The sequence below is a fragment of the Podarcis cretensis genome (genome assembly GCF_951804945.1).
Source record: "Podarcis cretensis genome assembly, chromosome: 6".
Taxonomy (NCBI): domain Eukaryota; kingdom Metazoa; phylum Chordata; class Lepidosauria; order Squamata; family Lacertidae; genus Podarcis; species Podarcis cretensis.
In genome coordinates, this window is record NC_137175.1 from 41,244,975 (window position 1) to 41,488,767 (window position 243,793).

Consider the following 243,793-nt stretch of genomic DNA (forward strand, 5'->3'; position numbering starts at 1 on the left):
CTGGCAGTTTGCGAGGGAGGTGTAGGTGGGGCCTCGCCATCTGTACGTGTCTCTTCTGGAGCCGCAAGCGCAGTTGGGGGCACCTCAGTAGTGTCCAAGTCCCCAACCCTGCGCCTAAGCTGGTCTATGTGCCGTCGCCACAAGCGTCCATCTTCGAGTGCCACCTGGTACGAGCGAGGTCCAGTGACTCCCACTACTGTGGCTGGCACCCAAGGAATGTCCCCCACATAGTTCCGGGCAAAGACCTGGTTTCCTGGGACAAATGACCGTGGCGCGTTGGCACAGCCTGGGGGTTCAGCCACGGCAAAGTCCGGGTGTAGCCGGTCGAGCGGTGACCTGAGGCGGCGGCCCATAAGCAGTTCAGCAGGACTCCGCCCTGTGGCCGCATGAGGGGTGATGTGTTGCACGAACAAGTATTCGGCGACCCGCTCATGCCAGTCTCCCCGGTCCAGGCGCACCAGTGCCTCTTTTGCCGAGCGCACCATTCTTTCCGCTTGCCCGTTGCTGGATGGATGAAAGGGTGCCGTTAGGGCATGGCGGATGCCCAGTCCCAAAAGATACCGCTCAAACGTGCCTGACGTGAACTGCGGTCCGTTGTCAGAGACAAGGACATCAGGATACCCATGCGTTGCAAACAGGCCTCGCAGCACCCGGATGACAGCTTCGGTAGTGGTGGAGGGCATCAGGGCGACCTCCAGCCATTTGGAATAGGCGTCCACCACTACCATAAAGGTCCGGCCGTGAAAGGGGCCAGCCAGATCGATGTGCACCCTCGACCAGGGTGTCTTTGGCGTCTCCCAGATGTGTCCCTTAGCTGCCGGTGGTGCAGGCCTCGACTCTTGGCACGCTTGACAGGCGAACACCCAGGCAGTGATGGCATCGTCCATATTAGGCCACCAGACGTAACACCGAGCCAACGCCTTCATTTTGACAATTCCCGGGTGGCCAACGTGCAGAGCCTTCAGGATGCGCTGACGGAGTCCCTGGGGAATCACGACGCGGTCTCCCCACAGCAGACAGCCGCGATGAGCTGAGAGTTCATGTTGTCTGGTTGCGAAGGGCTGGAACTCCAATGCAAAAGGCCCTTGTGGCCACACCCTCCACACCCAGTTGAGCACCCGGCTGATGGTGCGATCCTGGGCAGACGCGGAGGCCACAGTGGCAGCCGATACAGGCGCTGCCGGAAGATCCTCAATCAGAAGGAGCGATGAAGCTGGAGCCGGGTCTTCCACAAATGCTGGAAGAGGGCAACGGCTGAGGGCGTCGGCATGGCCCATCGATTTCCCCGGGCGATGGATGAGCCGGTAGTGGTAGGCAGCCAGGAAAACAGTCCATCGCAGCATGCGTGGCGAGAGGACCGGTGGAGTTGGACGATCACCGGCGAGGAGGCCCAGGAGTGGCTTGTGGTCAGTGATGAGGTCAAAAGTCCTGCCATAGAGGTATTCATGGAACCTCTTCACTCCAGCCACAAGTGCCAGTGCCTCCTTGTCGAGCTGGCTGTAATTCCGTTCCGTCGGAGATAGCGTCCTGGAAAAGTAGGCGAGCGGTGCTTCTCTTCCGTCTGGAAAACAGTGACTAAGGACAGCACCGATGCCAAAAGGTGAGGCGTCGCAGGCAAGGACCAGCGGCCTGGATTCACTGTACTGTACCAGCACACTGTCTGATGAAAGGAGAGCCTTGACCGTGTTGAAGGCCGCCGTCTCCCGATGACCCCAGGCCCAAGGCGTCTTAGTGCTAAGGAGTCGGTGAAGAGGCTCAGCCACTGTGGCTTTGTGGGGCAGGAACATGTTATAAAAGTTCAGCAGCCCCAGGAACACCTGCAACTCCGTCTTGTTCTTTGGGGTGGGGGCCTGCTGGATAGCGTGGATCTTGGATGTGGTCGGGTGAAAGCCGGAGGCATCGATAAGATAGCCCAGGAACTCTACCTGTGGAACGGCGATCTGGCACTTCTCCCTCTTTACCTTGAGCCCGGCCTCTTGGAACCTGGTCAGCACGGCACGGAGGCGCTCGAACAGCTGCTGGTGTGTCTGCAGACACCAAGACGTCATCAAAATATGGTACCACGCCCGGAAGCCCTTGCAGGAGACGCTCCATAAGGCTTTGGAAGATGCCAGGAGCCACACTCACCCCGAACTGCAACCGGCGGCAACGGAATGCCCCCCGGTGGGTGACGATCGTCTGGGCTTCAGCAGTGGCTGCATCGACTGGCAGTTGTTGATAGGCTTGGGCAAGGTCCAGCTTAGCGAAGACCTTACCCTCACCCAGGGAATGCAGCAGGTGTTGGACAACAGGAACCGGATAAGCGTGCTGCTGAAGTGCCTTGTTGATCGTGCACTTGTATTCTCACCGACCCATCTGGCTTGACAGGCGTGACGATGGGGGTTTCCCACTTGGCGTGGTCAACCGGCTCCAAAACTCCTTGGGCGATCAGTTTGTCCAGTTGTTCGTCCACCTTAGCCTTGAGAGCAAAGGGAACCCAGCGTGGCTTTAGCTTGATGGGGGCGACTTGTGGATCAAGGCTAAAGGAGATGGGCGTACCTGTATATTGCCCCAAGGTGCCGTCGAAAACCTCGGCAAAGTCTTTGACCAGACCCTCAGTCTCTGCGTTAGAGATGCAGTTGATGCCAGTGACTTCCAGGCCGAGGGCATCAAACCAGTCTAGCCCTAGGATACTTGGCCGCTGACCTTCGACCACCACCAACTGGAGCAGGCCCGAAAAATCCTTGAAGGCGATCCGGAACCGGCCAACGCCTACCACGGGAATGTCGTTTCCCTGGTAGTCTCTCAGGTGTACGCGGTGAGAGTCGAGTTGCCTTTTGGACACTCTGGGTACCAGTCTTTTGATGGTGCTCCATGACACGATGGACAGGGCAGACCTGGTGTCGATTTCCATGTCACATGGAGCTCCTTCAATGAGCACCGTGACGTTCAGCTTGCGTCGCGTAGGCGAGTCGGTTTGGCCAATTGTGGTTCCAGACGGGCAGCGGCAGTTGGTGAGAGCGAAACAACTTTCCTTGGCAGACTGGAGTGAAGACTTGGACTTGCGAGTCGATGAAGGGGGGGTGTCAGACGGAGCCGATCAGCAGACCTTAGCGATGTGGCCCCTTCTGGAACACTTCCTACAGATGGCGTCTCTGAATCGACACTTGGCACGGGAATGGTTGCCTCCGCAGCCGGCACATTCCGGTTGGCCCTTGGACTTCTGTTGGAACTTCCTGCGCTCCCGCTTTGTCTGGTGCACGTCATCGTCTTCACTGGAGGATGCCTCATCACTGCTGGCCTCTTCATGATGCACCGGAACTGGCTCCCTAGCAAGACGCGGGCTGCTGGACTTGCGGATCTCCTGGGCGGAGCGTTCAGCAGCTTCTGAGGCCACAGCCTCCTCAATGGCTTTCTGTAGCGTGAGGTCTGGCTTGGCAAGGAGACGCCGTTGCAGATGGATGTCCCGGACCCCGCAGACGATTCGAACCATCAGGGCATCGTCTAAGTCTCGGAACTCACAGTGCATTGCAGCCTGTCGCAGGGCGGTGGTGTAGTTGTTGATTGACTCCCCCTCTGCCTGGTTCCGGTGGTAGAACGCATGGCGGGCAGCAATCTTGGACGGCTTTGGTGCGTAGTGGTTGCGGAGCTTCTCTTGGATCGTGTCCCATGGTGTTGCCTGGACTGCTTCAGGCGCAACCAATGCTCGGGCCGTCTCAAACACCTCAGGCCCACAGAGGCTGAGGAATAGGCCCCGCTTCCGATCCTTTGATACTGCTGTCAGCTCGTTGGCTTGGAGGTAGCAGTCGAACCGAGCGAGGTAGGAGTCCCATGATTCAGAGGCTGGCGCAAACGGCGGTAGAGGCACAAGTGAAGCCATGATTCCGATGCCAGCGTGAAGGGCGATGGATGGAACACAGTGCTCTTAGCCAGAACAGTCAGCTCTGAATTGGTTCTGTCCAGTGATTTTGCTCAGTGATTTCGCTCTGTGATTCAGCTCAGTGATTCAGCTCTGTTCAGAGGCTGGCCGCATCTGGCTGTGCTCTGATGTCCATCGATCCCATCCTCGTCGCCAGTGTTAAGTTGTGGGTTGACATAGCAGACGACACAGCGATTTCTCCAAGTAGCTCTTTATTTTGTAAGCTGGAATAGAACTGAATGCAAACAGCTCAGCCGGCCTGCTTTTATAGGCAGCCGGCTGTCAACATTGTAGCAACAACAGCCCAGAGTTCCCGCCTAAAATAACTGACGTGGACCTGAGTGAAAACTATCTACAGACCTGAGTGAAAACTATATACAGTATCCCCCTGCTGGCCCAGGGTGAAACTTCACTACATAACTAGTACAGAGACTGCTTATGCCAGCCTTTCTCCCAAATCAATGATTGTGGGGTAGGAGGATATACCTGCACCATTTTGTGGTTCTGTCTAATTTTGTGCTCCTTTAGATTTGGCAGCCATTTTGTGTTATGCTATACCCCCCACAGCAGTCATTTTGTGACTGATACCAAGAACACTCAAAATTCCAAATCATGATTCTATGTGACTCAAAATAACTGGTGACCCCTGTTCCCTTTCAGATTCAGTTCTCCCCTCCCCCATCTGCAACATGGGGGATAATAATACCAATAAACCATACAGGGCTGCTGGAAGAATTACACGTAGATAGTGTGTGTGAAGTGCTTTGAACACTTGAAAGAACTGCACAATAATAATAAGTAATATCAATTTACCTCAGATAACTTTTATGTTCTTAAAGTCTACTAAGGAAAGTGAAGAATATACGTGTCTGCATATCTACATTGCCAGCATAACGTCTCTACAAAGCCAGCATAGTATAGTGCTTTATGGTGCTGCATTAACAACGCAGCCCATATATATACTATTTCATCCCATTTGTGGTACAGTACTTAAAAAAACTAGGTCAGAAGAGCTAATGCTGCAAGTGCCCTGGCAAAACAGCTCACAGAATCAAAATATTAAGATCAATTTCTGATTCAAGGACAAGGCAAAAGCATGTAACCTGGTGACTGTACTGGAACAGCTAATAGCATTACTATGCCAACAGCTGCCCTTACCCCTGTGGGACTCTAGCCACATGTAAGGACATTAGCATTACATTTGCGGGGGCAAAAAGAGACAGGCTATATCCAACCCTATATGGCATTGCATGGGCCTTTGGGGCTTCTTAGTGATTGGGGCAAATCCTATCATTAGGCAGAATGAGGTGACTGCCTCAGGTGGAAGTCGCTGGGGAGCAGTGGTGGAAGCCTGCTGGCTTACCCTTCTGTTTTAAGGCAGAACTACTGTATGTGTATCACATGGCCTGCTCTGCACACCCATAACTAGCCTGCTGACCTCAGTCATAATCGAGGGCATGGCCCCATTATGAGAATTGAAATAAGATTCAACTGCTAGCACAGTTAGCTTCTGAACATGGAATGGTGGCACACATCATCTTGTCCTTTACCACAAGCAGAAAAATGGTTTGGGCCAGCCCTCTTAGTAGTGTGAGGTTGAATATAAAAGACCAGATGGAGAGATTTAAGGATTAAAACACAGCAGGACTGAATACTGTGCTGTATGAAGGTGCAACATCCAAAATTAGCAACTGAAATAATAAAGGGGGACTTGGTTACCTATATTGTGCTCCCTTATCCCTGCTGAAACAATACTGTAATGTTTCACTGCACTGATGTGTAACTGTTTTCATTAGAAAGATCTACATGGCAATAAGATTGTCAAAGAATTTACTCATTTTTTGTTCACAGCTAAAAGAGAACAGGAACAGCTCCCCCACTCCATTCCATGCTCCTGACCACCACATAAAATTAGAAAAGATTTTGTCAGATTTCTAGTAATCTCCACCCTGCTGGACAACGTTCCTATGTCCATCTCAGGCCTGTCATCGGCTTGTCTTAGCAGCATTCCTTAGCAGGTGGCAGCTATTTCAGCTCTGGGAAAGGGAGAGGGGTAGGGAGGGAATACTGTCTATTTTCTGGTACTGACAAAAAAAACTTTTATGCCAGCAATGGATCTCGAGCAGCAACTGCCATTATGGTGGCCAGAACAGCTGCTCCTGAGTAATGCTGAAGAAGCTTTCATCCTAACTTGAAGTGGACGAAGGCTGCAGCAAACATAAACCAATAATGTAGGATTAAATGGCCCTGACCTACAACCTGGTATGCCGTGTGAGCCAGAAATAAAACTGTTTACATAGCAACCAACATAATAGCAACAGCTATGTAGGTGAGGCAAATCTTTCCTTTCTCCCACAATTACTCCAGTTTGTTTCTTAAAGGCTAGCTTGTTTACATTTGGTTTGGGTAGGACTGTGTGTACTTTGCATATTTTTTTTAAAAAGACTCCTTGTGGCAAAGTTGGGGCTAAACAGGCATTTTCACCTTCTTAGCTCTTGTGTCCCTAAGACACAAGGCCACTTCAAAGTCCCCAGGCCACTTCAAAACATCTCTGGTCTGGTTCAGACCAGTCATCAACAGACCAAGAGAGAACTCATGGCTAAAACCCATTGAGACCTAATAAAAAAGTATTCACCTTCTCTTTGGGGCATGACTCAATTAAGATCTTGCAAGACACTGAGAACACTGGCTTGTGAAGAGCCAGTTAGAAACATCTACATGATCATAGCTTAAGTTCTGGGCCCATGGACCAATGAGCGCTGGGTAAGGCATGAACAATGTCATACACCTGAACTGCATCACCACATCAGCATCCTGTATCTTAATAGTGAACTCATTCTCTGAAGGCCTGTATTTATATAGCCAACATGGCATCATCCGTGCACAGGAAGGGGGTATCAGCAGGGTTGTTTGCATAGGTCCAGTAACTTTAAAGAGGGGGGAAATGTAAGTGAGGGAATCTGGACAAGCCCACTGAATTCTAAACATGTTCAGTGGCCAGAGAATGCTGAGTGTATCTTCTGGGAGTGGGAATGAAATGGGAGTATCATAGAAGATGATGTGGCTGGCATTCTTTATATTGCTACATTTTGCTGCATGCCCCACTTTCTACTTATTAACACAGCATAATCTACAACATGCACCATGTGTAATTTTATAAATTGGGAGTCTGGCACTATGAAATAGCAGATGGATTGGATTGGATTGGATTGGATTGGATTGATCTTTATTACGGCCACTGGCCCGTCACACGACAGTTTCATACCAACATACTATACTTAAACTTCCAAATTTAAAATCGCTAAAACTTACAAAAGACAAACAGAAGCCAAAGCAGAACCAAAAACAAGGACCACCATCATACATTACAGTAAATTTGTAACCTAAACATCGCCCTCTGCTCATAAATTAATCAAGGATATCAATGGTGATATCACCTAATTACATCCTAAAACATAGATCATGGTTTAAAGGGATTATCCGAGCCACACAGGAGTCCGTTTCTCTTCTTTAGGGATAGGACGCTGATCAAGAATCTGGCAACCATGAGTAATCTTAGGGGGTCATCATCAATTAGTAGATATCTCAGTTTGGCTTCAATCGTATCATCGGCAATTCCCTTTAGATATTGAGCAAGAAACTTGCTCCTGGCCGGTAAGTGAAAAGCACAGTCAAGAATTATGTGATGCAACAATTTCGGTGCCCCACAATTACAATCACATAAGAGCGATATCTGTCCATTGGAGAATCTATTTCTCAGCACGTTCGATGGGAAGGTGTTGAATCTTGCCTTTAGAAAGGAATATCTATGAGCTGAAGAAGTTAAGGAATTCAAATAGTTTGGGAGCCTTAAGAGGGGTAATAAACCAAGATTTAGAGGTGAGCAGGTACCATTGCCCAAGACCATTTTCTGCTGCAAGTCCATCAATAGCAGATGGAAAATCCTCACACCTCTCAAAATTCTGTGCCAAGAAAAGCTGAGGATGATGGTGAATTGGAATATAGATGTTTGTTCTGCATAAAATTGCAAGGGATCCAAAGGGTAATCCAGCCCATCTCCCTGCAATCCAGGAATCTCAACTAGATCATACATGACAGGGCTGTCCAACCTATGCTTTAAAACTTTCAAGGAAGGGGAGTCCATTGGCTCTCATGGGAGTGCATTCCACTATTGAAAGCTTGTACTGTCAGAAAGTTCTCCCTGCTGTTTAGTCGGAATTTCCTTTCTTAGAACTTGAATCCATTGGTTCAAGTCCTACCCTCTGGAGCAGGAGAAAATAAGCTTGCTGCATCCTCAGTGTGACAGCCCTTTAGATATTTGAAGATGCCTATCATATCTTCTCTAAATCTCCTATGGGTCAAACTTACCCAGTTCCCTCAACCATTCCTCATAAGGCTTGGTTTCCAGACCCATGATCATCTTGGTCACTCCCCTGCACACATTCTAGCTTGTCACTATCCTCCCTAAATTGTGGCACCCAGAGCTGGACAGTATTCTAGGTATGCTCTGCCCCAGGCAGAATAGAGCAGTACTATTCACTTGATCTGGACACTATACTTGTGTTGTTGCTGCACGCTAGGATAGCATTAGCTTTTTTTGTTGCTGCATCACACTGTTGACTCAGTTTCTACTGAACATACTGATGAACAATGAGAGCCTACAAAACAAACTGATTCCCCCGTCCCCCACCCCTCTTGACTGGAAATCCTATTTAGCACAATTTTTTGATTCCGAGATTTCACCAGATACTGCTAACAATGTAACAAGACTCTTAAAAGCCACAAGGATCTTTTATGGCTCTGATTTAAAAACAATTACAATCAAACTCCCAGGGTTCTGGATTCTGCATCCAATTCCATCAAACCTTAATCTAAAACCACCAGTCATTCCAAGGGCACTTAAAAACAAGTTCTCATGTGAACTTCCTTAGGGAGAGCATTACGCAGCCACCACCAAAAAGATTGGTTTGAAGATCTGTTTCTTTAATAGTGAAATTGCTTTAAGAGCTCATGGAGCTTACACAAGCTTAATGTCCCCGTTTCAAGCCAACAACTGGATCTGATTATCTGGACTATTCTGCTGCTCAGTGCTTTGCCCAGATTTTACCTTTAAGTAGTAGTCACAGAATAAAGAATAAAGAAATTGAGAAACACAGAGATTCATTAGTTGATTAGGAAATTAATCTCAAACAATTCAAATACAGCATGACAACCACCTCATCCACTTCACAGCTAACAGCTAGCATCTGAACTGATATTCATACAACAAAAATATGCAACCTTCTGGTTTTAATTCAAATTTTAAAAATTTACCTTAAGCAACCAGGTTGTAATAACAATAATAAAAAACCACTTTGATTCTAAGACTCCACTTGTCAAAAATTCTGTTCTGACATACAGAACAAAAATGTTAAAGAACTTTTGGGGAAATATAACCAGTTTAGCAGCCGTGGTAGGCACAGTTAGTACTGTTAGATCAGAATTTAGCCAGCCCTCCTTAGTAAATATGTGACTTGGGAGTTTTGTTCTCTGGCAAATGTGAATCAAAGGCTATTTTTTCAAAGCTGATGTTCTTGTAACTTTCTGTCCCATGGAGCTGTGTCAGCAGGTCATGCTTGAACCCAGCTCTACCCTTTGGTTGCTAGAAACAGAGTAGGGAAATGGAAACATTTGTGAATAAGCATATCATCACAGGGAGAAAAGTATGGACACACACACCCAATCCATTGGTATTGTGCTATTTCACCAATTGGTCTCATCTGTCTCACACCGAGAGGAATGAAGGACTTGGAGCCACACACTGCTTGCATTGGAATGACCCCAGTCACATTAAATTGGATCTCCATGGCAGCTTAACTCTCTACAATTGTCACTGCCAAAAACATGAAACACCACCAGCTGGCTGAGCGATGAATACTGCCACTATTCAATCCTTCCTTTCTCTGATGCTTCTAAAGCAAATAGGACTCTGTCTTTTTTATGTCTCATACACAATAAAACCAAGAAATCAGGTTTAATCTTAATCATTTTGACACCCAAGGTGTCATCTGAAATAAAGCTCAGCTGCTACCTAGCATGCATGTAATTCTGATTCTATAGGACACTAAACACATGTGATCATATGAAAAGCAATGACATAATATTCTGCCTTCACTTCTACACCCCTAGGGATGAAATTAAAGAAACACACACTGGAACTGGCCCCAGACACAGATGTTTCTCATCCATAAAACACCCAACCTGGGCCTATTAAATTTATACAGGATTTATCATAATCTAGACAATAAAGTGGCTTAAAAATGCATTCATAAGTAGCATATAATAAAAAAGTACAAGCTCGGCTAGACCTGAAAGGCGTTGGCATACATATGCCCTTTCTTAATAAACTGGCATAAAGAATATGGGCGTTTTCTTCAGTGCATGCACTAAATTAGCAAATTCAATTTGAGCATGCCTTTTTGCAGAAATATACAAGAAAAACCACCCTTTCCAGATCTGACTCAGCTCTTTCATCTCTCCCTCATGCAGAATGCTCCGGTGTGCACACTCTGTGATAAAAACATTGACTCTCTGAAGATACTGCAAATACTACGTCAGAAGAAAGTTAAAGGGAAAATAGATTACTTTTCCTTCTTTCTCCTTTTGCAAAATTAACTGCCTCTGGTAGTCATGGGGCAGCAATACAAAGTATTGAACAGCTATGCCTTGAGCCCTGAAAATCTTATCTCGCATCCTCTGACTCCAGAAAATCTCACCAGGCAGTACTAACCTTTAAAAAATAAAATAAAATAAATCTAGCTTCACAATTTACAGGAATTAAATGCATGTTCTCAGTTAAAGAAATTCTCAGAATATAAAGTCCTTCTGCCTGTTCAAAATTCCAGGTTTCTTTCTGAGCTCATGCCAAACTCCACATAGACATCCTCTTATTGCTGAATCTTGTATAAAACATGGTTGAGAGATATTGGGCCTCATGAATCTCAACCTGTTTAACTGAAGTGACCTGACTCGGTAATAGGTCACATACTCTGCATACAGAGATTTTCAGACTCAATTCCAGACATCTCCAAGTAGGGCCAGGAGTCTCCTCTGACACTGGAGAACTGGCGGCAGTCACTGTATTGTAATTCACTAGATGTACCTCTGGTCTGACTCACTGCAAGGCATCTTCCTTCTTTCCTGTGTGCTGTTAAACTCTCTGTCAAGTATGTCCCACAGAGAAACTTTCGGTCTTCAAATAAAAACATCTTGAAGGTCCCAGGTCACAGAGAGGTTAGGCTGGCCTCAACTAGAGCCAGGGCTTTTTCGGCTGTGGCTCCGATCTGGTGGAACACTCTGTCACAAGAGACTAGGGCCCTGCGGGACTTGACATTTTTCCGCAGGGCCTGCAAGACAGAGTTGTTCCACCAGGCCTTTGGGCAGGGCACAGCCTGACTCCCTCCTTCGGCAATCTTCGCAGAGCTCTGGCCCAATGGTTGCCATTGGTTTGATTTGAATTAATTTTATAATGAATGATTTTAGAGTGTTGTGTTGTACTGTTATACTGTTTTATTGTTGTTAGCCACCCTGAGCCCGGCTTCGGCTGGGGAGGGCGGGATATAATTAAAATTTATTTATTATTATTATTAAGGCACCTTGGGGATTCTGGTTCTGTCAATGAGCTAAGCATTTTTAAAATGCTTAACTCATTGACAGACTGTTGCAGAACTGCAGTTCCCAGGTTCCTTAGGGGCTAACAGAATATCATACGGAATCACACATCACTAAACCCCAACACTTTAAGCAAGTGTTCTACTGCTTTGCAGCAGCAGGAGTGGGTGCCTAACTAACTGATGCCTCGCTACATCAAACTACTCCCACCCCTCCAGCATTCCAATGAGTGTTTCCAAGGGCAAACACATGTTTGGGAAGCCTTCTAGGGTGGGGAAGCAGTTTGAGGAGGCAGAGGCATTGATGGAGGGGCAGAGCTGAGCCTTCTGTCTTTTACATTGGGCCCCAAATCTCCTGCCCCTTTCCTTCTCTTTTTTAAAAGTTAAAAACAGTAATTTGCTTACAGGGTGGCTGGGCACTCTGCAAAATACAGTGCTGGTGAGATCCCAGCCACACATTATTTTAGAATTGCCCAAAGGCATTTATAAATATAAATTAGCATACATACAGTTGCTGTACCTTGGCACCATAGCCCTGTGCCCTGAGTCCTTTAAATACCTAGCAACACCCAAGTGCGGGTGCCAATTCAGAGTGATGGAGCAGAATGCAGGGGAAGAGTTAAACATACGACCCTTTTGCTGCCGCTACTTTTCCAGCGTCTGGATTTTGGGAAGTCAGCATCTGTGGGGCAGAGGTTTGTTACAGCTGCCACCTAGACTCAATTGTGGAGAAAGCCAGTTTTAAATTTTTCTCTCTCAGAATTCCCTTTGCTGATGGATGTTTCTAAAAGAACACATTGACTGTTACAGCTCTCCTTAAGATTTTCATTTTTTAAAAAAAGAAAGCAAAATAAATAAAACGAAGGCACAGTGTCATTGCTTCCTTGTTCACCTCCTAGTTACTCAGCAACCAACGATTCAAACGCAACTCTAAAGTTCTTAGGTGTGGAAGGCCACAAGGCACTTGCCAACAGAAATAATCGAGGCCTGAGATGAGCCCACTTTTCTTGACACACTGAGGGCTGTTATGTCCCAGATGGGGGTAGACTCAGCTGGGAAATGCCTTGAGCTGAGTGCATGCTGTGCCTGCTTCCTCAGTCGAGCTGGTTGCTATTGCTAGCATAGCTGTAACTAAACCAGAGCTCAAGTGTACACTTATTTATAACGCTGACAGAGAGAAGAACTTTCTTGAGGATGTGATGACACCTCATTATAGATAATGTGCCAGCTAAATGGCTTAGCACTTGACCCTCTCCCCCCCCCCCCAAATATTTTGACTGAAGAGATCCTAAGCACTTGAGACTTCTTTGACCAGCTGCCTCCCCCACACTTACAATGTGGCAATTAGTCTTGGGAGAAACATCCCATTTGAAGAAAAAGGACCTTTCTCCCCTAAGATTGATCATTGAGGCCGGCATTGAAGTTGAGAAGGTGAGGCTATGGGTTGGATCCAAATGCATCCCACAGGGCCAAAGCTTACCCACTCATGAGCTAGATAAACAATTCTTTAAGGAGCTACTAAATCTGACCACTCGTCCATGTAATCCAGAACAGTCTACTCTGGCTGGTAGCAGCTCAGGTAAGCGTTCTCTCCTAGCTCTGCTGCTTGGAAATAATCCTTCAACTATACCAAAGACAAAACTTATATATATATATATATATAAGACACTTTGCTATGAAGGGCTTACTAAGTTTTAAATATATTTCAGTCATTTCTGTCCTGATTTGGTACACCAAAATGTACTCAAGGTGACTCTCAATAAAACAAATGCATATTAGACAATGGAATAGGGATTAAATCAAGACAAATTGAATATACTTTTGTTATAAAGATGCGCTCACCCAGAATTGTTTTAATTGGCGTTTTGCACAAAAGATCTCTTTGCAGCAGGAGTACATTGAAAATCCTTTTGAATGGTCAGAGAAGCAACACTGGGGAGCAAGAGGTACCTCTTCCTGGAAGTATCCATGCTCCCAGTTTTCTGCATTAGCATCAATTGGATTTGAACAAATAGATACCACCAGTGATTTTCTTCTAGAAAAAAAGGTGCCGGTACTGCGTACCCTTGAGTACCCTGAAGGGGGAAAGCACTGGATACCACAATGAGCCCAATACATTGCCTGTATGGGGCCTTTTACCATAACCATATAGGATTAGTAAAAGCACATGATCCCTCCTAAAACATTCTGAGTAGCTGTACCAATTGTGTTACTACAATGGCAAAGGGATGCATTCTTCAAAATTTAGCAGTGGAATGTATGATTAGCTCCAATTCCCACATGAATTTTTGGAAGTCCACACTAGAGTTGCTGGAAAATACAGAAAAGTGTATTTTATAGTAGCTCTATGTGCCCAATTTTTCAATAGAAACAGAATTAACCCACTCTTCATATGTGCCGGTACTAAGGCAGGAAGCACAAGCAAGTCACGCTTCCTCTTCCATGCTTCTCAAATCATATGAGATGGTGAGAGCTTCATAACTTTCACCATAGGACAGATGCATAGATACAAGAGCACCTTATCCATCTCCCCATAATCCTACCTTCACTCTGGAAGCACAGGGTAGTATTCATTAAAATCCTACTCGGAATAGAACTACTGAAATTAATGAACCTAAATTATTCCATTAATTTCAATAGATCTCCTCTGAGCAGGATTAGTGTTGACTACCATTCATAGAAAGAGGGAATGCAATTTAGTTGCATAGCCAGTTTTACCACTTCCAAACAATGTGCATCACTGCTTGCCTGTTCGCTTGTATTTTGTATTTTTCAGATAATGTTAGACTAGTGTAAACTTCTATAGGTGAGGGAGTTTCTGCTTGGGAGTAGAGATTTTGCTCAAGGGGGCATAGGGTTCTTCTACAGAACATTCTTTTACTCACCAAACTTAATAAATGCTTGGCTGCATATGTTGCTGAGAGACATCAGCTATAAAGAAATAATGGCTTCAGGAAGCTGGCGGAGATTGTAAGAGAATTAATGTGCCAGAGAAATCAATCTAGGCTAAATACTGAAGGGAATCTGGCTTGATCCTCCTTGCCGTGGACCACAAACCGTGGACCATGTGCTCTTGTCCTATGAGGACATAACAACACATTGGAGCGAAATAAACTGCCTCCAACCTATCGTTTCTCACTACAAGTGAATGAGATCTCCTGTTGTAACCTGACTTGACCATATTTCTGCCAACCGTAGCCTCATCTAAACCGTACTTAGGTTGAGCGATAATCCACACAAACTCATTATTGGGCTGTGTGATAGGCACACAAGAGTAATCTGGCACATTGCTCTTTTCAAGACAGGGTGGGGTTATCAAGAGGGCAATGCAACGTCATTAACAGCAGCTGAGCAGCAGCAAAAAAGTAGTGTGCCTCAAAAATTAAACTCTCTTGTTGGCTGAAATGTACTGAAAATCTGATGGCAGTTTGTAAATTAGCATTAGGCATCGTAAAGCAGCACAAACAGAGACTGAGAGAAATTAGCAGGTTGAGGCTGCAAATCCTAAACACACTTTCTAGACAGCTGGAAATAGCCAACCACACATTGGCAATGTTTGTGGGGAGCTTTGCAGGAGTGGGCACTGGAAGCATACGACAACATGAAGCAGAGAACCCAGTCAGAATGAGACATAGTGTCAGGAAATTCCTTCTTGCAATTTAGGATTCTCATTTGATGTTAGGTTCATGTACTTTCAGCTTCTACCCTTTGCTAGAGACAGTTTACAGCTTTGCCTGGCCTATATGGGAAATCCCTTGCTCTCGAAAATGATATTGTGGTTCAATCTCCCTTAGTACGAGGTCTACATCTGGATGCATCACTGCCTCTTGGCCAAGATACAGTCAGCTGGCTCCATCCTGGCCCATGAACTTAATCTTGCTTGTACTTGATTGATGCTCCAGTTTTATGCAAAAAGTCACTTTGAAAATTTAATTTCAAAAATTTATTGAACTGGCATCTATTCATTTATTATCACCATCACTGTTGGCCTTGTCCTTATTATTCTTGGACATTATTTCACGCACGCTCGCTCTCTCTTTCTGCAAGTTACACACAAAGGTGTTCAAAAGAGGGTGTATCTACAGACTGTACAAGGAAGCAAAAGAATCAAACAAAGGAGAGGCATTCAAGACTACAGCTAGGAAATAATACTTTTGTCAAGTCACTGACTTTTCCCATGATACATCTAATAACTTCAGGCAAGAGCAGATGGACAGTAGATCTATCCTTGTGATTAACTGCTCTTGTAATAACAAGAACAATGAAGGGAGATTCCATGCCTATAGCTTTCATTCTCCACTTGCACATGTTAATTATTTTCATGATTAGTGGCAAGTTGATGCAGAACACTCTTGGTGTAAAATTACATCCACAACCTTTCCAATTTGATGACTTTATAGCAAGAATATTGGATACCCAGAGCTCAAATATCTTTCCATTTATGTTATCTGTTATCAACACCATGCATTGATCGAGGATGATTTTTTTCATTCCACAAATGTAACCAAACATTGCAACAGCATAGCAAGCTCCAAGATCAGAATGCATTACCATTCTAAATTATTCAGGTATCCCTAATGTACCTAGCATTGTTAAAAGCATCCATGAAAAATATTATGCAAAACCCAATAGTTGTCAGATGTACAGCCTAAAAACAAGAGAAACCAAAAGGGAACTGTGACATCTCTCTTACCAGAAACAACTTTCATATATCCATCATGAGTGATTGGATATCAGAAGCCTCCAGAATCACTCATCTGATTTGTACTTTTAAAAAGAAAGAAAGCCTGTGGCCCAAATATTTATGCACTTTTAAATTCAATTAACAACTGACAGTGAAACTTGGAATTCAATTCTCATCACTGTCCCAAAAGAAATAAATAACCAGGCCACTTGCAACTTCAGAGCATAAAGCAGGGACACCCAGAGGGGCTATGACCTCACCCTTCCAACACAGGTCATCTATGACATCAGAGATGCTCATCCAAAGCTGGTTAACCATCAAGAGAGGTGAGGCAGCCAGAGGTCAAAGGGAGGAACGAAGAGTGAGGGGGGCAGAAAATAAATAGGAAGTGCTGGACTTTTATGAGATGCGTCATCTGTGAGCATGTCTCCAAAACAGCTCAAACTCAGATCATGCCTGTCACATATGTAAACAGCTTTATTTATCACAAAAGGCTGTAAAATGGCAAGCAAAGGAATAGGGTCGCATGAACCCCTCACGTGTTGAAAGCATCACCCAAGCCATGCATCCAACATTCATGTGACGGAGATGTGTGCATGCAGGTTTCTCGATGCAAAAGGGAATATATTTTCACAAACACTGTGCGTTTTAATTTCTTTGAAATTGACCAAGTTCTCATGATCCAGCATCATATCTCCAGAGAAAGACTCCCATTTCTGCAAGTTCTGTGAAAATAGGACAACCTATTTCTCCAGACCTACTCTTCCATCTTTCATAAATCTACAGACATAACCTGCAACTTCTGGCTCTTCCACTCCTTTAGCTCTTTGCATTTCATCTAGTCATTACAGTAACTCTCTAATTGCTATTGCTAAAGTTTGCTTTATTCCTCTTCCCTCACAATTCCTTTCCTTTTTGCATTGTATGTTTTAGGCTGTACGTTTGAGAGCAGGGACTGTCTGATTTTTATACCATTTTGCAGAGCCTGAACAGTGGAGTGAATAGAGTAGCTAAATAGAGTAGTAAACATAGGAGCACATTCTGTCCTAGGCCCTCCCCTCGAGAGCCTACAAGCACTGGGCTCTGAATAATGGCCTTTGCACATATCCAAACTGATCCTTCATCAATTTGTCACCACATGCCCGCTGCAGCAAGGAATGATCAGAGCTCCGATTGATCAGAGGTTGTGTAAATAAATCATTGGATGAGAGTAATTCACACCAAGAACAAATTTGGGTCAGTATCTGGTTGATGAGTTTATAGTAATCCCTCTTGTGCAACTTTGCACCATCAGACTGAGTCCTCCTTTGCTTTTAATTCTCTTGCACTGCACCTTCACTCCTTATATGTACAGACTTGCATTGCAGAAGTCTGCAGTTGGCTGCGTCTATGTATAGCAAGCAGCAGCAGCAGCTCTCTGAACATTTATTACCTTTGTGTACATTCCATTTAGCCTGATGACAACACTGTGAGAAAATGTTGAGGATGCAGCTGTTTTATTCTGCCCAAAGAATGAGGGGTCATAGATTGCTTTCCCGTCTGCAAAACCATTTTGAGTAACTACAGATCTTTTTCCAGAAGAGTAAAATAATAATAATAAAAAAAAAAAATAGATACCCCCACTGTCATAACGTGAACATAAATCTGAATGCATTCATTTTATGGGCCAATACTTTGATGGCTATCCTATTATTTTCTAACAAAATCACTTGCTGGCTTATCAGCCAAAGCCTTCCAATTTAGGTGGGGTGAGGTGGAATTTAAAATGGATATTAGGCAGACTTCTTCCCCTTCTCCACCAATGCATAGCACATACAATATTTTTAAGGCACATAGCACTTATTGAACCAACCACTACTAACCCTGTGATGCTACTCTAACAAGTGATGTGTATTCTGCATTAAAAGAGAGATTTCTGCATCAAGATAAAGCAAACTGCAAGCCCGGAGTACAATTCTGCAATATGCATACATTCCATAAACAAAAGCACTCATTGTAGCTGCCTTTGTGGCTTTAACAGTCTATTTGTATTTCTTCACAGAAGTCAGTCCTCCTAGATTGAATGGACTGGTTCACACAAACCCTAAGTTTAACCACAGTCTATCAAACAAACTGTAGCTTGTTTCTCCCAAGTTTGCTTTGTTTTCCTGCAGAGGGCAACCAAGATGATCAATGGTCTAGAAATCAAGCCTTATGAGGAAAGTTCGAGGGAATTGGGTATGTTTAGCCTAGAAAAGAGGAGACAGAGATATATGATAGCCATCTTCAAATATCTAAAGAACTTTCACACTGAGGATGGAGCAAACTGGTTTTCTCCTGCTCAGGAAGGTAGGACTCAAACCAATGGATTCGAATTTCAAGAAAGGAGATTCCAACTAAACACCAGAACTTTCTGACAGTAAGAGCTGTTCAATAGTGGGATGGATTCCCACAAGAGGTGGTGGACTCTCCTTCCTTGGACGTTTTGAAGCAGAGGTTGGAGGGCTAACTGTGATGTATGAGCTAGTTGAGATTCTGACATTGCAGGGGATTGAACTAGATGACCCTTGGGTACCTTCCAACTCTACAATTCTATGAATCTTTTGCCTTGTGCCTTTGTAGTTTGGTGAGTGTCTGGAGCGGGATGGCCAAATAAACTAGGATTAAGGAAGGCTGCTGGGTTCACATGTAACACCAAGTCATAGTTAAAATCAACCAAGGTTTGTAAGCCAACAACATAGCTTCAAATTGTTTTCTTTACTGTCAACAAACCACATAGTTTGGCAGGGTTTACACCTACAATGCTAAACCATGGGAGGAATTCAATGAAGTGCTAAGGAGATTGCTCCATCAGCATGAGCATTTCTGCTTGCTATATAAATTGTATTTATTCTAGTGGTTCAATAGGAGTCTCTTTCTTGCCCAAGTTGACAAGCCTGTCAGTGAATGCACTTGAGAGATGTTTCCTTTCCATCCACTGCCAAGAATGGGAGAAATAAGTCCATCTCTGCCTCCAATGCAAAAAGGGACACTTCCTACACTGGATGGCTCAGGAGAAGGAAAGATCAAAGCTGAACAGAATGATGCGTCCCTACTTCTTCAGGTTCATTACCTGAAGGAGAGCCTTACCAATCAAACATAAGATAAAGAGCTGCAATGCAGCAAAGGAGCTCTATCCCCCATGGGATGGAGGACCTTTCTGATATCTATTTCTTTCTCCCCCCCCCAAAAAAAAAGAAAATATCTATTTCGAAGCACAGGTGCTCTATTTCCCATTTCTACCCAGGAATGCATGTTTGAAAGTACCTTTAAGCATAAAATGGATGCATTTCCTTCAGAGAGGTTACATTGGCTACTTACTGGTAGACTGACTTCATGAAGATTAACTGCTTCTGCACAAAATCTCTTGAGCATATCATTTTGTATTTCGTAGCTGTGAAGGCGGCCTTTTTACAGGCTGTAACTTCAGCTCCAAACTATGCAATTATCTAATTGGGTAACCTACCGTACAGAAGCACAGGCTTGGATTCAAAGAAAATCAATGTTAAGTGATTTGTGCTGGGTTTTCCTTTCCAGTCCAGAGATAAAAAAAGCATGCTGGGTTTCTGTGAGTTATATTTGAAGACTGACAGACAGCAGAAGAATGCTATGGCAAGATTCTAGGATGTCCAGTTCCATAACACTGACTAGAGCTCACGTTCAGCAACCACAGGGTGAAATCATAGCACATTTTCTTTAATGTACAACACTTTCTTTAATGGGTCAGAGAGGACAATACATACAAACAAACAAACAAACAAACAAACAAACAAACAAACTCAAGAGAACCACAGATGTTGATGGCGGTAAGATGATGGAGGAAGAAGGGTGGACTCAAATTTGAGTGGAGATGTGAAGATCTAGAAACAAAGTTCCAAGACGGATACATCAGCCCAAGAGTTTAAACATGAAGATTACCTTCTGTAGATGTTTGTATCTATCTACACTATATATGGCAGTGCTTGCAAGATCTATTAGCATCAATGATACTTACAAGCAAGCAATAGTCACAACACTGAGGAATACCAGTAGCTATAAAATGTGTTCATGGGAGTAAACGGGACACCTTGGTTGGTGCATGTGTGTTATAAGTGGCTGATAACCTCCCTGACCCATCACTCATGCAGCATAGTAAATTAATTAAAAAGGCATGGTGCTAAGGACAAAACTAGGTAAAATTTTACTCCTATTCATTTGTTGCTTCATCTACGAACCATCTGAAACAGTAGTTCCCAGCCTTTTTGGTATGTTGCCCCAGAACCCCAAATTTACTGGAATTTGTGGACATGTTTATAGTACCTATGAGGTTATTTAGTTTTGTTTTTGGGAATGTAAGAACACCAAATGTCTGGTTGTAGGTTATTTCTTCACAAGCTACAACTTTTTTTTATTGTGAATACATAGCTACATAAGCAGTGTTAGATAAAATGGAAGTATGAGGATTTTAAATAGTTTTATTGATGTTAAGTCCATTTTGGCAAGAATCAGGATGCCAGAGCCTGTATTTTGCCAATGAGTAGGTCGGTGCAGGGTTTGCTGGTTGTCAGACGTAGCTTCAGATCATTACTGATACGTAGCCCGCTACTGTATTTCGTCTTCAGAGCAATCACTGCTGAAAAGCTTGTCTTACAAAGTTATGTGCTACCAAATGGCAGCATCACAGGCATCACTTAATCCGTAAGCTCTGGATACTCAGTGGTAACTGAGCAATTTTGGTAACATGAAGCCAAAAATCTGATAAACACACTTCTGAAAATTTATCTTTGAGGGTCCTATCATATGAAAGTTCAATGAGTTGTTCTTTTAGCACAAACAACTGTGTGACATCAGCTGCAAATGGGTTTCACACCCACTCAGAATTGTTTTTTCAGCACAAAAGTACTCGACAAATTTTGACTAAGCAAACGTCATCCGATTAATTAACCCGAGCAGCAGATCAAGCAACACTTCAAGGTGCTCAGATAGGGAGATGTTTTGAATGACTATTTGCTGAAAGCAGCACCTATGCATGAGAGGCAAGCTGTAATGGTCACTGCTACAGGATCTGCCACCAGCTGCCAGAGAGTTGTTCCCAAGTGTTATTTGTAAGATTTGAGCCTTTCCGACATTCAGTTGTGTCAACACAACAAAACAAAACAGTGTAAGAGATATCATCATACCAGTTAAGAACCAAAAGCAATAATTATTTTGGGTTTACTTCTAAAGCCCACAACCCATTTGCACAGGATTTAACTGCAGGTCATGACATGTGTTGGGAAATACTGATTTAGACTACAGGGTATTTCTTACAAAGTAGTGGATGTTGGTTCCCTTTAATGGGTATTTCACTGTCTAACTGCTAAATAGTAAGAGCAAATTGTTTTGGTTTCAACTTTTTTCTTTGGAAGTACATACAACCTTTTGCAAAAGAAAACTACTTTTAAAAAGAATACATTAATTACAGTTTTAGGAAATATTTTTCATTCCCACTTAAATAAAGTTAAAAACTGGACATTTCCCAAGTGATCCTTCACAGAGAGATGAATCTATCATGCAGGTCAACATTCACTGCACCGTTCACCTTGTTAAAGATGCAACAACTTTCAAAACTAACTCAAGTATTCTAGACAGATTTTAATACACTGGAAACCTTGCATGGCATTCAATGTAGCACTAACTCCCTCAGTTCCATCAGCACAAGGATTTCTGCTTGCACAATGTAACTTCCACCCTCTCCTTCTCCTGTGTGCCCCTATTCTGAGCAGAAATCTGTTCCCCAACACCCTGGAAGCATTTTGGGGAGGGTGTGGTGTACACACGTGGAGGGGGTGGAATTCCGTTGTGCAAGTGAAAATCCTTGAAATTATGGAGATGGATACTGCCCCTTGAGCAGTATTGCATGGAAATGGATGCAGGATGGTAAAGCATGGCACAACAGACAAGAATTGGGAAGATTAAATTGTAGTTTCAGCAGTGCATATTTACTAATGAACCTCTTACATAGTTCTAATATTGATAGATGTCTTAGCAGTAAAACTGATTACATCCAAATATTTGCAAACAACATTTTCCATGAGCATTTGACTATTCCAAGGATTTCAGATACTTCTCATTTTATAATGGAGGTTGAAAGAGACAGTACACCATATGACTAGAATCAGTGGAATCTTGTACTAACCTAGGCAAGTGTTCTCACTTATGGTAATTGCATTACGTGGCTGGAATAAATCTTTCCATTGTTTCCTGAGAGGTAACGTTATTAACACTCTCAGGCTAGTTCTTTTATAGGACTGAAATTTGTGGAAGACAGACCATACATTAAAAAGTGTATTTTAAATCAGTTATCCCATTTGAAAAGGTAATGTAGTTAATTAACTATGTGATGCTGTTGTTGCTGCTTTAATTTAGGTACAGAGCTCTATCCAACATAGCACATATATTAGTACAGGCAGCCCCCCGTTTGTGTATAATTGAAACCCATTGGAAAAGCCTGCAAACAATCCACTGCGCCCTTTTAGTGACATTTCAGTAATGTCTATATGACGCGTCTGAGTCACTTCCGGGTTCAGTGTGATGTGCATATACACGATCACATGCATATTGGACACACGTAAATGGAGGGCTGCCTGTAGAGAGAAATTTATTTTCATCAACAATCTGCAACATATTCTTAGTCATAGAATCATGTCTTGGTAGAGGCCTTGTAGCCTACTGAATCCCTTCTCCTGCTTGATTTAGGAAATCACTAATTTCAGATTTAAAAACTAAATTAAATGTTTGCAAAGTGATTGATTTCCTTTACCAATGGGGCTGGTAGGAGGCCAAACTAGTCTAGAATAAAATTAACAAAAAAGCCACAAAACTTTTCTAGGGAAAGTATGCACTTTATGCTTGACATAGTGTAACTATAATAACTAAGTAGTGCAAATTGTTCAATATATTTAAGCTCTTAGTTTTCACAATGCTATTACGCTATTCTAGAGAAGTGAACTTTTCAGCTGATCTTTCAGTACAAAGGTCTGGGTGCACAATCAGCTTTTTGCTTGTCCTCCTGGGATTAGTGGAGATGTTGCTGAGATCATCATATATGAGCCATTTCAGTCAAAAAGGGGGACGGGGGACAGGATGTTACGTTTAAAAAGACCCACAGTTTAATTTAAAGACTTTCTGAAGACAATAACTATTCCAAAGGGGGGGGGGGAGTTGTTTACAATTACTACGCCTAAAGGGTAATAAAAAGGCTTTATTGATGATTGATTTCCGTTTCTGAAGTTGCCTCTGTTTCACTCCTGTTAATTTTAAAGCACAGGTGAATTAGCATCTCGGAAACACAAACAGAATATTCAAGCCATTGTAGATTAAGCTACACAATATTTAAACAGCTTCTAGATATCTCTGAGAGAAGTTTAAGTTTGCCTGTCTTCACAGAAAGGATGGCAAAAGAAAAATTATAGTTAGATGACAGTTACTCTGAGCTTGGGGATGCAACTGAACCATATGCCAAAGAAAAGTGTCTAATAGAAGACTGCTTTTCTTCTCTGGCTGTTTTTTCCTTACCTGCAATATTAATGACCTATTTGCTTATTTCAACTAAATTACTGCAGTCTATGCACTTTTTCCTTCACTCACAATCTCTGCTGCCAAGGACTGAGATACTACAGTAGCCTTTTATCCATAAACCATCTTGAAGACTTACTGGCATTGTGGCCATTACTACTGTTATATTTGCAGGTTTAAAAATTCCATTTCAAATAAGAATCCCATATGGATCATAGTACAGCCCAGTTGACTTATACATAGGGTTTTTAATTTGAATCAGGGCAGGTTGTGTATAGGTGCAGCATGGCTTTCAGGTACTGAATGCAAATTCTTAAAAATCTGAGCCCAAGTGTGGAATGAGTATTCTGAGTGTACAAATAACTCCTATAATAATAATAGCAATTCAAATGCAATTTGGAATATACATTACAGTTACAGATAAAGACAATCTTAATTTAAAAGCAGATAATGTATTTGGAGAGTAAAAAAAATGCTGGTGTTGTATCCTGCATGTAATATGTGTTACAGAAGGATGATGCAAATTGGTCTGTCGGTGACTGGCTCTTTTCCTATCAAGTATTAACGACCTCACAGAATGGGTCAACAAATGACAAAATGCAGAAACAGGACTGATTCCAACACTATTGGTGCACAAGTGAAACAGGTATCCCTTTCTCTCCTCCCCTTGTAGCCTCCCCAAACCAGTTCTGAAAGGTTCCCCAACTCTACAAAGATTTTTGGTGGGTGGCTCCAGGGTGGAGAAGGGTAAGCCTGCTCATGCAATGCTGGATTCCACCCTGAACGAAAATGCTCATTGACTTAACTGATTGATCAATATCTGACACAAGTTCACACTAACAACACCTTTGGCTAGGAGACTTCTTTCAGTCAGAGTAATCTGTTAAGTTTGTACTGCTTATAAAATGTGCCTCAGGTATATGTAAAACTGCTGTGAGACTTAACAAGTGTGTGACTGTCAAATAATGTAAGTCTGGAGGTTTAAACTCAGAAGCAAACTTCTCTCTATCTTAACCATTAATACACATCTTCCACCTTTTATTTTCCAGTAATCAGACACTGCTACATTTCATTACATTTTACTGTACAAAACTTCTGAACCTTCAATCAGATTATGCAAATCGCCCACCTCCACAATGAACTTTTAATTACTGGCATTTTAACCTTGCCCCAACCTCTTGGAAACTGCACTTGCTTTAAAACAGTTTGTCCTTGAACCAATTCACTAAAATTAAGAGCAGCTTACTCTGAAAGAGCAGAGTCTCATGGCACCTGAAAGATTTTTATGGCAAACGTTTTCATGGACTAAAGTGCACTTCATCAGGTGCATTCTTCAGATGAGGAGGACTATAATCCACAAAACCATATGCCACAATAAATTAGGTGTAGTCTTTACGTTACCATGAGACTCTAGTTGTTTTTGCTGCAAGACACTAAAAGAACTACCCTTCGGGGAAATAATGACACTAAAAGGCAAGGAGACATTTCTACCTCCACAAACAAATGCTAAATTATAAAGTTTAGTTCAGTCAATTTTGCATGATGGATGGATGAGGGAAAGGAACCAAGCACGTTATATCTAGAGTCCCAACACCAGTATCTTCGTAGCCTTAGGACAGCACCAACTCTTCTTAGGAGTGTTTTATTGCCACAGACTGCAAGCAAATTTAAGGAGGGCTCCTGGCAAAGACAAAAGACTTCCCAAACACCAAAATCTGGCACTCAGTACATTGAAATTACTATAACAACAACCAATAGATATTAAAGTATTGTGCTTTTTGACCATCATTCTTTGATGTGTTCACTTGTGGCTAATTAAATGCATAGTTTATTTACCTTTGAAGTGGTTTGCAGCAAACTGTCTGCTAAGTGAGACTGTCCGCATGAGCAGTGGTTTTTGAGTTTTATTACAACAGTGCTATAAAATCCATCTGTTACATAGTGCGTAACTTCACTGAACAAAACAAATGTGCTGACCTATCAAAAGTGATGTAACAAGCACCACATTCTAGCTGAAACAACTTGATAAAACAATCATAGCCCTTAAAATGCTTATGTTTTGATTTTGGGGGGGTGTTTATACAAGATTTAGTGTTCAATAAAAATCCATTTCTTTTCTCTCTTTTTTTCCAAGACCTCTGCGCATTCTGTCATCTTTTTATATTTCAAGGATATAATTAAAAACACAGCATATGTACTCTGGGAATATGTAATTCTCTATTAGCTGACCAATTTTGGTAGCACAGTGCATAGAGGTATATTGGCATTTGAGTCAGACATTAGATTAGCTCGTAGTTTGTTGGCTACCCCAACAACTGGGGGTAATCTGGAACCTATCCCTGGGAAAGAGCTTGTATAATGAGCAATCCGTTTGCCTGATGTTTTATCCATGCAGGGTGGCTTAGGTACTCGTTTACAAATCCAAGGATGTTTCAAAGCTTGGGTAGGAGTCATCCGTGCAGAAGGATCCCAATTAAGACATTCTTTCAGGAATTCTATAAACACGGGGTCATCACAGCCTTTTAATGCGGTGACCCAATCCTTGTTGCCTGGAGCACCACGCATTTTCCCCCTGCGTGATCTGCTGCCATTAAGAGTCATTTTCCCATCTGCCTGTGTCGTTACAGTGCAGTAACGAGGATGGCCTTTTGAATTGATGAAGTTTTTGGCTCGCTTGGATTGGTCTAGCAGCTTCTGTGGGGGCATTCCAAGGAGCTCCATCATACAAGCTAGCTGATCGCCTTCATCCTCCCCAGGAAAGAGAGGGTAACCAGTCAACAGTTCCACAAGAATACAGCCAAAACTCCACATATCTATGGGCATCCCATAACGGCTTCCCAAAATGACTTCTGGGGCTCTGTAGAATCGAGACTGTATGTAAGTGTAGACTCTTTGGTGCTCAAAACAGCTGGATCCAAAATCAATCACTTTGATTCCACTCCGCCCTTGTTGTTTTAGAAGAATGTTTTCAGGTTTCAAGTCACAATGTATGATTTTGTTTTTATAAAGAGCCTCCAAACATTGCAGTATAGAGTGGGCAAACTTTCGTACCAGCTGCACACTGAAGCCTTGAAATTTGTTTCTTTTGATCAGCTCATAGAGATTCATACTCAGGAGTTCAAAGGTCATACATATGTGATTCCTAAAGGTAAAACTCTCCAGCATGTGAATAACATTCATGCCACCAGTTTTATCCTGTTTTTTGAGATGCTCCAAGATCCGTATTTCTTCTGCCGCTTGCCGGTGAAACCTCTTTTCGTTACGTACCATCTTTAAGGCCAAATGCTGGTGGTGTTTGTGGTCATAAACTTTAGCTACTTGGCCAAAACTGCCTTTTCCAATTATTTTTAGTACTTCATATCGGTAGGCAAGATGGTCGTGAGGCACGTGAATGTAGCTGCCTTGTTCATCATCATATCCACCATTATTTGGGCCTCCAATGACTCCTTGCCTTTTCTTTGCATTTGCACCCACAAAATAAATTTCAGGAAAGTTCAATATTTCTTGCTGCTCATAGGCTGACAACTGCTGTTTGTACTGCTTCAGTGCTTGTTCTGGGGACTGACTTCCGGTTTTGTGTGCTTTTGTCAAGCTGCCACTATTTTTGTTGGTACTTATGCTATCAATGCTTTTATCTTTTGCTGGAGTTGGAAAAGACCTCTCAGAGGCATTTATTCCTGAAGACTGGAGAGTACTGCTCCTTCTGTTGCCAGAGTCTTCAAATAACTGCTCCACTTTGACTTGGCTGCCTGTCAGAGGATGGTCCTTCATTGTGATTGGGTTAGTAGTTACCTATTAGGATGAAACAAAGCAAATCTTTAGTTTCAGTTCTCATTTTAACAACGGGGAAACAAAGAAGCAACAAGACAAGCTTTTCAGATGGCACATTTACAAATACACTTATTCTGATCTAGTTCAGAAGCAACCGACCGCACAAGCATGCACAAGAGCAGCTATGCAACACCTACTGTTCAACCCGACATGTGGGCAGGTGCTGAAAGTTTAGCATTAAACCAGGGGTCACCAATGTGTTGCTCATAGGCACACAAGTTCACAGAGCTTTTCCTGGTGTCTGCAGGGACACACCCCACCCCCACTTAAATTGGTCTTGAAGCAGCATTCCATTGTAGTCAACATAATAGGTTGCAGTGAGTGCTTGGGTTCTGCTATGCGTGTAGTGCCCATGATTGTTTTCCCAGTTTTTAATGTGCTCATAGGCCCAGGTTGGCAACCCCTGGCATAAGCCAAGCCATAGCTGAAGTATGCATATTTGCCATCTTAGAACCACAGGAAGCCAACTACAAGGATGAAAAAATACAAAACACCACAAATAGGCACACAGAGGGGATACAAAGCAGAAGCAGGTTATGATAGAAGCCTTTTCACAGGGCAAATGGAATTCGGCCAGGGCAATGGGTGAATTCTAATTTTGTTACCGAGGACTCCATGCTACTCTCATATGTCTCTCCACAGTTCTCATCTACTTTATTTGAAGCTATATAACAAGGCAGAACTGAACACATTTTGCATCTGTCCTAGAAAGGAACTTTTGCTATCCTGTGCCAATAAAGGACTAAATATTTTCCGCAGTGAAAAGAGCAAACTGAAATTGGTAAGAAAACATAATAAAGGAGTTTCTCATTTCTGCAAGATTTCAGTGTAATATACGAAGGTAGACCTAAAATTCTATCCAAGGAGAAAGGCAACAGACGCACTTAAAGTTCATACTCTTTTAGTTCTACACTGCAAGGAAGTTACAAGCTGCTGTGTTATATTGTACAACAATTGTGGAAAGTGCAGAAACATCTGCTTTCCATTCTAGTCTTTAATCTCAAAATAAAGATAGCCAATCCTTGAAACTGAAAATAGAACTTCCATTTCAGTAAAAATATACACGTCTGAAGATAACTGGTGAGTGATGCTATCCATTTCCTGTATAGCAAGTTACTGTCTATCATCCCAACATAGCAGCAAAATAACAACTCATGGGAAATAACTTGCATATCTTTCCACTGAAATGCCAATACACAGTTTATCCCATTGGCTCAGAAAAAGAAAAGTTTTAAGAGATAAAGCTCTCTGGTTCTTCCTGATTACTACTTAACTGCTATATCTGCCTGGAAAATGTAGACAGTACATTTTGAGACACACACCTTTCCAGGAACTCATAGAAAATATGATCCACAGAATTAGCATTTTAGTAACACATTCTTCGCTGGGCTTATGGCTGAACTGCAGAGAAAGAATGACAGACGGTGTAAAATTCTGAATAAGAAGGCTAATTGCAGCAAATAATTCAAAATGACACTCTGTAACTCAGTAAGAAATCCAGGTTTTAGGGGAAACTCCATTTTCAGAAATGTCTGCTTTCCAATCCAATGCTTGCCTGAGGAATTCCAGACAGATTCTTCTCTTCATTTTACAGTAAAGGAGCCAAAATGAGAAAAGCAAAGTGGAATTGAACCTTAGTGAGCTGCAATTTTGTACAACATACAGTGTTTATCTGCAACCTAAAAGGTCACACCTTGAAATAAAAAGGTTAAGTATAGCATTTAAAAACTGATACTTGCTATGGATTAACACACAATAACAAAGAGGCACATGTCTGAAAAGACATTCTGCTATCACCTAAAGGTGAAGAGATTTTGCAACTGACAAGCACAAAAAAAGGTGAAAGTTTAAAGCTACATGGTGCCACAGACTGAACTATTTCAGACTTTCCCCTCTGACTAATAAATGAGGAAGATTTTTGGACCCATCTGACCCAAGGATGGTGGGTAATGTGCCTAAAAACTATAGTACTTGGAAGCTGGCAATGAATGAGTTCAGCTTTTGTGTTCTGTAAACCCAAGTTTCCAGCTTTCATGCTCCAAAATATAAAACTTGCCAAGTGTCAGAGAAGCATTGTTTTAATGGCTCAAAAAACCAAACAGGATTTGTAGAGAGGAATTTAATATAGAGTGATAACCACTTTTCCAGAAACAGAAACATATTTACGTGGCACAGAAATGCCGCCTCTTCCTACAAACCCAACCTCAGGACCTAACTTCCTTTCCGTGATCAAAATCCCATATTTTGCAAACATCAGAGAACCATGATCAAGTTAGTTTTCCACAACTATTTTCCCAAAGCATGTAAATGGACATATATGTTTGAGGTGAATTCCCTGCTACATCCTTCTTCATATCGGCTATCTATGTTGCCTAGGAAAGCCTCCTCCCTTCCAAAAGAAAGCAAACTCCCAGCCACTGACCACCTGATTTCATGACATAGCTCTTTCCCCATTCTCTGCTCTGAAAGAAATGCATGGTATGATTAAGCCTCATACCTCCTAGGGCAGTATTTTGTTTCACAACATTCTCTGTTTTGACAGTGATCCTACAAGGAAATAAACTCAGGTCATGCTGATAAGAAGAAAGTTAGAAAACTATTTGGGTTTGGTTTGGTTGGTTTTTAAGAACCGAGGACTAATGATTAGTCTTTTGTACGAACACAGAGACAACACACACACACACACACACACAGGCTTACAACAAACTCCCACAAGATGACATTAGCTTGAGAAAGCTCTACCTCACATTTCTCTGCACTGCTCTGAGTATGGACCTGGGCCTCCCGACATCAAGCAACCATTTAATGCACTAGAATTCAAACAGCTATGCCACTCTTTGCCCAATTCCCATTACTCAGTCATTTCCTGCTGGGGGGGGAAATGAGAAAGGAAATAAGAAAGAATTTCAACTTCTATGAAGTATTAATATCCTTTTAACATTCACCCATTTCGTAGCACAGTGCCCGACAGGTAACCTTTCTCCTCTCTCCTGAACAAGCTACAGTAAAAAGCATGTCTGCTTTCTGTTGTTTTCAGAACTGTCAAAAAGGCATCCAAACACAACAGTGGAGCTCAAGGGCCTCTTAAAACACACATTTTAAGACTGTAATTAGCAGCCAGATTAGCCCTCTGCTTCACTGCTAGATCTCATCTACTGGACCACAATTATTACACAAAGTAACCAGTAACAATCCAGAAGACCTAGAAAAATACTTTCAATATATTACAAAATGTAGAACAGGAAAGTCTGTTTCAGGTTTTAGAAAAAGTCCAATGTTCTATTATGAAAAGTCTGCAAACAGACACACACATTACATGCACTGTGTACTCTGAATAAGGCTAGGCATTTTCCAAAACAAAATCTATTTTGACAAATTTGTCAAATTATGAGACAACACTGAAGGAAAGGGGTGCAGGGACTAAATGGGCCCCATCATACACTGTCAATGAAACAAAATATCAAAATTTAACTATGATAATTTTTAAACAATGCTTTGTTTAAGATTATTTGGGAAGTACAGTGGTACCTCTACTTACGTTTACCTTCAGAATATGTGTGTGGCAAACCCGGAAGTATTTTTCCAGGTTTCGCCCCGCGCAAATGCGCAGAAGAACTAAACCGCACTGCGCGCATGCACCTCCAGATATAAACACCTCGGGATTTGACAGGAGCTCCGGAACAGATCCCGTGCGCAACTGGAGGTACCACTGTACACAGACATTGTTAGTCTACGTCGGGGTGGCGAACCTCCATTCTGTTGGCCCAATTAGGCGTGCCAAGCCATTTTGGGTAAGCCATGTCCACCTATCCTGTGACTGTACAGCACTGTGTACGGTATTCCAAGTGCAGTTGCACCACAGATTTGTATAACAGCATTATGATACTCGCAGTTTTATTTTCAATTCATTTTCTAAGCATTCCTAACACGTCGCCTTTTTCACAGCTGCTGCAAACTGGGTTTGACATCTTCATTTAGTTCTCCACTACACCAAGGTCTTGTTTCTGCTCAGTCACTTCTAGTTCTGGCCCCATGAGCATGTATATGGTGTACATCACTTTACACTTTTTTAAACATTTAATTGCATTTGCCATTTTATTGCCCATTTACACAGTATTTTGGAGCTCTTCACAGTTCCTTATTGCCTTAACCACCTGGAATGATTTAGTATCATCAGTTTACTTGGCTCCATCACTGCTCAATCCTAAATCATTTATGAACCAATTAAAAAGCACAATACTGATCCTGGGGGTACTCTACTTGCTACATCTTGCCATTGGATAACTGTCCATTTATTCCTGCCCTCTGCTCCCTGTTTCTTAACCAGTTACTGATCCACAAGAGGGCCTCTTATCTTATTCCATGACTGCTAAGCTCGGTCAGGAGTCTTTGGTGAGGCACTTCCAGAACTACATACAACTGTATCCCATAGTAAAAAGGTAAAGGTACCCCTGCCCGTACGGGCCAGTCTTGACAGACTCTGGGGTTGTGCGCTCATCTCACTTAAGAGGCCAGGGGCCAGCGCTGTCCGGAGACACTTCCGGGTCACGTGGCCAGCGTGACATCGCTGCTCTGGCCAGAGCCAGAGCCAGAGCCAGAGCCGCACACGGAAACGCCGTTTACCTTCCCGCTGGTAAGCGGTCCCTATTTATCTACTTGCACCCGGAGGTGCTTTCGAACTGCTAGGTTGGCAGGCGCTGGGACCGAGCAGCGGGAGCGCACCCCGCCGCAGGGATTCGAACCGCCGACCTTTCGATCGGCAAGCCCTAGGCGCTGAGGCTTTAACCCACAGCGCCACCTGCGTCCCACATCCCATAGTAATAATTTATTAGATTAACTCTCGATAAAAGAGAAGAGTTTGAATTCTTAGGGCAAAATACTCTTTCCACAGTAGCTGTACTTAAAGTTCATTGACATTTCCCCTTAAATTTGAGTCCACAATTCTACAAAATTAATTCTATTCTAGTCATGTAAATATTTAGTGAGCATTTCCATGCAGTAAACTTCCTTCACACCAATACATTTAAATAATATAAATTTTTCAGTTTGCAAAATGTATCAGTTATGCTATATTTTTAGCGGCCTTAAGCTATGGGACATTGAAACAAAGTCATATGGTCTCAGATACACTTGTGACCACTTATATTGCTGTTGTATCTGTGTAACTTAAATGGGATCAATTCTTAAACCAAAAGTTGGAGACATGCAACAGCAGCACAAAAACCGTGTGTTCACAGGCACAGATATATGGTAAGACTGCTTGAGTACTCCTTCTAGAGGGAAAAGATGGGTAAATCATCCTGTAACAAAATCACCCTTCTGACTCCCCAATACAAAATGGAAGAGAGGATGGGCAGAACAGCAGAAACAGTGCCATGGTTCACAGCATAGAGTTGCAGAATGCAAAAGAAGTGAGCCCTATTAGGGGATGGCAGAAACATAGTCAGACTCGCCTTTTGCATGTCTTACCTGCAACAGGCATGTCAGATACAAAAGTGAAGGAGTAGGTAGAACTAGAATGTACATGGTACACTCTACTAAGCAGATGGTAACCTAGCCACAGGAGGAGACAGGAGGATGCATGGCATCAGCCCTATTTGGCTTGCTTAGAAACTGTAATGGGTGTATGGGAGTTGCTCGTGCGTAAGTTGCCACCACTCCTGGCTAGGTAGCCTGGTTAAACCTTTCCTGACTGGACAGCCCTTCACTTCGTGGCTGTTCAGTCGCTAGCAGAATCCGTCAGTGGGTGTTTCTTAAACTTCTTCCAGCACAGAAGCTCTTTGACGCCAAGTCTACGCCTACTTTCCCTGCGCGGAAGTCTTCTGCCCAGGGTGGGTGTGGGCAGAGGAGGACCTGTGCTCTCCCCACTGGTCTCCAGCGAAGAGTCCTGGAGACCCCTCTCCGATTCCCCCAACTGCCCCCCTTTATCCCTGGTGTTACGCTGATTTCCTTCCCCAGCTGCTGAGTTCCCTCTCTCCCTGCTTGGCCCTTCTCCGGCATCGCTTGGGAGCCCTGCCTCCACTTCTGGCTCCGATGTCAGTTCCCTGACAGAAACCAACCATGGTTTGTTTTAAAACAGAATCCTTGGTTTGTACAAAATGCTAAGCCAAGATTCTTTACTGGCAAAAACCAAACTTGGTGTCAGGAGGAGGGAGAGTGCATGAGCTCAATGCTTTACTTCGGCTTGGAGAGGTTTGTGCATGTAGCACTATAATATAGTTTAGTGTTCCATGTGACTGTAGTCACTGTGTCCTTCCTGAGCTACTAGCTGTGTATACCAGGGCAAAGAAGGTACATGAGGAAAAGGGCCTATCACAGTGAGCATGCTTACATGATAAAGGTTCAATTCTCATTTCTATATAGGGCCTGGAATGGCTCACATATAACCCTGAAGAGTCACTTAGACAATACTGAACTAGATGGTCTGAGTATGATGCAGCTTTCTATGAGCCCTAACCCAGCAGAATAGCACACATTTCACAGGCAGGAGCTTCTAGGTAAAACCAAGATGCAATCTTCCTCTGGAAAACAGTGCAGTGTCAGAGGAGTGTTGCATGAGTCAATTGCCTGGCTTTCAGATGATGTAGGTTGCCTTTTGTATCACTGGTCCCATCTAGTCAAACATCCCTCATGCTGGTTTGCCCAGGTCTGTTCATTATCTCCTCCACCTCCAAACTGACTCTCACTGATCACGGTGGCAGTGACCAGGCTGCCTGTGAGTGCAGAGGAGACTGCCAGTGTGGTGCAGTGGTTAAGAGTGGTGGATTTGTAATCTGGTGAACCGGGTTCGCTTCCCTGCTCCTCCACATGCAGCTGCTGGGTGACCTTGGGCTAGTCACACTGAAGTCTCTCAGCCCCACTCACCTCACAGTTTGTTGTGGGGGAGGAAGGGAAAGGAGATTTTTAGCCGCTTTGAGACTCCTTAGGGTAGTGATAAAGCGGGATATCAAATCCAAACTCCTCCTCTTCTTCTTTTACCCTCACTGGAGGTAAAATGGCAAGCGGGTAGAAATGTTGCATCTCTTCAGACCTGATAGCAAATAATTCGCCAAAGACCTTTTTCATTTAAAGTCCCTTCCTGAGGCTAGCAGAGGACAGAACATACTCTGGGGTGTGGAAATTATCCCAACCTGCTCACCTCCAGTAACAAACAAATGGTCAGCTATAACAAAAGGCAAGCATTTTACTAAACAGCATCCAAGACACATGGATGGGGTTGCCAGACTTTTATGAAAGTTGTGTAAGACAACAGGATAGCAGGTGGTTTACTCTGCAGTGCAATCCGTCACCAGAGTGTGCAACTGTCCACAATGCAACTTATGCACTGGAAAAAGTGAAAGTTGGCAACCCCACAGAGAAACAGCCAGAATCATACAGGTTACTGAGGCAGGTAATGCTGAAGGCCTCACTTGGTCTGCAATGGTGCTGGGAGTAAGGAAGAAGCTACAGCTTCTGTTCAAGGTCAGACTATGGAGTGCCAGGGGAGGGTGCACACAGACAGTAGAGAACAATGGTCAGCAACTGCAGCACATAGTTCCTGGACCACAATGCTCACCCGGTGTTTTTGATCAAGTGTGTGTGGGAGAGTGCTGTCTCCCTTTACCCAACCCCCAATGGGGAGTAGATTGCGATCACCAAGACAATACTTACCTATCTCTTGTAGGAAGTTGCAGTGTTTTGTTCTGCTCCATGCCCCCAACTGCAAAAGGGATCGTGAGTGTTTGGCAAGCAATGGTTAGAGTGCAGTTCCTGCCATTCATCAACAGAGAGCTTACCTTCATGTGGGGGTTCATGGCCACTGGCCTCCCCCTCCCTTACTGAATGTACTTACCTTTCCTGTGTGGGTGGCAATGCTACTAGCTGTGGAGGGAGGAAGAATGGTTAGCCAATATACAGTAAACAATACTGAAGTGGGGTGGCTGGGAGTGAGGGGGCACTATGAGGCATGGTACCCTTCCCATGCTTAATTGTGTGGTGTGTGTGCATCCCTAGGTATAGTGGCAGAATCAACATGCATCTTGCTGTTTGTGTGGAGACTAGAGACAAGAGTACCTATAGGGGCTGCAAGAAGGTGTTAGCAACCTGCTCTTCCTAGAGGTCTCCTGATGAGGCTGTTTGTGTAAAGTGCCCTTTCTCCATAGCTCCCATTACTAAAGTTCTCCCTTGCATGCTCCAAGTATTCCTAACAAAGCCCCATGCTCTCATCGGAGCTATAGCGCCTGTCAGGATTTATATACTGCTGTAGGTGTGATGTAATTGAGTGCAGCATTATCTGCATCCTATGTCTGTGGAGCTGTGGCCAGAGCCGGAGGGTTATAGTGTGTTTCAACTCTCCACTCAGTTGAATGGTCTTACCATTTTTATGTCAGTGTAACTGACGTAGGCGCCAGGAGCAGAGTCTGAGAGAGTTTATGATTCAGACGGCTCCTTTCCAACATATCCTACACCACCTTTATTGGTCCCTGAACCTGCAGGATGTCACACCACAACAGAAGTAAAGCTGGTTAATTTGTGATATTATGCCAACATAACCCTGATGTTAGTACAATGTTGCCAGTACAGATAATTCATGCCAAATTCGATGGTGCTCCAGCTGGCGTAAGTGTGCTTAGACTGTGGGATGTCAGAAGCCACTTTCCTATAGTTTGGCTTGGCTTAACTGGAAAGCAAAGAACTCCCTTTCTCCCCATTGGAATCATCCTTCAACACATTTCACACCTGGTTAGAATTCCAAATCCTGTTGTTCAGGTTTGGTAACCTGACTTCCCTGAGACAGCTGGGATGCAAAGAACCCTCTCTCCAGTAGAATGGCCAGCTGGATAATGATCAGATGACTTTTGGCAGACTGACCCACATTACAATTTTAACTACAAGTTCCATTTCCAATCAGATGACTTCAGAGTAACCTGTCACTCTGCTTCCAACACTTCCTCTTGCAAGAGCTGGACTACATAGTTTACTTAGCCCATAGACTAGCTGTTAGCAGCCAAGAGAAATGAGTGACAACACATGTGGTGTGTTGTTCAGATCAGCTTTTTGAATACTCCCAATATAGGTTAGCCTTGGAAGATTGCTTGTTCTCTTAATATTGCACTATTTACTTCTGAGTAACCATGCTCAGGACTGTCTAAGTACAATAGGATTTAACTCCTTAGAGCACTAAGATTGCAGTATTAGAAGACAAGGGCATTTCCAGTTTATTGTAGACTCAGTGCTGCTTGTGCACATAGGTTTCTCAAGAGTGTCCATACAAATTTGTCAGCATCAAAACACCAGTCCATAGTACTACAATTAATCTGGATTTCCCTCACTGTGAAAAATCCAGTAAGCAAAAATTGCCCTATTATACATTAGCGGTCATCACTGGTGTGGAAGCTAGTTGCATTTTTTTGTGTGGGTTGGGGGCAATTTGTCATGTGTATGATGTTTCAGTGGGTAGCCCCTTCTGTTTGCGCCTCACCTAATCACAACCTAGCCAGTTTTTGTTTCTGGCACACCCTAATGCCAAACAAAAACATTTATTTCCACTGACTGGAAATTGCAATGCATATATCAGACTTTTTAATTATTTTTAAAAAGTAACATGGCAGTTGTGCACAAGACCTCTAACACTCTTTGCACAAAAACTATACCAAGTCAGGAAAATTGCACTTTTATGCAAGAGCTGAGTACTATTTTTATTTTTAATGGAAACAGATATTGCTCCCCACAAAATAATACAAGCCTTCATTCTGCTCATTGTGAAACATGAAAACTAAAGCTAGCAACATTTGGTCTTACACTGTTGTGCACTTCCTGGAAGTTTTGTTTTTATTGCATGTGCGCATGGTGCAGAAAAGAACCTTGCACACATGCTCAGAATGGAGAAGTATTTGAAGGGTTGAGGGGAAAGGCAAACAAAAAACAAACAAAAAAATTCCATAAAAACCTATGGTATGAACCTTTAGTTAAGTGAATACATTCAGGAATGTTTACCTTAGGTAAAGTTTAAAGCAGATGCTGGTTGCATACATTGGACTTTATTTATTTCCTCCTTAAACCTCATTGATAATACGAATAACATTTAAGCTATTTAAATATTCCCCACTTTCACTTGGGTCAATAAGGCAAATGCCTTTATAGATTTCAATATAATTTTTAGTTATACTTTTTAAAGAAGCAACTACATATGGCAGCTCACAAAGATTTCAGAAACAGGATATTGAAATTACAGAATTATCAATGGATATTTCCCAAGAAGTAAGTCCCACTAATTTAAAATGGGTTTATTCCCATATAAGTGTACAGAGGACTGTACTTCAAAAAGCAAGAAATCCATGACTGAAAGGGTTTATAAGAAAACATAGCATAAATAATCTGAACAGGCACATGGGTATTTGATTATTTTTTTTAAGGGCACAAAATTCAAAGATGGCCTAGAAAAACAGTATTCTCTTTTATATGCATTCATAAATTATTTGAATATGTGTGTATGCACACACATATACACACTTGCCAAGACAGGGGGAGGGCAAAAAGGATTGTTAGTTGTCACAAGCTGACAAACACCCGTTTATAACAGTCATGATCTGACCCAATGCATTTGCTTTCACATCTCTATGTCACATTCTAATCCATTACTCCCCTCTGGCTTTTAACCACAAGTTTCCAATAAGCAATCATGGCATGATAGAATGCTAAAACTGTACATGCCAGTTTCTTCTCTCAGTGATCAGACTATGCAGGGAATCTTTGGTTTCACTCAGAATAGAATTCCCCTGTTGCTGGAAAGTATTTACACATCATCTTACAGTTAAGATCATTGCCACAGCTGGATATAATTGATGCAACCCAAATGAGCCACTTCAGCCAGCTTCCAAAGAAATACAACTCTGATTAAAACATCTATCATGTCTATAAAAATAGAATTCAAGTGACAGGGAATAGTGGTGTTCTAAAAAGAAATAGGGTTCCTTATTTACTGGGAGCATATGAAGAAATAAAAACAACACCCATAATACATAAACACAAAAGTACTATTTCAGCCCTATAAATGCCTTGTTGCATTTAAAAGTTAAAGTATATTCAGATACACACAGGTGCAGTCCTAGTACTCCTGTGCCAAGTATAAATGCAACAAACACAGCTCCCCAGATAACACAACAGACTTCTGCACCTATAGTGGGATCTCTCTCACTTCTGACCAACAAAGAGAGCACAAACACAATTATCAGTTCTACTATCTATGGCTTGCTTCTTCACCAATCAGATTTTACTTCTGTCTTATCCTAGAAACTTGATTTATTTAACAGTTAGAAGAATAAAGTCACAGAAGAGCTGCTCTTGCAACTCTTACTCTCACGTAAGCTGGAAGAGAATGAATTCAATAATAATATTTTGAGACACCTGAGTATAGGGCAGTATAGAAATTCAATAAATTAATAAATAAATAGTTTATTTCTAACTTTATATATTGATGTTTCCCCTGAGGAATACAAATGGATGTCTAGAACAAGCTTGAAAATTTAGAAGACAGCTTTTAAACATATTTTTCATCACTGCAGAAAGGACCAGAGAACCTCTAAAGTGCTAGGTGTACTGTCTGCACAGAGACAGGCAGGTTTTTAGCACGTCTTAATTCAGCTCTCTTGTCAAGAGATGTTAAAGCTGCTCTCTGTTCCCTTACCTGGGCATGCCTGTTGTTGTCACCAGGCCCTCTCCCACATCATGAGCACCTCCTGGGGCTATGCTACAATAGGGGAGGGGGAAAGAGAAGCAGTAAGGCAGGCAGAGCAGCAGTGGGGTGACTACCCCCAGAAAACTGAGTCGCAAGGCTGTACTTGTTAAGACAGGAATGAATTACTGACTAATAAAACACACATACATTAGTATCATGAGTTGCATCCAGTTATTAAGTAACATTCTAGATCATGCCAAACAGCATATCCTATGGCCTGGAATAAAATCAGTAAGAACAAAACGACCTTCCTAATGGATACAGCTGTATTAATGTTTTGCAACACTGGAGACAGAATTCAAGATTCCTGAAATTACTTACATTAGGTCTCCCCAGTGACGGAAGTCCAGAAGGGGTGCATTCTTCATTTGTAGGATCTGTATATCTAATCTGATCTATTCTCATGTAGGAATCGTACAAGCCATCTCCAAACCTGGCTGGAAATAACAAGATGGTCAGTAAAAACTAACACCAATTCATACAAACATTATTTTTAATTTATTTTTCAGTAAGCCACTTAAGTTTGCACAGGATGAAAAAACGAAACAAAAAAGCAGCAACTATAACACAGCTAAAAACCAGTTTCTTAAGGGTAGATCAGATATTGGAAACCTGTGGCCCTCAATGTGTTTTAGGACTTCATAGCTCATTGTCCCCAGCCAGCATAGCCAAGTCAGAGATGATGGGAATTGTTGTCCAGCAACCTCTGAAGGGCCACAGGTTCCACATCACTAGGCTAAATGTTCACTTAGCTTTAGGATTTGTTTATGGATCAAGCTCTCAAACCAGATCCATTTATCACAAGTATCAAGAAAATCTTAAAATCTTTTAGCTAGCAATGTGTTTTAAATAAAATTATCTGAGAGGAGTACACAATTCTGTAAGATCTTTATTTAAAGGTTGCAAAATAAGCCAATAAATAGATAAAATTCCTTCTAAAGTAAATGAAAGTGCAAATGTGTTGCACAGCACTTATAAATCAATGTCTGCTTAATGTGACAGAGAATAATAGTTCCAGAAATACAAATTACTACACAAATCAATATGTGTATTGGGTCACAAACACAGTTGTCTACAAATATTATATTGCTATGTAACTGTAAAAACACCACCTCCAACGTTACTTACACTAAGGCTGAAATCAGTAGAGCTTGCTTCCAAGCAAACATGCAAAAGAATGAGCTGTAAATATTACCTTAATTTTCTACATTTTTGTTTTAAACTGATCTCCAATTAGAAGTTATATTCCAACCACTTATCCTTGGTTATGCAAATGATTATATTTTCACGAGAATGCTGCATTTATTGTCATCCCCCCCCCCAATAAATGCCACAGACCAAAGTTTGATACCGACATATATGCATAGCTATAAAACAGTACAGTGGTACCTCGGGTTAAGTACTTAATTCATTCCGGAGGTCCGTTCTTAACCTGAAGCACCACTTTAGTTAATGGGGTCTCCCACTGCTGCCACACCGCCGGAGTACGATTTCTGTTCTCATCCTGAAGCAAAGTTCTTAACCGGAGGTACTATTTCTGGATTAGCGGAGTCTGTAACCTGAAGTGTATGTAACGTGAAGCGTATGTAACCCGAGGTACCACTGTATTCTATTCCTGAAGATGCTGTTTTAACAAATGTGTTCTATAGACACAGTGAAAGAGAAAAATCAATGGTGTGAAGTAAAAGAAATAGGTTCCTCACCCTGCCTTACTTGATCACTAAAGAAATTGCCTTTCTTTTAAAACTTGGATTGCAAAACTAACAAACAAAATAGTTACATGGGGAGTACTGCTGATCTGAACAAATGAATGCTCCTTGCCCTAATTGAAAACAGTTAAAAAGAAGTCAACTAAGTTGCCAACGGAAAAATGTCAAAATAAAAATTCTTCCTTATGCAGAATTTGGCAGTGACTTGAAGGAATCTGGCCTGCCTGCCTCTAAGTCTCTTAAAGTCATAAAGAGTATTTTGGATATGCGTTTACACACAAAGTGCTCTGAAACATGAGACCATTTCAGATCCATACTGATCAACCTTCCCCTGGCGCTAAACTCGCCCAGACCTAACAAAGCAATTGTTACAGAACCTTAGAAAGAAAGAAATCGACGTCGTTTCCTATGGTGAAGCACTCAGGCCAGCTTGTCCTCCCAACTCAGGCCAGCTTGTCCGTTAAAATCAGACGCCGGCTGCTTTGTCCTGACTGGCATTTGAAACCTCTCGTGCAATGGGGAGTTTTCCCCTGGTCTCCTGGGGAACCCGTCCCGACACGATTCCCGAGGCTCCATCCGCATTTTTCTCTTTCAGTCGACTCCATCCTCCACCACCCCAGCGAAAACACGTAGGGCCGAATCCACTGACAGTCCTACTCAAGAGCAGACCCACTGAAAACAAGGAACATGGCTAACCCAGGCCCATTATTTCCGAAAGGTCTACCCTTGAGTAAAACTTAGTTGGATGCAACCCACAAGCTCCGATTGCAATCGTGTGCATGTTTACTGGGCGGCCAATTCCGCAACGAGGCTTAACCCACAACAGGACCGGGCTTTTAGCATTTTTGCCGACGGTGCTTTCTCCGTCGCGACCCCTGCAAAAACAAAACAAAAAAACACACACACCCGGCCGGCCCTTAGCTTCAAAACAAGCTTGCCGCAACCTCATGTCTCTCTCTTTCTCTCCCACCATCCCTCTCTCTGGTGCTAGATTCCCCCCGCGCCATCCTCCTCCACAATATTCCCCCCCCCCGCTGCATTATACTGCGGATCCAGATCACCTAAAACGGATGAGTTATCCTTTAAACTCCTCGCAATCGACCTAACGGAAGGGCGCAGGGTGGAAAAGGGAGCAACAAAGAAGTGGATTTCACACACTCGCACGCACACACAGCGCAGGACGCGGGATCGCTGGGAAGACTCTCTTCCTTCGTAAAACAACACAACAGCTTCCCCTCCCAATGTAGGCGATCGGGGGGGCCCCCCACCTCAAGATCCCCGTTGCACAAAACGGGGGTGGACGAGGCAGGCGCAACGTGGCCTCTCTCCGAGGAAGCGGAGCCAGCGCGGCATGTGCGTTCGGCTGCATATGCAATAATACAGATCGATACTTCGCCTCTCTTCTTGTCCTCTTCCGCGAGAAGCCCCGCGGGACCCCCCTCTCCGAGTCTTCGAATGGCCCAAAGGCCCTCTCGCCTCGAGGAGTGGAGGGATCCATTCCAAGTCGGGGGGGGGGGTAGGAATAAAATCCGAGGTAGAGACCCAGGGAGCCCCATCTAACCTCCCCGCCCGGGAGGGGCCGTTATTACCTGCAGTGAGGGGACCCTCCGGCTTCCTGCTCAGCAGCATCATGGCGGTAGCGGGGTGGAAGCCCGCGGGCCCTGCGCCCCATCACCCTAGTCAGGCCCACACTCCGGCTCGCGCTGCCTGCCTGCCTGCCTGCCTGGTTCGCTCGCTCGCTCGCCTCTTTCTCCTCTGAGGCTGTAGCACGGCGGGCGGGGCCGCGGCAGTGCTCAGGGCGCGGTTGCTAAGGGAACGTCTGCTTGGCCCTCTATGCGCTTGCGCGGTGAGAGGAGGAGGCGAGCGGGGACAAGAGAAAGGAAACGGGAGGGCGCCGAGGGGGGAAAGGGGATGAGTGGGGAGAGAGAAGGCGGCGGCGGGGGGGGGTGTTTGCTGGCAGGCGGCTTGGTAAATAAAATAATTTGAGCAACCCAATGTGTGCGTGTGTGTTTTAGGGCCACGCCTTAGGAACCTTGCCGGGACCTCAAAAAGAGCCTCTTGTCTGTAGCGAAGCCACGTCGAATGCGAATAACAACAACACAGAGCCTTGTGGCACCTTGAAGACTAACACGTTCATTATGGCATGAGCTTTCGTGGACTTTCACTGTGGCTGGCGCTTATTGCAGCATGGGCTGCCCTAACAGTTATTATGCCGCAAGCTCTTGGTCTGACACAAGTGTTCTCCTAAACAAAGCTGCCAGATCTTTTAAGGTGTCAGCACCACCACGAGACGCTTGCAACGCGTGGGTATACGTCTTCACTCATAAGTCTGCCAAGAAACCGTGGTTTTATTATTTTAAGGAGGAAAACCATAACTCAGTGGTATAAAGCAACTGCTTTGCACGTAGACGGTCCCAAGGGCAACACTCACACAACTTAACACTGGGAGACCCCTGCCTAACATTCTGGAAAGCCACTTGCCAATCACGGTAAACAATACTGAGCTAGATGGACAAGTGATCTGGCTTGATAAAAGGCAGCTTCCCCTGCTTCTGTTTTATCTTTCTGCCTACTAAACAGTTCTGTGTAACTCCCAAGCTTGAATACTTTCAGCAACAGGCCAAGTGTATGTCCACCGTGACACTAGAAGATCCAAAACACATTCAATCTGACAAACCAGTTAAAACTAGGCTACATTTATTTCCAGTGTAATTGTATGCCCATTTGAGTTTGGTGGGTCTAAACCAGACAGCCTAGGACTTGCCAATCAGAAGATTGGCAGTTCAAATCCATGCGACAGGGTGAGCTCCCATTGCTCGGTCCCAGCTCCTGCCTACCTAGCAGTTCAAAAGCACATCAAAAAGTGCAAGTAGCTAAATAGGTACCGCTCCGACGGGAAGGTAAACGGCGTTTCTGTGCGCTGCTCTGGTTCACCAGAAGCGGCTTAGTAATGCTGGCCACATGACCCGGAAGCTGTACGCTGGCTCCCTCGAACAATAAAGCGAGATGAGCGCCACAACCCCAGAGTCGTCTGCGACTGGACCTAACGGTCAGGGGTACCTTTACCTTTGCCTCCACCAAAGTGTGTGTAGGATTTCAGCATTAAGCTGTGTTTTAAATAAGCTTTGGTTAGGAACTTACTTGTAACAGAGGATTGTTTATGTTGAGTGGAATATACAATGCCTGACAAATTGAGCTCCCGATTATCTAGGGCAAGGGTGGGGAAGCTCAGACGCAGTGGCCAAAATGTGGTTCATGGATATCTCCCCAGGCCCTCCCTCTGATAATGCCTGTTGCTTGTCTGGATGGAGGAGAGAGGGGGATGTGTGTAGATACTAGCCTACTGTACAAATGCAAAATGTACATGTATTGCTTCATCAGTGAGGCAAGGAAGGTGGAGTGACTGCCTCAGGCAGCAGGATCCATAGAGGCAGCAGATCCTGATGTAGATCCTTATTCCCCCACACACACCTTGGGGTTCTGATTTAGATCTTCACTCACCCCTTCTTCCTTGGCAGTGAGGGGAACACTATCTTGTGGTTCACCTCAGATGCCCAGATGTCTTGGACTGGCCTTGGTTCCACCCATTTTTGCTGGCAGGTTGGTGGAAAGGGAATGCAGCACAACATGGGACATACATTATGTCGAACAAAAAGTGTCAGGTGCCCCACCCCGTTCCCCATAAGTCCTGTCTTTTGATATAAATTTGACATTGCTTGATATGGATTTCATATAAATTTGATATAGCTTGATATACTTTTTAATATAAGTGATGTCCTACAGGATGACAATGGTGGGTCATACACTCCCTCAGTGCAACCTGCTGTCCCAAGGTGTACTGCACAATGCTGTCACCAGTACTGAAGATTGAACTGCCCATCTAGACAGGGGCACCATCTTGTTCTTCACCTCAGGCATCAATATGTCTTGGGTCAGCCCTGCTGGAACACCCACACATATTTTGCACCTCACTCCAGTTGGTAGGCATCAGGATTCTAATATTTGTCTTGTTTTTATTTAACCGCATTTGTACACCACTATATTGTAGAAGCTACTAACCTGAGTTTGACCAAACTACGGGAGGCAGTGTAGAAACCTCAAACCAGCTTACATAAAATATATAATATACATTGAAATTATTGATAAAAGTAAGAAGTTAAAAGCGAGCCGACCTACAAAAAATAAAAATAAAGCAAGCAGTTAAAAATATACGGATAGTTCAGTTGCTTAGAGTGTGGTGCTAATAATGCCAAGGTTGCAGGTTTGATCCTTAGGGTCCCTTCCAACTCTACAATTCTATTATTATAAAATAAAATTACATATTAAAATACATTCCAACTTTACATTACAGGTTGGGCCTAAACAAAAAAGTATTTAGCAAGCACTGAAAACAGTACAGCAGAACAAAATAGATTGCAATCCTTAGGGTCCCTTCCAACTCTACAATTCTATTATTATAAAATAAAATTACATATTAAAATACATTCCAACTTTACATTACAGGTTGCGCCTAAACAAAAAAGTATTTAGCAAGCACTGAAAACAGTACAGCAGAACAAAATAGATTGCAACACCTGTAGTCTGTCCACTTGTTTATAGGTTTACACATTATGAGTTGTCTTTAAGTTATGCCTATGCCAATCAAAATAAAACATAGTGTGTTGAATACTATCTGTGTGCAGCCAAGAAAAGATTTTGGGGGTTTTTGTGTGGAGCTTCTGTGCTTGGTTATAATGAGAGCTTGGGATGCCGAGAAAATTATTTGCTAATACCCTGCTACCATATATAAAATTCGATCTTGTACTAAGAATGAAAAATATTGACATAAACAATATTTAAACAAATATTGTGTTCAATATGCCTTCCTTTCTCTTGATCCCTAAAGTGAGTTTTTATCCATCCTTCAGTTCTTAGAATCTTTCTTTCTTTTTAGCTGAAAACTCCCAATTGACCTCCTCATGGTTGAAAATGATACCTTTTGTTGACTATTCTTGCTCTTTAGACAATATTCTCATGAGCACTAATAGGTGTGTATCAGAGTTTACTTTGGAATGTTACCCTCCTTATATGAAAGGGTTTATGAATAAGGCTTTATATGAATATCCCATCATCAAATATTTGGGTTTTCTTTTCAAGGATATCAAATAATTTTGCAAAAGCAATGCTGAGAGCCATCTGGTGCTGTTAACAGGGATCACAGCCTTCCTCATGTCTCTGGGGCATATGTGCTGTACCATGCCATTTTCCTTAAGGGAAGCAAAGGTTACAATAAATATTTGCTGCCTCCCAACCCCAATCACATTTTAGTTGTTTAGCAGGTTTGCCATTTATTGTATTCTAATTGCTTTCTATGCTTTGTAGTCTCACAGGGAATGGTCCATTAAAAAAAATATTGTGTAGATTCATGTCAAAACCACATTTCCCCTCCACGTGAATTACCCCAGACCAGCTGTGCTCTATCTTGGAATATGGAGGCAAGACAGTCAGGTTGTCCCTTGAGATGCATGGCTGAGGTTTGCATTTCGGTTACCTCTCAAATAAGTAAGAATGCCTATCTGACACAAGTTGTGAAATAGCTTTTTCCTACAATAGTAGAAAAACGAAGAACCAAAAAGCCTAATATTGGTATTGCCTCAGTATGGATTTTGGACCTCATAAAGCCTATATTGCCTATTTGTTGGCATGACAGATTCTCATATCGTCAGTGTAAAGAAAAGCAGAAAAACTATGCCATGTAGACTACAGTGAAGTATATTTGGAATTCTCCATGAAGCTCATTGGATGACTTTGGGCCATAAAATGAAATGGGGAAGGGGATTGTGTATACTGCTTTGAACACATGGAAGTGCTTAGTTGGTTTTGATTGTTAGCTTGTTAACGTTAATATCGTTTTGTGGATTATGACTACTGTAATGCTTTGTGAATTTTATTACTTATCTTGCGGCTGTGCTGTTTAGCCTTTTTTTTAAAAGTTGTTTTGCTAATTGGTGCTTTATAGAAGGTTGTTGTTTTACTGAAGATTTGTTAATTATTTTATATGATTTATGTAGTAAATGTGATGTTCTACTATGTTCTTATTTATTGTATGTAAGCCACCTTGTGACTCATGTGAGTAAAAAGTGGCATAGAAATAATGAAAATGAAATGAAGATGGGATATAAACAAACAAATAAGTTGTATAATTAATCCAGCCTTCCTCAACCTTATGCCCTCCAGTTGTTGAACTACAAACTTACTGCAGATCAAGCTAGATGGCCTGTGTTCAGGAATGGTGGTGGCTACAGTCCCAACAATATGTCGAAGGCAGCAGGTTGGAAAAGCTCAATTTCTCCTCTGCTCAAGATTATTTTGAAGAAGGCTGTCCAACTTTGTTCCTTACACAGGAGTTATTGGTGAGATGTGATTTTCAATTCACGTTATATTACACTGAGGCGAACATACAACAAGCACATTGTAGGCGTATTTGCTTCCATTTTTGCTTCCTTTCTTTATGTAGAAAGAATCAGGTATGCAAATATTTTATACAAATTCAGTCTATGGATATATATATGCTGTGATAGCTATAGTATTTCACCATACATTCCATTTCAAGGTAGAAATAGGATAAAACCAGAACATTTACTTATCTTGTTTTTACGTGTACCAGATTTTAATGAATAACCTTCAGAGTATGAGAGTTATTGTTTCCATCAAATAGCTTCTTCCTAGAATATTTTACACATTTTTGCTTGATGTGCCTGGGCTTTGAATCATTATTTTAAAGCAAATCAGCAGCAGCCAGACAAATGTTGAAATAGCTTTAAATTAAGAGTTAAATGTTAATTGCTCTAATCTTGCAACTGGGTACAGCTAGATAGTAGTTTCAGAGATTCAGGGGCTTTCATCCTTATGGATATGCAGAAGGCTACTGGCCCACACAATCCTATGTCTATTTACTCAGAAATAAGTCCCTCTGAATTTGATAAGACTTACTCTTAAATGAGTGTGTTTAGGATTGTAGTTTGCATAGATCATGACAGGTAGGAACCTTAAACATTTGCAGTGCAATTCTATTCATTTTAACTTTGAAGTTCCACTAAGGGCAATGGGGTTTATACCCAAAAAGTATGCACAGGAGCAGAGTCTTACCTGGCTATTGTATCTGCTATACCTTCTGATGCAAGCATAAAGGGACAGTATTTTATTGGAAAGTGTCATGAGAAGGACAGTAGTTAAAGAAAGACAATAGCCCATCATGTTTCTCCTACCTTCACAATCTGCCTACCTCTTTAATGTAAAAGTACAGCTTCTGGCAAAGAAAAATTGTGCATGTCTTAAAACAAATAGTAGCTAAAAGGAGCCCATGGGCTGGGTTTTGTGGTCCCACAAGACCTCCCACCAAGTCATTAAAAAACAACAACACATGGATCCCCTGCTGTGATGACAAAAGGTGTTTTGCTGCTTTGCATGGTTTTTTAAGAATGAATGCTCCCATAAGTCCCTTGCTGTGATACTGTGATGCCAAAAGGTTTTTGTTATACCCCCAACCTCCAAAAGATTAAAAGAATGTCTATGGCCACTTTACACTCTGGCCACACCGAATTTTGACCTGCGACTCCTGGACCACAGATCAATGTGGCACTAGCTCCAGATGAAAGTAAGACTATTTATAGCTACTTATGTGGATCATATTGGAAATATTCCTTATGGTTTCATTATAATGACAGGAGGATGACCCTCATCAGATATACGGTTTCAGAATGAGTTTAGGCTGCCCACAAGTCTGACCTTGCTCTTCTTTGAGTAAGCTTGCTCATTCCAGTAAAGCCTCAGGGGAAATCCTAGGGAGGTGAAGGCTTCTAGGTCAGGGGTGAGCTAAAGGTAGATGTGGATCTACTGGTAGATCTTTGGGTGATGTGCAGCAGATCAGCAAGTAACAGGAACAACAACAACAACAACAACAACAACAACAACAACAACATGTATCCACCCTACTATTAAGTACAATGAAGAAAACTTGGAGTGACCAGAAATAGAATTTTGTGATGGTTGTAAGCTCATTTCACTTCCGACACAAAACCCCTGTTCTCATCAGATGCACATAAGAACCATGTTCTTTAATTCTAAATTTATGTCCTTTGCACCTGGTTCTAGTTGGTTGATCTCAGGGTTCTAGTAAAACTCAAAACAGATCCCACAAGCCTGAAGTCTGCACTGCTCTGCTCTAGTGATCCTTTGTACATATTTCCCCACTTTCACATATATTCCCTGCTTTGTTAGCTCATTAGACTTTTGATACCCTTAATAATGTAGGATATCAGCCCCATTGCCATGGACAGTTGGACTCTCCTTGCCGCATTGTATTTTACATCTCCAGGATGATGCAACCCTGTAGCTAAGGAAACAGAATCTTGCCCATGACAGGCTCTGGGTTTACACCATTCACTATGTTTGCTAATGCTTTCATGGCCATCTTCAGTACACACAACTCATTCGCCACTTACAGGCTCTTAGAACATCTTGTTTTTTCGACTGTCTGCTAACTTAGGAATGCTGCCAAAACCCTATGATTGTCCTGGAGTCTTCAGGATTTAAATAGTAATCCCCAGATTACTGATATGCTGTAAGCAGTCCATGACAAATGTCAAGTGATTGTAACATGGATACTAAATAGCCCCATGATTAGGAAGCCCAGTTGCATCTATTTAATAGGGATACACTTCATTCAGCAAAAACAGTACAGTATACATATAGTCAAAGTCTGCGGTTTGTACTTTCATTTGAGGAGCGACGGGGATATGTTCAACATCGTATACCTCTGTGGTAAGACAAAACTGTGGCAGCCTAGTGGGTCTTTATCTGAGAGATGTTGTTTGCAGATGACACAGCCTTGAAGTTCACTCTGAGAAAGCTCTACAGAGACTCATCAACCATTTTGCCCAAGCCTGCAGGGAGTTGAGCCTTACCATCAACCTGACAAAGACCAACATCCTGAGTCAGGATATCACCAGCACTGCATGCCTCAGCTGGGTTCCACCATAACCAGCAACCTCTCCATCGACACTTAAACTGGACAAGCATATTGGCAAGGCTCGCCTCTCCAAAGGGTATGGGAGAATGTGATGCTAACAATACCAAGATGAAGGACTACCAGGCTTGTGTGCTGAACATGCTGCTTTATAAAAGTGAGCCATGGGCAACATACAGTCGACAGGCGTGACATCTCAATGCCACATGCGCTGCATCAGAAAGATTTTGGGCATCACATGGCAGGGCAGAGTCTTAAACAAAGATGTGCTCTCCCAAGGCCACATTCCTAGCATGTTTGCACTCCTGTCTCTACAACATTTACCCTGGCTTGGTCATGTCCAAATAATGGAAGATGGCAGGATCCCCAAGGACATGCTCTATGGGAAGCTGGCTTTAGGTACCAGGCCTGTTGGCAGACCAACTCTGCGTTACAAGGATGTCTGCAAATGTGACATAAATGTGACATCATCAACCCCATCAGATGGCTGCAGTGCATTGAAACAGTCAGGTCATGCATCCATAGCAGTGACCAGAGGAGGAATGACTGTTGGGAGGAGCGCAGAGAAGAAACACCATGGTGCATCTGCAGCAGCACAACCAAACGCATTCATCTGCCCCAGCTGCAACCAAACACATCCCTCCCATATTAGTCTCTACAGCCACAGCAGGTGCTGTAACTTTCTAATCTTCACCCCCAAAGGCACACTCCTCCATTGTCTTCCAAGACAGACAGATGCCAATATACTGAAATGTATTTTTTCTTAGATACAACTTCACCCATAGCAAATTAATTTTAGTAACAAAATTTTAGTCAGTAACAAAAAACAAACACACAAAAAAGCCAACAAATTTGGAAAAAAACAATGCCAAGTGATGAAACTACTAGCAAAAAAATGCTCAGAATATCTTCCTGGCCTGATAACACTAAGATATATATTGTTTATTATTGCATTTGTATCTCTCCCCCTCTCCATATCATCCTCACAACAACCCTGAAGAAGTGTGCATGCACACGAAAGCTCATACCAAGAACTAACTTAGTTGGTCTTTAAGGTGCTACTGGAAGGAATTTTTTTATTTTGTTTTGACTATGGCAGACCAACACGGCTACCTATCTGTACCTGTGAGGTAGGTTATGCTGGAAGTTGGTGACTGGCTCAAGGTCACCCAGTGAGATTCATGGCCAAGTGGGGAGTTTAACTCTCTAACGCTCTAGCCACTATACAACGACTTTATGTAATTGCTTACGTTTCACAACTGAGGAAAGCTTTAAAATACAGTAAGCCCTGAGATAAAATCCTAATAACTAGAAATCAGTATACGGTTGACATGCCGGCTAATCGACAGATCAAATCAAACCAGGAACCAATGGGGTTTACCAGCAAAGTCGGAATGCAAACAAGCACCAAATAAGCCCAAGGCCTGATCCTGCAACTAGCTGCTCAAAGCAAACCACGTAGTTCAGTTCTGAGTCTTTCCCTGATTCCAGCAGAGTTCGCGCGGCAACAAACGATGACTTGATCCCGCCCAGCCTCTCTTTCTACGCAGAGCAAAAGCGAAGCGGCAGGAAGCGCAGCTATCACGCGCTGCCTTTGCCTCTGACGTCACCAGAGCAGGAAGCAGCCGCGACTGGAGAGATCAAGCGGTTGCCCCACGGACTCATTTTGCTGCGGCACCAACACTATGGCAGCTGTGTGTTAAAGTGCTCCTTTAATGGGTGTTGTTTTCTAACGCGTCCCCCACGCCCCACCGGACAGTAAACCGCGATATTTCTTTACCTGCTAGAACGGAAGCCTTGGGATTTCTTTGGCCATGTTTGCCAAAGCTTTCAGAGTTAAATCCAATACTGCTATCAAAGGGTCTGATAGGTAAGTTTGTCTTGTTTCCTTTTCCTTCAAGGCATTTTACCTTGGTCGTTAATCCGTTGTAAACAGTGCCGGTGCCAGGCTGTTTTGCGCCTTAGGCAACGCTCACTGCTTGCAATACCCCACAAAAAAAATTTAAAAGTAAATTAAAAATTGCTAACTTCACTTTTAAAAAATAGATGCCTAGTAGGAAAAAAAAGAAGAAAAGCACAAAACTCGAAACTGCTAAATTTATTTTAAATGGCAAGGTTGAGTAATACAACAATCTTTGATTATCTTTCTCAAGTACAAAAGAAGATGTTTTAGCACATAAATTATTTCGAACAATCTTGTGAATAAAACTCTGCCCTTCAAAGGTCAGTACTGCACTTCTCTGAGGCCTGAGCCCTAGGTGGTTGCTTAGCTGGCCTAGTGGTAGCACTGGCCCTGGTTGTAAAGAGACATGCTTTCTAACCAAGCGTGATGAAGATTTGCAGGATGCTACTTAAAATTACATTTAGCGGAAAACATACACTTTAAAAAATGACGTTATGCCTCCCTCAAAGTGCAATTTCTGTATGTGTTAATTTTATGCATCATATGAAATGAAGAGATTGATGGCTGATAAGTAATTAGTGCTTGGGTTATGGCTTCACAGTGATAGTGGGATATAAATAAGTTGCTTTGTTTTATTTCTCTGGCATGCATATTTAGAAGGTCTTTAAGGTTTTGGTCTTTTAAAACTTGAAGATGTGTCTTCCTCCAAGATTTAGAGTAATAGAGTTGTAATAATAATTAATTAATAATTATTTATACCCCGCCCATCTGGCTGGGTTTCCGCAGCCACTCTGGGCAGCTCCCAACAGAATTAAAAGTACAATTAAACATCAAACATTAAAAACTTCCCTAAACATAATAAACTGAGATCAAGCAAAAACAGAACATATTAAATGACAAATTTGCAAACTGCCATCACAAACTTGTCATGGGCACCACACACATAGACCAAAGTATTCTATTGGGTACAACAGAATGTTTATTTAAAAATCAGTTTCAGCTGGGGGAGGAGAATTATGGGCATCAGGGAGGGCCTCTGCAGACATTCATATACCCATGGGCATTATCCTGGCATTCCTGATTTAAGATAGTGGAATGGCTTTGATAATTAGGCACCCCCCCTTTTTTTTTAAAAAAATGATTTTAATCATTTAGATAATGGAACTGTGTTGTTCACCTTGCAGGAGGAAATTACGAAATGATGTCGCAGCAACTTTTCCCACCCTCACATCTGAACAGCTATCTGAAGTTGTGCCGAATAAAGAAGAGCTGAATATCATTAAACTGTATGCTCACAAAGGAGATGCTCTCACGGTCTATGCTAATGGCAGAATACCAGTCCTTTTTGAAATGGAGAAGAGACTGTATCCAACAGGTACAGAACAATGTTTCTGCGGGCAGTTTGCTGTTCTGGGTCTGGGGAGGTTTGAGTTTAATTTGATGTTTCACTTTGGACAAGTGCAAAATAATATTAAGCCTCCATTTCCCATATCTAAAATGAGAAGAGTGTCAGTTATGGTATAAATGTGCTCAATCTGAGATAGGCAACATACTGTCTTTGATTCATAAATTGTCTCTCCCTGAAACACACACTGCTAGTACAGCTCTGTCTAGGCATTCACTATTTTGCTAAAATGAACATGAGGGGAGTGGGAGAGTAGACACGAACTCCTCCATCTCTATCTCAATCTCTATTTCACTCCACAATTTCAAAGGCAATAGCTTGTCCATTGCAGACAGTCTATATTAGCAGAGGCTTTCTGCACAGTGTAGAATCCTGAAGAATCAGAGTTGTTTCCTTTCTACAGATAGTCACCCTTGAATTTGTGGAGGGTGGCAGGAATAGTGAGGGGAGGGGAGCTGGCCTGAGCTGACCACCTCATGTGTTCAGTTAAGCTGGATAGTGAATGCCTGAATAGGGCTCATGTAGTTCATGCTATGGGGTGGCAGGCAGAGGGCTCTCTTCTTTAACTTTTGCATAGCCAAGAGTTGATAGGTGATTCTGCTTTCCAGCCTTGGTTGTTCAGAAAGAATTATGAATGCAGCAGCAGGTGTACAATTCCTGCTGTGTTCAAGTTAATACTGGCCCCTGAGCAGAGGATTGAGAAAGGAGTGCACAGGCACACAGCTTGTTCTCAGGCAGAAAAACCATGGCTTACTGGCCGAAGATTATTGTGTCTGAACTAGACCAATCTATCTTCTGACTGCACATTATTTTTACATGTTGGGTTTAAATATCTTGAAACAGAAGCTAGGTTGTGTGTTCTGGTTCCTTACCATCATGGCTCCTATGTCTGTCTTATTTATGTGTGTAAGGAAAATGTCCAGTGTTGAGGCTGTGTGTGCTATTGCTTAATGGACAAGAGGGTGATATCAACAGACTGAGGTCCCCACCTAAGGTTTGGAAGTTAAAAATAACATAAGGGAGGAAAACCCAGGGGGAAGGGGAATAGTCCAATGGGAATTACTTGCACTGAGTGCTGTCTTGATTGTTGGCAGTGGGAGGAGAGGGTAATAGAAAATAAGGTGGGGAGGGGAACAGCATGGAGTATCCTGAAAAATGAATCCTGGCTAGAATCCTGAGCAGGAGCACTCCCACACTGCAATATTTTGTTTCAGGCTCTACTTCCTAATTTTAAATTCAGATTAATGGTTATCAGTTCTGAGAAATGGAGGCAGGTAAAGTGTGTCATGCTGGAATTCCACAAGCATTTTGTTTTCTTTTTGGAACAGTGTACACCCTGTGGTCTCATCCTCACCTTCTCCCCGCCTTTTCCACATGGCTACCTGTGTTGCACAAACTAGCAGGAGGAGCAGGTAAGGGAATGGATCTCAAAGCCATTCTGCTTGGCACTGCACATTTGCCTTGTTGTGGAGCTGGTTCTCATGATTGGCCTTGTTATATTGTAGTCCTAAGCATGCTGCTTGGATGTAAGGTCCTTTGAAAAGCAGTGAGGTTTATAAATTGATTTTATCATTGACATGACAGTTTTAACTGAGGTATTCAAGGCCTTTTTTCCCATTAGGAAGGAAAATAATGTCTAAATAAAGCCTGGTCTGCTTGAATGTTAAAATCTCCTTCTGAGGCTCTTCTTTGGTACCTCTGCCATCAGAGATGAAGAGGGTGGCAACCAGGGAGAAAGTGCCTCCAGAGCTGTAGTGCTCTGCTTATGAAATGCCTCTAACCAACTCTTTTAGACACCCAGCAAAACTTTTTCTAATGTTGCAGGCCTTTTACCTGTTTGTACCTTTTACCAGTGAAGGCGGTGAAGGTCCTGTGAGAGTGTCTGGAGGCGGTTGGAGGATGGATGGTGGCTAACAGATTGAGGCTGAATTCTGACAAGACAGAAATACTGTTTTGGGGGGACAGGCAGGTGGGTGTGGAGGACTCCCTGGTCCTGAATGTTGTAACTGTGCCCCTGAAGGACCAGGTGTGCAGCCTGGGAGTCATTTTGGACTCACAGCAGTCCATGGAGGCCTTCTCGGTAGTGGCACACCCTGTGGAACGCCTTCCCACCTTATGTTAAAGAGAACAACTACCAAACTTTTAGAAGACATTTGAAGGCAGCCCTGTTTAGGGAAGCTCTTAATGTTTGATGCATTACCGTATTTTAATATTTTGTTGGAAGCTGCCCAGAGTGGCTGGGGAAGCCCAGCCAGATGGGTGGGGTATAAATAATAAATTATTATTATTATTATTATTAACTATTTTTTAAAAGAACACTGACACTTTTATTACTGCCTGAAGTAGAAAGCCAGTATTATATGTCTCAGTCCTAAAAATGTTCCAAATTCAAGAAAAAGTTGTGATTTATAACTAATGTGTAATTGACATTTTAGTTGATGCACTTTGGCTTTGTGGCGGCAGAATTGATGGTAGCAGGGCTGATCGGAGCTGCACTGGCAATTAGGGCCAAGGTTTGAAGCCATCCAAGAGAATCCCTTGTTTCATGTAGTCATTGAAAGCAGTATTTTTGTCAGTTTTTTAAAAGAGCAGTGGGGGACAAGGGGATGACTGGTGTCTTTAAGATTTTGCTAAGATGTTAATATAGGGTCTTTTCCACAGATCTAATGCTTCCAGGGGTTGTAGTGCCCTCTTATGGTCTTCCTCAGGTAGATCGGGGTACTCTCTGTGCCATCACCTTGGTGGGAAACAGGTATGATTTCTCCTGAAGGCTAATGTTAAAAAGATCTACCTCTTTCTGAAGGGGTTCTTAGAATGTATTTTGAGACCGGAAATTGAGGGTGTGAAAATCAGCCAAATGTGGCCCTCCAGGCCTGTCATACTGGCCTTCAGGATTTTCCTTAGGCTGCACCCCACTTTGGGTCCCACCCCTCTTCAGCTGTGCCCTGTGTCCTGTGCCCTTCTCGAGAGCCTTTGGCTGACTACAATGGGCCACTGGTTTTTGCTTGCGTGAATGGAGAGGTGTGTGATTGTCCCATCCCTCTTGGATTTCAAAAGAAGGCAAGTAGAAAACAACAGGAATGCCTTCTGAGACTCCCGTTTATTTTGACTCTGATTATGTGCCACAGTGTATGCCTTCTATGGATTCACCATAACAATTTGGGGCTTCCAGCAGCAGGGTTGATTTTCACGCATTGTGGGGTATTATTCATTGGCGAGTTCAGACATCTCAGCTTTTCATGAGTATGCTTAAGGGTTGTGTATTTCCTTCTTCTCTTGCATATTTTGGAACACAGACTGTTTTCCAGTAACAGTAGTTTGCTTGGATGGCTGATTCAGGCAAACTTGTTTGCTTCCAAAGCTGAAGTGGAAACCATGGTTTGAACAATTCTTGTTTAGAGGAAATCTATGACTTTGCAAACAGTGGTAACCAAAATCCAAGAAGTGCAGGATTGAACTGTGGTGTGCAAGCAAAAGAGGGGACACAAGAGCCTTAAGTATGTTCTCAACACAGCGAAACCATGGTTTGGTCGTCATGTCTGAAATGAGAGAGATTCCTTAGCTGGGAGCTGCTTTAGTTGGAGTAAGAATTTAGCTGTTTGCTTTATGCTATACTCTCTTTACTTTTCAGTGCCCCTGTGGCCATTGGCATAGCTACCATGTCCTCTGCGGAGATGGTGGCAGCTGGAATGAAAGGAAAAGGCTTCACAGTGCTGCATACATATATGGATCACTTATGGTGGGTATATCACCAAAACTATTTGACCGTTTACACCATAGGAGAAAAGCACATGGTTAGCTTTTGCCCCCATTCTAATCCAAGACTCAGGTTAGAGAAGGGTGAGCCCTGAGCAAAGTATAAGAAGGATGCAAGTAGAAACCAAGCATAGGTGCATGATTCTGACAAGCACTTAAGAAAAACTGTTCAGTTCCACAGCACCAAATCAGAAAACTCTGAACCTTTTCTGTTGTGGCGACACTGAGAACTCTTCTATATTGCATTCTGAAAAACACTCTTAATGAATGAATATAACTTTAGGCCACACACTACTTGAAAGTCATCTTAAGGACTTGAGAGAGATTGTATTCTTAAGGTTCTGCTGGAGTTACGGCAGTCAGTTGACCCCTTACGCAGCATTAAATAAATGTGATGGTGTGGTCAGTTTTTCCAGATTGTTTCGCTCATAATCTTTACAGTGAAGAAAATGGTTCTCCACAACTTCATAGCTTAACTGGCCCAGTCTAAACCTTTTGCTTTGAGTTTCTGTTTTGCTGAAATTGAAATTTGGGGCAAGTCTTATTGTGCCATTTGCTTTTGTTGTTTCTTTTTAAATTGAAAAAGGGAGTTTGGTGACAAGTCATGCCCACCAACAATAGTCCCCTTAGAAGCAGAGTCTTCAGAGATGATGGATGCTGAAGAGGAGGAGCAAGAGGCTGGAGAAGGGGAAGGCAAATCACAGGAAAACAGCCACCCTATTGACCCATGCCTGCAGACAGGGATTAGAAATCTAAACATGGAAGATGCTATTCAGAGTGTGGACATGACAGAAAAAGAGGAACCTAATGAAAATGGTGCTGCTGAAACTACTGAAGCGGACAACCTAGATGTTCCTCAGGAGGTAGAAGACAGTAGGAGTCCACAAGGTAAAATTATAGGGTTATATACAGGGATTTGCATTCTAGATGAGGTCTAGTAACAACCTTTTGCTCATTTATACAAACTTAAACATATATACTCTATGCATTTTCAATGTGCCCTATAATGCAGGAATGGGGAACCAGTAACCCTTCAGAAATCTTTGGAATTCAACTCATATTAGCCTCAGCTAGGATGGCCAGGGTCAGGGATGATGGGAGATGGTCCTTCACCAATATCTGAAGGACCACATGCCCTCTATCCTGATTTTAGGTGAATGATGGACTACAGTTCCCACTGTCCATCACCATTGTCCATGTTGGCTGGGGCTGATGGGAATTAAAGTCCAACAGTGTCTGGGAGGGCTGTAGGCTGCACATCCCTGATGTAATGTGTGAGATTAATGCAAGTCTTTTTTGGGGGGGTGGAATGTGTGTAGATTATAGGACACGTGTAACCATCATTCCCTGCAGCATATGCACTGATGGTGCATGTGATGAGCAACAAAATCCAAACAAATATATCCCCTTCACACTCCATGGCTTGTATAGGGCACTATACCCTGTTACTAACTTTGTAATGTGAAAGAAGCTTTCATTAAACTTTGTGCTCACTGCTAGTGTGTCAGCTTTCTTCCGTTGAAACTGAATGTTGGTAGAGATAATGCTGAACTTAACATTCTTCCTTTCATTTATTGCTTCATATGACTATATGTGGAAGTTCATAGCTTGTGACCACGCTGCATGGCATTGAAATTGTTTCCCTGTTCAACACTGACACAACTTGTAGGCATAGGCAGGAGCTGAGAGGTTCACAAGGTGGCAGTGACACATTGTGAACTAGGCCATGTTGTGTTCTGTGCAGAGGCTCGTAGGCAGGGAGGACTATTTTTTAAGCTAGAGCTCACCGAAACTCGGTTCCAGAACCTCTCAGGTGGGCACCATTGCCATTATAAGAGAACAAGGGATGCGTTCATGGTGAGTTCTGGCACCTCTTTTTCTAGAAAAATAGCACTGCTTGTCGAGAACAAACGGTTCTGTCTTTTCTTCTAGAGCAAATGGATGCATTGCTTCACCAATGCTTCTTCCATGCCTTAAAATGTAAAGTGAAGAAGTCGGAGCTCCCTCTACTGACCAGCACCTTTCTCCGCAACTACATGTTCGCATGTTGGTACGTGTAGTAAGATCTTCTACAAGCTGGCAGAGCTGCCGTGTTGCTGGCTGAGAAATGTGGAAACAGAGCATCAAGTGCTTGTAGAACACTGTTCACCAGAGTCAGGAGTAGAAGCCTTGCATGCACGTAGGACTCTGTGCCTCAGCCATTGTCACTGTATGAACTCGTAGGCGAACTCTGCATGGGTCAGAGTCTGCTTTAAGGCATACTCCAGATATGACACAGGTTAAACTTAACTTTGATAAGCTCACTGCACGTAACAGAGTATTCTGTTTTCACCTGTCTCTTGATGATTCATAAGGAAGAGCTAAAGCTATCTTCCAGTAAAAGCATAATGAAAATAAAATAAATGCCATAGTTAAACTATAGAACTTGCTCCCATAGGAAGCAGTGATGGCCACCTCTTTAAAAGAGGAGTAGACAGATTCATGGAGGATAAGGCTATCAAAGTCTACAGGCCTTGATGGCTCAGCTCTGCCTCCACAGTCGGAGGCACTAGTGCTTCTGAATACCAGTTGCTGGAAACCTTAGGAGGGGAGAGGGCTCTTGTGCTCGGGTTCTGCTTTCGGGTTTCCCACAGGCATCTGGCTGGCCACTGTGAGAACAGGATGCTGGGCAAGATGGGCCATCGGCCTGATTCAGCGGATTCTTCTTAAGTACTTATGCTTGAATTTGTGATGGAGAAGGAGGCTCCATTTGCTCTCTTTATATGACATTTAAATTTTCCAATCTGTGTGCCCATGTTTTAAGAATATTTTAGCTGGAGAAGCATGGAAACAAAACATGTTTTTTCTTACATGTCACCAAAAATGAGAGAGGCCTAATTCCTCTTGTTTCTTGCATATAATTGTGTTGTTTTTTTTCCTTTTCAATCTACCAACAGTCCACAAGGTCAACAACTAGACATAAAGAAATCAAGCTACAAAAAAGTAAGTAGTTGTTGTTGTCCTTTTCTGTACCGTGAAAGGTTGAGGAAAGAAATAATAATGAAACATTGGATTGAATGTGGGATTTTCTGCATACACCACAGATCATCTGCCCCAAAGCTGTGACCCCTTCCTACAAAGGCACTTTGTGCATGTAGATCCTTGATGTGTGAGAAATCGTCAGATGATTTAGCTGGTTAATAGCACAATCGTATACATGTTTGCTAAGAAGTAAGTGTGCATAGTAATTTGAAAACAACTGTAAAATTCTGGCCTGATACTGCATTGGCGGGGTTTTAAATAATTTTTTAAAAAAAACACTATACAGGTATCATTAAAACATAAGTTGGTGTTGTTTTTTTTAATTACAACATAATATACAGTGGTACCTCAGGTTAAGTACTTAATTCGTTCCGGAGGTCCATACTTAACCTGAAACTGTTCTTAACCTGAAGCACCACTTTAGCTAATGGGGCCTCCTGCTGCTGCCACGCCGCCGGAGCACGATTTCTGTTCTCATCCTGAAGCAAAATTCTTAACCCGAGGTACTATTTCTGGGTTAGCGGAGTCTGTAACCTGAAGCATATGTAACCTGAAGCATATGTAACCCGAGGTACCACTGTATATCCAAACAAAACCAAACTTTAAAAATTACACCAGAATATTGCTTATTTCATTTTTCATGTGCATAATACAGTGAGTGGGAAAGTATTTGATCCCCTGCTAAATTTGCCCGTTTGCTCTCTGACGAAGAAATGACCAGTCCATAATTTTAATGGTAGGTTTATTGTAGCTGTGAGAGACACAATAACAACAGGAAGAAACCCAGAAGACAAAAGTCAGAGATTAATGTGCATTATAATGAGTGAAATAAGTATTTGATCCCTTTGCAAAAGATGACTTAGTACTAGGTGGCAAAACCCTTGTTGGCAGTTAAAGAGGCCAGACGTTTCTTGTAGGTGGCCACCAGGTTTGCACACATCTCAGGAGGTATTTTGTCCCACTCCTCTTTGCAGATCCTCTCCATGTCAGTAAGATTTCAAGGCTGATGTGTAGCTACTGGAACCTTCAGCTTCCTCCACAGATTTTTGATGGGATTAAGGTCTGGAGACTGGCTAGGCCACTCCAGCACCTTAATGTGGTTCTTCTTGAGCCACTCCTTTGTTGCCTTTGCCATGTGTTTTGGGTCATTGTCGTGCTGGAATACCCATCCTCAACCCATTTTCAATGCCCTAGCTGAGGGAGGGAGGTGCTCACCCAAGATTTGATGATATATGGTCCTGTCCATCGTCCCTTCGATGCGGTGAAGGTGTCCTGTCCCCTTAGCAGAAAAACACCCCCAAAGCATAATATGTCTCCCTCCATGTTTGACGGCGGGGGGCGGGGTGTTCTTGGGGTTGTAGGCAGCATTCCTCTTCCTCCAAACAAGGCGAGTTGATTTGATGCCAAAGAGCTCGATTTTGGTCTCATCTGACCACAACACTTTCACCCAGTTCCCCTCTGGGTCATTCAGATGTGCATTGGCAAACTGCAGATGGGCCTGTACATGTGCTGTCTTGAGCAAGGGGACTTTATGGGCTCTGCAAGATCTACAGTGGTGCCCCGCAAGACGAACGCCTCGCAAGACGGAAAACCCGCTAGACGAAAGGGTTTTCCGTTTTGGAGGCGCTTCGCAAAACGAAAATGTCTTGCGAGTTCCTGCGGGGTTTTTTCCCTTCCCCCCCCCCTTTCCTAAGCCCTAAGCCGCTTATCAGCTGATCCGCTAAAAGCCGCTAAACCGCTAATAGCGCTAATCCGCTAAGCTGTCAATGGGCTTGCTTCGCAAGACGAAAAAAGCGCTATACGAAGAGCCTCACGGAACAGATTAATTTCATCTTGCGAGGCACCACTGTAAGTTCTTCACCGCGTAGTGTGTTACCAACTGTTTTCATGGTGTCTATGGTCCCAGCTGCCCTGAGATCATTGACAAGTTCCCCCCATGTAGTTCTGGGCTGCTTCATCACCGTTCTCCCAATCATTGCAACTCCACAAGATGAGATCTTGCATGGAGCCCCCGACCAAGGGAGGTTGACAGTTATTTTGTGTTTCTTCCATTTGCGAATTATTGCTCCAACTGTTGTCACCTTCTCACCAAGCTGCTTGGCAATAGTCTTGTAGCCCAGTCCAGTCTTGTGCAGGTCTACAGTCCTGTCCCTGACATCCTTGGACAGCTTTTTGGTCTTGGTCATGGTGGCTAGTTTGGAATCTGCTGGATTGATTACTTCTGTCGACAGGTGTCTTTTGTACAGGTACTGTAATGAGCTGGGGTTACACGTAAGACCTCTCCCTTTCAGCAGGTGCTTCTAATCTCAGCTCGTTACATACAGTGAAGATACCAGGTAGCCTGACTTCTGGCTAGTTGATAGGGGATCAAATACTTATTTCACTCATTATAATGCACATCAATCTCTGACATTTGTCTTCTGGGTTTCTGGGGGTTTTCCTGTTGTTATTCTGTCTCTCACAGCTACAATAAACCTACCATTAAAACCATTGTATCCCAGTTTTAGCTGCCTCTCTCTCTTCTAGTTCTCCAAGTTCCTGCAATCAATGCAGCAACGAAATATCCTCCAGGTGAAGGAACTGAATAAGGGAGTAGAGAGCATTGTGAATGTGGACTGGAGGCATGAAAGGTAAGAGAATCTCAATTCTGTGTAAACAAAGTCAAAATACTGAGGGAGGAGATCTAAATGGATGGTTTGGGTTCCTGTGATGATGCTGGTTAATGAGCTGAGCTGCATTTAAGAGCACAATAGCTAATTAGAAGAGATGTTGCTCTTTTTCTTTGGTCTGAAAGGTATTTAATCTCTCGCATGGAAGATGTGTAATTGTAGGTAATAGCCTAGATAAGCTGCTATCTCTCAAGTTGATTTAGAGAAGGCAGAAATGTAAACATGCTGCTGTCCACAAACAGCACTACAGAAAAGATCTATTTATGAGCAAAGATGTGCATGTCCTTACAAGAATCCAACATGCTTAATAATAAGCTCCACAGATGAGAGGGGTGTTTGTATGTGCACACATGCACATGCATGCTGGGAAGCACTATAGGAATGAGGATGGCATTAATGCACAGCAGAGGCAATTAGGGAACAAGGTGTTTGTGTGTTTGTTAATGGCTTGCAAAGGAAGCAAACATTGAGGTGTAAAGTTATGCTTTCTAGCCGGCAAGCCGGAAATTTGGCAGGTTGACAAGGCTCACTTTTGGCACCAATAAGTTGATGTGTGCTGTCAGTAAGCCCCTCTGAAGGCGTGCTGTTAGCAAGCCCCACTTTGCAGGTGGTGAATCATAACAGTGTATCATTTCATAATGTGATAATAAGTTCGTTGGCAAAAGGCATTAAGGGCATTAATGGAGACTAAAATATCAGTGGTTGTTGGGCATGTATCCTAATGCTCCAGGCATCTCTTTGCTTTAGGCTTCTTCTCATGTTACTTTTGATCAGTACAGATATTAAGATTGCAATAATGAAGAGAGGTTGTTTGCTGGAAGCTGTGCACAAATGGAGTGTTTCATTACTGGTTTAATGCAGAATCTGTAGATTCCAGTGGTGCTTGCTCCTATAAGGAGCTAACAGGAGTAAGCCTTTTTGAATTCAGTAGGACTTACTCCCAGTGTTGCAACCTAAATAAGCCAGTTCTTAAACTCTGAGTTAATAGGTAATTCCGGAGACATCACAGCAATAGTTTGCATTAATCACCCAGGCTGTGGCTAGAATCCTGGTTTCTTAACTGTCAAACATGTTCACTAACAAAGTTATCCCTTGCTAAATCCACATTTTAAAACTGAGCCAAGGTATTGTTTGCATCAGCTGTTAGAAACTCACTGCTTTACTGTCAAGTCCATAGATACAGAACACTTTTCTAAAACAAATTGCCTTTTCTTGTCAAACTCCATTGCTACAGTTTAGTTTCTCCTTATTCAGAAAAAGTTGTAATGTTTCTACCATTGCTCCAGTCTTCCACAGTTCACCATTTGAGTCATACTATTACATCACTGCTGGAGAAGAAACAAGCCCAATGATAATGCCTGCATGGCAAAGCCCAGGGGTTGCCAAACCTTTTGGGCCCATAGGCACATTTGCAAAGTGGAAAAGCTTCTGTGGCACCACAGCTAAGCTCACACAGCAACCTTCTCTCTTGGGTACAGTAGAATGCTTCCCTCAAGCCTAATGTCAGCAGGCAAAGGATGTGGGTGCCAGGGAAGGCGTCTGTGGGCATGTATGTTGGCAACCCCTGGCATAACTGCTTTGACCACTGCAGGCCTAATTAGGACTCTTGTGCCTTTTAAGATGTGCACCATATCAGGGAAACAATTAGCAAGCAATGCTTTCATTTTCTCTCTACTGCTGCAACCGGGAAGGGCACACCTTTTTAAACCTATCCTTGATGCTCACTTGTTGAAGGCACTAAAGAGTTTTTGTCAAACCCAACTACTTTCCTTCCGTAACTGTTTATCGTATCCAGAGTGACACAGTTTATTACCACTATAGTCACCATTGCCTCTGGAAGGGCCCACCCACTTGACCTGTGGCTGCATTGTCAGCAGACCTATAGATACTGAAGTATTGGGAATGGGAAAGGTTGCAGAGCAATGGCAAAGGAAAGGGGAGGAGAATGGGGATGTGCTTGATGGGACTGGTGGGGCTTACAGGCCCGCCCCCTCCTACCCCACACAGAAGTCCCACTCCAACCCCTCTTAAAAATTTGGGCTGGCTGTGCTTACCTGTCCTCTCTGCCTGCCGCTGCCCATGCTCGCTTTGCCAGCCTCCCTCCAACTTCCACCAGAAGTGGTGATTCTCTGGTGGTAATGAAGATGCACTGCAGCCCGTCGTCTCCCTTCTCCTTGGGGACCATGTCTGGGCTCTGCTCCTTGCTGCTGGGCTGCTGGGCTTCGTTCCCTCGGGGGGGTTCCACACTGTCTCCTCCCCCGCCCATCTATGATGTCACATACAGATAGCATTGTGAAGCTCGCATTTTACAGTATCTTTTACAAGGTCTCATTTGTGTGCCTCCTTGGTAGATTGGACGGCGAGGTTCCTTCTCTTATCTGCTGGAACAGGCAGGGCTGTGCCTATCCTCTGTCACAATGGGCACTTGTGATGTCGAGAAGGCTTGGCAGAGTGTGTGGGGGCGGGTGGGCTTTAGTTTAGGTCTACATAGGAACTTAGCCCAAAGAGACACCTAAGACTTTGGATCATTTCTCCACGCTTTCTCTCCTCCAGGGATTGGCTTCTTTGGAGGCCAGGTCTAGGGTGCTCTGTTTGGCTTGCTTTAGAATTATTCAGAGAACTTTCAGAAGGACTGCCATTGTCCCTGGCCAGTATCAGATTGACCTGGGTACGTGCAATGCAATTCCTTGGGGTGGGGAACCTCAGGTCCAGGGGGCCAGATCTGTCTGTTTAACCCTTGGAATGCTCCCCAAGTCACATCCTCCACTGGTCATGATTCACACTATTTCTTCTTTCCTGGCTGGAATGCCTCTTGCTTATCTGGATGGAGGATCGAGATGGGTGCACAAGCGTATGTAGAAACTAGCCTCTACAAAGGTACAATTTCCACCCACTTTTGCCTCAGACCCCACCTACCCCTGAGAAGTTGCCTTTGGAAGGTTTCCCAGAAGAAACTGTGGCCCACAGGCTGAAAAACAGTTTCCAACTGCCTTTCCTTTTGCACAATGTACCTGGCACTCCTATGTCCTTGCATGGCTCCTCTGTGCATATTAGAACACATGCAGAGATACTCACTCTAAGCTATCAGTTGTCTTCCTTAGCTGCTAAGAAAGTTGGGGTTGTGCGCTAATTCTCTTCCCTGGGTCTTCCGTGGCTTTATGTATTTATTACATTTATATATCACCTTTATCTTTCAAGGATCTCAAAGGTTTTCTTCATCCTTCACCTGTGAAGTAGCTTAGGCTAAGAGATGGTGACTGACCCAAGGTCACCCTGTGAGGTTCATGGCTGAGTGGGGATTCGAACCCCGCTTTCCCAGTTCCTAGTCCAACACACTAACCATTATGCCACACTGGCTCTCATGCTGGAAGCCCTGCAGCATAGAGTAGGATGGGAGGCCAGGCCAAGACACCATATTGTGCCACAGCATTCCACTATTGAACGCTAGGTTGCTGCTGGAGCATATGGCTTCAAGATGATGATCTGTTCTGTGGATCATATTGAAGCAGAGGCAGAAATGTGCTTCCACTTTGTGTAAGCAAACGTGTTGAGGGATTTTGCACTGTGTTATTGCAATGAGAGGAATGGTCTTGGGTGCCTGTGTCCTAGGAGATGACAAGGACACAACACTATACTCATTTGTCTCTCAGTCATGAACGGGAATAGCCGTCATGATGAAATGGTAATAAACTCTGTGAAATATTTTGCTTTGATTTTCAGCATTAGGTCTTTTGTAGTACCTATTGAAATAGCAGCATCTGAATTGTCTGTCCAGGATAGCAGAAGTGGTGATGGAGAACAGCCGTACCACTGTCCTGAAATCATACCACTCTATGGCATCTCATCCAAAATGGCTCCCTTATTCCAAGAGTCTGGATATAAGTAAGTAATATAAGAAAATGAACCACTTGACTTGTTCCCTACGTTGTTGTTCTTGTTGCTGCTTGCAGAACATGATGGGCCAAGAAATTCCTTAAATGGGTGTGTGAGTGTGTAGCAGACTTCAGAGTGAATGGTCTGCCCGGCAGAAAAATAACTGACTCTAAAAACATGAATCTTTCTGGGTGCTGAGTTCAATAGTTTGGTTTGGTTGGACCATTTCTCCTGTATGGTGGTAGTGGTGTTCTAAACGAAGGGAACAGCTTCCTTACTGGAGTGTTTCCCCCACTTAAAATAGCCAATTTGCAAAAGCTGATCATTTGCTGTTCCTTACGAAGTGCAACCTAGCAAGTAACAAAGATTCAATTTTCCTCCAGGAAAGGCGACACCCTGTCCAGCAGTGAAGTGAGAAATGCTGTTATCAACTATGTGAAGTTTAATGAGTTGGTTGATGAAACAAACAAAAAGTATGTAAAACCCCAAAGCTTGTTTAGTAGGGAGATCGCAGCACTACTCTCCTTGCTCTGTACTGATAGCGAGAGATAGCTGCAGCCATGATTTTGCACAGGAGTTTCCTGTGCTCGTGGTTCACCATTACAGCGCTAAGTCAAAACATGTGGGAAATGCTACTAGAAAGGGCAAGCACTCTTTCCTATCACAAGTCCCTTTATGCCAAGTATGAACACTCAGGTCAGATGGACCATGCACCCTGTCCTGGTCCCTCTCTTATTTACCTCTGCAGTATAGATGGGCCCAAGTGCAGTGTTGATTGTGCTCAAATGTATATCCAACCTCAACAAGAGTTTGTGTGCAAACACACACACACACACACACACACACACACACACACACAAACTTGTGCAGGTGTATCCCATATATTGTGCCTAATAGAATTTTAAACTAGTGGTCATTTTCCTGATTTATTTTGTTATTTATTTCATAGAATGTATACACCACTTGATTAAAACTCCCCCACCCCACCCCATTCAGGAAAATTGTACAATAGTTTAACAAGAAGTTTAAATACTAAAACCAGTTAGGATTCCCATCAACTTTCTAAGCACCTAGGTAGGCTTGCCTAAACAAGGATGTTTCTTAGCAGGTGCTGAAAAGAACGCAGTGAAGGCACCTGCTTGATATCAATAGGCAGGGAGTTCCAAAGTGTAGGTGCTGCCACTAAATGATCAAGTTCTTACATGGAGTGGGTATTATGTGGCATCTGTAGAGTGCCAATTCCGCCGATCGAAGCAGTCGAGAGGGCACATGTAGGGTAAGGTAACCTCGTGGATAATTTAGGAGTGCCACAAGATTAAAGACATCTTAGTTGATTAATCATATCACTTTTTTTTAGTGATATGATTCTGTAGGTTGATCTGTTAGCTTAATCATTAAAAGTTTTGATTAGCTAAACAGGTGACCTTTGATTAACTTGGCAAAGAATTTTTAAACATTAAATTATCTTTAAGAGAGGTACATGCAAAAACAGCACTTGACAAGCAACATACTCAGACATAATCTACAAGCAAAGAGGACATGTTGTTTTATGTAACCCCTTCTCAAGTTTTCAGCAGTCAAGTAAGGTTTTTAGCACCCAACTTACCACATAATAGTGCAAGTGCAGTGTGACTTTTGGAAATCCTTTTGTACCTTTTAACAACAAAGTGCTAAAGAGACAAACATGATCTTTATAATCTGTAGAGTGCTACACATTCTTGACGTTGGTGCATTTCCAGTTCAGGTGATGAGTGATCACGCTGAGAACATACTTTTAAATCTGCCTTCCTTTGTTACAGCTTTATAAAGGTGGATCCTATCTTGTGCGATTGTCTGTTGGACAAATCTGAGCAGGATGAAATTTCAAAGCTCACATGGGACAATCTCCTGAGCAGGTGAGGGGGGGAGTGATTCCTACTGCTGCTTCATATACTTGCCTCAGTATTTCCTATAATGCAGGCCACTATGTATTATGGTATCTTTAATGTTTGCAAAAGGAGGTTAAGCCCAAACCATTCAAAGGTTAAAATTGTCACTAAGGTCTAGTGCTGTGTTGCTTTGTGTTATGTAAGCGGACTGGAATTTTATGACACAGGAGCCTGATTTGCACATCATGGTAAGCCATAGCTTATGGATTACTGCATGCTGTTCAGTGAGCCCTTGCCTTTCTCCACTCCCTCTTCAGCCAAGAGAGAAGCATACTGCACAGCTTGGCGTAGTGCTTGGGTGAGGAACATCAGGCATGGGGGCCAAATGTAGCCCTGAGGACTCCAGAGCACACCCTCTCTCCTTCAGCCACACCCTTCACTGTTGCTCCATTGCACTCCCAAGTGTTTTTGCTTGGCTGGAACATGTCCTTGAATGCTGATCATGCCTTTGGCTTGCATGGATGCCGAGGGTATGCAAGTGTCTGTATAAACCATGCAAAAGTGAAATGTGCACTTATTTCTCTGACTGCCCACAATTGGCCCATGGCCCAGAAGGGAGTGGGCCCCTCAGGTTCCCCCCACACCTTCTGCTTAGTGTTCCATGCGAACCAACACTTGCAGTTTCTCTCCCCAAACAAATGACAAGCCACAGACCAAGAACCAACCTTGGCTTCCTGGGGACAGAAGCTAACCCTGAGTCCTGGTTCACTGGTAATGCTAAGCCTCGCCTCACAGTTTGTTTTTCCTGGCTCCAGGTGGGTCAGAATAAAGTGGGAGCAAGTGAGCAGCTGCTTGCTCTGGTAAGCCATGGTTTATAATTTGCTTCCCATGATGTGCAGGCACGGCCACTGTAAAAGTAAACACAACAAGCTTGACTTCTTTGGGACCTTCTAAAACTCCCCATTCTCTTCTGTTACTTTGAGGATCATAATATTTTCTTTTTAAAAAGTCTTTGGAATTAAGAGAGCTACAAAGATAATAACATAACTATGTCAGTCTGGCAGTGTCGTCTGTTAAAAATCACAAAAACCTTTTAAGACATAATATTGATTGTACTTTAAGTAGAGATTTTCCCACAATAATCCTGTTACGGAATAGCATCATGTATCACATAGATGAAGGCTGCTAGATGACGTATAATTAATTCCTGTCAGTCTCTCTATGGTTGTATAGTATACAGCCTACACATGGGATGCAAATCAGCCTCTCATCATTATTAACGTTCAGAGGGAATTTTAAAACCAACCTTTCACCCAGGCATTTGGTGGCTGAAGAATACTGTTCCTGGCAGTTGTCTATAACAGTTCTTTCTTACATTCTTAAGTTAACTGTAACTGTTTTTAGAATGCTTTTTAAAAAAAGATGGCTGTGATTCCTACCCTGGGCTCCATTGGGAAGAATAATTTAAACTCAATAAATAAATAAAACCCTGAGGTGAATAAAGGCAAGCTGTATCAGATTGAGTCTTTGAATAGATGTTCTTGGTACTTAAGTATAGCAGGAATAGCTAAGCCAGAAAGCTGCCATCCCTCTGTGCTGTCCTGGATAAGCTTAATCTTAGCGCTGCTTTTGTGGCAGGTGTCTGGATAAACTACAGCCCTTCCATCAGGTGACTTTTTTTGGACATGACCCCATCGTGAGGAAAGGAAACAATGATCCCATTGATATAAACATAGCACAAAGATCGTGCAATAAAAAGGTAAGGGCAAGGAGAGAAGTAGTCTTCTGTGGAAACATCCAAACTGTGCTGCTTTTTTTTTATGTCTGCCTTTTGAAATGTTTTATAATACTGCACTATCTTTTGAAAGTTTGCCCATTGAAAACACCATTTCCAGAGCAGTCTCCTAGCCCTGTTATGCAGAGAGAGGAAAATAAAGAGGCTGAGCCCATGATCCTACTTTTGGGGCATGGAGAGCAGGGAAGGCTGTTTATAACTACCAGAGCTGCAGTTATTGCCCCAGAAAACAATTGACAACTGGGCTAGCATGTGCCGCCTGTACAGGTGAGCATTCCTGGGCTTAAGTCATAGCCCTACCTCCTCTCTGAACCCCTGGGTATCAGGTAGGAGGTCCAGATGTTACACTGACACCTTACAATGCCACTGGTGCATGGTTTGTAATTTATTTCAACCACCCAGGGGTGAAGAGGGCAAGGCGGAGAAGGCCAGATCAGGAGATAAACTGAAGTTCTCTGTTTAGAGCTTATCTGATATCTGTTGGCCCTAGTTCAGAAGGATAGTAGGAAGCACGTACTGGCAGCTGAGTTAGATATACATTGCACAGAGACTTCTGAAAGTGTGTCACCAAAGTGCTACTCCGGGAAGATGGAAGGCACATGTTGCAGACCTAAGGGAGGAACAATAGCTTGAGTGTAGCACATGTTTCACATGCAAAAAGTCTTAAGGTTCAATCTCTGGCAGCTCCAGTGGAGAGGATCAGATAGCAGGAGATGGGCAAGATCTCCGAGTGAGGCACTAGAGAGCTGCCCACAGTCAGAGTAGATGCTACTGACCTGGATAGAGTAATAGTCTGAAGCGATAGAAGGCAACTTAATATGAGTGTTGCCCTCATGGATCTGTATCCCTGTTCCAGAGGAGCAGCCAAGCAGGTGCAGTAGAAAAAGCTAAAACAGACTGGGGCAGAGCTGCATGGAAGTGTACCTGGGTCATTAGCAGCTTTTTGTTCTCTGTGTGTGCATACTAATTACTAATACTAATTTCATTTGTACCTGGGATTGCCCCAGACACTCTGGGTGGCTTCCAACAAATATTAAAGCATAATAAAACATCAGACATAAAAAACCTCCCAATACAGGGCTGCCTTCAGAAGTCTTCTAAAAGGTGCATACTTATTTATCTCCTTGACATCTGATGGGAGGGAATTCCACAGGAATAATAGTTTTATTACGGTAATTGTGTGTGTGTAGACCTGAACTAATTGCAGCTCGCAGATGCAGCGTTATGGCTTGAAGGTGGTGGTCCAGGGTGTTGATGGTATCTGACATGCTTGGGTGCAAGACCCTAGGATGCAAGACCAACCCAATACAAAGTTGTCAATTTTTTCAGGTAGAGATGATTAATTCAGCCCAGTACTATACATGATTCAGCCAGGGGTTGGGAGTCAGAAGAGGTGCAATGGGCCCTTGTACTGTTTTAACATTGGCATTTCTTTTGCCTTTCTCTGAAGGAATGCAAAGTAGTTTTCATTTATATTAGTGTTTCAAAACGTAGTCAGCTGGTGGTGCTGTCTTGAAACCCCAGGGGCAGAAGCTAGCATGCCTTTGGGTAAGGAAGTCCTGAAGTAGCCTCAGCGAAGGGTTGGTTGGTTGGTTGGTTGGTTGGTTGTGGGGTGGTCTCCATAAGAGCTTCCTGGCCTGGGCCTTTTGCTTTTGCCCTAATGGGTGATGTGTGAATCTGACCAGGCCACTGGCTAGCATTTATCCCCACCCCCAGCTTTCCTAATTGACATCCCTTCCTCCTAAGCTCCTAGGGCAAAACATTAAGATTTGGTCCGTTGCTACACTGTTTCCCCACCACCACCAATCAGGATGAACCTTGATAGTGTTACCCCAGTGCTTCAGTTAGTCGCTTGCTTTTATGTATGCCTTTCACTTAAATCACATAGGTTGTGCAATATGCCTGCTATCAAACATGCACTACTCCTATTCATTTCCAAGCATAGGTATTATTAATATGCACAGGCAAAGGCCCTATGAAATTAACTTTGCTGATACCAGCCTGTAAGAATGTACGAAAGTAAAATTGCACACTAATGATTGAGCATTGTACATTAATGCAACCAAGTAATACCATCTTTCCTTTCGGTTTGCAGGTAACCATAATTAAGAATCTTGAGCTGTATGGGCTAGACCCACAGGCTGTTGCCAACTTTCTCCAGCTAAAAGTTCAGGCGAGTGCCACTGTCACCACACTTCCGGGAGCAAAGGACAGAGCCCAGGTCCAGGTCCAAGGCAATCAGATCCACCACCTTGCTAAGCTGCTATTGGGTAAGTATCTTTAGCAGGGGTAGGGAACCTGCCAGGGCAGCACACCAGTGGTGGGTGGAGTCAGAGGAAGTGCAATGGACATACCTTTGCACATTAGGCTATATTCCAGCAATGCAAAAGCCAGATGTTGGCACATATGCATGCACACACACACGGTCTCCATTCAGGCTCAGAAGAGGCGTCATCACAAGGTGACATACCAGCCAGGCAAAGCACTAATGGAAGGTGTAGCTTAGGGAAAGGGCTAAGGCCCAGCATGCAAAGTCTGGCTGCCAGGCCTGCAGTTCTCCACCCCTAATCCATGGCAAACTCATAACATCATTTATTATGTTTTGAAGGTTTAGTCACTTATTAGATTAACAGTGCAATCCTAGGAATATCCTCCCAGGAGCATATCCTATTGAATTCAGTAGTGCTTTACTTGCAGCCTAAATTGATTTTACAATATTCTGATCAGTTTCTAAGATGTGCTCTTCTGAGGAGGAAGCTGTTGGAAAACAGCTATACATAAACTAAAAAGCAAAGTGCTATTTTCCCTTCAGAGTTATTTTATTCATGTGTAACCTTATGCAGATTGAATTCAGTGGCTAATTAGGGCTGCCACGTTACCGCATTTACACAGATTTAATGCACCATCAAATCTAATTTTCATGATGTAATTTGTCCAAAAATGGTGTGCATTACATTCAAGTAAATACAGCAAGTGCAATGTCTTCCTATGTATATTTATTCATAATTAAAAATGCACAGGAGTACATTTTTTAGTAAGGCGAGTGCCCCAAGTACAATGCTTTAGAATTTTCAGAGCACATTACTCTTTTAGTAAGAGTCCTATTGTGTTAAGCTTTTGAGCTGTCAAATACAGATTGATTACATGGTGACTTTGTTCCAGAGGACTACCAGATACCTCGCAAATACATCAAGGGTCTTGAGATGGCACCAAAGATGGGCCGGAAGAAGTAGCCAGGTCTGAAGATCAAAGTCAGAACTTTGTTATTTATAAATATTTTATTAAGATAAATGACTAATTCAGCTGCCTTACCTATAAAATAATGGAATTTATAAATAAAACTTTTCCCAATAACCTTTGCTGGACTATCTCCATAGCTTGTTGTGGAACACCTCAGCATGTTTGCTGAGCACTGTTCTAGTGCAAATAGGTCCAAATGTAAACTATTGGGTATCCGCTGAAGATTGTGGGGTTGGTTTTCTTTTTCTTTTTTACAGGACTCAAAAGAATAGTGAGGTACAGTTTCTACCCCTCCCATGATTGTGGATTTTGTTCTCTCCCTCAGCAACCCTCCCCAAACGCTTTTACCTGCTTAAACCGAGGTACCACTGTAGTAGCCGTCTTTGTTTACACACTGCAATACCACCGCATACCACAGGAGGGCATGAAGAACACAAACCGACAACTCCTCGCTTCATCAGAGGCTGTTTTATTTTCGATAGCTTCTCTTAACACAATTTTGTATCGCATGAACAGATTTCTTTAGGAGCTTAAAAAAAAAAAAAAAAAAAGCTGGAAGGAAGGTGACATTTTCAACAAAATGTCATAGGGTTGAAACAGTAGTAAAAATAAATTACCAGCATGGCAAAAATGTTATTTACTTTACCACGTAAGCTTTTCACTAATTCCGTTCCTTACAGACTGTACATGTTTTACAATTGACCCATTTCGAAAGAAAAAAAAGTTACACACATACAGATGATGCAGGCAACACAGTATACTAACAAAGGCACTGCCAGCAGTAGTCTGCGCTTCTTAAGGTAGGGCCTCCTCTAACTCCTCTCTCTAAGGCGTCTGCTCTGCCACTGCTGAAGTGGCTAAGCTTTCTCTCAAAATCCAAGCTCCGTGGTGGTTCCCCCCCCCCTTCTCCTCCTAATGCCCCTTAGCTATATATAATCTTTTAAAGAAACAAAACAAAAATAATGCCAGCCTGTTTTTGCAGGTGGCTTAGTCAGCAGCATTCACATAAATTGCATAAGAAGCCATGCCTTCTATTAAAAATGTTCAAGACATGCTGTTATGGGATGGGGGTGAGGGGAGCAGGGAAAGGAAGAGTGCCATTATTGAAAAGCAGTTATTTAAAAAAATAAAAACATAACATTATATATATTTATATATACTCAACATTCCTAGGGAGAAGTAGTCAGTGACTTACAAAGACTGTTTCCTGTTCTTGTCTCTTGGTGATGGCGCAGGAGGCTGACATCCTGGGGTCCCTCCTCAGTGTGCCAGGCCAACCGTTTCAACAGCGCTTAGGAAGAGTTTTGAGTGCTTTCTCGCCTGGGTTCAATAGTTGCATGTGCTTATCTGGATCTGCGTCTTGCTTTCCTTGTGCTGTGCTAATACATCTTGTACAGCGGTATTAGAGACTGAGTAACTGTCTATGGGGGACGCTGTGGTAGTGGACTTCCTGAAGATAACTTTGGAGGTACCTGAGAGCTCTGTGCCCTTTCAGCTGCGGTGTAGAACCCCTGCACTCAGCCCTGAGAAAGAAACAAATCTTCCTTCCTTTGCCTTCCCAAAGAAAGCTTTGCTCCGAACAACGTCATAGAGGGTAGCCAGGTTCTGAAAACATAGATGTGGGCCTTCTGGTGTTACAAAACAGTTTTGCAATGCAAATGACATAGAGAATCAATTCCATTTTTTTAAGTGCTGGGAGATGAGCCCCAAATTGGCTCATTAGCAGACCTGCACCCTGGTCCCAGTTCCTACTGGGTAAGAGGAAACTGTATACTGGAAGGAAGGGCTCTAAGTTGAAAATATTAGGCTGGAAGCATAAACAAGAAAACAACCCTGAAGTGTTGCCAAAATAAAAATAAAACTGACCTTATTTTCCTGTGTGAAAATATAAACTCTTTTGCTCAAAGTCCAAAGCACTCTAAAGCTCATCAAAACCTGCTCTACTTCTACAGATTTCTTGACATCTCGTTCATTCATTCTGCTCATTCTGTGCAAGTCTGTTTGGCATCCTCTACAGTGTCCACATGTACCAGAGCAATAACCCTCCCATGTGATTAAATTACTACAGAGAACACGTTCAACTCACTTCTGTCACACATACATAAATCCACGTGGAAAGGTACTGGGATGGCAGGAGAAGAAAAGAAGGTAGTACAATTGAAGACAAGGCATCTTCCACTGCTTGTGTGAACTACTAGCTCATCCTTAAGCTAGCCTCAAAGAGGAAAGATTTCAAAACTAGTTTGTAGGGTCAAACTCACACTGAAATACATTGAGAAGGGGAGGGGGTGGTTATACCTTAAGCAACCCAATTCCTTGGATATTCAGCATTCACTGCAAAGTTTCCTGTCTGTTTTGTTCTGTACAAGCAGGGGAAATGGGAAGAAGCAGTGTTCATTTTTGGTTTCTGGAGGGTCAGTGGATTGGAACATTTAATTTCCTGCTCTATAGTTGCCAGTTCTGAGCACACACCATGGACTACAACCAATTGAAAAAGTGTCCTGAGGAAAAAAAGGTTTCGGTTGGGTGGGGTTTCTTTCCATTTTTTAAATAATATATATATATATTTGAAATTTAGTTTATCCCTAGCCACACTTCCAAGTTCAGGTTATCCAGGCTTCCCATTTGCTTCTTTCAAGGCCTCATGCAGTCTTTGTTTAAACCTGTCATACTTTTTCTGCACTTGCTGGATTTTCTCTTTTTCTTCCCTTTCTAGTATCACCAGGAAATTCTGTAGCTCTGGAATAGAGAAGTCATCCCACTGTGGAGAAAAAGCACACACACACAAGCAAACTTTAGATTGGCAGACAGAAAATACACATTATTCCAAGTCTGTGGGTAGATGCTAGATGTGACCTGACTAACTGACATGATTTTCTGCAGGAAAAACCCACAAAATAACTCATCCTCCCCAGTCTTTCATTTTACCTCATTTGCTACACTGAAACCTTCAGGCCCAGAAAGTAGAAGCCTCCCACAGGAAAAATTACAGTCCCTATATAATTTTCCCAACTTGGCTTTCCACCACAAAAAAAGAGTTCCAATATGCTTAAGGGGTGGCTTTCTAGAATAGAGTTTGCTAGGTTTTATCGATCGCCCTTTAATTCAATAGCTGCAGTTCAAAAAGATTCAGAGAGTGGCCCAGTTCATGCAATCAATTCCTCACTTAATAAGCCACGCTATGCGCTAACTGCTTGTGGGTGCTCAGGACCCTTGCTTCTCCCTTCGTGTAGTTTAATATCCTGGCTTCCTTATAAGACATTAATCATAGCTTCCCCTTACATGTGAGCCCTGAAATGATGGTTAAGAGCTGAATCCTGGCTTGTTTTGCTGCTCCCTTGCAGGGAGGATCGATGGGGCTGTGTGGAGGTGAACAGCGCTTGTTCATATCCTGACTTGCTAAGCCAGGTGGTGGTATAAAATAAAAAATCCAGGTGCCCAAACTTTGCAATTTCGCACAGTTCAAAGGGTGAATTCTCCAAAGATTTTTTCAAAAAAATAAAACCCAAGTTCAAAGAATGGGTTGGGGAATAATTCTGCAAGCACAGCAGTTCAAGGCAAAAATCTCAAGCGATGGTAGTTTCCCTTTCAAAGACACCACCCAATCCACTTTTCAGCTTTGGAGTATTAAAAGTGGTTTGGGGCTTCAGTGACGGCATGTTCTGAACTAGAGACACGGCAAAATAAAGTAAAAAAGAAGCAATGTATATATGCACCCCTTTAAATCACAGTCACCATCCAGAGATTGAGTGAAATGTGTAAATACATGAGATTCTTGAGATATTATGACCCTAAGAAAAAACCCATTCTGTGTGTGAATTTCAACATTTTCTATTACCAAGGTGCTCTGTAAGAGCTGGGTCTACAGAACATGATGCCCGCAGGTAGAAATGGGGAACCTGTGGGCCTTGAGATAAACACTGCCTGATCATTGTCTGGCTGGCTGGGACTGATGGGAGTTGGGACTCCCAACAACAGCCACAGCTTCCCCATTCTTGCCATAAGAGGAAGAATAAAGAGAGAAGGTAACTCTTTAAGGTGTTGAAGACCTGGGGCTTCCAGTCAGATCAGGTTTCTAAGCAAATGTACTTTACTGGGAATCCTTGCTCCTCTAAGAACTTCCATTTTGCCAGCAAACTGTATTTTGAAAAGCAGCTTATGGCAGAGTTCTGGAAGGCATGCCTATTCTTAATTTTGAAGTTGTTTCTTGTGCTCAACAGAAAAAGGAGATAGTGTAATTCCATACTTTAGCTCAGTCCTCTAGTTTAAAAACACAGTGGAATTATCTGTTTGCTATATTGCTGTCTCTGTGCATCCAGATGATGTGAGGGTAGGGTGAGAGTGGAGAAAGCATGTATTTAGGTAATCTATGGATGCAAATGACTAATCTGCAATATTGCACCAAGCTCATCTACCTTTTGAAGATTTATCATATGCTCCCTGTTCCTAAATTTCAAAAACAAGCATTTTAAGGATTATGGCTCAGAACTCTGCAAAGAGGCTGACTTGTTACAGGTACACTCAAACTTTAAAGAAAGCCAAGTGTAAACAATAAAGAAAGGGGAATCAAATGTAGCCTTAAAAGACTCCTGGCTCAAGGAGCCTTTTATTTGCCTCTATTCCTTCCATCTTCAAATGCTGGCACCGAATAATCCGTATCGTCAGTAACAAAGAAGGGAACCACAAGAGCAGGAAGTGTGCTTTTTCCACCCACTGCAAATGGCTGCTTGTGCGATGTGACTGCCTGCTTTCTGAGAGCAGAACGTGTTTGTGCAGGTTTGAAAGGCAAGCAGCTTCCAGACTTACCTCAACTTCCCCTGTTTCGTTTTCCTTCAACACAAAACTGAGAATGTCTGTGTCAGGACCTGCTAGTAGCCGGAGGTACAAAGGGTACTCTGTTACCGAGAGCTTCTGGGATAGAACTGCAGAGGGGACAAAAACATGAGAGAATCACCTGAGGCCTTTGAAAAGGAGGGCACATATTTCAACTATTTAAAAAAAGCCCTCCCACACCTCTCCATGTTGTGAAGGCCCACAGAAAGTCAAGGAGAGGACAGAAAGAAAGAAAGAAAAAAGGCTGCAGCATCCAAGTGATGTTTTGCAGTTCTTCCCTCCCTTTCCCAAAGGAGTGGCTAGCTGTGAACCACTACAGTATTTCATAAACATTTATTTTAAATTCTCCAGAACTGAGGGTTAGCACCAGCCATTTACAGTATATCCCTCAAGGAAATCTGTAATAGGGCAGATTAGTAACACTTCCAGTTGGCTCCAAGGCAAACTACAAGCATCCAGTTGTATCCATTTGAGTCATAATTTCTCCATAGCCTTCTACTACAACTACCTGGGACCATTCTGTAAAAGTGTGGGGGGGGGGAGTACTCTAAGCACAAATGGGGCTTACAGAGCAACCTTCCCCAAACTCTGTCCTCCAGATAATTTAGACTACACAGCTCAATGGTTGAGGTAGTGGAAGTTGCAGCCCAGAACACCTGCATCTCACCAGATCTGGGGAGGCAGCTCTGAACTTTACCATTATAAACATAAACAGCTTTGAAACAAAGAGAAACAGACTAGCATCGTCTACATCATTTTATTTGGATGCCGCCTTCCCACAGTTAAAATTAAGCTTAAGGCAGCTTACAGCATTAAAAGATTTACAGAATTACAAACATAACAAATGTAGCAGCCCAGAGTGGCTGAGGAAGCCCAGCCAGATGGGCGGGGTATAAATAATAAATTATTATAGCTATAAACAAAAAATGAAACACATGAATGAGTGCACAACCAAACTGAATGACTTCCATATAAAGCATATGATCTAAAGATACAATTTTTTTTAGTATCAACTGCAGCAACAAAAAAACTCCTAAACAAACCCCAACTCAAGAAACTGTTCAGCAGCCTCAGCTTTTGTTGCTGGAGTGAGTCAGGGCCCTGCCCTTCCAGGCCAGGTGGGAGAAGGTGGAGAGCAGGACTCAGCCAAGAAGCAAGCAGCTCTTCTTTGAAGCCTGATCACTTTATTGTTATTACTGTCTCAAAAGGGAACACTATCTCACCTTGACCATCTTTCTGCATCTGCTTGAAAAGTGCAAATTTCTGTGGGTTGTCCACCACCATAAATTTCTTCAGAAGTCCTTGGATCACCTCACTCACGGTGGTGCTGCTGCTGATGTGCAACTGTTTGATGGCATCCAGTGGCAGGTAGAAGGATGTTCTCTTCTCTGTCATGTTGGCCATGTTGACCTCCTTGAGGGCATCGTAGATGGACTGCGGCCTGATCCCTGCTGGCACCGTCACAGGCCGGCGAAGTTTCAGGTGAACTTTAATGAAGCCTGTGTAAGTGCCGTCATCATTCTGATAAAATTAAAATGAAGGTGAAAAGATGTTAAAAAGCAGGGTTGGTGGCATTTATTTTGTTTGCTGAATTTTTTGAAATATGGGACACAGGAATTATTTCCATAAAAGCTAACGGAAAGCTTTCAGAGCCATTCACTGACTATTGACAGAAACAACTGAATGGGATGGGAAAAACCTCTTCAGTACTGAAGGGCTGAGCTAGTGCAATCGTTCTGAATTCTCACTTCCCTCAGGAAAAGCACACATAGGCTGTGTTTGCATGTAACTCCAAACCATGGTTTAGTGTTAAATTTGGATTTGGATTTGGATTTGATATCCCACTTTATCACTACCCGAAGGAGTCTCAAAGCGGCTAACATTCTCCTTTCCCTTCCTTTCCCACAACAACACTTTGTGAGGTGAGTGGGGCTGAGAGACTTCAGAGAAGTGTGACTAGCCCAAGGTCACCCAGCAGCTGCATGTGGAGGAGCGGAGATGCGAACCCGGTTTACCAGATTAGGAGACTACCGCTCTTAACCACTACACCTGGTTTAAGTCCAAGGGAAAAACTGGGCTCTCCTCTGCCTGTACAGCTGGGAAGAGGAGTTTGTCAGAGATGAGTTTTATTTTAAAGGATGTTGGCTTAGTGTTACATGTGAAACAGGGAACCTGGTTTAAAACAAAATGTTAGTTTAATAAGCTCTTTTCTTAGCTTTTTGACGCCATGATGCTATGTGCAAATGAAGACAGACTCTAGATCGAGGAGAAGGGTACATGTAGGGTCTAGAGACCAGAGGAGCATGAAAGAACTGAGACAAATGGAGTGAACCAAGAAGTACAGAAGGATTGGAGAGCCTATGGACTTTCAGGTGCTGCTGAACTACAATTACCATCATCCCGGGGGAGCCACAGTTTCTCCCCAACCCTGGAATATCGGGTTATTAAGTCTTCTGACTTTATTCTTTTAAATTCTGCCACTTATGGCTTCTATTATTCCAGCAGTCTTGTGACCTGACAAATATTATGGAGCAACAAGGGCCAGAAAACAGGATGGTAAGAGACAAGAGTGAGCATCACTTACTGACTTGCACTAGCAATGACTCCTAGTCATTCTCTGGGGGCATTCTAAGCCACAGGCAAGGCTTAGCAAGGCAAAGTCATTGGTGAAAGACTCACAGGCCAACATGAGTTGGGTGAAAAAGCCATCCCCTTTCCTTTGTCTGAATTCTGAACGGGCCTTTTCTTTGTGTATCTGCAGAGTTTTGGCTGTTGTTTCTCCAAATGAGAACATAAGCAAGAATGCCAACTGAAAGCAAATTATCAAAGGTCCTGGTACCTTGGATGGTACATTTCCTGTGATGGAAAAAAATGAACACTTCTGCTTCCATATGGGCATGAGATCTGGGGCAGCTGCTGAACCACAGTGGGAGGTGGCTGGGCTGTGTTAATCTTGACTCATCTGGGCTAGAACAATAGAGCTATTTGTGGAAAATCATTTGCTGTAGTGGCTACAGAATGCATCAGTTGAAGATTCAAAATTAGCTACAGAACAGTTTTGCCCAGCTGCTATATGGCTCACACCAATTACACCGCAGGTTCACAAAATAAGCTCTGAAGGAGTGCTGCTGATGGGGAGATCTATCCAAATCCTGAATTCAAAAAGTGTCTGTCCTTTGGACTTGCTGCTTAAAAGAGGCACGTCCCAAGTTATTTTCCTTACCATAAGACCTGTGCACAATTACTAGAGCCAATGGTGAAATCCCATGCTGCCCATCTATTAGTGAAAGAGACTTCCCTTTCTCTCTCCTGCCCCCACTGCAGACTCCACCCATGAGGCAAGGTGGGGCAACCACATCAGGTGGCAAGATGCACTGGGGCAGCAGATCCAGCCTCCAAGGAATGCATTGCCCGCTGCTGCCACTGTAATGGCACCAACAGCTGTGGCATGCTCTTTGGAGACCAGATCTGCCATCTCCTCAGCAGCCCGTCCCCATGCTGCATCTACAGCGGCCTCTTGCTGATTTAGAGGCACTGCTGGCCTCCCACCCTTGTTCCCAATATACATATTTATTCCTCCCCTGTTCCTGATGTAGATCTTCACTTACTTCTCCTTCCCTGGCCCAGGGGGTGGGGATGATGACACCATTTTGTGGTTCAGCTCAGGGGCCAAAATGCCTTGGGCTGGCCCCAACTCCTATGCACCCTCAAAAATCTGCTCCAGAAGTTGTTTTGATATGAAAGATGGACAACCAAAAGACTGAACAGATTGATGACAGCAGCTGTACTGCTCAGGATGTTATATATTCGTTTGGCTGGGATGTTATGTCAGCTTTGCTATATTGATCAGTTCCGGTAAGCACAGCAGCATCCATGAAGTAATGTACAATCTAAACACAATCATGCACATCGACCAACACGGTGTGAAAGGAATTGACACAGACTGGAGCTCAAGTACTCTACCTCTGAAAAGCAGAGTTGTGATAAGTGTGAACGCTGCTTCTTTTTTCCATTTACTCCTTGTGAAGCCCTGGTCCATTCTTAATGAACTTATTGATTATGAATCATTGAGCTATGCTGTACTCTCATAATAAGACTACCCAAAAGATAGGGACGGATAGAGGTAAAAATCAATACTTTTTATATTTTGTCCTTGTGGTCAGCTGTATAAAGCATCAGCTGTGGATTAGTTCCTTCCCACACATCGCCACAGGAATTAGGTGGCCACCCCAGTTGAGGAAACGGCAACTCTCAGAAGTCAGGGTTTCATTTGTTGTATGTGTTATTAGTGGACAAAAAATAGTGTATATTTCCCCAATGAGTACAAGGGGCATGAGGTAGAGATTGGTTCACCTTTGAACTTGGGAATACCTCCACTACAACTGCCACAGGGGAGGAAAGAAGACCAGCTTCAATATACTGTTTTGTAGCTTGCATGACAAGAGCCTACACTACTGTCCTAAAAGTAACAAGTAATACAGAAAACGCAGTACATACCAGCTTCATCAGCAAGCAGTTGTTGACTTTTGAGTTGTAACTGTCAATCTTCTCCTTCAACTCTTGGACAGTAGGAGCTTTAGGTTTTTCTTCTTTTTCTTCCACTGGTTTTGTTACATTCTAGAACAACAACAAAACAGAACACTTCAGTTGGCTCATGCAGCTTTTGACATGATCTTACGACATCCCGCTTCAATTTGTATGTTTTATTCTTATTTATTGCTTTTTAAAATTAAATTTATATCCTGCCCACCCTCCCCAAGGAATACAGGATGGTAAGCAATAAAGCAATATTACACCTTAAACACAATCCCAATACAGATGCACATTGTTCTTACATGCCTACACATTATTTATCACCATCACGCAGTAGTAGCAGCAGCTTTTCTAGTAGCAACAATCATTTCTAAAATGCCTAAGCTTTGTTAAGTTCAACAAACAGGTTAAAAGTAAGATATGTACATGAATGGGAACTCCTTCCCCAGGTGCTAACCAAAAGGAAGATCATGAGGGGAGAGAATGACCTTGGCTATTAGGAGTGGGTGTGTTCACTGTACGAAATCCCTTCCAATTTCTCTACCAATGGAATAAACACAGTTCAGTACCTAAATCACGTTAAGTTACTTTTGCAAAGCTGTTAAAAAAATTTTTTTTTGCATGTCACTCAAACTTTGGTGTTTAATTTGATGGCTGATGGGTTGTTGTTTTTTGCAGAATTTTGAAAGGAGGGGCAAAGGGCGTTGCCATACAAGCTCTTAAACAAACACAAACACATCTATATGTAGTTACCCAATGAACATACTGACCTCCCCCCCCCCACATCAGAACTTTCTATGACATATAATGCATTGCATTTTTTGTTAGAAAAGTGGTCCAGAGTACAGAAATGCCTTCTGAGCTTCCACTTCTATTGGGACACCTGCAGAGGACATCAGAGCATGTGATATATTCCCAAAGCAGTTGGAAAAGAAGCACACTATTCCCTCAGCATAGTGTTCAGCATCTTTCATGGAGGACATGCCAATCAATGTCAATTAGTCATTATAGCTAAGCGGAGCCTCCACATCCTGACTCTATGTATCACTGAATACCAGATGCTGAGAAACAACAGTGGGACAGGGCTCCCCAAAGGCGTCTTCTGATGAACACTCGGTTATTCTGGTGGGACTCTTCTGAACAGTTAAACAGAATGGTTCTTAGTGTGACATTCTGTTTTCATCTAGCCTGTAAGAACCATTATCCCACTGAGCCATTTACTGTGACAATATAAGTCTTATACAATACATGAGAGGTTGCTATTTGAGCAGTCGATGATAACAGCAGAATCGTTGTTGCAGATCTGATAAGTGGACATTTCAGTGATGCATTGGTTCAACCTGCTCTGGGATCTTGCCTATTCTCCAAATGGGAAAAACAGAAAACCAACAGAGATGTTGCTCATAGCCTTTTTCAGAGGCCCCGAGGTGGTTACTGCCCAGCACACTTTTCCTGTACATTTTACACTGTTAAATGTATCTATCTCTGGCACAGGAGGACTTAGCAGACCTGCTTAGCAGCACAAATTCAATCCAGAGGGCTTGTAGGACTTGTTCCTTGTGTATAATACTCAACAGAAGCGCCCTCCCCCCAGTGGGTGGGAGTTGCTGATTGCAAGGGGAAGGGAACTGGCACTGTTCAAGGCAGAAAGGGTATCGGACTGTTTTAACTGGAAAAGACCAAAATAAGAACCAGTGAAATGAGTTAAAGTAGCCAAGTATGCTAATTTACAGAGCAGAGTCTTCGATTTGCTGAGTTTGGTTTAATGATAAAGAACACAAGAAAGGAGAGCAGGTGCTCCGAAGGTCCCCTTCACTAGTTAACACCTAGACAGCAGGTGAAGGATGATGCAGGTCACCTACACTTCACACTATGGTGAGCTGCATTTTATTTCTATTTAAGTTACAATGATAGCATCTAAATTTGCTTGCATATATACAAATCTGCACGTTATGCAAGTCAGTGTCCTCTTTTTTTGGTGAGATCATTCCTATGAGGTGATGCCTAAGTTGCCACCTGAGCTTGCATAGGGGAAATATACGGAATTCCCCAGAGGTGAGTAAAGCACATAGTAAGTTTTTTTTAAGGAGATACTTCACTGCATTTGATGTAAAGGCAGCATTGCTAAGACTTCTCAAGCAACGCCATATAGAACGCAGCCTTTCACACACTAAATGAGAGTCCCCACTGTCAATGATGGAAGCCACAGAAGTATTCTTTACAGAATGTGGGTAGTGTTGGGCAGGGCAAGCTCAATAAACTTTGCTGCCTGTGCCAAAAGATATGATGGCATGTCCACACCAATTCTGTGTGGCACTGAAGGGATGGTGGAAGACAGACCATTGGGCACACACAGCTCTGTCCTCCAAAGAGAGGAATGACCAAGGGACTGCCAATATTGCCATGCAGCATCTACCACCTGAGGAGGGTGCCTCATTCTGCCTAATGATAGGCTGGCCCTGCAGTTGGTTAGAGAACCCACTCTATTTGGATTTCAGCACAGATTCTTAGAACCGTGAGCCAAACTACTACAGTAAAGACAAGTCTGATGAGCTTTCACTACAGAAACCCCTCTTAAGGGCCATGGGCATATCCAGACTCTGGATGAGGTAGAAATTTTGTGCTTTGTTTCATTTGGTTTGAAGGACTCATGAGCACTGCAGAAATCAAGAGCCTTCATTTCACAGAAGGATTGATAATTTTTATCACCATGCAATTTATCAGAGAAATTGCGGATAGTCATTTCTCCCGGCAGTGATAGTGCTTTTGGATGGGAGGCAAAACAAACCTGATAACCTCAGTCCACACAGGAAGTATGCTCATCGTAGCTGCTGCAAACAGTCTAGCACAAGAGTAGTTGATGTGGGGCCCTCAAAATGCTACTCAACTACAATCCCCACACTCCCTGTTCTTTAGGCCATGCGGTTGGGACTGGTGGGCGCTGGAGTCCAACAACATCTAGAGGGCAAAACATTGGCCACCACTCATCTAAGTATAATCACTGTGGATAGCAGAGCAACTGTGGTACAAAGCAATAATATTATTGATACCTAGTTGATTCCTCTGCATAAAAAGTACAACACCATTTTATAGTTTAATTGTTGTTAGCTGCCCTGGTGGACACTAGAAGAGCAGGTTATAAATTTTAGTTTATTTTATCTTGTTTATTAAACAAACACATAAATGTTTTGTGAGATAATCACTGAGGAAAGCATAATTTGAAAGCACCCAAATATATCGTTCTGCTCCCAGTCAAGCCTAGGCTACCTGAAGCTAGAGATAATAACCACTGTGTTATAGTTTGGAAGAAATCATTGTACAGAGAAGTTCTAGGGTCATAAGTCAGTCAGTGGAAGACTAGGAAAAGAACTAATGATTCATGACTTTGCTCTAACTAGTGCAGTAATTTAAAAACCCTGTCCTACCTGCAAGTTCATTTTTGCAACACAGGATGCAACTGAAAGCCACAAGTACTGTAACTTTAAACTCTGCAGCAGTATTTAATATATGAATGTGCATTCTCCATGCAAATAATACATGTACAAATCTCCCTGCCAACTGCAAAAATTGCAGGAAGTATTAACAACCTGCATGCTTCCTAACCAATCACTTTTCTCACAGTCACAAAAGGAATTAGATCAATGAATGTACAGCCTGAATGAGCAATTACTGCATGCAGGAAACACACAGAGAGGCAAAGGCTCTTCTCTCTCATTTCAATGTATTTTTAAAGGAAGCCAAATCAGAACATAGGGGAGGATTCCCAAGTGGGGCCTTATGCAAATCCACCCATTAATCTTTCGATGCAATCAAACACACCAGTAATCAAGACCTGTCACAGACAGGGACACCAAAGAGAAATGCAATTAGGAGCTTTGGAGAATTTAGAAGGGAAATAAACAACTTTAGATACACAGTAGGGATATGGAGGCAAGTCATTAAATGAACAATGTGCAGTGTGTCACCAGAGTGATGGAACTGCAGGTGCTAAATAATCAAACTATTAATGCATTTGATTTTTCCATCAATACTGGGGACAATGGCACTCCATGAGGGTAAGTGGCCCAGCCTTACCTCCTCCAATGAAATCAATAAACTCACAATGACTTACATGAGCTGGAGTGTAACCAATATAACCTGTTGAAAAACTGAGGCAAAGAAGGGGAGAATGGTTATCAAATCCTCTTAATGTCAGAGGCCTCAGCACGTGAAGCGACCCTGCCACGGGGGCCACCGACCGTAAGGTCAGTTCCTAACAACCCTTCCCTGTGGGGATGCTGAATTGGGCAGGGCATAGACTACCAACCCATGCTCAGCCAATGAAAACACTCCCAGCAGCAGTGTGAGTGCCCAACCATCGTGTCATGGATTCCATTCTGGGGCTTGGAAAGAAAAACACAGCTTGCCAGAGGAGGAGCACATAGCCGTGGGAGAAGGTAAGCAGATGGGTTTTATCTTTAACAGATTACAGAATGGTTTCCTTGGACCTTTCTGGACTAGAGCTCCCATATTTCCTGATCATTAGTATGCTGGGTGGGGCTGCGTTTGAGTCCAGCACCACTGGAAGGGTCACAGGTTAGCATCCCTGTTCTACAGTTACAGGACTGCTTTACAGTGACTGGGATCGATTCACCAGGGTTTCACTCTGGTGTCTTTTCTAGACTCACCTGGATATGTGGCAGATTTAAACTGGGACTTTCTGCAGAGAATGTAGGTCCAAAAAAGCATCAAAGAAACAAAAGCAATAACTTGTCTATGCCACTGTCAAATAAAAGCAACTTGATTTTTGTGGATAGTTGTCTTGATAACTCTCTGACTTCTCTCTGCCAACACAGTTGCTAGGCTATCACCTAGGTTAATTAAAGGTATTTATAAGTCTATCATTCCCAGAGTATGTTCTTTATTGGGTTTAGAACTAATTACCGGTAATTCATAATCTCACAACTGAGTTTGGAAGAAACCACCAAATGCATAGGTTTCTTTATAAAAACAGCTTTGTGTTTAAAACAACAACAACACACTTCAGTTCTTTATACTAGTCTAGTGGGCAGCCATATGGACTTGGTGTTTTTCCCTGTTGCATGTCCTTAATAGTAAATTCAGCTTCTTACTCTTGCAACCATGCTGGAGATTCAATATTTGCTTCTACTCCTGGAGAGGTAGCTGTGCTGTCCAGAGCAGGAGAAACAACAAAGAAGCCTATGGTATCTTAAAGACTAAACAGGTTTATTATGGAATAAATTTCCTGGACTAAAATCCAATCTAGTCCATGAAAGCTTATGCCATAATGAAGCTATTAACTTTTATGTTGCCAGAAGCATCTTAACTGGCTTTTGGTTTGTTTGTTTTTAAATAGACTATACAAAACTGATGTTCACGCACCATTGCTTCAGGAGCAGCAATGGGAAACTTGTCCTCTGTTGCTGGACTACAACTTCCATTGTTCTTAATGGCTGTCCATGCTGGCTGAAGTTGGAGTCCAACAACATGTGGAGGTCACAGGTTCCCTATTCCTATGTTTCCCAAATTTGGGTCTCCAGCAATTTTTGGACCATCCTTGACCACTGGTCCTGCTAGCTAGGTGGGAGTTGTGGTCCAGAAACAGATGGAGACCCAAATTTGGGAAATCTACAGAGTAGGACAAATCCAAGAAAGACTGCTGCAAAAAAGGTGCACATTTTAAGCTCCTAACCCTCCTCTCAGTAATAAAATATTATTTTGCAGACGGAAATCTGAGACAGAAGAAAAAGCAAACTGCCCAAGTGCCCAAAGAACTGGAAGATGAACAGGAAGGCTGCAAGCCCACTAGGAAGGTCTCACAATCTCCTGGGTCCCAATACAGTTCCTTATCAAGTACTCCATCATTCTTATGAGCAAAAACTAAGAGAGAGGGAACACTGCATCCTACTATGAGGTGAGATTTACAGAAACACCTTAAACTATGACCCCTTTGCATGTGGCTGCTCAAAGCAAACAGAAACATACCAACAGGGACACGATGATAAGGAGACAGGCATAAAATTATATCAAGGTGTGTGCATCTGAATGTCATTGTGTTCAAAGCGAAGTCTACTTCCTCTTCACCTTCACTAAAATGTCAGCGATACTGTAAGAGTATTAGATTGTGTTATGCCCCACACTGTTGATGGATTCTTCTAGTGAAATAAATTTCTTGAGAGACCAAGCTCCTAAAATTACAAACAGATGAATGTTTGAAGTTGTCTGTAATCTGATTGCCCCTTTTGCCATAGGTAGAAGATGCAAACCTCAATGCTACAGATGTCACCTCAAAAGAAACCCTGCTCATAAAAAGCAACAAAGCCAAGGAACTGCAGGATGAACGCTTTATTCTTAGAAAGGGCAATGACCTATTATTAAAAGACCATCCCAGTCCCGGAGCTCATAAGACTAAGAGTCGGCAAGCTGTAGATAATACAGGAATGCCTCAAGATAAAGATGATATTTCTTTCAAATTGGAACCATGGAAAGGACCAGTTTTACAGCAGTGATTGGCATACTGCAGCTCACTTTTCATGGGTGAAAGAATAGAAAAGCTTCATCTCTAGTATAGATCTTAATGGTTCAAATACATTAGCAACCGTAGCAGTCCTCGTACAGTTAGTTTTTATAGTACTGATTCCAGAGAAAAAGGAAACCAAAATGAGCAGTTCTGTTGAACTGAATTCTGCTGGTGTGTTTAAGTCTTTTAGTTACCCAGAATCCTCCATGAGGCATGATGCTAGACATGTTATTACCAGAACCGTTTACAGGGTGCATTAAATATATCTCAAAAAAATTCTGCATCACAAAAGCTCAATTCTGTAACATGTGCAAATATTTATCTGTTTACTTTGAATAGTTTGTTATGTTTCTGCTATTTACAGAAAAAGGGAAAGTCAAATTGGATGGCTTTAAAAGAGGAGTGGATAATTCATGGAGGACAAGACTGTCAACGGACAGCCTTGGAGGCAGTATGCTTCTGAATACCAGTTGCTGGAAATCGTGGGGCGGGAGAGTGCTCTTGTGCTTGGGTCTTGTTGCAGGTTTCCCACTAAGAGGCCACCGTGAGAACAGGATGCTGGACTAAGATGCGCCATTGGCCTCATGCAGCAGGTTCTCCTTATGTTATTATGCCACAGCTCTGATGCCATGCTCCATATGCACTGGAAAGTCGGTCAAGCTTCTTGAAATCTCACAGGTTTCTTAGGATTGGGAAATTGATTTTGGGGGTGAATTCTGAAATTCTTCAGAATATGAAATTGTGCTCCTAGTACCAAATGTCACCCTTGCACAATGCAGTCACAGAACATACAAAACCCTGAACGTTTTTGTATTTCTCATTTTCTAGCATCAGTATGCTAGTAGGTTGTTATACTGGTGAGCACATTAATCTTCAAAAGGGCAGCGTGTTCTATAAATAACAGTATCACTTTGTTTCCAGTGACTGGACCTAGAGCTTCTAATATGTTCTATGCAGTCTGTAGTGTTAATGAGGAGGCACAAGACGGGTGCTGATGACTGACCTGTTCTGTAGGCACAAAGGTCCACAGCACCCCTCCCTCAGCCAAACTGGACCCCCTGGACTGGTCCATGGGCCAGAGGTTTCCCACTACTCTGTTAAGAGTTTTAGTCTCATCTACTTCTTGTACACTTGGCGCGTCACAGAAGTCCATAAAAATAGTCATCTGGCTTTTAAGCCAGGCTCCATTTATTCATTTTTTCCATCAACTCCCTCCCCATAAGATCCATTTCATACTTTCTCCATAGCACAGCACAAAGGACAGAAATCGCTGCCTCTCCCTCAATCCCTCTGTGACTGCCAGAAGGTTTGAGGGAGAGATGGAGTCTTATCTCATTTGTACTGTTTGGAGAAGATAACTGCTGTTACTTAGCTTCTCCAAGTCACAGTGCAAATTTCCCTTTTGCTACTGGTAGAACAGGTTTTACGTGAGAAGTAACTAGGTCTCTGGGCACATGCAAAGGTGGCTCTATCATACCCTCTTCAGCTTTCAGGTGGTTGGTAGTATTTGTCTTCAGGCGGGTCCACTTTGTGCATAGGGACTATAGGGAAATGAGGACAAAGTACATGTGTAACTTACAAAGTATATTCATACGACAGAAGGAAAACAAATCTAACTGCTTAGTCAAACGTGATGCTGGAAAACTAAGAGCTGATATGGCACGCATCTTTCTGCTGTGATTCAATGTGGCTTGTTATTTCGTCTTTATATTAACATTTTAATTATCTTTACACAACATTGACAAATAAGACAGAAAGAAAATCTGCAGAGATTGTATATGCTTCCTTAGTAGTACGTTTTAAACTTACAGCTCAGAACCTACATCAACAAACAGAAAAGTGCTAGTGGCAAGATTTACTCCTCCAGCAATGGATCTACAGTTTAGACCCAATTCTAGAGGGGAACAGGGGCACTACTGCTTCATTTAATAAGGCACTATTTCATGACAGGAGCTCACACCATCAGGCCATCAAATAATAATTGATTCCAACAGGACTTGATAAATCAGTGCCCCCAGTCTTTAATTTCTGTCTCCCAAACATTATTCAGCAGTGAGGTGACTAAGCACAATTCCATTCCCACTCTCTTTTCTATTGGACAGCAAAGTTACGCTCACCTCTTGCTTATTCCATTTACCATTTTCTTTGTAATGTGTCTCTACATCCTGTCTGAGGCTACCACCCCCTCATTTTAAGTACTGAAAAACACCACAGCTGTGACTATGAAGAATAACAGAATGAGACGCTAGAAAAGCATTTGCTTGCCAGGATTCATGGCTCTAGGCATTACTTGGTGGAAATGACACAGGTTGCTTCCAGTGATGCTGCAAAGGGATGATTTAGATCCATTTTTCTGTATGTGCAATTTGCATTTGAATGCGGTTGGCTATTTCCAGATCACATAAGAACAGTCTATTGGATTAGGCCAATAATCTAGTCCAGCAACCTGTTGTCACAGTGGCCAGCAGATACTCAAAGGAAGCCTGCAAACAGGACCTATGGTCAACAGCACTCTTTTCGCTTGTGGTTCCCAGAAACTGGTATGCCGAGGCACATTGCCTCAAACAGTGGAGGCACTTTAGCCTCCAAAATTTGTCTAATCAATGCCAGTGGGTGGTTCTTAACCTCTGTATTATTATTTTTAATGTAATGGTGCTTGGACTGAGATGACCATCTTGAAGGTAATCTCTCACAGGTGTTGAGATTTTGAGAGGCTAGCTCCTCCAAACTGGATTGTTATTCTGACATGCCTTCAGCATGGGACAACTGATGAAACTATGCATCCTTGTATAGACTGGGCCACCAGAAATAACTCTTGTCACTGCTACTGTACATGCTCCTTAGCATTTCTTCTTTTGGGGTGGGTGTCAGATGTGTGTTATCATTTTGGTGAGTGGTCTCTAATGTACTGGCGGAGGAAGAGGTGGGGGGGGGAGCGTCCCGCCCCTGGAAGCGTGATCCTGGTGGGGTGTCATCGCGGCTGCCTCCTGGGCAGCGTGCCCCGCCCCCGCCTGCTCTCCGCCCCCCCCCCAGTGCCGGAGCATGAAGCTCCACCCCTGCTCTAATGCCACACCCCTACTTCTGCTTCCTCCTCACCTGAGCACAACTACGCCATTTTGTTTTTACTTAAGAGATCTTATTCAGTAAGAAGAGACCCATATTTTTTAAAAATTAAATTATGTGCTGGAACTTCTATGATAACAGTATCAGGAGCAGTGCTTTTTAAAAAAAAGAAAAGAAAAGAAAAAGGGTGCTAGTACTCGCCATGAAGTTGTTACAGTAATTGCCACATGTTATCATTAGAAAAAAAGGTGCCGGTAATGAGTACCACCGAGTACCCCCATAAAAAAGCATTGATCATGAGGAAGGTACAAACAGTGATGGAGCTTCAGGCGGAGAGCAGGCAGGGGCGGGGTTGGCGGGCATCCCAGTGGTGTGGCGCACCGCCTCTGGGGGTGTAGCGCCCAGCGCAGGTGGGGGTCAACCACGATGGCACCCCACCAGGATCGTGCTGCCGGGGGTTGGTGCGCTCCCCCCCCGCACTCCTCTTCCTCGGCCAGTGGGTACAAAAACTTGCATACACAAGCAGCACTGATGCCACAACAACCATCCATCTGGAAGCAGCCTTTACCTGTTCTCTTCAGGCCATGTCTGAAAATTATTATCACCTGTAGATCTCAGGGTGGTTCATGACATAAAATTACAATATAAAAACACTATATATGTCATTTCCTGGACCACAGATTACCATCTATGACTTGTTCATTTAAGTGGAAGTGCTACAACAGAACCACATTACAGTACATCCCACAAAACATGGTCTGCAATGACTTTTAAAACTGTTTCAATGCTGGTATATGACAGAAAAAAACAAATGACATGGTCTGTCCTGCTAATCTCCATCTTCCTAGTATTTCCTGCATTTTGTGGCAGATTTCTGTACAGAAGGCCACATGATTTAGTGGCTAGGGTATCTGAATGCTGAGAGCCCAAGTTCAAATCTCTATGTTGTCATGAAATTCATTGGACAGCCCTGGGACAGTCACTATCCTAGCCTGCAAGGACACATTTTCTAGTAGGAAACGACGTGTATGAGTGCTCCAAAGCAGTTATTTTCCTTCATTTACTCTCCTTAGAATTCAGTTACAATTCCCTCATTAATTCCCTTGCCTTCCAATTCATATACTTTAGTGACAGTCCCATAAGACTCCCTATTATAAAATTATTTCCATTATATTTATCACAGCAGTATCAAATTAGCTTATAAATATAACCCTCACAACTCCTGTTCAAGTAGGTAAGTCCCCATTTTAAAGAGGAAAAATAATCCCCACAATTAGTGCAATATTTGCTGCTGAAAGCTTTATAAACACTGCAGGCAGCGGACTGGATCATGCAAAGAAGGGACTTTTAACACAATGCAACTCATGCAGCTTTGCTATAAAATGGACGTTCTAGATTTCCTCATCTTGACTGTGTGTTCTCTAGAACTGCTTCTTTCCACACTGTCACTCATGGCATACTTGGGTTCCTAACCTTAGTTTCTACCAGTAACAAGCAGAATCTGCTGTAAACTCATGGTCTGATTTCGCATTACTGTATGTAGGCACCAAGTCACACAGTGCCTATTCTATCCAGAAAATAAGCCTCTTCCAGACATTTAAAAAGGCTGAAGTGAACATGTGGAGAGGGAAACAGCAGCACAATGGCAGGTTCCTCCTCACATTCATAGATATATGTGTGGACAGTCATGATACATAGCAGAGGTGCCACCTCCCTGGGGCCCTGGGTGCCCGAACAGCCACAAAATTCCCCATGAAGGGGCAGGGCACCCGAAAATTTTGGTGCCAGGGCCATGGCCCCGGGCAACCATGGTCGCAGGGCCAAGCTGGCACTCCTAGTATGTACAATGTATCAAAACACATTCTAATAAATAAACATATTCCCCTCACTCCGCTGCACACATTAATTTTAGCCCTTCTAATCATTAGAAGCTTTTGCACATCCTTAATAAATTGTAAACCCAACCTAAAACAGCAAGAATTCATTTTTATTCTAGACAACACTACAGCAGATTACATACAGAAAACAAGAGGCATAGGGATGTCAAGAAGTAAAGATTTCACCTTGTTATCAAAGGGGGGGTTCATGCAGGTTTTAACCAGTACATGCCCAAGATCAATTCAAAAATGCTTGCAAGATTGCTTTGCCTCAGAATACAAGGCAGTAATTGACCAGTTAACAGACAAATCCATTTCCTTTCTCAGACATTTTAAATTTAGCACTACATTTTGCCACTGAACAAATATGAGTTTTAGCAGTCCTAGCACTTCCCAGAGGGTCATTCAGCAAGTCACCTTGCATGTGGTGTGGAATTAATTTGTTCTTATTGCACCTCCGTGCTTAGTGACAGATGGTTCAACTGTTCCATTGCCAGCAAACAATGTAAAGATACACAGAAAAGAATTGACCTGTGTTGGAAACTGATCTGTCACCCAGCAAGGATGTCACCATAATTCTGAGTTGGAGCATCAGGGAGCTGCCAACCAAGCATCACCCTGCAAATAGCCCATGGTAAGAAATAAAAGAAAATAACAGGTATACATGGGGGGGGGGGATCTGTTTGTTCACAGCAATTCAGGCTCTAAGGTGCATTAGAAAATAATCTCCCTTGGTCTGCAATCAGAGACAGAATTTAAGTTGCCATTTCCATTAAGCATTTAAGAGAGCTTGCAATTGGACATATTCAAGATTATTGCTAAGGGTGCATTTCTTGTCATTATCCTGCAGGCAGCTTCTGTGGCCCAATAAGTACTTTAAATGAGAGTTTAATGAGAGAACTTTTCCAGTCCAAGGGTGCTTCCACACCCATTGTTCATTCACTATTTTATGAGGCACCTACCCAACTTTAAGTGGGACGCGGGTGGTGCTGTGGTGTAAACCACTGAGCCTAGGACTTGCTGATCAGAAGGTCAGCGGTTCGTATCCCCGCAATGGGGTGAGCTCCCATTGCTCGGTCCCTGCTCCTGCCCACCTAGCAGTTCAAAAACACATCAAAGTGCAAGTAGATAAATAGGTACCGCTTCGGTGGGAAGGTAAACGGCGTTTCCGTGTGCTGCTCTGGTTTCACCAGAAGCAGCTTAGTCATGCTGGCCATATGACCCAGAAAAACTGTCTGCGGACAAAAGTCGGCTCCCTTGGCCAGTAAAGCGAGATGAGCGCTGCAACCCCAGAGTCATCCACGACTAGACTTAACTGTCAGGGGTCCTTTACCTTTACCCAACTTTAATTTGTTAAAATATATTTATTCAGACTATTTTCACCCTACCCTTATGATGTATACAGAAGATAAAAATTCAAAAATAAAATCAAAAGCCAATAATTCTTAAACAGCAGTGACAATTCTCCAGAGCCTTGGTATATTTATCTATTTATTGCCAGACTATAAAAAGTAATCTTGACTCCCCATGCCAATCATCAGATGTGTGGGTCACTCTGAGCAGCCTTTGCAGGTGTGTTCAAAAACTCTTATCATGAAAACAGAGAAGCATCTTCCTTTCCCCAGGCGCACAAAGGTAGCCTTCAACTGCAGGCTGATTTACTGTTTTCTGTTATTGGGGACTGTGCTTGATTTTGTTTGTGAGAACTTCCAGGTCACCCACACCCAACCCTGCTCCTTCCAAACAATTAATTTTATTCTTTTATTTCTTGTAGTCTGGATATCGATCTGCAGAGCCACTTTGTAGTGGTCAAATCTTCGGCAAGCTTGCAATCCTGATGATAGAAATTGAGCATCCAAAACAGATTCAATTCAAATTTGTTTTGTTTTGTACTCTTGTAACTTGTACACATATCCTAATCGAGGGACAGCTTGTAAAAAATGTTTTCGGTTTTGTTTCACTTGGTAGTCTGTCACCAATGGCTGAAGGTTTTTTTCTTCCTTAGGCAATATATTTAAATGCTTGTGTACTGGCGAACTGTAGTTCTGTTTCTTTTATCACACTTCTCGTTTTTTGCCTTTATGGCTCTAAGTTGCTGTTTTCTTAAACTTTCTAGAGACTTGAGCAAACTTTCATTAACACCAAGGGCCGGTATCTCTTGTTCTTCTTCTAAATTGTTCAGAAAGTTAAGAGAGTTCATCCATCCAAATGTTTATTGAAGATGCAGAAACAGAATGGAGTAACTTTCTTTGGACAGTAAAAATATTTGTGGCGGTATCAGTGAGGTTCTTCTCTTCCTTGAGCACCAATTTAATGAACTTGTTGGGTTTTTCCAGCTCAGCCCCATGGGCTTGGATCCTTTCCTGGAATCAGGGGGTTTCCCCAGATAGCAACTGCTAAACTCCCAGGGCTGCAGCCACATGGCTGACATGGTGGCTACAACAGGGCAGGCTGCACTACACTCTTCATTTCAGCAGCATGCCCTGCCTCCTCCTCCTCCTCCTCCTGATCAGAGTGAGTCCCAGCAGCAGCTCACCAAAGCAAAACAAGGGGCAGAGCAGCCTTTTCAAAGCACACCATGGGACCTGGGCAGCTTTTGTGCCAAGAAGCACACCAAGGAGGGAATGGGGAAAATGAGGTCACTGAAGAAATCCACCACGCAGTCAGTCTGAGCACCCATGAAACTCAGTACACACGTACCAGACCTTATGAACCTACTGTACTTTGATCCCCAACAGAAAAAGCGTGCCTGTTTTCATATCACTGTTAAAAGGTACACTGCATTAATCCCATCTACTTCCCTGGTCTTTGTGTATACACTTGGGTCACTGTCACATACACAGTATGTTGTTGGCTGGGTCCTCTCTCCTCATGCACACATTAAAAACCTGAGGGCTCCTTCTTTTAGCATCTCGGTGCAAATGGAACTGTTCATAGTATTACTCCTTTTTAGTAGATACTGACAAAGAGATTACCAAGACAATGTTTGTTAACAGCTCATTTCATCCTGTCACTCTGAAAACAGGAAGTGTGGCAATCTTGTAAGGGTAACAGCTTCTGCTTTTAATGTAACCTAAAGTGCAGCAAAAAGCTTGCCTGCGGGTCCCTGAGCAAACACACAAAGAATGAGAAACTACAGAGAGTTGATTTTACTGCTTTCTTAAATGGCAATCCTCCGTTTGATGGACTGAGTGTGTGCCACACACATGACAAACAGGCCTTCCTTTATGTGGGATACAATGGTCTGGTTTTTACAGTTTAGTTTTGCCTGTGGCTTTTTCCTTTCTTTTTAATGGGCACAATTTTCATTTACGTTCCCTATCCTGCAATCCTAACGTCTCACCTGCTACTTGGTTAACCCACCCTGTAATTTCCATAACCCACTTACTGCTGGTTAAAGTGCCCTATCTTCCTCAACTATATGCAGACAGCTAGTATGGTTGTTTAGTAGTTATAGCTCTGGACATCGATAAAGGAGACGTGGGTTCTTTCCCCTACAAAACCTAATGGGGGGGAAGATGGATGTCAGCCTGACCTCCTTATAGAAGGGAGAGAACAAAAAGCTGAAACACGAAAAAAAATCTAGGCAGTTTTGAGTCAGTGAGTCACACATCACTGGGCTGTTATGAGAGTAATTTTTGATGGTTTGAGATCTCCTAACAGAAAAAAAAGACTGGCAGGTATGAAGGGCAAAATCAGACTAGAACTACTGAAAATAAGCACACCACAGAGGGGGAGATCAAACTCCAATTTTCAGCGAATACTTGAAATATTCTATTAAGAAACTCTAGTGATGACCATGACATTGCCAATACCATGCTCCATAAACACAGGATGTGGTTATACGATGGGACACCTGCTCTCTTTGTTGCACAAGACCGCCTCCCCCATCAGGAAAGGGGTCATTCAGCTTTGCACGTATGAAGTTCAATCCCCATATAGGACCTCATATTAAATGCAGAGAAAAGAACTGTCCCAGAAATCAGAGAGAATCATAGATTACCATTAGACAGACCAAAAGGTCTGACTCTTACAATAGTAGGCCAATTCCTTTATGCTATATTCTTCTATCCATCTCAATTGGAAATGCAGCCTAGTGACACCGGGAGTCCCTCCTCAGGAAAGGAATATTTGTAGGGAAACAAAATGGTTTGTGTATTTTGAGGATGAGGCTGTGAAATCCAGCAGTGCATTACACTAAAATTTCAGCATGTTACACCAAAAATATACTTAGCTTAACACACTAGTGAGTTTCCTAGTTCTTCTTACATTTTCTGATTTTGCTATTTTCATGCACATCTCAAGGAGGCAGCCCTCATATTTTACTGTTCTTTAGATATCCACATTGTACCCCCGCTATTAATAGCCAAAAACTAAAACAGGATGTCATTAGCACCTGCTCTGCAAACTCTGGCATGAGAAAGGCTGCTTGCTTTTGCACAATGCCCCTCACTCCAGGCACAGGAATAGGGCTGAAATAAAATCCTTGCTCCTAGTGAGTCTGAAACATTTGCCATGTTTAAACAATCCAGTTGTATTAGTTTCTGTCAGAGAAACCATTCTCCCTGGAACTTTCGGCAACAAAATGGATTGAAGATAAGAGGCCATAGTTACCGGTACCTCTACTCTCCACCACAGCAGATACATGTGTATTTGAGGTTGGTGAAATAAATCTAGGTACAAATCTTCAGTTGTATAATGGACCTATAATTTCCTGAGAAAAACAGAAACTGGTGCACACAGTTGGGTTTCAGCCGGCCAGCCAACAGCCCAGTGCAGCTACCTTTCCGGTTACAAAAAGAGAGGAAGGGACAAAGCAATGAAATTGACAAACAGAAAAAGTTGGGGCATTTTGTCCTTCCCACCTGAAATCTGACAGGCCTGATCCTTTGCGGAGAATTACAGTATACCAGAAAAAATAATGCTATTTGGATGGAATGCAACAAAGTTATAGGCAGCAGATGACCAGATGAGCCTCTAATTGAAATAAATGGAAAGCACAAAACATGAATGCAACCGAAAGGAATGGAAACAAAATGAAAGACTTAAAATGAGTGGGAAAATGAAAGAAAAAATACTGCACATCCCTGTCATCAAGAAAGTTCAAAGATACTGTATCTTGATTTAAGAATGGAAGGATATGTGAGAAAACTTAGGGCAACTATCTGTGAGAAAGAGTGTGTATGTGATTATATTTTAGTTTCAATACAGTAATCTGCATAATTCCCCCCCCCCCAGTCTTACTGGTAGAAAAAGTCCTGCTGGGAAATTCCCAGCCATATAAGAGACAAATTTGTATCTAGAGGGCAGGATCAGGGGAAATCACACGATAAAGCTTTTCAAGTGATTAAACCTGTTCATCGCCCATCAGTTATTCTTCTACTTCTATCATCATACTATATACAACATCTTAGCTTTGTGAAGGGATGCTACCACCAATCTGTCTTCTTCTTCCTAGGGAGCTACACTTCTGAGCTTCAACACTTATGTAGCAAGTCGAAATCTTGTTTTATTGAAACTAGTTTTATTTGAAAAAAGTGATAGTTGATAAATCAACTAGATTTAAAATATGAGAAACATTTAAAGTTTTATTTAAAGTATTTTCAGTAAAATATACCAGCACAAATTGTGTGTGTGTGTGTGTGTGTGCGCGCGCATGTGTTAAACACTTCAGTTCTGATCATTACAGCCCCTCTGATTTGTCAAGACAGAGGCCATCTGATTCAAAACAATGGAAATGGTAATTCTGGATATATAGACTTGACATCTTAAGACGACATGGCCTCAATTTGGGAATATAACACCTAGCATCACTCATCTACAGCAAATTCTAAATTTCTTAATATTCCACCATCCGTGTTCTAGAATTGCCACCTTGGCTACTGTATCCTTTGACTCACATCAGAGCAGATAAAGAAGACAGGAGCCAACACGTTATGCATTAAGACGTCAGTATCTCTGTTACGTTAACGTTAATGTGTGTATTTCAAATAATGTCTCTGAACCTCAGCCACAGCAAGGAACTGTCCTCTGTGGAGAGAGCAGGACAGGGACTCATTAGGGCACAACACAACGACCCTGGTTAAGGTCTGTGTTCCCAGCATTCTTCATATATATAATTCCATTACATCCACCCTGCATCCACCCAAAAGCAAATACATGGCATGATAAGAACAAAACAGCACAAACATGCAATGTGCATTATCACTCTGGGATACTCATGGTTTTGACATATGTAGTTCATGGCCTAGTTAGCCATAGGAGCTTCTTAACCGAAGTATAGCACTTACGTAAAAAGCCATAAATTCATGATATGAGTTATTAAGAGTGGTTGATGGGAAAATATGAGCTATAGTGATTACTGAAGCATGGGACTAACAAACTGAATGGCTAGGAAGTTAACACCCAGGACTGCGTTTTTTGTGTGATTAGTAAGCCTCTAACATTTTCAAAGCCTTATGCCATAGTGATCATGGCTATCAGCTAACTGATTGAGATTATGATTGTTGCAAACCATTTGGAAACTTAGTGGTTTTAGGGTGGTTTTTAAAAAGATGTACAAACATTCACAGTAAACATATGGGCTGCATGCTGTTACAGCAAATCACCTGCTTGCCCCCCCCCCCCCATGGACACAAACTTATTTAGTGGTCAGCGAAAGGGCTCGCTGTGGTATATGCCAATCCTGTGTTTAAGAGATCCATAAACAGGGTAAAAAGGAACTTTTAACAAACACAGAGGCACTTAGTGTCCCATGGCTCACCTCCCACTTCTAGAGCTTGCTTAGCATAAAGACTAATCAATACAGGCATATTTGTTTACTTTCAGTTATTGACAGCAAACTGATGTATTGACCTCCCATTTTCAGCTCAGCATTCTGCCAGAAGCTGAGGGGAATGAAGAAACACGCTGTAGCTTAAAACTTTATTGCAACTTTGATTGTCCAGACACGGCAGCTCACAATGGCCAAGTTAGTCTTCCTATGTGCTGTGCCGATAGACAGGTGGCCAACACAGGCAGAACTGCCATGTTTGGAAAAGAGATATGCTGAATGAATTTATCCAAACTCCAAATAGGTTTCATGCAGATTATACCCTGGTACTTTTCAGGCCAGAAAAGTGATGGTTTTGCAAGGTTGCCACTGAAGTATCTGCAATTTCAACGCATTTGTGATCTTCCTACATGATCACTGACAGTCATGAACATATCACAAAGAGGCCTATGTGCTAAACTGCTTGGGAACTTTGCTTCAAGACAAATTAGCTGGGTAAATGGCATCATTATTTTAATGCAAATGAGCTTGCACCCTTGTATCATCAAGCTTCAACTAGTTTAAAGTGACACTGAACAAAGAAACTATTAATCTGTGTAAACTGCCCAACATTAAGTCGTGTTGCCTCATATTTTAACCATGCTGCACATCTTTATGAAACAGAAGCTCATCTGAATCCACATTATGCTCTAGTGTGAACATTATGAAGTTATAGTTTGTTGAATCTGAAATTGCTTGTTCTTTTTTTTTTATAAGCCAAGATGGGGAGAGTGGGGGAGCCAAACACACAAGTCACACAAGTCATAAAAGATTCAGCCAATGGCTAAGAAAAACTGTTTATTCTTTTCCCCACAGCAGCTGTGTAGTTTATTTATATAAAGATCCAATGTTATCTCCCTCCCATTGCTGTTCTTCCAAAAGTATGTGGGGGAAGAAGATCTGAAACATAGCAATTAGATGTATTGGAGATTCAAAAATAGTTGTTTGCTTGGGGGCTGACTTTTCTGGAACTAAAGGAAGCCACCCAACAGGATCAAGCAAGCTATCTATCTTGACAGGATGAGAAGGGAGGGAAAAGTCCTACTTGTAGTTCAAATAGTGAGTGAAAATTTGACTGTTCTTCCCATTAGTTTAGCAGAAGGATATTGAATGGTTTGAGCAAAGGTGGAGGGCAGCCACACTGCGACTATGTGACAAAATAAAGATGAATGGAAATGGAAAGAACCGGGTGAATGAATGAAGGAGGGGGAGAGAAGTGAAGGAAGAGAAAGGGTGTCCTCACCCGCTTTGCCTTCACACTAGACCACTGGCAGTAGTTATGTGGCCCCCAATCATTTTTACTTGAAAGAACTCCTACAACTCCCAACTGGGTTGCCTACAACTGGAAAAAGGCTTTTTGCTCTAGGCCAAAAGCCACACATCTAAAATTAGAGTTGTCTGGAATCAGTAGGCACAGACTTAGCTTGAATCTAAAGAGGATACACACACACACACACACACACACACACACACATACATGCACTAACTTTGATAATTTAATTTTTGTGAAAGCTGCCACATGCTTTGACAAGGAGATGGACAGAGATGACAGTTTATTGGTGAAAGTCATAAGATTCACCTCAACCTTTAGTTCAACCAAACCCAACTCTGCTCCATCAGAATTACTACTCCTGAAGAGGACTGACAGATCTTTCAGAAATACTATTATTCAAGCTTTTATTGCTACTTAACTTGCATAAGAGGCAGACCAAACATTATTTGAGATGGAAATGAAGGGTCAGTGTCTAGCCCACTATTAATTTTTCTGATGTACTTGATCTCAAAACACTGGAGAGCCTAGGTCCCTTTACTTCACCTGTATATTGTTTCCTACATTATGTTCTTTACGAAACACTCTATTGCCATTTTGTCTACAATGCTGCCTGTATCATCTTTGGAATTTTGTCCCACAAATTAACTATTTCAGAATGTAAAAAGAACCACCTTGGATCAGACCAAAGACCTACCTAATTCATTTCCCTCTTTCCCTCAATAGTCACACAGAAGCCTGTGGAAAGCACAGTAGCCCTCTCTGACATGCTTCCTTTGATCCTTGAGATAGTATATATCTATTATGGATGAGAAGAAGACATCCAACTGGAGATGTTGGACTCTCTAGGCATTATTTTGAGAAGCAAAAATATTGATCAGGTTGATGGACAAAGGGGAAAGCTGTCAGCAGAGCCATTATTGTTGAATACTCAAGCACCACAACAAAACTGATAGCATGAGTTCTTTTTTTAAAATGAAGATTCCTCTTACTGATTTCAAAACCAGTAGACATTGTTTCCATAAAATCTGGTGCTCTGTCTTTGGAAGTGGAGAAGACACTTATGTAACCATGCATTTTCCTTTTGTGTGGCTTGGCAGAACCAAGCTTTGTTTGGAACAAATTTCATGCTGCAACTCTTAATAGTGGGTGTCTCCTCAAAATACCTGGCTCTGAGGTGACTCATTGTAATGCCTCCTGTGGCAAATCTGCACGAAGGGCATTGTTGTCTAGAATGCCTCAAGAAGATTTCAAACACCACCCTAGAAAACTTATGTACAGACATGCACAGTTACGAAACCCTCATACACTGCACCCAGCCTTCAACATCTTCTTATAAACATTGAACTTAATGGGATTTAGTCAGAGAGGTTAAGGTGCATACTTCCGTCAAAAAAGGTCTATGAAAGCCCATTTCCTTTCAATCAAAATTCAATCAAAATACTGTTGTGGGGAAAGCGACCACCAAATTACTTTCTGCTGAAATACTGTAGCACCATAGAACAAAACAGATTTCTGTTAACTTTGCTATTGGGTTGTTGTTTTTTCACATGGAAAGGAGGCTTCAGATTTCCATTTTAACAACAACAACAACAACAACAACAAGAAGAAGAAGAAGAAGAAGAATAGTAGTAGTAGTAGTAGTAGTAGTAGTAGTAGTTTGGACTTGATATCCCACCTTTCACTCCCCTTAATGACTCTCAAAGTGGCTAACAATCTCCTTTTCCCTTCCTCCCCCAAAACAAACACTCTGTGAGGTGAGTGAGGCTGAGAGACTTCAGAGAAGTGTGACTGGCCCAAGGTCACCCAGCAGCTGCATGTGGAGGAGCAGGGAAGCGAACCCAGTTCACCAGATTACGAGTCCACCGCTCTTAACCACTACACCACGCTGGCTCCACTACACATGAATTTAATTATTTCACAGAAAGAAGAACATATTTTATGGGGCCTCTAGTTCTAAACGCTACTTTTCAGTGCTTTTTTTCTAGAAAAAAAGGTGCCAGAAATCAACATGAATGCCTTATAATGGCGAAGGCACCCACCTGATAGGTGCCGGAACTGAGTTCTGCTGAGTTCCAGCTGGAAAAAAAGCCCTGCTACTTTTGAATGCTAAGAAACCCTTTTTGCCTCCAATAATTATTGTGGATTAAGCTCTGGAGAGTACATCTGTGTTCAACCTATCAGGTATAGTTTAGATACTTGGATTAGTATATTCCTTTACAAACGAAAAATGAGTAACACCCAGAGTTCATTCACCCGTTCTAGATTAGTCATACCCATTATCTCTTTTAAATACCAACACTTAGTTTGTGAACCACCAAGTTGGCATTTTACAGTACAGTGGTACCTCTGGTTACGTACTTAATTTGTACTGGAGGTCCTTTCTTAACCTGAAACTGTTCTTAACCTGAAGCACCACTTTAGCTAGCGGGGCCTCCCGCTGCTGCCGCGCCGCTGGAGAGCACGATTTCTGTTCTCATCCTGAAGCAAATTTCTTAACCCGAGGTACTATTTCTGGGTTAGCGGAGTCTGTAACCTGAAGTGTCTGTAACCTGAAGCGTATGTAACCCGAGGTACCACTGTACCGTATTCTTTCAAAATGCTACTTCAGACTTTCTGGATTTCATAATCATATTAAAGCAAAGTGGGACCCAGAAGGTCACTAAATTCTTTGCCATATCTGGACCTCAATGTTATACTCTCAAAGGACTTAATGTTTAGGGACATGTTTCAAGACAAATCCTTTTGGCACAGTAAACAAATACTTTGCAACAGAGATGCATCAAGGCTAATTGTCTTGACTGCTGTTCAGTCAGCTGGTTCATGAATGCTAGGAGCACTTAGTTGTTTGCACTTCTCCTAATCTGCTACAATAAATTCTTTTGCCCTAACAAAAGATGAAGAGAAAGAGGGGGGGAGGGGGATGTCATAACAGAGATATTTTGGGGGTGGGGGGCAGGGAGAGGGCTAGGAAATATGAGCTGTTCCCAACGCTCTCTGTTTGCTGGTACAAGTGCTCATGCACTAGCAAACAGGTGAGTTTTAATGCAATAGTTGCACTAACAGAATCTTGTTGCACAACAGATTGTGCAACTAAGTCATCAGCAACCTGCTCATGCATTCACTTGCGCAACAACATTCTACTGATGCAAACAAATGTACCACTAAAGGAAGCATAAGAGAAGCCAACTAGTAAGAAACTAGTTTTATGAAAGGACGTTTTGAGATGGTGTTAGACTGCCAGCATGTCTCATAGTCAAAGCCACCATTTCCCTCCCACTTATACCTATTTCCTCTGGATTAGCAACCCAGGGACCCTCTGGAATTCCTCAGTGGGCTGAATTGGACTCTGAAACCTTCTATTGCCAACCACTGCTTTAGAACAACTGTGAGGTACGTTTGTTCATTCAAGACTCCGATAATCAGAGTTTCAATAACGTAAGCTACCTTATCTCAATTTTGTCTACTGTTCCTGACTTGGCTCATAAAACAATATGCTTCAGAACTGCAATTTATAAACCAGATTCACAAAAGCAGCTCCCTTGATGACCACTACACTGCAGTTTAAAATATTTTTCCAGACAATGTTGCATTGTTATTGGTAGAATCCACTAGAAATTAAATGGAAAAATTACTCTAACTGTCTGCTCAGAATTTAGCTCCAGGCTCAGAACTTTGGTGCACGGCGTTGTAAATATTTTAAATAATTCAGGAACATGCCTGCAGGGACATATACAAGCAGCAGAGAAAGACTAAAGAAACACTGCCTGCTAATGGATATTACAGTGGGCGTTAGAAACTCCAGGTTCCAATTCCAGGCCTCTTTAGCTTTAAGTGCTTTTCACAGCAACATGTGCAACATGCGCAATGTCTTGAAGGCCCCTTTCTAGCCAGGAAGACTTACTGGGCTATGGAAATTTCCAAAATCAAACTAAGGAAAATTGCACTATTGCTCTAGGCAACAACTGAGAAAAAGCAACATACAGCAAATTGTCATTACCTCCACCTCATTAAGACCATTTTTAATTGTCGTGCTAAAGCTTATAGATTGTGCACTTCCTCGATTACTTTCAGAAGTGGCCAATGGGATGGAATATGGGTGGGGAAGCACACAATGCAATATCATCACAACATGGGGAAGTGATACCACGTTACAGGGAGGACTTGGGGTGAGCTTGCCCTTTTAAGCTAGAGCATTCCTACATCACCCACAATGCACCGTTCTAAGCTAAATTAAGCTGGCTGTTCAGCAAGACTCCTAGCTGCCAAGGTCACTTCCAAGTGCGCAGGTCTTCAACTGGTAGATCACAGTCATAATGAGGCTTCAACCGAATTGCGTTCAGTGGCGCCACAATAATTCTTTGGAGATCGTCCCAAGTATTGGTGTTGGGGGAGATTGGATGGGTTTTTTTGGTAAGGATTTTTACTCTAAGTGCCTGTCCATAGTAAAACTAGAGTAGCAGATCTGATGCCTTAGTATACCAGAAGGTAGGTAGACAACAACTCATTGGTGGTCCACTGCTCATATGCACCTGACCAACTAGTACCTGCTGGCGGCTGGAATTCTTTCCAAAAGATGTTGCACTAGATGAAACTAGACCTAGTCAATCAAGGATGACAGTGAGACAGATTACTTCTACAATTTTTATACTGCTTAAGTCTATATACAGGATTCTATATGATGAACACGTTGGACCAGTTGAGGCCCCCATGCTAAATGCCATGTTCCTGTTGCATGAGACTGCCCATGCAGAAAGAACTAGAAGAAACGGAGCAGGACTGAAAAAGCACCTAAATTTTTGCTCACCTGTAACTCAGTACAGAGAATCATTAGATAAATTAAAAATGAGGTTAGTAACCATAGCAATTATCACAAGGGTTTTTTCTGACGAAAAAGTATAGGATAACATGCAAATGTCTTAACCGAATTCTCCCATTTCATTCCACGTTGTCAAATGTCATGGACACCACTGCAAAGTGAAGGTAAGATGTTGCTGGCTAGGGCAAAGTCAACAGCCATCTTTCCCCTCCCGCCCCCATTACATGTTGATTAATATTGTTATTGCATATACTATTCTTGAAAAACATTACAATAAGGAACTTGGCATTCTTGCATACACTCAAGTTCACTGAGGCTACAGCAGGTTGACAACTTAATGAAAAACCTATTCACAAAACCAAGTTCTACCTGGTGACTAGTCATAATGTAAGCAGAGTGCACCCATTCAGTATAATTCTGTAAATTGTGATAACAGAATTGTACCAGCCTTCCTCAACCTGGTGACCTCCAAGTGTTGCTAGTCAACCACCACCCCTGACAATTGGCCATGCTGGCTGGGGCAGATGGAAGTTGCAGGGCCCCAGATTGGAGAACACCCCAACTAGTATGAAACTCCATTGCAATACTCTCTCAGCTAAAATGAAAAATCACACCCATTAATACTACAGCACTCGCTAAGCATACTGATGACAGAACAGTGGAAATCTTAGTCCTATATTCAGTCTCCAAACCTAATATTCCTATGGGAAACTGAACGGACTAACCACTACCTTCAGGTTTAAAATGAGCACTATTATTGATTTGCAGGAGGCAGTGGAAGAGGAGTGCCTGGCCTGCTCTGGTCCATGGGGTCACGAAGAGTCGGACACGACTAAACAACTAAACAACAACAACAACAACATTGATTTGCAGATGCAAGAAAGCCTCTCCTCTGCCCAAGTGAGGTGTTTTAACTTTTAAGTTATCTGCTGCGAATTTAAGAGCAAGCCAGGAAGTCAGTCTGCCTGCAGTATTACATGGTACCATAGCAACACTGCTAGAAATATCAACATAGCAAACATTTTCAAACAGGGGGAGAATGGTTTGAAGGATGTTGTTCTGTGTACCATTGGACCACTCATGTTAAGGTTAACTCCCTATTTTTTCCAGATTAAATTCCCTACTTTTTCCAGATTAAATATTGTTTAATTCCTCTCCCCACCCTCACAGTTTTGCCTGATCAGGATTTCTTCAGTTCCTTTCCTCCTCCACATATTTGATTAGTTACCTGTCTCAACAAGCTCCTGTGTGAAATAACTCACTAGAACATGCTAATTGACTCATCTTTCTGGCAACATAAGGCATTTGCTGGAAGACACACACACTTTTCCTGTATCTGGTCTCACACTATGGTGCCAAATACTATCAGACTGGAGCTATGGCATTTTGGCTCAGTAGTTGGCATCCATCTGTCACAGGTGACAATGGAGGAATGAGTCTTTGGGGTGAGGTTTATAATATAATATAATATAATATAATATAATATAATATAATATAGGGATGGTTTGCACAACACACTAAGCCAAAGTATGGTTTAGGAGGACTGAACAAATGATCTTGCTAAGCCACAGTTTGGCTTAGTGTAGGGGTTCCCAAACTGTTGTTTGTGGGCCACTGGTGGTCTGTGAACTTCACTCAGGTGGTCCATGGCTGCCTGTGAAGAGCAGTGGATATGGCAGCTGCTCCATTGTTCTATGAACCCAATGGTCCATCCACAAGGTGACCAAAAATGACCTGAGGGGTAGAGGGAAAGGAGCACAGAGGGAGCTTAGGTACAGGAAAGACAGAGCGAAAGGAAGTAAACAAATAAAAGCAAACAAAAGAAGCAATGCAATTAGAATTATATAGCTTCTAGCACAGTGAATTGCTACAACAGACAGAAAAATATTTAAATTGTCCACCAAAACCCTCAGCAATTTTCAAGTGGTCCATGGGAGTGTAGTTTAGGAACCACTGGCTTACTGCCATGTGTGAACCAGGCTACTAAGTTAGAGTTTAATTCCCAACAGCTGCAGGTTGGTCTGTGTCAGTGTTTTAATTCTGATTTATTTGGTGATGTTAGAACTATATCTGGTTATATTTATTTATGGGATGCATTTTGTTGTTTTATTCTTTATTGTACATTGTCCTAAGCTCCCTTGAGAGGAATTCAATAAAGAAATATTAAAAATTCACAAGCCTTATGCATTCTTGTCCTAGCAGGTAAATTATTTTTTGAATCTGGCCTCTGTTTACAACAGATTCATAAATTGTTGATTTATTTCGAAACAGAAATTGATACAATTGCAGCCATAGACCAGGATTGTTGAGGAACAACTGCCCTTAGTCTACTTAGAAGGCTGCACTGGAATTTGGACCAACAGTCTTCCACTAGGATTAAAGTTCCCAACGTCTGTTTTAGGAGCTCATAATAATTGCTGGAAGAAAAAAGTCAACAGAAGGAAAACTAAAAGGAAGATGACGGGATGAGAGGAACATAAAAGTTAGCTATAAAGCACCTGCAAATTAAAAATATCATATATATAAATGGACACACATAGAGAGAAAGAGAGTTGATCTATATTAAGTATCATATATAACATTACTGTTTGGTCAAGAAGCATCATATAACCCTTAGTACATCAGTCTGTGTTAGAAGATTCAGTGCCATAATCCTATGCATCTCAGAATTACAGTCCTTATTGAATTTCATTATAAGACAGAGCACCACACAACCACCCACAACAAGAGACCTTAGTATTAGGTTGCAGGTTCAGTTTCACTGTAACATACATCCCCGGTGATTAGTCTGCATTTGGAGAGACAAAAGGGTCAAGTGCTAGGAAAGCCAGCATGATTTCCCCTGCACAGTTCTGTTGAAATAATGAGAGGTTACAGATCTTTGAAAATTTGCATCCCCCAAATATACAGCTTTTTCCTTTCTTCTCAGAAGTCTCCTGTATGCAGAACCTCCCCAAACAAAGCTGGTGCTCTTGGCATTCTGTATGTCTCCACAAGAGTTGTACAAAGGCCATATTTAAAGGCTGCACCTGTTTCCCCCCTCCAATAACAATCCCAGAAGATTCTTGGAGGTGCAGGAAAAACTCCATCCACACCGAGAGACCCATGTTTAACCAAACAGCTTGCATTTAAAACCTGGAGTCAGGGAGCATTTAGTTTATGTGATTCACAATTGTGGCAGAAATAGGAAAAGCTTCCTATTTGTTACATACAATATGCAATTATTCTCACCCTTCCTACCATAAGCAATCAGCTTCATTCTACAGCCCAGCAATCAGCAGGAGGTTCTTAAGGTGATCAAGTGCTTTTGAGATTATCAATTACCCTTTTGTAAATCATCTGCTCTTTTACCCTATTAGGACATGATTTGTTCCTAAATCCTTTTTACCATAATTTGACATTCACTTCCTTAAGAATGCTGGGTGCTGCAAGGGGCAAGTTACTCCCACTGTTCAGTACATGCCATGCCCATCATTCTGTTAAACCTTCCAACAATAATCCGTGCCAAAAGTAATCATATAGTTTTAACAGTCCCTCTAATGGTGACAGCAACAATTTCTTAAAAGTCTTAAATTATACCCTCCAGCCACCCAAAAGCCAGGGGAGGGAGAAGCTAGCTACTTACAATTCCCATTAAATGCAATGTGATTCTACACACAGATAGCAAGGAATAATTTATCAAGAATGCCAGTCCCCACAACACAGGAATTCGGGGAGCGCGGAGGGGGGGGGGTTATAGAAACTATGCAGTGATGACCTCTGTTTGTAACAGAAAATGTCATTATTAGTAAAGAAAGTTAGAAGTGAACAAGTACTTCACTTACAATATGTTCAGCGTACTTCTGGTATAGAACAGAGAATGAACCAACCTTTATAATCTAGTGGAACTCATTGTCACAGGATGACACTGAGAAGATCTTGACTTTTCCACATGAGACAAAGACTTCTGAAAAGTGTTCAAAAGCATAAGGCAGGGGGTGGGCAACCTTTATGTCCTCTGCATTCATTGTCATGCACACACAGACACACATCCTCACTCGCAGGTGCACAAACACACATATTCACTTACATTTGCGAGAGTAGTTTCAGTGGAGTGCAAAGGGTGAAAACCAGATTAGTGGCAGATTAAGAAGTTGGCTGGAGGAGAGAAAATTGAAACGGTAGACTCCAGGGGTTTGAAGGCAAAGGTAGTTGCGAGATGGCACATTAGTTGGAGAGGGAAGATGGGTTTGAGGTGGTTTGTATGTTAAGAACATGAAGACAATGGCATACTTAAATGCAATGTGGAAGGAGTCACAAGAGATACAATGGTTGATTATGTAAATGAAGGGAGGGATAATGGTGAGGAGGAAGATGGCAATCAGGAAATGGAAGACAGAATCAAGGTGGGATGTTGAGGCATTAGATGAGCACATGGGCCAGTCAGTTCCTCAAGTGAGACAAAGGGGGAGGAAAGGAAGAGGAAGATGGAGGAGAAGGGGCAATTTGCAGAGCGGAATGGAGGAAGAGAGATCACAGCATATGGTTTCAATTTTAGAACTGTAGGAGATGGCAACGTCTTGGACAGAGAGCACAATGTGGAGAAGAAGTGGGACAGACCTTGGCAGATCATCAAATGATAGGGAAGAGGCCCTGAGGATTCCTAGAAGTGGGGAGAATCAGAGAAATACAGCTGTGTTGTTTGGCTAGGTAGATGGCAGATGAGGAGAGCATGGATCTGTAGCTAGCTCTTACATTCTCCTCCAAAGGTGTTCAGCTGCATGATAACATGAATGAAGATATTATGGTTTATTTATATACCACCTTTTGGACTGAAGGCCGTCAAAGCAGCAAACAGAATATTATTACAATATTGAATGGAGGCAGGGAGCTTTGCTCTGAACGCTAATCTGTAGCCCAGAATCTGGACACAGCTTTGGATGCTTAAGGCCTGGACCTCAGAGCTGCTCTTCAGTTTCTCAAGAAGCCAAATACTCAATTTTATCTATCAAATGTTGTAGACTGGTACATCTTAGAAAAGAACAGAACCTACTGTTGGAATACTGCTGGGAAGACGGGGGCATCAGGCAGGCCCCCAGCTGGCTCCAGCCACCGGCCGGCAGCCGGTCTCCCTTGGAACAGCATCAAACAGCGACACGAGCCTCAGATACGTTTAGAGACCCGGGCACGCTCTGTCAGCAGAGTGTGTAAATCATCTCACAGCAGAAGAGGCAGACAGAGATGTGTAAGCATAACGTACAGCATTTTATTCAGCGTAGTTCAGGAACAGAGGAACATGTCAGCTTCCCTTCATCTCCAGCAAAACAGCAGTAACACAAAAGCTATATACAAACGAAAGTTCCCAGCAGACTGTGCTGGAAGTAAACAGGCTTGTGACACACAACAGTCATGTATGTACCCTTTTAAGGTGGAACGGAACTATATCCTAACACCTACAACCCCATCTACTTCTTCATTTGTACACAATTACATTTGAATCTACCTGCTTAGGGTTGCCGCTGGGACACAGCCAGATACAGGAATTGCCCATGAGCACAATGCTGCAACTCATGGCACTGCATTGCCACCAGGGTTGAAGCATGGATCAGGCACTGGTACAGCAACATGGAAGACCTTCCACTCTACTTGTCTATTCATACCAGCATAAGCTCAAACAACTTGTCTTGTTGATTTCCAGAGATATTTCTCTTAGGTTCGCCATCAAGCAGAGCAAGGAATAAACTATAGGGACGCAGATGGCGCTGTGGTCTAAACCACTGAGCCTAGGGCTTGCTGATCGGAAGGTCGTGGTTCGAATCCCCGTGAAGGGGTGAGCTCCCATCGCTTGGTCCCAGCTCCTGCCAACCTAGCAGTTTGAAAGCACGTCAAAGTGCAAGTAGATAAATAGGTACCGCTCTGGCAGGAAGGTAAACGGCGTTTCCATGCACTGCTCTGGTTTCGCCAGAAGCAGCTTAGTCATGCTGGCCAAATGATCCAGAAAACTGTCTGCGGACAAATGTTGGCTCCCTCAGCCAATAAAACGAGATGAGCGCCACAACCCCAGAGTCGTTCACGACTGGGCTTAACTGTCAGGGGTCCTTTACCTTTACCTTTAAGCTTGTTGATACATACTGAACCGTCATAGAAGGTATGCCATGAAGCTCAGGAAAAGACAGTCTAGGTCTAACTGACCTTGCCCCAAACTTGACTTTTCAGTTTTTCAGCAATTCTCACACAAAACAGAATGCAAATACTTCATGGTATCAGTGAAAGAGAGAAACCAACCCCCATGTTCCAGGCTTAAGTCCAAAGTCACTAATGATTTCAGAATTTCTTAAATGGAGGCAAATTATCCCACATAATGGACTGTGAGTTATCTGTGTGCTCTTGCACCCTCCTCTGAAGCATCTGGTGCATTTCAGAAAGAGGAAATTTTGGCTAGATAGGCCAACTCATTGATATTGTCTGGCTGTTTCTACATTTCTAGCCTCTACACAAAAAGAAAGGAACAACATGTGCACTGGAGTAGAAACATATAGAAGATTTTGATCTTTTAGATTGCCTACAGACATGACTCAGTCAAAGCCTTTTTTTAAAGGAAAAATGGCAGCAGATGAGGCAGGTTATTAAACTAACCTAAAGAAAAATCCCTTCTGGTTCACAGGAAATCCAAAGAGAATAGTTGGGTGGGAGGAGGAAAGAAGCAGGAAAAGAGGAGACTGTGGCCTGCACTGTGGAACAGCACCAAACCACGTGGCAAGAATAGATTGAAATACATTTCTCCACAGACAGAAGCAGACGACCACTGAGGTATGACATCACTTCCTCCTCTAGAGCTAAAAGCAGCTTTAGGCTCAAACTTCTATGCAAGGGATTTCACCCGATGCTTGTTTTACACTGATCCAAATCTTTCAATGCTTTAGGGTTTCTTTTCCGGTGCAAAACTAGACTCCTGTCTAAAATGTCTTTCCCTTAGACAAACCCAGCTGGCTGATGAACCAACGTAGTACAGAAACAATCCTTTCTGTGGGAGTGACTTCCCTCTTACTGCTTCAGAGTTATCAACCCTGCTCCTGCTTCAGTGCCTCGGTCACCATGTAATGATAATGAAGGGGAAGGAGAGGGTCACTGCGGGCAGAAGAACCTGTTTACTTCCTTTTTATAAAAGCAAACAAGCTTGGAGAAGTTCACTCTGGTACTGGAGGGACAAGAGCCAACTGCCCAGGTTAAAATGGGCTTGTAAAGATGTGAAAATATTCTTGAAGTCAGGGACATTGTTGTGCGCAAGAGTGTAGCCCTACTGCTATCTTTTCCTTAAAAAAATTAATGACTAAATGAGCACTCGTGTGGCTAAGCAAAGTTTCAAATCTGCACCAGGATAGAAAAGTATTATGGACACTATCCAGAATATAGCTGGGAATGTCACACTGATGAGGATGGGTGTGCCGACACTTAAATTTTCCATGGTACAATTTATCATAATTTGCAAAACTAGTTTTAATCATGATGGGACATGAAAGGTAGGGGTGGAATATGCCAAGGCAAGGAAGCCTCTATAACCTCCAAGTCCTTGAAATCATATCATAAACACAAATATATTGATAGAATTTGAACAACTGCAAATATGTGCCTAATCTTCATATTGTTTCATATTCTCTTTTGGAATAGATATAGTCCTGAGAGTAACACAGGCTTCCCCTCACTTATGCGGGGATTATGTTCTTGGCCATCGTGCGCCTAAGTAAAATTGCATAAAGTGGGGAGCACCCTCTAAAATGCCTCTAAATGCCTATTTCCCCCAGCTCTCCAGCTTTAACACCTGCTCCCTCACCAATTGGTACCAAAATATCTAGAGTTGAAGCTCTGGGACCAACTGGAGGAGGCATGGGAAAGCGGTGGCAGCGGTGGCTGGGCTACCTTGCTCATCACCTATTAGGCAGGGAGGCTGAGTAGCTTAAAGAAAGCCCCACTGCACCTCAGGTGTCTTTGGTCATCCGCCCTCAGCGACATCCTCTTCGGGCTCCAGAGAGTCTCCTTTCAAGCTACAAGGACTCTTCAGCTCTCTCCCACCATTTCCTGGCATGATTCTATTTATTTATTTTCCAGCACCATGCCTATATGTGGTAGCATGCAAGTAGAACACGCCTAAGTGGGGGAGGAGTGCTTGTATAAGGCTGGACAGTATATGGTTGTTGACCTCTTGCTAAAAGCCTAAGCCTGAAAGTCTAAGCCTCAGGGTGAAAGTCCAGAGGGAGGCAACACGAGAATGGGCCTTCTCTGTAGTGGCTCCCCGTCTGTGGAACGCTCTCCCCAGGGAAGTTCACTTGTTGCCTTCACTATACACCTTTAGGCACCAGGGAAAAATGTTCCTTTTCAACCAGGCCTTTGGGTGATCCGATTTACATCCCCATACTCTTTTAAAATGTGGCTCTTTGGAGGGGGGTATTATTAGGTTACTGCTTTTATTTTAATTTTATATACTGTAATCTGTTTATGTGAACCACTGAGAGACCTCTGGGTATAGGGCGGTATATAAATTCAATGAAGAAGAAGAAGAAGAAGAAGAAGAAGAAGAAGAAGAGGTGATACTTAAAAGATAAAATGTTAAGTGTGTATATATATATAGAACATTGTTTTGTTTCAGCTATGGTATTTTTTCTGTTCAAAAGTATCCAGCTCTAAAATGAAACCTAAATTTAATAGAAATATGCTGACATTTACCAGACTAGTCTTTTAAAGAGAAATGGGTGGTTCTCCATCAACATGTTCATTAATATTTTATATAAAAGCATTAGGAGTGGCAGGGAAAAAAGTTTTAACTTTTGAGATTGAGCATTAGAGACACAACAAAAGCTTCTTGTGATCTTCCCACAGGGCCCAGTGACTGACACAGGTGCTAGGACCCAAAAGACACAATCATGAATCATCCCAAAACCCACCTTCTTGGGACTTTTTCTTTCTTTCTTTTTTTGCTTTTCTCCTAGTCCCCCCCCCCCCGCAACAAAAAAGCTTGAGTTCTGCAAAGTGTTCATTTCTCAAAATTATGAATATTTATGACTACCAGCTAAACAGCTTCAGCATTTACTTTCACTGTTCTACCCAGTAACTATAAGCCATTACTTCTGGAAAGTTCTGAGCACTTAATCCTCAGAGTAAGTGATCTCGCTCAATGCATGTGTGCAAAGAAACCCATTAATTTCACAACTGTCCCCTTTTCCTCGTACATGTGTAAAAAACCACTGTGTTTTAACTGTCACACATACTAATTTGCTGCTGCATACGTTCAGGAAATATGCAGATTACAACACGGGAAGCTGGATTTATATTGCTCTTTTTGTGGCAATTTTAAATCTCCATGATTTAAACTGAATCCACCCTGCTAAGCCTTCATTTAGTCATTACAGTCACTGCAAATACATTGCATGGTAGAAGCAAAAAGGGCAAGATCAGCTTAATTCATTTTATTTTGTTGTAGCCTCATAATTCTAAAACCCATGTAAAACCAGAGCAGCAGACAAATTTTCCCTCATATTAGGTTTATATGACTATATGGAGCAATGGAATATGCCCATCAGCTCTGAGAATCATAATTACATGTATATGCAAGTTAGCCAACAGTCTCTGACTCATTATATCCACACCAGGATAAAAATCTTCCAAGCAATAATGCATTTTTTTAATTAAGCAAAACACAGGCACAGTCTCACTAGACTTAATGCGCTGACGATACAGTTCAATGTCATTCATTCAGTTTAGCAACCGATCTCACACACCCTTTGAGAAGGTAGATGTTCAGAAATATTACATGTGAAGGACAACTACAGGGTCTCTGTGAGACTGCTGTTCCCTGAATGTCAGAGCTAACAGGTGTCAAAGTCAAGCACTTGGGCGACTATGAAGAGATCAGAGTTTGAAAGACGGAAATGACATAAAGATAAGCTTTCAAGCCATTGCAACTGAGCAAGGCTACCCATGCACTGCAAATGAACGAATGCCTCTAGAATATCATTAAATGCTGATAGCTAGAAATGGGTTTTGCATACAGATTCTTAAGGGGGGGGGGGTTTGCTACAGAATTGCCATACAGCTCGTTACCTTTGCGGCAAATTTGCTCTGAGCGCTCCTAAATAAGGTGGTCCTGGCTGTGAAAAAACAGTCCTCCAAGTCTTCATCCAAACTACAGTAGCCACTGCTCATGCTGTTGTCGACCGTCATCCGAGAGGGGATCCCGGGTCCTGGGCGCACGTGAAGCCCTCCAGTGAGCCAGAGAGCCAGGTAACCATCGGATTCTCCGCTCACTGCGGCAGCAGCGCTGTTTCCCAATCCAGTTCCAGGCAATCACAGCAGCAGCAGCAGCAGCAGCAAGCAAGCAAGCACGGCTTCAGCCTCTCCAGCTCCCACTTGCCATGCTTTGCAACAGTTTTCCTCTGCTGAGCAAACCCGGTGACGTCTCCTTTAAGGGAGAAACGAGCCTTGCTGGGGATCACCTCTCCTCTCTTCAGCCACCAACCTCCCTTCTCGGACTAAGCATTGCCAGAAGTGGAGAGGGTGGTGCCAGACCCCAAGGGGCTTCTCTGCTGGTGGTGGCGGCTGCTGCTCACAAACTCATTCCCCATCCGTGGCTTGATTCTCCTGCCTGCAGCCCACGGAGGCTGGTTGCGAGAACGGCATCACCTCTCTCCTTCTCCCCCACCCCTTCCTGCTTGCTTTCTGTCGAGCAGAGTTGAGCCACTTCCTCTTGCAAGATTTCTCACGCAGTTTCTGCAGCGGGTTCTTAACCGGGAGGCTGTCAGTACCTCAGCTGATTTTGATTGGCACCGTTTGAGACACACACACACACACACACACAGAGAGAGAGAAGTCGAGTTACACCATCAGGGGAGGAGACAGCCTGCTCCTAGCTCCTCCGTGTCCATAACAACATTCACAAAAGGTAGGGACAGAGATGAGAGCAGCTGATTAAAAATATATCACTTAACCAACCTCCAATGCACTGCTCTCCAGGTGCATATCCTTTGGTAATTTAATGCATTCCTTATCTTGCACGAAAGCTGTCCAAAACCAACGTCATCCATTTCATCTTTGCCCAGAAACTGTTTTAACTAGTTTTGGTAAAAACAAACAAACCTTACAGTGGTAAAAGCTTAGGAATGGTCATGGGGTGTGGTGATGCAGAGCAAGGCTACTTAGAAGTCTACAAACAGCACCTCCCATTCACTTTTAAAAGTAGAAGTTACACATCTATTGGAGGTTTAAAAACAAAATACTAATCTCTAGAGACACAATATGCCACCTCTCATGATGGTGCTTCTACACTCAGTCCCAGCCCTGAAAACTAACCAGTTGGATTGGTGCAAAATGAGAGAGAGATGGATAGATTCCCCTAGCAACACACCAGTGAAGGAACCAGCCAGTGCCTCTTGTGTTCTGCAGCTAATTTTAGAACAGTCAGGATGATTTTTCAGCATAGCTGGCACAAAAAGAAATGGCAGTTTTGATCATAACCTTAGCAATCGCCATTCATCAGGTTAGACTTTTCCATTTGTCACCTATTGCTCTGTTAGAGGCACTTGAAGCACAGTTCTTTTGAGCATAAGTCAGAAAGCCCAGAATATTTTACTGCCTTTGATTTCTCAAGGTTAGGCTGAAGTCCTGCTCTCAACTACCTTCCTTCCTTCAGCATCTGAGCCACCAGGTTAACTGTCTCCAAGAATACTGGCATGTGCTTTGAAACAAAAGCCTACGCCGCTGCCCACCCCCACCCCCAAATTCTCCACAGGCCACCTGTCCAGTTACCATAAGTTCAGCATGCGCCTTCCTTTGCAAAAACAGCATTTTAAAATGTGTCTGCGGTCACTCTCCACACATAAGCACACTCCCTCCGCACAACCTGCCATGCTCCTCCTTTCCCACTTGTTTGCTTCCACACCCAACACCTAATAATGCTGTCAAAGGGAAAGATTTTTTTTTATATAATATTTATTAAAGGTTTTCAAATATAACAGAAAAAGAAAAACATCCAAATTTAAAACCTTATTTTCATTGGCATCTTTCCAGGACTTCCCCTCCCCTCCCCCTCTTGTATTCCAATTCTTTCAAATAGATTCAACAAATTCTTACCCCAAATTTTAAAATTATTATCATTGGCCCAATTTTAAAAAAAATATTTTCCCATCCCCTAAAATCGACCTGTTCCCTTCCACGAGTTCCCGTCTTTAATATGCAATACAGATTAAGATAAACAGAAAGATAAAAAAAAGAATAAAATATAATTTAACACCCTTTGGATTCCAAATTTCCCTCCCCCTTTCCCGGTTGCGTTCCCAATGTCCATCAATGTCTACTGTCATCCTGGAGCTCCCACATCTAAACCATAGTCCTTCACCAGTCCGCTTTGCCGTCTTTTTATTAGTCTTTGCCATCTTTTGGTCATCTTTGGTTTCACATGTCCAATCTTGGAAGGAGTCTATCTTCCAACTTTGTCCAGTTCTTGTTATTCTTATTGTTCTTGTTGTTCTCTCTCCTCCTCTTTTTTTTTCCCCCCTGCTCTCCTGCACAAATGTTCTAATTCCAAAAAGCTTCTAATTCCTCTGCAGAGGCTTTGTTATTCAGGAACAAAACATTACGTCAAGTCCCTTCCATTCTTCAATAGATAAATCTATTGTCTCCTTTAGTGTGTAGACCTCTGTAGACAAAATAGTGTTCCATTTCTGCAGTTTCCCAGGCGATAAAAAGTCCTATTCAAATTCGATGCCAACAATACTTGTAGTGTCCCACAGCTCCTCTAGAGGGATTATAGTAACTCAGTTTCCTTCCCGATCACACCCAACAGTCAAAGTAACTTATTATTCCTTGTTTTAAACAATTTATATCCAATTTGTAACAAATGTGACCAGCAAAGTCCTCGTAACAAAGTTCTCTTTTTGTTCTTCCGCTTTGACAGCTCCTTTGACAGCTGTCAAAACCTCTATTTCTCCTCTCCCGGCGCTCTTTCAGATCGCTCCCGGGGATTCCGGGGGGGGGTTGCATTTTAATTCACATTCCACTTTTCTCCTCCAGCCCAGTCTTATAATTTTCCATCGCGAAGTTAATAACTTTATCAAAAAAAGGTTACACTCGATCTTAGTTGTCAAATCCTTTGCTTTAGCTCCTCTACAACAGGGGGGAGGCTGACTTCCTTTTTGCACCTCCCCCGCTCGCTCCGAATTTAAATAGAATTTTTTTTAATCCAAGTTCCAATTACTCACGGGTTATTCTTTTAAAGACCAAATTTTCAATGGAAGAAGTCAGCGCTCTCCGTCGAATGGCATGCGGCTTCGCTCGGCAGGGGAAGCGGAGGACTCACAGCACCCCCCCCCTGTCACCCGCTCCGCAGCCTTTAAAAAGGTTCCTTCCCGGGTCGGGGGGGCGCAAACGGTGCCCGCCGAGTCACCATGCCCATGGGTTTCAGCGCCCATGGTTTTTGAGGATCCCCGCGTCGCCGGCGCGGTAGAACCCAGCCCCTGCCGAGCAGGCTCCCTCCGGAGCTCGGAGGGAGTCCGCCATTCGGCGATGGCGCCAACCCGGAAGTCTGTCAAAGGGAAAGATAAGTCTCCCAGTGCAGCAGGGTTAGCTGCCACTTCTCACTCCTGTTTAAAGGTAAAGGTAAAGGGACCCCTGACCATTAGGTCCAGTCGCTGACAACTCTGGGGTTGCTGCGCTCATCTCGCTTTACTGGCCGAGGGAGCCAGCGTACAGCTTACGAGTCATGTGGCCAGCATGACTAAGCCGCTTCTGGCGAACCAGAGCAGCGCACAGAAACACCGTTTACCTTCCCGCCAGAGTGGTACCTATTTATCTACTTGCACTTTGACGTGCTTTCGAACTGCTAGGTTGGCAGGAGCAGGGACCGAGCAACGGGAGCTCACCCCGTCGGGCGGATTCGAACTGCCAACCTTCTGATCGGCAAGTCCTAGGCTCTGTGATTTAACCCACAGCACAACCCGCATCCCCACTCCTGTTTAAGGAGAGCCAAATACAGCTCCCAGATTTGCTGCCATGGAGCTACCCATGCCCACCCCCTCCACCTTCATGCCAGGTGGGTCCCAGTATCCTGAACTTAGTGCTTGGATGCACTCTAAAGGAGAAACTAAAAGCACTCTCTCCCATTCTTTAACTTCCCTAAGAAATTATGCTTACAGTGTTTATGAAATATAATCTCATTTTCAAAAGCCGTTTTGAAAATCTAAGGAGTCTTAACACAAAGTCTTCTATAGGATCTACACAGTTACCACAAGTGGAGGCTGGTGCAATAGGGAAATGGAGAACTGTCCCACCAAACTCAGCCTGCCTCCAACCAGCCCCCATCTGCCTGCCTCCTTATTTGCAACCAGCCCAGTGGGTGACACTGGATGCCAGCCTGCTCTTCCTCCTCAAGCTCACTGTTGCCCATGTAGAACTCAACAGGGAGGAGGATGGGGACAAAACCAGAATGAGTTAGCTCTACCTATCATTGTCTCCAGCTTCACTTGCTGTTGCCTCTGGCACCACCTGCTGTTGGTCTCCCTGCCTTCCACCCTATTAGTCCTAATGGTCACCAGCCTCCACTGGCCACCACTTCACGGCTAATCCTTCTTGCTCAGAGAGCAGGTGTAAAAAGGTTCTTCAGCATCTTGCAATATTATGGTTATACTTTGACAACCAACAAGAACCTGTGTACTAAAGCAAGACACACCAGGGCAAAAAAAGTCAGTAAGTCTTGTACACATTGATGGGATAGCAGTGGCTATACAGGAAATAAATACTGAATTGATGGTTGACAGCTCAATTAAAAAGTCTTAGTTTATACTGCGCAGCTTCTTTTAAAAAAGACATGTGGAATAGGGTAAAAATGCAATGACCAGTATCATGAGGCCATTAAACTAAATCTATGGTATTGCTATATTTGGACTACTCCATTAAGTAGTGAAGTTTAACTGCCTTGGGGTCCAAGAATCTACAAACAGCCATATTTTCCCAAATAAACCAGCATACAGGTTGAAGCTTCTTCAGAGGCCTTTCTTTGAGCGGTGCCACCTTCAGAAGTTAGACTTCGATCCTTTTCAATAGCAGTGCCCAAGCCATAGAACGCCCCCCCCCCTCAAAAAAAGATGTATCTGCTGGGTTGCCTTCCCTGCAATCTCTAGGTGCCAGGCAAAACCCATCATGTCCTTCCATATTGTTAGCTGTTAGTAATGTTTGTGACTCTTGTTGCCTTCGTTGCTTATCAGATTTTGCTTGGTTTTACAAGTTGATCTCCCCTGCCTCAGATTGTATAATTAGTTTATCTTTCATATTTCTATCTTTCAGTTTTTCCATTTTGTATTGTAAGCTGAATTGAAGCTACATCTAAGAACATAAGGAAAGCCCTGCTGGGTAAGGGTCAAAGCCTATCTAGTTCAGCATCCCGTTTCTGACAATGGCCAAATAGATACCTATGGGAAGCCTGCAAGCAGGGCATGATGTTTGTTTCCCAGGACCAGGTATTCAGAGCCATGCTCAGTGGCGAAGCTGCATGCTCCGCTACGCGGGGGTGGAGAGCCGGCGCGGGCATGGCGTGCATCATGAGGGCATGGCATGCTGCCTGCAGGGACGTGACCTGCGTTCTAGGGGCATGGCACACTGCCTGTGGGGGTGTGGCACCCGGCGCTTGGGGGGTGGTGGTGTGTATCTGGGGAGGGGGGCCACCGCGATGGCACCCTACCGGAATAGTGGTACCGGGGGCAGTCTGCTCCCTCCGCATCCCCGTTCCTCCGCCAGTGGCCATGCTGCCACTGATTCTGGAGGTAGTATACTTCCTGTTTTCAATATTTTAAGCTGTCCTGGTGTTTGTTAACTGAATAGCAGTAGATTTGGGATAAACAGAATAAAGTTCTTCTCCATATATAATAAGAGCCAGTGTGGTGTAATGGTTAGAGTGCTGGACTTTGACTTGGGAGGCCAGGGTTTGAATCAGCCTCATGAAGCTCATTGTGTGACCTTGGGTCAGTCACTATTTCTCAGCCTAACCTAACTCAAAGGGTTGTTGTGAAGATAAAAGAGAGGGGAGAACCATGTACATCGCCTTGAACTCCTTGGAAGAAAATGTGGAATATAAAATTTAATAAACATACAAATAAAATGCATAACTAATACATGTAAATCACTGCCCCAAGATGTGGAGAGGACTATGGAATCGACCCCTATTTGGGCATTCCCCTGACTGCAATCCCACATGGGCAGGCAGGGGTTCCAACTTGAATAAAACATTGTGAGGGCTCAGGTTAGCCCTGCCCCACATAACTGATCACATGACGCAGTGCGCACACACCATTTGAATGGGAATGCCCATCAACTTTGTGGGGGCCCAACCCCCTGAAATATTTTACTGTGGGGGCTGAAGCCCCCACAACCCCTAGGTGTTGGCTCATATGTTGGCAGGGTTGTCAAATGTGTGGGGAGTCTCTGCACACAGAACAGATTCCCAGACTTTCAAAACGAGGATGGTAGCAGAGCTAGGTCACTGGCGATGCAATGCCAGGAGTTGGGCCAGCTGCTCTCATGGTCGATATGATTGTACTCATAGGGAACGTAATGCCTGAAAAGTGTGTCATGTAGTTTTTTATGGGGATTAAACATAATTGACTGAAGTGAGGTATATCAAAGGCTATGATAGCTAAAGAAACTGTCCTTGTTCTGGGTCAGTGTACCTCTGAATACCTGGGGACAATGGAAGAAGGCTGCTGACTTTATGCCCCCTGCTTGTGGGCTTTCTGGAAGCAGTTAGCTGAGCACTGTAGGCGGCAGGATACTTGAGTAGATAGATGGAGCCATGACCTGATCCACTTCTTACATTATTAACTGCAGACTTTTATCTACAAAACTGGGCTAGGTGTGAAGCTGGAACGTGCTATGACAGTAAAATATCACTGGTGTAGATGCAAGGAACTTCTATAGAGTTTCTTTTTCAAAAGAGGAAGCTTGTATTGTTGTTTTTTTAAAAAAACTTAAATAAGTTATTAGATGACCAGATAAGGACATACACAGTATTTAAGCAAAACTTTATGTAGAGATTTCTAGAATGCTCAAGTTGACAAGAATGGCACAGCTTGCAAGCTTGCACGAGCTTGTCATCATCCTTGGAGCAGCCTGGTTTCTCATGTTCTCAGCCTTGCATCAACAGAAACTCATCAGCTGCAAAACATCCACTTCTCCCATACACAATTTGCATTGTTGTTATTATTTCTAGCTAGCAATCCCAACCTGCCACTCCTGCATTTACAAGTGCTTGCTTTGGATGGGATGTCCCAACCACTTTGTCAGCTCAGCAACACTAAAACAATGACATTACTCTGGTGCTGCACTTTATTTCTTCAAAACAAGCTTTATATTTATGATATGTTTTATTTATTTATATCTTTAACTTGCTCTTCAGCAAAAAGCTCCCAGAGTGGCTTACATACCATTAACGAAAACAAGACGGTCCCTATTTGCTGGCTCCCAATCTGAAAGACATGACACAAGAGGGAAAAGTGATGGGGAGGGAAGAGTGGAAGGGGAAGAAATTCAGGAGCAGGAGCCCAGTGGAGATAGTCTGTCAGCAGAGCTGATGGAATGGGCCCTGCTTCCCATCACTGACACTGAGGCAACCTGCTATAATAGCTGCTACCAGGTGATAATGCCATCCACTGCTGCAGGATTAGTCGTCGTTGCTGACAGAGGCCCCACCTTGTCCAAGCAAGGTTTCCACTTTCCCCCATTCAATCGCAGCCTTGGAGTGACTTTCTACAGATCAAAATCAGATTAGGGTCATCCATTTTAATGCTGGCACTTCAATCACCGCCACCTTCTATTAGTTTGCTACACCCAGGAGAAAACTGAAGATGCTGATCAGGTGTATGTGGCACATTAACTGAAGTTTGACAGCCCACGTCCTTTCCAAATTAGTCAGAGTTGGTCACCTTTCCAAGCCTCCTGAGAAATCACTTTATAACTCCACATCTTAAGACCAGAACAGCAAGCAGGTGAGTGTAGGTGTTTCAAAATGACCCAAGCTAGAAGTTAAAAATATCTAAAGTAAAGACTTTTATTCAAGCCAGAACATGAAAGCATGGGCATTTAGCAATTAAATAAAACATATTTCTAGCTAAATGCAAATGTCAATGTAGGAGAATGGTATGAGTCATAGCTACTGAAGTAGAGGATGAAGGTCCATGATCCAAATTAAGCTTCTCACTTTGGCAAAGTCAAGATGCAATATGAGCAATATTCAGATGTGACTGACTGTGTGGATCAGACCTATATGCATGGACTGTACAAATGCAGGCCTTTAAACTATGCATACCGCCATCAGCTGAGGCAGCAAGGGGTCCTGCTCTCCACCACATGTAGCCAGAACACAGAGTGGTGTGTGAGTAAGGCTGGGAAGGTTACAGATCAAGGTAAAGATGCCCTGGTAGCTTTAAAATCTGCTGTGTGCATATAAAGCTAAATAAAGACCTGCCAAGTTTGACAGGAAGGAGAGGGATGACAATAACCAGCTTCCCCCCCTATTCCTCCCTCCACCCCACATGCATTTGCCTTAGGACAGTGGAGCAAGTGGGGCTAGACTGGATTTTTTTCAGACCTGTCCCTCATTTTTTCAAACTTAACCCATCTACCAGACCCTGAGAAGGGGTTAGAAACACCGGCTGTGTATGGTAATGATTACCAGCTTAAAACACAGCTGTGCCGTTCTATCTCAATTTGGATTGAAGATGCAATATTTCATAAGTAACAACAAGATAGAGATGGATTATCTGCATGCACTCTGCTTCCCAAACCAGCAGTGGGAGTGCACTGGGTGCAGAGTAAGCGAAAGCATGTGCAAATTATTATTATTTTGTTTATACCCCACCCATCTGGCTGGGTTCCCCCAGCCACTCTGGGCACAGCCACTCTTTCCTCCCAAACTAGCATTTGGAGATGCTATGCTCTTGTAGCCCCCTACAGAGCAAGGAAAAAAAATCAAACCAAAGAGTCGGGACAGGAGCTTTATCATCTCAATATGTACATGGGGGAATCACCCATTTTAAAACACCCCTATGTCACTATTTCCCAGAATGGCCCAAGCTAGCACATGTTGGAGAAAGCCTCTGGCCAAACCATTTTCCTGACCATCACAATCTTGACTTGGGGATGCTTTCAGTCAAGGAATCCCATGCATGCAAGTCTTGAAGGGCCTGGTGTAGGACTCAGGATTGCTCCAGGATTCCCAAGAGGTGGCTGCAAGCCAAAGTGCCCTTTTCAGGGTAAGCTTCTTGATATACGCTTTGGTTACCTCTAGGCTTGACAAGTGAATATGCCCTTTGTGGGGTTTGTTGCCTTTGAAAGCTTCTCTGAAACGTTAATTAGCTCAAAGTGCATCTGATCTGTTAATTACCGGAAAAAGCCAAAGCGAGCATATTATGCCAGTTCTAAAACAGTTAAGCTGGCTCCCCGTTCACTTCAAGGCACATTATTTAAAAAATAAAAATCCCTCAAGGAAGTTCATCTCCCTTACCAGCCTTTGAACAGAGTCACTGGAGATCCAAACCCCACTCATTGTCTAAGGTTAGGCTATGGGCAAAAAGAAATATGGCCTTCTCAGGGACAGTTCTGCTCTCACCTATTGAATCTGTTTAAAATGTTCCTGTTCCAAAAGCTAGTTTCCCCTACCCAACATCTTTCTTTCTTTCTTTCTTTCTTTCTTTCTTTCTTTCTTTCTTTCCTTCCTTCCTTCCTTCCTTCCTTCCTTCCTTCCTTCTTTCCAAAATGCAACTGAACAGGCTGCAGTCTGATGTGGAAAATATGAATAGATTTCTTCACCTTACTTAAAATTGTCCCTGTCCAAAATGTGAAAGCAGGGGATGGAGTAGGCCAGGAAGCAGCTTTCATGGCAGATGATTTTAAGGATAAACATCAACAGAGAGGAATGAGTAAAAACAAAACAAAAACCCTCTCTTCTACATAAAGGTCTTCTGCTTCAGACTGTGGCCTCCAAAGCTTCCTCCAGGTAAGCAGGAATACATATGCAGATCAACTCCACAGTTAATTGGGCCAAGAATGACCTACCTATATGACTGGATACTGGACAAGAGACAGATGTTTCAGGAAGTCATTTTTAATGGACAAAACACCTGACTGCCTTAAAACTCTCACAGTGTAGACCCAGATAATTTTAGATAACAATTCACCATTTCAGAAGTGTATGCTTCCCACAATTAGAAAATCTGAATATGCCAACATGTTTAATGTGCACTGCCTGCCTTTCTCTCACACACAAGTTTTCTTGAATGCAAGCAGCTCCATTTTGTAAGATGAGCTGTGTGAAGCACACATTTCTGTCAGAACAGCTGTGCAGAATTTGGCAAAGGCCATTTGAAGACAGTGCTGTAATGGGAATACACCATGAGAAGCTAACTCAAAACTAAATTAAGGTTTAAAATGTGTTACTTTGCTTTCATTTCCAAACATCCAGGTTGGTAAATCTATGAAACAGTGCTGGAACATGACTAACATTTTTTCTCCATGAAAGTATATCAAGGTTGTAGCTAATCCATCTTTAAATTTTAATTGCAACAAAAACATGAGAAAAATGGCAGACAAAATGCTTTAAAAGGTGACAGCTTTCAAAGACATCATATTTTGGCAAGAGTGTATGAACATCAATGACCTCTACAACTTGCAAAAGGCTACACAATTCATGTCATGGTGGGATATTAGAAAGGGCATGTTAGCCCAATTGCAGTGCTTCACAAAGACAGTATGGTTAGTGCACTAGAGCCACATGTACACCAACCATCTTATGGGATAGTGTATCCCAACTACAAGCCATGAGGATGAAGCAACAACTATAGCAGGGGCGGGGAACCTGGGGCCCATCAGACTTTGCTGGTCCATATCTTCCACCATCCCTCTTCACTGCCCAAGCTGGCCAAGGGTCATGAGAGCTGCCACCCAAAAGCATCTAAAGGGCCACAGGTTCAGCACTCCTGAGCAATATGAAATATCCAAATACTCACAGCAAGAGAGCCAAGCTGTTAAGAGCCACATAATACTGCAGAAGGCAAAACAACCCTTCCCAATTCCAGCTATGATTATCACTCCATACAGCAAGTAAACCGGTGGGCACATTTCGGATTTTGAGAGAGTACTGAGGGTGCAAGTCACAAAGTAGTTGTAGAGCAGCAGGGGGATGGCATAACGTCAAATGGTTGCCATGGGGAATGTAGCACAACAAAATTAGAGAGACAGCCACCAGCAACAACCTTGCGTTTTCCATAGGAAGTCATTGATGTCCCGCTGGTCCTGATTGTGGAGATTGCACAATCCTGATTTTACGTACACTGATGCTGCCACCTTCTAGTAGCAATAGGGAGCATTCCTCAGTACCAGAAAATATATAGAAGGTAGCCACACCACACTCTCATTTCACAGAAATCACTTAGAAGGTACATGCACAGTTTTGCCCCCTACACTTTCTTTCTAGGAGGGCTAGAGAATTAGGGTTTGCTTGTTTGTTTTAATGAAAGCTCAGAGTCTGAGGCACCAGCCTAGGGGCACCAGTGAAAGCCTTTGTTTCTGAAGGATGGATTATGGTTACCCTCTTTAGATGGTAAATTTTAAGTAGTGCATGCATGCCATCCATGAGATCAAATAGCTACATACTGTAAAAGAAAGTCCCAGGCACCAATAAGCATGAAAGCTGCAAACAACAGTTCAAAAGCAGGGTTCAAGTTTCAGAGCTGCTAAAATAAATCAACTTTTCAGTTTGAGAGATGAGTAGACATAGCACAGAATATGTCCATAGGCCTGGGCCACAATCCAACATTGGGTTAAATATGCTTAAGCCCTCTGAAATCAATATGGTTCACAGCAGCTGAATGATCGAGGAATTTTCTTTTTTTGGCATTCAGCTTCCTCTGAATGAACATGTGCTCCAAGTTATTTACATTACCAACCATCACTTCTACTGCTCTACTACCTTGGGACAACTGCAAAAACACCTCTGCGAAAAACCTTTTTCATACTTCAGCTGGTAGGCAGAACACACCACTATCCAGCAATACAGATTAAAGAGAGTCCTAAATCAGACAATTACAACTGTGTAAAAATCTATATCACCCTCATAAAATGCTGGAAGATTCAGGACAGATTTTAAAAAAGTACAAGGCAGTGATGGCTACCAACTTAGAGATGGTTTTTTAAAAGGACTGGACAAATTTATGAAGGAAAGGGCTATTGATGGCTACCAGCTAAAATGGCTATGCTCTGCTTCCATAGTCAGAGTACTGTTTCTGAATACCAGTTGCTGGAAACTACCATAAGGAAGAGGCCTCCTGTGTTATGGGCTTGTTTGCAGATTCCCCATAGACATTTGGGTGGACACTGTAAGAACAGAATGTTGGTTTAGAAGAGCCATTGGCCTGATCTAACATTCTCTTCTTATGTTTTTATGAACACGTGAAACCAGGCTCAAAAGAAGCTTTGAAGAGAAACATACAGTATTATCACAAGTGGAAGTGGTTTGAACACATTCTCTACCCTCAGAACAAATGCCTCAGGATGCTGCATACGGGTATTCAAAATCCCTTTCACCAAACTTTAATATGCCTGCAGCTTTGTTGAAGTGTTTGTCAGAAAATGTGGAGGCTTTATATGTAGAGGAAGACAGGAGGCCTGCACACAAGGCCTGCCTCCAACATTCCTGGATATGAGCTCCTCTTCAGACGTATGCATGCTTAGTGCAAATGTCTGAAGAGGGTTTCCAAGTGTATTCTGCTGATCTCCACATTTGGGAGCTGCCTCTGAAGCCTACACACCAAGGAACGCTGGAGGGTGGGGCCTGCATGCCACCCCCACATGTCCATGCATAAAGTCTTTGTGTGTTGAGGGGAACTCCCGAGCAAGGCCTGTCAGCTCACCCTTAGGACACATAATTTTGCTCATATTTCAAGTGCTGGTTTTCTAACAGCTCTTCAGCATCAGATCCTCTTGTGCTGGCAAAGCCGACAATGTGGCACAATCTCTCACTGATTTACTCCAGTTGGCATCAGTGGGACTAAATCTGTTTTCAGTTGAAATGATTAGACTGAGTTGGGGCCACAAGGGCCTTTCCAGGCAATCAATCAGTTATAGAAGTACAGTAAACACACAGCTGTTACTCATTTGCTGTGGAAACTCCAGCTGACTTTCCTGACAGCACTTACATTTACCGTGATATTACACACTGGAGCACCCAAACTACAATATGGGGAAACCCAGTAGTCCTACCCCAGATGGGATGATTGCTCTCAGTAGCTTAATTCTTCTAAATGGCTAGGAAATACCTGAAAGTGGGCATGCCTTCTACCACACCCAATTAAGGACCAAGGAATTTAAGTCTATGGAAGAGAATATAAAAGACAGACTATAGTTCAGGTAAGAGTGAGACATAGAAAAACTAAAAGGAAGCATGGGAAGGAAGATCCAGCTGTCTGTCATGGACTGGCTGGATGCAGAGGGGTGGTGGGAGGCACCAGCTGGAGAATCCCCAAGGGAACTCCCAAGGGAAGATGGCTCAGAGCCAGGGGGTTGATGGTGGGATGACAATGAGTGGTCAAGGGGAGAAAAGGGAACAGACTGGAAGGTGGTGGTGCCGGAAGCTGAAGAGGTAACAGGGTTTAGTGAGCAGGAAGAGGCTGTGACAGTTCAAAATCAGAGGCAGAAGAGGCGGCTGGGGGGGGGAGGAGGGGGCAAGAGGCAGCAATGGGTCAGGCTGGTGAAGAAGCCAAGCTGCCTCCCCCCTTGTCATGACTAGCTCCCCTTCCTCCTGGTCTAACAGAATCTGGAGAGGTATGAAAAGGGTGGAGAAAAGACAGACAAGACAAAGAAGCCTCAGATTGCTTGGGAATGAACTGGGGGAGAAGGAGACTTCGGGAGGTGTGGGAAGGCCAGAACCTCCAGTCCTCCTAACTGCCTTATTGGGGCAAGAGCTACCGGGAAGACCTCCTGTGCTCTCTAGGCTTGGCCTCCTGAGCTGTTTGTTTCTTTGAATTAAGAGTTAACTTCACCAACACTCTGTGAGTTATTACTGACCTGTCTCCTGCCCCTGCCCCTGCCTCTCTCCTAAATAACTTGGGGGGGGGGAGTGAGTTTGGCTGTCTGCACCCTGTTGGTGAACTCTGGTTTAGGGTATGCCTCTTTAAACCAGACCTATGCTCAAACTGTACATTTGTGAACAAATTCTAATACTACAGAATGTTGCAAGCCCACAGTAACCTCATTCCAAAGGAATCAAATCAAATCCAGACAAGTGTGTTGTGCCCCCAAACTTCTCATATCTCTTGGAAACATGGGATGAACATAATACTTTTATATAAGAACAGAGTTGCCTAACATACTTTCTTTTATAGGAAGGCAAGGAAATTAATGCCCTGTAATCATCAGTTGCAAACAAGTTCCTATGTTATATCACTGGACAGCTGTACAAAATTGGGAAGCAAGGCATAAGCTTATAATAGGACAATGTTAATCCATAAAAGTATTCTCCCTGAGAGTTTGAATGAAAATGAATCTTGATTTATTCAGGTCTTTGATCAAGGACAGAACACCGCCTAGTATTAGGCTGTACATCAGAACAATAAGTAGATATGAGAGAGCAAGTTTCATCTCTTCTGACAAGGATGCATTGGTCACTGCTTCAGGTGCAAAATGGACAACAGAAAACAAGGCACAGTCTTGCTGCTCAAGAGCTCTTAAACTAGCCATCACAGGAGATAAAGCCTGATTTGCACCATTCACCCCCTGAAATGGACTCTCTGCATTTGTTGAAACCGCTGGCATTTCCTCCTTCCTAGAGTACATTTGGCAAAGAAGGCTCCTCCCTCATGGGCTGGACCAGGCAGCATATCAAGGAAGTGTCAAAATGATGAATGGGAATGCCTCACTGCCTGTGTTTTTATTATTGGGACCATCAATAATGTATTGACTGTTTTGTCACCCTGAAGATGAAACAGGCCGTTTTAATACACATTCTGCTTGGGAAGAATCTCTGATATGCTAGGAACACACACCAGAATCTCTGCATATGTATGTATATAGCTCCCCTGTGCTGTCAAAACAATTCTAGTCTCAATGGTAGTTCTATTTAAAATTTTATTTTAACGCATAGCTTTGGAGAGGGAGGAAAGGAATAGGAAGCAAAAAACAAAACAAAAAACCCCATTGCTTGCAGTTGGTTATGTCTAAATTTAGGTTCTTGCACAGTCTCTCTTTGCTTTTCGGAATGATTGCCAGGTCTGAACTTTCGAACTGAACAAAAATGCAGAATACAGTGCGAGCTCAAAATATATGAGAAGCTTTTCTTAGCCTCATTTGAGATGGAATTAGAATTTACAAATCCACAAAGCACCTGAAGTATCAGACTCCATCAGGCTGTACACTCTCCGCTGAGACCCTGTGGCAGGGATTGCTAGCTTTTTGGGGCACATGGGCGCATTAGAAGACTAGAGAAACTGTGCAGAAACACATGAATCACAACCAAGCACAAACCACAACCTATTCTATCAGATACAACATGATGTTTCTTTCAAGCCTAATTTAAGCAGAGGGGAGATGCATGGGAGGGGACCTCATGGACATCTGGACATCTGAGGGTGCCAGGTTGACCACCTCCGCACTATGGGTAGAAGAAGGTAGTGTTGAAAAATCAGTAGAACAATTTGTGACACTTCAGTAATTAAACAAAAAATAATTATTAAACCCTTTGGAAAGATTCAGGGCAAAAACGTATATTGGGGTATGCATAAGTGTGTGTGTGTGTGTGTGTGTGTGTGTGTTTGTGTGTGTGTGCGTGTGCGCGTGCGCGTGCACGCAAGTCCACACACACACAAACACACACACAACAGCTGCAAAAAAGGCTAAGGTTATTCTAGACTGCATCAATAGAAGTAGAGTGTCCATATCAAGGAAAGTCTCCCTACTGTTATTCCATTGTGGGCACCACAGTTTACAAAAGATATTAACAAGCTGGAACATGTGCAAAGGAGGGTGACCAAAATGAGCAAGGGCCTGGAAACCAAACCTTAAGAGGAATGGTTGAGCAAGTTGGTTATGTTTAGAAGACAGAGATGACATGGTAACCATCATATATCTGAAGGGCTGTCACAGGGAAGATGAACCAAGCTTCTTTTCAGCTGCTCAGGAAGGTAGGACCTAAACCAATGGAATCAAATTACAAGAATGAGATTTTGACTAATAGGAATAGTAAGGGTTGTTTGACAGTGGAATGGTCGTCCTTAGAAAGTGGTGGACTGTCCTTCATTGGAGGTTCTTTAAACAAAGGTTAGATGGCCATGTGTCAGGTCTTTAGCTGTGATCCCCCCTCTCTCTCCTTCCTTCCTTCCTTCCTTCCTTCCTTCCTTCCTTCCTTCCTTCCTTCCTTCCTCCTACCCTCCCTGCCTTCCTCCCATCCATCCATCCACACACACACACACACCAATTCACAACTACTGTGTCCCTGAGATTATGCTGCACCAGCTATCTACATAAAATGAGTCCAAGGTGGAAAAAAAACTGTAGAAAACCATGAATTTAATAGTATATAATGGATTTTGACATAAACCATTACTGCTGAAAAATTAAGGCAAAATTACAGGAGATAAATAACCTGAAAGAAATGTCATGTTAGGGCAGGAAAACTGTCAGTACATATATGTTTTTCCAGACTGCTGTTAATGGTGAACTGTAGACTGCTATGAATTTCACATCAGTGACTCTAGCAACCAGATTTAGTGCCCAGCGCTGAGCCACCATCTTCCTCGGTCTTGCTACACAGAAGAGCATGCACACAACCTATTGTCAACTTACACATCTTTGCTTGCCTTCTGGCAATGACAGACCTTACATATAGGGGTCCTTTCCCATTTTGCCCTCCTGATTGACTGTAGCAGATGCACCCCATTACATAGGCCAGGGATGAAGGACCTGTGGACCTGTTGATGGGACAACAGTTCCCATAATCCCTCACCAATGGGTATTGCTGGCTAGGAGTTATGGGTGTTGGAGTCCAACAACATCTGGAGAGGCATATGTTTACCAGCCCTGACTTTGACCACTGTTGGTTATCAGAGAGAAGCCGCTTCATGGAAGTGCTGAGTAGTGAGCTTGAAGGTGCTGAATGATGTGCATTCTTGGTGACTCTTCTCTAGGCTAATAATATTCTGGAAATTCTGGCATCATTACAGCATCTTCCAGAAGTGATGGAGCACCACTTGACTCAGTCTGATGTATAATGCCTGGGTGGTTGAGCCATTTAAACTTTTTTTTTAAAAAAAAAACAACAACTTCATTTTATAGTTTTCATACATCACTTGCCCCAGTCTTCAAAAGAAGGCAAGGTAAACATGTACGATTAATTAATAATAATAAATTTTATTTGTACCCCACCCTCCCTGGCCGGAGCCGGGCTCAGTGTGGCTAACACAGTATACATAAAAACAGGCATCAATTAAAATACATCTTCAAATTAATTCAGACAAATTAAAATCTGGACAAATGGCAGTTATCAGGTTAAAACTGAGAGAGGTTAATACTTGCCAGGACCAACTGTTTTCACTGATCACATAAGGACCTGCGAACAGGCTGTAAATAGATTAGCTGACTGAAGTGACTTAATAGAAATTACTGGTGTAATTCTTAAAGGTAAAGGTACCCCTGCCCGTACGGGCCAGTCTTGACAGACTCTGGGGTTGTGCGCCCATCTCACTTAAGAGGCCAGGGGCCAGCGCTGTCCGGAGACACTTCCGGGTCACGTGGCCAGCGTGACATCGCTGCTCTGGCGAGCCAGAGCCGCACACGGAAACGCCGTTTACCTTCCCGCTGGTAAGCGGTCCCTATTTATCTACTTGCACCCGGAGGTGCTTTCGAACTGCTAGGTTGGCAGGCGCTGGGACCGAGCAGCGGGAGCGCACCCCGCCGCAGGGATTCGAACCTGCCGACCTTTCGATCGGCAAGCCCTAGGCGCTGAGGCTTTAACCCACAGCGCCACCTGCGTCCCCTGGTGTAATTCTTACTGACAGCAAAAGCCATGACAGAAAGTGACACTCATTACCTTGGCCAATGAGTCAGTTAAAATCACCAAAACGGTACAGTTTTTTAAAAAACCAACCTATCAGCAGTTGAAGCTCAAATAGCATTCAGTTGAAAGGTACCACAAAACAAAATAAAAAAATTCCTTCTAGTAGCACCTTAAAGACCAACTAAGTTAGTTCTTGGTATGAGCTTTCGTGTGCATGCACACTTCTTCAGATACATCTGTAACAGGTACCACAAATTTAGCCTTCTGCTATCAGCTTATTATTGTTGAAGAGAATTTTTCTTAGTAGTAGCAAAGATTACAATACACTTAAGTCAATTTTTTACAGCTGCAACCAATGTTCTGAAGTGACAACATACCGGTAGTTCATGATATTGCTTTAGGTACAGTCAATAATACAGATGTTCTGAAATCTGTATTGTGATCTCAGGCACATCCTGACACACCAACTCAGTGCTTAATATTTGATCTTGCTGTGTCAGCAGAATGATAATGTACTTTTAATGGATATTCTCGTCATCCTGAGGAGAACTGACTGTCTGAGGGGAATCATAAATCATTTTGCAGCCATATTTGATGACTTAGAAATAGAAGTGGAGTCAGCAGGCTGCCCATTCAGGAGCTTCACTGCAATCCTATATGTGTCTACTCAGAAGTAAGCCCCATAGAATTCAATGGGACTTACTCCAAGGTATGCACTTTACCTACCATATTTTTCACCCTATAGGACACACTTTCCCCCCTCCAAAAATGAAGGGGAAATGTGTGTGCGTCCTATGGGGTGAATGCAGGCTTTCGCTGAAGCCTGGAGAGCGAGAGGGGTCGGTGCGCACCGACCCCTCTCGCTCTCCAGGCTTCAGGAAGCTATCCGCAAGTCTTGCAAGCCCGGCGGGAGGTCCCGCGGGCTCGCAAGGCTTGCGGGCAGCAGCCTGCAGCCCCAAAGCTCGGGGGACAGCGGGGAGGCGCAGCGCCGCCACCCCGCTATTCCTCAACCTGGTCTGGAGGCTGGCGGGGGGGGGGGAGAAGCAATCTTGCTTCTCCCCACTGCCAGCCCCACAAGCTCGGGGGATAGTGGGGAGGCAGAGCGCCGCCAGCCCGCTATTCCCCGACCTGATCTGGAGGCTCCATCTCCCTCTTCTAGCTTGGGGATGGCTGCGCAAACCTGGGGGGGAAATAAAAAATTTTTCCTTGATTTCCCCCCAAAAAAACTAGGTGCGTCCTATGGGCCGGTGCGTCCTATAGGGCAAAAAATACGGTAAATCTCTTGGCCATACTTGTAGAATAAATCTGATACCATATTAATGAACTTTTGATTAAAGGAGATAATTGTCATTAGCTGTTCTGACAACTATCAAATGACATCCACTCTGCCGGATGGGCTCTACACAGAGAAACTCAACAACAACAAAATCTATTGCCAATTTTACCTGTGTCTGTCTCTCTCACAGTCAAATATAAATACCTAAAGGGGATGTTAAATTTTAAAAAGTCAAGTCCGACTACCTTGATTGATATGAATCACATTGAGACAGGCATAGCAGTATATGAGGTGAATGTTTGTAATTTAAATTAGGTATGCACAGATTTTTTATCTATCCTGGAAATCTCAGTATCTCAAATGGATATATCAGGTGAAATATGAGACTCACACTGGTTAAAAATCCCAAGCAAGTCATAGGTAAAAAATTGTACAGATCTGATTTCTGTTTCTGCTTCCAAACACCCACAGCTTCAGATTCAATTCTCTTCAAACCCTCCGCTTTCCACAAATCGTTGCGTGCTTGATCAGATAAAAAGATCCCTAACTGGCACAGTGGTAATAAAATATTATGAGATGCACATAGCTGAAGGGCATTGCCTGCCTATAAAAGGCAACTACATGTCCTGGAAGCTCCTTCCCAAGCCACAACTGCACCTGGTTTTTCAATCCCACTCCTACCTGTGATCTTTAAGGCAGTCAGGTATTGCTGCAATAAGCACCAGCCCAACACACAAGATGGTTCTTGTTGTCCCAGGCAAGTCTTACAGTACATAGTATGAAAAAAAGCAGATGGATACAGACTGGAAGACAGACATGGAGGAGTACAGCAGGCATTGAGACGGGACATGTCAATATGATAGGCAGCAGAGTCAGCTTCCCATGTGCCAGATCTATTAGTAAAATGTGGGGAGGAGCAGGGGAACCAAAAATAATTCTTTCATTTTTTCAGTTGTATCTTCAGCAACATTCAGGCAAGAAAATAGCACACAAGATACTACCCCCTTTGTGTATATGGATTAACCAGTGCACATTATGGAGTAGATATAGAGTGCTGGACCAGAGCCTGTGGGATCTGGGCCATAAAGATCACTGGATGACCTTGGGACAGTCATCTTCTCTCAGCCTGACGTACCTCTCAGTGTTGCTCTGATGCTAAAATGGGGAAGTAGGGGATCCTGAACACCACTTTGAGTTCCTTGCAGGAAAGACATGGTAGGATATAAATACAATAGGAAAGAAAATGGATCTTCCTACTGCTTCCATAGCTTACAGCTTGCCCTTCTCATTCTGATCCCATTGGGACTTAAAACAGTACATTTTAACATCCCGGTATTGTCCAGTATTCCATTAGTTAAACATGCCCATCAATCGTAGCCTTAGTACCACCATCCACATTCTATCCAGAACATAAACATCAAATAAAGTTTTTTAAAAAAATTATCTGACCGACCCAACAGAGGATTAGTTAAAACACCCTCAACAGAAACTATGGCAGGCCAAAGATTCTCTTAGAAAAGTGCAAATTTATAGAATTTGGCAAGACACAGGTGAAACTAAAATGAAGGATATTTCTAGCTCTACAGGCTGCTTTTTAGTTATAAGCCTGCCTCATAATTAAGTCCCTCTCAAACACTAGCAGGAAGTAACAACTTATACAGCAATGCACCTTTACACACTGAAACCAAGTGGCCGCCCCTGACAGAACAATCCAATCCCTGGTCAGGAAGTGGCGAAGCATGATGGAGGAGCAGAGCCCCCACTGCCCCCACTGCCTATGCTGGCCAGGGTGGAAGGAGGGGGGAGGGGGGCAGGCAAATCAAGTGTTATGTACTGAGTTGAATAGGATCCAAAATGCAGCAGTCTGATGGGCCCTAGAACAATAGGATTCAGAATGCAGCAGTCTGATTGGTCCACAGAAGCCACCCAATCCAGCTCCAGGTGGAAGTGAATCCACAACCTGATTGGCCTACAGGAGAATCCCGGAATTAGCCAATCACATGGGGCTCATTGTGTAAATAATGTATATAAAGCAGACATCCTGGGGGAACTTCCATTCCTCCTCACCACTATGAGCTGAATAAAGAGCATGAAATCCGCTCTCGACTCCGAGTATATTTCGTCAAGTGATTAAGCTGAGAACATTTCAGATACCATCAAGGGATGACAGTGGGGCTGGATCAGGATCCAGTGACTCTCCCAGTCTGCCTCAGTCCTTCCCTCTACCCACCCCCAGAACGTCGCTGGAGACCTCACTAGGAGTACTTTCTACGCCTCTGCCTAATCCATTCCTAACCCCCCACCCCGACCTGGCAAAAAGGGGGTTTCAATTACAGGCTAAGTATCTTTTAGATGTTGACAACTTTGCGTTTGGACATATCTTTTTTTATTATTATTAATATTTATTAAAGATTTTCAAATATAACAGAAAAAGAAAAACATCCAAATTTAAAACCTTATTTTCATTGGCATCTTTCCAGGACTTCCCCTCCCCTCCCCCTCTTGTATTCCAATTCTTTCAAATAGATTCAGCAAATTCTTACCCCAAATTTTAAAATTATTATCATTGGCCCAATTTTAAAAAAATATTTTCCCATCCCCTAAAATCGACCTGTTCCCTTCCACGAGTTCCCCTCTTTAATATGCAATAGTAAAAGGTAAAGGTACCCCTGCCCGTACGGGCCAGTCTTGACAGACTCTGGGGTTGTGCGCCCATCTCACTTAAGAGGCCAGGGGCCAGCGCTGTCCGGAGACACTTCCGGGTCATGTGGCCAGCGTGACATCGCTGCTCTGGCGAGCCAGAGCCGCACACGGAAACACCGTTTACCTTCCCGCTGGTAAGCGGTCCCTATTTATCTACTTGCACCCGGAGGTGCTTTTGAACTGCTAGGTTGGCAGGCGCTGGGACCGAGCAGCGGGAGCGCACCCCGCCGCAGGGATTCGAACCGCCGACCTTTCGATCGGCAAGTCCTAGGCGCTGAGGCTTTAACCCACAGCGCCACCTGCGTCCCTTAATATGCAATACAGATTAAGATAAAAAGAAAGATAAAAAAAAAGAATAAAATGTAATTTAACACCCTTTAGATTCCAAGTTTCCCTCCCCCCTTTCCCGGTTGCGTTCCCAATGTCCATCAATGTCTACTGTCATCCTGGAGCTCCCACATCTAAAACCAGAGTCCTTGACCAGTCCGCTTTGCCGTCTTTTTATTAGTCTTTGCCATCTTTTGGTCATCTTTGGTTTCACATGTCCAATCTTGGAAGGAGTCTATCTTCCAACTTTGTCCAGTTCTTGTTATTCTTATTGTTCTTGTTGTTCTCTCTCCTCCTCTTCCCCCCCCCCTGCTCTCCTGCACAAATGTTCTAATTCCAAAAAGCTCCTAATTCCTCTGCAGAGGCTTTGTTATTCAGGAACAAAACATTACGTCAAGTCCCTTCCATTCTTCAATAGATAAATCTATTGTCTCCTTTAGTGTGTAGACCTCTGTAGACAAAATAGTGTTCCATTTCTGCAGTTTCCCAGGCGATAAAAAGTCCTATTCAAATTCGATGCCAGCAATACTTGTAGTGTCCCACAGCTCCTCTAGAGGGATTATAGTAACTCAGTTTCCTTCCCGATCACACCCAACAGTCAAAGTAACTTATTATTCCTTGTTTTAAACAATTTATATCCAATTTGTAACAAATGTGACCAGCAAAGTCCTCGTAACAAAGTTCTCTTTTTGTTCTTCCGCTTTGACAGCTCCTTTGACAGCTGTCAAAACCTCTATTTCTCCTCTCCCGGCGCTCTTACAGATCGCTCCCGGGGTTTCCGGGGGGGGGGGTTGCATTTTAATTCACATTCCACTTTTCTCCTCCAGCCCAGTCTTATAATTTTCCATCGCGAAGTTAATAACTTTATCAAAAAAAAAGTTGCACTCGATCTTAGTTGTCAAATCCTTTGCTTTAGCTCCTCTACAACAGGGGGGAGGCTGACTTCCTTTTTGCACCTCCCCCGCTCGCTCCGAATTTAAATAGAATTTTTCCCCTTTTTTAATCCAAGTTCCAATTACTCACGGGTTATTCTTTTAAAGACCAAATTTTCAATGGAAGAAGTCAGCGCTCTCCGTCGAATGGCATGCGGCTTCGCTCGGCAGGGGAAGCGGAGGACTCACAGCACCACCACCCCCCCGTCACCCGCTCCGCAGCCTTTAAAAAGGCTCCTTCGCGGGTTGGGGGGCGCAAACGGTGCCCGCCGAGTCACCATGCCCATGGGTTTCAGCGCCCATGGTTTTTGAGGGTCCCCGCGTCGCCGGCGCGGTAGAACCCAGCCCCTGCCGAGCAGGCTCCCTCCGGAGCTCGGAGGGAGTCCGCCATTCGGCGATGGCGCCAACCCGGAAGTCAGCCACCTGCTGTCTAGTCGAGTGGAAGATTCAAGCAGTCATACTATAGAAACAGCTGAACTCCAATGATGCATTCTGAGGTTTGCTCAACATCAAATGGGAAAATTCCAAATGCCAGTACATGCAATAGAAACTAGTGAGGTGACATTTCTCTGTGGTTTTGCAAAAGCTGTTTTACAAAAGTCTGCTTTGCTCCCCAGTGCTGCCAAGACACCTTTGTCAGTGTACAATACCTTCCTCATTAAGCTATACCTGCCTACAACTACATTCATTTGCCTTCCAGCTCCCCCAAGTGCTGCTTCTGGGTAAAACATTTAGCTACTGTGTACAGCGAAAAATAAGAGCTGCCTGTCAGAAGGTGAGTCAACATCTAACTTGACTGAGGAGTGCAGGGCCTCTAAAATTTATGCAATTGAAACATTTTCTCCCACGGAAATAGTTCCCCTTCAAGGCAGTATCATGTCCATAAGTTTCTCATCAAACACATGGCTATTTTTCATTCCATTTCAGCATCTTGGACCCCAAAGCACATGCAGAAGTTTGCAAGATCCAAAGCCAGTATCTTCCACTCTAGCACTCACAGAGACTTTTCAATGCACAATATGTTATACAGTCTTTATTTGTCTTGTTCTCTATGGAGGCAGGTCACCACTGTTCCCATTTTATGGATGAGGAGACTGAGCCTGAAAGCAAATTGTTAAAATGTGACTTAGCATGTCTATATCTCTTAAGATTTAAGAGGCCTTATAAGGCCAAGCTTCCAAGTCTCTCTACCTGGCAACAAATCTGGCTCTATGAACAAGCCACATACATGACTTTCACAAATGGAGGCTCCGACATATATAGTGCAGCCTAGTGGGTAAGGCGTTGGAATATGATCTAGAAGACCAGGGGGCTCAAATCCCCACTCACTCTGCCATGAAGTTCACTGGGTGACCTTGTGTCAATCACTGTCTTTCAGCCAAGAAAAACCCTCAGAGGGTTGTTAGGAGAATAAATTGACATGTACGAGAACAATGTATGTCATTTTGAGCTCCTTGGAGGAAAGGCATAATATAAATATAATAAACAATTAACCCACAGGTCACTTTTTATAACCCATCTCTCTGCATGTTTGTAGTGTTTTTACAGTCTCAGCTATGGAGCATGAACTGGGGGGGAAAATAAGTTAAATCCTAGCAGCACCAGCATGAGAGGTCTAAAAAAATCAAGCCCTGGGATATTACTATATAAGTGAAGGCTTACTTTTGAGCGTAAATGAGAAAAATGTGTGTATGGATCAGAGTGGGCAGCATATAGATCAATGATAGAGCACCTGTTTTCTACATGCAGAAGGCCGCAGATTCCACCCCTGGCATATCTAGCTAGACGGTTAAGTTGGTAGACCTCTATCTGTTATCTGGAAAAAGTTACTGCTAGTCAGGGTGGACAATACTGAGATTGACAGACAGAAGGCATTCACATGTCACATTAAGCTGTGGTTAATGATTCACCAGGCACATGCAGGAAACTCACATTTTGCTTATCTCTGCTAGTGAGCAGAAGCAACAAACCATGGTTGACTTAGCATGATATCCGAACCAGGGACTATGGTTTGTTTTGCTCCATATGAAGTACAATCTGAAACCAAGGTGTGTTTTCGGCTTGCCAAGTGAAACAAAACAGAATCCCCAGTTCATGTATAACATTAAGTCAAGGATGTGGTTGATGTGAGTGAGGAGGAATAATCTGTACACTCGCTCACGAGTGAGGAGGAATAATCTGTACATTTGCAGTGAACCATTAGCCATGGCTTACCTGACGCCCAAACACAAGCACCCAGGGTTTACAGTTTGTCACTTTCTCCAGCATAATCCAATCAGACTGTTCAGAACATTTCTGAAGCAACAACGTCAACATGGGAGAATTCATCTTTAGATGAGTATTTCCTGAGGGAGAAGTCATGCTCAGTTCAGGCATCTAGGTCAGGCTTCTTTACACGCAACAATTCTGTGACCTACCTAGTTACTCACCACCACTGGTTCTGGTTCTGTTCAGTGGCTTTTGGTCAGGGACATGGTTTGGTATCAAAGCTGGAGGGGGGAAATCCATTTGAGTTTCATTTCACTTCAGATTTACTTAAATAATCTCAGTTGCTGTAGCACTCAACTCACAGACCATCCTCCTACAGGGCTATTTTTCTGTATGCAGAGCCTTCCAGGCCTTCTATCCTGGGTAGCCATTGATACCATAGCTGTCAACTTTCAGATTTGAAAATAAGCGATCAGCAGCCTCGAAAATAAGGGATCAGCAGCCTCACCTGTCCCGGGAACAGTCTACAGGATATCTAACAATCCGGGATAGCAGCAGGAAGCAGCGGGAAACGGCGCTGGAATAAGGGAATTTCCCGCCAAAAAAGGGAAGGTTGACAGCTATGATTGATACCCCCCTCCAATCTACATCCTACGTGTCTTAGCACTGATGGTGGGGGGAGGGAAACTAAGAGGGATTTGCTTCCCCTCCTCTATCATTTTTGTTTGTGGATACTGATTCAATGGTGTTAGCTAAGGGCCCCACATAACACTGCACACAGACAGGTAAGCAAAATATTTTGATTTAAGCTGGAGTGACAATTGGAAAAATCCATCCAAACTTGTGAAAGAGCAAATGCACCAATATCATTTACTTCAACATCCCACCATCATCATCCCTCAAAAAGGACTGGGACTGAAAAGTCCTGGTAAAATAATTCCCTCTGATCACAAGCTGTCTGATCTGTCTGTCACAGCAGAGCTCCCTCCTCTGCCTTCTCACACTGGCATTTTCCCTCCATCAAACCTCACCAAACTTCACCCCTGCCCTTATATAGCAAAGGTTTAGAGACATTAGCATTGCTTTCAGCAGACAAGTTGCCTGCAGAGTGTGAGTGTGTGTGTCTGAATCACCAAGGTTTTGCAAGGTACTTTGAGGACCCTTGTTTGGTTCAGGGTGTCTTATACGGATCACACTTCACTCCAAGAAGCCCAGAATCCTTCCAAAATGCAATGCTTCTGCCTGGGATTAATAATTTGTCCAAATCTGGTGCACACCCTCCTAATGTCTGAACTTCATAGAAACAAGCCAAAAGCTGGATATTCTGGGGGGATACCTCAAGTGTTTTCAAAATTGGGTTGCACAGCTGCTGTCAAAAACCTACTGGATGACTTTTCACTTCAGTTTGTTCTAAATTCATATAACAAACTAAATAAATACATTTAGCTCCACTGATTTCTCCACTAGAGCACAGTAGGCCTCCAGATGTTGTTAGTCTACAGCTGTCATCATCCCTAACCACTGGCCATGCTGGCTGGGGCTGATGGGAGGTGGAGGCCAATAACATCTAAAGGGACACACGTTCACCATCCTTGCATTAAAGGGCAGAAATGCTTAGTGTGAGTGTAAATACTGCTAACCAGAACAGATTTTTAAAGTTGCAGGTATATCCCAGATCGAGTACCAATCAAAGATGTCACTACCCTTTCCAAGAGGTGCAGCAACAACTCAGAGCTGGGTTGCTTTCACATGTAGGGCCATACAAAATCAACAGACAACTACGTTAGACAAATTATGCCACATTGGAGATTATTCCATTGCTTTTTTTCAGAATGCCTGGGTAACAACAAATTACTACAGGCATGGCAATGACATTCTATTTGTACTCATAGAAAAGCTTTGATCTTGACATAGCACCCTGCTCTTCGGTTTGTAAGATGCTCTTTGTTGTAAAAGAACAATTAAAAATTTCCCAGTGGAGTTAGAACTTCTTCAGGGTTTGATGATAAAAGACTGGAGAGGTGCTTTGTGCAAAGAAGACCAAGTGCCTTTTTGGCATTGATCATGTAGATATGCCATTTAAACCAGGGTGGAGAATACTTTTGCCACTGGCAGAGAGAGGAGAAACACTTCCTTTGAAGAATCTGTAAAACAACCCTGAAAATGCACATTTTATCCACATCACAAAGTATGTGTATGCAAGCAAGCTAACACGAAAGCCTGTATCGGACATGCTGGATATTCACAACAGAATATGAGATAAGCAATTTGTTACAGAGAAGGGTGGAAAGGTTTAGTTTCAGCTGCATTAGGCACACGCCCATAACTTTCTCCTGCCTAAACTCCACTGAAAGGCATTGAAATCACAGAGCAGAAGATCCTTGTGTTCACAGTAAAACAAAACGCACACAAAAGAAAGGACACAGGAACAAAAGGCTTCAGGTTTCCCATACACAGAATATTAAAGATCAAAACTTGAATATTTCAGACTGATACTGCATGAAAAGTGGTATGAGAGATTTGGCATTTCCCATGAGGCAAGAAATTCATTTTCAGCAAGGCCTGCCACAGATGAAGAAAAGGGCAGGCTATATTCAGCTCCAAGGAATAGAAGAGGGCAATGTCTAAAGCTCCAATTTATGTTTCCATCTCCCTCGTTCCAATGACTCATGTATTTTTAATCCTTGAATCCCCATTAGAAAAGTGCTGCATTCTCCATTATAGCAAGGATGCTTTGGGACTGCATTTTAGGAGAGTGCAATCTCAAGAGAAATCTGCATATGGTGTGCACACCTCTTAATGACAGGCCGACCTCAAAAACCCTCTGTTTAGAGCAGAGATTTTACAGTGGGAGCCCATTGCCATGATCAACACCCTGTATGAAGGCAACTTGCCCTATTAGTTTTACTGCAGGACAAAAAGACATTCAGAAATACATCCTGCTACTTTTACCAGATTGCTGCAAGAGCAAAGGAATGATTCTTGATCTTATTACTCTGCATGCTGCTTGACCCATGAAACAAAATACCTGGGCTACCAATGTAACAGGATGAATCCTACTTACTTTCACATTAACACTAGTACTTAGCTTCTAAAACAGGAGGTGCTACAGCAGGTAAGATGCCAATTGTCTGACTTGACCTTATGTGTAATCTTAAGCATAGAAAGGTTATTTGTTGTGAAGGCAAGCCTTAGGATTGCTTCATTCAGAAGCACTGCCTTATCTATCTGAAGAAACGTCAGCCCAACAAACAGATATGGGAAAGGCAGAAATTAGAGGCCCCTTGCTTTGCTGAGATACCATTCACAGTGAGTGTGCAAAAACCTGTCAATGAGCTCTTCCTGCATGCTGGCACCATTTGGCTTCCAGAGATGCAAATCACTTTGTTCCATTTTCTTCCTCAAGCATCATGGGGACACTGCAGTTCATACCTGGCTGTAGTTTTGTGTTAGGGTATTTTCTGGAGAAGGTTTGCTGCGAGTCTGTCCTTCCTGTTGGCTGCAATCCAGCTGGATGAGGCTTCTGCATTCCTGGTGACATGTGTACTTGCAGTCTAGGGAGGAAAAACAAATTGAACTAAAATTAGGACATGGGTTCAATAGCAATCAACAGGTTCATTCGTTGCGTGTATTTTGAAGTTTTAAAGATGGAGAAAATGTGTGGAGGGATATGGGGGGGAAGACAGCCAAGATATCTAAAGACTGAATTCACAAACCGAGCAATCAGGTTTTCAGAATACATAGAAATACATGGTGAAATTTGCATTATCTCACAAAAATGTCTTTAAAACCTAATAGGGGTCATGTGAAACATCCCATACACATATTTTACATAACTACAGATAAAGAAGCAATTACTAGTCTTTCATACACCCCATAACCAAGGGCACCATAGTTATTCAGCATATAGTCCCTTGTTAGTGTCTCATTTGGAGCTGCTACAGCCTCCCCAATAATCCGCAAAGGGAAAATCCTTCTGGAAATCAAGTTGACAGGACAGGCTTCATAATCTAAAGTAGCATTTAGACTACAAATTTGAGGCTTTTCGTGGCATGATTACACTGGCATTTGCCGCAGTAAATGTATAAAAATTACTGAAGTATGCTGTCAGGGACTCAGCGGGAGCGCAGGGAGGAGAGGAGATGGAAAGCGAGGGGGAGCAATCCGAGGGCAGCGTAGGAGAATATGACAGCAGCTCGATAGATTCCATGAGCCTCTCCAGCGAATCGGAAGATTCACAGAAGGGGGCGCCGATGGGCAGGACAAGGGGCGACCCAAGGGGGACACCCCAGAAGCAAGGGGCCAGCGGGGACTCCCAGAGCAGCAGTTGCAAATCAGGACCAGCTTCCCCACCAGAGCGTAGTGGGGGGGAGGAGTTCCAGGTGTCAGAGCCCACACATGCACCACCAGCTAGAGAAGATGAGTCAGGGTGGACCACGCCTCCATCAGAGAGCGAGTTAACGGTTAAGAGGAAAGTTGCAGGCTGGGCGCGCGCGCCAAGTTCAAAGGTACAGGCGAGCGGCACAGAAGGTAGCCCGGATAGGGAACCAGGTCCTAAAGCCCGCCGGAAGGAGGGGCAAGAATCGTCAGGATCAGCGTCAGAGGAGTCCAGGAAGGATGAGACCCTAGCGGGCAGGAGGACCCAGAGGAGAAAGGCTCTACTTAAAATAAATCAATCCCTGGAAGCATTGACAAAACTTTCGACAGAGAACTCTAAAAAATTAACAGAGTTGACAACAAGGTTGGATGTGAATACGGCTAGTGTCGCATCGAACACAGATTCTATAAATAGATTAATACAGGAAAATTCAGAAACACGAAAGATTGCAGAAAGTGCAAAAATAACAGCTGAAGAGACAAGGGAAAAATTTGGGCCTATTGTTAAAAAAGTGAATGAGCATGATGCAGCCCTCTCCTTACTGGAACTTCAACGTAAAGAGAAGAATTTAAAATTTAGATTGGTGCCTGAAGTGGAAGGGGACAACCTTGTGAAATTTCTCACAGAGAACATCATAACTTTTTGGCGGGAGGAATGGGAGGAAGATGAGGAACTTGAGATAATCTCAGCCTTTCGACTGGGTAGAAGGCAGGACAAAAAACCAAGAGATTGCTTAATTACATTGAGATCAAAAGAAGAAAGAGATAGAATATTGAATTTGCATTACCAAAAGGCACTGGTGATCCAAAATTGTCAGATACAGATTTTTAAGGACATTCCTAAATACATTTTAGAGGTGAGAACATATTATAAGAGTTTAGTAGACCTGCTGAAGAAAAACACCATACCATTCAGATGGGAATTTCCACAAGGATTGTCCTTTAACTTCAATGGAAGGAAGATTAAAATAAAAACAATTCAGGACAAAGAACTATTTCTAGAGAAGTATCTGGAGGATTTGCAGAAAGGAACCGTGGAGGAGAGGGAACCACCCGATATAGCAAATTTGTCATTTGGACTTTCACTACCACCATCGGAGGAAGAGCAGAAGCTTGGAGCAGTTGGAGGAACAGCTACCTAAATACAAAATGTCTCTGCAACTCCTTAGTTGGAACTGTAATGGTTTGAACCTTCCTCGGAAAAGAAGACAGGTTTTTCACATTTTGAAGAAAGAACAATTAGATATAATACGTTTGCAAGAAACCCATATTGCCAGGATACACAGGAAATTATTAATAAATAAGAGACTCGGTCAAGAATTCATCTCATCAGACAAAGTAAAGAAAAGAGGTGTGGTGATCTATGCAAAGGAAAAGTTGGCTCCAAAATTAATATTTAAAGATGAACAAGGAAGATACCTGGCAATTGAAATACAAATTCAAGGAGAAAAGATATTAATTGTGGGAGTTTATGCCCCAAATGAAGGGAAGGCCGAATTCTTTAGGAAGTTGCATGAGACATTAGTTGACTTTTTAGACTATAAAATCCTAATGATGGGAGATATGAATGGAGTTGTCTCAACAAACATGGATAAAGCACAGAGACAAGTGATTTCAAAAGAAGGGAGACTACCAAAGATCTTTTTCGAAATGACTGAAACTATGGACTTGATTGATATTTGGAGAATAAAGAATCCTCTAGAGAGAGAGGGAACCTTCTTCTCTGAAGCAAAAATGACATGGACAAGAATAGACCAAATTTGGATTTCTAGTAGTCTGGCGTCAAGAACAAAAAAAGTAGAAATCTGCCCAAAAACGTGCTCCGACCACAATGCGGTCAAGATGGAGATGAAACTAACAACAACTGGTTCCTTTAGATGGAGAATGAATGACACCCTATTCAAGGATGAAGAGATCCATAAGAAGGCCCTTAAAACATTAAAAGATTATTTTGAGATCAACAGGAAAACAGATGTGGAAAAAAGAATAATCTGGGACGCAAGCAAAGCCGTGATGCGAGGTTTCCTAATTCAACAAAATTCTATTAAGAGGAAGCAACAAAATGAAAAGAAGGAAAAAATTTTAGAAAAAATAAAAGAAGGAGAGAAGAAGTTGAGGTCCAAACCAAAGTCTCATGAGATTTTGAGAGAAATAAAATTTCATCAGATGCAATACATGGAACTTATGAACCAACAAATAGAATGGAAGATAAAGCAAATGAGACAAAAAACTTTTGAATCAGCGGATAAATGTGGGAAACTTCTGTCATGGCAATTGAAAAAAAGGCAGAAAATGAACACGGTAACAAGTTTAGAAATGGATGGAAAGATTATCCACAAACCCAACGAGATCAACAATTGTTTTCAAAGCTTTTTTAAGAAATTGTACGCACAAGGGCCAACCAACGAGCAAGAAATAGAAGAATTCATTAGAAAATACGGTTTACCAAAAATCTCAGAACAAAGTAAAAGGATCTTAAACGAGGAAATAACAGAACAAGAAATAGAGGGTGCCATTCAAAATATGAAATTGGGAAAATCACCAGGACCAGATGGCCTGACGGCCAAATACTACAAAATGCTGAAAGAATGGCTGATACAACCATTGAAGGAAGTTTGTAACGAAATTTTAAAGGGGAAAAAGGCACCTGAATCGTGGAAAGAGGCTTTCATCTCACTTATACCGAAAACAGAGACTGAGAAGAACCAAGTTAAAAACTACCGCCCTATATCTTTACTCAATGTGGATTACAAAATTTTTGCAGACATTTTGGCAAAAAGATTGAAAAGAGTGTTGGCAGATGAGATTCATAAGGACCAAACAGGCTTTCTCCCAGGTAGACATATGTCAGACAATGTGAGGAACATTATAGACATTTTGGAGCTGCTGGACGTTGACATTAATAGGAAGGCAGTTTTGATTTTTGTGGATGCGGAGAAAGCCTTTGACAACATTTGTTGGACTTTTATGAAAAAGAATCTCCAAGGGATGGGGGTAGGACAAGGTTTTGAAAACGGTATAGGTGCAATATACTCTCAACAAAAGGCCAAATTAATTGTAAATAACGTGGTAACAGAAGAAATACCTATAGAAAAAGGTACACGACAGGGATGCCCAATATCCCCTTTGCTTTTTATATCGGTCCTGGAGGTTTTGTTAAACATGATTAGAAAGGACCAGTTGGTTAAAGGAGTTCAGGTCGGAGTTAGACATTATAAATTAAGAGCATTTGCAGATGACCTAGTATTGACTTTACAACAGCCAGACACTAGTACTAAAAGAGTATTAGAATTAATTGAAACATTTGGTCGAGTAGCAGGTTTTAAATTGAACAGACAAAAAACGAAAGTGTTGGAAAAAAATTTAACAATGGAAGAAAGAGAGAGTTTTCAGAATGAAACAGGTTTGGAAATTACAAAAAGGGTAAAATACCTGGGGGTAAATTTAACATCCAAGAATGTGAATTTATTTAAGGATAATTATGAAAAATGTTGGTCAGAAGTTAAAAAGGATTTGGAAATATGGTCAAGGTTGAAACTTTCCTTGTTAGGCCGAATTGCTACCATCAAGATGAATGTATTGCCTAGAATGCTGTTTTTATTCCAGACGTTGCAGATCGTGGACAAGATGGACTGTTTCAAGAAGTGGCAGAAAGACATATCAAAATTTGTCTGGCAGGGCAAAAAGCCCAGAATTAAATTTAAGATTTTAACTGATGCAAAGGATAGAGGGGGGTTTGCCCTGCCGGACTTAAGACTTTATTATGAATCAGCAGCTTTCTGCTGGTTGAAACACTGGCTACTTCTTGAGAATACTGACATTTTGGATCTGGAAGGGTATGACAATAGTTTTGGTTGGCATGCATATTTATGGTATGACAAGGTAAAGGTGTATAAAAGTTTTAAAAACCATATTGTAAGGAAAGCATTGTATAACGTTTGGATTAGATACAAAGACTTGTTGGAAAGTAAAACCCCTAGGTGGGTGTCACCAATGGAAGCTAGGGAAGTAAAAAAGCTTAATATGGATTCTAAATGGCCAAAATATCATGAGATCATAGATTATGATGGGGAAAGGGTGAAACTTCAGAGTTATGAGAAACTAAAACCTAAGGTTCGAGATTGGTTGCATTACTATCAGATAAATGAGACGTTCAAACAGGACAGGAAAATAGGATTTCAGAAAGAGAAGTCAAAATTAGAAACAGAATTGTTGGAACCCAATACTAAGAATTTATCAAGAATGTATAACTTGCTGTTAAAATGGAATACACAGGATGAAACGGTGAAATCTGCTATGATTAAATGGGCACAAGATATAGGTCATGATATTATGTTTGCTGACTGGGAACAGTTATGGACCACCGGTATTAAATTTACTGCATGTAATGCTTTAAAAGAAAATATTATGAAAATGATCTACCGGTGGTACATGACCCCAGTCAAGCTAGCAAAAATTTATCATTTGCCTAATAATAAGTGTTGGAAATGTAATGAGACTGAAGGCACTTTCTACCACCTTTGGTGGACCTGCCCAAAGGTTAAAGCTTTCTGGGAAATGATCTATAATGAAATTAAGAAGGTCCTTAAGTGGACTTTTCCTAAGAAACCAGAGGCTTTCCTCTTGGGTATGGTGGGCCAAGTGGTGTTAAGGAAGGATAGGACTTTTTTTATGTATGCCACTACAGCAGCAAGAATTCTACTGGCAAAGTATTGGAAGACGCAAGAACTACCTACTCTGGAAGAATGGCAAACAAAGGTGATTGACTTTATGGGACTGGCTGAGATGACGGGCAGAATCCGGGACCAGGGGAAAGAGACAGTGGAAGAGGACTGGAAGAATTTCAAAATATATCTTAAAAATAACTGTAAAATTGAGGAATGCTAAGATGTCAGGGGGTAAGAAGTAAAGAATTGCAGCAGTAAACAAAAAAAACTTAAGAAATATTTACGAAAAGGAACTAAGACAATGGACTTAAGGGTTGCTAAAGAATTTTTAAACAAGGATGCAGGGATGGGGAGGTATGGGGAAGTCAAAGAAAAAAGGCTATGAACCGATGAGTATGAAGTTATATTGTGTTATACTGTTCTTTATTTTATGTGTGGAAAATTAATAAAAATTATTAAAAAAAAAAAAAAGAGGAGAAAGGAATTTAGGAAGAGGTGGAGCAAAGCGAGAGTCTTAAACTGGTGTGGAGGGGGAGGAGACTCAGACAGGACTTCGCCGGTCTAAGGTCGGGATGTAGAGCTGCACGCTGCGGCTTTAAAATGGAGACTGAATCTCAATAAAGACTTTTGTACATAACTACAGCCTAGCGTTGGTCCTCTGTGAGCTGGGACCTGGAGGCAGCTCTGACATATGCATTTTGGCATTGTATCCGAAAAATTCAAAGAAGTGCAAAATCTGAAGGCTATTATTTTCCAATCTGTGTATTAATCTCAGAGGTATGAATTAAATCAATGCACTTAAAAATGCAGACAGAGCAAAATTCTCTTCCATCCCTATAAGAGCATTGATGTGCTTTGACGGCAATGTTGCTGCACTACAACTCCCATCATCCCTGATCACTGGCCATGGTGGCTATGCCTGATTGGAGTTTAACAACCTCTGGGTTCCCCACCACTGCCTTACACAGAGTTCCATCCCCCCTCACCAAGCTATAATTCCTATAATCCCTTGGAGGTAATCCATGACATTCGATCAACCCAGTGGATACAGTTCAGGTATGATCTTATTACAATACCCTTGACATGAGCAGCTGTGATCTGAGCAAGCTCTTAGGTGCACGGGTCATCAGTAAAATCAGGGGCAGTAAAATCAGTGAAAATTACTGAACAACAAAGCAACATTATATATTGGGGGACTGCACCAACCGCACTGCACAATTCTTACCATGAACAGAGCCTAACATGCTACACACAGCACACAGCCCTGCAGTTAATATTGTAGAGCACCAGCTGCCTTCTCATTGTCATCAAAATTCATGGCTGTAGAAATAAAACATTATTCCTTTTATGCAAAGAAGCTGTGCTAGGGAGTCAAATGGCTTGCAGAAGACAGCACTTGGGATTCACAGTTAGGAGGCGGCGGGGCAGGGGGAGAGAAGTAAAGAAATCAATAAACCCAAAAGCCTGCAAAGCGCTGTAATTAAAAATGAAAATGTAAAGGCAGCTGGCCACGGTATATGCAGGCCATTAAACGCTGCTTTCATGGGAATAGCAAGCAATTCCTCTCACGCAAAAGTGATAACTTGAGGAGGGAGAAAAGCTGTAATTCTTTAACGTACTGCTGCAGATAATAGGAAATCTCACAGACCACTGTGCATACACTTGTAAAAAATATTATTTTGCAAGTGTGGGGGAACCAACATTTATCTCACTGAATATGGGTACTTAAGCTGCATTCACACGCAAGCAAACTATATATCATAAAACTAGAAACTATGCAAGAGTAATGTCACACCCTTGGTTTTTAAATCACTATTGCTTAATATTTTCTCTAAGGAACTCAAGGTGGCATACAAACATCTCCCCCTCTCCATTTTATCCTCACAACAATCTCATGAAGTAGGTTAGGCAGGGAGAGATAGTGACTGGCCCAAGGTCACCCAGTGGGCTTGTTGGCTCAATGGGGATTTGCACCCTAGTCTTCCAGGTCCTCGTTCAGAACTCTAACCACTACACCATACTGCCTCCCAAGCATGTCACCTAGGAAATCAGTCCCACAGAGCTCAGAATTTACTTCCAAGTAGACAAGTTTAGGATCAAGTTATTAACATGTATATATTTCTAGGACAAAAAGAGGAGCTGGGCTCCCATCAGGGAATATGTTCCCCACTTGCTTTAGATATGAACAAAATCAGCAGAACAATCAGATGTGGTTTTTTTCAGGCACATGGAGCAGCTGTAGAGTAGGAAAGGTGAAGGAACAAAACAAACCTATTCAGCATTCAGATACCTTCCAGAATGCAAAATGTTTATTGTGCTTGGCATCTACCGCTGCACTAAATCTGTATAATGTACTCTAGTACTGTAGTATATCGTGGTGGAGGCTTCAAAAGCGAGACAGTAATTACCAGGCATTTCTCTATCTGTCTGTTCTCAGAAATGCATATTAGCTCCTGGAATGCAAAGTGCTGTTAAAAATGCAGCTGCCACAGAACAGAAGCGAGCGCTTATTTTGGTATCAGGAGTCCTTTTGCTATATTCAACAAACTGTGAGCATTTTGTAAACAACTCAGTTATGAACATTAGAGACCAGGTGGCGAGAAGGCATTTTCCAAGGGTGGAAAATAAGGTATTAAAAAGCAGGTGAGAGGGACGGAGAAACTCAACATCTACAAAGTTATGCTGTACTAAGAGCAGCCATCTCAGGACAAATTAATATATTCTAAAGTAGTGTGTGAAATAGGCTGGCTAGTAAACAAGCTAGAAAAACCTAGCCAGTAGGGGAGAAGAGTAATCATTTCCCACTTAAAACAGTCATTTTGTCACGAATCTTTCATGACTCATCTGAGGAACCTGCTCAGGTGAGATTCTCTCATGTTAATGACCCTAGTAATGCAGGGATAGGGAACCTGTAGCTCTCCAGACCAAGTTGGACTCCAACACCATCATCCCTGACAGCTGACCATGCTGGCTCAGGATGAGGGGAGCAGAATTTCAACAACATCTGGAGGGTACCAGGTTCCCCATCCTTGCTGTATTATGGGAACGCCTACATTGGGCAACCAGGTCTACGCCAATGAATTCTCACTTTAACACGTTGATCAACTGCTCAATTTATCATGATACAATCCTTTATTTTGTTTCATCTTGTTCTCTTTTTTTGTACTTTGGATATAAAATAATTTAAAATTTAAAATTAAATTATCGTGACCAGCCTGGACACTTTCTTTGGTGTTCTGCAGGAAAGCTTCCTAGTTCCTAGTGAAGGGAAGGCCACTTTATATAACATTCTGACTTTTAGAAGACATCTGAAGGCAGCCCTATTTAGGAAAGTTTTTAATGTTTTATCCCTTTATTATTATTGTTATTGATATTATGTTAGCAGCCACCTAGAGTGGCTGGGGAAACCCAGCCAGATGGGGTTTGTTTGTTTGTTTGTTTGTTTGTTTGTTTGTTTGTTTGTTTGTTTGTTTGTTTGTTATGGCAGGCTGAATAGTAATCTTATATCTGACTCTTGTTGGGAGATTGTGTTTGTTGCTGTTTCTTTTAATCACTGTGTTTTCCAATCTACAGTGGTACCTTGGGTTAAGCACTTAATTAGTTCCAGAGGTCTGTTCTTAACCTGAAACTGTTCTTAACCTGAAGCACCACTTTAGCTAATGGGGCCTCCTGCTGCTGCTGCACCACTGGAGCACGATTTCTGTTCTCATCCTGAAGCAAAGTTCTTAACCCGAGGTAATATTTCTGGGTTAGCAGAATCTGTAACCTGAAGCATATGTAACCCAAGATACCACTGTACTTTATTTTATTTTATACCACTTTGGGGTTACCTGCCCCAAGGTGGCATACACACACACACACACACACACACACACACACACAGTGGTACCTCAGGTTACATACACTTCAGGCTACATACACTTCAGGTTATATACAGACAGAATGTGCTTCGGGATGAGTGTGTTCGAGTTGTGCTCCACGGCAACCTGGAAGTAACGGAGCACATTACTTCCGGGTTTCGCCGCTTGCACATGCAAAATGACATCACGTGCATGTGCAGAAGCGCTGAAACGTGACCTCGCACGCGCAGATGCGCAGACACGGGTTACATTTGCTTCTAGATGTGAACAGGGCTCCAGAACGGATCCCGTTTGCATCTAGAGGTACCACTGTATATAAAAAATAAAAACACTTCTCAAACCAGGGAATATCTAGAAAGCAGGAGAGGGATGAAGGCTGGTACAGTTCATGCTCCACTTTCTCCAAAGCCATGCCTTGATACTGACCTAGAGCCAGGAAGAGTGGTAAAGACAGCTCTAGCGTCCCAATGCAAGTCAGCTCAGCCTCCATCCAACATACATTATTAAGTCATGCATGGGGAACGTTTGGCTCAAGAGACTGTTACCCCACAGCCATATCATCAGGTGTGTGTTGGGTACAGTCACAGCTGCAAAGGAACAATTGGTAGCCTTAGTGAGCACTCCCACTTGTTCCTTTGCAAGTGTGGCTTTCATTCAGTGCCATTAAAATTTAGCACTAAATGCATGCTGCACTGTTTCAGCTATTTGGCAGCTCCACCGGACATCATATGACATGCTGGAATGGACAGGGGGGCAACCCACCTACCTGTCAAATGTGTTCCACTGAGAGTTGGTCATCATTGGATCTGGCTTGCCAGCTAAAAGGGGTTTGTCCACCCCTGGTTTAAACAGAGAATTTTGCAGACTCGTTACTAATTATGCTCCTACTGATTTTTCACTTGGGGACCAAAAGCCAAATTGGCATCAGGAACTTCTGAAGCTGACTAGTGCATTCACAAACTCAAAAGAGGAGAGGCAATGTATCGGTTAATTTATCCAGTATGAGATGCTTATCAAGTACTTTTTCAGGGAGATTTTGTTCAAGTATGTTGCAGGGCTTATCTGTGCGTCAAATCCAGACAACAGCATCAATTCCAGACATACCCCAATATGAGCACACATTTAACTGAAACCTTGTAAAAATAAGTTAAAGGCCTTATTGCTCTTGCAGGCAGCTTCTCCCTCGCCCACTTTATATGCATTTCATATAATGAACTCATGAGTTTTGCAGCATGAATGCGCACAACATCCACTTTCAAATCAATAAATAAGGTGCAAGCGCATTCCCAAGTCAAACAATAAGTGTGTACACTCAAACATGAATGTACACATTACATGAGCTTCCAGGACTAATGCAAGACTAGCAAGCTTTTCATTCCAGAGTTCAAGTCACCACCTTGGTCTGAAATACCTAGCCATTTCAACAACTAATTAAGCTCAAGTAGGGTTGCCAGCAAGTTTGGAAAACTCAGCAGTGGCCAGAGGATTGGTGAAGATCAGTCTACATCCCAATCCCAAAGAAGAGCAGTGCCAAAGATGCTCCAACTACCACACAACTGCACTCATTTCACACGCTAGCAAGGTTATGCTTAAAATTCTACAAGGCAGGCTTAAGCAGTATGTGGACCGAGAACTCCCAGAAGTGCAAGCTGGATTTCGAAGGGGCAGAGGAACCAGAGACCAAATTGCAAACATGTGATGGATTATGGAGAAAGCTAGAGAGCTCCAGAAAAACATCTACTTCTGCTTCATTGACTACGCAAAAGCATTTGACTGTGTCAACCACAGCAAACTATGGCAAGTTCTTAAAGAAATATACCTGATCACCTCATCTGTCTCCTGAGAAATCTCTATGTGGGTCAAGAAGCTACAGTTAGAACTGGATATGGAACAACTGATTGGTTCAAAATTGGGAAAGGAGTATGGCAAGGCTGCATATTGTCTCCCTGCTTATTTAACTTATACGCAGAATTCATCATGCGAAAGGCTGGGCTGGATGAATCCCAAGCCGGAATTAAGATTGCTGGAAGAAATATCAACAGCCTCAGATATGCAGATGACACAACCTTGATGGCAGAAAGTGAGGAGGAATTAAAGAACCTTTTAATGAGGGTGAAAGAGGAGAGCGCAAAATATGGGCTGAAGCTCAACATCAAAAAAACTAAGATCATGGCCACTGGGCCCATCACCTCCTGGCAAATAGAAGGGCAAGAAATGGAGGCAGCAAGAGATTTTACTTTCTTGGGCTCTATGATCACTGCAGATGGTGACAGCAGTCACAAAATTAAAAGACGCCTGCATCTTGGGAGAAAAGCAATGACAAACCTAGACAGCATCTTAAAAAGCAGAGACATCACCTTGCCAACAAAGGTCTGTATAGTTAAAGCTATGGTTTTCCCAGTAGTGATGTATGGAAGTGAGAGCTGGACCATAAAGAAGGCTGATTGCCGAAGAATTGATGCTTTTGAATTATGGTGCTGGAGGAGACTCTTGAGAGTCCCATGGACTGCAAGAAGATCAAACCTATCCATTCTGAAGGAAATCAAGCCCTGAGTGCTCACTGGAAGGACAGATCATGAAGCTGAGGCTCCAATACTTTGGCCACCTCATGAGAAGAGAAGACTCCTTGGAAAAGACCCTGATGTTGGGAAAGATGGAGGGCACAAGGAGAAGGGGACGACAGAGGATGAGATGGTTGGACAGTGTTCTCGAAGCTACCAGCATGAGTTTGACCAAACTGCGGGAGGCAGTGGAAGACAGGAGTGCCTGGTGTCCTCTGGTCCATGGGGTCACGAAGAGTCAGACACGACTAAATGATGAAACAACAACAAAGGGTTGCCATATTTCAGGAGGTAAAAATACAGAAACAAAAAGTTGTTGAGCTTTTGCTCCACCTGTGCAAAAAAAAAAGATAAAAATCTCCCAAATCATGAACATTTGTCCGAAGCTAAGTATTTCACATGTGCCACTTCGAGGGTGGCAGGATGCAAGGCTATTGCACCTTTAATTGCTAGGACAAAGAAGGAATTTTGGCAGGTGTGGTGCAAGGCCTCTGGTGCCTCTGGCAACCTTAAAAACTTCAAGTGCTTTTCAGCATCTCTTCTTGCCTGCTGAAGTATGCATATGCCAAAGACAGAAATGCACATTTAAAGGTATTTTTTAATGTATTTTTAAATGAATTATTATAATTATATGTACAATACAAGACCGTCAACATATAGCATCGCTTCATAAAATACAAAAGCTGCAAGTGTAAAACCCAAAAAGTATTAGTACCATTAGAAATATTAAGAACACCGACAGGGTAGATGCAAGGTATTAAGAACATTTAAGGTCCAGATAAGAACACTATAAATGTATGATTAGTAACACAGCAGATATATTAGGAATGTGAGACTCTGGAAGGATGAAACAAAATTAACACGCACTGCAACTTCCTCTTTGCCTTACTACATAGCATCTCCTTATTTAATTACACACTAATGCTAAACGGGTTTCCATTAATCAGAAGGAAAGTTAGAAAGCAAAGGAAAACATCCATCAACACTTTTACATTACATTTCCTTTCTTATTTATTACTCCAATACTTCATAATAACAAAAAATCTATTTCTGAACCTTTTAATCCAATCTTTTGTCTAATGTACTGAACTGCCAGAACCCAGCTATTTAATTTTTTCTTCTAATTCTCAGAATCTTTCACAAGCACAGTCCATTTAATTTCTATCAGCTTCCATATTCTCCCCATCAGTATTGTGATAGAGAAGCTTTCATTACTTTCCAACCATCTTGAATATTCAATTCCTGCTATAGTAAAAGGTATAAATAATATGGGTATTGGTCTCTTCACTAGTGCACTATTATGAACAAAATTTAACTGGGTCCATTTCTACTTTTGCCTGAAACAACTACTAATTATAGCACCATCTTCTGAAATCTAACAGCTTTTTAATGTTCTTTTTTACACTCCACATGTAGCAGAAACCTCTGGGATTGCTGGCATGCCCAACAGTTTCCTTTTACCTCTTTTTTCCATATCTTCCATGTTGTTAAATTCTATTGTTTACTCATTTTCAGGAAATTGTCTTTAGATCCAGTTAGCACTGAAAACCACAAGCCTTGTGCATGCAAAAATTCCAATACTTATTCTAGAGCTATTTTCTTTAGATCTTTATCTCACTTCCTCCTATACGCTTTCTCATCCATCTTCTGGCTATTCAACAGCATGTTATACATTCTAGTTAACTTCTCTTCCCATTTTTGTTTCCACTCATTTTTCAAAGGGTGGATTGTAGTAATATATTTTTGGACAGTCCTGCTGTGGCTTCAGCACATGCAGTTTGCATTGGGGAGGGAAGCTCTCATTCACTCCAACCTGGATGGGGACTTCAGCAGGGAGCTCAAAGTTTAAGCCCCCAACCCCACCATGCCAGGTTCCTGATTGTTAGTGCAGGGGACTCAATCTATGAAATAAAAACTTTCACTCCAGGGCAAACAAGGTGCTTAGTAATGTCATGTGTAGTTTGGTCCTTAGCCTACTTATAGGGGAGTATGGGCCAGCATCCAGGGGAGGGTCTTCTCCAAACTAACAGCTCAAGGCACTCCTCCCAACTCAAAACCTGAAGAGTCAAACACCTGTTTCTCTCCAACTTATCTAATGATTTTTGGGAGGGGTGGCACTGGAGAGGAGAGGGCTTATCCTCCTCTGTCCAGTATGGTGGCAGCTGGAAGCTTGCTGGAGAAACAAATAAAGAGAGAGCAGGCAAGGACAGGACCTTGGATAGCTCCAGGAGAGCCCGGGAGGCTGAAATGTCCTCCTCCTGAGGTTGCTACAGAAGATGTTGTCTCTGCAGAGAGTTAGAATCAACTGAAGCCTTGTGCAGGCTAACAAGCCCTGGAATGTACATGGAAGGCTCCACCTGCCTAGAGGAGATGGCTGCCTGGCTGGCTAAAGTAGTCTCACATTATATCATCATTGGCTTTTGCGTGGCTGGAGTCATAATTGTACGGCAGAGGACTAACCCTCTGAGAGGGTTGGGGTGTAGGATTGTAACCCCTGAGTCGTAGGGCTTCCAATAAGAGACTGGTGGTTCTCCCCCTGAAGAAGTAGGCAGTGGGGCTTAACTTCTCCTCTTTGTATGCTGCAATCCTGATTCTAATGTTTATGGCAGATTCAATATTTGCTCCAGACTAAGATTTCAGCACAAAGCACAGACTATGCCACCTCAGGACCAGTAGTAGGCTAACAGAAAAAGGGCATTCTGGAAGGAAGAACAGAAGCCTTGGTGAAACTTTATACAAGGAAGGTACTCTAGAATAAAACTGCACATCTACTAAACATAGTCTGAACCCAGGTTCTTATTTTTAAGAATCCTACCTCTGAACATAACAATGATATCTACTAGTGGTGGTGTCTATAATTAATTTAAGGAGTGAAAGGAAATGCAGCTGCTTGCAATATATTAAGAGCAACATGTTTTTCAACCACTTTGCTATTATTTATCTTAAACACAATCCATATAACACCCTGCATTGTTGTAGTAGTCAAAGAGGAAGGTAGCAGCACTCACCTGACCCAACTCAACTCACTGTAACTGGGCACACCAGTCTCTACTCAAATAAACTGTTAAACTTCCAGAACCATGTTCTCAAAAAACAACTTCATTCCCCAGCCAACTATACTAAGAGGCTTAAGGCAAATAGGTTGATTTGTGTTAGTTTGCTGGTAAGTTAAGAGGTAGGCATCCATGGAATACATGGCAACCAATCAGAAATGCTCAAGGTCATTTGAATGACAGTCTCAATTGCCATCAGTGGAGGTAACATTCAGCCAAGTGAATATATAAACTCTGAACATGATATTGCTTTGCCACATTTTCACCTTCCATTTGTCAGAGGTAGGAATTGGAAGTAGAATTAAAAAAGAAAAGAGTCCCCTAAAATATGGCTCTTCTCCACTCATATTTATCAACTGCATTTCAAGTAGGATCCAGCTTTCCTTAGAACCAGGCTAAACTTAAAGGGGCATATGTTCCCCCCTTGCCTGCTTGTCCCATTGAAATTCCCTTGTGTTGGGTAAAATGGATCATGTGGTGGGGGTTATAGAATAGACCGAAACAGGCCCCTCGGAAACAAATTACATGCTCCTTGCCTACCTTTTCACTGGGTGATGGGACTTGACTTTTATTTTACATATTTCTCGTATGGCTGTTGTCCAGAATAGTTGGATTTTGGGACACTTCCACCACATGTGGAGGTATGTGCCTGTGGAGGTGCACCCTCTCCAGCATTTTGGTGAGGTTCCTGGGCGTATTAGCACTAGTTTTCTTGGTGTTAGGTACCACCTACAGGTGAGTTTCAGTGTGAGTGCTTTTCTTTTCGTTGATATGGATTTAAAGGGGGGTTTAAACCACATTCTGGTCCATTGAGTGGGGTTAATCTCATAGCCTATGTCATTCTCCCATTGTTTTTTTATTGCGTCTAGGGGGTTTGTGGGATTTTGGACTTGACTTTTAAGCTTCATAATCACCATCAAGAAGTGATGCACAGAACATATCATTGGCCACCAAGGAGAACATCCACATAACCTCTCTTGGCCCAATCTCTGGTCCTTTTGCACTTGGCATCTACTTCCATCAAGTTAGTTTATTCTTTCTTTCTTGGAGATGGGCAGGACTGATAAGAGGAGGAGGGAAGAGGATAGAGGTTTGAGCCCCACTTTGAGTTAGCTTCACCTAAAAAAGGGAAAACTAGAGGTGGTGAGACTTAGAGGGATGTGGAAATGGAATTACTGAAGGTTTCCAGCTGAACATTTGAAAAGATAATAATCAAAAGGTGGTATTGGTGGAGTATTTGACTTGAATGCTTCTGATTTTGGGGACAAGCAAGTGGGTGATCACCCATCTTTATTCAAAAGTCTTCCAGCCTACTCAAGCATGATATTGACCTCTTGATGAGCATTAACATCTTGATCCTAAAACAATTATCCTGGAGCACCAAGTGGCATATGGTATCACAGCTGCAGCAACGAACAGCATGAAGAAAAGTAGGGCATATTCATCGATGTAGGCTGAATGTCCATTTCAGGGTTATTTTAACACATCACCAGTATGTATACAAGATGCAAAGCAGCACACACAGACAGCAACAAGACAGTAAATAAACGTTTTTACTCCAACACACAGAAATTCATTCCCATCCTTACGCACCAGGGGTATTGCTAAGTACTTAAAGCAATCAAAATATGGGTATGGCATGACATAAGTTTGCATGTGCTGAGTTATTATGTCTCTGAGGTGCAAATTAAGACAGCAGGTAGTGAGAGGCCTCATTGGCATTAAGCTGTGCTACATGCCCAACAGTCTTATAAGCAAAGGGGGGGGGAATCAAAAAATGGGAGGAAGGAGTAGGAAATCTGAGGCCTAGTGCATTAGGATATGAGATTCCTTGGCTGCCCCATCACACACCATCTTTGTGCCACATTAGCATCAACAACATACACAAATTGATAATTTTAGTCCATCCTCTTTATTTTCTCTCCTGACACCTACAATGTATGTAAGATACATAAACAGTCCAAACCCACTTGGTCTATATTTATGACAGCTATAATTCCGCTTGCCTTTGCGAAGCTTAATGTCCCTATATTCCACTGTGTTTTTCCATCTAGCAAGGAATTAAGATTAGAGATGAGCAAAACCTTCTCTATAATTCCCACTTCACCAGAAATAACCCTGCATGTTCATGATACTTTCCCATAAAACCAGATATGCAGTTTCCCTGCCCCTGAGTGGTTAGTTTGTACACTTTGGTCTTTGCAGGGGGGCACTTGCCCCCTCAAATCCTAAATGTACTTATTTGTTTTAATGTAGACAGACACACACAAATCCAGCCAGTCAACAATAGGTTTAGAGTGATCTATGAGAGGTTTAGGGAGTCTACTGAGAGTAGCTGCCAGATTTTGACTCTTTGCAGTTTTCTAAAGGAAAACCTTCCTGGGCCAGCAGGCAACTCAGATGAATGCTACCTGTTCAGATCTAATGATGCTGTGGAAATGTTGTAAGAGCTGGATACCCTAGAAACACAATGATAATATAAAGAGTTGCAGCACCTTTTTATCATCAGTTGAGGAGCTTGCAGGTACTGCTGGACCTGAACCTGCTTTTTGAGGGGTAAGTGGGGGTGGGGGTGGCCAGGACTAGAAACTAAAAGTAACCCAGCAGAATAGAAACCAAAAGTGATGACAAAGCTTTGGGTAAAACCAGTAGCGAAAAAGCTTTTCTTGGGAAACAAAAAAGTAGTGCTACTGTTTTCATTGGTTGAAGGGTAAGAGAATGGCACATGGGATGTCGATATAAGGTTGCCACAGAAACAAAGGCAAGAAACAGAGCTGTTTCTACTTGTTTAGTTATAGACCCCTGCAACAACTTCAAAAAGCAGAAGACAGCTAGTTAGCCCCAGACATAAACAGAAGATACTGCTTCATCAGAAATCACAGAAGTAGCAAAAGAGACAAAAAATATTCAGGTACAGGTACAGGCATGGGCAAGGCATGAGAACACCCCAAGAAAAAATCCTGAGGCAGCTACCGGAACTGTACAAACTGAATGACAGGAAAAGCTGGATATAAAGAACCACGCGCACCAACTTCTAGGGGCCGAGGCCCCCAAAGTATTTTTTAAGGGGGCTGAGCCCCCTCAATATTCAGGAGGTGTTAGGTTCTGCCCCTCAGAGCATCAGAGGATCATGTAGTGTTGTGCAGCATTGCACAGCACCACGCAAGGGCCCCCTCAATCTCCTTAGGAAGATAGTGCCTCTGTAAGGAACTACATACCAAATGCAAATCCTTTATTTAAGGTAAAGGTAAAGGTACCCCTGCCCGTACGGGCCAGTCTTGACAGACTCTGGGGTTGTGCGCCCATCTCACTTAAGAGGCCAGGGGCCAGCGCTGTCCGGAGACACTTCCGGGTCACGTGGCCAGCGTGACATCGCTGCTCTGGCCAGAGCCAGAGCCAGAGCCAGAGCCGCACACGGAAACGCCGTTTACCTTCCCGCTGGTAAGCGGTCCCTATTTATCTACTTGCACCCGGAGGTGCTTTCGAACTGCTAGGTTGGCAGGCGCTGGGACCGAGCAGCGGGAGCGCACCCCGCCGCAGGGATTCGAACCGCCGACCTTTCGATCGGCAAGCCCTAGGCGCTGAGGCTTTAACCCACAGCGCCACCTGCTGTGTTATTTGATGTGTTATAATTTGAGTTGATTGCACAATGCTGGACCTCTACAGAAAGTTATTACTTCAAGCATGATCATGCACAGCTTTCTATATATTCTCCTTGGTTAACATAATCTTCTGTTTTGAAAGGGCCTGCATGCCATCACTGTATTTTATTTTCGCACAGGTATTGTTTCACAACTCAAACGAAAGCTCGCCATTTCTCTCTCCAAGCATTCCCATAAAAAGTAATAATTCAATAATTCATGATTGCAGAGAAATGCAACTTGTGACAAAGCAACCCATGTGTTTAATTAAGTCTGAGAAGCTATTAAGAATGATAACTCAATTGGAGGGAGGAAGTGGTATGCCATGGAACTAAAACACTAAGTCTGGTTTAAAAGTCAGTGTTGCAATTGTCATATTATGGCTCCACACTTACTGAATAGGGCACTTTTATAGTGCCTTTCTCCTTTACTCCATTTAGGTAAAGGGACCCCTGACCATTAGGTCCAGTCATGACCGACTCTGGGGTTGCGCACTCATCTCGCTCTATAGGCCGCGGGAACCGGCGTACAGCTTCCAGGTCATGTGGCCAGCATGACTAAGCCGCTTCTGGGGAACCAGAGCAGCACACGGAAACGCCGTTTACCTTCCCGCCGGAGTGGTACCTATTTATCTACTTGCACTTTGACGTGCTTTCGAACTGCTAGGTTGGCAGGAGCAGGGACCGAGCAACGGGAGCTCACCCCGTCGCGGGGATTTGAACCGTCGACCTTCTGATCGGCAAGTCCTAGGCTCTGTGGTTTAACCCACAGCGCCACCCGCGTCCCCTTTTTACTCCATTTAGTCTCTAGCAAATACATTCTTAGTACTGGTCTTAGTGCTCGTCAGTCTTCCTTATTGTTCATATGTGCAAAATCTTCCCTTATATAGAGTCAGACACAACTAAACGGCTAAACAACAACAACAACTCCCGAAACCCTAACATTTTCATTACTGTGTCAATGATCAATTTTTGCAGCCATTTGGCATTTCTTCGGGAGAGGGAGGGGGTTAAGAGCAACACTCCTGTGGTCACTATCACCTCCTGAATGGGCATAATCACTTCAGTGACTTGCTGAGAAAGCTAATTTTAGAAACTCAGTCTATGCTTTAGAATGAAGCCACATGACAAAGAGCCACTGGAAGCAAGACACATCGTTGTACACAGATATTCAAGTGTTGTTTTTTTATTTAAAAAAAAAAAAATTTCCTCAATGCAACTTCAATAGAATAAGTTGCATTCCCAGTTAAAAACAGGGAACTAAATATCCCATGGCGTTTTTATACTGTCTGTGGGAATCTTGATCTTCAATATACTACAATGTAAATATACCATGCAACAAGGAAACATTTTATCACAATCAGGAGAGCTCACACTTTATTAAGGTAGCAACACCTGGGTCTATTTTCATATTTGGAAGTGGCAGCAAAGCCTTTATGCACCCCATACATGAAAATCTGTTCTTGAAAGTGTGGCAGGGCTGTCTTAAGCATATACAACGCCGGGGTGCAAAAATCTGCCCAGCGCCCCCCCCCCCGGTTGCCCAGTCCCAGGCGTGCAGGAGGTCGGAGCCAGCTGGCCACCTCAGCATCTCACTGGCTCCAAACTCGCAGCACAAAGCTGCCCGCAGCAGAAGAGCCCGTCACGGCGCTTCAACTGATGGATGAGCTCTTCCCCGGACTCAACTCTTGGGCCCCGGACTCTCAACCCGGGTGCCCCGCACCCCTAGCGCCTGCCTATGGGTAAGACGGCCCTGAGGTCTCCTGTCTACATATAAATTCTGTATCATAAATCATTAAAACTCAATGAGTTGGAACACACCCAACAGAAATATTGACTAAACCAACTTTTATTAAGATACAGCATACATAACTCTGTTAAGATAATGACATTTGTAGATCCCAAACCAAAATGAAGTACATAAAACTACTAGACAGAAGCACCTATTCCAAGACAGGTTTCTCCCTGGCTTGTAAAAAGAAGGCTGCGGAAAGCAATTATTTGGGCTTGAAATATATATAATTGCTGTAAAATGGCAGACATCATCACACCATGTTTCTAGGAAGGACAAATGATGAAACCCCCAAATAGATTGATGGTCTCCTCTTTGTCAATTTAAACAAAGGATGTGATTTAATAAGCTGAATTCAACCACAGAGTCCAAAAATAAATAAATCCCCACACTTACTTGAGACACTGAAATCAAAATTAGTTGGTGAAAATTCTGATAGCTTTATACTAGACTGCACAGCAGGATATCACTTGAGTACATCTATCCCACTGGCCTCAGTTAGGCTATCCATGTTTGATTGATTTTATTAAATCCATAACTCCATCTCATATTCAGAGGCAAAAAATGAAGAAGGGAAATGATTGTTGAATAATTGTTGGCCTGTTTGAAAGACTAAGGCAGTCCCCATTTCATGCTGTCAGCTGCTAAACCTGGTTTCTGTGAAGGTCATGGGGTACCCATAATGATGAAAATTATGGGCAGGCTTCTACCTGAATACATCACTTATGCAGTCTTACACACAATAAAGAAAGAAATTGGGGCAGCAAGGAATCAATACGAACTCTGAAGAGTAAAGCGACGTAATTCTAACATATTTAGAGTTGTATATAACCCTTCTACCTATCCTTTAGAAAGGCTCTAAAGTTAGTCTTTTCCCCTTCTCAGAGATTCTGAGTAACTTGAAAGGTCACCGATGAACAAGGGTAGGTAGAAGCAAACATGCCAACCTCACCCTAAAGAACTGGTTAGGCTTCATTTTACAGGTCATTTCCCTATACAAAATATTTAGAAATCTAAGGTTCATATGGTTTTCTCAATGTACAGACTACGGAAGGAAAAAAATAGTATCTACTCAGCGTTTGATGTTCAAAATAACAGAATCCAGGAGGATGCCATTAGCATGAGCAATAAAACAGAGCACAGAAATATGTCTAAAATATTTTCCATGACTTTGAATGTTTTTCAGCCTCTTATACTCATTAGCAGTGAGTTCTAAATGGCAAATGGAACACCAGAACAACATTTGCTTACAGCATTAAAGTCCATATACAAAATGCCTTGGTAATTCCATTTGCCCAAGTATGATCTGAAAAACACAACATAGGTAAAAGGACCAAAATTATGCTTTGAAAATTATTTAGGGACACATTATTACATTTAGAAGTCTAGCATTTGGAACCAAATTATTATCAAAGCGAAAGTGCAGTCATTTACTGATGTACTACATTACTGAGGCACCACTGGTATGAGCTGTAACAAAAAAAAAAAGTTCCCATTACTGTAGGTTTTTGTTATACCCATGACTGGACTGCCCAATTGCATCAAAATTTTGGCACTAACACCTTAAAGCTAGAGTACACATTACTGGTAGCCACTACCCCATATCTTGTGGTTTGTTATTAGAATCGGTGCAGAAGTTTGTTGGAATGATTTCAACCTACCTTTAGCCAGCAAGGCCTCTCTGCTGGGCCTCTTGAGTTGAAGGTGGAGACCCTCGGACCATGATTTGGACTTAGGGAAATGCCTGAAGATCTTGCGTATTCTCTTTGTTACTAATCCAAAGCAAGCTGCAGCCTCTGCTTTCCCTTCTGTCATTCTTCTAACATACGATCAATAGCCTCCTCTGGCAAACGCAACCCAGGCAGGCAGGCAGTGCTTGAATGCGGAATGCTATTGGGAGCAGCAAATGCATGTTCACCGGAACTTAAGGTTGCAAAATGAAGAGCTCTCAATATAGTGTTAATTTTCAGCTCCTGCCCTTCACTTTTTTGTTTAGCATTTTCTTAAAAAGCGCACACCACAGTCCTCAAACTTCCATGGCTGCTCCTGTAATGCATGGAAAACTTTCTATTTCTGGGGCTTTTTGCCTGATAAGATAACACAACCTAACGGAAGAGGCTACAGTAATGAGAGAGAACAGGAACCATCCCTTTCTTTGCAAAGCTTCTTTCAAATATTCTCAGCCCGCTGGCTTCTATTTTCTGCCAGCATTTTAGCTTAATCTCAATATTATTTTAGAGTACCATAAAAACAGTAACCTTAATATGCCAAGTAACCTATTTCTTCATCTACAAGGTATTAATAAGTTTAAAACAGGTGATTAGCTACAAATACAAGGCCAGCTGTTCTGTGGCAAGAAATATATGTCTTCGCACTGTTCTACAACTAGCTACATGGCATGATATCCCCCCTTTGTTTTTTTAGTGGATTCCTCAGAAGTAAGTCCTACTGAGTCTAATTACTGTATTTTTCGCTCCATAAGATACACTTTTCCCCTCTTAAAATCTAAGGGGAAATGTCTGTGCGTCTTATGGAGTGAATGGGTGGTCCCTGGGGCTGGGGGGGGGGACCCAAGCTTCCCCCGCCAGCCCCACAAGCTCTGGGAGCAGCGGGAAGGGTGCGCTCAGCCTTTCCGCTGCTCTCCGACCTGCTCTTTGGGGCTGCCGGTGGGGGAAAGCCAGGCTTCCCCCACCGCCAGCCCTGGGGAGCAGCGGGAAGACTGCGCACAACCTTTCCACTGCTCCCCAAACTTCTCTTTGGGGCCGGGGGTGAGGGAAAGCCGGTGGGGGGTAGCCGCTGCCCTGGGGAGGCTTCGCGCAGCTATCCCTGGCTCTTGCGGGAGGTGGGGGAAGGGACAGAGCGAGGCTCACTTCCCCCACCTCCCGCAAAAGCCCCCAAGAGCCACATATTTTTTTTTTCTTGAATTCTCCCCCCCCCAAAAAAAAGTAGGTGCCCCTTATGGTTAGGTGCGCCTTATGGAGCGAAAAATATGGTAAGTGTACTTAGCTGGAGTGGGGAGCCTCCGACAAAAGGGACAGAAGCAGCCCTGCAGGCTTCTCTGACTAGCTCCCCAAACTCTCCCCAGGGGACACCCCACATTGGCCTGCTGTGCCCCCCAAGTGTTTTTCCTTGGTTGGAATGGGTCCTTGAACTCCAGTAATGCCTCATGCATGCCTAGATGGAGGATGCAGAGCGGCGTTTGAATGCATTTAAAAATGAGTTTTCTGTACAAAGAGGCAACATTTCCATTCATTGCTCCACCCATTTTTGCCTCTGGTCTCACCCACCATTGCCATGTGGCCCTTGGAAGGTTGCCCAGAATGGAATGTGGCCCTCAGCCTCAAATTATGTTCCCTACTGTGTGCTCACAAGTTGTTGGAAGTAGCCTAAAAGTTGTCGGGAGTAGCTATAAAGAACAAGACTGTTAAAATATTGGTGAGCATTGCTGTAATTGGTATAGACATGTCTAGTGGCATACTCAGGTCTACTCATTGATGGACAGCAGGCCTACCCATTGAGATGCAATGAAAGGTCAGGCCAGTAATACAAGTTTCTCAGGTGACAGATCTACCTAGACCTCACTTCCATTCAACCATCAGATCTACCAGACTTGGTAGACCTAGTTACATTTGACTGGCTTATTTACTCCCCACCCCCATAAGAAAAACACCTGCAGACACCCATGAAAAACATTTAGAATGCAATCCTATGCACTAAGTCAGTCCCATTAAGTCCAGTGGTGCTTACTGAAGGATTGCAGCCTTAGAGCCCTAACTGCTACTCTTTTGTAGGACAAAAGGCTCAACCTCTTGTGGCTTTCAAAAGGTTCACTCTCCAGGCAATCACATTCACCCTAACCCCTAGGGGGACATTAAACCTTCTCTGCCCTAGATGAGAATATCCAATCTCTACTGAACAGCTTGGTCAGAAAATATTAAGCTGTCAAGGACCAATTTCTATAATGGCTATGAAGTGATAAGGTTATCTCAATTAAACGTTCTTCCATTGCCTTTTGAAAGTCAAAACAACTATCTGCAATACCTTGATTATGTAAAATCAAATATAAGTACACCAATCTTTTCTTTTTGTTTCAATGCTCACATTCATTATGGCCTTATATTTTCAAACAAGCAATAGACCGAATGGAAGATCTCTGTGCATTTAAATATCTGGCTTCTTAAAAACTGAATAATGTTTTTTTCTGAACAAACTACAAAAAGGCAGGAACAAAACAAAGCCCTACTTGCCTATAAACATTAACTGGAAGTTTGTTCTTAGTATTTAGCAGTGTACTTGAACTTGACACCAATTGTAACAGGAAACAATAAGCCTGAAAAATATTTGCAAGATAAGAATGCCCATATTACATTAAGAGTGCTGCAGGTGTGCATAATTTTAGCAGGGAAAAGCAAGTATTGTAGCCCCCTTCAATCCAAGTGTATAAACTGGGGGCTACAATGCAAAAGACCCTCCTCCATGTTGTCACAAGATGGATCTCAGCAGCCTGAAGGACAATCAGAACCACTCATCCAAGAAACTTAGAATATGGACAGGTTTGCATGGAAGAAGCCTTCCAAGGTGTGCAGAAATGGGTAGGATGACAACAATGAAGTGTTAGAAACTTGGATACATAAGCTAGGTGCAAAATGGTTCCTTAAACCAAGGTTACATTTGCCAAACCATTTTAAGGAAAGTCTTATTTTTCAAATGATGAACTGACTGTGATTACCAGTTAAACATCTGGCTAGTTCAAATAACAACCTTGAGCTAGGTTAAGAATTTAGAGAACTTAAAGAAAAGTCACTTTATTCGGGGGCAGTCCACATGTACATTGGCCTGTTCCTATCTTTTTATATTAATCGTGACATAGGCCATTCATAACCCAGGAATATTCTTCACAACTGTGAGCAGGGCAGTGGGGTGGGGGAAGTGAAGACAAAAGCGGCTGGGGAAACCCAGCCAGATAGGTGGGGTATAAATAAGTAATTATTAATTATTAGCTACAACATTTAACTATAACATTGTTCATTGCTCCTGCTCAGGCTGCCCAGAAAAAGCATTTTGGTTCCTGAAATTCATTCTGATTGTGCAAATAAAATATAAGTGATAGAATTCTATAGGATGTGGTATTAGTGTGTGAAAACAGTCAAGATCCAATGATCCCCAGGCATGTACCTCCAGATGGTGGAAATATCAGGCACCAACCTGGCATCCAGGCATCTTCATTTGGTCACAAGTGGCCGATAGCCTGGTGCAAAATGCCACAGGCGGCTGGCTAATTTCAAACACTGCCAATGCATTAGGACAGAGTGGCTAACCTGTGGCCCTTGTTACACCACAACTCCCATCATCCCTCACCACTGGCCATGCCAGGGGTAGTCTAAAACATCTGGAGGGTCACAGATTGGCTGTTCCTACATAAGTCACGAATGCCTGAGCCAAAGACTACATTTCCCTGGGAACTGGAACCATTTGTGATCAGGATGTCAACTCTTATAGGCTTCTTGGGTCGGGTGTCTATGCCTAGCAGATGGGTGTCAGGTGGTGAGTAAGGGGAAGCCACATTACTTTGGGGTTGGGACCAGTGGCACAGTCCCATTTACCCCTTCATACACACAAAGTGAGCTTGTGTTCTGGACATACTTTTGGCTACACTTTGTGTCAACCATGAAACCACATTTAACCCTCTCCTCAGAGTAGAGCTGTACACAGTCCTGATTGGCTACGCCTCTCCCTTCCTCAGAGCAGCATTATACACAACCCTGATTGACTGGCCCCTATGTCACTCATGAACAGAGGCGAAGCTAGCTGCTCTGGCCCCCGGAGCAGTGCACATGCTGTGCCCACAGGGGTGGGGCTAGATGTCCATTGGGCAGGGCTAGCTGCCCGCGGGGGCGCCACCCACACAGCAAGCATCCCAGGGGGGCGGCACTGCGATGTCACCCCCCCAAGGGATGACACCTAGGGCAGCCCACACCCACCGCACCCCCTTCTTCCGCCCCTGTTTATGAAGCCGCCACCTCCATTCTCAGAACAGATTTTAAAAGTGTAAAAAGCCCACAAACCTTAAAAAACCAAGCAGATTAGCATGCCATAAATGAGGAGTAGCAGATATCACATCTGAAACAATGTGAGGAGGAGACCTGGCTGTGTGTGTGTGTGTTACTAAAGACAGGAAGATTCAAAAGCAGCCACAGCAGGTAAAAAAAATAAATCTTACCCACTCCTGTTTGAAGGAGCAATGGCAGAACAGAAATTCTCTAATAGCTATTATTTCCTGTATAGTACTGTCAAAAGAATGCCCACACCTACTAAAGGTATGAGCTGCCTAAAACAAACACTTACAAAACACAAAGGGGTTATTAAAAATTTACAGTTCCGTGAATCATAGGGAAGTGTGACAAGAATTGCAGGGCTTGCTTTTAAGGGCAGACAAGAGACAAGGACAGCAACTGATGCAAAGAAGCAGCAGCCACAGCTACCTCTTAAGCCTTGTGGCGAAGCAACTTCCCAATATCCTAAAAACCAAAGCAACCAATTGGACTAAGCAGGTTGTTGTTGTTTGTAAGAGAGCCTGCTCAATGGATTTGCTCAATGGAGAAGGAATGTGGTATCATGGTTAGAATGTAAGACTAGGAACTGGGAAGACAGGGCTTGAATCCTCCCTCTGCCATGAAGCTCAGTGGGCAAGTCACAGTCTTTCAAGCCTAACCAACCTCACAGGGTTGTTGTGAGCGTATTATGAATTTAGCTTTCCCCAAGAACTAGTGCTAGTGTGGTCCTCTTCTTTTGCAAGCCATCTTAGCTTCTTACTTCAGTGATTTCAAGTTTGGAGGTGTTGGCACCTTCCTTTTCAGCAGCTGCCTGCTGCCACAAAGAACCCTCAGCTCCTCTCCTCTCTGGAGAGGAGCTTCGCAGGAGCTTCGCAGCCCTCTCTGGAGCTTCAGACTCTCACAGGCTTGCTAAAGGCTTTTCAGAATCTCTTGTTTAGTTCACTGGCAAATCTCTTCAGTCTCCCAAAAGTTGCCCAACTGAGCTTTCAAACAGCAGGAGCCTGCGATTTTTCTGACTAGAACGTCCACTGAAGGACTTGTAATATCCTGACCAATTTGGATCCTACTGCCAACTCTCATAACTGAAATCTCACAAAGTTACACCGTCAGCCTCAGCCATAGTGCTGGTTTAGCTGCAGCTTCTTGACAACCTGCCAATTTAGCTCCCACCCAATGTCTTTCTCTGGTTTCAGCTAGGGACAAAACACACATTTCACTCTTCACACAGTCAACTACGAACAATCCAACACACTTATTATATTTGAATTTCTCCCCATAGAAGCTGTTATGCAAATTAAAATAAATATACAGTGCTCCAGCAGGGGCTAGATTTCAGGTTGTGTAGTTGTTGGGAAGAGGATGATTTGCATGCTAAAAACCTCAAGCTCAGGTTCAACCTCAAGAGCCCATGTGGTTTCAAGCAGTGGACCGGGACCGGGGAGATGTGGGTTCAAATCCCTCCTTACCCATCAACACCACAAGGCAACCAGGCAAGTCATCATTTCTCAACATGAACTACCTTACAGGATTATTGTGAGGATAAAATGGGGTAGGGTGGGGGTGGAGGGACTATGTATGCCCCTTTGAGCTCCTTGGAGGAAACATAGGTTATAAATGTAGTAAATGCAAAAATACTGAAATCCTGGAGAACCTCTACCAGCCTGTGCAGAGGAGGAACTGTAGGCAATACTGAACTAGATGGACCAATGGTCTAAGGCAGCATCTTATGCTCCAAACACAATTTCAAGGCAGCTTGTTTGGGTAATACCTAACCAGAAAGCAAACTCACTTGCCAAAGGTACAGGTGTAACCAATGCCTGATTCCAAGGAAGCATCCCACATGTTATTACATTATTATGAGAGTAAGTTCTAGGCATTATACATTCCATGACTCTCCCCTATCGATAACGGCACACAGATTTCCTTAAAATGAGAGCGAAGAGGATCATTTAGATATCCATGCAGGAGAGCATCTGACACTAAAGGTTTGCTTCTGTCACTTACAATTATGGCTCCACCGCCTGATCTGACTGAGATTCCAGTGGCACATCAAGTTGTGTTACCAGCTGCTTTGGGGTTAGATTGCAAGCAACATGCCACAGACACTCAAGTGAAGCAATCAGCATTTTATGGTCTCTCAAAATGCAATGGTCACACCTGGCTGGCCAGCCATCTGGGTCTGCTGAGGGGGAAAACAAATCACTGCATGCACTAACCAGGAAAGCAGAAGAGGAGAAATGAGGGGTGGGGGAGCCTAGGCATGCTTTATTTTAAAAAGGAAAGGCTAATAAAATGATAAATGCAAGCAGTTCAATTCTGGAAGTATTCTTTCAAGACAATAACAACCATTCGTTCTCCTTTAAAGCCTGGGCAACTGAGAGTATTATTCAGTAGGCCATAGTGAAGAGCTTTCAACTGCAGAGGTGTAGCAGTGATACACATACTTCTACTCAGCAGCACAATACCCTAGAATAATAATAGAGTGTATATATGGAGCAGCTGCAACAACTCAAATAACATTAACATGCCCAATACCTCAACCAGTTTTCAGGAGCAGGGCTGGGGAAAAGGTGCTCAACTCTAAGACCCTTTCACCTGAAGGCCTCAGAAGATTCCAAGCTTCTCAAAATGGAGGCCTCCTATTAAATAAGGACATCCCTAGAATATGCTGAGACACTGTAAATTGCTCAGGTGGGAACTTATATTGCCTTGCCAACCCTGTGTAGAACCGTAATTACACAACCACTTTCACAAACAAAGCTGAAGTGGTCCAGTTTACATTACAAGTAACTCGCAACTTGCCCACATTTAACTTGTGCCCTTTCAGCTTTACACACTTGGCCATTTTAAAAAATAAAAAGGGGTCCAGGAAAAAAGACTTTGGCAATCCCACTCACTTACTGAATCCAATGTGCTTTGACTCTATGAGACCCCAGCATCAAGCTGAAGGTTGCCTGTACTTCACTTGCTGAATAAATTGACAATTTAGCATTTGCCAGATCTGTTTCAACTTCCTTTCCATGTATGTCCTGGCATAATAAAAAAATCCCACCACAAATATATCTCTTTTTTTCCCCAGGGAGTGGTCCCACCCTGGGCCCTTTCCACTGTATCCTAAGGCTTACCGTGTGGACCCTCAGTTCCTTATAGCAGCTGTGACAAGGGATTTTCCCTTCCCCTCAGAAGAAAAGCAGAATGGATGTGTCCTGGACATCATAATTAATATTGTCATTTATTTCTATAGTACTTAACATAACCTAAAGAGTATACAGTGGTACCTCGGGTTACGAACTTAATTCATTCTAGAGGTCTGTTCTTAACCCAAAACCGTTCTTAACCTTAGCGGAATTCATAACCCATAGTGTTTGTAACCCAAGGTACCACTGTACAAATTAATAATGAACAAATTCACGCCTGGTGATTCACATTTAAATATCAGTGATGCACAAAAAGGAGCTCATTTTTTATTTATTTTTAGGTGCATATTCCTCATACAGGACTCAGCAACTGGTTTTGTGGGGAAAGCCCCCTCTCACACCACAAGAGGTGCAAGAGGATGCCGGTTCAAGTGAATGGGAGTTTGCAGGCTGGCTATGTGAACTTGAATAGCCCAGTTTAGCACCTTGCCTGCTAGGACCTACTGCCTTCTGCAGCAAACAAACCTTGTCTCAGATGTACCGGTACCTCTCTAAACTGGTCAGGATTTGAACTAAACATTGACAGTGTAAGCGGCCAGCCTCAAAAGAAGTACAGTGGTACCTCGGGTTACATATGCTTCAGGTTACATACGCTTCAGGTTACAGACTCCGCTAAACCAGAAATATTACCTCGGGTTAAGAACTTTGCTTCAGGAGGAGAACAGAAATTATGCAGCGGCGGCGCAGCAGCAGCAGGAGGCCCCTTTAGCTAAATTGGTGCTTCAGGTTAAGAACAGTTTCAGGTTAAGAACAGACCTCCAGAACGAATGAAGTTCTTAACCCGAGGTACCACTGTATCTGAAGGAGTTGTTGAAATAGGCTTGTTCCCCCAAAGCCTACAGAAAGCAAAAAGTCAAAAGGAAACCATGCATTTGCACTTTTGACATGAGTTCTCGCTGATCAGTACACACCCAGGTTTAATTGTAGCACAAAAAGCAAAAGAGGAATCTGCCCAACACCATTCTTTTGGAAAGGGAGTGTCTGCTGAATGAAGAATGGCATCAAGAAGGGATTTTTTGTTATGATGTGCAGATTTAAAGAGAACCGTTTTAGTTCCCATTAAAAATACCCAAAAACCACCAAGCAAAAAACCCCTTTCAGAGTCTGCACTTGCTGCACAATCTAACAATTTAGAGAATTACTTAGAATAATTAGTTAAGATGTTTGGCACTAAATCTTCCCCGGCTTCGGATACAGACTTTCATCAGTACTTATATATCCAGGATATGGAATTTGTCTATGTAAATATGTTTCTGCATGCAATTGATAAGAAAAAGCAATTATTGACAACACATACACATTCTGCTGCGGATACCACACTGCTCACTATAAAGAGACTATAAATGTATATTTGTATATACATAACTCAAAAACTCAGCTGGAATTCCGAAAAACTTTTGCACCAGGTTTATAAGACAGCTGGTTTCTTTTTCAGCAATTGCAATTTCTTGTTAAGGTTGAAACCTGGCGATCATTAACCATGGTTAATGGTTAAGGGGAGCTCATGAAAGAAAGGTAGAAAGGCTCTGGGACCATTCAGTTCTATGGGTGAGAGAGACAACCGTACCTCTAAGGAGAAGGAGTTCCACAGCCAGGGTAGCCCCACAGAGGAGATTCTGTCCTTGACAGGAGAGAAGAACCTCCTCGGGCCAATTCAGGTACTGAATTGGCACATATGGAGAAAGATGCTCCCGGAGAGTTGGTGTTATATGAATCCACATTGCTACACTGCTCAGAACTCTCACAGCCACATTCTGAACCAGCTGCCGTGGCTGGACTGTCTTCAAGGGACAGCCCCAAGAGTCTAAACAGTAGGTTTAGAGAATGGATTACAGTGGCCAGGGTATCCAAGTCCAGAAAGGGCCAGAGCTGGAAAGGTGGGATGGAATTCATGCTGTTGTGAACATTCCATCTGCACAAAAATTTCAATGGGAAAAAACTGACCAACTGTGACATATTGTTGCAACAAAATCACAGAGCTGTGCATAATGTTGCAGCATTAATATGGTGCAGCAGGACCATATGGTGTCTACTGTCTCTTCCAATCGCCCTTCATTTTCAAATGGCTCTGAAAGAACAGACTTGAGCCACAGTCACTCTTCTGTGTCTGCGTACATCGCAGAGAGAAATACTAAAATGGAGATTGAAATTGGAGGGAAAGCCAAAATGTGAAATCAGGATGGCAGCGAAGAGGGGTCAGCACACGAACATTTGGCTACAGGAGCATGAAAGCTCTCCCGCCATGCAGGGAAACAAACTGCAACGCTGTCAGGCTAGAAGAGATGCTCTGAGGCTTGTGCCAGCTCTATCCCTTGCCAAAATGTTGGACTGCAAAGCTTATTAAGCAGCAACATCCAAGCTGGCAGGCTGCCTCAATGAATTTTTTTTTAAAAAATAGCTATACATCTTCCTAGTGGGCAACAGTGATAGTCTGGTTGCATGTTTTCCTGGAATCCTAAACCCAGAGATGACAGTCACCAAGTCTCTGGTCAAGAGTGGATGAAATGCTCAGGTCCACTTACAATGAGGGTGTGTGTGTGTGTGTGTGTGTGTGTGTGTTGTGTTTTCTTGCCTATGGCTTCCAAGAGATGCATCAACTCCCTTTGTACCCAGACAGAGAACCACAATAGCTTGCAATGCAGGATAAACCTGTCTGCTTAAGCTTGGGATACAAGCTGATAGGGGAAAGCATTTTGACACATCTTTTTTCATCAAATCCATCTCAGCAATGAATAAAATGGTGCGCCCATGCAGCCACCACAGCAGCACTCAAATGGCTCATTTAGATACTAAACTGGAGATTAGTGCTGCACTTGTGCAGGGTCACCAACAGGTTGGGTACAGAGGGTACACATGTACTTGTCCCAAAGCCAACAGTGCTCCTGTTCTCTTAGCTTTCGTTTTTTAAAAAACATGTCAGTCATGGATAGCTCCGTTGGTTAGAGCATGGTGCTGAGAACGACAAGGTTGCAGGTTCGATCCCCATATGGGACAGCTGCATATTTGGGTTGGACTAGAAGGCCACTAGATGATCCTCAGAGGCCCTTCCAACTCTATGATTCTGTGCACCTCATGACCCCAGTGAACTGATTAAAGCTTGCAACCCCACACAGAGAGTACTTAAGGCAAATTAATGGGATTATGTTTCTAACCTATTTGTTTCTCCTCTCACACACATATCATGGTTCAGTTCATACTAAGCTAAAGATAAGACAAACCATAGCTAAGCATGATAATTATCCTGGATAATTCACAGAAAAGAAATGTGGCTGCTTCTCTCCTCACTCAGTGCTGCTCCAGCAGTGCTACCAAGCCATGGTTTGGCTGTTCTACATTATCACCAACCCAGCCCTGTGGTTTGGCAGCTCCAGACCAACCATAAATGGTAAGTCAAGAACAACAGTCTAAGCCAAACCATGGCTTAGTTCTGAGTAGCAAGGCAGCTGTGGTTTTCACTGTGAATACACACATGCTGCCACATTCATGCTTAGCCATGGCGTGGAGTATTAAGTGCAAACCAAGCCTATAAACCAGCAGTTACTCTTCAACAAATAGTTCTTGTAGTGACTGTGATTAGGTGCATGAAAATACAATTCAAGGCGCTGCAGTATTAGAAAGGCAGACAAGCCTAAGGAATTTTAGAAAGAACAGGAAACAGAAACATATCCTATCACATCCTACTCTATAAATCTATGACATACTAACAATTTAAACACCACACCCAGTTCTGGGCATGAAGATGACGCTGGAAAGATGGGTTTAGTCTTGCCTAATACGGCAAGAAGGTATACTCTTAATTTCTAGGAGCCACCCTTAACTCTAAAAACACTTCTAATAAAGCAGACTCCCCCCAAAAGATTATAGTTATGTCCAGAAAGCAGAGAAAGTTGGATTAATTAGATTAATCCTCATGGGGGAAATGTTATTTAGCAACTGCAGAGATAAGCTTTCAAATGTTAGCAAATATTGGATCAAACCAAAAGAAGTATTAAATACTATGCTTGCTTAAAATAATGGTTCGATTATAATCCATTTAAGACTACATTAGCAGCAATGGGCTCCCTTAAACAGAAAACAATAAAAATGACTGCACTTGATCCGGAAGATCAAGCAGGAAACACACAAACACATCGTCAAATGCAGGAATGTAGGGTAGTCCAAGACAATTATGAAATGCACAGTTGAATCCTGTATTGAGATGTGATCAATTTAAATTTAGCACTAGCAACAAGAGTGCAAGATCATAGCCACAGCCAACAAGGCAGTCCCCACCCACTAAAAGTGGCAACACAAAAGGAAAATGGAATGAGAGGGAGGAGGAATAAATGAGCAACCACTGCTACAAGTTCTTCTAATAGCCAGCTGCAGTGGGAAAGTTTGAGGAGAAACTGACAAAGGTTTCTGTTCTCTCAGCTGTGCCAGTGGAGTAGCCCTGTATCCCTTCTCTTCCCTCCTCTGCTGCAATGAGATATAATGGCTGCTAAGTGCAGATTAATGATTAGGAGACCAGGAGCTGAGAGCTCCTAGTTCAAATCCCAAGTCAGTTTATGGGACAGATTTAGGCAAAACCACTAGCAATGTGCTGACCATACACACAAACATGCTTAATGCAAGGAAAATAATGCCCTTTCCGATAGGTGTGTTGAAAGTCTTACTTAGAAGAGGAATCCAAAATACTTCATACATGGGCAAATCCACTGCCCTGCTGTTTTGCTGTGGGCAGAACAGGAGGGGGGTGTGGACACAGGTTTTTCTTCTTTTCCCTCCCATCAACAATTATTATTTATTCGATTTATATCCTGCCCTTCCTTCCAAAGAAGCCCAGGGCAGCCAGGAGAGGAAGCTAACCACACCAGCCCCAGGGTTGGCAGAGAGCTGCCCCATTTCTGCAGGGGTGCCAGGAAAATGGGGCCTATCCCACCCCTTACACACCCCGTAAATATGCTAAAGTTATTATGACAATTATGACAATCAGAACTTCTGCCAGGGCAAACAAAAAATGTATCTTATATCTTCTTTTTTAAAAAAACAACAACAGCAGGAAAATCTTGTTAAACTCACCTGTACCACATACCCAAAGAAAAAACTTTTAATTTGTTAAAACTTGGAACATAAAAGTCTTTAATCCGACCTATCTATCTCTGCTGATTGCTTTTCTGGGAAAGTGTTATCTTTTAGGCCACTCTTAATGGGTGTCATTTAGGATTAATGAAAGCCAGCCAGCATCCAAAGATGGGGGAAAAAACCCCAAATCATCCTTCCTGAATAATTCATCTTTCTAAATAAAATAAAAAAGTATTCCAAGTGTGCCTGAAAGCACAAAGGGATGGAAAGTTGACAGATTTCCCCAGGGAGGGGACTCCATCATGGAGATGCTACTGCAGGAAAGGCCCCACCTTCCATAGACAAAAGGTCTCCCACGTCTGCTCTTGTGGCTCAGCTACCGGGAACTGAAATGCCTGAAGTGGATCAGCATTGCCAGTGCTTTTTATTCAACTTTTCACACACACAGGAAAAAGAATAAACCACAACACACACACAGACAGAATTGCAGCATGAACACAACTAGTAAGTACATTCAGCCAGACAATGCACATCACTCTATTAGCCATTTAAGAACGCAACACGTTTCACTTTTAGGCACTATTCACAGTGCAACCTCCTGTATGTGTACTCAGAAGAAAGTATCATTAAACACAAAAGGATTCGATCCCAGGTAAGCATGTACAGAATTGCAGCCTTCATTTTCAACTACTTGGTGGAGTAGAGTCAGTAGCTACCTCTAAGACAAGTGACAATTCAGCACTAAAACAGGAAACGTGTATTAGCCATAAGAAGAGGTCTCAGCCAGGAGCAGCACTGCTTGCAGGAAAACGTTCACATGCTCATCCAGCCATCATAACAAATAAGGAATGGTTTATAAAATGTGCAGAGGCCACTGTCACAATACTGTGTGCTTTGGCGGTATTTGCAAGTGAAACACAACACATCTGAACAAACCTATTTCAAATCACTAGATGCCCCATCCAATTTAAAAAGTATTTCAGATAACTCTGGGACAGACAAGGGATACAGCTGTGAAGCAACCTAGGCATCTCTTATGCTGCTCCAGTCTTCGAATGCATATCATGAGCCTGTTTATTCATTCCAGGCATAGGAGCCAACTCCCAGGGGCCAAGGTCCCTTTGGCTTCCCCAGTAAAATATTTGAAGAGCCCCCCCAAAGTTAATGGGCATTGCCATTCAAATTGTGTGTGTGTGTGTGTGTGTGTGTGTGTGTGTGTACCATGTCATGTGATTGATTGTGTGGGGTGGGGCTTACCTGGTGCCCCCAATATTTTTTTCAAGTTGGCACCCCTGGTTCTAGGCATCTTGAAGGGGCTTACTGGGGTCCTTCCTGCTAGCCCTGCTTCCAACCTCCTCACGTACAAGTGCAGTGTTTGCATGGAGCCCCCCACCCCTGAAAAAAACCATCATTTTTCAGAGCCCTGGATCACATGACCCTCTGTGCATTCAGGTGTAGACATGCAGCCTCTGTATAAACGATACACCTGAACATATGGAGGTTGGAGATGGGGCCAGGAGGCACAAGCCCAATCATATTCAAATCATACACCAGCAAATTCAGGTTGTGCCATTGTAGTCGATTGTCATGTCTTACACAACACACTTCCCCGAAAGATTGGACTTTTGTGATAAGGGAAGTGACAAGTAAAATGCATTAGAAAGTGTACAGTAACATTTGCTTTGATGCAACGTCATTTACCCTGCCCCCTCCAAAAAAACAAATTAGAGTTAGTGCTTGTGAAATAGCCAATGTCTGACACGTGTCCTTGTTATTTTATGAAAGAGGCAAGAATACATTTTCAAATAAAATAAATCGGGACAAATGCTCAACAAGCAGGTGATCTGAAGAGCCCCCAACGAGGTTACAGTGTGGGGGGTTAAAAAATAAAAGGCAGACCCTGTTCTGTCTATCCTGGAATTTGCCTACCTGATTTGTAGTACTAGCTATGAATGCACAAGCCTTTTAATATGTTCACATTTGACTGATATTTTAATTCAATGTTGAACAGTGTTTCATACTTGTACCAGCTGACAAGTAATGGTATTTTATAGCTGGCAGCATGCAACAGCTATTTAGTACTTAACTGTCTTTGTTTGTTAGCATGTAACTGGCTGCAATAGATAGCTTTTAAGATTTTGCATGCAATTCCTGCCAAAGCAATCAGCAGACTCCAAGTTTCAAAGATTCACGTTTTGAAATAAAATTCCACATTCAAATTAAAAACAGAATTGCCATGTAAAACTCCCAGTGGCAAAATTTAATGGCATAAAAGTCATAACTCTGCAAAGGAGAGACAACATCAAAAAGCACAACAGTTCTAACCAAATCGTATACAAGTCATGCACAGAACACCCAACTATCATCAAGTGATTTACTGATAGGCTCCTATGGAAAAGACTGGCAACAGTGTGGTAAACAGCAGCAATGGAACAGGTTAGTAAATGATCACACAAGTCAGAGAGCAAGGAAGGGAACCACTTGAAGGTTTAAGAGGCAGAACAGCAAAGTAAAATGGAAAACACAAAAGTAATTTCTCCTCCCTAACAAATAAGCACCTTGGAAGGGAACACAGCTGACATTCATCTGAACACCTAGTAACCTAAAGTCTGTACATCAAATGTTCAGATCGATCCCATTGGTGTGTTTACATAGGAATATCCCAACAGGAGACTGAATGGTGAACACGAAGTTGAAAAGATTAAGCATTTTAGAGGAACAACGTGCAGATGATAAGAGGGCTTGCAAAACACATCTGCACCAACTTATTAATTGATTGATGTGCTGCAGTTTCAGAATGGAATACTCAAAGGATGTGTAAGCCAATTTGCTAATTAGGATCAAAGAGGGTTGAAATTCTCATAGCGGGAGCTCAAATAGAAGCCAGCAAATAGCCCAACACACCTCATGAAATTTTTAAAAGGGCTCTAGCACTCAGGTCTTGAACATAAATCAGTGCCTGCGCCAGACTTCCCATAAAGCTGCGCTCTCTCCTCCAGGACTTCTAAGTGCTTTGATAGGAATGCAGATCGGATCCAACAAGGTTAAAACGTTTATTATCTACCTCGGGACAATAAATTATCAATGTCTTTTTAAAGGCACGAATATCTCCAGTGTCCTACAAAAGGAGGTTCCTTGGCCGGCCATGGTGGCGGCGGGGAATTGCTACAGCTGGTTTGCGCCGCTATGTACGCAGAGAATCCGCGGTCACTCACCTGCAAAAGAGTCGACCCCGGGTGACGGGGTGGGACGGGGGAGAGGAGGCTGGAGAGTCCCTTTGCTCTTAAAGAGGCAGTAACAATGCAGGAGGGATTAGGGGAGGATCGCCTGTGTACAAATCAGAACAGGCTGGGCCAGCAGAGGTGATCTGCTTGCCCGCCACGAAGGATGGGACCCCTGCAAAGGTGGGGCAAGGAGAAGCTACCCTGGGACTGGCGGGGGGGAAGGGGGCTGCCGTCGTTTTAGGAAGGACTAGAGAATCAGCTACCTGCACTGCCTCTTATCACATAGAAGGGGAATATTAAGGGGCATCTTCAGGTCAGGAGGGAGCAGATCCCCACCAGCGAGCCTTTCCCTCGCCTCCGCCGGCTTGCCTAAAGCGTGGGGGTGCCCCGTCTACCGGGAGAGGGAGGGGAGGGAGCCCTTCGACGTGCAAAGCCGAGCCGAGCCACTTACTCGCGCAGCGCAGCGCCCGCTGCTGCACGGCCTCGCCGCACAGGTCGCACCAGCCCCTCCAGAGCGCGACGGCTTCGAAGCGGTGCCCTTCGCCCTTCTCCTCCCGCACGCGGGGGTCCCGCGGCTGCTCGAAGATGGTGCGCACGTCGGGCAGCAGCCGCGGCGCCGCGGACCTCAGGCGCAGCCGGTGGTGGTGCTGCGGGTGCGGGTGGTGCGGCAGCCCCGAGCGGGCCGCCTTGGCCGCCGTGCCCGGAGACGCCGGGGCCTCGCGGGGGGTGGCGGGAGCCCCGAGCGCCGGCCCCTCGTCCGCCGGGGCCAGCGGGACGCCGTCGAGGAAGGCGTCGGTCCTGGGCTGCGCCTCGGGGCCGGCGGCTCTTCCGAGGTGCTGCCTCCAGACGGCGGCGGGGGCGCACGTCGCGTCGCGCTGGGGCGCAGCCTTCCCGTCGTCGCCCCACTGCGCCATGCTGCCCCCCTGGGCGTGGGGCGGCGGCTGCCTGCGCCGGGGCTGCGGCAGCGGCTTCAGGTCATTGGCAGCGGAGCGCTTGAGGATCTTCTTCCTCTCGTTGGCGCTGAGGCTCTGCAGGAAGCGCTGCTGCTCCTTCTCCAGCAGCAGCGGGTAAGGGTACTGCCCGATGGCCGGGGAAGCCATGGCCATGGCGAGCGGGCGGGCGGCCCAAGCAGCTCCGACCTGCCGGAGGGTGGCCGGCAGCGCAGGCGCTCTTAAGAGGGACCTGCAGAGGCGGCAGAGAGGGTGGAGCGAGCGGCAGGCAGAGGGCGGGCGGGCGGCCTGTCTCCAGCCGCGGCTCTCGGCAGGGCTCCCTGCTGCACACACGCTTTGCGCCGCCGCGCAGTCCGGCGCTCCCCTCGAAATCCTCGCCAGCTGCGTGGGAAGGAGAGCGGATCACAGCTAGAGCCCGCGGCAAGGGAAAGAAGAGAGCTGGCCGCCCGAGATAGAGACTCGCTCAGTTGTTTTAAAACCCTAGAAGAGCAAGGAACTCTTCTTCGTACAGAACGGCAGCGCCCGTTTTCTGCGGATGTGTAAAATAGCAGCAATAAAATAAGGGCGCCTCTGTGCATGTGCAGAGTGCTTTCACACACACACACACACACACACACACACTTGCCTTCTGCGGTAACAAGGAAAGCTTCCCGGAGCGCACTGGAAGCTGGTCCTTAGGGCGAATAGGGCATTGCCCCACCAGTCTGAGTCCACCCCCACCTGCCAGCCCTCTCCGTTACAGCCAGTGGGTGGCTCTGCCTGTCATTGTAGATCTTCCTGCCTTCCACCCGACCAGTCCTGGTGGGCATCCGTCATCACTGGAACAGGTGAGGCTATGAGTCTCAGAAATTCTGAGCCCCATCCTGTCTCCCTTTGGAAAGTAAGCTTAGCTCCCATTCTCCTGAAAGGCATAGGCTCTGCAAGGAGTGTGGAGGGCATTTCAGGACAGAGACATCAAGGGACACTTGTCTTATGCAATTCTAGCCCAGGTGGCAGAAAATGCATTGTGGAGGAGCCAGGCATAGTTGCGCTTAGACCCTTTCACCTTCATGCCTAATGAACCTGCTTATTCACTTCCAGATCAGGGTCTCCCTCCTTCGCAGGATGTGCTGCTTGCTCCACAGAAGTGTAAGCAGGTGCCCACATCTTCCTGAAATTGGTCAGAGGCACAGCGCTCAACATTGTGGTGTTGATAGGCTTTCCCAAGGTAACCAACCCCAGCATGTGGCATTCGTGTGCAGCTGTTAGCACCTACACACAGGCCACTCCTGACACCTGCCCTGGCCCCTCATTGGAAGATGCATCAGGGAGCTACCATTTTTAATTTCCCACAATGCCCTGGAGGGATGTTACACCCAGGGCATTGCGGGAAATTATAACAGCAGCTCCTGGTCCCAACCACACTGGAGTTGACCCTGCCAGTGTGGTGTAGTGGTTAAGAGTGGTGGACTCGTAATCTGGGGAACCGGGTTCGCGTCTCCGCTCTTCCACATGCAGCTGCTGGGTGACCTTGAGCTAGTCACACTTCTCTGAAGTCTCTCAGCCTCACTCACCTCAGAGAGTGTTTGTTGTGTGGGAGGAAGGGAAAAGGAGATTGTGAGCCGCTTTGAGACTCCTTAGGGTAGTGATAAAGTGGGATATCAAATACAAACTCCTCTTCTTCTTCTGCTACCACTGATCCTTTTGACTGTCTGCATTTGTGTTCTAACAGCACTAGCAGGCACGTTTGGCTTAATCATCCAAGCCAGGATACACATTCTTTTACAAACTCTAGCTTGTGCTGCCTCTGGATCATGGAAACTTTATCCAGACCTACTGTATTTTTCGTCCCATAGGACGCTCCGTCCCATAGGATGCACCTAGTTTTTTGGGGGGGAAATAAAGGAAAAACCGGGGAAACCGAACCAGGTCGAGGAACAGCGGGATGGCGGCGCTGCGCCTCCTTGCTGTCCCCCAAGCTTGTGGGGCTGGCCGATGTCTGTCCAGCGGGTGGGGCGCTCTGCTTCAGGGCGCCCCTCGCGCCGGGCGGCAGGCTGCTATCCGCAGCGTGGGGAGCCCTGCGGGGAACTCCCGCAGGGCTCCAACATGCTGCAGATGTCTGTCCGGCGGGTGGGGTGCTCTGCTTCAGGACGCCCATCGCGCCGGGCGGCAGGCTATCTGCAGCGTAGGCTGCGCATGTGTTCCCGAAGTGCGCCCGGCGCTCCGGAAAGCAAGCTGCTATTCGCAGCCTAGACAGCCTGCAGGAACTCCTGCAGGGCTGCCTAGGCTGCGGATGTGTTCCTGAAGCCTGGAGAGCGAGAGGGGTTGGTGCGCACCGACCCCTCTCGCTCTCCAAGCTTCAGCGAAAGCCTGCATTTGCCCCATAGGACGCACCCAGATTTCCCCTTCATTTTTGGAGGGGGAAAAGTGTGTCCTATAGGGCAAAAAATACGGTAATTGCTTACTCAGCTCAGCTAATTTTGCGGATTTAAGTGAGCCCTTTCAGGGAAATTCCAGGCTGTGTAAACACCAAGATAAAGAATCTGCCTCTTAGAGCTAACATGCTGGATCTGCCTTTCCACCCAAAAATGAAAGTTTGCAGAGAAAAGTAGATATCACAAAATGAGAGTGACAGCAATCACACTTATAATGCTCCCTACTCTCAGGGACCTGGGACGCAGGTGGCGCTGTGGGTTAAAGCCTCAGCGCCTAGGGCTTGCCGATCGAAAGGTCGGCGGTTCGAATCCCTGCGGCGGGGTGCGCTCCCGCTGCTCGGTCCCAGCGCCTGCCAACCTAGCAGTTCGAAAGCACCTCCGGGTGCAAGTAGATAAATAGGGACCGCTTACCAGCGGGAAGGTAAACGGCGTTTCCGTGTGTGGCTCTGGCTCTGGCTCTGGCCAGAGCAGCGATGTCACGCTGGCCACGTGACCCGGAAGTGTCTCCGGACAGCGCTGGCCCCTGGCCTCTTAAGTGAGATGGGCGCACAACCCCAGAGTCTGTCAAGACTGGCCCGTACGGGCAGGGGTACCTTTACCTTTACCTTTTTACTCTCAGGGAAAGAGAACCAACAGTTCTGGACATACCCCACTCAGTAACCTCTCACTGCACAACCTTGACCACCCACCTCCAAATACTTGCAACAACAATTGCATTTCCCCTCTGCTCCCCCAATACACAACAGGCCCTCCACGAATAGTCATGGATACAGACTTCCCAAAGAATGAGTAGGATCACAATTTGCACATATAAAACAGTCAATAAGGGATCAAACATGTCCTATGAAGAAAGCTTTGGGAGTTTTTAGTTTAGAGAAAAGGTAAGAGGTAACATGATAGAAATTTATAAAATTCTGCACTGTGTGGAGAAAGTAATAATAAGAATAATAATTTTATCATTTATACCCCGCCTACCTGGCTGGGTTTCCCCAGCCATTCTGGACGGCTTCCAACAGAGGACTAGAAACAGAAAAAAACTTCAAACATTAAAAACTTCCCTGAACAGGGCTGCCTTCAGATGTCTTCTAAAAGTCAGATAGTTGTTTATTTCCTTGACATCTGATGGGAGGGCGTTCCACAGGGCGGGCGCCACTACCGAGAAGGCCCTCTCTCATAACACTAGAACTTGTGGATATCCAAAGAAATTGAATGTTGGAAGATTCAGGACAGATAAAAGAAAGCACTTTTTCAGACAGCACAGTTCAACTATGAAACTCGTTCCCAAAGGAGGCAGTAATGCCCACCAACTTGGATGGCTTTATAAGAGAGTTAGACAAATTCACGGAAGACCAGGCTATTGATGACTACTAGCATGGCTATATTCTGCCTCCTTAATGCTTCTGAATATCTGTTTCTGGAAACCACAGGAGGGAAGGGTGCTCTTGTGCTTGGGGGCCACTTGTGGGTTTCCCATAGGCATCTGGCTGGTCCCCAGGAGAAGAGAATGCTGGACTAGATGGGCCATTGGCCTGATCCAGCAGGCTCTTCTTACGTTCTTATGTTTACTTGTTGAGAGCATCTTGGGGAACAATTCAAGCCCAGTGCAGGGAGATCCTATGGTCATAGAAACGACATAGTACAGTACAAGTATTCATTTAATTCTAGAGAAGAGTCAGTGGAGGAAGATTGGAAGAAATTTAAAGACTACTTACAGAAACATTGTAAAATTAATGAACGTTAGAAGGATGTTGGAATGAAGTTACATGGCCTTAGCAGAAATGTTATAAAGAATTAAGTATAATAGATTGTAATTGGATTAAAGGAAAAAATAATGTTAGAATTGGTTAAGTTAATTGATAGGACAGAAGTTTGAGGAAGATGGAAAGGATTTGCTGAAACAATTAATCGAAGTGGAATACAAAAAAAGGGAGGTGTGAGGAGGTCGCTGAAACAAGTAAAAGAAAGTTAATAATTGAAAGTATAGGTTGTCTTTTTTTAAATTGTTTTTGTTTTATTTTTGTTATGCATATGTAATATTTTTGTTTCTATATTGTATTGTATGGTTTTGTCAGGTTTAACTTTTTTTTCTTTTTCCTTTTTGTAACTTTCAAAACTTTAATAAATATTATTTTTTTAAAAAACAAGTATTCATTTAATTCTGAAGGCTAGCAATTAAATGAAATAAGTGTCAAAATGAAGAATATATACTCTGCTTTATTGGCGTCTCTTCCTTCTCTAGTCATGCATTGTGCTTCTGTAGAGTTTGCCAGAGGGGAAGGAAGAACCATTAGATCAGAACCATGTTGAAGGAGTTTCCTCAAGTAAGGCACTCTCTGAATGAACAGCACATACTCAAATTACCATTGTTGGGTCCTGCAATAAATACAACTGTTTTAAAGAAAAGGTTTAAAACATATATATTTGGGTCCCAGAGGTTGCACTTTGCATTGTGTTCATGTTTTCAACTACTGTGAGAACTAAACGATGAGCACAATTTCAATGTATTAGCTGCAGGACATAGAGATGTATCAAATACAAAAAAAGAGGGGAGCATAAGCAGAAATAAAAGCAAACTTCATAGGAATAGCAGAGCAATACAACTGAGACCATTTAAGCAAGTTTAAAGAGATGCAAAATAGATTGGGGTTGGGCCAAATAAGTACATTTGGAATTTTGAGAGGGTGCTTCCCTCTGGCTGCTCCCTTCATCTCTCCCCCTGGGACACCTCCTCCCAGACAGGCAGAGAGAAACATGCACAGATAGATTATTTGCTTTTCCATGGGATCTGGGGAACAGTCTGATAGTCTGTAAAATACAAATGCATGATTTTACACAGGGTTCCCCCAAAGCCATTATTAAATTAAGGTTTACATCAGTCGACTGCAGGTGGGGTGGGGGGAAATCACAGATCTGGTGCTGGCCAGCGCTACAAAGACACAGGTCCTCATGGATCTTCATGACTTTTACATATGATGACAAAGGAAACACTTGACACATCACAGAACATATATGTAAGCACAGAGGTGGCCTATGATTTGATGGTGGTTTCTCAGGGAAGTCTTGAGGGAAATAATGACAATCCATAAGAGTCCATGCCTCAGATTTTGTGCAACGGCAGTACTGGAAGGCACCAGATCCATGACTTTTATAGTTTAGTAGCTGGAGACAGACAGATGTGATTTGCTGGTGATTGGACCCATGGGGAAAATAGGCAATTTCTAGAGGCTTTGTTTTGCTGGATCAGACTTGGGTGTGCATGCATGGACATGGCTTCTCTCGCTTTCTCTGGCACTACATTTTCCCTGTTCCCCAACTCCTACGACACTCCTCCCCCGCCCCCATTTCTGTGTTTCCCCAATAGCTGCCTTTTCCTTCCTTACCTCATTTGCTTCACTTTCTGTTGACTGCTGAGCCTTCACAAGCTGGAAGAGGAAGTAGGAGACAGCATCACACTTCCAGCTTCTTCATTCAGTGTTCTGTACACTTTTCAAGTGAGGGGGGGGGAGAACCACATTTGCCACTTTGTGAGGAAGGGGGCAATGAGTGGGGCAGGGGAACTTAAAGGCTTGGAAGGCACATGGGGATGTCCTCAAAAACACCACTGCTCTCATGGTTGCCACAATGACAACCCCATAAATTAATTAAATAACAAAACTGGTCTTTCAGTTTTGACTAAACACACATAGGACAGATGGGTACATTGATTTTATTGTCTAACTAGATGCTTCATTTACCCTTACAGCTAGCTTATGTCTGATTTTTTGCCACTCATTATCATTTCAGAACACTTCTAGCCCAGCACGTTGGCTATTATCATAGAGAAGAGTTGGAAAGGTCAGCTCAGAATTGGATCTAACCTCTTAGACCTGCTTTTCACATAAACTGGGTAAAGTACAGAATAGCGAGATGAATTCTCCATTTCCCCTATATCACAGGTAACTGGTCTCAAGGGAATGAATGACCTAAGACAAGGACAAATTTTGGAGTCTTAACACAGTAAATGTTCGGCTAAGAGGAGGAGCATAAGACAAATCAGATGGATATTTCCCCCTGCAAGGCATGAATATCTTTAAAATAGTTAATCCATCAGGCACATTTGAAAGAATGTTTGCCATTTCACACCGAGTCACAAATTCAATACAATCTGTCTTTAATTAGCAATTTGCCCTTTAGATTTCAATTCTATAGGGGGGAGACCACAGCTGAGAGCAGATTATTAGCTCTGACAGCGGAGGAAGAAAATCTGATTTATATGGCTGCTCTGGAAAACAGAGGAAGTGTGGCCTGTTAGCACCCATGTACAGATGTCTAAGTTAGTATCTGACAATATGCTTGTGGGCCACCATTGGGAGAGTAGCAATTTGTTGGCTTTGGATCAAGGAAGAGTCATATTTTATCCCTAACCATAAACTCACTGTTCCTAAATGAAGGTCAGAAAAGATTATGGGTTAGCCAATGTTAGTCTTACTCAAGAGTAGATAACTGAACCTGTGTTACTTAAAAATAAATGAATGTAAGTTACTTAAATGCATTGATGCCAATGGAGCTACTCTGAATATGGCTAATATGGGGCATCATTCTATGAAAGGGATGTCTGTAACTGGCTAATGTGATAGAACTTATTGAATATATTGTATCCAAGACATAGTAATTTGCATTTATCAGTATATAGTACTAGTAGCCACTAGGCTGTTACTCGTGTTTCACAGTCTTACAATAGGATTTGTAGCGTAACTTTAGGAGAGATGAGCTTCTGTCATTCATACCCAGCCATTATTTCCTCCCCAAAGCAGCATAAATTTAGAAGGACTACTCTTCCTTCAGGAAGATGTTATATACTATGGGTAGGCAAACTAAGGCCCGGGGACTGGATCCGGCCCAATTGCCTTCTAAATCTGGCCCGCGGACGGTCCAGGAATAAATGTGTTTTAACATAAGTACAGTGGTACCTCGGGTTAAGTACTTAATTCGTTCTGGAGGTCTGTACTTAACCTGAAACTGTTCTTAACCTGAAGCACCACTTTAGTTAATGGGGCCTCCCGCTGCCGCTGGAGCACGATTTCTGTTCTCATCCTGAAGCAAAGTTCTTAACCCGAGGTAATATTTCCGGGTTAGCGGAGTTTGTAACCTGAAGCGTATGTAACCCGCAGTACCACTGTAGAATGTGTGCTTTTATTTAAAATGCATCTCTGGGTTATTTGTGGGGCATAGGGATTTGTTCTTTTCCCCCCTTCAAAATATAGTCTGGCCCCCCACAAGGTTTGAGGGACAGGGGACTGGCCCCCTGCTGAAAAGGTTTGCTGACCCCTGTTGTATACTGTATCCTGGGTAGAAGTGCAGAACAGCCTTTACTCCTGGAATGTCTCGGGGCGGGGGGGGAGAATAGAGTTGAAGAGTGATACTCTGATTGCAATATCAAATACGTTTCCCTGTATTTCTGCTGTTCAGGTTAAGAGTGCAGTTACTTATGTAGCCAAAATAGCACCACTCGCCCAGAACAGGAGGTATCAGCAGGCATCGGGCTGGGCTGGGGTAGGGGGTGGGAGACAAAAAAAATCTTCCTAAGGAAGGAAAACTCTAAAAATACCCAATGAGGACTAAGTGTGTGCAATGGCCATGGAATTGGAAGTGGGGAGATAAAACCAGATGAGAGGAGGAATGGAATGGAGTAGCTGGAATTCTGAGCAGGGGGCACACCTCCACACTGCAACATTTTGTTGCAGATTCCACTGTCGTCACTATAATTGTGAGACCTGAGCCCGGAGAAAGTTTCAGATTTCCAAACCCTAACTGAAGCGAACATCTAAATGTAATCCTCCTCATGAATATCACAACATTCCCAAGGGGTCAGAACTCTAAGTGGCTGCTAATCTGACCTGAACTCTCAGCCAAGGGTGGGGGGGAACCATCCAATTGTATCCAGATCCAATTCTTGCAGTTTTGAGTCTCTTGTGATGTTCTGCCTGGTACAGGCCTAAGTGCCAGCTGATTATTTTCACTGTGAAATTTGGGTTTAACTGGGAAAATGGGTAGGAAAAGTAGTTTTATTTTCAATTTCTTTCACTATTTCAAATGAGAGTTAAGGAATTTCCCCAACTGTCTGCTCCCCGCTAATTCACTTAACTCATTGTTCAACCCAGAGGAAGTTCCCTCTCTAGAAGTTCCTTTCCAGTACTTGAAAGCATAGAGTCACACACTGGTGGATGTGGATCTGAGAAGTCTAAATTGGGAACTTTTCCAGGTTTCCAGGCTTTTCTAAGAGATGCTGCACTATGAGGAACTGTCTTGTGCAATACAATCACACTGGCCCTCTCTTGAGCCTTGTTCATACAGAGTTTAAAGCCTTGAACTTTTAAGTCCAGGGATCTTTGCAGATAGCAAGGCACACTAAAGAAACTTGCTGATACTAGCACAGAAAGAAAAACATACTAAAACACAGCCGTTATGTAAAAAAAACCATGGTGGTGCTTTCAAAGAGGAAGGAAATCACAATTTAATAGATTTTGTTGAAATAATAAAGCTCTAGGTCTGGGGTGGTGAACCTCTTTCAGTCTGAAGACCTTATGGTAAACCTTTCACGGGTCACATGACAATGTTGGGTGGTGCTGAGACGAAAGTGGGTGGAGTAGTGGCTGTTCCTGTACCACATGCCAGCCATGCAAAAGTCAGAATTTTCTACAGACACAGCACTCCTCAAGCAAGGCAAGCAAGAGGCCTTATCATACTCCAAGGGCAAAAGTATTTGAGGTGGGCACAGACATGGGGTGCAGTCTGGGGACAGACTTGTATTCAGCTCCTAAGTCTGAGGTCCCATCCCCCACTGATTTAGGGGTTTTCCATAAACATGGTTGTGGCCAGTGGTGTAGTGTTCATTTACTTCATTATACCCCCTCTTCCTTCCAAGTTCAAGGCTGCATCTATGCTTCCTCTTCCTCCTCCTCCTCTTTTTAAAATCCTCATTCAGGATTAATCAACTGAGTGGAGATTTGAAGCTGGGTCTCCCTAGTCGTCCTTGTCCAATGGGACAACCACCATGCCACACACACACACACACACACACACACACACCCGGCTCTGTAATTAGTAGTGAGCATTACAATGTGTTCATTTTGTTTCAAAAGCTGAACAAAGTCAAGGCAGCCATTCCCACGACGATGTTAAAATATGTAAGAATCCCTAGTAAGGCCAAAATATTAAAATTAAAAAACTTTTAACCACAAGAAACAGCCATCGTAATCTGGTGAACTGGGTTCGCGTCTCTGCTCCTCCACATGCAGCTGCTGGGTGACCTTGGTCCAGTCACACTTTTTTGAAGTCTCTCAGCCCCACTCACCTCACAGAGTGTTTGTTGTGGGGGAGGAAGGGAAAGGAGAATGTTAGCCGCTTTGAGATTCCATCGGGTAGTGATAAAGTGGGATATCAGATCCAAACTCCTCTTCTATTTCAGGATTTCCATGAACTGCCACAGGCAGGGATGCTGCTGGCAGCATTACCACCCACACTGGTGGAGTGTCATTGGCATTACTCTGTAAGCAGATGTCACCAAGGCTGGGTGGAGGGACACCTCTGTTCAAACTCTTCCTTGCCTCCAGCCTGACACAAAGGGGGTTTCGACTGCAGACTAAAAATATTAATACATTTGCATCGGATAACTATTATTAAAAGCAGTCTCAGCTGGATTGAAAAACAAATCTGCCCATCCCAATTCTTTCAAGAAACGTTGCATAAAGTGTGGAAGTCCAGATTTCCACTGAGCATTACCTGGCTACCTGAAATGATTCATCTCAGGACTGATTAATAGTTCCCTTTCACTTGTACACAATGAGTCCTGTTGTTGTCGTCATAATGAGGCTCTTTTGCCTTATACCAAATACTGCAGTACCTGCTACTGCTTTTGCTGTTCTCACATGGATATTGTCTTTTGCTAAAATGTGTGCAAAAGAGGATGCAATACTTCAGAGGTCCACCAGTCTCAAGCTTTGGAAAAGAATATTGTCAATTACTTGTTTTCTCCACTAAACTGGACACCTTATTATAGAAGAAAAAATAAGACCTGTTCCTTAGCAAACACTCATCAGCTACGTGTAGTTCCATTTCCACTCTGAAATTTTTCGAGATGCCTGCATATCATTTTTTTTATCTAATAAATTTTCAGGTATCAACACAACACAGGTATCTATGGATCTTTAGCACGTCTCCTTTCTCTTGCACATCATAAAACACATGCTCTGCATTGCCTCCCTTCTTTCATCTAGGAACTTATCTAACCTCCCTCATGTATCTATCTTTTCAACATATAATTGCTAAAGACCTAAGCCCTACTCATATTTATTTCTGGATCAGTCATTTGGTTTTATTCTGCACAGAAAGTATGTTTTGTTCAGTGGGAAATGGTTGCATTTCCATGTGTCAGCATATTTGTGTACATGCCAAGAAAGACTGGTTGGAAACTCTGGTTAATGTACTCCAGCAAACTCAGCAGAGCCACACAACACAGTAATCAGATATTGAAAAATTATAAAGAAGCTTGTGAAATAATCAGTTATAAAAGAACAACAACAACAATAATAATGCACAGGAGTTTATAAGTTTCTTGTACAGACATTCCAACGTTTATCTGAGTCAGAAGGGAAAATACTTCTTATGAAAGAGTAATCATTAAGAACAAGCCAAATGTACCCGACAAAAAGAGTTCTATTTTCTGCACATTAAAGGAATGTTTAATGTGCAATTGCTACTTTAAGGCAGTTTAGCTTTGACAGTGGTGTAGTGCTTTAGAAAGCTCTTCCAGGGAGGCCAAGAGAGATTCCACATCAAAGTATTTGCTGATGTAAACATATTATTCCACTTAGGAAGGAATCAACAAAGCAGTGTAGCTTGGCCATCTCCATTTAATTTCCAAGGAGCAATAGTACAAGAACAAATGAAGCTACTTTAATAGGGCAGTTCCATTGCGACAAGAGTGCCCACAGGCACCAGCGTAACATTTAAGTAAAAAAAAAAAAACCAACCCCCCCCAACCTAGAATCATAGGACAAACATGACACAGAAGCGGGCTTCTATTGTAGATACTGGCTTGTGGTCAACAGCTGCTTTGTCAGAAGTGCAAGCATCCAGTGGCGTAGCGTGGGTTGTCAGCACCCGGGGCAAGTAATTTGCACCCCCTAACCCGTGGATTTGCGCCCCCTAACCCTAACCCCCAGATGTTGCACCCGGTGTGGCCGGCCCCCCTGCACCCCCCATGCTACGCCACTGCAAGCATCAGCTTCTTAGGCTACCACCCTTGCACATTGCCTTCAACAACAATTCATTTATTAGAGCTAGCCAAAGCAATAGTAAGAAAATGAAGGGCAACTCTGCTCAGTGAAGAACCACCCTTTCAGAGATCAGTCCTGTCAGCCTTGATCCCTCGTTTTCAAGTGGTGATGGGAATGACTGGGCTGAGGTGAGAAACACCACACGGGAAATCCCAGAGGCTGATTGCTGGGGGTTTCCCCTCAAGCTTTCGAAACAGCTCCTTGTGGCTGGGAAATCTGTAAGCAGATTCTTTCTTCCAAATGCAGTTTGCCCCTTGCTGGGTAGGGGTAATGAACCAGAGTGAGCAAGTAACCAAGCAAATCTCCTGTCGCCATAGAGGAGGTGGGGAAACTAATTGCCCAACTGAAAAACAACAAAGCCCTGGGCATAGACCACATTCCAGCAGAGCTCATGAAGAACAATATCAGTTGGTGGGCTCCTATAATGGCGTCAATATTTACATACATCGATTCAACAGGCATAATCCCTGGTTGCTGGTCAGAGGCAGTAATCATCCCAATCTATAAAAAGGGTCCTATGGCAGATCCAGCGAGCTATAGACCCATTAGCCTCCTTACTATCCCCAGCAAACTGTATGCCAAACACCTCCACATCAAACTAATTGACTGGATGGAAACTGAGGCAGTTCTGGCAGAGGAGCAAGCCAGCTTCAGACAGGGCAGAACAACAATTGACCATTGCTTCGTATTAGCACACCTCATTGACAAATACGTCAATAAAACATGTGGGACTCTATACGCAGCATTTATTGACCTGAGTCAATACTCATGAGTCAAACTTTGGGCTAAACTCAATGCCACCAACATTGACAAAAGATTACTATTCTTGATAAAAAGCCTATATAAAGACTCCAAGTTATATGTAAGAACCTCAGGACTTCCAGGTTGGCGCCATCGTCGAATGGCGGAGTTCCTCCGACTGGAGGAACAGGCTCCGTGGAAATCGGGTCTTCCCACCGCGGTGAAGATGGGGACCCGCTAGAAACCCCAGGCAGAGAAGCCTGGGGACGTGGGGTTCGGCGGAGCACCGTGAGCGCCTCCCCTACTCACCGGGAAACCCTTTTTTGGGGCTCCGGAGTGAAGTGGGGTGAGCAGCGTGGTGCAAACGAACCGACTGCTACTTGCATGGAGGGAAGCCGCACAGCCATCAACGGAGAGCGCTGACTTTTTCCTGATGACATTTGGACTCTAAACAAGTACCCGTGAGTAAAAACGGAGGATTGGACTAAGGGAAATTTTTTTTTTAATTAGGCACGAAGCGGGAAGGTATAAAAAGGAAGTCTGACTCCCGTTTTTTGTAAACAGACTGAAGCAAAGATCGTACAAACTAATTAGCCTTGATTTTGATTTAAAGATTGAAATTTCCGGCACTTATGACCATCAAAACCCCCTTGACGGCAGGAGGAAAGGGGGTAAAAGAACTTTGATTATCTAATCCTGCAGATAGAAAGTAAAGGAATAAATTTCCATTGCCCTCAACCTGGGGACGGGACGTCAGGACAGACTCTTTGAAGGAAATGGACTTGGACAGATAGAAACAAAAGAGAAACAAATAGACTTTGATGTCGCTTTCTGCTTGTGCTTGTTGCAAGGAAACAAAGTATTGGAAAATTGAAAGTAAATTCTCCTTTGTTTGATACATTTTAAAGATGGAGGTGAACAGAAGTTTTGCCCTCTAGAGGGAGTTTGTCAGTTTCTTTGTTGGAGTTCACAGAGAGACATAACAGCTGTGGAAATCAGTGTGAGACCAGATATCTGACCTTGAATAAAAATGAACAGGAACGAAGTTTTTCTTGCTGCCCTTATTAAAGTGGATGCTATGCTGCAGCAGCTGCAAGAGGCTATGAACTTGGTAGATGAGAAACTGGATGCCATGGCTGCTGTAGCCAGAAAGTATGGTTTGACAGGAGAAGAAGAGAGTGAAACCTTACAACAATTGACCCAGGAAACTGACCTAAAGCAAACTCAAGGGCAGTGGGAGATGGAAGAGATTGTTGATATGCCTCAAAAGCTACAAAATGAGAGATCTTATGTCGTTGAATCCAAAGGGTGTCTGCAAACTTCTGGAGTTAAGGGGATTCTTAGCTCTAGTGGGACTGTGAAACAAGAGAATAAGTACTTTTGGAGCAATTACAGTTTGGATTACAAACTCAACAATGGGGAGTGGATCTGGGGGGAATGGAACAACTTGACAAATGAAAACGGAGACTATGATTGTATGGAACTTCCCAGAGACCCACTCCCCAAGGAGAAGGGGAAGAAAGTACGAAAGACTTCAACAAGGGACAAGAAAGTGTTGTATCATAACCAGGAGCAAGAAAACCTGCAGAGGTGGCATGGAAGTGACTTGAGAGCCTCAGACATTAGAACACCGGACTGAAAATTAAGATTAAAAGGAAGAAAGGACGGACGCAACCCGAAACCAGGAAGAAAGGGACGATGGATTAAACTAGAAGAGAACCTGATTATTATATATTTGGCTATTTCTGAGTAATATTTGTAAAACAACAGACTGTGGCGGAAAGGAAATAATTGGCTTTAGTAGAAAGATTTCAAGATTATAAGTACAAATATAATTTAAAGTCTAAATTTAAAGGTATATGGTTTTGAAAGTAAAGATAAAGTTAAAGGTAATATTGACAAATTTGTAATAGATTGTTAAGATAAATTATTCTTTTTTGGATAAATATGGGAAGAATTTGCTGAAATAAGGTTTAATTTGGAATACAAAAAAGGGAGGTATGAGGAGGTCTAAGACACAAGATAAAGAAATGAAGTTATTTTGATACATTTTTCTTTTCTCTCTTTCTTTTTTTCTTTTGCCTTTTATCTGTTTTTGTTTTTTTATGTCTAAAACTTTTTTTGTATTTTGAAAACTTGAATAAATATTATTATTATTATTTTTTTAAAAAAGAACCTCAGTAAATGGGCAACTAATTGGCCCTGTACCAGCCACCAAAGGAGTCAAGCAGGGCTGTATTTTAGCCCCGGCCTTATTCAACTTATATATAAATGACATGGTCAAATACCTAACATCCCCGGAATTTCATGCCCCCAAATTGGCCGAAAAATCAATTTCAGCGCTCCTCTATGCGGACGACACGGTTCTCTTATCACGAACTAAAGTAGGCCTCAAAAGGCTACTAAGAGAATTCTCAGCCTACTGCAGGAGAGATCAACTGGTGGTTAATCACCAAAAAACCAAAGTCATGGTCTTCGCTAGGAGACACAGACATCACAGATGGGAGATGGACAATCAGCCAATAGAACAGGTAAAATTTTCAAATACCTCGGAGTAGTTTTCCAGTCAACAGGGGCCTGGGAGGCCCATCATAAATATGCTAGGGAAAAAGCATCTCAAAGCGCCAAAATACTGTCTCACTTTTACTGTACGAAGGGGGGCAGACATATTCCAGCAACTTTGGAGGTCTTTCAAGCAAAACCCTTGGCGCAATTACTCTACGGGGCCCAAATCTGGACGGGAAATCATTGCCACACACTTGAAACAGTCCAGTCTAAATTTTTAAGACAGATTCTAGCCGTTCCACCATGCGCACCAAATGCGGCCCTACGGCTGGAGACTGGCCTCCTCTCCGTCGAAACCCAGACCTGGTTAAGAACATTCAACTATTGGCTTCGCTTAAATTTAAACCCATCCGGACTACTACCTCTAGTAGCACGAGATGCTCATAGAAGTCGGTGGTCCAAAGTAGTGCATCAAAAACTACTTACATGTGACCTCCAAGCACAGCATCTCCTGAAAATGGGTCTCCCCAAGGCAAAAACATTTATTGACCGGCGCATGAAGGATATTGAGCAGCAGAATAATCTGGCCCATATTAAGAAATTTAGTGCTTGGTATGCTTATCTGCCCCCTCCCACTTTGATTTTCGGGCACCTTATTTGTCTACCTTAACCATTCCAAAACTCAGACGGGCCTTTACACTGGCCAGACTAAATATGTTACCCTTAGCTGTTCTTGAAGGCAGATATCAAAAAATTTCATTTGAGAACCGGCTCTGCCCCTGTGGAGCTGGCTACGTAGAGACTGTCACACATTCTCTTGTCTTGCTCCCTATATAAAGATCTCAGGGACGAGACCATCACGCCGCTCCTATCCGCCATCCCAGGCCGCTCTTGTGAAGCCAAATTGTTCTCACTCCTAGCCGACCAGAACAGCTCGACAACAGAGAAGGTTGCCAAATTTATCGAGAGAGCAATGAGACTGAGAGCTGCTATCTGAATGACATCAGTGTCGTCACCCGGATTCCTCGCCTAGGATCTTACTATTATTATAATTACGTTTTATTATTATTATTTTATTACCTCTGCCAAGTTTTACTGAGATTATTAATTTATCTGCATCTGATTATTATTATCTTTCTCCCTGTCCTGACCATCCCTCCGAAGTTATATTTATATCTATAATCTTTCAATTTGGCTGGTCTATTCACTTAACCGACCTGGAACAATCTACCAGAGAAAAGGCCGCCGCCCATGGGACAGAGGGTCATGGATGAATGATAATCCAGCTTCTACCTAGGGTTTTAATAGGTCATAAGATTTTATGGTAACTATATTCATAATGTATTTTTGTCGGTGTTTGTCCTTTGATGCTATGGCCTGTCGGCTACGCAAATAAGGTCTATTCTATTCTATTCTATTCTATTCTATTCTATTCTATTCTATTCTATTCTATTCTACAAAGTTCAGCACAACTCTAAGGATTTCTATTTAATGTGAGCCCAGCTGCAGCATCAGAAAGTAAAAGACAGACTCAGTCATCGCTTCTGAGTCTGAATTCAGGGAGGGAACATGAAGTCTCTATAGATCACGTTGATAAAGGGGCCCTGTCAGGTTGCCTCAGAGTGAGAAGTTTTGGTTGCTCAGAGATGTGGTAGAGTCAGCATTTCATGCCAAGAATATGTATTATGAGATGTGCTATTTAAAAGTCTTAGGACAGGCTACATTATTGTGTTATTAAAACAATGGGGGCAGTGGGGGAGAACAGTGGTCAAGGCTTTTCTTCTTCTTCTTTCTTTTTAAACCTAGCTCACATCACAAGGTGCTTTAATCTGAGGTCTTCAAGCATGGGGTGTCTTCAATCTGTCACTATTTTGCAGGTGGGATTCAAGCGCATAGTGGCAAATTCAGGTTACGTAATTAGAATAGGTCTGATGCTCCTGCATAGCAAACCTACTTCTAAACAAACACACAGAGTTTGGGCAGTAAAGAAGGTGACAGGAAAATGTGGGATAACAATTGCTTGATGTGACATTGTATACCATTCTCCACAAACAAATCAGACTGTATATTTAACAAGCAGGTTGTCTGGAAGCAACCATAGAGCCACTTCCAGATGAGAATAAACTCAATGGTGCTGGTGTGTGTGAGAGAGATACTGAATGGCACAGCCATGTGGGTAGGGACCAGATATATGGGTAGATCTTTCCAGAAGATTGGTTCCCCAAGGATGCCAGTTGGGTAAGAAAGACCCACACATTTAACCCCACTTCACATGGTGGTTTCATTTACATACCCTTCCCAATAGGATGAGACCACATTGCAGGGAAACAGCGCTACCGCTCCCCAGCTTCTCCAGCTACAAATATTCAAATAATATGCTGTCGTTCCCATACTTTGAAGTGACCATCCCTTCATTTTAACCATCTCTGTGTTGGCTTCATAGTTCAAGTCTGTCGACTAGGCCGGTCACCAGGGTTACCGCCTGGTAGCAGGTGCCTGCTCTGAAGATTCATTGTCACTCGGCAGAGGTAGCATTATTAGCACAGAAGGGAAATTAACAGCCCATGGACAGTGATTTATCTCTAAGGGGTGGGAGAAAGGGCAGCCAAGGGAATGCCTTTCCTTTCTAAACCATCCACTTTCCCAATTCTAAAATATTTGCTTTCAGAAAGGGGAGGAGGTGTTGTCATGTTTGGCGCAGCCGTTCAATTTTTCTGCACGCTGCATTTATCATTGAAATGGTTTGCTCCATCTGCAGCGTGGAGACCTTGCATTATGTCTGTTCCCGTCCATTGGGGTTTGGGCCCATAAATCACTTACTAAGCAGGCTGGATAGGGTGCAAGGCAGGGATACTGCATCTGCTTCTCCAATGGCAAATAGCTTCCTGATATCATCTTAATGCTTTGCTCCCCAGAGACCCCTGGGCTTCCTATATCACTGCTTGACACATTGCGGCTGCTGGCACACAGCTGAGTCAGCAGGCAGCCTCTGAGGATTACCCAGGGGCTTGTAAAGCCCAAGGTTAAAAAATGGTAGAAAGGTGCAGAGCACGACAAATCCTTGCAGCCAACATGCCTCACCACTGAGCTAAAATGCTGTTTTCAGCAATACCCATCAGCTACTAAATACTCGGCTTGGCTCCCATCATCTCAGTTTCACTTACCCCCACAGCACACCTCTGAGAAAGCAGAGAGTATCAGGCCAAAAGATGTCATTCTCAAATGCATGCCAAGGTACTCCACTGTCCTTTTAAAGAGGAAAAGCTGCTTCAGGAAGCACTGAATGGAAGCAGAGGGGGATTTTTTTTGGGGGGGGGAGGAATAAAATGGGGAGGAGGAATAAAATGCTTAACACTTCACCCTGCCAGCCATCTTCCCACCCCCACCCCACCCATCTTCAGGCAGCTTATTCTGGTTTGTTTGGTGTGTTTGTTTAAGGGAGGAATAATCAGGAAACCAATCTGCAACTAGTCCTGCAACAAGAAGCACGGGGCTTAGGAATATGGCTTTCCCAAAAGGTTCACCACTCCTGCATACCACTTTGCTGCAGCATAAATAAAATCTGTCTTCTTCATTATCATTCTTGAATGGCTTACACATCCATTAGACTGCATTGGGGGTTTCCCCCCTTTCTTTAAAAGGTCAACTTCAAATATTCAACTTACACAGATATATTGTGTTGTGGCCAATGCTAGTCCTATTCAGAGCAGAGCCGCTGAAGTCAAGGGGCATGACTAACTTGGGTTCATTCATTTCAACTGGTCTACGAAACCCACCGGTTTCCATCTTTAATTTGCAAGAGCAAAATTGCTTACGTGATCCACAGGGCCGCATAGCACAAGCCTTCCTGCTGCCCTCACTCCCCTAACGGTATGGTGCCGTATACCATATCTGAGCCCCCTTTCACTGGATGGGAGGGGACCAGGTGTTTGGCTCTGGCCATGTGGCTGCACTATTTCATAGAACTGTAGAGTAGGCAGGGACTCTGGGGGTCATCTAGTCTGACGCCCTGCAGTGCAGGAATATGCAGGTAACCTACATACTGCATCTCTGCAGGAGAGTATAATAGAGCAGCAGCGCCCATGTGGTTCAGTATGTGTGGTTTAACAGAGCCAGAAACTGAGGGGAAGGGCCACAGCTCAGTGGCAGAGCATGTGTTTTGCATGAGCAAAGTTCGAGGTTCAGTCCCCTGCATCTCCAGGTGGGACTGTCTGAAAACCTGGGGATCCAGTGCCAGTCAGGGTAGAAAATGCTGAACTAGATGTGACTGTACATCAAAAGCAGCTTCTGAGGCAGGTTGAGGAGCAGCTGCTGCTGGGGGTGCAGGGGCGGAAGATGCCCTAATGTAAGGGCACCAGCCCTTGTTGTCCGTCTCTAAGGGGGAATCTCCTGGATCACAACCAAACTATTCTACTTCAGCCTTAGCTTCTCTGTGCTGACATTAACTTATCTGCTCAGCTGTTTCGTTGTTGCTGTTTTAATCAAAGGAAAGCAGAAGATTCTTTACTTAGCTCACAGCCTTTTGGGATGAAAAAGTTAATACACACACCAGGCCTGGAAGCTTAAGATAAATCAAACCAGAAACTTGGAAGTGTGTTGCTTGCTTGCCTGCTCTGCTTTGGGGTGAAAGCAAAACATTTATAATTAAACATACATGCAGCAACAAGACACCTGCCTCTCTCATCCATTTATCCTAATCAATTTTGGCTTGTTTCCAAAAGCAAGCCTGAAATATATCCCGGCCATTTTCTATTTAGTGGGCAACATCTAGAACCATCTGAATCTAGCAAAGCATATTGAGGCAGACTAGGAGACAGGGCTGGAACAAATGTCTGGCCCAGTCTTCTAAAGCACTCAGTGCCACTTTGATTAAAAACAAATAAAACCAAACAGTAACCAGTGAGTAAAACAGGCAATAAACTCACCAGAGAAATCAGCCCAAAGCAAGCTGAAATAATAATTAAAATGTTCTTGCAGCACTTGCACAAAGAAGAATACCTTCTCACTCAATACTGAGAGAATTCCAGAGTGCTCCCATCTCCATTCTAACTTGGCATAAAGAAGATTTGCATAAGTGACCCTGGTTTCCTCCTGAATTTTAAAGATAAAAGCCTTGACCCAGGGTTGGAAGCATACACGCAACTCTTAACTCAACACTATGATCATTATGCAAGGCAAAAAGTCCTTGAGTGCTTTAAAATAGATTATTTTCCACTGATATCCTGTTGTACTTTCAGTAAACATCTCTGTTGTTTATCTCAGGGGATGCAATACAATTGCACTGGTACACACAGGAACACACCATGCATCACTTTTTTATGTGTATGCCTAAAATGTTTAAAAACATGACCACATTGCTTAAACAATGTAACAGCTCCTTATATCTCATAGATCCCAAGAAAAAACTATCAATATGCTTAAAACAAAAATACAACCTACATCCTAAACCTTCTACAAATATTTTCTCATCAAAGTAAGTTTTTTTTTGTTATTTAAAATGGTATGTGCACCGTGAGCAACCAAGTCTGTATTATGCCCCTTGAACCACTCTAACAAACAGATCAAAAGAAGATAAATTAGTTCTGTTTTCTCAGACTAAGCAGCTCTGAGAAGTGGCAACCAATGGGATGGGGTGTGGGTCTCACCTGACTGGCAGTTACAGGCAAGGAGCAAGACTTTCTACACAAGACCCCGGTAAGTCTTCCTACACAAGGCCAGATTCCAACAGACAATCAAAAAGCCAAGGAGAGAGAAAGAGAGACATGGCCAAACCAAGCAAGCTCTGTAGCACCAAGGACAGCTCTCCGGAAGTGGACAACTTTCTCCATCATGTTCCATCAAGTCAAACAGAGCCCATGTGTCTCCATTGGTGAGTGGAGCTCTTAAAGCAACCCTGTCTAACGTCTCAACTCTTACCACCATCCAGATGGGTTCATTGCCATAGTTGTCAAGAAAGGCAGGAAACTGTGAGGGCAGAGTTTATTAGTTCCTTGGGGGAGTCCAGCACACATGCCACATCCTCACATGCCAAAGTACAGAGACTTTGGTCTCTGTACTGGCATCTACACCTGGCTTGTTTGCAGACAGCACTACTGTAGGTTGATAATGCCCACTCTCCAGACTCTTTTTTGTAGTTTCTGAGTCACTGCTTGAAGCCTGGGGGACACAGCTTTGGGATCCCTTTTACATTAGACTACCACAAAGGGCTCATCAATGAACAAAGGTCAACCAAGGAACAGTATGGTGAGGTATAGTTTTTTTGCTTCCGAGTTAAGTATTTCTAGTACTTAACAACAAACATTTCAAGGCAACTGGCTAGCCAGGTTTGGTTCAATGAGGCTACAGTGCCTGTTAAAAGTGCGTGACAAGCTTCAAAATTCTAGATCTCACTGAACCAAGGAAAAGAACCTCCAGTTCCATTACTGAAGATTGAAAGGAGTAAGCAAACAATAAAATTTGGGTAGGAGAAAAAATATTTGTCTCTCTCAAAACATAACAAACACATCAAACACATTTGGTTCTCTATTGAGGTATGCTGGTTAGACAGACCACTCGCTTAAATCCACATCAAAGTGCTACAGCAGGGAGGTAGAATGCATAGGCATCTTTAAGACTCAACAATGAAGTTTTCTCCCCAATAAGTCTTCAACGATGTGGATTTACCCGCATTAGAATTTCAGGCTCTGCAGCCTACTCTCATTCCTACAGTCCTGGTGCAACACCATTTAACCTAGAGAAAGAAAATAAAAAGGTGATTCGGATTAGAGAAGTGGTCACAACCCGCCTTTTGAATGCATACATTTTTCAGTCTTGGGCGAGCAATGCTTTCTTATCACGCTTAGTACTTTCTCTTAGGCATAGCTTTATATGCTGCTAAAGAGATTTCAGAACCTCTTACCGCTGGATGATGCTATTGTTGAGCTGGAGATTGTGAGCTACTATTTTCATCTGGTCCTGAAGCTCTTGCATCCTGTTCAAGACACACACACAACAAAAAGTACAGTTCAACTTTTTTATTTAATTATGCATTTTTAAAATTATTAATTATGCATGACCAAGCAGATGCTCACCAGAACATTGTACAATACATTTTCTTCAGCCAGGCATTTGCAGATTGTTAATACCATGCCTGGGTGGTATCTGGCTGGTCTGTGGATTGTGATGAATTTCACTATGTTGCTCTTACTAGAGTCATATTCTATTGCTGTAAACCACACTGGAATTACTAGTGGAAGGTGGCATAGCACGTTTTGAATGTGATAATATATCAACTCACTTGACACACACACTGGCCTGAGAGGTGAGGGATATATTGTAAATACGTGCCACACACTAGTTGCTTTTCATCATAAATTATTACAATGGTGCAAAAAAGAAGCACACCCAGAAAACATCCAGACTCCATATGCCTTGACAGTTATATTTGTGTGCACATACCCAAACACCATGTCTTGGTGCTTCTGGTTCATGTAAACTTGTGTAGGTGCAGAATGTGTTGTTTTGCCTTGGAGGATTCTCTGAGGCAACTCATCCAAAGCCTGTCAAGAAAACGAAAAACACCACAGATCACTACAGGCCTCCCAAGCTCTCATCTACACTTGGTACATGAAATTATGAAAAGCGAATTGCCTTTCAAAATGCCAGAATCAATTAATATATATGAAAGATCCTACTGTCCATGGAAAATCTTCAGGGGAAGCAAAATGCAAAACAGAGAACAAAAACAATGGAGTGAGTACGTACAATGTTCCTTTGCATATACCAGTTAAAAGTGGATCCTATTTGCAACAGGTGGTGTTCAAAAAGTGTCAGGCCTATTACTATTACTGTCTCCATTAGGCTGGATTTAGGCAACCATGTTATGCATACAGTAATTGCAATTATGGCTCCATTGCTTTTGATGGGGCGACTCTCCAGTGAACCATTATTTCATTACATCACTGGGTGGAACTCTTGCCCAATGTGAGCCCTTCACAACATAAACAGCTGGTTAGTTGCCTGACTGAATTAATCTTTTGCTCTTGGGGCCCCCCAAAAAAATTAAAGAAAAAAACTGGATGTACATTTCCAAAATATAAGATAAAAAGCAAATAAAATAAAACCTACATACAGCAACAGTGTTTTATGTTGTGTAGGCTCCTATGGTGTAAGTAATGGGCCCCGCCTGCTCCCTAAAATATCACTAGTTTGCTCATTTCTATATACAGGGTGCCTACATTCTGCATGGACTGCATGGACATATAGCATATATTCAACACAAAAAACAGTGACAATTTGTTGTTGTCAAAGGACAGCTGGACATATAAAGGGTCCCATTACCTTGAGTAGCTTAGGGCCTCATCAAACCTAAATCCGGCCCTGACAGAGTGACACATGGGGGTCCCATTGTAGATTTGGATAGCTGGGACACTTAAAGCAACTGAGGTACAAATAAGGGGTTGAGTCTAACCAAGCCACCACAGAATTACTTCCGCTCGTGCAACAGAACTTTCCCTCCCTTCCTCCCCCTGCATTGCTCCCAAATCTGAACCAGATGCTCTGGGAATCCCCAGAGCAGATTGAGCGCGCGCGCGCACGCACACACACACACACACACACACAGGGGACAACCCATGGATTAGAGCTATAATAAACTGGACATAGTTAAATTTAATTTCAAGTTGCTGTTGGTTTTTGAAATGGTTTGAACAACAGAAGAAACAAATCACCACTGTACTTTATCAAGGCAATCCTGGCACCCAGACATCTCTGCACTACAGGAGGTTAAAGATCTGTTCAGCTTCTTCAAACTCTTCTTCAGGTCAAACACCTTCCTGAAGGGATAAGACAACAAGTGTAGTCAAAGAGTTGCTAATTTCTTTTCTTCTAAGGAGGCACTTTGATCTTAGGTTTCTCTAAAATGGAAAGAAGTGCTCAGCCACAAGGATTCATAGGTCCACAAAGTTCCTCATGGATTTGAATAGCAAAGTCATACAGCATTAATGATGTTCCAGACAAATGATACAGTTCTTCCCCTCTGAGAAGCTATTTAGGACCCCCACCCTGCCAGGCATCTCATCAAAGCTTCTTCTTTGACAATCACTCCTAGCCGAGTAAGATTGTCTTTCATGAACAGGGCTTAACAGTGAGTGACTGTGGAGACCAATTCTGGATCTACACATCCTTCCACAGTGGGGACATAAAAGCAGCCACAACTGATTGGTCATTTTTCATAGCGACAAAGGTGAAATAAGTAGGCAAGTGGATTTTATTTTAGAAAGTTACAAACCACTTTTGGGCAAAGTAGAATGCATTAAAAATTAAAACATAATAAAAATAGCAAAATACACAAAATGAAGGAAACATAGAATTACTTCTATTTCATTCTGCTCTGTGCCTTGGTGGGATTGAGAAAGGAGCTAATAGGGAACTTGTTAAACCAAGAGCAAAAAAGGCAATTAGAAACAAAGAAACACATATACACAAAAATAACAACCCCCGAAGATCACAGCACTGCTGGATATCAAGGAACAGTAAATGAAATGATGCAATATGATGTCCACATATTAATTAACAATATTTATACTTTTCTGCAAGATCATATATCTGCCAAAGCTATACCATGGGTATAAACTGTTAAAATACTAGAAACCAAAATCTATAAAGATATCAGGGAGATGTGTTATCACTATGAAAACTGTAAACTGTAATTTGGTTATTAACTCAGTGAAGTGGATAGATTTAAAGTTAAAAAGAGAGCATGAGCTAGGTTCCACTGATTTCATCAAGATGCTTCACTCCTTCCCTTTGAAATCAACCTATATGTGTCTACACAAGAGTAAATCATTTAACTCACTGGGGCTTAATCTGAAGTAATTGGATGTAGGGTAAAAGCCTTAAAGCAGATCATATTCATACTTATCAACCAAACCACCTTAAATCTGCAGCAGGATATGAATCTTTCACTCATGGTATCTACTAGGATGCTACAAAGCTATCTAGTGGTTGTATCTACTCATCATCATAATGCAATTATATTTTGCTTCCGCATGATTCAGAGGTGGAACTGATTCTTGAATCTCCTTCCAATGTCATTGCTGCTTAATTTGATTCTGAACCCCTCAGTTTTGACAACCTGTGTGACAGCTTTTGTCACAGCAAGGAAAGACTAATCATGACTAAAGATAGATTCTTTTTCACAACAAAAATCCACACACATTTAATTCCTTTAAATGAAAAAAAGTACTTACAATGTGTTTCAAGGCTTTGCATTTCATTTTCTTAAAAAAAAAAAATGTTCTAGTTATCTGGAGCAGCTGAAAAGTGCAATGCTGCCTTGTACCATGAAAACGTGTCCAAAAAAATCTCCCTGGAGCTCTGGAAGTAAGTTACTTCCACAGTTCCAGGGGCATTTTGGTCTCATTTTCACTGTGCAGAAGCAGCAATATACTCTGGAGTCACTGCAAGCAGCTACTACCTGTTAAAAACAAGTAGCCAGCCCTTAGACCACCTTGTAGAATTTGATGGAGTCCAGAATCTGAAAGACTACAAGTCCAACCCACAACTTATTCTGGTAGATGTGGATCAGATGAGTACACTTCAGAAGTCAGTCCCAGTGAAGTCCTCAAGCAACCCTAATTATGATGAGTATCATCAGAAACCTTCAGGCCCTTTGAAACCTGATTGAAAAAGCTGCTGTGTTTCAAAAGCATTTTGCAATTAAAACCCCCCAGTTGGGGTTGCAGTTACTTCCTTAAGTGACTGCACTTTTCTCCAATGTAATAAGTCAATGCATGACTCTCCATCACCACTGGGCAATTTGCTCTTTGCATTATTCCCCAAACACCCTTTAACATAAAATCATTCTTTCTAAGTGCTGCTCTTTGTCTTAATAATGGCTTCATTCCAATATGAGAAACTTGCTTGATACTGAAAACAAAGAAGTTCATCAATATTCCAACCCAAAGGCTTGGGAAGATTTGCAGTGTGTAGTCCAGTGAAATGAGTACTAACGTCAGCTCGACAGCATGTCTTTGTTTATAATGTCAACTGTCCTGCTGTGCACTATATCATGAAGGGAAAAATAAACTCTTATGCCTAGTTAATTCCAAGATTTCAGAAAGGAACTAGACGCTAATGAGAAAAATAAACACAACTCATTCTGACAACCAATCACAAAGCTAGATACAGAGCTTGAGAAGAAGCAATGTCCCTTTCATAGAAAGGCAATGGGCTGCATCCAACAAAGTCATCCCACTAGCATAAGGACTTTCTCTCCTGCGCAATGAGCTTTTTTTCTCCTTTCCCAGCACACCTCCATAACCTCCAATCTGTTTGGGGGATTTCCCCCAGGGAAAGGAGAGGGAGAGGTAATCCTGTTGCAAAAGCAGAAGCCATTGTGGCAACAAGACGTCACTGGATGCAACTGTATTATTGCCAATGAGCATGATTTCACCTGTTTTGTCTCCATGCCAACACTTTGATTCAAAGGTCTTCATTCTGTCTGGAAATGTTTGCTGGCATGGTATAGCAAATTAGGACAAGATGCATTTTGCGGATCCCATAAACACTCTCTATTCAAACAGAGAACCTCACAAATCGATGAGGTTGACTGAGACACAGATGCGTTAGCAGATGTGAAATTTGTGAGGGTATTGAGTGAGGGGATGTGTCTTGAATGAGTACAATCCTACTTTTGAATTCTGATGTTTTCTAGAACATATTATTACATTTCATTGCTTTATGTACTATTTTTAATTCTGGTGTGTGTGTTTTTTTGTAAAACACTTGTGATCCTTTCTAAAAAGTGGTACATAAATAGTTGAAATATAATAAATAAATATATTGTTGGGGGAGTACTCAGGAGAGATGCTGGAGAGAGGGCTATGAATTTAAGCCTTTGCCCAGCTTTCTGTTGTTCCTTATAAGGCTTGGCAGCAAGCCCAGTTGGAAAATCTCCTCCCTGGCAGAAATGTGTTTTGAAGCAGCACAGGACATAACCGTCAATAAGGGGCAGGACTTATATCCACAGAGGTGATGTAGAATGCAGCTTTCAGCTTTCAGCTCCTCTCCTGAACTTCTCTTCTCTTTTCACCTTCCAAATGAAGCCCATTTTGTCTCTTCTAGGAGGTCTGTGTTTATCATGCATGAATTGACCGTATGTGTGTACAATTCAATGATGGTAACATAGCAAATTAGGCTTCCATATGGAATGGAGGAGCCTGGAATGGGGGAAATTGTGGTGTGGCAGTAAGAGTGTTGGACTAGGACCTGGGAGACAAGGAATCAAATCCCACCTTAGTCATGAAGTTCACCTTGGGCCAGCCCCCATTTTACAGTATAACCTAGCTCCCTAGGGTTGTTGCAAAGATAAAATGAGGAGGGAGAGAACCACGTATGCCACCCTGAGCACCTTCTAGGAAAGGTAGGATATAGGTGCAATAAAATAAATGAGCATTGTTGCTTTAGTGGCAGCCAGTGAGAGTATGTGCTAGGAACACTGTTACCTCATTATAATTCCATGTGCCAAAAGAGCAGCTTTGTATTGCTGCAAACAGTTGTCCTGGAAAACTGAAAGAACCTTTTTTGCTAAATGTCCTAAATTCACCCTGAAAATGAAACAAAATAAAATGTACATTATTTCATCAATTTTTCTCATAATTTAAGCATTTGAAAAACAACAACCCACAAGCAAACACCCACCCATACCCACACTAATGCAAGAAGATCATTAGCCACAAAGAAACTCGCTAATTCAGTTCATTTCCAGTAAAAAGGATCAGGTAATAAGTGATGTGAAAAACCTCAGTCTGAGACTTTAGAGCAACACTAGGCTAGATGGATGAATACTTTAACTTGGTATAAGGCATATTGCTGTGTTCCTGTAAGCAGGGAAAGCCAGTTCCCTGTCTCGGCTGATGGAAGGGAAGAAGCTAGTCTTCCCCTTACATGTGATATTCCTCCTACTACAAGGAAAGGTGCTGGTTCTCAACAGTCACAAGGCTATGATGAGGTGGTTGTTATTCAAGTGCCTCAATGAAACTTTATTGATTGATATAGTATGACTCATTCCTGAATCAGACAATCTGAGCACGAGCAGCTCAGGAAAGTTTAATGGCCTCCGAGACCTGGGAGAAGAAATCGTTGAAGAGGACTGGAAAAAATTTAAGCTTTATCTGCAAAAATATTGTAAACTGCATGAACGTTAAGCAGGATGCTTGATTTTAGACAAATTGGCACCATCAAAATAGATGAAGTAAATCATGAAGATAATTTAAATATAAGATGAAAAACCTATTTTTTTTTAGATAATTATTAGGCTAAATTAAATTTTCTTTTGTAAGGATTGGAATAAACGTATCTAAAATTTGAAATATATTCGAAATTTGACAGTAAGGATGGAGATAAGGGAATAAATTGTTGTTTTAAGTGTATTAAACTAGAACGTAGGAGCGGGAGATGTGAGGAAGTCCAGAAGTGATAAGAAAATATGTGATATGCAATGTTATGTTCATTTTTTTTTACTGTAAATGAAAAATTCTTAATAAATATTAAAAAAAAAAAGGAAAGTTTAATGGCCAACCGCAGACCAACAGAATACAAGCCAGAAGTGTTCGATACTCAGCTGGTCTGTTATACACAAACTCTTACACTTACTTATCCAGCTTGTGGATCTGCTGTTCATTGTAGCCCAGGCCTAGAAATAAAATGCAACTTATTAGAAGATTTTCCAGGGAATGACTTCAGGACTTTGCAGTTTCACAGATTAATACTTTATTCACATAAACTACTGTATTTTTCCGTGTATAAGACTAGTTTTTTTTAACAAAAAAAGGTTTAAAATTGGGGTACGTCTTATACATGGGTAGTGCTGAGGGGTGTTTTCTTAATTTGGAGTCCCCCAAAATAGGGGGTGTCTTATACATGGGGGCATCTTATACACGGAAAAAAACGGTATATTGCGAGATAGCCCAATAGGAAACAGGGAGGTGTCACATTTCCAGTGAAAACCAATGAGCGGTGAGTGGGGGAGAAACTGCCAGAGGGGTAGCTATACATGTTGCTTTGATGCAGCAAAACAAAAGGCCCTCCACATCTGTTCTAGGTGCTTCCAACACATCACTACCTGTGCCTCTGCCTGCAATCTAGAAGCCGTTCCTTCATTTTTCTCAGTTTTTGAGGACCCCAGGGATGAAACACACACACACACACACACACACACACACACACACACACACTAAAACAAGGCTTACAACTTTCCCTTTTGTTGTGACAGAAGAAACTTTGTTGGCACTTGAGAGTTAATAAACATTTGTTCTGACACCGTCTACACAGGCACTTAGCAGATATGAGCACCTGCACGCAAGGCAGCCACAAGCTCCATACTTTTCAGACTGGGGTGAGCAGCCTTGAGATTAGCCACAGCTTTCAGAATTGTTATCTTATCGGTACAGGTGCTGCTGAATGGATGGCTCAAATCCCCAAGTACAGTAGTGCCCACCTGGCATTTTTGTTTGTTTCAAGATACTGCTGCTAAGATGCCTGCTTGGGGCTATTTGAGTATTTCAAGGAATCTGCCTAATCAGACGCTTTAAAGACATACCTGCCCTGGTAGTGGCTAACAGACCTCTGATTTATGAAATCTGTGCAAGCTGATGATTATATAAGAGAGACTATCAACATTAGCAACTCACCCCTGCATTTCCGGGTCTTCTTGAACTGGTTGTAGATAAGCTGCATCTTGTCAAGGCAAGCCTCCATCTGCTGGATGCTGAAGAACCAGTTTGGGAAGCCAGTTGTAAGATAGAAAGAAAGGAACTAATCAGTTCAATGCCATCATGAGCCAAGGGCTGTGTCTGCTGTAACAAAACTCCCAGTGGACCTGGTCCAGAAAGGAATGAGTGGGAGGCAAGACAGCTACAGCACTAACTCTCGTTGTTAGCTCTGTTCCAAGCACAGTCTTACATCACAAGAAGGAATATTAGTATGAGCAGCCTTCACCAGAAATCTAGAAACTGATGCACAATCATATAATTTTTCTTGCAAGCCCTCAATGATGTCAGTGAACCAACACCTGTCTGTCTCTAGAAGACACAAACAGGAGAAACAGCTGTGGATGCTGAGAAAGATGCATTGGCCTTCCTGGTGCCACTCCTAACAGTAAAATCTTGAATTGTATCATTACAAAGTCAATTGAGATATAAAATGTTTGTTTATTTACTACCAGCTAGGATAGCCAAGACCTGAGCTACATACTCAGAATAATTTCCATGTCAGAAAAATGTGTTCTTGCCTAGTCTCATTCCTGATGTTCTCATTTTCAATATGTTGGGCTGGAGGATAATCCAAATGCAACAGCTCTGCACCACACAACTCTTCTGAACATGTAGAAAACAAAGGCTCAAAGCCTATACACTAAGCCCACTATTCTCTATTAACTCTCTACCTGAAGTATTTATTCCCCCCCCCCCATTTCTTTATTCCTCATTACTACAGCATCTGGTCCATTACATTCTTTTCCATAAGTCTTTACACCATATTTTTGCAAGGAAAAGAGGTGAGTTGCTAATCCTATTTTACAGATGGGAAACTGGAGCACAGACAGTTTTAAAGACTTGCTCAGGCACAGAGAGAGCTCAGACAGACAAGAACATTGCAGCTGGTTTTAGCAACGTCCATCCTGGTATACTCAATCTGTCTCAGCGAGGCCAATGTTGATGCCGGTTTTCTTGTACAAATCCCTGAGTGCTGTGCCAGACGCTGGAATGATGCATCTAGTGGAAGCCTTAGCACTAATTGAGAATGTGAACTAACCACTTTCACCAGCCAAATTGCTAAGATAATGTAATGTGAGAAATGTAAATTAAATGAAGAAAAGTTATTTTCCTACTAAGGCATATGGATGGGAGCTTCTGCTTGCTCAGCATTTTGGCACGAAGTTGGAAGTGAGAAACGAAGCTATAATGAACTGTGTCTTATGCACCAACATGAAATGCATCACCCACATATAAGCCAGTATTACACACAATTGTTGCATAGGCAAGCATGAGATCAGTACAAGCCGTGCATGGCTGGCAAGTACTGAGACGGTCAGCTGAGAGAAATGAACACATCCAAGAACGGACACTAAAACAAGTGATGCTCCTTTCCTTCCTGTGACACTTGTCATGGAGATTTCCCTGATTACAAGCCTCACCTCTCTCCAGCAGCAGCATAGCAAAGGACTTCGAAATGCGAGCCCAGTTACTCACCAGGCTGCATGCAAGCGACCCTTCATGCAACAGTTTCTAGGGTGGTCAGTAACAAAGAAAACTAAAATAATAATACCATAACATTTACAATATCGTGGCAGCAACTAAAAATATACAAAGCGTGTTCCATTACTGGGGCACCAGCACCAAAGAAGTCTTCTGTTTTTGTAACATAGCACACCAGCTGAGGAAGGCACTTGAAGAAGAGCTTCAGCAGAAGGTCTGAAGTCATGGCCAGGCATCCTCCTCCTCCCCAGCGCAAGATAGTTTTCCACCAAGGGCTTCTCACTTTTTACCTCTATTATATTGCCCTGTTCCCTGACCACACCCTATCCATATGATATCTCTCCAAATGATGCTTCAGCTGATAGGCCATATAATACTTCTCTAGCTGCCAATATGGCTGCATCACAACTTCAATAACTCATTTTTGGTAGTCTCAATTATGTACAGAGATTGCATGCTATCCACTAGTCAAGCTCACCTGTTCACAGGTGTAGGGAGGTGTTCATTTCTAAACTTACATGCTGGTGAAGGTTTTCCTGCCAGGTTCAAACTGCTGCCTAAAGCATCCTAGGGCATCATTCCTTCCCTGGGTTGCATATCAGTACTGCCCCTCACATCTCATCAACATGATTCCACAACTCATTCTCATTGTAGCTGCTTTTTCTGGGAGGCGGGGTATCAGGCACTGCTCCATTCACTGAGAATGTGCTATTTACTGCTGGAGGATTATGCATATTCAGACCGAGGGATGTTTTTGGCCCTGGTCTCAAGACTATTATTACCCGAAGCTTGAGACATGTTTAAGGTATCAACGAAGACAGAGCCTGGCTGAGCTTCTCCAGACAGAAGAGGCAAAATAGATTGCACTTGGAAACCTGCTGTTTGCTTCCCTAGTGGCTGAAGTTTAATCAAGGCTATGTTTACATTGTCACTTATTTTTATGGTGTGCTCATCATAGTCAGTGTCACAAAGCCATTTGCTGGCCAGCATTAATAATATGGCTTGGTAAGGAAGCTTAGAGAGGTGACAGTCCAGTAAGAGAACTAGTTCCTTGTGAATGCCAATAACCAAAGCCTATTACTGTATAAGCAATACCACCTGAACTGATTAGACTGGCATAGATGAGGTAAGAAAGACTATACAAGGGATACTGTTTTTATCTGCTGCTTATTGGTGGGTTTAGTTCTTTTTAAACATTGATACCGAACTAATGAACTTCAGGTTTGTTGTTCTAGTGTTCCTTTTTTTTAACTACTTTGAATGCCTTTTTGGTAGAAAAGTGACATTTAACTATTTTAAATAAATAAAATTGAGTCTTTCCACTCCCCGGGGAGAGTGTTATTGTTTTCATTTGCTATTAAGTTACATATTTTTGTGTTTTTATATTATAAACCACCCCATGAGCCTCAGACGAGAAATTTGAAATGAACAAACAAACAAATATTTTTTTAGCTACTTGAAAACACATAGAACAGGTGATTCATCTACAAGACCCTGGTTAGAAGAGGACCCTTCCTACATCTATTGTGGAGTTATCACAAAGGCAACAATATCCTGTTCCCTAGGAAAATTATATTCCTCCTCTTGCAACCACTGGAATGGGATTATATCAGAGACATCAGTGGCGTAGCGTGGGGGGTGCAGGGGGGGCCGGCCGCACCGGGCGCAACATCTGGGGGGGGCGCGCTCGCCGCCTCCGGAGTCGCCGAAGAGCCTCGGGAGCAGGCTGTAGCAGAGCCCCATGTCTCGCGGAACCGACGAGCTGTGCGCGCGTCTGGGCTGAAGGCGTCCGGCAGGCAGCGGCTCTCAGCGCTCGCTGTGGTCCCCGCGAGTCAGGGCCGCAGAAGGCGCGCCAGGCAGCCCCTCTTCACAGCCCCGCTGCTGCTGCTGCTGCAGCTGCTGGGCCATGTTGCATTTTCCTCGCCTCTCTGCCCTCCTCCTCTGGGCAAGCGTCGTCGTTTGGGCAGCAGCGCCAGCGGCAACTCGCCTCAGATCACCTGACACGGACCCGCCACCGCCGCCATGGCTACCTTACCGTAAATACCCCAGCCCAGGCAGCAGCAAGAAGAAGCTGGCAGCGGCGGCAGGTTAGGGGTTAGGGGCGCAAATTACTTGCCTTGCCCCTGGTTAGGGGGTGCAAATTACTTGCCTTGCCCCGGGTGCTGACAACCCACGCTACACCGCTGAGAGACATAGGCCCTTTTTGGACCAGGCTCAGGAAATCACTTGTAAGAAATCAACCTCTGTACTATATTGATAATGAATGGTTTGATATCACCAAGACCCTCTAGATTTTTAGGATGTGGATATTTAAGCAACCATTACTCTTATACTAAGTCTTGCAATTCAAGCTTATGTATGTACTCAGAATTAAGCCCCACTGTGCTCACTCCTGTGTAAGTGCCTTGCAGCCTTTAACACGGAAAATACTATTCTACCAACCTTCTGACTTCTTTTATTTGACTCCTTTTCTTTCCCACATCAGACAGAATGCATTGCACAACCGACTGGTGATCAGAGATGCTTTGGAAACATTTAGAAATTTCTTCAACCTGAGCCAGAAAAGACAAAAGGGAAGACCAGAATGTTTCACTACAGAGCATCTATGATCTTGCATTGATACCCACCAAAAACTTGCCTTTCTTTCTTTCTTTCTTTCTTTCTTTCTTTCTTTTCTTTCTTTCTTTCTCTCTCTCTCTCTCTCTCTCTCACACACACACACACACACACAACCCCCCCACCATTTCTTGCTCACACAAATGCATTAGGCATATATTATTATAGATACTTGTATAAAGTCATTTGATACAATCCAACTTTATCATAATTCTCACAGCAACGCTAAGCATGTATGTACAACAAGTATATATGTATAACCATCAATCAAAAAAAAGACCACCCGCTCTATTCCCTTAACCCATTTGTGTTAATCAATCATTCCACAGCTACTTCTTTTCCCAAGTAGCTCTGGCTTAGATCAGACCTTTTGCATACAAGAGAAGTTGCCACACAGAACTCTCAGCTGTCTAAGTTGCTATTAACAGGTGATCATGGGAATAACTCACAGCTTGAAGTCTTGTTTTCAGTTCCGCCAGGCCTTTAATCTCTGGAATCTCGCCAACCCCAACAATAGTCTCGTACCTATTATGGTGAATGGGATAAAAAAAAAAAAAGAGGAACAGTTTCTGATAATAATAATAATAATAATAATAATAATAATAATAATTTCCATAGAAACCAAAAATACACTAAAATATCACAGATTAAAAACTTCCCTGAACAGGGCTGCCTTAAGATGTCTTCTGAATGTCAGGTAGTTGTTTATCGCTTTGACATCTGCTGGAAGGGCGTTCCACAGGGCGGCCCAGGAGGAAGGAGCGAAACCACTGTATAACAGTACCCCCAGCACCCAGCCTCTCTAGACGGTCCAGAAGGATGTTATGGTCGATTGTATCAAAGGCCGCTGAGAGATCCAGCAGAACCAGGAAACAACTCTCACCTTTGTCCCTAGCTCACCGGAGATCATCAACCAGCACGACCAAGGCAGTTTCAGTCCCATGATGAGGCCTGAATCCCGATTGGAAGGGATCCAAATGATCCGCATCCTCCAGACATGCCTGGAATTGTTCAGCAACCACGCGCTCAACCACCTTGCCCAAGAAAGGAAGATTTGAGACTGGGCGATAGTTGGCCATACTGGCCGGGTCTAAAGATGGTTTTTTAAGAAGCGGTTTAATGATCGCCTCTTTCAGCGGGTCTGGGAATGTTCCCTCACAGAGGGAAGCATTCACCACCCCGCAGAGCCCATCGCCCAGCCCTTCCCAGCTTGCTTTTATTAGCCAGGATGGGCAAGGATCAAGGAGACAGGTGGTTGGTTTCACGCATCCAAGCAGCCTGTCCACATCCTCGGAGGTAACGGATTGAAATTGATTCCATGCAACTTGACCAGACAGGGCTCTAGCACTCTCCCGCCCCAGCCCTGCTCCCACGGTGGTGTCTAGCTCCTTCTGAATATGAGTGATTTTATCTGCAAAAAACTTTGCAAAATCGTTGCAGGAGATCTTGGGGTCTTTACAAGGCCCCGGTGGTAAAGGTGGTTCCGTTAAATTGCGAACCACCTGAAAGAGTCTCCTGCTACTATTTTCTGCAGATGCAATAGAGGCGGTGAAGAAAGTCTTCTTTGCCGTCGCTATCGCCACTTGGTAGGCTCGACGTTGAGCTCTAACCTGTGTCCGGTCAGATTCGGAGTGAGTTTTCTGCCACCGACGCTCTAGCCGTCTCAGCGATTGTTTCATCGCCCTCAGCTCTGAAGAAAACCACGGGGCTGTCCGGGCTCCATGCAATCGGAGAGGGCGCTTCGGAGCCAGACAGTCGATAGCCCTGGTTAACTCCGCATTCCAGCGGGCCACCAGGGAATCAGCTGAAAGGCCATCAACATGGGATAAAGCATCCCCTACCACTCTCTGGAAACCATTTGGATCCATTAAGTGGCGGGGGCGGACCATCCGAATTGGTCCCACCTCCCTGCAGAGGGGAAGGGTCACGGAGAAGTCCAGTTGCACCAGGAAGTGAAACTCAGTCTTCAGAGGGGCTTATTAATCTCTATAACTGCAAAGTAACTAAAACAGAAAAAAATATTCAATTTACCCAAAAAATTTCCATAAATACAAAGAAGAACTGTTGCAAAAAGTTTTCAAAATGACATGGTGGGAGTGGGGAAGAGAAGTGTTGTTCACCACCCACTGCATCACAAGAAACTCTCATGCAGTAACAGTCCACATACAGCAGCACTTAAAATGCAGTGGTTTTCTTAGCTGGTGTCTGTGTGTGGTGGTGATGTAAAACCACAGTTTCCCAGAAAGCAAAGGGGAAAGGAATTTGGAGCTACGTACAAGCTGCAGGGAAAGAAATACCAAAGCTTAGGAATCTGAGATGGAGAGCAGAGAGAGAGAGAAACAACAACAACAACACAGGGACATAAGTGGGACAAAGAGGCAGCTGTATTTGGAAATGAGAAGACCCAGGGAATGAGATGGGAAAGCAGAGCTGAGACCCATGGAAGAGAGGCCAAGGTGTCAACTGGAGAAGTGAAGGTTGTGCATTTATTGGACCATTTCCTGGCAGATGATGGCATTGGGTAATTATGGGCTTGCAAACATGTTCATCCTCCTACATCGTTGCTTTTTAAAATTTTAATAAGCAGTCAGTCTCCTTTCCCCCACTTGCACAAAGCTCAAAATTGCAGTGCTGCTCTCTGACTTCATCCCTCTGGCTCCACTATTTTTGCTGTACTCTGTAATACAGAACATAAGAAATCTCAGCCAGACTCGGCCACTACTCTAAGCTCCCATGAAACAGGGGACAAATGTTTATAAAGTGCAGTTGCCTCTGTTATTGCTGGTAGCCCCCCAAGAAGAAGAGGCTACTTATTGTCCCCTTTCACCCAAATTATATCCTCTTTCTCTGACCTTAATTGTCTGTTAGCACAACCTGGCTGTAAACAGCAGCAAATCTTGATGCACTTAATAGGCACTAAGAGCTTCCTGCTGTGGAAAAATTTGATCTCCTAGCTCCTCCAGATGGTGATTTTCCACATTCCCGGTTCAGTAGTATATGGCACCAATGGGCAAATGGGAGGCATTCCAGAAAACAACAACCCTAGATATCTTTTTCCCCAGGGCAGCTTCACAGTGAGGATGTGATAAGGCAACCATTTAGATAGCAAGTAACACTTGATCCCAAACAAATTGTCTCAAGCTGAGTGCAGCTGGCTGCTAGGGAATCAGCACAAGCCCTCTGGATCTGGTGAAGTATACTGCTCCATGTTCCCTGAGATATCTGGAGAAGCCTCTAGGCCATGGGTAGGCAAACTAAGGCCCGGGGGCCGGATCCAGCCCAATTACCTTCTAAATCCGGCCCGTGGATGGTCCGAGAATCAGAGTGTTTTTACATTGAGTAGAATGTGTGCTTTTATTTAGAATGCATCTCTGGGTTATTTGTGGGGCATAGGAATTGGTTCATTTTTTCCACAAAATATAGTCCGACCCCCCACAAGGTCTGAGGAACAGTAGACCGGTCCCCTGCTGAAAAAGTTTGCTGACCCCTGCTTTAGGCTGCTCTGTGAAGAAATCTTTCCCCAAGGCTGCAAACATAAGAGCTGGTGAGATGGAGAATGGAGAGTTAATAGCGAGAGGATAGTTGACTTGGAACGATTCTGGTCTTCTGCTGCTGCCTTCTGCTGCTTTCCATTCAGACAGAGCTCAACTGTGAGGTGACAGAGCTGAAGCATACCTGGAAATAATCATCACTTGACTTGAGCTGTCCCTCTAGCCCATTGTTTCTCAAACTTGGGTCCCTTGATGTTGTTGGACTACAACTCCCATCATCCCTGAGCTCTGGTCTTGCTAGCTAGGGATGATGGGAGTTGTAGTTCAACAACATCTGGGGACCCAAGGTTGAGAAAGGCTGCTCTAGCCCAAGGGCAGCCAAGGTATTCCAGCACCCAACAGACCCAGTCAATGTGGCCAGTGATGGAAGTATTGGAAGGGCACCAACATGGGCGCAGTCAGGATTTATTTTATGGGGGCAGGCTTTATGTTAGGGGGAGGCAGAACCAAGTTATCTGTGATGCAATTGGTTTAGGTATTTTTATTTATTTACTTGATTGGGGAAGGGGAGCTGCCCCCCTGGCTAGGCCCATGGGCACCATCTTGATTACCTCTGCCCTAGCCAGTGGCTACAGTTTGTGAACTGAAGTAGTGAGGAAAAGTATTTTGCTGAGGAAGCGGACTAAAGGCCAAACCTATTCAGGTATGCTGTTTCTTCATGCTCTGAAACTCACATGAGGAAGAGTGGGTTGTATGTACTGGCAAGGCCCACCAGCTTTCATGCCACACCTTCCCTTGGTATACACCCCGCCCCCGTCCTGACCCCCATGAGCTGAAGAGCAAACCTCTGCAGCAGGGCTCTGTGCTCCTGGAAGCTTTTAATTCACAGGAGACTGAAAATTAACACAAAAATAGGATAGAACAGACATATGAATGAAGACATGTGAAACACATGTGATACGAAACATGCTGATCCATCATTCTTTGCTGCCATCTGCTTCTACAAACAGCAGCACACACAGGACGAAGAGAAACCAGGCATCTGACCTTTCACCCAACCTAGGTGCCAGGGGCTTCTAGGCACTTGAATTTTTGCAGCCCTGGCCATTGTTCATGAAGCAGATCGGGTTTGGGTTTTTTTTTAAGGCAGACTGGGTAACTGATAAGCGATATTGAGACTTGATTGGTTTAGACTAGAGCATCTCGCCCCTCCTGGGTTGACCAGGCAACATATTTTAAAGTTACTTTGTGCTTCATGGAAAGCTCTTATTTGCCCACCAAGAACTTTGATTTATCTCCCTTTGTGAACACAGGAAAGCCAAATTAGGCAGCAATCCTCAAAGAACATAGCTCTGCTCACTTTCTGTCCAGATATTGCAAACTGGCCCACTTAAACAGTTTGTCCATTTACTGAAGCAAAGCATTTCCCCCTTTAAAAACAAACAAGGACTACTTTGCCAGAATACAAAGATGCTTCCAACCTTCTGTCCTCAAGAGATATGTCTTTGATCATATATATATGTATATGTACGCACACAAACATATTGCAGAATGAGAGGGAAGAAGTCTTTCTGCACCTTCCTCTTGGAAATGGAAAGCATACCCACAAAACACACATGTGAAGCAGAAAGCCCACTGCACCCGTGACAAGAGATATATTGCCCATCTAATATTGGGAGAAGGCAGTTGCAATCCCAAAGCATTATTAACCCCATGATAATCCAAGCACTTCCCTGAACTTGGGCCTCGGACCCTGGCATTTTTCTGCAGGACAGAATATACCTCTTATGCAATGAAGCAGGGCAGCTAAGTAATTTAAGACTCTGAATTGAATGGTCTTATAGGTCCCCTCTCTATAGATGACAATGTGTTTTTCTTCACTAATTACAAAATGTGGTAAGCCTGACCAGCTGAGTCTGGTCAAGCTCATTCAAATTTTGCTGAATAGGGCCCCGCACATCGGCTCCCAGGTTCTGTCCTGGGGGTACCACTAGTGTAATGCATGTTGGGCTCTAGGTTGGCTGCACTATGAGAGTTACCATTGAAAAGCAACACTTACAGCAGCAGAACCTTCATCTCTTCTCGTTGCAAGCAACTGAGTGTTGCCATCACACCTTGCTTCTTCTCTAGAATCCGCAGACACTCCAATTTCAGGGTCTCACTGCAAAAAAAAAACAAAAAAAAGGCAACACCAGAATTTCTGGTTATATGGGCCTCAGGTCTCTTGCATAGACTTGCGTTTATGCTGTAAAAACACATATTCCACAATCTTCCACTTATTCCCTGTTTAAATGGAGACTTATCTTTTCTTGACAACAGAGCTGTCCACTCCCCACCCACAGCAAAAATGCCTGGATTTCCTACCCCCTGCTTTACACAGTGAAGGGCAACTTTGGGAGAGATTCTGATCTGGAAAACAGCGCACAAAAGCAAAGATTGAACACTGCCTTTACCTGCTGCTGCTGCCTGAAAAACAAGAGTTCAGTTATTGGTGGGGAATGGGAGAGCCAATCACGGATCTCTCTTGCAATATATAGCTCGACCTCCTGGCAGTCAGGAGTATGTGGGTCTAAGATACCACTGATTTGTTTGCAGTGCATTTTAGAAGGAAAGGCAAGGTTGATTTGACATCTCTCTCTCCCCCCCCCCCCAATATTCTAGGACAGGGATGTCTCAACCGATGATCTAAGGACCTCCTTAGATTTTGTCCGGCCCTTACAGCTAATTATTAGTTTCCTGTAAAGCTCTGAGGAAGGGTATAGTGCGGGAATACCAAAACATACATGCGTGTAGGAAATGTGAGCTTGGAGAAGAATGCGAGGACAAAGGTACTTGTGCCCTTCCTGAAGCTGGTTCACAGACAAAGGTGATGACCTTCCACTCCTGCTGCCGAATACAGAGTTATATTTCTGAGGAATTTCAGCTCAGTTCTAGTCCCATCCCCACTCCAGCCACTGCTGCTCTGGAGTATACACTGCATTGGAAGCAGCCTTGTTTAAGTTAGATAAATATATTATATAATGAGTGATTACAACTCTATGCTTCTTTATATAAACCCTTTCTTGTAATGGAACTTGAGGCCTTTTGTGCACAATGTGAGAAATGACTGTTCTAAGAATGCCTTGGAGTTTATTAGTTAACTGGATTCTCCACAAAATGTATGGAGTAGCCAGGAACAGACATTGTTTCTGGTCTATAAACCAGCTAATGTTTCCTTCAGCTCAGCTGCTCCTTCCCACATTAGCCACATGATTGTCTCCATGTCTCATTTTGACATTCTATATTCAGAAAATAATTCCTGACATGTTGGAAAGTGTGACAATTCAAGCCACTGTATCCATTCACTCTGCACACACTCACCCCCAATATTGAAGAGTTATATAGCTATAAGGTTTAAAGTCAACAGGCACGTCTGCCCTGCCATAATCACCACCCTACTTTCCGTACTATCTGCCTGTTTATTTCTGTAACATGAAGCAAATTCATGGTGTTCCACTGACTAGGCTGGAAACTGGTTATTTTGGGGGGGGGGGGGAAGCAAACTTGCAAAGAGGAATGAAAATGTTATCACATAACATTCATTATGCTGGAAACACTGAATCTATAAAACTCCTACTCAAAGTTTTCATCTGGGTATATTGTTTTAATAAAGCACCAAGTGCTTTATTGTTGCCCTTTAAGTTTATAAAGTGGGTAAAAAAGAAGCTCAGGTTACAAGAAAGGAAATTCCGACTAAACATCAGGAAGAACTTTCCAATGATGAGAGATTTTTGACAATGGAACAAACTCCCTCAGAAGGTGTGAATCTCCTTCCTCAGAGGCTTTTAAGCAGAGGTTGTATGGCCATCTGTCATGTATGATCTAGTTGAAATAACTGCATTGCAGGGGGTTGGACTAGATGACCCTCGGGGTACCTTCCATCTCTACAATTCTATGCTTCTGTGAATGAGGAGCACCAATAAAAACCTGTGCGCTACATTGCTCACTGCTCTGTAGAAGGATAACAGGGACCTTAACGCAAATGTTCAAAGTCACCAAGTAGGGAAGGATCAGGATTGCACTTCCCACCTTGCAGCCCATCTCTAGACCACTTGTGAAGCTAACATTTACACAGTTTGCAGTACCCAATGCTCAATGTGCATTTGTCTGTGCATGTGCAAGCCCATAGGTCCAATACATGTAGAAAGCTCTCTGCGTCTAGGCAGGAATAGCTGCCCCCAGGGACAAGGGCAAGAGGACAGGCCAGAACAGTCCTCATCACCTTCATGTGGCAAGTTTGAATGCCGAGCAAAAGAGACTTGAGTGGAAAAAGAAACAGGAAAAAACAGCAAGGGGACAGTCAGTGAAAACATGTCATTTGCCAGAGAACAACGGCCCAAATTAGGCAAGCAGTTGTGAACATTTGCTCACTCGCTATAATAGGCAATAGTGGTGTATGGCCTATGGGCAGCCACGTAAATGTGCATGCTGTAAGCTGTTTGGGAAAGCTGGAGGAAATGAATGATCTGAACTGAAGCTCAAGGAACCTTAATCAGCTGTCAAAAAAGACCCTGCTGTATCGCTTGCAATACACCGGCAGGAGATAGTTTACGTACCTCACCCAATATAGGCCTCTGAGCATGAGCTCTTGACACTGCAGAAAGGACTGAGATATCCTCAAGGTCTGGTGAGTTGCAGTCAGGACACCCTAAAGGATAAAGCAATGGTGTATATGACTGCCCTGTATACTGCAGTGCTGCTACCTTGCAGAGTTCCCAGATATACACGGAGCCATGATCCAGATCACACAGAGATGTTGAAGAATTAATCACCCTTCACACGAAGATCCCAGGATGCATTACAACATTAAAACACAATGTTTAAAACAACTTTCTATCACTAAATTAAGGTGGGCCCCAAAAATACCCTAGAAAGTTACTACTTAGAGGGAGATGACGTAGACGACAAGAAACCAGGAGTTAATATGTGGCTGGGGATGGAAGGAGAATGATGAATAGGAAAGAGGCTGGCCATTATAGGAAATTCCCTCCCTCTCCCTGCCTGAAGTCAAGAGTAGAGCAGAGCAGAGCAGAAGTAAGAATGAGGGAAGGGGGATTTTGTGAGCTGGAAATATTTATCCTTTAAAACAAAGAAGGCTAACCTGTGGCTCTTTGGATATGGTTGGACTCCAGTTTCCATCATCATGGGAAGGGGATCTGGATCATGCTATTTGAGTTTTAATATCCATTAACCCTTTTGCTACATAATTGATTGGTGTCACATTTCCACACACATTTTAATATTAATGTAAATATATGTTTTTGTTTAAAGAAGCTGCCAAAGCAAAAACATCAACAACCACGAAAACAAAACCCTTTTCAGTGCAACAGCTCATCTGAGATATTTTGCTCCATTTTCATAACAGCAAAGAAATGAAGTGAGATCAAGGCTTAAGAGTCACTGTCTGAAGCAGAGATATTTTTATAGTGCAAATCAGCTGTGGGAAGGAAGCATTCTGATGCACATGTTCCAAAGACAGTAAGGTTGGAGGGGGCATAATGAAGTCTAGTTTAGATGGTTCTGAAAGGTCTGCGTATCAGTGGCTATCACTCAATGGAAGCTCCAAGTACAGATATAAATGACACAGGTGAAGGTTGCAGCCTTGCTTGCCATCTAACTATCACAGTTGCAAACAATTTTATGAGCAACACTTTGGGCTTGACCCAACAGGTTGTTTATCCTTTTAAGCTGCAGTCAGCCCCTGGAATCAAAATGGATGCAGCTGGATAAGTAGCTGGAATGGTTTGGGCAATGTTTCTCTCTCCTCCTTCCCATCACTTGAATCACCTGGGGCTTAGGCTGGTGTGGTTCAACTCTCTCTGACCACAGATTTAGATGATAGAAAAAGAGGGGTGTGTTGAATAATCTACTCCAGGCTTCCTCAACCTCGGCCCTCCAGATGTTTTGAGACTAAAATTTCCATCATCCCTGACCACTGGTCCTGCTAGCTAGGGATCATGGGAGTTGTAGCCTGATCTACTCCTTTTCCTAGCCATTCCTGGATATCGGAGCACGTGAACCCGGGTGGCAGCCATAAGCCTTCAATTCTTGTATTGTCTGGGTAAGAAACAGACAGGGAACAGCCCTTCCAAATTGCCCCTAGTCTTCCTAAGCTTGTAAGCAAGGTATACCTTTGCTGTGCTGCAATCTGCAACGACATCAACTTTTGGGGGGAATTTTGGGAACTCCAAAGCAGCTGAAACACAAAAACAAAATAAAAAAATCAAAGCACAAGCTTTCCCCACATTCCATATCAAGGAAAAGACATTGCTGCAACAGAAACCATAGTGAATGTTGGACAAAATGTGCACCCATTAGGAAAGAAATGCTGTCGCTCTGCAGCTGTGGAACTACACTGACACCTAGTGCCCAAAATATGCAAACCACAAATATGGATATGTATGGGTGATTATGAACGCCAGTCTACGACAGAGCAGGAAACTTCCTGGGTTCTGTTTATGGATATGTTTATTTATGTATTCAATACCTACATTGATATATTTATTTGTATAATTTGAATAAAAACGCATTGGGGGGGGAAAGGAAACTTCCTGGGTTCTATCTCTGTTCCATATAAACAGGACTATGGTGCCAATTTTGTATGGAGTAAATGAGTATGGACCTAGTTATGAATGCAGAGTCATAGCAAGCAACTACTCAAGGCAGGCAAAGAGATTACGTGCATGCAAAACTACACAAACTCACGATCTCTGTATCTCAGCATCACTGGATCCCGAAGTTCTGTGCTCAGCATGATAAGAGGGCAGGTTTCAGTGGTTTTGGGGAAACGATGCGCTTGCAGGTTAGGCTCCAGTTCATAGGAGTAACCCTCAAAGAAATACTCCTGGTGATGGGGAGGTATATTTGTTTGCCTGAAGACATCTTCTAAAAATATGGGGACTCTGAAGAATACGAAGCAGAGGGACAAAGGATCATTGTTTTCATTTACAATGAAGCAGCACCCCTTCTTTATCCAAGACAGGCAGTAGTACCCTCTCTAGAATTCCTTCCCCAGGAAAGCTTGCCAAGCCAGCTTTGTTCTCGCATTCAATAAATTATTCAAAATATCCTGATTCTAGTAGGCGAATGGATGCTTTTCAAAACTGGGTTAAAAAGACCTGATGTAGAGAATGAAATGACACCCTATCCCCTGCCAAATATTGTCAAACAGGGACCACAGAGACTTACTTAAGGTCACACTAGTCTCCCAAGTCACCGTGATTATTTTAACAGAAATGCAGGATAAAATGTTCAAAACAAAGATAAAAAGAATAGTTACAGAGCAACTCTTCCTCCCAGAACACTGACATTTCAAGAGAAAGTGCATGCTGTTCTCTTCTGAACACCAGGCAAAGCAAAAACCCTTGATGGTAGTGGATGGTGATGATGATAATAGTCATCATCATCATAATCAATAATATGATATTTTATTAGACCCACTTAAATTGATGCAGGACCATTCAGGCTTTCTGCCTTAACCTATTTCATATATTCTACTGTAGATTACTATTCTGCTAGATGACTACGCTCCCTAAGGCTTCCATCATAACATTAATCACCCAGGTGAACATGACTGTGACCCACCTACTGCTTCCTAGAAGTGAAGTCAGCAAAGTTTTTGTGCCATGCAGAATTAATAGGTTCTCAATAGTCATTCATAAAAAAACAGGCAGCTGAATATTCTGATCTTGTCAGAAACTAAGAGGAAACAGCAATTTAAGACTCACCCTATTTCTTTATACAGCAATTCCAAAACACCCAGTGCCTGTGAGATAATAGCAAGGCACATCAGCTATTTATTTAACCAAATACTTTATCTCCAATATTCTAAAACCCAGAACTCAACTTTCCACCTCTAGAATGCAGAGCGCTGCCACAACAGCAATCCTCAGTTCTGGATATTGTTATTTATATGCAACTTAAGCTTTCTCAACTATTTTATAGCTAATTTGCCAACCTGTAGTAAAACTCTGGCCTGAGCATTAGATTAGGGCACTTGGATTCTACTCCCTTCTCTGCCCAAGGCAACAATCCTTACGTGTTGTAGGAGTGGATGTAGATCTTGTGCATGGTAGCTTGCGACAAAGAAAAGACGTGGATTATCTTTCTATGCAAGATATCATTGGTTTCAGCAAAAAACTGATCAAAGCCCCAGCACTCCTCTTGATTAGCCTCTAGGATGCTTGCAAGGATGGGGACAAGCTGCCTCTTCAGCCCACTGTAAGGAGTAGAGAAGTAAACCCAGACGTTATTGCTGACCCCAGTTTTCCAAGCAGTGAGAAGTTATTCCAGTGTGAATCAGTTTCCTTTGGAATAAGGGCACAGGACCCTTCTGGCATTTAGTAATATTTGTGTTTATTTACAAAGATTCAGGTTGAGCATAGGTAGAGAGATTTACAGCATTAATACCACAATAGATATTTTCCCTCATCAGATTTCTACGAAGGGCCTCTTGCACCTTAAATATGCTTCCAGAGCTCCAGTTGGTTTTCTGAGCTGCAGCCTGCCTCTTGCCTGAGTCACACTCTTTCTTCTTCCTGAAACCACTCAAGAAGCTTTCTTTGCTCCCTCATTCAAACCAGCCTGATGAGCAAAAATAAGCCCTCTTCCCTAAAAGAGCGTCTTCATCTTCTAGAAAAGCAGTGAGAGCAGAGGGATGCTGTAAGCCAGAGCAGCTGGCGAGGTGGCCAGAGCAGCCAGTCGTGCAGAGACAATCTATTTCTACCCACCGCACCCCCGGAATGTCTGTCTGTCAAAGTGCTGGCATGAAAAGAGGGTGTTGTTATTAAGTCTGCCTGATCAGATTGCTCTTAACTAATGTGGCCAGATCCTGCAAAAACAGAAGGCCCAACTTCTGTTTTAATAGTATCCCTGCCTGATGGGATATGTTTCCAATGGGGAAAAAAACCCCAAACAAAAACCCATTCACATTCAATTACTGAAGAGATGTCACGCTTCACAGGAATGCAATCCTCAAGAGCAAAAAAGAAGAAAGTTCCATACTCTCGACCTACGTACTACCCACAGTCGTACATAGTGGACACAACTGAGTAGGGGGATGCTGGTTTAAGCGGAATCCACGTGATCCTTGCAACTCTATGGGATCTGCAATTGTTCAAATGTTACTGGTAAGGAAAAGATGCCAACCAAGGGCATGTAGCAACTAACCACGCCTATGCCTGCCTCTGGTATGGAGTAAGGGAATAGACAGAAATATTTATTCATCTCTCATAGGCATCCAAACTTGACGCCACCCAATGAAATTGGCAATGGATTCAGGACAGACAAAGGGAAGCAACTTTTTCCATACAGTGCATGATTATGCAACTAAGAACTAGTGCCCAGGCTTATGTTTTTCATGCTCGCTCCCCACCCCATTTCCTTTTGCATTGTGCCTTTTAAATTGTAAGCCTTTTGGCAAGGACTGTCTTTTCACTGATATATGTAAGCTACCTGGGAGCCTTTTACAGCCGAAAATACAAACTTGTGGAGCCCCCGCCTTGAGATGTGGTGATAAGGACTGATTTAGATGTGTTTAAATGAGGATTAGGCAACTTGATGGAGGTTCTTAAAGCCTGCCAGAGTTCCACGATCTCTCAGATGCAAATTGTGTACATGGGTGGATATCTATGTACCTTTCACACACAATTAGACAGCAAAAACAAACATGACCTGCATTGTGTGAAAGAGCCTTGATAATAAAAAAATATGAGCTGTGCATGTTTACTCAAAAGCAAGTCCCACTACATCCAACAGGACCTACTCCCGGGTAAGGATTAAGGTAAGAAAGAGATTGTGCTGCAGAATTTCTAACACTCTTAATCATTAGCTTATCCAATCCCTTTCTACTTACACAGAAAGCCGGCATGTGATTGGAAGCTCATAGGTCCACATGATGGCTCCACTCTCTTGCTCTTGGGTTCCTGCTATAGCTCCAGTAGGTTTCTCAGTTGTTATTTTGTACCTGTTGAATGATGCACCCCATCTTTAGGAGTCAGCAAGAATGGTGAGATTATCACCCTTACACAGATATATATAACATCAATTTGGATGTGTTGTGTTCCCTCCTCTCTCCCCACCCCCTCACTTTTTAGTATGTGAAGAAGAGATAAAGCAGGCAAATCAAGAAAACATACAAAATACATACATGATTTCCTTGTTCCTGCGTGGTCCCCCAAATGGGATAAATGGGAGGCTGCCTGTGGCTGCATGGTAAAATGTCACCCCAATACTCCAAAGATCTACGGTCACCCCATAAGCCTTCTGTTGGGGCTTCTTCAGCACTGCTCGCTTATACATGTCTGGGTGCTTTAAGTGATAAGGTAAAAGAAAAGAGAAAAAAGAAAGACGGCTTGAGTATTAAGGCCATTCAAGCTTTTAAAAGCCACAAATGAAATAGGGAATAAAATAGGTAATGCGTGCTAAAATTAAATCTGCAACATTCAGTTGATCAGTTAGATTAGAACAGATAAATGACTAAACTAAAAAACCCTACCTCCCATTAAAACAAGCAGCAGTTTTTTAAAAAATATATTTTTAAATAAGATCACGTCTAAAAACAGGAGATGGAAAGAACCATCTTTAAAAAATGTACTGTACAGTGGTGCCCCGCAAGACGAATGCCTCGCAAGACAAAAAACCCGCTAGACGAAAGGGTTTTCCGTTTTGGAGGCACTTCGCAAAACGAATTTCCCTATGGGCTTGCTTCGCAAGACGAAATGTCTTGCGAGTTTTTCCGACTTTTTTTTCCTCCCCCCCCCCTTTTTCTAAGCCGCTTATCCGCTAAGCCGCTAAAAGCCACTAAGCCGCTAATAGCGCTAATCTGCTAAGCCATCAATGGGCTTGCTTCGCAAGACGAAAAAACCGCTAGATGAAGAGAATCGCGGAACGGATTCTTTTCATCTTGCGAGGCACCACTGTATTCTCCTTTCTCTCCCAACAAGAAGAATGCCTATAAAATGTGAATAACCTAAAGTGAAGATTATGTGCTTCTTGCTTCAGAAGTATGAATTTTATTCAGATATTGATTTATGCAAATTTAATCAATAGCTTGATTAACCTGGAGGCAGAACACAACCATCATGACTATCAGTCACTGAAAGCTTTGTTCTCCATGAATTTGTCTGATCCAATTTTAAAGCCCCCACCACATCCTAGGGCAGCAAATTCTTTAGTTTATTAATCAGCCTATACTTTCTTTCATCTGTTCTGAATCACCCATTCTTCAGCTTCATTGGATGACTCTGCAGGTTACTCAAACGTAACCACCCTAATAGCACAAAGCACAGTAACTCCCATTAAATTTTCCTTTCTTCTGGAAACAGAAGATTGCAATGTCTACTCTGGAATGACCCTATTTTTCTATTTAAAAAAATGATCCAGCTCTCTGTGTTCCAGCTGCAAAAAAGACACCCCCCCCGAATTATCTGTCAGTAGGAATCTTCAGCCTTCTTTTACTAATAAAAAAATCTCCAGCAATCCACTTTACTCACAAGATATTCTTCTGTCCCATAAACTGATTCAAACTTTTCATCATCGTCTAGTTCTCGGGCAGCCCCAAAATCAGTCAGTTTGTAGATATTTTGGTTATCGTCTCCAACCAGCCTCATAATGTTTCCGGGTTTGATATCTCTGTGGACAACCCCATTCTGACGGAGATGGTTCATGCCAGCCACTAAAAAAGGAAGAAAGATGTGATCATTCTTCTATAAAAAGGCACTAACAGGAATCAGAATTTTCTGGTTTTTCTGGGCTTTCTCCAATGACAAAAGTAACATGAAGATACACAATGGTCTGGTTCACACATAATGCTAAACCATGGTTTATTAAACCATGGCTTAGATCTATGGTTATAAGTTGCTCATTAACCAATACATGGGGGGGGGTGCATTGGAACTGGATTGGGACTGTTTGTGGTGGAGGGGGATTTATGTATTTGTCCCTATCAGGGTCCTGATTGGAATTGATCCTTCCAGACCATGGCAGATTTCACTTGTGAATAGTTTATGTAGGCACATGTGTGAGGTGGGGACAACTGCAATCAGGGCCATGTCAGTGGCAAAGGCCCTGGGAAGCCCCCACCTTCCCATACTGTGATCCTGATCCAGCTTGGCTGCCCACCTGCTTGCTACTTATGTTTAGAAAAGTAAACACACCATCGCTGAGGCCATGAATAATGTCACATCTAATTTGGCACTGTATTGGAACACAGGAAACATTACGTTTGAAGGCTGTGCAAAGTCATTTGTAGGATGTAAGATTCATCTTGGCCCACAGAGCAGTCGCACTTACTTACCTACACAGTGCAACACTATGAGGAACTCTGATTCTGACAAGCCAAAGGCATTTTCTGGGTCTTCTAAGAGGCTCAGCAGGCTCCCACCTGAACAGTACTCCATCACCAACACCTTCTGTTTGCAGCTTTCCTGTGTTTGAATTTGAGGGCAAAAATGAAATCCCACTTTATGGGGGTTGAACTGTATGCCTGATAGCATGCACTCCATTACAGAATGTGCTAGTGCTCCAATCATCTCATGCTGCAACAGCAGAAGCTAGCATAAATCCCCTGCAAGACTAAGGGCACTAATACATGTCATACACAATACAACTGATGAGTCTGGTTATCTGAAGGGGAAGATAAAGACCAAGTGGGGAGGGGGCTTCTTAAGCCTTTCTCTTTATGCTGTTTCTTTCCCCTGCTGAAAATCCACAAAGCTGCTTTTAACCTCATTGGTAAAATACGGGGGCTTTAATCTGTTCTCCTAAAAGGTAAAAGCAGTTGCGAGCAAAGGGGTGTGCATGCGGGGTTTTTTAGCTATACACCACATGTAGTTTCTATTCAGAAAAGAGCTAACTGAGGAGAGCGAAGTAATGGGAGCAAGTAAGCCCAGTCCCTGCCCATTTGATGCACTTCATCTATGGGTATATCTTGAGTCTCTTTCCACATGATAGGATGGAAGTAGTGTGCAGAAGGAAGTGAAGAGACCATATAAGTACATGATCTGAAGTCAGTAAGGGTAAATTATCCCTGTGTATATATCTGCGTTTGAGCCCCAAGGTCCTGTTGGGTCAGCATCTCAAAGCACATTCCGACCATAGGATGAAAATGAGTCCTCTTGGTCATAGCAATGTTCTCAAGTTAATTTCTACTGTTTGGGGAAAATCTGCATATTATTTAACATGAGAGCAGTCCTGCCGGATCAGACGAAAGGCCCATCTAGTCCAACATTTCTGTCCTCATTTGGTCAACTGGATGCCCATAGGAAGCCCACAAGCAGGATCTGTGTGCAACTGTGCTCACCCCATTTGTGACTCACTGTAGTTCACGCAACTGTCACACATGCTGATAACAGGGGTTTAGCATGCAGCAATGTCTGGTTTTTTTCTTCAGTTAATTACAGGTGCAGGGGATCTGGTTTTGATCAGGACTACAGCTCATGGGAATTCAGGGAAGATTTATTCCTTCCCTTTTTAGACATGATTAGGACAACCCCCCCCCCCCCAATCTATGGGGGTGTGTAAAGTTCCCATTAGTTTCTAACCCTGGTAGCTGTGCCAGAGAGGGTGGGATTTTTTCATCCTGATCATCGCTGGGGAGGGAAAGGATAAACTCCTCACATACGATGAAAATTCGCATGGGCTGCATCTGGAATGTAACTTCCACACAACAAGTCACTAGCCCTTAAACGCACACTGAGAACAGATTCGTCACAACGCAGACACTTGGCTGCTTCACTGCCCCAGGACTGGTAAGATTTTCCAGTCCACTAATTGCTCACTGCGTATAGACTGGATGGGTGACAAAAGCATTTAGCACTCAAAACGACGCCTTTGCTTTTCATTCCTAGGAGTGACATATGCTGAGACTGGTCCTCAGGAGAGACTGCAAAAGATAGAATGGCACAGTAAACTTGGAAACCAGGGGCAGCACAATCCAATGCAAGCCAGCAGGCAGAGGAACTGCCTCTTATCCTTGTTTGCATTTCCTTCACAGCTATGAACACTCATTCCTCTATTCCCTTATGAGGGGAATTCCTGCCCCACCCGCCCCCCAATTCATCAGTGTGCTTAAAGCTCATGTGCTTAGGCAAAAAGAATAAAAAACTATACAGTACAGCTCTCCTGAACTATACCACTTCAGAATGCAGGTAGGAAAAAATGTATGATTGAATTCTGTGTGTTCCTAAGTTTTGAGTTAAAAAACCGCCCTGCCTGTAGCACACTAGAGTCTTACTGTCTTACTGGCTCTCTACAAGCTGAGAGGACCTTATTATTATTATTTAGGAAAAGCTCCAATCAGACAATTTTTTTGTTCAGAGGTAGTCAATGTGGTATTTAAATCATCCCTATTTAAGGTTGATGTGAGTTATGATCTAAAACACCTGACAGGTATTACATTGGCTACCCTTGCCTGAGTTGCTTTTCCCCTAATCTCACTGTCTGGAAACACTTTCAAACCTCAGGATTTTGAGAGGTTAATAACATTCTGTGGTACACAGATATGGAAGGGAAATTCCCAGAAAGATATAGGCCATTGGCATGTTGTAAAATAGGAACATAGGAAGCCGCCTTATACCAAGTCAGACAATGAGTCCATCTACCTCAGTACTGTCTACTCTGACTGGTAGCACCACTCCAGGATTCCTGGATTCCCAGTCCTACCCTGATATGCCAGGAACCTTCCTACATGCATGGATTTTCCCTTTTTTTATAGTCGCTGCACACAGATGCTCTACCACAGAACTATGGCCCTACTCCTTCATTGAAAATGGATGTTCATAAGAAGCCCTGGCACAAATTAAGGCAGCTGTAGGGATTCTTTGATGGGCTAGCAAGTGCCTAAATCAAGGGTACCCAAGTGGTGTCCTCCAGAGAAAGTTGAACTCCTTACTCCCATCAAGCTGGACTTACAGGTTACGTGGGCTGGGGCAGATTGGAGCTGCAGTCCAAGCGCATATGGAGGGCACCACACTGCCTACCTCTGATCTGAATGCTGTGCTGAAGAAGGCAATGTTGTCCAACATGCTGGTGTGCCATTGCCAAAAATAACAAATAACTCCACATGGCACATTTAGTATAAACAAGTGACCTGATAAACAGAAGTGCTGTTCAGGCAAGGCTAAAGTAACAGTATGCTATGTGTGGAGGGGAGAACATCTACACACTGTATAAACATCCTTGATAAACAAGATTCAGTAATTGCAGTGTTCAGTTAAGATAAGTTTTAGTGGGGTGTTACACAATGCCACCATTATCACACCAACCATAACATATACATCAGCCTTTGTTTGAGAGTGAAAACCACAACTTACAATCTCTTCCACAGCAAAAAGCTTGACAATGTTCTGGTGGTTTAACTTCCTCAGCACCTCAAACTCCCTTATCTGCACCTCCTGAGGTCTCATGTAACTGGCATTGTTGAAGACTTTCACAGCAACCAGTTCTCCTGATTTCTGGGGGGCGGGGGGGGGAGGGAGGAAACAAAGGGGAGGGTTTCAGGAACCTTTATTCATTCTATATGACCCTGCAGCATGTAAACATGAATGAGGAGAGAGGCACATCTCCAAAACATGCAGCAGACAAGTCATCATATTTTGTTTACTTATTCCCATGGGTTCCAGCTATTTCATTTGCTCTGTAGAATATTCTGAAGTGATTAACAATTTTAAAAACCCAGATTCAAATCCAATACAGATACAGATTTCATTTATATAGTTTGTTCCTAGCACCCAAGGTGCTCAGAAATAATAAAAATGCAATAAGAAGATCTATAAGAAGATAAAAGAAAAAGAGCAGATAAAGCTTGTCATCCAAAGAAAAAGGAACAAGGAGGAGGGGGATAAATAGTGAGCAGGTGAAAACGAGTTGTTGCTTTTAAAATTCCCAGAGCTAGTTCCAGAGGCTGGAGGCCTGCCTAAATAAAAAAAGTATAGGCATTTTGATGGGAGGCCATAAGAAACACAAGAAGGCATGCCAAAGTCTGAGCAGAGCCACTGGGTATACCTCATCTCAGAACTCCCCCAAAAGTGTCCCAGATATTGGTAGAACAGAGAGGAGCCTCTGCAAAAGATTTCATGAGAGAAGTTGTCCCTTCACGTTACCTGGTCTCAAGCCAGGGCTGTATAGGTCACAATCGTAGCTTTGAACACACTAGCCATTTGTTTAATGCACCTCTACACACAGTGGCTGTGAATTTTGCTACATCAGCACAAACTCTTCCAATGGCAGAGCTCTGCTCTGCTGTCGTACTCAAGATCGCAGCAGCCACATTGAGCATGATTGTGCTCCAAGCGGCCATGTTAATGTAAAGACACATGCATTAATAGGGCCCGTGGTGGCATTTTTTTCTAGAAGCAACCCAGTTTTCAGGCAAAAACTCTGCCACCTTTGTTTCTCATGAGAATGAGCTACACTTGAAACAGCCCTGACAATAAAAATCACAAGACTTATTATGGTAAAAAAAAAAAAAGGCTAGCTTTCTAGGTGCATCCCAGCTCTCAAATCCTCTTCTGATCTGGGCTTGGATCTCCAAACCAGTTCTTAACTAAACCATATAACCTTCATCTGCCTCACTTAGGGCTGCTCTGCTAATACTCCACTTCCCATTATTTAAATTAAATTGGTTGGATCATGACTAAATTATGCCCCCTTGACTTCACATGTGTCAAATCTGTATCCAACCCAATGTATTTATGCCAATTATGTTATGTTCCAGCTCTAAGACTCGTTCTACTGTTATGCCTCAAATTTATGTTGTGTAATTGCTTTGCTAAGTGAACACCACACTCACAGGGCATCCTAGTTATATATATAAAGCCTCCTCACCTTGTTACGGGCTTTGTACACACTGGCTGTGGCACCTTGACCCAGCACATCATCCGTTTTCCAGAGGTAGTTCAGCGTGCTTTGCATGGCCAGAAAAGCAGTGGTCTGCTTACGAGCTGCAAAGTAGATGGAAGCAGGCAGCAAATGTCACCAGCAGGCAAGAAACAAGCTGGGTCAGGTTTTCCATCAACTGAGCAATTTCTCCTCTCACTTATGCAAAATGATGTTGGGAAATCCAAGTCTTCAGATCCCTTTTCCAGGAGAGACTCTGAATGCAAGTAGTTGAAGGAAGTCTGAGGTGGGATAGGAAACCACCTGGAGCAATAAGCAAAATGGTCAGGGCACTGGATTAAAAGGCCATTCAAAATCCTTCCAGCGTGGTGGAGCCACCCTAACCCTAACCCTAACCTATCCTTAGTTCAGAAAGCAAGAGGATTGCAAAACAGCAGGTGAAAGAGGAAATGCTCGGCTTCTTGCATAAAGACTAATGAAATTCCCTGTGTTGCAGCAACAGTGTGTTATGATTAAGATTTTATCTCACTAGTTCCTCCTCAAAGACAGTACTATCTCTCGTGGCCATTTTTTACTTTTTATTTTAAATGGCTAAGCACCTCAAGCTAACCCTTAAGATAGAAGGCTGAATGCTTATTAGAATAATCTCATTTGGAAATCTAGTATATATTTGCATCCAGATCTGCATTGCGGCTAGAAACAAAATATGAACTGTTGTAAGGTGATGCCCAGAGAACATCAGTCTGGTGATAATGCAGATCTGGAGCCAAAAATATACTTGGCACCTGATTTTCACTGCTACACTACATCAGCACCACTTTCAGCCATTTAATATTCTACGGTACTACAGCATTTGGTAGAATTCCTGAATGATCCGAGGCTTTCGTGTATAGTTATCTTTATATAGAAATCTAATAAATTTAGGCACCAGGCACCATTTGCTCTTCAACCAGACCTTTGGCTGATTGCTATTCTACAGCCTTTTAAAGGTGTCTGTGGAAAGGGGGATTATTGTATTGCTGTTTTGTTTTTAATTACTTACTTGTTTTTATCCCACATTTTATTCCATGAACCACCCAGGGAGATCTTATGATGAAGGGTGATATATAAATTAAATTAAATTAAATTTAAATAAATAAATAAAATAAATAATAGTTCTTTTGGGCAAGAGCCTTAGCTCAGTCTTATAGCATCTCCAGGTAGGACAAGGAAAGACTTTTACCTGTATCCCTAAAGAGTCACTGTCAATGTAGACAAAACAGTGCTAAATGAACCAGCTGCCTGCCTCAGTACTGTATAAGGAATCATAGAATCATAGAGTTGGAAGAGACCACAGGGCCATCGAGTCCAACCCCCTGCCAAGCAGGAAACACCATCAGAGCACTCCTGACATATGGTTGTCAAGCCTCTGCTTAAAGACCTCCAAAGAAGGAGACTCCGCCACATATTCTCTATACTGTGGTACCTCGGGTTAAGTACTTAATTCGTTCCGGAGGTCCGTTCTTAACCTGAAACTGTTCTTAACCTGAAGCACCACTTTAGTTAATGGGGCCTCCTGCTGCCGTTGCGCCGCCACCGCACAATTTCTGTTCTCATCCTGAAGCAAAGTTCTTAACCCGAGGTACTATTTCTGGGTTAGCGGAGTCTGTAACCTGAAGCATATGTAACCTGAGGTACCACTGTACTTCTATGTTCTGCCTACACACACACACTCAATTGTCAGAATTGCCGGCACTGACCTATTATGTTCAGTTGTGTATTTTTAGCAAAAGTGCAGCCACATCAGGATTTGGTCCCATGTTAGGATGAGCTCAAGGAATGTGATCTCTGAACAATTGTCAGGCCTTAGAGATATTGCATATAACACATGAAGTAACCTTGGAAAGCCCCATCCTTCATGTCCATTAGTATGTGGCACACTCCTGTACACAAAACAAAATTAAAAAATTCCTTCCAGTAGCACCTTAAAGACCAACTAAGTGTACACACTCAAGGATAATTAATTTTAAAATTAAATCCAAAACTATGTTCATCCATTTTATATCAGTTGCACACAATTTCTCGTCCAGCATGAAACGAAGACGGATATCAACAGTGTTCTCTCCGCCATTGGTGACCCCTGGCCATTTCTAACAATTTCACCTTAGCTCTCACTGATAGCCTAGTAAGCTATAGGAATGCTGGCTGCAAATAAAATGTCAACCAATGTGAAGAACTCACAACCTTGGCAGCCACCTTCACACCACATGAATGGGCCAAAACATACACACCTCTGAACAAAAGTTCTAGTATTCCTGCTATTCTAGGAAGGCAGAATGTTTTAGTGTTGACTGTAGCATATCCTCTGTGGAGTCATTTCCAAAACATACAGCATACACAGGGGGAGAGGAAACTTCGCTGAACATTGACCAATTTCCTTTTTTAAAAAATTTTCCCCTAATTTCTTTACTATGGGAAATAGAAACTGAATCCGCCAGGCTTTTTGATATATTGGATGTTTTATTCCCCTGAGCACAGAAGGAAACAGCAGATACCAGATACCACTGTTTCAAAAGGGTTGTTTTGCTAGCTATGGTAAGAACACCATTTAGTATTCCTTATGAAGGCATGAAAAGAAGACAGATTTATATTAGCATGTAATGTACCTCAAATAAATGTGGTCATGTTAAAGTGCATTAGCACCTTTGATTAAATGGAAGCATCCAGATTCCACTCTGGAGAGAACATCACAGTCTTAAAAGATATTGAGGCTGTGGTGTTAATGATGTGATGTTAATATCCATTATACAGTGGTACCTCGGGTTACATACGCTTCAGGTTACACACTCCGCTAACCCAGAAATAGTGCTTCAGGTTAAGAACTTTGCTTCAGGATAAGAAAAGAAATTGTGCTCCAGTGTATAGGTGTTCAGGGCATCACTTTAATTAATTAATTAAAATAATAATAGGGTGTTACGATTAAATGAACAATTGCTGCATCCCCTGTGAAAAAGTCTCGTAAGTGCCTCTGGGGCTCATTCAATAAATATAGCAAATGTTTCCGTATAAAGCCTGCTTCCACGAAAATATACACTCCACCTTTGCATCTCTCTAGTCCTTATAGGCGTTCCTTGCATGGCTTGCAGAAAGTAAAAAAAAAAACATGCCAAGCCAATTCAAACTCGGCATTGCAGGCAGGAACAAACACACCAAAACAGGATAGGATTTGCACCCTACAGGAAGGAAGTGTACAGGCACCGTTCATCTCCTACAACTGCCAATGTAAGCCGGACGCAAGGGAGTAATAAATCAAGCAGCTCGGTTGCAGATCTTCACAGGTATATTGCGGGCAAAGGATCCTACCTGAAATTGGACAGTCGGTTCTCTCCAGAGATCACAGCTCAACTCCCCCCCGAGGGACTGGCAGGCTTGGTCAGCGAGACCCCATGCAAGCTCCACGCAGGCGACCCAGTCGGTTTGCGGCTCCTCTGGCTGCCCCACAGCGACTTCCTGCTTTCCTTTTCTCTTAAAGGTACACACACCCGTCTTCTCGGCCCTCCCCGCAGCAGCCGGCGGGAGGAAGCAGGCGCCGGCTGTACCCTGTACCAAATCCTCCTTCACTTTCCTCACCTCCGCGCCGCCAGTCAGTGCCGGATTTACGTATAAGCTAAACAAGCCATAGCTTAGGGCCCCACTCTCTTGGGGGCCCCCCAAAAATGTAAAGAAAAAAACACCTTTTCCAAAATATAAGATAAAAACAAATAAAATAAAACCTACATACAGCAACAGTGTTTTGTGTTGTGTAGGCTCCTATGGTGTAAGTAATGGGCCCTGCCTGCTAGCCTGCTTCCTAAAATATCACTGGTTTGCTATTATTATTTCATGTTATAGCAAGTTTCTAGAGACTAGATTATGCGTCTTTGTAAATTGTGTTTCTAAAGGAACTTTTGTTATTGCCAAATGCCAATGTGTTTGCATTAAGTTATGAATAAAAAATCATTTTAAGTTAGAGCTTAATAATTGTTTCACTATTAATATACTTCTTCTTAATTGTATTTCAGTTCAACAATTACTTGGATAAAATACATATTTTGTTATGTGCAAATGGCTTTAGATATCTATTTGGTCCATAATTTTCCATATATTCAACACAAAAACAGTGACAATTTGTTATTGACAGAGGACAGCTGGAAATATAAAGGGCCCCATTATCTTCAGGAGCTTAGGGCCTCATCAAACCTAAATACGGTCCTGCCTGTTAATAAACCTTTTAAAGCAGACTTGCAGCACCTGCCCCTTTCTGCTTGAACATGTGGAAGCCCACTCCCCAACCAGTAAGTGGCAGCATTATTAATTCTGGAAATTAAAAGTAAAAAGA

At 43.1% G+C, this 243,793-nt stretch overlaps 4 protein-coding genes and 1 long non-coding RNA gene across 12 annotated transcripts; 2 read left to right on the top strand and 3 right to left on the bottom strand.

The window, feature by feature from the left end:
• Positions 1–24,795: 24,795 nt before the first annotated feature.
• Positions 24,796–65,423, bottom strand: DYRK3 (dual specificity tyrosine phosphorylation regulated kinase 3). 6 transcript variants are annotated; one of them, XM_079979297.1, is made up of 4 exons: positions 39,654–39,769; positions 39,282–39,344; positions 28,939–29,017; positions 24,796–27,577 (listed from the first exon to the last, which is right to left on the bottom strand). In XM_079979297.1, exon 4 carries the CDS (start codon positions 27,554–27,556, stop codon positions 26,006–26,008), a length of 1,551 nt encoding a protein of 516 aa, XP_079835423.1. In that variant the 5' UTR covers positions 27,557–27,577; positions 28,939–29,017; positions 39,282–39,344; positions 39,654–39,769; the 3' UTR covers positions 24,796–26,005. The 6 variants fall into 6 exon arrangements, with proteins under 6 accessions (XP_079835423.1, XP_079835419.1, XP_079835420.1 ...); XM_079979293.1 differs by lacking the exons at positions 28,939–29,017; positions 39,282–39,344 and adding an exon at positions 64,857–65,423 and having other exon boundaries at positions 39,654–39,765; XM_079979294.1 differs by lacking the exons at positions 28,939–29,017; positions 39,282–39,344 and adding an exon at positions 42,631–42,794 and having other exon boundaries at positions 39,654–39,765.
• On the top strand, positions 51,729–73,692 carry EIF2D (eukaryotic translation initiation factor 2D). The gene is made up of 15 exons (XM_079979320.1): positions 51,729–51,918; positions 53,136–53,326; positions 54,685–54,768; positions 56,018–56,108; positions 56,988–57,095; positions 57,699–58,000; positions 59,045–59,162; positions 60,049–60,094; positions 62,660–62,763; positions 66,523–66,684; positions 67,059–67,148; positions 68,475–68,570; positions 70,182–70,302; positions 72,434–72,608; positions 73,501–73,692. The coding sequence occupies exons 1-15, from the start codon at positions 51,863–51,865 to the stop codon at positions 73,569–73,571; spliced, it is 1,815 nt and encodes a 604-aa protein (XP_079835446.1). The 5' UTR covers positions 51,729–51,862; the 3' UTR covers positions 73,572–73,692.
• A 339-nt stretch (positions 73,693–74,031) lies between these two features.
• Positions 74,032–185,439, bottom strand: RASSF5 (Ras association domain family member 5). 2 transcript variants are annotated; one of them, XM_079979541.1, is made up of 6 exons: positions 184,744–185,439; positions 146,237–146,358; positions 82,909–83,028; positions 79,635–79,932; positions 78,385–78,500; positions 74,032–76,339 (listed from the first exon to the last, which is right to left on the bottom strand). In XM_079979541.1, exons 1-6 carry the CDS (start codon positions 185,396–185,398, stop codon positions 76,187–76,189), a joined length of 1,464 nt encoding a protein of 487 aa, XP_079835667.1. In that variant the 5' UTR covers positions 185,399–185,439; the 3' UTR covers positions 74,032–76,186. The 2 variants fall into 2 exon arrangements, with proteins under 2 accessions (XP_079835667.1, XP_079835668.1); XM_079979542.1 differs by lacking the exons at positions 146,237–146,358; positions 184,744–185,439 and adding an exon at positions 117,379–118,116.
• LOC307218112 lies at positions 184,362–206,234 on the top strand. The gene is made up of 3 exons (XR_013839783.1): positions 184,362–184,472; positions 191,440–191,591; positions 203,658–206,234. It is a non-coding gene; the product is annotated as an uncharacterized lncRNA (long non-coding RNA).
• Positions 206,235–206,460: 226 nt separating this feature from the next.
• Positions 206,461–243,109, bottom strand: IKBKE (inhibitor of nuclear factor kappa B kinase subunit epsilon). Of its 2 annotated transcripts, none has more exons than XM_079979217.1 (21): positions 242,779–243,109; positions 239,425–239,540; positions 237,912–238,052; positions 234,896–235,025; positions 234,093–234,274; positions 232,748–232,908; positions 232,454–232,564; positions 230,639–230,818; positions 229,306–229,502; positions 228,732–228,796; positions 227,157–227,248; positions 224,621–224,722; positions 219,520–219,595; positions 218,897–219,006; positions 214,892–214,968; positions 213,855–213,894; positions 212,705–212,806; positions 208,936–209,032; positions 207,657–207,757; positions 207,118–207,189; positions 206,461–206,949 (listed from the first exon to the last, which is right to left on the bottom strand). In XM_079979217.1, exons 2-21 carry the CDS (start codon positions 239,509–239,511, stop codon positions 206,922–206,924), a joined length of 2,151 nt encoding a protein of 716 aa, XP_079835343.1. In that variant the 5' UTR covers positions 239,512–239,540; positions 242,779–243,109; the 3' UTR covers positions 206,461–206,921. The 2 variants fall into 2 exon arrangements, with proteins under 2 accessions (XP_079835343.1, XP_079835342.1); XM_079979216.1 differs by having other exon boundaries at positions 239,425–239,739.
• Positions 243,110–243,793: the final 684 nt, after the last annotated feature.

Coding starts and splice junctions, on each gene's coding strand:
- RASSF5 (XM_079979541.1), bottom strand. CDS start 185,398: ATGGCCATGGCTTCCCCGGCCATCGGGCAGTACCCTTACCCGCTGCTG. Junction 83,029..146,236: donor TAACACAAAACTACAGCCAG/GTATGAACTGCA, acceptor TTGTTGTTCTAG/AATGTAACAAAACCAGTGGA. Junction 76,340..78,384: donor ACGAAACAGGGGAAGTTGAG/GTAAGTCTGGAA, acceptor TTTTCTCCACAG/TGGGATGACTTCTCTATTCC.
- DYRK3 (XM_079979293.1), bottom strand. CDS start 65,068: ATGGGCGGGGGAGGAGACAGTGTGGAACCCCCCCGAGGGAACGAAGCC. Junction 39,766..64,856: donor GCGGCAGGCAGAGAGGACAG/GTAAGCACAGCC, acceptor ATTTCCAGCCAG/GTTTGGAGATGGCTTGTACG. Junction 27,578..39,653: donor CGTCACTGGGGAGACCTAAT/GTAAGTAATTTC, acceptor TCATCCTAATAG/GTAACTACTAACCCAATCAC.
- EIF2D (XM_079979320.1), top strand. CDS start 51,863: ATGTTTGCCAAAGCTTTCAGAGTTAAATCCAATACTGCTATCAAAGGG. Junction 67,149..68,474: donor GTTGATGAAACAAACAAAAA/GTATGTAAAACC, acceptor CCTTTGTTACAG/CTTTATAAAGGTGGATCCTA. Junction 72,609..73,500: donor CCTTGCTAAGCTGCTATTGG/GTAAGTATCTTT, acceptor ACTTTGTTCCAG/AGGACTACCAGATACCTCGC.
- IKBKE (XM_079979217.1), bottom strand. CDS start 239,511: ATGCAAAGCACGCTGAACTACCTCTGGAAAACGGATGATGTGCTGGGT. Junction 238,053..239,424: donor TGTACAAAGCCCGTAACAAG/GTGAGGAGGCTT, acceptor CCCGCCCCCCAG/AAATCAGGAGAACTGGTTGC. Junction 228,797..229,305: donor GATGCTGAGATACAGAGATC/GTGAGTTTGTGT, acceptor TTTGTGTTTCAG/CTGCTTTGGAGTTCCCAAAA.